The sequence below is a fragment of the Epinephelus fuscoguttatus genome, linkage group LG17 (assembly GCF_011397635.1).
Source record: "Epinephelus fuscoguttatus linkage group LG17, E.fuscoguttatus.final_Chr_v1".
Taxonomy (NCBI): domain Eukaryota; kingdom Metazoa; phylum Chordata; class Actinopteri; order Perciformes; family Serranidae; genus Epinephelus; species Epinephelus fuscoguttatus.
The window spans coordinates 17,849,384-18,111,757 of record NC_064768.1 but is presented as its reverse complement, the minus strand read 5'-3'; the positions used below and the strand labels follow the sequence as shown (position 1 = coordinate 18,111,757).

General features: G+C 40.4%; 19 protein-coding genes across 28 annotated transcripts; 6 read left to right on the top strand and 13 right to left on the bottom strand.

Annotated features, from left to right (window-relative positions):
- Nucleotides 1-304: 304 nt before the first annotated feature.
- lye (lymphocyte antigen-6, epidermis) lies at nucleotides 305-4,324 on the bottom strand. Its single transcript, XM_049603138.1, has 3 exons — nucleotides 4,143-4,324; nucleotides 3,077-3,187; nucleotides 305-918 (listed from the first exon to the last, which is right to left on the bottom strand). The coding sequence occupies exons 1-3, from the start codon at nucleotides 4,192-4,194 to the stop codon at nucleotides 695-697; spliced, it is 387 nt and encodes a 128-aa protein (XP_049459095.1). The 5' UTR covers nucleotides 4,195-4,324; the 3' UTR covers nucleotides 305-694.
- Nucleotides 4,325-4,422: 98 nt separating this feature from the next.
- On the bottom strand, nucleotides 4,423-10,851 carry LOC125904796 (lymphocyte antigen 6 complex locus protein G6d-like). Its single transcript, XM_049602432.1, has 3 exons — nucleotides 10,657-10,851; nucleotides 8,984-9,094; nucleotides 4,423-4,898 (listed from the first exon to the last, which is right to left on the bottom strand). The coding sequence occupies exons 1-3, from the start codon at nucleotides 10,706-10,708 to the stop codon at nucleotides 4,678-4,680; spliced, it is 384 nt and encodes a 127-aa protein (XP_049458389.1). The 5' UTR covers nucleotides 10,709-10,851; the 3' UTR covers nucleotides 4,423-4,677.
- Nucleotides 10,852-13,126: 2,275 nt separating this feature from the next.
- LOC125904800 (sperm acrosome membrane-associated protein 4-like) lies at nucleotides 13,127-16,922 on the bottom strand. The gene is made up of 3 exons (XM_049602439.1): nucleotides 16,773-16,922; nucleotides 15,453-15,563; nucleotides 13,127-13,539 (listed from the first exon to the last, which is right to left on the bottom strand). Exons 1-3 carry the CDS (start codon nucleotides 16,822-16,824, stop codon nucleotides 13,325-13,327), a joined length of 378 nt encoding a protein of 125 aa, XP_049458396.1. The 5' UTR covers nucleotides 16,825-16,922; the 3' UTR covers nucleotides 13,127-13,324.
- A 3,260-nt stretch (nucleotides 16,923-20,182) lies between these two features.
- LOC125905319 (alpha-elapitoxin-As2a-like) lies at nucleotides 20,183-23,090 on the bottom strand. Its single transcript, XM_049603248.1, has 3 exons — nucleotides 22,955-23,090; nucleotides 21,399-21,509; nucleotides 20,183-20,750 (listed from the first exon to the last, which is right to left on the bottom strand). The coding sequence occupies exons 1-3, from the start codon at nucleotides 23,004-23,006 to the stop codon at nucleotides 20,515-20,517; spliced, it is 399 nt and encodes a 132-aa protein (XP_049459205.1). The 5' UTR covers nucleotides 23,007-23,090; the 3' UTR covers nucleotides 20,183-20,514.
- Nucleotides 23,091-32,787: 9,697 nt separating this feature from the next.
- Nucleotides 32,788-48,456, bottom strand: spaca4l (sperm acrosome associated 4 like). Its single transcript, XM_049601727.1, has 2 exons — nucleotides 48,291-48,456; nucleotides 32,788-34,764 (listed from the first exon to the last, which is right to left on the bottom strand). Exons 1-2 carry the CDS (start codon nucleotides 48,345-48,347, stop codon nucleotides 34,495-34,497), a joined length of 327 nt encoding a protein of 108 aa, XP_049457684.1. The 5' UTR covers nucleotides 48,348-48,456; the 3' UTR covers nucleotides 32,788-34,494.
- Nucleotides 48,457-58,240: 9,784 nt separating this feature from the next.
- On the bottom strand, nucleotides 58,241-69,302 carry csnk2b (casein kinase 2, beta polypeptide). Its single transcript, XM_049602309.1, has 7 exons — nucleotides 69,166-69,302; nucleotides 68,474-68,555; nucleotides 67,667-67,769; nucleotides 66,813-66,928; nucleotides 64,664-64,739; nucleotides 64,008-64,197; nucleotides 58,241-61,584 (listed from the first exon to the last, which is right to left on the bottom strand). Exons 2-7 carry the CDS (start codon nucleotides 68,543-68,545, stop codon nucleotides 61,494-61,496), a joined length of 648 nt encoding a protein of 215 aa, XP_049458266.1. The 5' UTR covers nucleotides 68,546-68,555; nucleotides 69,166-69,302; the 3' UTR covers nucleotides 58,241-61,493.
- A 1,806-nt stretch (nucleotides 69,303-71,108) lies between these two features.
- Nucleotides 71,109-90,017, bottom strand: prrc2a (proline-rich coiled-coil 2A). 4 transcript variants are annotated; one of them, XM_049601764.1, is made up of 18 exons: nucleotides 89,885-90,000; nucleotides 89,688-89,794; nucleotides 86,526-86,677; nucleotides 83,868-84,045; nucleotides 83,633-83,729; nucleotides 83,421-83,502; nucleotides 83,170-83,313; nucleotides 82,451-82,692; nucleotides 82,002-82,090; nucleotides 81,708-81,859; nucleotides 80,534-80,636; nucleotides 80,255-80,444; nucleotides 79,949-80,041; nucleotides 79,165-79,717; nucleotides 78,744-79,009; nucleotides 78,218-78,524; nucleotides 77,904-78,126; nucleotides 71,109-76,921 (listed from the first exon to the last, which is right to left on the bottom strand). In XM_049601764.1, exons 3-18 carry the CDS (start codon nucleotides 86,638-86,640, stop codon nucleotides 73,864-73,866), a joined length of 5,892 nt encoding a protein of 1,963 aa, XP_049457721.1. In that variant the 5' UTR covers nucleotides 86,641-86,677; nucleotides 89,688-89,794; nucleotides 89,885-90,000; the 3' UTR covers nucleotides 71,109-73,863. The 4 variants fall into 4 exon arrangements, with proteins under 4 accessions (XP_049457721.1, XP_049457722.1, XP_049457720.1 ...); XM_049601765.1 differs by lacking the exon at nucleotides 89,688-89,794 and having other exon boundaries at nucleotides 89,885-90,017; XM_049601763.1 differs by lacking the exon at nucleotides 89,885-90,000 and having other exon boundaries at nucleotides 89,688-89,878.
- A 1,338-nt stretch (nucleotides 90,018-91,355) lies between these two features.
- Nucleotides 91,356-114,379, bottom strand: neu1 (neuraminidase 1). 5 transcript variants are annotated; one of them, XR_007451460.1, is made up of 8 exons: nucleotides 114,121-114,379; nucleotides 113,113-113,302; nucleotides 109,019-109,281; nucleotides 106,837-107,019; nucleotides 105,692-105,911; nucleotides 105,039-105,275; nucleotides 104,365-104,938; nucleotides 91,356-92,610 (listed from the first exon to the last, which is right to left on the bottom strand). XR_007451460.1 is itself a non-coding variant. In XM_049601986.1 (7 exons), exons 1-6 carry the CDS (start codon nucleotides 114,205-114,207, stop codon nucleotides 105,055-105,057), a joined length of 1,164 nt encoding a protein of 387 aa, XP_049457943.1. In that variant the 5' UTR covers nucleotides 114,208-114,379; the 3' UTR covers nucleotides 92,622-93,243; nucleotides 105,039-105,054. The 5 variants fall into 5 exon arrangements, 4 of the variants coding, with proteins under 4 accessions (XP_049457943.1, XP_049457945.1, XP_049457944.1 ...); XM_049601986.1 differs by lacking the exons at nucleotides 91,356-92,610; nucleotides 104,365-104,938 and adding an exon at nucleotides 92,622-93,243; XM_049601988.1 differs by lacking the exons at nucleotides 91,356-92,610; nucleotides 104,365-104,938; nucleotides 105,039-105,275; ... (2 more) ...; nucleotides 109,019-109,281; nucleotides 113,113-113,302 and adding exons at nucleotides 92,622-93,243; nucleotides 93,344-93,580; nucleotides 93,762-93,981; ... (1 more) ...; nucleotides 96,455-96,717; nucleotides 99,789-99,978.
- A 5,109-nt stretch (nucleotides 114,380-119,488) lies between these two features.
- Nucleotides 119,489-131,631, top strand: LOC125904747 (transmembrane protein 268). Its single transcript, XM_049602356.1, has 9 exons — nucleotides 119,489-119,771; nucleotides 124,392-124,530; nucleotides 127,026-127,120; nucleotides 127,242-127,349; nucleotides 129,005-129,157; nucleotides 129,308-129,418; nucleotides 130,284-130,373; nucleotides 130,618-130,836; nucleotides 131,109-131,631. Exons 1-9 carry the CDS (start codon nucleotides 119,766-119,768, stop codon nucleotides 131,274-131,276), a joined length of 1,089 nt encoding a protein of 362 aa, XP_049458313.1. The 5' UTR covers nucleotides 119,489-119,765; the 3' UTR covers nucleotides 131,277-131,631.
- A 5,342-nt stretch (nucleotides 131,632-136,973) lies between these two features.
- Nucleotides 136,974-151,690, bottom strand: prrt1 (proline-rich transmembrane protein 1). Its single transcript, XM_049602357.1, has 4 exons — nucleotides 151,242-151,690; nucleotides 146,080-146,417; nucleotides 142,394-142,585; nucleotides 136,974-139,307 (listed from the first exon to the last, which is right to left on the bottom strand). Exons 1-4 carry the CDS (start codon nucleotides 151,258-151,260, stop codon nucleotides 139,131-139,133), a joined length of 726 nt encoding a protein of 241 aa, XP_049458314.1. The 5' UTR covers nucleotides 151,261-151,690; the 3' UTR covers nucleotides 136,974-139,130.
- Nucleotides 151,691-151,807: 117 nt separating this feature from the next.
- Nucleotides 151,808-171,579, bottom strand: skiv2l (SKI2 homolog, superkiller viralicidic activity 2-like). Its single transcript, XM_049601526.1, has 29 exons — nucleotides 171,430-171,579; nucleotides 170,952-171,070; nucleotides 170,260-170,381; nucleotides 169,545-169,662; nucleotides 168,869-168,983; nucleotides 168,668-168,742; nucleotides 168,511-168,564; nucleotides 168,264-168,427; nucleotides 167,483-167,638; nucleotides 167,162-167,307; nucleotides 165,518-165,664; nucleotides 165,349-165,433; nucleotides 165,142-165,248; nucleotides 164,887-165,033; nucleotides 164,684-164,780; nucleotides 164,381-164,593; nucleotides 162,558-162,668; nucleotides 162,332-162,443; nucleotides 162,052-162,170; nucleotides 161,128-161,259; nucleotides 159,994-160,131; nucleotides 159,787-159,891; nucleotides 159,054-159,189; nucleotides 158,813-158,939; nucleotides 158,401-158,611; nucleotides 157,359-157,469; nucleotides 155,324-155,542; nucleotides 154,072-154,212; nucleotides 151,808-152,237 (listed from the first exon to the last, which is right to left on the bottom strand). The coding sequence occupies exons 1-29, from the start codon at nucleotides 171,440-171,442 to the stop codon at nucleotides 152,037-152,039; spliced, it is 3,741 nt and encodes a 1,246-aa protein (XP_049457483.1). The 5' UTR covers nucleotides 171,443-171,579; the 3' UTR covers nucleotides 151,808-152,036.
- Nucleotides 171,580-171,631: 52 nt separating this feature from the next.
- nelfe (negative elongation factor complex member E) lies at nucleotides 171,632-177,422 on the top strand. Its single transcript, XM_049601528.1, has 11 exons — nucleotides 171,632-171,766; nucleotides 172,055-172,140; nucleotides 172,646-172,715; nucleotides 173,165-173,310; nucleotides 173,404-173,478; nucleotides 173,889-173,926; nucleotides 174,030-174,307; nucleotides 174,474-174,618; nucleotides 175,126-175,180; nucleotides 176,956-177,058; nucleotides 177,163-177,422. The coding sequence occupies exons 1-11, from the start codon at nucleotides 171,652-171,654 to the stop codon at nucleotides 177,237-177,239; spliced, it is 1,188 nt and encodes a 395-aa protein (XP_049457485.1). The 5' UTR covers nucleotides 171,632-171,651; the 3' UTR covers nucleotides 177,240-177,422.
- Nucleotides 177,423-177,507: 85 nt separating this feature from the next.
- On the bottom strand, nucleotides 177,508-185,393 carry LOC125904243 (zinc finger and BTB domain-containing protein 12-like). Its single transcript, XM_049601527.1, has 5 exons — nucleotides 185,069-185,393; nucleotides 183,301-183,509; nucleotides 182,458-182,652; nucleotides 182,138-182,344; nucleotides 177,508-180,250 (listed from the first exon to the last, which is right to left on the bottom strand). The coding sequence occupies exons 2-5, from the start codon at nucleotides 183,502-183,504 to the stop codon at nucleotides 179,138-179,140; spliced, it is 1,719 nt and encodes a 572-aa protein (XP_049457484.1). The 5' UTR covers nucleotides 183,505-183,509; nucleotides 185,069-185,393; the 3' UTR covers nucleotides 177,508-179,137.
- A 29-nt stretch (nucleotides 185,394-185,422) lies between these two features.
- On the top strand, nucleotides 185,423-198,811 carry ehmt2 (euchromatic histone-lysine N-methyltransferase 2). Of its 3 annotated transcripts, none has more exons than XM_049601524.1 (28): nucleotides 185,423-185,505; nucleotides 187,198-187,267; nucleotides 188,156-188,317; nucleotides 188,489-188,766; nucleotides 188,930-188,993; nucleotides 189,107-189,189; nucleotides 189,289-189,411; nucleotides 189,578-189,643; nucleotides 189,879-189,999; nucleotides 190,647-190,730; nucleotides 191,028-191,164; nucleotides 191,291-191,434; nucleotides 191,769-192,091; nucleotides 192,179-192,406; nucleotides 192,817-192,899; nucleotides 193,059-193,165; nucleotides 193,619-193,741; nucleotides 193,835-193,936; nucleotides 194,594-194,698; nucleotides 194,883-195,055; nucleotides 195,149-195,316; nucleotides 195,520-195,664; nucleotides 195,779-195,856; nucleotides 196,083-196,198; nucleotides 196,365-196,451; nucleotides 196,546-196,624; nucleotides 196,789-196,964; nucleotides 197,059-198,811. In XM_049601524.1, the coding sequence occupies exons 1-28, from the start codon at nucleotides 185,479-185,481 to the stop codon at nucleotides 197,237-197,239; spliced, it is 3,633 nt and encodes a 1,210-aa protein (XP_049457481.1). In that variant the 5' UTR covers nucleotides 185,423-185,478; the 3' UTR covers nucleotides 197,240-198,811. The 3 variants fall into 3 exon arrangements, with proteins under 3 accessions (XP_049457481.1, XP_049457480.1, XP_049457482.1); XM_049601523.1 differs by having other exon boundaries at nucleotides 190,644-190,730; XM_049601525.1 differs by having other exon boundaries at nucleotides 190,644-190,730; nucleotides 194,901-195,055; nucleotides 197,059-198,810.
- Nucleotides 198,812-200,643: 1,832 nt separating this feature from the next.
- On the top strand, nucleotides 200,644-218,180 carry slc44a4 (solute carrier family 44 member 4). The gene is made up of 22 exons (XM_049603031.1): nucleotides 200,644-200,867; nucleotides 207,088-207,136; nucleotides 207,335-207,408; nucleotides 210,071-210,149; nucleotides 210,261-210,360; nucleotides 210,453-210,578; nucleotides 210,735-210,795; nucleotides 211,062-211,182; nucleotides 212,084-212,167; nucleotides 212,595-212,707; nucleotides 213,060-213,182; nucleotides 214,013-214,112; nucleotides 214,316-214,408; nucleotides 214,597-214,699; nucleotides 214,939-215,198; nucleotides 215,530-215,624; nucleotides 216,018-216,121; nucleotides 216,396-216,469; nucleotides 216,628-216,698; nucleotides 217,010-217,104; nucleotides 217,191-217,275; nucleotides 217,623-218,180. Exons 1-22 carry the CDS (start codon nucleotides 200,828-200,830, stop codon nucleotides 217,742-217,744), a joined length of 2,172 nt encoding a protein of 723 aa, XP_049458988.1. The 5' UTR covers nucleotides 200,644-200,827; the 3' UTR covers nucleotides 217,745-218,180.
- Nucleotides 218,181-221,295: 3,115 nt separating this feature from the next.
- On the bottom strand, nucleotides 221,296-232,684 carry rnf5 (ring finger protein 5). Its single transcript, XM_049601947.1, has 6 exons — nucleotides 232,310-232,684; nucleotides 227,590-227,608; nucleotides 225,429-225,541; nucleotides 225,285-225,342; nucleotides 225,068-225,179; nucleotides 221,296-224,265 (listed from the first exon to the last, which is right to left on the bottom strand). Exons 1-6 carry the CDS (start codon nucleotides 232,531-232,533, stop codon nucleotides 224,147-224,149), a joined length of 645 nt encoding a protein of 214 aa, XP_049457904.1. The 5' UTR covers nucleotides 232,534-232,684; the 3' UTR covers nucleotides 221,296-224,146.
- A 1,188-nt stretch (nucleotides 232,685-233,872) lies between these two features.
- utp23 (UTP23 small subunit processome component) lies at nucleotides 233,873-236,480 on the top strand. The gene is made up of 3 exons (XM_049602887.1): nucleotides 233,873-234,336; nucleotides 234,428-234,602; nucleotides 235,431-236,480. Exons 1-3 carry the CDS (start codon nucleotides 234,149-234,151, stop codon nucleotides 235,827-235,829), a joined length of 762 nt encoding a protein of 253 aa, XP_049458844.1. The 5' UTR covers nucleotides 233,873-234,148; the 3' UTR covers nucleotides 235,830-236,480.
- Nucleotides 236,481-236,602: 122 nt separating this feature from the next.
- Nucleotides 236,603-248,978, bottom strand: LOC125905071 (double-strand-break repair protein rad21 homolog A-like). Its single transcript, XM_049602886.1, has 14 exons — nucleotides 248,657-248,978; nucleotides 246,606-246,795; nucleotides 245,916-246,045; nucleotides 245,361-245,460; nucleotides 244,180-244,286; nucleotides 243,822-244,031; nucleotides 243,532-243,654; nucleotides 243,083-243,211; nucleotides 242,692-242,915; nucleotides 242,456-242,612; nucleotides 242,104-242,249; nucleotides 241,740-241,952; nucleotides 241,493-241,576; nucleotides 236,603-240,499 (listed from the first exon to the last, which is right to left on the bottom strand). The coding sequence occupies exons 2-14, from the start codon at nucleotides 246,747-246,749 to the stop codon at nucleotides 240,308-240,310; spliced, it is 1,959 nt and encodes a 652-aa protein (XP_049458843.1). The 5' UTR covers nucleotides 246,750-246,795; nucleotides 248,657-248,978; the 3' UTR covers nucleotides 236,603-240,307.
- A 4,466-nt stretch (nucleotides 248,979-253,444) lies between these two features.
- si:ch211-153f2.3 (uncharacterized) lies at nucleotides 253,445-254,655 on the top strand. Its single transcript, XM_049603255.1, has 2 exons — nucleotides 253,445-253,915; nucleotides 254,114-254,655. Exons 1-2 carry the CDS (start codon nucleotides 253,691-253,693, stop codon nucleotides 254,234-254,236), a joined length of 348 nt encoding a protein of 115 aa, XP_049459212.1. The 5' UTR covers nucleotides 253,445-253,690; the 3' UTR covers nucleotides 254,237-254,655.
- Nucleotides 254,656-262,374: the final 7,719 nt, after the last annotated feature.

Here is a 262,374-nt window from a genome sequence, read left to right as displayed (position 1 = left end):
CTAGCTCTGATTTGTCATTAAAATCTCTCTTAAAACACTTTTTCAGAATTGCCTCTCTTGAAACTGTTATTCTTCTGTTTTAACTGTGTTTTAGTCTGCTCCTGTTAAAATCTGCACACAATTTGATACTAAATGTACAGTTTCTTTTACCAATGACTGCTGATTCTTCTGTTCTTACTGATCTGTTGCTCAGTGGTGTCTTTGTCTCTTTCTGTCCTCTAAGTTGTCAGTCTGGTTGAACCTCAGTATTTTGTTCTCCATGTACAAAACAAAGGCTCCATACAAAAGAACACATAGGCCTAAATTGTAAAGAGGGCGTTTTACAAGTTGAAAGCATGAAAGACCATTCAAAATATAAAGCATTGCTCTTCTCCATCTGACTGAGCCCAGTCAAGCTTCCCAAACTTTTAAACAGTAGTGTATATATTGTGTCTTCAGTGCTAGCTATGACCCTGAATATGTATTTTAAGAGGATGACATGTCAGAAAAACAGATCACAATGATTCTCTTTAGTGATGACAGATCTTAAATTACCTTTTCAATACATGGCAAATAGCACAAATCACAGTAGGCTAAATATTAATGTAGACTGTAGAAATACTCTGATTTAAACTGATTACTTTGTAACAGAATTAGTGCAAACAGTAAACAGATCCATTCAGGGAACTGTGGAAACAGAAGCCGATCATGTAAACTATAACTCCCACACGCCCCACAGAGAGGACAGGATGGCAGCACATAGGGCCACAGTGAGAGAGAGCTGGACAGAAGTGGCTCCATTACAGAGGTCTGTGGTGCAACACTCAAAAGTGCTGGAAAAACCGACACCCAGAAAGTTGCTGGTTATCGTCCTCCCACACAGGTCGGAGTCCAGGCAGCCACGGATGTGAAGGGTGAGATCCCCTGTTGCATTGAATTCTGGGAGGATTGGAAACAGAAAAGGATGTCAGGGAATGTAAAAAAAATTCAAAGGAAGTTCACTGCCAAGTCTTCAAACACAGACTGGCCAAATACTGTTCATCTCACACTGCGATGACACAGAGCTGGTTGATAATCAGCAAAGTTTCCCTTTAATGTCATCATCTTCTGTCTCGATCACCAAGTCATGGGGTGATTCACTTTTACACTGTGATCTGTACGTTAGGCTTTAGCCTCTATCTTTATCTTTTTAACCTGTGTTTGCTGCTGAGTCAGTTTGACATCCTGGATATATCCCTAAAAGGAGATCACTTATCATTTTTCAAAAAAAATAAAGGGAAAAAAAAGATATTATTTCTTCAGGGATTGCAGTTTGACCGTGTGGGCTCCATGCTACATACATCCACCAATTTTCCAGATCTGTAACCAAGCAAATACTCATAGTCCTCCATTATTTACTCATTAAATGCCCCGTAAGAGCATCAGTAGAAGCTCTTTTAATTAAAATTGTTCTGTAAATGTTGATTCAACAGTTTTGTGTGATCAAGTCACAACTAATCAATCTAGGCATACTGATGTGTCTCCAGTCAGATTCTTCTGTGAGTACACTCACATGCACTGTGTACATTATGTGGTTATTTGTAGAGTGCGCACATTTTAACAGGGTAGTGCTGTTTCAAATCAAACATGGCTGTTGTGCACTTACCACAGGATCTGGGAGCTTTTCTTCTTCTGCTCAGCGAATTTCAACCGGGAGGAGCACTATTGCCAATTAACATTTGACAATGAGTGTCATTCATCAAAATATATGCTCACTATATCTGCTTGATGTTTTTATTTCTTATTGTATCTAAAATCAACGTGGTTTCACAGTACGTTACAATTGTCCAGCTGATACTGGCTGGCTCAATCACCAGCTGATCTGCCAGGCTAATGATAGTTGCTGTGCTTTTCCAGTATTTACAACTTGTCAAGCATCTGACCACAAATGTGAAACAATGATGGCCTCGACTGTTGTCAAGCCTCTAACTGTCGGGTACCTTTTCCACCAACATGGAGCTGGTATCCTTTCAGTTCCCACGCTAATTTGAACAGTTGCGAGCATTTCGACCAAAGATGAGTGCCGTGTCATATTCTACATGTTGGAAAGAGGATGTAGAAAGCAAAAGTAGGGAAGTCAATTGAGAAATAATAGGAAAAGTTCACAGGTACTCAATGTAATCCATAATTTTGCCCACTGTTTACTTCTGTTGTGCATTGTGTAATGCCCTCCGTTGATGACACATCCTCGGTTACAATGGGTCAGAACAAAACTGGTAGAAATGCTGGCTGGTTTGCTAGATAGTACCAAGGTTCCAAGAATCCTTAACAGAACTGGTTCAAGAACCAGCGCTAATTTGGTGGAAAGGCATATAAGTGTGTGTGACTCCAATCACAGAGCCCCGGTCCCACAGAAGGCAGTCTCATGACAAAAAGGTCGTGCAAAATTCACGGGGATTGCCTCAATTTGCATCAAATGTTGTGATTGCAACATTGTGAAATCGTGGGGGGACTGGCTGTTCTGTATTTTTGTGAATCCAGTTTTCTTCTTACTATACTAATTTATTCTTACAATAATGCTCTGACTCTATTTGTTATGGCCTCTCATCTTTTTCTTGGGTAGGTTGTTTAATACTTTTTACATAGTTTTTGCTTCCTGTGAAAACAGGCCAACTCCTGTCTTCAGACTTTCCTCAAAGCATTTCTAACTGTGCAACTACTAAGGACACAATAAGCATCATGGGTAAAATAAAAAATTTTGACCATCTAATATTTGTTCATGCTTTAGTGTATTCAAAATTGGTTTTACATTTATTCTACAGTTACTTGTATTGTCATGTTGTCTTTGTAACAATCTCCCCTCCAAGGTTCATTTAGTAGCTGTTCTGGAGCTTTTGATTTTATCACATGACCTTGATGTAAGATAGTTTGATCAACTGCTGCTTCCAGGGTGAAGAATGTACTTGGCAGCTATTAGTCATGTTTTAGTCATAATTTTGATCCAAATTTATTTAATTTGGTAATGTAATCTCATTATGTTAATTGTCTTACTGTTGCTGTCAAATTTCAACGTAATGTGTTTACAATATGTTTGAGAGTATTGTAGTGGTTTCCTTACTTGCTTGTCCTCGGTAGCAGCTCTCAGTCACATTTTGACATGTGACATCCTCCCCAAACAGACACGCCCCAAGTACACCAATAGGACACTGAAGGCAGGTCAGGCATTGAGCTGTTCAGCGGAAAGAAAGAAGAAAATATGTGATAATCAGATCAGCAACTCACTCTACAACATAGTTTGGAGGCGTCTTATCTTCTTCAACAGTATCAGGTTTCATCAGTGCTAGTTTCTAGTTTCTCCATCAGCACGTCTAAATTTCATTAATTATATGTTTTATCTCTTTTGTTTAACAACAGAAACTGAAGTTTAAAATGAGTATTCGTAGTTAACGTGTGTGCTTGATAATGTCTTGGAAGGATGTATTGATTTGCTGGAGTCTTTGGAGGTGCTGGTAGTTGGGGTTTTCTAGCTTTGGACAGAGCCAGACGAGCTGTTTTCCCCTGTTTCCAATCTTTGTACTGTGCACAGCTTTTAGAAAGTGTATGCATTGCTGTATTTTAGGTAAATAAATACAAGTACCTTTGTTTCTCTTCCTTTACTGCCACAACACCCTACTTAGCAGGTAAATTCTGGAAACAAGATACTCTCCAGATGTTTTATTTTAGTCTCATACAGCAGTCTGTATCAATTCAGATACATAAAAAGGAATGTCTTGCTAGACCTATGGGAGTAGTGCTGGATCAGACACTACCAGACTACATGTCTTTAAACTGCAGTGGAGTGAAACTACCTGAGACTTTATCTTGAACGGCAGTTAATAACTCACCTTTATCTAAGTTTGTCCGGCACATTTTGTCCAAAGTAACAAGCCTGTAGTACCAACATGTTGCTTGTATAGCTATTTATTTTCACTACAATACTCCTCCAATTAATTTAGATAGTGCTTAACAAAGATATGTTGCAGAGGTCAGATGGAAATATTAAAGTTAATTATGAAAAAATAACAAAATAGATTTTCATTCCACAACAGTAATGATAACTATACTAAATAAAGGCACACTTTAACTCAAAATCCTGATTAACTATTGTTTTGACCTCAAGGCATTAAATATTTTTCTCAACTTACCTGCTGCGATGAAGGCACTCAGGACAATCACTGCTTTCCAAACACTATTCATCCTTGTCCTGTCAGCGTATTTGCTTCTTAAGATATGTTTAATTAAAGGTTTAAATACCTGTCTCAGTCAAATGAGCTTATGAGAATGTGATGATATGTTTTCAGGTAGAGGTAACATGCAAGAATGAAGTTCATCTGGTTTTGTGTTCCAGCTGAGTGGAGAAGACGTTTCCGGTCACTGCAAAAACTCAAACATTCACAGCCTGGAGGAAAACCCACAGCCATTAAGTTTGAGCTCAAACGAGTTTTATTATTTACTGTCATTATGAACATGCAGTGAAGAGTTTCATGCAGTTAAGTTTCCTTTGTGGTAGTTAATGATGCATAAGTTTCAAATGTTTATGAGCTTCTGACAGGGACTGTCCCTCAAATTTACAGGCATAGAGGTTACAACAATGGGAATATCACAACATGGGAGTGTGTTCTTTAATCGCTTGCATACAAAGACAACACCCGGTCATAAGCAGGATCTTTTTGTTTATTTTTAAAGGCTCCAGGTGCTCCAAACCGCCATTAAGGTGGCGCCTAAAGTAGCAGTTTGAGGGACCTGGATAGACGTGGCTCCATTACAGCAGTCAGTGCTGCAGCAAGTCCTGGTGACGGTGTAAGCGGCATTCAGAAGGGCTCCTGTTTCGGTCTGGTTGCAGAGAGACGAGGCAATGCAGCCTCGAGTGCTCAGGGTCATCAAATAACTGATGTTGAAGGCTGGAGGAAGACAAGGAGATCAGAGGGTGTTAACTTTTTACTTAAGAAAATTAATTAAAGTACTAACACATTTTCACTGTGTCTGTCTGTGATTGCTTATGTGATTGAAGCAAGACATATTCAGATCTTTACTTAAATAGTATTTTAATATTGTAACTAATTGTGTTGGAGCTAATTTTACCTTCTTTGTATTCTGACAGGCTGTTCTCATGCATTATTAGTATGTTTTCCTATGACAACTAACGTATAAAAATTTATACGTATCTTATGTAATGATAATGTCAGTAGTTCATGCAAAACCCACGTATTTTGGAAGGCATTGATCACATAACCAATGTGCTGACAGGAGTAAAAAAAGGAAGCAGTCCCAAGAGGTCCAGTTCGGAGGCAGGTTGTGTTGGTGGATGAGTCACAGAACCATAGATTGTACAAATAACTGTTTTTGTTACTGTGACGTAACCCATTGCCTTGTGGGCTGCTGTTTTGAAGCTTTGAGTTTTGCATTTCTGTTGTCACCATCTTGATTTTTGGAGCGGGGGGGCTGGAGCCTATCCCAGCTGACATCGGGCGAGAGGCAGGGTACACCCTGGACAGGTCGCCAGACTATTGCAGGACTGACATACTGGCACAGAGGGGCTCCCACACCCGGGATCAAACCCTCTTGCTATGAGGCGACAGTGCTAACCACCACACCACCGTGCCGCCCCCTCACTGTGTTTCTTTTCCTAAATCTAAGCACAGTAACTTTACCTGCCTAAAACTAACTTGTGTAACTTTACGTTAATGATGTAACTTTATGTTACTGACATAATGTCATTTGTAGGCTGCCAATTTGTAGCAATATATCAAACAGACTGTTGAGTATGCACTTTCATAGGATATCAGTTGAACATTGTATGAGGATACGTTGACTCTGGGTACTTTAATATGCCCACCTTATTCCTAACCCCCATGATAGCTTGCTTGAATCATGGGACGAAATCCCAGAGCTGAACCAGAATTGGCATTTTTAAATTGTAATGGTCTGCTAATCCTCTTTCCTAAAGCGACTAGGAAATAAAACATAGAACACACCACCTCTTACCCCTCAAATTGGATAATGTGATCATACGTCTATCATCTCTGACAGCCATCTCAAAGCATTGATTGTTCACCTTTTTAACCAAGCCCATTAGCCATTAGCTTGCCTTGCGACATGGTTAAATTTAACAGGGCCTGAGTTAGCTTACGGTAAACATCTACTCCCTCTAAATGATTATGTATGATTTCTCACTCATGATCAGACACTAACACATTCGGCAAACATAATTTGGTATTCATTTTAGCTCCATGTAAAGTGAATGAACGTGATGTTTCCCTGCTAATGCTCCACCTGTTTGCCTAACTACGCAGTTTACACATTTTAATGAATCAGAGTTCTACAAGTGAAATATCTTGCCATATTAAGTAGCAGAACTCATTGATATCAATAGTATGAAGTATAAGTAAAACAAATAACTTTTGTCATTCATTGTATATGATATGAAAGAAGACACATTCTCAGCCTAGATAACTAAACACATAATTCAAGGTATGGTGTTGAGCTTATTTTATAGAACATGGAAATATAGTAAAGTTTAGGTACCTCAAAGCTGTACTGAAATAGGCCTACAGTATTTGTGTTAATGTACGTCTTTACTTTCCACTACTACCATGTGTTTACCTACATGTAGCCTACTAGTCTAACCCCAGTTGGCCTGAAACCACCTTTTTATTTCTGTGTGGCACTGGGGGGGTTGTGCTGTTTGCTTTTGGCATTGCCAGTATTGTGCCGCGTTGTGTCATAGCAGCAGCAACAATGGCTGAAAGTAAAAAGTGTTAAAGGAGCAGCTGACTCAGTCACGGACATCAAACACTGGCTTTACTGAACCCGGTCACTTTAAGGTTAAAGAAGTAATATTTTTCACCTTGTCATTGTCTCGTAAGTGTTAAGTTGTAACTAAGCAATCAGTATCTTAAGCATTTAGCCTATCTCATACAAATCAAATGGTTGTGACGTGTAGTGACAGCCGTTTTCCAAAGCATTATGCACCTTTATAAAGATGTAGTCATATAAGACATATTTAGCCCACAGACATGAGAGTGGTATGAATCTCACCATCTAACACTCAACATAAGGTAAATCAGCACATTTTGGACAGAGCCAGGCTAGCTGCTCCCAATTTCCAGTCTTTGTGCTAAGCTAAGCTAACCAGGACCTGGCTTACTTCATATATGAGAAACAGAGCCATCTATTTCTAAATGACGTTCTCATCAGGGAACAGCATGTCAATTTCTATTTGTGACATGCATTATACCTTATCAAAATACACTTCCGTTTTTGCTTGAATGTACAGTTTCTGCTTGTTACATGCATTCAATCTTTTTCAAAATAAACTTACAATATAGGCAAAATGCTTTGTTTTTAGGTTTATTTCCTTAGGTTTGGACAAGAAAACTCTGTGGTTAGGTGTAGGCAACAAAAGCACATGATTAGGTTTGGAAAAAATCATCCTGGTTTGGTTTAATATTCAAACAGGAAACAAATAGCAGGCTCTCATGAGCTCCCACAGGCTCCTGGGTGAAAGTCCAGATATTGTTGGATTCATCCACCTCCTCTACCACCCTACCGAAATAGACTTTCTCTCTTTATATAACATAAGGCATTACAAACTGCTGCTACCTGGTGCGTATCATACCACTGAGAAGGGTGGCTCTGTGTGTGTCTGTGTCTGATAAGACCATCCACTCACAAAGCACCAGTATTTGATGAGTTGGGTTGTTACCCACTGCCTCTAAAACTGATGTGCCCAGTGTGTATCATACTGCCACGAAATGTGCCTCAGTTTATTGGTGTCTGATGCCTACATCACCAAAAAAGTGCCAGACTTTGACGAGTTTGGAGTGAGAATGGGCAGAGTATACTCTGCTGCTCCAAGGGTGTGGTGCTCTGAATAACCAAATGGTTCCTTTCAGCAGCACTCTGAATTTACGAATGGTCCAGTATGTGCCAGTGTGCACCCCAGGACTCTGAGTGAGTAGCCTATTTTTGAATGCCCTCATAGAGTACAGGTGGCCGAGGCTACCATACAAGGTGCCACCTGCTACTCAGTTTTTAACACTCTCACACACCAGTGGAACAGCAATTGGGAGCAATTTGGAATTTAATATCTTGCTAAAGGATACTTCCCTATACGGACTGGAGGAGTTGGTGGAGCTGGGGCCTCTGATCTTCTGATTGGTGGACAGCCTGCTTTACCTCCTGAGTCAGAGCCACCCTGGCCCCTAATGTAGGCTATTTCATCATCCTGCTCAACTTATATGCACTGATTGTTTTGAAGCATCTTACTAGTTGGTACACACAACTTTTTTTAAGGAGCTACTTAATCAGGTATAGAGTGCCCCAGGAATGAGTCCTAAAATCTGGAAATGAGTTGATATTTTAACCCTCCTAGTTCCCTCGTCTCAAAGTGCGATGGTTTTTTGAATGGATTTTTGGATAGATGCCTGAAATAAGGTCTGTGCTTAACACAAGCTAAAGATACTATAGCCTTCTATGTTCTGAACTTTGAAGCTTCTATGTGTCTTAAAAAAGGTGGTTGCTAACAAGTGGCTAAATGAGACAACAGAACGTCATAGTGCCGAGCTGTGTTGAACATAGCTTTACTGTCTTGGTATGGTGGAGACGTTAGGTCATGTGACTGTAGTGTAGTTTGTTTATAACCATTAGCTTTTTACTGGCGATTTCATTTAGGCTTCAATAATCATGAAAGTGATATTTATTTGTGAAGATTATCTTGCTGAATAAAAGGTGTAAGTATCATAAATGTTTGTTCTCCACTATGGTTCTTTTTACAAGTTATGTGTTTGCCAATAAAAAAGCAGAAAATGTTTGTTCTGCTCTGAGATGGACCTTTTCATGTGTTGTAAGTCCAGCCACATCTCAGTCTGAACCGTCAGGACAGGTTTTTCATCCTCTAATGGTTTGTGGTCAGAGAAGAGTTACAAACTCATCAGCAGGGATACACCCATCTGTTGTCATGGGGAGCAGATGATCACTGACTCACCCAGTTTTCCCCAGTAGCAGCTGGGCTGAGCTTCACTGCAGGTCATCATGGAGCTGTACAGACATTTATCTCCCAAGCCCACCTTGCAGGTGTGACATCTCAGAGATTCACCTGTGATCCAGAGAGAGAGAGAGATGAAGTGATGGAGAATGGAGTACTTTCTTATAAGTTATGTAAAAAAGGAAAATAAGTAAGATAACAACAATGACGAAACTCCAAACTGTGTCATCAAGCCAGCATTACACAAATCACATGAATACAGTGCTGACATCATCGTCTGTATCACTTCTCATCATATCTGTCATCATAATCACTGAATGTGAGTGTTAATAATAACATTAATACACTCTCAGTGATTTGGTCTAAAAAATAATAACTTTGTGTGGCTATGTTCTATTTGAGGTCAGAAAAGCAGTTTGAAAAGCATTGGCCTTTGAAAAGTTTTGACCTTTTTAAAAGCAGTTTTAAAAAAGGTCAAAACTGCTTTTCAGTCTCAGTTCACTTTGCATGTAGGTGAAGTGCCAGAAACACCAACACTACATCAGCAAATATTTTAGTTCAAACTAACAGTTACCCTTTAACACATACATATAACCTCACCTACCCAAACCCATCCAAAACATCAACAAAGACAAAAAAAGTAACATGGAAAGCCAGTGTATGTGAGATGGAGTTTCCACATTATGTAAAAAATTAATATGAAGCCGTTAATTTTCTCATGCTTGATACAGTTCAATACTTCTTTGATGCAACCTTCATTTTTTGGGAGCAAAGATGTATTTCTATTTCAGAATAACAAAGTGACAAGCCAGTGTTAAAGTCCAACATCTTTTACTGCCATAGGGAACCTTTAAAATTCCCTCAGGCTTAAGAAAACGTGTCTTTTTCGTATTACATGCTTCTCTTTATTGTTGTATGAGCGTAATAGGAAATAGAAATCAGAGGTCATGGATCAACAGAATAAAACACCCACCAAAGACATGTTTTAACCAGTGATGAAAATCACACCAAACTCAAGTTTTCTGAGTGTTTAAAAAACTGACACATAAAGCATTTTCTGATCTTTGTCATTTTGACATATTTTTGGGGTAGGTGCTGAAACAATTGATGCTTTTCTTCTTCTTGCAAGGACAGTCTGTATCAAAGCCTTCTTTACACTGTTAGGCAGTCATTGAATTCTTGTGGCGATTTACAAAATCCTTTAATTTTGTTGTTATTCTTGCCTTCAAACTGTAAAATCTTAAAGGGACAGTACGTCCCAAAATGAAAAATACATATTTTCCTTTTATTTCTTTATCAATCTAGAATGTTTTGGTGTGAGTTGCTGAGTGTTAGAGATATTGGTCCTAGAAATGTCTGCCCAAAAAGCTCACACCAAAACAATCTAGATTGATAAATAGGCTCTACAGGTAAGAGGGAAAATATGACCTTTGTGTCCTCAGTTGTACAGCATTGGTAATCTTGGTTAGCTTCGGGTGTAAGTTGACGTAACTTATTTACAGCACATAAGCAAAATAGTATTTAACATTAATCGTTCAAAATGTCTCCTCTGATACTCACTTGTAACAATTTTAATGGATGTTTTTGTAATTGTTTTCAAGAAGAATTGAGAGATAATTTTCCTCTTTGCCAAGACAAAGTATACATGAGCGCCTCCTGATTTGTTCTCTTACCTGTAACAAACATGGCCATCAATGCCGCACAGACCCCGAAGAACCTTAGCATCTTGCGCTTACACAAATGTGTGGTCGGAGACGGTCAAAGAGAGGTTCAGTGACCAGCAGCACAGCAGAGTGTCTGAAGTGGGATTCAAATGAGCTTCACCAGCTCAGGGCATCTGCTTTTATGTCAAAGGTGTGCCAGCTAGAATGTTCTCTAACACACTGAGGGGCTGTTTGATGAGAGTCAAGTCTATTAAAAAGCCAAACAAAGAGAAAAAGAGTTTATGGATGCCAGCCTCATTCCTCCCTTTGTGTGTGTGTGTGTGTGTGTGTGTGTGTGTGTGTGTGTGTGTGTGTGTGTGTGTGTGTGTGTGTGTGTGTGTGTGTGTGTTTGAACCTTTGTGAACCTTAACAATTCATTTTCAAAAGCTTCCGATTACAATAGAGAACAAAGCATCAGTCAACAATACCTCGATAAATATTAGGATTCTTTGTTAAAATAATGAGGAGACACTCCCTTCACTTTTATGGAATAGAGCTTAAAAAGAATGGCATGTGATCATGGAGGCTTTAGTCTTCAGTTTAAGAAAATAATCTCAATTTTAGGTCCACTTACAACCAAAGAATAGAATAGAAATGGAAATAACATAAATACAAAATATAAATAAAACTTTTAAGTGAAATCTAAGCTGTGAGCTCAATGAAAAAGTCCCCAAAACATTATTTTATAAACCTGCTGCAAATTATGTTCTTAAGCTCAGAGGGGTGGAGGCAGACAATGTTTTTGAGATGGTGGAATGCTGATTTGGTGACTTGCTTGATGTGTTGGTTGAAGGAGAGATTGCTGTCAAAGATGACTCCGAGGTTGCGGCAGCGGGGGGAGGAACTTTACTTTCCTAAACCTAACCTACATAACATTACTTTCCTAAACCAAACCTTGGTAACTTTACTTTCCTAAACCTAACCTACATAACTTTACTTTCCTAAACCAAACGTTCATAACTTTACTTGCTTAAACCTAACCTACATAACGTAACTTGCATAAACCTAAGCTACGTAACTTTATTTTCCTAAACCTAACTGTGGAGGTGGGCGTAGTCGGGGTTCAGCTGCAGGAGAGAGAGGTGTCGAGATGGATCAGAAGACCAGCGCCAGGTGAGCTGATTTGCACAGCTGGTGCTTGTTAACTAATTGTACTCTACCTTTCAAATGCAGTAGCGTGCTGGGCCTCAAGTGGCTGCTGCACACCACGAAGACAGACAGGCTGGCTGTCAGGATTGTTTGGCAAGGGCTGAAACTATTATTTGGTGAGACTGAGGGACTCCAGAGACTGAGCCGCATGTGCCAGAAGAAGCCGGGCAACAGCAGGCGCATGATGGCTTTTTGTTTAATGTTTATATTGAAGTATTTGCATGCAGCAGAGATTAAAAGGAGGTCACTGTAACTGATCTGTTGTGTTGGTCTTTCCTAACATATCACTGCATAACTTCACTTATCTTAACTAACCTCAACTTAACCTTCCTAAACCTATAACTAACAACCTAAACTAACCTAACATGCAGCATAAACCTAACCTACGTAACTGTACTTTCCTTAACCTAACCGGTGTAACTTAACTTTCCTAACATATCCTACATAACTTCACTTATCTTAACCTAACCTACGTAACTTTACTTACCTAAACCTAACTTACATAACTTTACTTGCCTAAAACTAACCTACATAACTTAACTTGCATAAACCTAACTTACGTAACTGTACTTTCCTTAACCTATCCTACGTATCTTAACTTTTCTAAACCTAACCTATGTAACTTAAGTAGCCTAAACCCAACCTACATAACTTAACTTTCCTAACCTAACCTTTGTAACCTAACTTGCCTAAACTTAACCTATATAATTTTACTCACCTTAACCTAGCCTACCTAACTTTACTTTTCTAAACATAACCTACGTATTTTTACTTGCCTGACCCTAGCATACAAAACTTAACTTTCTTAAACCTAACCTACGTAACTTTATTTGCCTAAACCTAACCTACGTAACTTTACTTGCCTAAACTTAACCTACATAACTTTACTTTTCTAAACATAACCTACATAATGTTCTCTTGCTTTTTGTTTAAACCCTTATGCTAAGCTAAGCTAACTGGCTGCTAACTGGAGTCAGTCTTCTCATTCATCACTCAACTAGAAAGTGTTTCCCTAAAAAGCCTTATTATAAACTACTGCTTTGATTAAAATCTGCCATGTCCCAACCTTGTCTCTAAAAAACTGCATTTTATCTCATCATATTAATCATTTAGGTTTTGTTTCAAATAAACACAGAAAACAAAAATGGAAACAATTAGGATTTGGTTGCCTTTTAGCACTAAATAATCACATGAAATCTACAATGATCTCATGCATGTTTGGAAAAGTTTTGAAATACATTAAAACATTAATGAATGTATGCAAATTACACAGAAAAGCATAGATAGTCAGTTCTGATATACAGCTAGAATTTACTTGTACAATAAATTCATATGATGCTGTATATAGTCATATCATGCGGCCAGTATCCCTCCATTATATATCATCAGGACACTTACACTTATTCAAAGCATATTCATGAAATTTAAGGACAGAAATATTTTAAATGAAAATGTGCAGCAACTTGTTTTCTTCCTCCTGAATTCTTCGTTAAAGGTCCCACTGGCTCCAGAGTGCCACCAGAGCAGCACCCAGAGCTGCAGCGAGAGGCAGCTGGATGGGGGCAGCTCCGTTACAGAGGTCGGCACTGCAGCAGGTCTTTGTGATCGTGTAGTTAACATTCAGGATGGTGCCATTACTGCTTTCACAGTCGGATTTTTCTGTGCAGCCTCGCTGATGGACATCCAAGAGGGGGCCACTAAACTCTGGAAAAAGCAAAGATGAGATACTTTGATGTGATTCTTTTTTAATGACTTAGAGCTGATTACAACTACGATTTGCAGGGGGCCTTTTACGCTCATTTTTAGGCTCATACTTGTACTCTGGGTTTCAACTAAAGGTAAAGTAAGGTAAAGTTCCACTGATTGTCACACACCTGAGTGTGTGAAATTTGTTCTCCGCATTTGAGCAGCAGCGGTCCCACGCTCGGGAATCATGTGGTGATCTAACCCCCCCAATTCCAACCCCTGATGCTGACAAACTACAGTGTGTTTACATTCTTTAATATTCAACACTTTATGTTCTCATACTGTCTGTGCTGCAATGTTAGCATGTGGCTACATGTAGCAGTGTAGGCTATGTGATGTAAACACTTGTAGCAGTGTGCCTGGAGCAGATGACCATAAACTTAAAAATGGTAATAATTTATACACAAAATGCAACTGTAATTCAGTTATTTGTATATTAAATATATTTTATTTGTAAAATAATCAAATATTATATGTGGCCAAAAGTATTTCAGATGATTCCTAGTGGAAGCCTGTTTTTAGGTATTTGCATCAATCAGTTTATCTCTCATCCATTTAACTCATTTCTTTTTTAAAGGGAACTGTAATCATTCATTCATTCGTTCATTCACGTTGTCTTTCATTTCATTGTGTATATGTTATTACTGTTACCCTATTACTGCATGTCTTTCTCCTTGATTCGTAAATGGAAAACAAATATGGTTATATATGAATTCTCTCCTTTATTATGTAAGTTAATGATTTTATTCACTTGTGATAAAATTTAAATCTAGATTTAAGGTGAAACTAATAGAAATGATCTTTTTTGGGAAGCTGTTTAAATAGCTAGTCTCCAGGAGAGTATATGGATTTTACAACATCCAACCATGCATTCAAATTTATGAGAAATAGTTCCTACATATTTGTACTAGATTGATACATTCATACATTTAGAGTACAAAATCATCCAACAGAGTATTTAAAGCATGTTGAGAATTTAAAACTATCAACTGAAAACCAGAATTATTAACAAAATTATTCAAATTCTTTGAGGCTCAGCGGCTCAATGAAAAGTGGAGGTAGCAGTAATAACACTTGTTGATTCATTTAATACCTGGGCCCGGTCTCACGCCGAAGTAAATGAATCAACAAGTCGTCGAAATCCAGCGCTTGGGCAGTGACTCACGGTGCCAGACACTGATGAAAAAAGCCATCCTTTGATCTCAGCATGATACAGCGCTGGTCACTTTTATAGTTTAATGGTGCTTGACGTTGTCAGGGGAAATGTGGCAGGACAAGAGTGAAAGTTAAGGCGGAGAAAGTCCAAGTAGGACGTATGAAAGGGGTGGTGGATGGTTCCAACAAACGCCAACTTTCACCGACTTTCGCCCGAGACAGCAGTGTTTGTGTCCCTTAAGATTATAAAGCCAAACCCTGTTCTGTTTTTCCTAAACCTAACCACATGCGTTAGTTGTTGGAGGAAAAAAAAAAAGTCAATTGGTGTTGTTGCACTGGCGTAGTGCGTTTATTTTCAAAGAGACAGTATGTAAACGTTAAATTTCCTGTGAAAATGGAACAATGCATGTAATAGGCAGAACTTGACATGGCATCCCAGAACATCAACAACCAATGCACCCTTGTACCTTGCGCATCGGATCTGGAAGTGGAAAATCATCGACAACGATATGTGACAAGGTTGGACTGTGAATGTGTTTCTAACAGAATCATGCAGGGTAATTCAAAGAATATGAAAAGAAATCAAACTTCAATGCATCTTTGTTCCCTGTTTCTACATAGTTGGTCATGTAGCAAGATGATGACTTTTATTGAGTTTCTGGGCATTTTTGTAATTGTGCTAATTGATTAATGAGTCATTCAGCTGTTCATCTTACTCGCAACTGCAGAGAAGCATCTGTCCTGAGCTCCCGTGCAATTTACAGGAGCTGTGATAAGGCAGGAGTCGAGGATATTGACATCACAGGTGTAACAGGTGAGAGACTCAACTGTGGGAGAGCAGACGACAAGCAAACAGGAAGTCATTAAGAAGAATGTTTTTTAAATCTTAGAGTATCAATCTTTTGTCATACACTGAAAGGAAAACAAAGCCACAAATTCTTCATTCCACGCCTTAATCAAACAAGCACCTGTTGTAATCACAAAGTACATGTCAAGAGTTGGTTTCATAACCTCTCAAGGTGAATGCTGGCTGGTCATGTGTTATCTTAAGTGGAATTAAATCCAGGATACACGTGTATGATATTGACGCAGGTTCTGAGATATCTGAGGTTTCTGGCTCCACCCACATACATTAGAGGTGAAAAACAACAGCTGCTTGTCTTTCCAAAAACACTGTAAATAACTGTGAACTTTTTTTTTTGGTCAAATCTTTTAAAAATGAAAACAAAACTACAGTGTCAGTTTATGGCACAAATAAGATGGATATCTTTAAACCTGAGCAAATAAAACCCGAACTATTTGTTATTTTGCTAGAAGTAGCCATGTGATCATTTTTATTTAATTTAATTTTTGTAATTTGGGTGAACTGACCCTTTAAATTCAATTCAATTCAATTCAATTTTCAATTTTATTTATAAAGCCCAATATCACAAATCACAATTTGCCTCACAGGGTTTTACAGCATACGACATCCCTCTGTTCTTAAGACCCTCACAGCGGATAAGGAAAAACTCCCCCAAAAAAACCCTTTAACGGGGGAAAAAAACAGTAGAAACCTCAGGAAGAGCAACTGAGGAGGGATCCCTCCCTCAAGACAGATGTGATTTTGGTGAAGTATTACAAACACCTCCGTCAGATTTTATAGGACACTCCTGCTCTGTCAACACATATCTGTAAAAATCTGCTTCATTATTGCTGTATACCCTGTGTCTGCAAAGTGTATGGGCATGAATAAGGGTCAATAAAATTTTAAGTTTCTAAAATGTTGTTCAGAAATCATTTATAGGCTGTAACTAAGCATAAGAAATTGTAGTTTGTGAACGTGTGGAAAGGATTTGCAGTTTTGAGCTTGTCTAAATACAGTTAAAGTTGTGTTTTTTTCACAGGTTCACAAAAGTCAATACGTAACCACAGGCTTTGAAATTATTTCTGAACAGGATTTCACATGTCCAAAATCCTCCTGATCCTTATTTGAGTCCATACACAAAATTAAAGGTTCTGATTTTGATCTCCAAAATACAGTAAAAACCTCCTACCTGTAACAAGCAGTGTCAACAGTGCTGCGCACCTCCACAGTAATTTGGTCATCGTGATGTTCTTTAATAAAAATACCACCAAAGAGTGCTGGTTGGTCTCTAACTTTTTAAGATCCCTCTGTTTCAGAAGGTACAGGGTTTAGTTCTGAGGAACAATGACTCACTGTCAGCATCTTTATACCTGAGGGGGTTATATAAGTAATACGTGCCAACAGCAGTGGTGATAAGAACGTTTGTAACGGGGCGACACACCTCTGGAACAGGAATTGAAACTATTATGTACAGTACAGTCCTTCACAACAGAATATTGGTCCCCAACCCTTATTGTCAACAATTTTTAAATTGGCCCTGTATTGAGTGACACTGCCGCAGCCAGCAGCGATGAAACAGGCAGCATCTAACCACTCGGGACATGTTCGCACCATCAGTTTACGTCCACTAAAAGTGCTCGTTTTTGCCACTGACAGACTCAGACTGTTAAGTGTCCTGTTAAAGATCCCTACAGAGAAGGACCTTTTTGTTAAGGAGTACGTTTTTGTTTAACCAGAAACAACCTTGAAATCACCACTGCCAACCCACCAGATACCAAATAAACATAGGGTTCCCAGAGATCTTTAAGTTTAAAAGGCATTGAATTTTTTAATTAGTATGTCTTTAATCAATCTTTCAGAAGTTTTAGAAATACTAAGAAATTGGAGGTAGAATTTTATAGATCTTATGTTAATTTTATGTCACAATGTTAACACCACAAGTACTTCAATCTGTACTCCTGAAAAGTGCTTGATCTTATGTTTTATTTTTGAATTGAATTTAATAGAGTCAGTAATGAAAGCCATGCACAGATGTGTGTCAGGTTACAACCCACCCAAGTCAGCCAGCTGCCGGATGAGGTTGGCTGGGACATCCTCCAAGACAGTGGGAGGCGCGTCACACTGACACTGCATTGTAAGAACTCAAACAATTGATAACATCCATTGTTTTTTAATAATTTTCCAAATGCCTCTTGCATTAACATCATGGAGATTGGGATAGCAGAACCAACAACACTCATATTTTGCTTCTGTCCAGGATGCTCTGTCTGATAGCTAGGTGTGACTGTGCTCTGCCCAACACAGGGAAGTGCACATTCAACACAACTGGCTACTATTTAACCAAGATTTATCAGCATGACTGAAACAGGTATAAGACAATATATATACAGCTCAGTGTACACGCTACTTTATGCAAAAAGTAAAAGGGAATCAACGCAGTGGAAACCCACACGAGAAACACAACATGAACAGGAAAACTTGCCAACAAGTGTCACCTACTTTGCATTTCTGTTGTAGCCTTGTCCCTGCCACAAGACAAAGAAACACATCATTTTTTATGCCACAATAAACATTTGGACAACACTGTCTCTAACACTAAGCAGTCTTATTGCTGTAGTAAAATTGGTCTTAAATTTCATTTGGATTAGCATTAAAGAATTCTTCCAAAGTCTTAAATCAAACTTGCCTAAAGCTGTCGGAACCCTGAAACAGTCATTTTAATGTGCATAGAGCATTTTTCTACATCTAAATTGGTAAATTAATGGTTTATTTCAACCAAATCAGAGTTGGTGATTGCTAAAACAGTGAAAAGTTTTATAATTAAATTCCAGAACAAAGTCGATGCCTCAATCTCATCCATTTCTGCACACACCTTATCCATTTCTGTCCACTTTGAACTCATTCTCACATCCCTCCACCCCAAAACCTCTTTTCTTTGTTTTTGTGTTTGCTTTTATCCCCCCCTTCTCTCTCTCTCTCTCTCTCTCTCTCTCTCTCTCTCTCTCTCTCTCTCTCTCCACAGAATACAGGAATCACCAGGGGGCTCTATCCATAGTACAGCAGGCAAAGAGATGATTCCCCCACTCTGTCTCAACTTCCCTGGTTCTGTTGCGCCAAACGGCCACTGACCAGGAAGAAAAAAAGCATGAGGAAGAAGAAAACCCAGCTCATCGACTGGCCCGGACCGAAAACGGATATCCATTGTGGGTAGACACAAGCAACTGCGATATATAGTCCAGACCGTATAACAATAAGCTGTTGGCTTAGTGGGGGTTTTTTTCTATCCAAAATGCACTGCGCTCTACGTCACCTCCTCTCTTTGGTTCGCTTCCTCTCTTTGGTTCGCTTCCTCTCTTTGGTTCACTTCCTCTCTTTGGTTCACTGGATAGTCTGTTTGCATTTCCCACTGAAAGTGAACCAAACCAGGGTTCCCTTGCAAGTGAACGTAGACCCTCAGTTTTCAAGTGGACCAGGGTTCGCTCGTTTGGTTCACACCAGAGTTCTAATGAGCGTTTACACCACTCCAAATGAACAGAACCATCCGTGGAAGCGGACCAGGGTTCATTTAGAGTGGACCAAATAGCGCCAGTGTGACTTTGTCCTTAGTGACTAATAACTTTCTCTCTTTTTGATGACATGAGGCCTGTGTACTTTGTATGCAGACGCACTCATTGCAAGACTTGTAGTGAAGATCATTTCTTTGAATACTTCTTTCCTCACTCCAGAAGAACATGTGCTAAGGTAACAGCCGTGTTGAAATAGGTGACGTATATTGTGCGAGATATAGTTCACTGAGTGTCCTCACACAACACAAAAAAAGACATGCAAGTTAAAAAAAAAAGGAGACCAACAGTTATGCAGTTTCTAATAAAGTCAATGATTGTTCATTTCAGATGCTGTCAAAAAAAAAATTTCTGTGGGGTTAGGGGATGATATCATCCAATTCATTGGAAACTATCACTATAAAATCAGCCACTATTCGTCAACCTCAACTTCACACAGCAAATAGTTGTGTGCTATGATATTAATGCTCTGAGTTTTGCATAGAGCTCCTTTCAGCAAACTGGCACAGACACACAAAATGGAGAAGCATTATACCCAGTGATAGCATATATAAACGCAACCATCCAAGGATGAAAAGATAAAATCCACACAAATGCAGATATGTATAGAAATATGCACAGTAGAGAACACACATCCTGTTCCCTTTGAATATTCATTTGTCTTTCACATGCAAAGTAGTTGCACCGGGTCTGGAATGTCACTTTTGGCCCCCAAGGAATATACTCACTGAAGCGTCTCTGACAATTGCCAGACTAAATACTGGCACTAAACACCAGCCGCTGTTGTGGCAGGGAGGCTTGAGACACAGCTATAGCAAATCAGCTAGGGAATGGAAAAGGGTCGGATTGTAGTAGTTTATAGGGTTATTTTATGACATTCATCTGAAACTATTTCAGTGGTTATTATTCTAACTATTTGTTGGGAATCATTGGAGTAGAAGAGTTATTAAACCAGTACTGTGCACTGTGTGATGTCAGCAGGGTGTAGGTATGAATGGTTGATGTTGAAATAAGAGCAGGTTGTGGAGGCAATGGATGTTTTTCAAGGATTTTTTTTATTTTCACATCATTGTGTTGTCCACTATGACACAAAGAAGATAAAAGGATAAATAAAAAATGATTAAAAAATACAAAGCAAAACAACAGCCTGGAAGATTTACGAGCTCAATGTTTCCCTGAAACATCCCATTGATCAACTTCCATGATGTGGACACATTAGTTTGAGGTTTTAAACTTAAATGAATATATAGATAAACATTCTTATAAACTCATAAGGTCCAAAAGGTTTATTTTGGATAGTGTTTCTGATGTTGTAAAGATCCCGCTTGGTGTAACTGATCATAGTACAAATGGATTTCAGATTACAGATTACAGAATGCTTCCCCACACGGAGGCCAGGACGGCTACACCAATGGCGGCAGTGAGGGTCATCTTGGTGGATGGGGCGCCGCTAGTCTGGACGGGGTTGCACTTGTCTGTTGAGCAACAGTCGATTTTTTGCTCGTAGGTGACACCCAACAGGGTGCCATTGGTGGTGGCGTTGCAGCCAGAAGGCTCCCTGCACCCTTGGGTGTTGAAGCCCACACTGGATAGTGAAATGAAATCTGCAGACAAAGGGTTGTGTTGGATTATTATGAGTCACAGAGGTATGTGTAACCAAATACAGTTGAGTCATTCTACTATATTACTGTTATACTTCTTACTCCACTGCATAGAAATATTTTACACTTTTTATTGACTCACATTTACCTAAGCTGCTAAAGTTACATGCAGGTGTGTTCTGTCTTTATTTTGCAGATTTGGATTTTACGTTCAAAAAAATCATTAGTAACATTCTTTCCTTCACTACCTGACTTATTCTGTTCTCTCCTTCTTTACCTGGGCTGAAACCAAAACCCCCCAAACTGGAAATACAAACGTATGCGTCTGACAGTGAAACTTAAAATGAGTTCTTCACTGCTCGCAGCTACTTTTTGATAGTATTTGTGGAGTATTTAGAGCTTATATACATGACATTAAGAACTACATATACAAAAAATAATTTATGAATTACAACTCTGGATCAGTACAAAAAAAACATGAATGTCTTGTCAGACAGGATGCTGGTTTGGCAGTTGGGAACACTGGGGTGTGATTGTTGATCTCTGTGAGTGTGTGACTGGGCGTTAAAGTATTTGGGAGTGATTGTAATTGAATCATGACTGTGCTGTTTTGTTTTGTTTGAAGGGAAAGGCCATCAGGAGGTGACTTACTTATTTTCCCAGTAAAGCAGACGCTGGTGTTGGTTGAGCAGGTCTCCTCAGAGGTACTGAGGCAGAAACCCACCAGACCGTAGCTGCACTTGTTGCATGACAGAGTATCCACTGAAACACACAAATGAAAGCACAAAAAAACAAATGTTGAGTATGTATAACTTCGACAGTGGTCATGGACTGTTTGTGTGGTTGAAGGGGACAGATCATCAGCTTAAAGCAGGTTGATTCTTACATAGTAATACAAACTGAAACGGTCTTGAGCTGAAACAAATGATTAAACTTTTTTTTAGAGATTTATATTGTTGATATCGACGTGAAGATTTTGCAAATATTTGTAGATGTTTCTGAAACTTTGAAATTAAACATTTCTGGATTAAGTTATTACCCATGGGGTAGCTTTCCACCTCAAACAAACGTCAAATTTATGGTCCACCACACCCTGCACTGTGGCGCAAGCAAAAGTCGTAAAACCCCGCCCGAGATAAACAAACAGTCAAACTCTGACTGATGTATGAAGATGAGATCAGCAATACTGATTTCATCTTAATTGTCAGGGAAATGCTGATACTCAGTGATGTGCATTCACTGTGTTCTTTAGATCATTTGGAGGGTTGAAAAAAAATTTAAATGTTAAAGTTAACCCAAATAACAAAACTAAACAAAAAAACACCCTTCTGTCTCACTTTCCTCTAGTGGGAGCCTAAAAGTTGCCATTTTACTTGCTCAGTTTTGAGATATCTGCCTCTAACATTGTTTGCCAACACCCCAATTCAATGGAGGTTAACAGATTTTTTTAAAGAACTACTTTCTTCCAAAGAAATAGTCCTTATCCAAATTTTGAAGGCAAAATTTTGTGAATTATCCTGAGAAATTGTTTCTAATTTTTCAATGTGACTTTTAAATTGTTTTCAAAAGCACAAACTAAATTTGATTTAAAATGTACACTTAAAATTCCATATCATATCTTATATATACACATACATACATATATATATATATATATATATATATATATATATATATATATATACTGATAATGCTTCTCTGACCTGAAATTTAAAGGGGTCTGTTCACCCAAATTATATATATATATATAATTTGGGTGAACAGACCCCTTTAAATTTCAGGTTCTCCCAAGAGAAGCATTATCAGTTTGTTAAGTTTGATAAAATACATCAGGTGAAGTGGTTCAATGATACATTTTCTTTAAGGTTCATGAAACTGAGCCACTGTTTTCACCAAAGCAAATGACTGTACATGCATTGATTGTACAATTTAAACAATTCTGATTTGTGCATAAAAAGCTGAATTCTTGTCCTCTGTGATCCTTGTCTTTTTTGTGAAATGATTGAATGAATGATAAGAAAATTAGTCAAAATTCCTTAAGTCTATTTTTTTTAAAGAGTTGAAGAGAATGTTTTCCCACCTTTTTAGTCTCTAGTGTCTAACTACATATTAACAAACACTGCCTGATTTGTTTTGCCCATTATTTGTCATATCTCACATTCCAATAATATATTTACGATAACTGATTGATAATTATTAAATCTTACCCAGCATGAAAGATGCAACAGCTGCAATGATTCCAATTAGGATCCTTCCCATCTTGATTTGTCGGTTTGGTTCTTGGCCTCTGCTCAAAGACAAAAAAAAAACAACAGTCCTTCCACCCAGGGGATCGGATGCTGTGTGTAGTAAAAACTGAGGAGCCTGTTTGGTGAGGCCACATTTATACAATGGGACAGGTGAAGGGAGGGGACAGGAGGGGGGGTTTCAGGTCTTTTGTCTTCATATTTAGCTGAAGAGTCACTGAGAGTGGAGGAATGTGAAGAATGATTGATGTATTGAGAAAAAAATCTAACTGAATACTACAAGCCATGCAAACTGCCTGAGCCTGCTACACAAGTGGAAGAATCAGTTAACTTCTTTGAATTATACAAAAAAAAAAAAAAGAGTGGCCAGAATAAAATTTTGGCATTGTATATTTCTGTAAACCAAGGAGGTGATACATTGATACATGTTTCATAGGTTAACATAAAGTGATGTAGTTCAGATTACATTCAGTGTGTGAGCTGAGCCATGGAGGATGGCAAAAGACCTGAACAAGCAGCAGCCCGTTTTTCAAGACCAGTAAAAGTGAGTATTTCCAGCCATGTTTGTGGCAACAAAGCTGTGTATTTGTCAGCCAAAACATGTCTTTCTAACCCTAACCCAATGGCTTTTGTGCCTAAAACTAACCACAGCATTATCACAACATCAAAAAGGAAAATTTAGATAGAACGAAACACAAAAGCTCAACATATCCACTAACCCTTTGTAGAAACATACATGCCATCATTAAATCTGGCAACTGACTATTTACTTTACCTTTGTGATGGTCTGTCAAGCTGTCGGAGTCCACACTGTAATTAACTACACTTTAATGGGTCTTTAATGTTTTTAAAGGATATATCTAGGATGTCAAACTGACTCAGCAGCAACAGCAACAGGTTAAAAAGACAAAGATAGTTAGAAACTAAAGCCAAACTATAGGCTACAAATCACAGTGTAAATGTGAACCACCACATCACTGACGACTGAGACCAAGGACAATGAATATAAAGGGAAACTTTGCTAATATCCAACCAGCTGTGTGGCATCACAGTGTGTGCAGATGAACAGTGTTTGGCTTCCCTTGTGCTGTGAGCTGCCAGACCTCCACCAGCAGATGGATAGGGAGCTCCAAGAAAGGTCAGACACCATTCATCTGCACACACTGTGATGACACACAGCTGGTTGAATATCAGCAAGTTTCCCTGCTTCCCTTCACTGTTTCCTGTCCAACAGGGACGGACTTTATTCACTGTTACAATCATTACAAAGCAAAAGTAGCATGTGTTTACATTCAGTAGGATATATCTGCCGTAGCTAGCTAGCTAACCATTCACTTTTCAGGGTCTGAACTTGGTTTAGAAACAAGGAAGTAACGTATATCTCCTTCCAACCTGTCCAGGTACACGACGTGCCCCAGGCACAATGTTTAGCTCAAAACCCATAAAACCAACCTGACAAAAAAGACAATCTGAAACGATTGCATTAGACTCTATGGAGCACAGCTGTGTTGTTATTGGACTCCTGTTGGAGCTGGCCGACGCCACACTATGATTGACCTGTCTGTGTTTTAGGGGCGGGACTTAGTGGAGGGTCAGTAAAGTTAGTTTTTCATAATTTCTCATTGAAGGTTCTGTATGTAAGTTTCAGCCAATCACTGTTATTATTGACATCTTTTTTCTGATGTTGTTAAATGACCTACTGCCAGCATCCTGTCGCAGGAACTCTTTGGCAGCGAGCACCAGGGCATCGGCCAAAACAATGACAAACATGAGACTGACTGTGATTGACTGTCATCATGTTGACAGAAGGCTGGAGGGTACATTTCAGTCATATTTAGATTAATGTTACTATCTGCAATGTTCCCCACTTGGATCTATGACAGTAAGAAGCCTACGGTTTGCAAATTACGTTACCAGCTGACCTTATGATCAACCAACAGCAGGTCAGTGTAGAATAGTTAAGTCAGAGCTAGCTGGCTAGCATTAGCTCAGGTAACGGTTAGCTCGTTGGCTGCTCCTGCATCACTCTTGGTTATTGGAAATCGCTTTGTACCATTACATCATTTATTGTTTGTTATATCAACACCAGGTGTCAAAATGCATGCATTAGTATCTGATATTAGCAGGGGAAGTACTGGCAAGCAAACCAACTAACATCCACCCAGGGTGCGTTTGAAAAAACTTACTCTGAGCACAAACTGGACTGTTCGAAAGTTGGGAGCACTGTTGTGTTATTCAGAACTCTTGGAGCAGCAGAGCATAATCTGGGCATTTTGGAAAGACGGAGCAGCAAAGCACAGAGCGGACTGAATGTGTGATTAATTAATGTAGAAATATAACGATCTGCGAATGAACATTTAATAGTCAGAAAATAGTAAAAAAAAAAAAAAAAAAAAAAAAGTGTAAATTTGTTTTTTTTTATTTGAGTGACAGTGCAAGCCCAAGATATGTAGTTTATTAGATATGACACAGTAAAGCATCAAATCTTTCCATTTCATGAGCTGAATATTTGGTCATTTTAGCATGTATACAGAGAGACAGCATATTTTTTTTACATGTAACTGGGCGAATTGAGGGTTTATCAGCCAAACCAGAGTTGATGATTGTTGGAACAGTGGAAAGATGAATCAAAACCGTGTATGTAAGTTTTATTTCATGTCTAACGGCTTTTAATGAAGTGTATTTTAAGATGACAAAATTACTGTTTCTGTAAATTGAGTGGTGGATATGGGGATAGCTACCTGTTTCTGGTTGAACATGAAAGATCTCACGCTTTAACACAAACCTCTGTATCTCTGCAGGTATCGTTTCCGTACGTTGTCAGACACAAATATTAACAGTCTGAGCCTGTCATTGGCAAAGCAAGCACTTTAAGTGGACGTAAATTGACGATGCGAACCTGCCTTGAGTGGTTGCTACCTGTTATGCGGCTGCCAGCTGCAGTGGTCTCGCTCAATGCTGGACCAATTTCAAAAACGTTAGCTTCCATTGGTCACCCAGACACAAATAGATGGTAAAATAGTGTCCAGGTTGAAAAATACTTTACTTATTCTTTAGACTGATAGTGTGGCTAGATATGTTTTCCCGCCTCTGGTGCACAGGCATGTGAGTTGTTTTTAATGGGGGCAGGGACTCTGACCATTCATTACTCTTAGCAAACTATCTGTCCTTACCATTATGTGACCTTATTTTGGAAAAAGTACGTATAGTTGTCAGTGGTGAGAGACAGATACTTTTTTTCAACTTGTTTGAACTGTGTTTGTCAATTAGAAATATAATTTTGCAACTCAATAAAGTTACACTTTGTAGTTACACTGTTGAAGTAAGATCGTTGATAAGCAATTTGAAAACCTACACAGGTCGCATAACTTTCTCTCTTGATGAAGCTACAGTGCCTGTGCGTTTTGTACATGGATATACTCGAGAATAAGCTCTAAACTTGGTCAGATTTGTAGGGATTATCACCTCTTTTTTCCCTCGTTTTGGAGGAACAAAGTGAAATGTGCCAAGGTAATGGCCAAGTTGGTGTTGGTGACATACAGTAAGCTATGTTGGGCGAGATGAGAGATGTAACTCCCCAGGCAGTTTCACACAAACTAAATAATACCATGACAAACCTACGACAGCCTGCTACTTTCTTGACTTGCAAAATTATCTTTTAAATTGACAAATATCAAACTCATGGTGAAATTCAAATGGGATCAAATATTTATCAAAATATTTGTCTCTTGCCATTGACAAAATACAGTCCCATGGGGGACTATTGAACTGTTATAGCATTTCAATCAAGAGAGACAAAGGAATGAAGTAAAGATAATATTTAATACAGAATATGGTCGTACAGATCAACAGATGATTTGCGCTGATTAAGATTTAAAAGAAACCTTTGGCTCTTGGACACCAGAGGATCGAGGGACATCTGAGCGGCAGCCAGATAAATCCCCCCGTGGAGCCCAGACACTGGTGGTGGTGGCTGCTGGCTCTGAGACTACTGACTGCTGAGGTGGATTTGTAATTTGTAATTTGTAAAGACTTGGTGGTGATGGGGAGGTGGAAGTGGAGCAGTGCACGACTGCAGCAAGAAAGAACTACAGCAGAGAAAGACCCATGTCTAAAATGAGGAGCAGTTAGATGATAGGCTGATAGAGAAGGTGTGTCGCTGTGCTGTTGGTTGATTGTGAATCAGCTGATGACTTTCCTACCCAGACAGACACCTAGAGATAGTGACTGAGCATATGTGCAAGGAGTGAATGGCAGGGTGAGAAAGACACTTACAGCCTGAGCATGAAGTGTATTCCCTTCCTGACTGAACTTTCGCTAAAGCTTCATTTTACATGTACAGTATATAACTATTCAATTTCTATTTCAACCATTGAGGGGGTTCTTCCTCCTGATTGAGAATCATTGAAGTAGAATATTACTAGACTTACTAAACTAATATTGTGTACTGTATGATGTTAAAATAGGTGTTTCGTCACTTGTCCAGGTGTACGCTGCCTCTCGCCCAGAATCAGCAGGGCATAGGTAATGAATGGAGGGATGCATGATGTTGAAATAAGAGCAGGTTGTGGAGGCAACAAACGTTTTTTTAAGGACTTTCTTTATTTTCACATCAGTGTGTTGTCTGCTATGTGCAAAGTAGTTAAAAGGATAGGTATAGATAAAAAAAAAAAAAAGTTTAGTCACATTAGTTTGAGGTTTTATATAACTTGTCATTATAAAACTGAACCCTGACATGACAAGACCTGAGTTATGAGTAATAAGTATAAACATTCTTCAAGGTTCAAGATTTATTTTGGATAGTGTTTCTGATGTTGTATAGTACAAATGGATTTCATGAGCAGCTGGCTGCTCAGCAGATTACAGAATGCTTCCCCACACGGAGGCCAGGACGGCTACACCAATGGCGGCAGTGAGGGTCATCTTGGTGGATGGGGCGCTGCTGGTCTGGACGGGGTTGCACTTGTCTGTTGAACAACATTCAAGTACCTTAATGTAGGTGACACCCAACAGGGTGCCGTTGGTGGTGGTGTTGCAGCCAGCAGGCTCATGACATCCCTGGCTGTTGAAGCCCACATTGGAAAGTCCTTGGAAAGCTGCGGAGAAAGGATTGTATGGGATTCATGAGAGTTATTAAGATACATTTAACCAAATACAGTTTTGAAGCACTGGTTCTGAATTTGAGTGATTCTAGTATATTACTGTAATACTTAATTACTCCACTGCATGGAAATATTTAACACTTTTTATTGACTCACATTTATATCTTTATTTTGCAGATTTGGATTTTACATTTGACATAAAAAAAATAATTAGTAACATTCTTTCCTTCACTTCCTGACTTCTTTTGTTCTCTCCTTCTTTACCTGGGCTGAAACCAAAACCCCCAAAACTGGAAATACAAAGTTTGTGTCTGACAGTGAAACTTAAGATGAGTTCTTCACTGCTCGCAGCTACTTTTAAACTAGCATGCAGGACTTGTAAAGGAGTATTTAAGATTATATACAGGATGTTACGCACTGTATATACAAAAAAAAAAATAAAGAAATAAATTACTGCATCGAATCATTAAGTAAATAAAGCCTGAATATCTGGTCAGATGATATACAGGTTCGTCAGCTGGGAACACTGGGGCGTGTGTGTGTGTGCGTGTGTGAGTGTGTAACTGGGCGTTAAAGTATTTGGGAGTGATTTTAATTGAATCATGGCTGTGCCGTAATTCATTGTTTGAAGGGAAAGGGTGTGAGCGTTCAGGCCATCAGGAGGTGACTTACTTATTTTTCCAGTAGAGCAGAGGCTGGTGTTGGTCGAGCAGGTCTCCTCAGAGGTGCTGAGGCAGAAGCCCAGCAGACTGTAGCTGCACATGTTGCACGTCAGGGCCCCTGCAACACACCAATGAAAGCACACAAAAAAAGCTGAGTATATAGTGTGATGACAGTAGTCACTGAATAACTGTGTGGTGAAGGGAAAGGAAATTAGCTTAAAACAGCTATTACAAACATAAACTATATCTCGAGGTGAAATGAATGATTGAACAAAAACTTACTTTTTTGTGAGCCGGCCACGTCCTGCACTGTGACACAAGCAAAGGTCATCAACCCCATAAGTATATAATCAAACTGAAAATATGAAATATGAAAAAACAATCATACTGATCTCAACAATGCTGACTTGAATCTGATATTGTCAAGGGATATATCAGGTGTAAAAGGATGGTAATCAATGCTGCACTTTTACTGTTAACGCAGTTCTTGTATATCATTTGAAGGGTTGAAAAAGAATCAAAGGGCTATGATTTTATGTAAAGAGGGCCAGTTCACCCTAATCACAAAAATAAAATATATTGTCTAACTTTCCTATAGTGTTGCCAAAAGTTGTGGTTTCACTTGCTCAGTTTTAGATATCCACATCTAAGATTGTTTGCTGACACCGCGATTCAATGGAGGTTTTTTGATGGAGAATAGCAACCGCTCCACCCGGCTCGGTCTCCGCAAGGTGCTGGGAACATCAATATGTCCACATAGGTAGGAAAAGATTTCTGCACACTTACATCTATGCAGTGTTTCGCTTTATTGTTGAGCTTTCGGTCAACATTAGACCTTCATCAGAGCATACATGAGGTTATGACATGTATGCTCATGTAGTGTCATTTTTAAAAATTAATTTCAGAAGCACAAATTTGCTTCAAAATGAAATAAAATAAAATCACACAAAACTAAAACTATCTGCGTAGGTAGATCTCAGCATTTTTTTTTATTGCTTGGGTGAAGTGGCGCCTTAAAAAGTCTTTCTCAGAGAGCCCAGAACTTCCCTTAGTGACACATTGGAGAATCATCAGAACCGACTGTGAAGTAGTTGAAGGATGCATTTGTTAAACAACATGGATGAATTTGAGCCACCTTTTCATCAAAGCAAATCACTGTACACACATTGGTTTGCGCAATGCGGGCGGCTGTGGCTCAGGAGGTAGAGCAGGTTTTCAACTAATTGGAAGACTGGCAGTTCCGTCCCCGACTCCTCCAGTCTGCACGTCAAAGTATCCTTGGGCAAGATACTGAATCCCAAATTGCTCCAAGTTAATGGCTGTGCCATCCGTGTGTGACAGTGTGTGAATGTTTAACTGAGTAGCAGTTGGCACCTTGTATGGTAGCCTCAGGCACCAGTGTATGTGAACGGGGGGAACACGTCATGTACAGTAAAAGTGCTTTGAGTAGTCAGAAGACCGGGAAGGTGCTATACAAGTGCATTTACCGATTAAATGATTCTGATTTGTACAGACTTTGCAACCATAATACAGTTATAAATAGCCGGAAAAATACTCAATATTCTTGAAGTTCAAAAAGACTTTAACAAAACAGAATTTTAGCGTCTAGTCTCTCTACTCTATATCAGCATGTCTTGTCCATTTTCATTCAATTTGTGATAACTGACTGATAATTATTAAACTTACCCAGCATGAACAATGCAACGGCTGCAATGACTCCAAATAGGATCCTTCCCATCTTTATTTGTTGGTTTGGTTCTTGGTTATTGCTCGGAATCAAATGAAAAAAGTCCAAGACACACTGATAATCCTGATGAGGCCATATTTATACAGTGAGGCAGATGATGGGAGGAGGCATGAGGGGTTCTTTCAGTTCATCTTAACCCGAAGAGTCATTGAGCGTGGAGGAATGTAACAAACAATAGATGTAATGAGGAAATCTAAACCGCTTGAGCCTGCGACACAAGCAGAAGAATCAGTCATCGATAATTATTTTTAATTCACAACAGCAGCCCAGTCACCTGAACAAAATGTCGGCATTATACAGACTGTACTTTATGTATTATATCAACATGTCTTAAGTGACAAAGTTCAGATTATATGTATGTAAGCAGAGTTTCTCATCATGAAGAAGGAATGGTGGATGACGAGAGACCTATAGGCGAAACGGCTGCCAAGTAGCAGACAACTGTTTGAGACCAACAGGTACTTCTTAATGGCACATTTCTAGACATGTTTGTAGCAAACATACTGGGTATTTTAAGCTGAAACATCATGTTTCCTGATACTAGCCAAGTAGGTTTTGTGCCTTAACCTATTGCGTGGTACTTCAGATCGGTCTTGGTCTCAAGAACACTTTTTGAAGGTCTTAGCCTCGTCTCATGCTCAACTGTGTTTTTACTAAGTCTTGTCTCGGACTTAGACAAAGAGGACTTGGGATTTTATTTCAAGACCAGTCAAGAACACTCAGTGTTTGTATTTGATTGCTCATACAAAACAAAAACAAATTCCCATAAATAAAATTGACCTCTACAATACCTTTCAAGACATTTCTCATGGTACACTTACACACACAAACAGTATGGCAAGAGGTGAGTCTTTCAGCTAAGCATGAGGAGTGCCCATGGCTTTCCACATTGTATTGTAAGTGTATCAGCAGTGTATGACTCACTTGATCTGGGCTTGATCTCAACAACAGACCTTTAAAGTCTTGGTCTTGTCTCTGTCTTCATATGCTCAGGTCTTGGTTAGTACTTGGTCTTGATTTAGGTGGTACTGACTATAACACTACCTAAACCTAACAACATGTTAAGCACAATGTTGTAGAACTGAAAATTAAAACATTAAGAAGCATAAAGTCTCAACATATCCACTACAAAGCTATCATGTGATGCAGACAAGCATTAAATCTTCCCACTCCAGAAGCTGGAACCAGAGAACATTTGGCGTTTTAGATTAGACTAGAGTTACTGCCTAGTGTTTGTATGCCTCTGCAAACCAGTCAAGTTGCTGGTAAAGTTTACATCCATGTCTGTTCATACTCAATTGCAGACATGACAGCAGACACTGCAAACACATTCTAAAATGCATGGATGCTTCACACACATTGTCAACCCACATCACAGAAGATCTATACAATCAGCACAGTTTCAAGGTGGACACCCAGGATAAGTGTCACCAATTTAGTATCTGACCAAATGTCTTCCTTTCTGTTCAGAATATTAGCATTGATTAATGGCCAGAAAAGTATTTTTGCAAAACATTATGATGTCACAGTGAAGCCGATCTTTGAATCTTTGGATATAAAATGTCATCAGTTCATCATTTTATCCTATTAAACATTCGTGTGAAATTTTGTCACAATTAGCATATAATTTTTTGAGCTATGGTCAAATTTTTGTGACGTCACAGTGACCTTTGCCCACCAAAATACAATCAGTTCATTGCTGAGTTGAAGTGGATGTTTGTGCCAAATTTGAAGAAACTCCCTCAAGGTGTTCTTGAGATTTTGCGTTCACCAGAATAGAGCAGATGGATGGGCACCCCTAAAACAATGCCTGTGGCCATGGCTGTCAACAGAGAAGAGGCCTTAAAATGACTGAAATTATTAGTTTCTGATGATTGGCTAATAAATCAGTCCACCATTTGTTTAGTTTATTTGCACATACATGAGTGTAAAGTGTGTTAAATGTGTGTTTCGGCTCTAAAGCAGTCTCCAGATCTCAAAGGCCAGCCTACGCTTGACTCAGAGAAGGCTTTATTTGAGAGGCCATTTATAAATACATCACATTTAACTTATTAACTGATGATTTATGGCTTTAAGGCTCTTTTGTTTGCCAGCAGGTTTGCTCAGGGTGCAACTGCAGATTTCCCCATACACTGAAAATGTCCTATTGTGTGCCAAAACAGTCTCCACTGACGAGGTATCAAAACCTGAAGAACTAGTTGGTCCTGTAGAACAGCGACGAGACGAGAGACATCTAGAAGGAAGAAACAAAATCACAACAGTGACGCACACAGACAGACACAGTTATTTTTCCCAGTTGGACATTTATTGCATTCTTGGGATTGTCTACATAACCAATTTTGCAAAAACATTCAGACATGTTTCTTTTTTGGAGAATAATGCCAAAAGTGTCAATTTCAGGAACTCAACTTTAATGATTTGTGTACATTGGCCCTGACATATTTCAAATTGCTGCAATCTCATTACATTTCTATTTCTGCAAACATGATTGATTTTATCCCGTTCTTCCCATATATACATTCAAAACTAGCAAGATAAGCATTTACCCCACAGTTTAACGAATAATGTGCAGTGTGGATCTGACACAAATATCAAAAAATAAAACAGATTAAACAGAACTGATGGAGCTATTTGTGTCAAAATAGAAGAACCAGCTAAACCAAAAGAAATATTTTCACAGACACTACCAGACATAAGCCAAAAGATATTTTACATAATGTTAGCTACATAATAATAAAGCAAACAAATGGCAATAAAAGAAATGAATACAAACGGAAATGTTCTTAGGTGCTTTGAAATCACAATATTTGTAATAAAACGACTCTAAAATGACGATACAGTTCAACATTTTGTGAATTTAGATTGCTCCTCTTCCTGTCAAGAGTTAGAAGAGATGGACAATACCACTTTCACATGTGTAAGGTAAACATGGAGCTGCAGTTAGCCGCCTGTTAGCTTAGCATACAGACTGAAAGCTGGGAAATAGCTAGCCTGGCTCTGTCAAATAGTTAAAAAAAATCTTACTACCACTTTCAAAGCTCAATATTTAAGTTGTTAACTAGAAAGCTTTAAAGTTGCTAGTAGGTAAATTCTTTTTCCGTCGGACTGCATCAGGCTCTCTGCTTCCTCCTGTTTTCAGTCTTTATGCTAAGCTAAGTTAACTGGCTGCTGGTTATAGCTTCATATTTATTTGGAAAGAAACGAGAGTGGCATCAATCTTCTAATCTAACTCTTGGGGGGAAAAAAGGTGAATAAATTTTGCCAAGTTGTTGGACTATTCCTTTAAGCTACTGTATGATGGCACCAAAAATAATCTCTCATTGGTTTGTGGACACCTGTTTTCTGGCCATCGCCATCTTATATCTTATATCTACATGCGGATTAGTGAAAATTTGCGATATAGACCCAAAACCATACTTTGTACCGGCCTGTAAACATGTTTATTTCTGCTGTCAAGTTGACATTTTAATATAGGTGTGTATGAGGACTGTCTCGCTTCTGGAGCAAGCCTCCGCAGTTTCTGGCCCCTATGTGATGGCTCATTTTGAAGCCCTTGAACAACACCAATTGACCTACAAAACAATTTACTTACACAACACATGATTCATTTATCAAAACTTTACAGTACTCATTGTAAGCAGGTGGTGGACTCCTTGAATCACCTTTGATGTCTTGTGTTACTCTAAATTGTTGGTAAACTAACATTTAGATACTCCTTAAAGTGAAATGAGGACTGGGACATCTTACTGATTAAAAAAAGGAGGGGGGGGGGGATTTAAACTTGCATTAGCATTTGTGTGACAGTACACTTCAAGAGCAAAGAACACGTGTGGAGAAAAAAATCATGTCTGAGGAGATAATTTAATCCTTGTAGTGCTGGTGTGTGTTCAATATGTAGTGTGTGTTTTATGTGTGTGTGTGTGTGTGTGTGTGTGTGTGTGTGTGTGTGTGGACGCGCACGTTTTGTAATCTGTCATCCACTGTTTTCAATCAAACCAGGATGTTGGCCATAAACAGAGCAGCGATGGTGGCGAAGGCCAGGCTCAGCCCGGAGGCCCCGGGCAGACCGGGCGCAGCATTGCACAGGTCAGTGTTGCAGCATGTCTTGGTCACGGTGTAGACGGTGGCGTTGGAGCTGCTGCTGGGGAAGTTCACGTCTTCGGTCATGTTGCACTTGGCCACTTCTAGACAGCCCTTCATCTGGATATCAATGACTTTGGCTGTGGAGTGACGGCAAACACACACAATTACTGTTAGTATCTATTGTTCACCGTGTTTCACTGAAACAGTTGCACTGTGAGAGGTATATGCTGCATGCTGCTGCTGGGTGAAGACCTTGTTACTCCAGTTTTGGTGATTCCCAGGTTTCAATTGCAATTAAAAGGCTATGAATGGGGCGTTGGTGGCTTGGTGGTGCGGCGGGCGCCCCATGTGCGGGGCTGTTGCCGCAGCGGCCCGGGTTCGACTCCGGCCTGTGGCACTTTGCTGCATGTCTCTCTCTCTCTCTCTCTCTCCCCCTTTCACACTTCAATATCCTATCAATTAAAGGCAAAAAATGCCCATAAAAATATCTTTAAAAAAAAAAAAAGGCAATGAACACATTTCCTTTCTGTCACCAAGTCCTAGGTTTGTTCTGAAGACATATATCTTTATAAATGGACTACAAATATATAGTTACAATTCTAAAAAAAAAGCCTAGGTAATTTCCTTAAACACTGCACCTTAGTGTAACAGGAGTAAAATGTGCATGTGCTGGGGTTTATTTTCAGCTGTATGTTTGATGCTCTACTGAGCAGGATTACCTTAAAATAAACTACAGTGTTTGTGTACATGTGGGCTTATTGATGTGTGCCTAATAGTTTTTTTTTGACAAAGTGTCAGACTGATTTAATGGCTACAAGTTGAAAGAGTGATTTGCTAAGCCTGCATATACTTGAGTTTATCTGTTGTGAGTGAAGACAGGCATCAGTGATCATAATCACTATTTCAAAAACACTTTTTGTCTACAGCTGCAACTGAGGGTTATTTTAACATAAACAAAAATATAAACACTCCCATTTTCCATGAGTTTAAAATTTCTTTTCACATTTTGGTCACAATTTTTTTTTAAATTAATGTTAGTGAACCCTTGCACTTAATAATGCATCCCCCTGACAGGTTTGGCAAATCAAGATGCTGATTAAACAGCATGATTATTACACAGGTGCATACTAGAATAGTCACAATGAAAGGCCACCTTAAAGTGTGCAGTTTTATCTTGGAAAAAAACATTTATTGTGATTTCGTGTGACTGTCGCTACAGATATGCATTCTTTGGTCACATAGGATTCGTCTGTTGAAAGAGCTCCTCTCCAAAGTGCCAGATGCCTTCAAAGGTGAGCAGTTTCCCTCTGCTGTCAGATCAAGACTTTCATAAGGACGATGAGCGTGCAGATGAACTTCCCTGAGATGGTTTCTGACAGTTTGCCTGTGCAAACCAATTATTGCATCAGCTATATGGCTGGCTAATTGATCGTGCACGTGATGACACTGGATGTGGAGGTCCTGAGCTGATGTGGCTAGATGTGGTCTGCAGTTGTGAGGCTGGTTGGATGTACTGCCAAATTCACAGACATGACACTGGGGATGACTTTTGGTTGTGAAAGTTAACTGGCAACAGCTCTGGTGGACATTCCTGCAGTCAGCATGCCAATGGGACGCTCCCTCAAAACTTGTGACATCTGTGGCATCGTGTTGTGTGATCACATTGCACATTTTAGAGTGGCATTTTATTGTGACCATCTCAAGGCCCACCTCTGTAGCAATCAAAGTAGTAAACTCGATACGCCATACCTGTCAGGTGTTTGAGACAGTGTGAGCACATGATTCCAACATTTTCTGTTCATGTAAAAACAACGTATTTTGAGTGAATATATGATGAACCCATTATTTTTAGTCTTCTATTTACTGCAATTCGCACGCTCTAAATTAATGATTATTAACACCTGATGTGAATGTGGTATAACTGACTCAGGTTGATTGGCAACTTCCTGGTTGTTTTAAATTCTCTAACTAATTACTTGAACTGCTACAAACATTTTACTCTTGTATTTCCCAATTGGGAACCATTGGCTTAAATGACAAAACTTTTCTGTTGATGGATGATTTGAATAATCACGTAATCATCCTGGCACAATAAAAATCATCTCAATGAAAACACTTTCACAAGTGCCAAGTTATTCTCCTCTGAAGGTATTGTGAGAATGCAACTGACAGGGTTTCATGTGCGTGTTGATGACAACCTTCCTTTATGCACTATCGATGTAAAAAAGATGCTTGAGTGCATTAAAAAACCAAAATAGAGGTTGTTTTTGAAAAAGTGCCACAGACAAATCCTCCAGAAACCTGACAGAGGTCTGGGCTGAGCGCCAAATGTCCTCGCATCCTGGAAAGTGACCTCTGGGCTCCTGTTATTTTGCAAATGTGACCCTCGGGTGAAGCAAGGTTCTTGCATGCAGAAAAAGTAGTGAAACCCTCAGACAAATAATTTTGAGCATTATGAATTAAACTTTTTTACCAGTTTCATGAACAGCTGTGAGTTCATTTCCAGACACAGAAAAATGACTGCAGACTACAGATAATTGTACCCTGTGCAGAAACCTAAAAATTCAAACCATTAGTTTGCATAGTGGAAACTCTGAAGTTGGTTTAAAGTCGAGGTTTGTTGACAAAGGCCTGCCTCACAGATAACAGGCCCAAAACGGTGGTCATCAACTCAGGATGTTCGTCAGCTAAGGATTTTCCAATCACGCTCACAGAGAGTGAGCTGACATGAACAAGGCGGGGGTTTTCACAATGCTGACAAATTCAGAGCAGCATGTGGTGAAGAATGTGGCGCATCAGGAAATACAAAGTGAACAGGAAATAACATTCAATACATAAAATAAGGAATATGGACAGCAACAATAAATACACAACCACAACTTAAAAAATGGGAACTCCTATTGAATATACACTTAAAGATCAGCATGTTTATAGCTCTGGAGAAGCATTGCTGATTCTGAAAAACTGGCTTATCTCGTCAAATGCTGACCAGATAACTCTTAAATACCTGCTGTGTCCATATTTCCATACTAATTGTGTAGAGTACAGTCTTGTGATTTTGCAGTTATTACAAGATATCAATCTGCACCAACAAGAAGTGATACAAGTATAACATAATAAATGTGGACTAATGAATTGTTTGTATCATCTGTATCATCGTATGTGATTGTGGTTTAAGATCCGGGTGTGTGATTATATAAACAAACAGTGATATGATGTAAATGCAAACATGCATATTGGTGTCAGTCAAACTGCAATGTTGGAATGACTTCAAGCTTCAAGCTGTGCCAAAGAGGAAGTAAAATGTTTTTCGTTCTCAACACTGTCCACGCTTTGTTTTATGTGTTTGGATCAACAGCACTTTCACAGACAAAACAAAACAAAAACAGGGAGAGAATCAAAATCTAACCACGCCATATTAAATTATTAGATTTGAACTGGGGCGGCTCTGTAGGGCTTTACCAGGACTGCAAGGTCTAACAGGGACGTCAAAATGTAAAATCAAGTGTCTTCAGGGACTTTTTTTTTTTTTTTTTTTTAAAATCTGTCCCCCACAAGTAGTGACAGCTATGTATTTATGCAAACTTAAAGTTTCCGCAGTATAAAAGACTGTAAAATTGCAAATATAGTGAATTTATATGAACAAAATGTAAATAAAACCAACCCAGTGGAAGTTGTGACTTGAGAGGGAATTTGTGAACTATTTTTTTCATTAGCTATGTAAACAACTGAAAAGGATTATTGCCCTTTTTGATGCATGTAAACAGTGACTGAGGCTGCAAACATAAACTTCAAGTCATGTGAGGTGGAAAAAGAGCATGTGATAAACTCTCTCAGTAACACCACAGGGGCACCCGATACACACCCATGAACTCTACTGTCACTGCCAGCAACAAAGCTACTTGCCAGCAAGCCTTGTATTATTATGAACTTAGTCTCGCTCACCAGACCTTTCTCAAGAAAAGAAAGGTCTGGCTGGGCCGACTCTCACTTTAAGATTGGAGAAAAAAACGCCCCGGCTGCTTGTATTTCTTTCAACCAATCACAATCGTGATTGATCGGTGCCACAGCAAGGTTGCGCTTGCAAAAATATTGCCGGGTGGAAACAGGTTTTGGTGTAACACGCCCACAAAAATATTGCCTACAGGACGCGAACCATGGCAGAAAAATGGCTACATCCCCGCAAGATCAAACACCGCAAAAGTTAGTAAAGGACGTGTTGAAAACTGCAACCGGAGGTAGGGCGGGACTTCAGCGGGTGGCTCGTTCCGCCCAATGAGAGGCTGATCTTTGCAGTGAACTTCCACCCACTCAGACTATTATGAACTGGATTGAACATTGCTCTGGACATGCTCCAAAAAAAATAAAAGCTAAGCTCAACAGTAGAACCACTCTGCTGTCACAGCTGCCAGTTTTCTTAAGGACGGGTTTTACAGATGCTCCTGCTGCTTAAGGTCATTTAGAAAAGAAAGGTCAAATGATAACTGGGAGTGGTGATACCATCTGCACACAGATGGAAAAACAGACTTTGTTATTTTCATTTTTTTAATATTTAAAACAACCAACTCAGTGCTGTCTGTTGTCACGGTGTGACACCAAACCTTGAAGATGAGTGACTATTGTGAAGCTGAAACTGTGTGACTCAGCACTGGGAGGGAAGATACTCAACATTTAGAGTGAATTCTGGTAAAACTACCACTAGAAACCAGTTGCTCCAGTTCCATCGTCAGTGCCCCATTACATCAGTCATTATGGAAAGTACATACTGAAGTCATGTCTGCAAAGATCCCTTTGCTTCTTTTTTGTTTTATTAAGATTTACAGTGTGTAGTTAATTTAAAGCTGTAATAATAAGCTTGTAAAGCCCCTTTGATTTTTGTTTTATTTGACTGTATTGTGTGTGAATGTGTCTTTAACATGAGCGGTTTCCTTTATGTACAGTCAATACTTTGTGATGATTATAAAAGGGAATGCAGACGCTAAAATAAAAGTGATATAAGATGCTTCTGATGCATTGTACAGCTCGGTTTTATGATTTTGAACCAGTGCCTCCTGAAGCAAAACAGGTTGCTCATCTCTAGAGGTAACTCATCTCTAATGCTTTTATTGTGAAATTCTGTATCGTTTTACCTCTTTAGGCGTCTGAAAATGACTAAAATTAAGTCGTCTGAGCAGGGAAAACCACTCCCATCTTTGGCATGCATACTGGTGATGGTGAACAATAGCAGACATAAGTGGAGCACACACTGAATTGGTTTATTTAACATATTGGCCATTGGTTTAATATATTCAGGCCTCCAAACATTATTCAAACGACATAACAGGGGAAGCAATCTTAGAAAATCACTCAATATTTATATTTAGCTGAGTGATAAAGCTTTGAATCCAAATATTTCACCATTACAGAAAAAGAAAGGGAGCTTCGTAACAGCAGCCACTGGAGCCACAAGCTGCAGTTATAATAGAAAGTAGTGTAACAGTACGAACTGAAGAGTCAATATCAGAAATAAAAAATCTGTAATAAAATGTTGTGCATGTGTGTGACAGCGGCCACTCCTTGTTGTGGCCGTTTGATAGGCAAACCAAAAGTTGGGGGTAATTTTATAATCTGTGGCCAGGAGGCGTTTAGGTGGGAGGAAATTCTTCGTCGATAGGCACAAAAGTAAGAGGCCTCTGTTTGCTGATTGGCTGTGGGTATACATTGAATCACAATGTTTGTTAATAATAATTTCCTGGTACAAACCCCCCACATCACGTACATAAAATGAGCCAGCCCTGAGTGAATGCTGCCTCAATTAGTTAGTTTTAGCCACCTAAAAAAGTTTAAGACGTTAAAATGTTACAGTTATGGCTGAAAGTGACAACAGATATAAACAAGTTTGACCATTTAGCATATTTTCGCAATTAAAAACAACTGGCACTGTGGTCCCCCCCCCCCCCCCCGAGAGCCAAAACGCACCCTAAAGTGCCCTCCTCCTGGGAGCCAAAACGCACGCTAAAGTGCCCTTTTTTTCTTTTCGCCCCTGCCCTTCAAAAAGTCTGTGCACGCCACTGTCAGCCACCATCTTTTCTTAAACCCTAACCAAGTAGTTTTGTTGCCTAAACCTAACCACCAGCCCTTCTTAGTCACGAGCTGACTCATATGACTTATCGCCCTTCTGCGTCAAGATCAGACCTCCAGGAATGCAGCTCAGCCTTTCACCAATTTTTACCAATTGTGGTATTATAGCAAAAAAATCCACAGTGGTCCTAAAAGCACTTTCCTCATAGGCCACCATTATATAAGATGAGACTCTTTCTATTACAAATGTTTGATCCATGGAGGTTTTATATTCGTAAAACCTTCCTCAAGCCAAGAAAAGTGTTTTAAAATCATCTGATGTCATCACAGGTGAGCGACTCCACTGGATGAATAGGCGCCATCTTGGGATCCGGTATCCAGGTATTATTATAAATCCATGGTCAAGATATGACACAGGAAGCTGCTACCGGCATCAGTATTCTAACACCAGGGATTTCAGACCAAGTGTCAAAATATGACAAGTAGGTATGAGATCAGGTTGGTCGGGAATAAAGGACAGATTGTAAGATGATGCAAGAAGAGACGCAGCTCATATCAGCAAACATGTAGTCTCCCTTTAAAGTGTCACACTACACTTACAAAAACTAACATGATGTATTAGTGGGATGTTTGCTGAGATGATTCATGACCATTCCCAGTTTTTTCCAGCTGAGTAGCTCCCACTACATCATACTCTGTTACAGCCTGACACTTTGTCAATAAGAACACATTAGTAAATGGAGGAGTAATGGCAGAAACTCACTTAATGTCAACCACAACAAGGAGGATTTGTCTTGGATAATGTCTTAAGCAAATAAATGATGTCAGAGATGTTTTCATGTGTCAAAATAAAAACCTGTGGGAGGGCCTGAATTCAATGAATCTGATGAGATAATCCCAATTCTTCACTTCAGAGATAAAAAACACAGCCACGCCTTTGTACAGGAACAGCCCCACATCCTGCCACGCTGGTTTCGGTTACACCCGAGTTCAAGTAGAGCTGACATATGAAAAACTTTTGACAATCCTTGTGCCTTCTCTTTTGTTGCTCCTGCTAATACATAACATCATATGTACAATTAAAATATATTCTGGAGTGAAATAAAAACAGATTTCTTCATCTAGGTGAGACAAAATGTGCAACACCTTAAGAAATATGTAAAAAGGTATCAACAAGTATATCTGACTCACTTGCTTTTACAACCTCACTTGACAGCGATATATTATAATGTCAGCACGATTCTTAAGGTAAATCACTGAAAATTAAAGTGTAAGGTGATCTTGGCGCTGCCACACCTTGTGACACCTCAGCGCTCTGCAATACTAACTGATGTGTTGCCATCTGAAATCCAGTCTGACTTGATCCTCCGACCTACTGAGTAATCTCATCTACACACACACACACACACACACACACACACACACACACACACACACACACACACACACAATTACACAAAGAGAGGTGAAGTCACATGGCTGCGGGAAAGCTTTTCGTTTGTTCACTGCTGCACAAGCATCTCAACATAAAATCAGCTGCAGCTCCACCTCACTTAATTGCAACAGAGCACTCCATGGATAAAAAGATAAAGTAAAGTATGTCCCCATAAAAAAACAAGTGCAGTCAATCACCTCTGACAACACTGGCAGAGGAGACTGCCAGGTGAGACACAGCGCTGCATATTTGCGGGATTAATTAATGATGACGCAGATGTCTTCTTGTAGTTCCTGCTAGGGTTCAAGAACATTGTGCTATGAAAGTGAAAAAATACAAAATGTTTCTCTCATCACTGGAAAGTCATGTGGTGCACATTTACGTCATCTCCCCACACCTTCATCAATGTCCTCGTTACAGGTGAACGAGAAAACACACCTGAGCACAGAGCATCCACCACTTTTCAATCAGGACGACTCGCCTCAAGTCCAAAGTGCTGAAAAATGTCTTAAACCAGCTGTCAAAGAAACTGTCCGGGGTGGTAGATGTAGATTGTTTACTTAAGAAAAAGTAGCAAAACAACATTGTAGAAATACTCCTGCATTTACTTAAGTAAAATGTACCAACATGGGGTACTAATTCTAAGTCAGTGTAGTGTATTACTTAAGGTCAGCATGTGCCCAGTTTGAGAAGCTAAAAAGCTAAAAAGCCCGCCCTTAAGCCAGACAGCCCATTAGACGGCGAAGCTGTTAACAGCTTAAGTTCCCCATTTATGGTCTTGTAAAAGCCACCAGACTCCACTGACAAAAACAGTAATTTTGGCTCACTGAAAATGGAAGTTGCTGGTCTACTACTGCCTCGCTCACTTTGTTTGTGTTATAGTGTGACTGAGGTGAGTCTGAATGTACCCTTTTCATTGCTAAAGTCACACAATAACACAAACTAACTGTTAAAGGCAGCCGTAGACCAGCAACTCCTGTGTTTAGCAATGTAAAATCTCTGGTTTTGAATAGAGCCATAGAAGGGCCTCATTTCCCCGTCTGCTGTCTGACAGCAAGGTAAAGCAGGAAAAAATATTCTCAATGTAGCGTACCTTTAAATTATTATTGATTTTTCTTTTAGGTGGGACTTTTAAAAGGTGGATGAAATATGTTTTGTTGCTGACTCCTTCATATCAATACATTGCTTAACATCCTTGGAATCCAGCTTGGGGTGTGACAAGTGACATCTACTGTGAATAATATACCGTTTATAGACAAGTATCTCATATAACCCCACTTCAAAAGATCCAGACTATCCCTGCGAGTAATGTACAATTAGCTCAGAATGGTACAACAGTACTTGAGTAAGATCTGTCCTACAAAGACAAACCAGAAACTGATTTTGAAGTTTACAGGCTGATTGTACAACTTCAAAACACGCACAATACCTGATGAAGTACTTCACTCTACCTCTGGAAAGTCTTCAAGAATTGCGAGGGGAATATGTATCAGATTGTATTCTCAAACTAATTTGTTCATTTTGATAATAAAGTTCTGAGACATTAAACAAATCAGTTTTGCTACATGCCTAAAAAAGACTTTTTTTTTTTTTTTTTTTTTTTTTTTACCAGATATGTTATACTGTGTTTATTCTGTAGGGCTGTTAGTTGCATCTAAACATATTCAGAAGGATTTAAAGCCAGAATTTGAAAACAAAAACCTGAATCAGATCAATTACAATTGATGACAATAGTTTTCTGCCTAAAACTGAGCAGAACCTCTGTTTTGCTATCCAGTCTGATAATAAGGAGAACTCTAGGGTGTGGCACATTACGGATCATCCTCACTGTGCAGTGTCAGACATATGCTGCCCTCTACTGCTCTGTCACTAAAACTACAGATCCCGGAGCTACAACAACATGTGGAGAAAATACACAGAGACCAGAGATAAATATCAAAGAAACTAACAGCGGCTGTGTTTAAAATCCTCTTGAATCTAATTTAAATAACAAACAGGTTTACAGTGGAGTAACAGCTCTGATGTGGTTGATAATGGGGATGGGTGAATGGAGCCTTGTGAAGCTTTGAGGCTTTTAAAACAGCAAACAAACAGCAGTGACATCTGGTTGTTTGCAAAAGTATAGCAGCCCCTTAAAATGGGCCACAGCACCGAGGTTATTTTAGTTCACTGAGTTCACTAGTTTAGTAATTTTATTTTAGTTCACTGAGATAAAAATAAAATAAAATAAAAATATGGTCAAATTTGTAAACACAACAGGCATGAACACTGAAACTAATAAAAACTTAACTAAAAACAAACAATTTTAAGCAATAGAAACTAAACTGAAATGAGCAAACTCACCCTGGAAACTTATCTGAATTGATAACAAAAATAAGTGTGAATAATGTCAAAACTAATGAAAAATATAAAACTATTACTACCCTGCAAAGCACTACAACACCACTGTTTTTAACAGGTTTCGTATGTGTGCAATAAAAGTCCAACAAGTCTGCGTGATATCATTAAATCTGTAGTTAAAAATGGTTGCATTAAATATATTTTGCAATATGTTACAGTAAAATAATACAATATCTCAAAATATGTAAGACTAGATATAAAACATTTTGCTCACTCAAAACCCCAATGGGTGTTATTGGTGTAGTTTAGGGTCAGTGTCACTGTGGGCTCATGTGTTTTAAATTCATCGTATGAATCTTAATGTGAAGTGATTTGAGAATTATATTAATTTAATCAGTTTATTAATTTCATTACCTCACTTGGTATCAAGTCAAAATGATCTCTAAAGTGTACATTGCCATATTTCTCAGTTTTTATCAACATAAACTGCAAAACTTTAAAGACTATCAAACTGAATGAAGCACCAGTGAGGTTTGAAACTTCAGACGTCATCAGTCACATGGTGCTGCTCATTTGATACAAGCTCAGACACAATATATGCCAACAGTGTGCTTCACGGAGCTGCAGTGTCTCCATTGTAATCAGTGCTCTGGGAGGAGTCACTACCCAATAGTTCCACCTGGGGGCATCCTTGTTTGCAAAAGATCTTAAAATAGTTTGTTTCTAGTTTAAACAAGTTTTGTGTGTGTGTGTTTGTTTTTTGTGTATCATTCATCAGACATCAACCTTATCATGTGTGACCAACAGGAGCAGCTGAGCAGTGACTCAGTCCAGCCTCCCACCAGCTGAAACATCATTAGTTACGTCCCATTTACCGATTTCTATTACTCTGACTGTCTGGGCTCACTGTGAGGGAGAACTGGAGAGAAAAACAGTGAATACCAACAAGCCAGAAATTAAACTCACAGTATGAGTCATGTGCTACAACAACAAACCCACTGTGCATGGAAAGTTAAAATGAGACAGCACGTCGCTAGATGAATATGCAAGCAAGTTTATGAAAAGTAATGTATGTGTAAAGTAAATATGCAAAGAAGGTCTTCAAAGCGTGTGCTGGGATTGTTAACATTCTCAAACGAACACACTGCAGGTCTGGTTTGGTGTGTAAACATGATTGTAAGTGATAATGCCGACATACTTGACAGATGGGATTATCCAGACTGCTTGTGGCAGGAGGATTTTTTTAATCATGTTTACAGATTATTAAAAGATAAATCTTAAAATATGTGTTCAAGAAAGCAAAACTAATTTGCATTTGTCTGAAAGGCCAAAAGTTGAATTCATTTCCAAACAGAAGAGCAAAAAAAAAACAACTGGACTTTATGAATCTACTGACATCTGGATCAAAAGTAGCCAAGCATTTTTGTCTATTTTTCTGGTAGCTGGTGCTTGGGGAAACCTTTCAGTAGCCTGTAACGTGTTTACCTCAAAAATCAACCATGCCATGTGAAATCATCTACTTTTCACCCACTCACACATACTCATCTCCCCTGGTCACATTTACAGGGTGATGTAAAACCACAGCATGTAATTAAATGCACTTGTGAATCACTTCTCCGTTACAAACAAGTGCTCAGGTAAAGAATTCTTAACTTGAAGGTCAAAACTATCACCTGAAAGTAAAAAAAAAACAGCCAGAATGGGAATATAATTCCTGCTGGGAAGGGTGTGGTTTGAAACAGGAGACTGAAACAACAGAGGGGGGATCCAGAGGAAAAAAATGGACTACAATAGCCTCATAACACAATAGTAGAAGAACAAATGGGCCTTATGGTTCACCCTGTCTACAGACCCTCTATAGAAGTGGAATTTGAGACTTGGGCAAAGCCTCAACTGTTACACGGTGAGGAATTTCTCATGCAACGGCTGGCAGGTTGGGACATGATTCAGTCTTTTAATAAGTTCTAGGCAGAGAAAAAAAGAACATCCTCGTACCACAAACAGGCTGTCTCACCCCAACCTGTAATAACAGCATTAGAGTAAAGCCTGGGATGTGCGTGGAGGGTAAACACAGCAAAACTCTGGCTACTTTGTTTCATCTGTGGGAACTCATTCTACGAAGTAGTCCTTTAGAAAGGGGATATCATTTGATTTTAGGACTACAACTAAGCCAATACTGGCCTCAATAAACTACTTCCTCTATAAAATGTCAGAAACTACTGAAAGATGGCCATTATGAACTCCCGAAGACCAAGGCTCTTGTTTTATCCAACCAAATGTCCAAATATTCACTTTACTGTCAGATATGCTGAAGAAATCCCACATTCGATAAAGCCGAAAACAAAGCATGGGAGGCATTTTTGCCTTAAAAATTACTGAAATAATTACTTAATGATCAAAAGAGTTAATTTTCTGTCAGTTGACTACTGACTGATCATTACAACACTGATAGATTCAATTGTTTAACTGTTAGCTAACTGTGTTAAATGTTTATCCATTGCCTTATAAAATAGTTAGCTAAACTCAGGTTAGGCTAGCTAAAAGTAATGGACAAACAATTGAAACTATGTATCTTTATTTTTTTTTATCTACTTTCAGCTAACTATTTAAACTGTTTACCCGTTACGTTTAGTTAACTATTTAAATTGTTTACCTGTTACTTTTAGCTAACTATTTAAACTGTTTACCCGTTACATTTAGCTAACTATACGTTTAGCTAACTATTGAAATCGTTTACCCATTACTTTCAGCTAACTATTCAAATTGTTTACCGGTTACTTTAGGCTAACCATTAAAATTGTTTATCAGTTACTTTTAGCTAACTATTTAAACTGTTTACCCGTTACTTTCAGCTAACTATTTAAACTGTTTACCCGTTACGTTTAGCTAACTATACGTTTAGCTAACTATTGAAATTGTTTACCCATTACTTTCAGCTAACTATTGAAATTGTTTACCGGTTACTTTAGGCTAACTGTTTAAATTGTTTACTTGTTACTTTCAGCTAACTATTGAAATTGTTTACTGTTACTTTTAGCAAACTATTCCTGATCCAAATTAGACTGATAGCTCTTTCAGATGACATAAGAGAAACAAAAGGGTTTGGATGGGCTTTAACAACTGAACCGGTGATGCTATAGCTTTACTGTTCATTATCTCACTTAAAGCAATCAAATGAGTTATCAGATCAATTGAAACACACACTACAAAACCAGGAACAGATAATATATAATAATGGCAGTAACACAAAAGGTGCCCACATCTTGTTTTGGGCCCCCTGCCCCTAAATGATGTGAGCACAGCACTGGTATACAGAGTGAACACACCCAGTCAGACAACAGCCCCAAGGTCTGCAGCATTCAACACTGAACACTTACACGTTAAAAAACAAACAAACAACACACACACTTGTGACGCACACTTTTCAAATTCCCGTAACAGAAAGCCAATTATGTTTTTTTTTATTATTATTGAGATAAACGGATCTGATCCATGTTGCCAGGAAAAAACGTCAAGATAATTTTCTGGTCAATTATTAAAAACTAGATCATGGAAAACATGAGAGATACACGTAGAATCAAAATCTAGACATTTTAATGAGTTTAGCACCTACAACGTAATTTCTGACCGCAGTGATACTGCAAACAGTGCTGTGATGTCCTCAGGGGAACAACAGCCACACCAAACTTCATGTAGGCTAAAAAAACAGTAGGTTTTGTCTGGGTAAATAATTAAACGCTCCTTCTAAAAGATGAAGCTATTCGGTTTTAATGGTTTTAAGGTAATTTTTTTTACATGTGCCATGCTTTAAACTGCGTTTTTAAACGATTTTTAAAAAAGTCATAACATTAATATCAAGGATATTTTACTTACCGACTGCAAAGCAGAATCCGACAGCAAAGAGCTGGAGAATAATTCTGTTCATCTTGGAAAAATAGGAGAGCAATAAAGTTACACACTGGATTTTCAGGAGAGGCTGTCTGCCTGTGGAGACTCAGACCGTTATAACGTTGGATCAAACTCCAAAAATTTTTTTCCGCCGTTTATAAGCCTCCACCTCCCATCCAAACGTCACTGTCAACCAATCAGAGCAGGTCTTCTGGGACATCCAACCAGGTTTTTTCTTTCCAGGCTCTCCCACCTGTGTGAATCGTAGGTGAGAGGGATATACTCCAGAGGGAAGTTAAAGTGTGGGAAAGCTGGGAAATGGTGATTTTAAATAACCCCCATGCGTCTCTGCAATATTCATATATGGATTTATGCAACTGAAGCCACAGTATATTAACATAATAACACAGAGTATAATGCAGTCAGTATTATCTGTGTAAAGCTAATAATGAATGTGGAGAAGAGATTTGTAGTTGCAGAGAAAATGTGTGCCTTTGCAACTGCAGTTAGTGTGGGCAAGTTCTGCACTACTACTCTTACTATTACTGTCTGTAATTGTGTCTATTTGTCTTTAATTATTTTCTCGTAAAACCATGTGTCCTAGTTTGCTTTAAAATGAGAAGTAAGGCACAAGGAATCTCAAAGGTAACATAAAGACAAGATTGTCTCAAGTGTGGTTCGGCCCAAAGTAGTAAACAGAGTTTAACATGAATTTAGCATGAAGAAATGACAGACTGTCACTAGTCTAGACACTGTATGTTTTGTGGATAACAATGTGTTTAAATGGCTCAACGTGTAAGGTCAGTATCACTCTTTGTTGACGGAAGTCCAAACAGACTCTCTTGTGTTTCCATCAAGACCAAACTCAGGAAGGGAGGTTTCTGCAGGTCCTTCCTCCCATTCTGAGCTTGACAAATCAGACGTGGTGAAGAATGGCCTCACTTCATTTCAAGCAGATGACTTTGGATGAGTTGATTTATTCACACACACAGTTTTTTTTCCGCCATTTATAAGCCTCCACCTCCCATCCAAACGTCACTGTCAACCAATCAGAGCAGGTCTTCTGGGACATCCAACCAGGTTTTTTCTTTCCAGGCTCTCCCACCTGTGTGAATCGTAGGTGAGAGGGATATACTCCAGAGGGAAGTTAAAGTGTGGGAAAGCTGGGAAATGGTGATTTTAAATAACCCCCATGCGTCTCTGCAATATTCATATATGGATTTATGGTGTTTTATGACAAATAAAAGTAAAGGCCACTAAACTTTATTTGCAAAGCACTTTTCAAAACACTGTTACAAAGTGCTTTACAGAACAAGACAAAACAGTATACGCCCTCAAAAAAAAACAGCAATAACATATAAAAAGAAACTGTGACCAATGACAATGACCACATAAAACAAAAATGATAACAAAATTGATAAAAGAGGAACAGAAACTTGAGAAACAACATATTTACTTTTACCCCTTTAATCAGAGGTGGAAAGCCACAAAGTACCTGCATTCATGTTGTGTACTTTATATTTCTACTTAGTACAAAAGCAAATATTGTTCCTTTTACTCCACTGTATGCATTTTAAAGTTAGATTAGATTAAAATTTAACTTGCAACACATATGATAAGCTTATTAGATACAATCGGTTGTTGCCTATCAAACCAGCCTGACTGACTTGTGACCCTTGTAAAAAAAAAAAAAAAAAAAAAAAGGCAGCAGTTGGGGCAGATAACACTTCTGTACTTTTTGTACTTTTACTTAAGTGGTGGTTTGAATGCAGGACTTTCACGGGCATGTTCACTTGAACAAAAGGTATCTCTTCCACCTCTGATTTTAAAGGGGCAACTACTGCGATAACTGACTAACTTAAGATCGTTATTGTTTGTCTTCCTGGTGGAGTTAAACCTACTGCACCTCTTGTTCAAAGTGACTCAGTTAACAGACCAAACACAGTCGGCTATCCTGGCTCAAAATTCCCTGCCCTAAGTCAACAGGTTAAACATTAAAAAAATGTAAAAGTGTGTATGTGTGCATGCAGATTTAAAGGCATTGATTTATTAAAAAGTCAAGTTTGCTCTGACACAGTGAACTGCCTCGACCTTTTGCTCTTCTCTTTACCCTACATTATTGGTCAAGAGTCCATTTCTTCCAGAGCTGCTGGGCAAACGTCAACTGGTATCTGTTCAGCACAAGCAGCAACCTCTGGTGCTGAAAAATGAAGCCAACGCCAAAGTGCCAAAAGCTGCAGTTCCTCTGATGGCCACTTGAGGCTGGTTCCAGAAGTGAGTCAATCCCCATAAACCCCCAGAATTAAGATGCCCAACTTTACAGCAGAAATAAACATGTTTACAGCCTGGTACAAAAAAAGGTTTTGGTCTCTATGGCTTATTTCAACATTCACGATAGCTATACAGGGGTGATTTTTTATATAAGTCATGCATATTTAAGGACAGGGTTGCTTGGCTGACTCAAATCCACCCCTCACTCCTCCATGGCTCCACCCTCTCGTCCAAATATGGTCACTTCTGGCTCTCATAAAGCAACAGACACAACTCAAGGTTTCAAAACAGCGGTCTACAAACCAGTGGGTGGCGTTATGGTACATCCAGTATTTCATCCAGTCTCTGGATCAGTAGTGTGTTTCTAGCTTAACTGTCTACTTAAGACACAGTAAGGCAAACGCAAGCTATCGCGTTGGTACCCAGCAGCAAGAGGGACACCCATAAGGTCATATCATACAGTACTGTCCGCCTCTATCTAGTCAGGATTGTTTCATTTGACTCTAAGTTTAATTTAGTTTAGCAGAAAGAAAAGAAATTTAAAGAAAATAGCAACACCTTGACGTCTTGGTGGACCTCTCCTTTGTATTTCCTGTTAATGTGCACTGTGAATGTCGGCTAAAGCACCATTACCATCTCTATCTCTATATTAATCTCTGTACTAATGTTTTAAAATAAACACTACAGAACACATCGAAACTGCTACGAGGTTACCCATAAATTACACACTTATGCACACTACTGATATTCAGAGTAGTATTTTACTCTACCTGACAAACAAGTATGTGTGAGTACTGGAAGTAATAATAAGAAATAACTCTTGATTTTTTTGCTGGCTTGGTTTCACTGACTCTCAGATTTAATTAAAATCAGCTGCAGGTTTTCCTTGAGGCTGTAAACACAGTGGATGACGGGTTCCCTGCAACTGAAGCCACAGTATATTAACATAATAACACAGAGTATAATGCAGTCAGTATTATCTGTGTAAAGCTAATAATGAACGTGGAGAAGAGATTTGTAGTTGCAGAGAAAATGTGTGCCTTTGCAACTGCAGTTAGTGTGGGCGAGTTCTGCACTACTACTCTTACTATTACTGTCTGTAATTGTGTCTATTTGTCTTAATTATTTTCTCGTAAAACCATGTGTCCTAGTTTGCTTTAAAATGAGAAGTAAGGCACAAGGAATCTCAAAGGTAACATAAAGACAAGATTGTCTCAAGTGTGGTTCGGCCCAAAGTAGTAAACAGAGTTTAACATGAATTTAGCATGAAGAAATGACAGACTGTCACTAGTCCAGACACTGTATGTTTTGTGGATAACAATGTGTTTAAATGGCTCAACGTGTAAGGTCAGTATCACTCTTTGTTGACGGAAGTCCAAACAGACTCTCTTGTGTTTCCATCAAGACCAAACTCAGGAAGGGAGGTTTCTGCAGGTCCTTCCTCCCATTCTGAGCTTGACAAATCAGACATGGTGAAGAATGGCCTCACTTCATTTCAAGCAGATAACTTTGGATGAGTTGATTTATTCACACAAGCAAATCCAGTCTCACCCAGAGTTTGTCCCCAAGCATTTTTCTGTGTCTCTTTGTGTCTCAAGAGTGTTTGCAAACATCCTTAGAGAGAGACGACAAAAGCATTAAGTGAATGACTGACGAGTGGAGTCCTGGGGTGAAGCAATTACTAACATTTTCACAGTTTGTTTGCCGACATCAGTCACAAAAGACAGACGTTTTTTCAGGGGTGGACATGTTTGTAGTTTAATGATTATCTCTGCATGTGACTTTAAAAAGGGGCATGATTTGGTTTCTAGCTGGAGGGGGGGAACAGTTATGAAATGAGATCTTCAGAGTCATGGTTTTGAAATACTTTGCTGAGAGGGAGGCTGTTTGGGCCCGGTGAAATGCCTCTATTGTTTTGCCCACAGATCCTCAAGAGTTTCTCAACTCATGTCACTTGGAAAGAGGGCGTGTGGGAAAAGCCAGCCAAACTAATCCTGATTCCATCAGTTACTGCAATGACAGCTAAAGTTAATTTGAAAACCCAAGCTGTGGGGAAGAAGACGAGGAGGAACACAAGTAGAGAAGTTTAAATGTTAACATGGTGACTGTGAAAAGTGGAAGCCTTTATGTATTGTTTTACAAACTGATGCACAGATAATGGCCTGTAAATGTCAGAGTGGAGGCAGAGCTATGCAAAGTGTTTTAAATTAAAGAAGTATGTCTCTGTTGGAAAGATGATCAATTGATAAAACTGGTTTGTCTCTGCAGTAGAGAAACACAAATATTTTGAAATTGGTGCTACATGACCAGAAAATTTTGAGGAAAAAAGCTGCATATGCTTTTGCTCAAAAGGTAGAAAACTACAACTACCAGAATACACTGCACTGCAACAGACCAATAAATGTTACCACTGGTGGATGAGGTAATGCAAGTTGCCCATCTGAAAACAATACGGCAGCCAGCTGGTAATAAACGATATTGCATTATAGTTAAACAGCTAAGCTATGATTCTGAAATCATTTTAAGTGAGAAATAGGCAACGCACTAACAGAAACTATTTGAGTTTGGTCTGTGATTGAGAGAGAAAGAGAGAGAGGGAGCGGGGTGGCTGTCTTTCTCGATCTGCTTCTATACTCTTTAGCTCTATGCGCTAAGAAGTCCCTTCTTAATGCCACCTTTGCATTTTTGCACACAGAGCCAAACAACGGCAGCATCCTGGTGCTTCCATGTGTGATTTTAGACAGCATACCGGCATCACGGAATCAAAAGAGGCACGACAGGCATGACGTGTAACACCACAACCTCACCCTCTTGTGTGATATGACATGTGCATTGGCAGTGCTTTATTAACAATAACAACAGCATAACATTGCAATAATAATCATTTACAGTTCCTGTTATACAGCGGCCGATCTGGTCTTCTGCTCGGACAGTAAGGAGCTCCTGGACCTCATTGTTTTCTTGATTTGTAGATGTTTTCTGCTGCTGCTGTTGTTCTCTTTCGGTTAGCTGCTAACTGCTAACAGCTACTTTTTAAATCTCCTGTGGTAGGTTGCACACATGACAGATTTTCAAAAAGTCGCACCAGTGCAGCCCATGATCCCATCCTGTTGGCTGTCCTGTTTATACAGCTATCACTGTGGCGCTGTTACCACCTCTGTTCTTAGCTCAGAGGAGAGACAAATCTGTACCCCCATTCTGTATTCATACCTCTTATACAGAATGGCGAGGTGGCATAACAATGCAATATTCCCACCTTGTACAGGCGGTGTAAAGTGGGCTTTTTCATGTCCTTGGTTAAGGTGGATATAGAAAGTGCGGAAGTACAATTTGTAGTTCGAGCAGCAGCCCTTGAGCCAGCAAAAACCAGCCAGGTGATGCGAAATCTGGGTGCTGGCAAGATGGAGGGAAGTTTACCACAGTTCATTTACACATACTACCCATATTCATATGACTCAATGCTGGTTTAAAATCTGCAAAGTATCCCTGTAAGAGATGAGTTAGTCCAGCCACCAGGGGACCAATGACTCCTCTGAAGCTTCAGAAGCTGAGATTGGATAAACTATGCATACAGCTACAGTTGGACTGCTTTATGAGAAAGAGGCAAAGATAAAAACCACTCTAAATCAAGAGTTGTAGCCAAAAGTCTATTTGATAATTAACACTAAAAACAAACTACAACGAAGGCTGATGGAAATGTCATTAGCAGTGTTGTCAAAAATATCGATCACAAATTTTTAACTGTTTGCCCTTAGTGTCAGTATTTTCCCTGTGGTATTGAAAACTGTATCAAATACAGATATTTTTCGAGGTATTAAATTTAAGGTATTTCGTCATAAACTAAAGTACTGGACAATTTGAAAATTGGAGGATCACCAAACTCTAGAATTCATCCTCTGGGGATCATGAATGTCCAAATTGAATTCCACTGCAATCCATCCACCAGTTGATGGGATATTTCTATGAAAACCACATGCCAATGTCATGGTAGCACTTGAGGAAAAGTCAGGGATCACTGAAGGAAAAGTCAGGGATCACCAAAGCTAGAGAAATTCATCCTCTGGAGATCATGGATGTCTTCACCGAATTTCACAGCAATCCTTTTAACAGTTGTTGAGATATTCCAGTGTAGACCAAAGTTGTGGAACAACCAACTAACAGACTGACATTCCCATTCCTGGAGCTACGCTGCTTGAATGGCTAAAATGTCCCATGACATCTGGCCTTGAGTTGACAGAATGCACGTGGGAAACTCCACCAGCATGAAGCATGGTGTTGGCAGCATCATGCTGTGGGGATGATTCTCTGAAACAGGACGTGGAAAGCTTGTGAGGATAAAATAAATGCAGAGAAATACAAGGAAGTTCTGGAGAAAAACATGTTGCAGTCTGCAAGAAACGTGCCACATGGGAAAAGTTATATTTTCCAGCAAGACAATGAGCTCAAGCATGAAGCCAGTGTTATACAGGAACAGCCTTAAAAACAACAATGTGCATGTCCTGGAGTGAAAACGACCCAATGGAGACGTTGTAGCTGTACACTCATGATCCCAATGCAAATCAACATAGCTGGAGCAGTTTTGCAAACACAAATGGAGAATACATATCAACACATTACGAGGCTGTAATTGCTGCCAAAGGTGTGTATACGAAATACAAGAGGTGGGACCAGGTTATTGTTTTGCAAGTCCGAAACTTTGAGTTTGAATTCCCAAACAAGCTGTAATGCTCTCTTCACCAAAACAATGCCATTTTAACAACAGAGTCATAACTATGGATGTGTAAAGAGAACTGGATGTGGCGTTGGAGGTGGGGCTCCATTAATTCCTATGAAAGTTGCTCAAAAACGTTCAACCTCCTGCTTATAAGATTACCCAGATCTTTTGCATCGTTGTGCCCATGGAGCAGGTGCACGAGAGACTTTTGTGAGCCAAGCAGAATTTCCACCAGCCAAACGGCTAACTCCTGGTTTAGCTCACCGCTAACTTAAATGGGGATAAAATGATTTAATATTGTGGCTCTTCTAGACTTTCCAGAGACTTTCATCTAATACAATGTATGTCTAAGGGAAAAGGTCTTTTGGTGTACGATGGCTTCCTTCCTGGGGGCCTGGTAATAACACTAGCTATGCATTAGCTCACTATGTTAATATTAGCCTCAACTTACCGTTTTTGTGCATCTCCAAATATCGAATGAAGTTGGAAATTTTTGCGTCTTTGTAATTTTCGATCTGCGCATCTTGCATACTGCAATTCCTTTTTTCGTTTACCACCGTATAGTTTTTGTAAGCTAACAAAACCATCTTTGGTATCATTTTTTCCAGCTGGCTCTCAGTGATGTAATGTTAGTTCTTCATGGTTCTCTCCAGCGACTTGACTAGATGCTAAGGTGTATCTGGGGAATTAGTGGCCTGTCTACACATTTACAAATACTTTTGGAAACTGATATTGTCCCCTACATCTCAAAAATGCCTCCAAACACTTACTTGTCGGTGTAAGTCGTCTTCCCCAGTCTCCCCTCATCACAAAGGTAGTAAAGTGTACAGGCTAACACTATCTTTTTCAAAACACCTACTGAAGATCTCAGCACTGCTGATTCCCAGACAATTTAAGGATGAAGGAGCTTACTCAAACATAAAAATGATGCTCTGGACATGCTAACATTTTCCTTCATTCCTCAGTGACAACAATCTCAATCTCTCAATCTCTCAATCGACTCACTCGAACTGGGCCCGTCCCTAACATCATTCCTGATGGACCTTAAACCACAGGTGCTGAGGTGGAGCGACAACATTGGGTGCAGCAGACACCTCCATTTGTACATGAAGTGGTGCAGCAATAGTTTAAGTGTAAAGTAGTCACTAGACCAAGCAGTGCAAACAAAACGTTAGCAACCGGGTAGTCTATCATTGTTGTTTTTGGTGAATACTTATCAAACAAAGCAACAATTGGTATGCATGAATTGAGGAGATTACATAATTACTTCCCAAATGCTCCGTTTTCACGCCCACACAGACACATGGTAACCTGCACTTTAGAGGGTGTTTCTAAAAATCTCTGTTTTAGTGACCTAAAACTCTATTTGGGTGTGGGCAAGAGACCAAAACGTTATGGAAAATATCCGTTTACAAAAATATTCGTATATGTAGGGAGTGCCTAAGTGTCAGATTGGTAGGAAAGAATAGTATTATTGTTAGTTCAGGAAATGAATGGGAATTAATTTATTTGTGGCACTCGTTTAAAATAGCATACTTTTTTTGGTGTTAAGGTCCAAGTTGAGTTGCAAAGCCTTTATGTGATTTGTCAAGTTGAGTCATAAGTCATCAAATTTGACGCTTGAGTCTGAATCCAGTCCAAATCACGTGACTGGAACTCACATCTCTGCTATATACTAAGAGGGGGTGAATACCTGCACAAACATGTATTTGGCAAGAGAGTTTGCAACACTCTTGCCAACCTCAGCTCAGACTGAAGCCATCACATGTGGACAGCAAAGCCACTAAAAACGCATATTTTCTACCAACAATACATGTTTTTCTGGAGCATGTTTTTACATGTGGTCTCAGTCTCTGTTGCTGGCATATTTCCTTTAGAGTATCTGTTTAAGAGAGGCATCCCAGAAGAAAAAAATCTGAGAGGAAAATGGAGAAATATGGCTTCTGGGTGTGGCAAAGCAGAGGCTGAACATTTCACGACTGCAGTCTGAGTAGCTGAACTCACAAGATCATAACTTTGCCAACAGGGCTGGTTTCTTGCCACATGTGGGGTTTTGCTTCCAGCCCAGACACCTTTTATTATTCAGCACACTATTAGAAAAAGGTGCTCTGCTCTCGTACAAAGTGTGGAGACTCTCAACAACTACAAAAATGGGGGATTCCTCTTCGCAGTTAAAAGAAGCTGCTGAAAGAAAAGGAGGAGACGAAGGGCAGGTCCTGGGCTGTGGTTTGAGGTTATCCTGAGTCATGAAGGAACCTCGTCCTCCTCTCCCTCTGGAAAAACTGACAAGGCTCAGCCACATGAAAACTGCTCAGTCCTGCCAGTCATTTTTGCCAAAGACAGCTGCCGTGCAGAGGGGAAAAACACTTTTTATGAGTCATACGTAAACAGCCATGTGTTTCTATGGTTTAAACTGGATACAGGAGCAGCATATTTTCAAATTATAGATGTTTTTGCTGATTTGTAATTTCCATTCTGTCTGTTGTTATGCATCACAAAGCTAAAGGACAGCCAAAACTTAATTAGAAAGATTTACAAAAGCCTGACTGAGATCTTATGATCTTGTCATTGCAGCTAGATGGTGTTTATTTGTTTCTGTGTGTGTTTTCTAACCAAAGCTGTTACTCAGAGTCATGTGAAATGACACTGCAGCAACCACGCCCAGACTCCAGCAACCACCATTCCTTCTGTCACCACAGGAAATCTCCCTACAAGCTCCAAAACAAACAGAAACACTGAGAATGCAGGTACAGTTGTGTGTCTCATAGTCCTCCCATGTTACAATATACTATATTTAGGATTTAAACCCAGCAGCTTCAGGCAGGACCACAGAAATGTCTTAAGGTAGAAAAAAAATAAAGCTTTTTAAAATTCTTGGTTTTCTACTGACACTATGTGGCAGGAGGGCAGAACTGCAGTCACACAGAAACCAAAGGACAAAAGAGTATGAAAAGAAAATAGAAGTTTATTGAGAATTCTGAATCCTGCTCACCCTTCCACAGTAGCAGAAAGACAACAACAACACAGACGAACATTAGTTAAAATCTGGACACATAAATACCGCTTCTCTCGTATCATGATATCCAAAAACAATCTATTCCAGTCACACAAACGTAAAGAGGGGAGAGAGCGAGGGGAGGGCAGCTGAGTGTCAGCCCCGCCGCTTCAGAAACAAACAAAAAAAATAAGCGGCTGGTGGTCAGTCTGTCTCTAAACCTGAACATAAATAATGAGACTGTGCTGTGAAGAGACACCAGTGGGATCAGTGCAGTGGTGGAGTGAGCTGAAGGATTCAGATTGTCTAAATTCCTCTTTCTCCGGGTCTCCTCCTCGATCTTTACAGGGGTAGTTTGACATTTTGGGGAATTATTCGATTTGTAGCAGCGAGTTCGATGAGAAGATTGACACCACTCTCATATCTGTACATTAAATATAAAGGTACGACCAGCAGGCCGTTAGCTTAGCATAAAAACTGGAAACGGAAAAACGGCGAGTCTGGCTCTGTTCAAAGGTAATAAAATTCACCTACCAACACATCTAAAGCTCAGAAATGAATATGAACTTTGTTTTTATTTTGCATTTCCATCATGGGTCAGACTATCTCTTAGCAGGGACCAGTTAGCCTTAAGGGCTTTCTAACTCAAACCATTATCTTTTTTGTAAACTTAACCAAGAAACGACTTTCTGGCAAAAAGCCCTGAAGGCAAACTTCCCTAACAGTAAGTCACTACCAGTTTCCAAGCAACTGCTAACCGGCACATAACCCAGACTAGAAAAAGATCAACAGAGTGCTGCAGGGATGACTTCCTTTTCTTTGTAGGACAACCCTGAAGTTAACATCGCTCTGGTTCCTTGACAAAAAGCCTATGGGATTTTTCAAGAACACAGAAAATGATTTACAAGTTTTGTTCAGCAAAATAAATGAACACCACTTTTATGACTTTTGGAGCCTAAATGCAGTTGTCAAAAGTAAAAAGCTATGACTTAAACATCAAAATTCACCAGTAGGGTGTTTACTGACCTATATTATGTCGTAGAAATAAACGTGAAAGTCTCTTGAGCTTGTGTTACCCACAGACCTTATTTAAAGCATCTAACAGAGAAACCCATAGACTTAATGACGAGGGAACTGGAAGTACAAAAATGCTACTTAACTGACACGTTTTAGGATTCTTGCACCCTTTAATTGACCTTTTTACACTTTGTTTGTTGTAAAGATTGAAGAAACAAGATATCGTGTGTTAATTAAGGAGCTTAAGCTTCTAACAGCTATAAAGCTCATTAATTAAAACAATACTGTGTTTAATTGCCTCCAAATGGAGGTCGCCCTTTCTGGCAGAAATCTCTTAATTTTAACCTGAACCATGATCTTTTTCCTTAACCTAAACCTAACCCCAATGGCGCACTTCTCCCAACAGCTCATTAAAATTGGATTTTCCTCCTTGGTCAATGCTAAATGAAAATTAGGCCATTAATTTATCCTACTGAAAAATGAAAAAATGAAGAATTCTGATACCCTTGAACAGAGCTAGGCTGTGGATGTATTATTAGATCTGGATACTGGACCCCAAGATTGTGTCTATTTAGTCTGATGAGAGTTGCTAACCAAGCCATACACCAAAAATGTGTCTAGCTTCGACGGTATGCGGTAGTGTTTCTGCAACTCGCCCCGCCCCGAGTTCCTGCTCGTCTCACAGACTTAACATTCTGCTGACGTCCCAGGTTTAAATCATTTTTCTTTACTCGAAGAAGTTTAACAAATAAAATACCATCTTGGATCAAAAATTCACAAGAGACAGTCATAACTGACCTTGTTGGCAGTTTGAGGTGTCCTGTCAACAGATTTACAGACATCTCTTTTACAATGATGGTCTCTGGTCAAAACTGGAAGCAAGGCTGAGCTGCGTTCTTGGGAGCCCTACCTTGCCAGGCTAACTGTTTTCCCATTTCCGATCTTTATGCTAAGTGAAGCTAACTGTCCGCTAACAGTAGCTTCACGTTACCACAGAGAGGTGCCAGTTTTCCCATCCTCTGTTTGCAAGAAAGCAAATACGCGAATTTCCCAAAATTTCGAACTAATTTTTTTTTGACGGAAGATGAAGCTACGAGGGAAGGGGGGTTGACAATACAAATGCAGCTAAGCCTGCTGCTGCAGGAGGGGACACATCTCAGAGAAGTAGCACAGGTTATATTTTCACTTCGGTACCAATACAGACAGTTGTTTGACACACGCACAGACAGCTGGAGAAACGACACAGGCTGATTACAATTGTCTGAACGATTCGTAAATTCATGTTAGTTTAATCTATTTCTATGTTACCTCCTCTAACAGTGGAAAGGAAACAAAAAAGAAACTAATGTTGCTTGTGCCTTGAAAAAAATAAGAACCTGGGTGTGTTCTCTGAATCTTAAGGCAAATTTAACAGAAAGCTTTGTGCAATAACACCACAAACGTCAGACAAACTGGTAACCAAATTCTTACAAATCAGTGATACAAAAAAAACCAAAAACAAATAAAACACCCACCAACCAAACTGTCTCTGCGAGTGCCAGCCTGAGTGTACATGCACTGGGGGGGCTAATAGGGAGAGGAGGCTTCCAATGATGGAGGGTTTACCACCACCCTTTACCAAACTGTGCCAAATACAGAACAGACGCAGAGCCAGAGATGAAAACCGACTCTGCTTTTGCACTTTCTTCAGCTTTCTGCCTACCAGCCCTGAACATAAAAACCTTTTCTACGGGAAAAGTTCCCTGTAACTGATTACATAATGTTCTCATCAGCATGCTCGTGAACAGCAGCAGCAGCAGCATGAGGCCCCTGTATTGTTCAGCTTCCTCTTACCTCACCCTCCTGTTTTTGGCACTGATGAGTTTGGTAAGGTACGTGCATGGAATCCCAACTGTGTGGATGCATCTATGTATTTCTGTATGTATGAGTGCGTGCGTGTGTGTGTGTGTGTGTTTGTGTTTGTGATTAAGATCATAGCTGTGCGTTTTTTCATGTCTCGCTCACACTCAAAAATCTTTACACTTTTTCATTTACCCTAATCTAAACCAAAATAATACAGTCTTCAGGGTGGGGAGGGGGCACCTGAAAAGCTTTGTAAAATGCAGGTGACTCCTCCCCTTCTGATGATAACTTTTTCCTGTCTTCTCTACGAATCTTGCTCTTCCACCTGCTTTGTCCAGGACGCTCTAGCGGATGGCCTTGACAGGGCTCTTGAAGCTGGAGGCGGCTTGCAGCTGCAGCTGGTAAGCCATGGGGTGGATCTTGAACCCGTACAGCCTGGAGAGAGTACGTAACAAACGTGTGTGAGCATTTCTTCTGGTTACTTTTCAGGTTGATTACAAAACATGACTAAAAAGGACACGAGTCACTCAGAAGCTACAAATATTAACTTCAAATAAAATAAGCGAGATGCAACATAAACAAGCAAACTGAACTTAATGAGACTGAGTACACTGTGAACAGTGATGTGTTTGCTTTCAGGGAGAGAGCACGGATGTACTCGTAACATCTTAAGCTCTTGCTGTTTTCCATCACCCCACCCTGTCTGTCCCTCATGTGATGTGCCTGTACAGACATCACAACACAATGAAATAGGATTCAGGAAAAGGATGTGAGGAATAAAATTATCTAAAGTGATCAGAAATCTAATGGCATTTTTAGTTTTATTATCAGCCTGAGACCAAGACTGGGGTTTAACTAAAGAAAAGCATGTGATCGTTGCCACATTAAATGTTAGATGTTCATTTACAACACATGCTCAAGTTAATTTGTGGCACCATGTGCAGTGAGTTCTCTAAAGCTGAAACAATTAGTCCAGTAAAGCCATAATCTAATATCAACTGTGGAGCGTACTGGTATGTGTACTCATCCTGAAATGGTTGGTACAGGACATTCCGTATGCCTTGTGACCCAATCATCAAACTGTGCTACTTATGTGTACTTCTCACACTTATGAGATATAAATAATGGAGTGCAGTTTTGGAAGTGCACTAGCCTCTGTCTATCAGCTGCAGCATGCTACTCTGCTTAGCCTAGCTGGCTGAGTTAGTCAAGCTCAGTTTGTACGAAGCACTTCAAACATTTCATTTACAACAACATCATCTGAATGTGTCGATTAACAGAACGAGACAAAAACACACTATAAGTCGAGTCCCTCTCCCCACAGCGTTCAGGCAGCCTCTCACTGCAGATTCTGACTGTGCCAAAGTAATAACGAATGTGTTTATCACTACGCACATGTGACCAAACTTGCATAATACCAGGGGTGTAAATCACAAGTTTCATCACGATACAAAACTATACAGAATCACCAAGTCTTGCACGATATGATTTCGATTTGATAAAATTTAGGGGCCTCCGACCGATGTAAGATGATACCAGTAAATATCCTTCATGTCTTTTTCCTGACTGCTTCCCATTGTCTGCGTGGCAGTAGGCTGCTAGCAAATTTTGAATGTTTAGTAAGGAGGAGCACTTGGACAGAAATGGTGACACAGATGTACCGTGGGGAATTCAGAATAGAGGCAATCTTTAAAATGATGATACGCATCAATGTTTTCAATATGGGTCGATAATATTTGATTGTTGACTACTGCATCGATATTGTTACATTCCTACATAATACTGTAACTTATATTGTGGATAATGCCAAATTAAAACATATGATTTAAGTGCTTGAGCCACGTGCTATCACGTGTGCATTTTTTTTTTATATATATCAAGGACCATGTACCAGAGAACATTGGACTCAACAGAGTAAAGATGCACCAGATTATAGCTTTTTAGCTAGTTTCCTTCTGCAGTCCCTGAGGCAGGCAAAAGAAGAAATAACAAAAGAAAAATTATTCTAGTCAGTCCGTTCTGCCCGCCCTGTTAATGAGTGCTGGCTGCAATTCTTCTGATGGGGAGTTATATTAGTGATATTTGTGCGATTTATTTTTAGTATTTGAGCCACTGTTGAATGTTTAAATTTTTCAAGACACATTAAAAAAAGGTATTTTCTGCAGTTTTTGTTTTCCCTGCTTTATCAAAAAACGTACCGAACCGTGCATTTAAACCCCTTAAATTAATAAACTTTTCTTTCCCCAAGCAAAAAAAGATAAACATTGTCTCGGTCCAGCTCGGAGTGTTGGTCTGACAAAACAAGCATTTCAGTACAACCACTGTTGGCATTTTTGATGGACATTTTTGGAACTTCCTGATGACCTGTAGACAAAACAAATGTAACTTGCAAGCATAAAACGCAAAACAGAAAGTGCCGATTGTGACTCAACTACAATATTACAATTAAAAGAAATACACCAGACAGTTTGATGATCTGGCCTCGTTTCATATTAGCGTAACTATCGCTCATCAGAATAGATTCATCAGCCTATAGTGTACGGCTGCATTTTACTGACTTAAGTCATCAAGGCGATTATTATGTTCAACTTTAAAATAACTTATTTTTGAGCATGAGCAACATTATGAATGAGGGATTTTCCTGTTGTCGTACAGTATTTGTTCCATAATAGTATAGATGCTGTGATTGGTGGACTCTTCCCTAATGATGTGCACTTCAAGTGTGTTTCTAATGGTGTGAACAGTAAGACAGTGTCCTCTAAAGCACACACTGACTGGTCAGAGTGCAGATAAATTACTGCTGCAGTGCATCACATTTCTACAGGAGCACACCTTCAAGTTTGATCCGTCGTACTCACCTTGGGACAAACTGGTTGGCGGGCCTCTTGGGCCTGTACTCAGGGTGAACCATGAAGAGCATGTGAGGAAAGCCAGTGCCAAAATAGGCTCCATCTGTGTGGTGGTGCCTGGAGGACTTGGGTGTGTAGACGTCCATACATTTAGGACAGTAAAGCTTCACCATGGCCTCTCCTGGGATGTCTGACAAGCCTATGGATAAAGAGGATGAGGAAGGACAGTAGAGGAAGAAAGTGGTTTAGATATCAGATATAGGCAAATCTTATCACAGCACAGGGATGCTGCTCATAGAGTACAAAAATATCCATACTGCTTGTTGGTGTTTTCACTCTGCATTAGTGTTGTCACGGTACCAAAATTGGGACCCATGGTACGATACCAGTGAAAGTATCACAGTTCTGAGTAGTATCACGATACCACAGCAAAAATGAGGCAGATGTGCCTTTTGACATTTATAAAAAGATAAATCACTTTTCTATAATACATCAATGATATTTCAATGGAATAAATTACTTATTGACTTATTCAGACTTACTAATAATACCACAAGTGTTAATTACCGTCATGGAAGCCACAACATTTTCATACTTGCCGGCCACATTGTGCTGCTTTACCCTGTCTTGTGGGAAGTCGTTTGAATATGAATCTTTTTACTTACCGATAGGAAGCATGGGCTGATTCTCACAATAGACCCGAGGGCAATAGCCGAAATCTCCCTGTTGATACTTCTCCAACTGCAAGATATAAAACAGGATATTACTATGCTATACTAAAAATACTGATAGGTGGCAGGCAATCCTTAAAATTTACACCTGAAAAAATGTGCCAGGAAAAAAGTTTAACATTTGTGAGATTACAGTAAAGATAATTAAAAAAGTAAATACAATATTATACATATATATCTCCTCCAACTACAGAATGGAGGGCTTCACAGGTCTACCAGGACCCTTGGACCCAAGACCCTAATCATGATGGTACAGGTTTGGATCCACATTATATTATGGTCAATCATGTCTGCGTTGAGTCCCATTCTATTACTGCAGGTCCCAGGTCTGTTTATCATCTTGTACAATACCCATGTGGATCCAAGAAGAAATGCATAAACCTTGTGTGTGTTACTAGCGCTGTGAATAGGCTGACTTAGGATCAGATTAGAAGAGCAAAAGCAAGGTGAAAAAACAAAAGAAAAAAAAAGAAAGTTGAGCAACAGCACCACCAAGTTGGAGACAGATCAGAAGACAGATGAATAGTGAGCTCATCAATATTCACAATTTGGATGAATTTCATTAAAAACTCTTAATTCTTTTGATTGGTGGACCCTTATGGACTAAAGAGACAACCACAACAACAAAATAACTGATAATAGAATACAATTAAAAATAAAAATAGAACATTTAAACATTATATATAGTAAAATGGGTAAGAACAGTTTGTTGTATCTGACATGAAAAATGTTTTTAGTAGTACAATGGCATTTTTAATGGCAATTTGAATTACCAGGTTTACTGAGTCTATAAAAAAGACCTTAGACCCGTCTCTCTCCTCTTAGACATGCACCCGATTGGGTCTATAATATCTTAGGCATTCACCTGCATGAATATATCGACAGTTGCCAGTTCCTGGGCGATGGAAACGACGAATCAATCCAAAATAGTTTTATGTCCTGTCGATCAATTAATATTAATTGCTGCTCTACATTGTGTATTTACCTCTCAATTGCATTTGCCTATTCTGTGATGAGTCAAGACAAAAATTTCTAGCATTACTCTGTGGCTAAATTCACACTACAAGCCTTTGTGCTTTGATTTATTGTTCAGATGCCACTTTTTTAGTCTGGCTGTTCACATTCTTTTTTATATGTGGCTAATATCAGATTCCATAAGAGCTGATCAAAAGTACGAACTCACCTGCATGCACAAAAGAACAAAATCAGAGACGTGACACGCTGTCGTCTAAGTAAACATGAGGGCCACTCATGTTTACTTTACTTACACAGTTAGTGTTTGCAGGTTTATGTATAAGTTAGATTTGCAGCGAATTTGTGAGCAGATGATGAGGAGAAAGACAGTTGAGCTTTGATTATGGCTTTTTGTGATGCAATGGCTGCTACTTCTGTACAGAGTTGTGTGTGGTTGTGGAGTCAGAGCCAGGAATGGTGGGATCGACGCATGGATGGGAAGTCACATGAAAAAAATCAGACCTGTTTCTGAGTTAGGACCACATGGCCCAAACCAGAATTAAAAAGATCTGAGTTTAAGAATGTAAAAACAAATACTGTCAGGAATGTAATTAAAGCATGACACCGCTTGATCATGTACTATCAGGTAATAAATTAGCCCTTTATAATGCAAACATCTACCAGCCACCTTCATATTTTCCAGCATTTGTTTGGTGCTAATTTCCCACCCTCTGTGATTCATCCTTCTATTGTTTTGATGGTGCCATCAGAAGGTGGAATCTGACACTGAGCTATAAATCCAAACCTATGTTGTAAGTATCTATGACAGAACTGTTGTTGCCCCTTGCATCGAGCGTAAACCCAGCTTTAGAAACTGTGACTGACAGCGATTTGCTTTAGTATACAACCTCTGTAATCATGCCTGGCCAATGTTTATCCATTTTCCTATTCATCCCACAAAAATCAAGCATCATCACCCCCTTTTAGCAGCAGCAGTGTTTTAAGCTGACAGATTTCATCTCACATGGTGTAAGTAATTTTCCACCCCGTCGAGAAGAAAGTAATGGAAAAACAGCTTCCCTAATGTAGATAGGGGGTAGTGGAGTCTGCTGATGCAGCTGACGCCTACCATCTGTGCGATGCCTCGATTAGTGAGGATGTAGCGTGCGTGGATAAGGCCGTACAGCATCTCGGCTGCCTGCTCGATCAGGTCGCTCTGGTTGGGATTGTCCTCCAGCTCCTCATCTGAAGAAAGAAGGGAGCAGAGAACACAATTGGTCCACATTTCTTTTTGATGATTCACAGAGATGCAAAACTGACACTGTGCTGAGAAACATTTTCAAAAGGGACAGGGAATACCAAAAATACAACAGAGAGAGAGAGAGTGCTCCTCTTAGATTAGGAAAAAAAAAAAGAAAAAAAAAAAAAGAATAGGGACACAACAGTTTTCAAAACATTTTCTAATCTTGGAAAGGGCATAAAGACAACAGCAGTTCTAAGGGAGCCTGAGGAGAAGTTGAAATAACTCACATGGTTTCACAGATTCTGTGAAAATGTACAATGTGACAAGCACAAAATGACCTGCAATGCTGGGTGTTAATGTGTAATTATCTGACAACTGAACAGGAAAAACAACCTCAAAACAAAAGAATGCCAAGATCAAATGTTCATTTTTATTTAATAAATGACATGTAACAGTGCTCAGCATGACAGATTAAAAGAGCAGTGTACATTACAGTCAAGATATATGATAGCCTCCTAAATGAAACACCTGACACTCCTTTACTCTTTCACCTCTTGATCTGTTACACATGTTCACTGGTAAATGAAGATGAACATCTGGTGTCAGCATTTAGATTTTAAAACTGTTTAAGGATTCTCCTGCTCTCCTGATGGTTCTCTCTCCCATCTAGACAATAATTGACTGTTCCCACTGTGCTTAACTAGATTAAAGAATGTGGAGGTATGAATATTTATACAGACCTGGTTCAAGATCCAGGATCATGTCTAGGGCCTGGCGGTAGTGGGGAACCTGCTCATTGAGCCCCGTCAAGTTGAACTTGTCCTGGATGTAGTCTTCATCCACCTTTAGTTGAAGAAATCAGATCAGAAAACTGATTATTACGAAACAAGTTAGCATGGCATATAACTGACAGGATAGGTTCAGGTTTTAGGCGTTTTAGTCGCTATAATCATTCCAATTCCCTTTCAAATGTGAGAACACCTGGGCAGAGGGGTATTGTTTTAAGGTAAACTTGAAAAATTGTGAGCCTATTTAATAAGGAAAAGAGGTTTGTAAGAGTCAATACAGAGCATGTGAATTCGAGGATGTGGCTGACTGCTTCTTCACTTGGCTCACACAAAATTTAAATGTACATGGTCTGTATTAACTTTGACGAAGTGACGTTTCAAAACCTGAGTAATCTTGTTTTTTTGTTACCTTGCAGTCACTTAATGCCATTTTCCCCAGCTTATAGACTGACAACATTTCCTGACACCAAGTAAGTATGTTTTATCATTCAAATTCTTATGGTAACACGTTAAATGAAGGGATCTTGGAGTGAAATGCCTGAAGATATTAATACAGCACACAATGCATATTATACAGTGGTATCTCAGGGCTAGATCTGGCTGTGTCATCAAAACACAGTACAATAAGCTTTACTCAGCCCACACAGTTATCGTTTCAAATCCAGCTTTTGTTTTAAACTTAGTTCTGATTTGTCACTACATGGATGGCAACAATGTGTATATACACAGACATATCAGATAGAGAACAAGGCAACACACCTCACAGAAAAACTCATTCCCCCTCAGTCCACAGAACCAGGAGATCCATGACACTTCCTCTGAACTGCTCATCTCTGAAGACCTGTAAAACAGAGGTTAAAATACTCAGCAATATCCAGATATTGGTCAAATATCAATGAACTCACACTAATTGTAATATAATAACTATAATAGTAACAACTTCCAGTGTCAAATACATATCTTTAACTGGTCAGATTCTTCCCCAGTATGTCCACAATGCTAGATTTGGTCCAAAAACAGTGATGTGAGAATGTAATACTCTGTCATGACAAGAATAACTTGGCTGGATGAAGCAATAGCTGCTGCCCAAATCTGATGAAGGCTAAGCTAACAAGCTAACTTAGCCGGCGTTATCTTGTTAACACCGTTAAATTTTCAAAGTAGTCGTTGCAGTACAACTTTTTTATCTTGAATCTGTCAAAAACTTATGTAATTCGTGATAAGCCTAACCTTGAATGTCTGGTGTACTCATAAGACACATAAGCGGTTAATGTAGCCGACGTTAGCTCGCTAAGCTAAACCCCGCTAGCTGCTGGGACCCAAACTGAAATTCAATATGGCGCATCGTTAGAAAACAGGCCTCGGGACAAAGATGAGCTCTTTTTTGAGCTCCCTCCGCCTCTGCGTTTAAACGTCTCGATACAGTTATGTGAGCGAGGGGGTCCACTTACCCGGCTTTCAACTTTTAGACTTCTTAAAAAATCCGACAGCTCAAAAATTTAGCAAGCTCACCGGTGTAAATAAGATGGACACCACCTCCCAGTTCACCCTCTACGTTCTTCCTCTTCCTCCCGAGACTCGGAGGCGGCGGACAGCGCCGATGGCGCACTACTGTCGCCCACTGGTGACACTGAGTATTACACATTCTTCAAAAGCGCACTTTTATTGGTTTGTCTTGCAAAAAGGAAGAACCTGTATTTCCATCCGTTATCTCTTCTTCTTCTTTTTTTTTTTTTTTTTAACAAACTTCATCAAGTTTGGAGTTATTTTTCTAAATTAAAAAGAGCCTAAATAACCCTTTGTACTATTTGTACTTACTGTTACATAAGCCCCCTCTCCTCTCTCTTTGTTTTATTCTCTTGTCTGTGTGAATGATGTCCTTCAGTTCTGTTTTTGTGTGTTTGTGTATATGTTCACATTCTATGAATCATTTTGTCATATGGATTGTCTATATTGTCCTTTTATTATATTGGTCTATCCTGTACACACATCTATTGCACGCCTGTCCGTCCTGGGAGAGGGATCCCTCCTCAGTTGCTCTCTCTCTCTATACATATATAGACATGTAATATTCTGCTGTTGAAAGAGCATTCTGCTTTCTTCTGATGTAAGGTTTAATCTGACCTGGAGATTTCATGTGGGTGAGAAACTTGCTTTGTAGCTGTTCCTAGGACACCTTATCAGCCCTGACTTGTCACATGCACCCTCCTTTAGCTTCACCTAGCATTATGTTTTAATTACAAATATGTGACTGAACCTGTTCGTCTTTGAGGTCACTCAGTTTGAGTAAGTAGTTATTGAGTAAGCATTGACACAAATTGCAAATGATAAAAATATAATGCATGCATTTCATGTCATGTTCTGGGGCCACACGTTTCTGAGGGCCGCCATTGGTTTGTTTGAAAAACAATGCACTAAATTCACAGTTTTCACAGTGCCCGGGTTTGCGTATTGGTTACAGACTTATGGGTCTGATTTTCTGACAGCATCAGGAATACATTCTCTGCTTGGGAGCCCACTCTAAAATCTGATATACTGTGCCTCTAACATAAACAGACTGAAATGAATGCACTATGAAAGATGACTAAAGGTTGACTGTGAAACAAAACCTCATAGAAACTGAAATGAACTCATGGGCTTCCTACTAAAGAGCAAGAAACCACATTTACTAGTTCACAAATGTATAGTATTGCGGTCAGTAATTTAGCTGAAAGGTCCAGTGTGCAGGATTTAGGGGCTGTTTTATTATAATCATAACTTTGTTTTCATTAGTTTCTAATCACCTGAAAGTAAGGATTGCTGTGCATTCATTACCTTAGAATGAACTGTTTATATCTACACACGGAGCAGTTCATCTTCCACAGAGTGTGCCACGTTGTTCCACAGTCTATGGACAAACCAAACACTGGCTCTAGATAGTGCCATTAATGTTTTTGCGACGCTTAGCACACCAGAAAAGTTTCGGTTCTGCAATCATACACGCTGGACATTTAAAGCAAACTGAAAATATAAAACACAAAAAGCTGAAAAAATAACAGCAGTGTCATCCAGGTCGCATTTTGATGAAATTAAGCATTAATTTGATTTCTTTATACCATTTAAACACAGGCCAGTGGCATGGAGACATTTCAAGACTGCTCTATCACTAAGTATACAAATAAGAGTCCTTTCATTTTCATTAACACTGGTTTAAGTAATAACATTAATTCTGACTGCATTCCTATGATGTTGGCTCACTGGTATGTCGACACACCTTCAGCACATAGAGTAACACCATCATAATTATTAGTTACACCTATGATTTTCCTGCTGTGACATGCAACGACAAAAGCATTGAAGCTTGCTCTAGTATTTTTGTCACAATGTTCCAAGAAGAATGAGACATGCACTGACATTTTCCATTAAATCAAAAGTAGTTTATTTAACTTTGCCTTCTCTGTATAACTTTATTATAATAAGACACTTCTCTGCTTGTACATTGCTCCCTTGAACTAAAAATGGCAACATTTTGTTTGTGGGAATGTAAGTTGGGGTAGACAAAACTTAGATACATACCAATATACATACATGTGTGTATATTACGGTTCCATTAATAAAACCATAAATGCTAAAAAACAGTTTGAACCACTCCAGGTACCTTGGTAATGCTGGAAACATAGTACAATCTTTGAGTATTTCTTTTTTTTTTTTTTTTGTCTGGAATACACTACTTTTGTTTTCTTTTAACATGGGTACATAAAATAATTTGCACATCAACATTAAGAGTTAAGGAGGGATGAAGGACTCTTTGAGCCAGTGTTAAGTGTACAGCTATCAATGTATGAACCAGTAACAGGCAAGGCAAGCTGCACCCATGGGCGTGTGTTCATGCTTAGAGGTGAGAAAAATAAAATATGTCCAACTTCGCTTGCCTGCTGAAGAATGTATGATTAAATTACACACGCACGCACACACAAAATAAAGGGTGATTTCTCCATTGCATGTTCTTTGAACATATACACACAGCTGGATGTATATATGCGGATGTATTTAAGAAAACAGTAGAATTGTCTTAATAATATCGGTTAAATCAAGTGTGGGCAAACAAGGCAGAAAGTGCTTGCCATTCATGTTACCCCCTCTGGTCCCCCACCCCTTCCCCGAGTTATTACACAAACACCAATAAATGCACACATGCCACACACACACAAGCACGCACACATGTACACGAGTCATCAAATGCCCTACTCACAACATCCCAGAGACGATCTTCAAACTGTTGTCAGTAAACAAACAAACCCCAACTTACAGCAGTGACAGAATTGATGCATGAATCGATTTTTAGTTCATCTTGGATGTTGTCTCCGTGTGCCATTTTATGTCTTTTTATGTATGATACAAACTACAAGTGTAATCCTACATCAATCCAATATTTCCTCAACGCTCCGGGTCGGCACTATTTGCTGCGAGTGAAATCTTGGAAACCGTGAAAGGAGGTGACTCGCGTTGACACCTTGTCAGCATTGTCCTGAACTTAATTAGTTTGGGCTTCTGGTCGCCACCGTGTACTGAAACAGCCATCCCGAAGAACACGCGCTTTGAAAAATACTTCCTCAGACAAGGAGCTCTTGGTAGTAGTCCTTTCTTGGTGTGAGGAGTCTCCACAAGAGCACAGAGAGAAAGGGGGGGTGTAATAGTACAATACTCTAGCTCTGTACTCTGGGCCCAGACAGAGTACCTGTCCTGTTGCATCACATGTAACTTGCCCAAAAACAAACACAAAGAAAAAATAAAACAGCAACCATGGGTTTTTCTTATACGACAAGGAGTGCTTAACATATTCAATTACCTACTGAAGCATAAACAATTTTTATGAAAGTTTTTTCTTTAGTCTATCATGACCTACATTTTTATTTAACACATTTCCCCTCGAGAAGAACGATCATCTTCAGAGAGATAAATATTTCCATAAAAATGCAAGTCGCTGAGGAAATAATGGTTGTTAAAATAAAGCCATCAAGCTATCAATACAGTCTTCAAAGGGTAAACAAAACTCACAAATGAGAGAGAGAGTAAAACTTTGGGAAAATTTATGTAGAGCTTTTTGCAGGTAAGGAGAAGGATGCTACGATGAGGCTAAAAAAGCCTTTATTTCCCAAAAAACCAAAAGCTAATGAAATGTCAGAGCAGGTCAACAACTTAGGGAGAGGGGGAGAAAATAAAAATCACACCATCTATCTGAACAAGCAGCAGAGACATTGATATCAAGACAAATCAATGTGATCAATGCAAAGTGTAGATGAGCACTGAGCAGTAGTAGTTGAATGGATCTTATCACAGTAATCAGAGATGTAGTTTGCAGGAGACCAAAAAGTCAGCAAAAGGAGGAGCTGGGGAATTTAGTAAAAGGTATTTTTAATGACCTGCTTTTTAGAAGAAAAAACACACACCCCTAACATTTCCCAGAGGCTCAAACTCAAAAAAAAAAGACAGAGAAAACATCTTATGGTACATTGTTCTCGTTAAAAGATGAAGCTGCACTCTTTCCCTTTGTGAGGGAAGTAATGCAGAACTGCACTACTGAATACCACCCAAGGCCAAAGTGTGGTAGAAATATACACAGGTACATAAATATAAAAGTTAGCCCAATCCAAACATTTTTGCCAAATTTAATCCCACTTTTTTTTTCCATTTTCCAACCCACATGACCGCATGTGTTCCGTGTTGTTTGTAGAGATGTCATATTTGTGCTTGTATATGCGAGTGTGTGTGGAGCTCTGTGTGAATGTCTTCTGTCAAAACGACGTGCACCTCCCATTTGCAGAACCACATGCTTTTCAAATCCAACTGGCGTGAGAATCTTGGGGGGGAGGTAAAGGGGGAAAGGGGGGGGCACAACTGAATGGAGAGCAAGACGGAACAAACGGAGAAATTTACAATAACGGACGGTAGATAGTAGATTGATGCAAAGGGAGAGAGGTGACCGGGATGGAGGTTGGGTGGGGGCACTAGAGTGAAGGTGAATACCATCTCCATTTACTGTACAATGCGCTAATATGTTTAGGGATGCCAACAGATAAGCCATGAAGTAATTATCAAAAAGGTATTAAGATGTAGGAGGATGGTTTTAATGAGGGTGGGATTCATCTGAAATGTTCTGAATTCTTTCATCACTTCCTATTTTTCGGGGAGGGCCAGTTGCCACGCTTCTCCCCGCGGTTGCCACCTCCATTACCAGGGCCGCCGGAGCCACCACCAGGAGGGCCTCGTGGGCCTCTTCCTCCCCCTCCGCCTCCACCTCCTCCAGGGTTGACCCTCCGGTTCTGTCGCTCCATGCCAGGACGCTGGCTTGAGAAGCTTCTTTTATTCGCCGAGGGCTCTTTTCCTGTCATGTCGCGGTCAACGACACCTCCACCTCCGCCGCCCCCTCCACCCCTTCCCAGGTGGTGGGGATGATGAGAAGAGTAGGACTTCCCTCCTCCTCCTCCCTCCCTGTCTCTGAACTCTGTGAAGTCGCTGCTCTCAGAGGCAGTCTCCCACTCCTCGTTGGCCTGGTCCGAGTTCTGGTTGGTGAAGTCGGGGGACTTTGCTCCATGGCTGTGGTGGTGCTGGGGGTGGGTCTGCCCAGCGTTGCCCTGGTTGTAGTGGTGATGGTGGTGACTATTTGCATTGCTTAGATGCCCGCCACCACTGTTATTGTTGGTTGTTAGTGTGGGGTTGTGGTTAGCATTTTGGGCGTTGGCCGTCACAGGAGCAGAGATGGGGGCTCCGTTACTGTCCTGAACTGAATTCAGGGAAGGAGAGGAGGGCCTTCCTCCCCCGATGACCCCCACTCCTCCATTGATGCGTGCAGCATTCTCTCGCTCCTTCAGTCTCCGGAAGCGGGGGGGCTTGTCCTGCTGGTGCTGGGACCGCCCGTGACGGCGACGTCTAGGTGGTCGCTCAAACCCGCTGGGAGGGAACCCACGGTTAGTGGGAAGAGGGAGTGCGTTTGGCCCTCCAGAGTTTGGCGTAGGGTTTGTTGACGCTTGCTGGGTTACAACGCCTCCATTTTCAGTGGAACTTAAAGTGGCAGGAGTTGCAGCGGGCAAAGACGGCTGAGGGGGATTGGACCCCTGACTTTGAGTTTGACTTGCATCAGCTATCTTGTCTTTCTTCTCTCCTCCATTCCCCCCCCTGCCCAAGTCTTTGGGCCCAGAGGTTTGAGGCGGGCCTTGCTGCTTTCGGGCTGAGCCTGCTGACTTGGAGGACCCACCATGAGAGGCTGAGCTGGGTCCAACTCTGTGTCCCCCTGGTGGTCCTCCAACATTGCCACCACTTCTGTAGATGTTTCCACCTCCACTACCTCCACCTCTTCCCCTCCTAGAGGGCACACCCCTGGGGGTGAAGACCCGGGCCTGGGAACCTCTGGGTGGTGCAGATGGCATGTTGCTGCTGCCAGTGGTGGTGGCATTATCAGGGCCATTCTTAGTATTGGGTTTCTGGTGGTCTTCCTTGTCTGAATGACCAAGGTCACTTGCACCACTCTCACTGCCAGTCTCTGAACCTCTCTCCCTCCTTCTCTTGGGGATTTCCTCATACTCTGAACCCTCACTGCGGGTTTCACTTCGGTTCCTGGCCCTGGCTGGGTTATGCTGGGACCGATCCTGACCGTGCCTGCCACCGCCCCCTTCGCCCTTGGAATCATGGTGGTGGCCAGTGCCAACAGATGAGCGGTAATCTCTGCCGCTCCTTCCACCCATTCTTCCCCGACTGGCACCAGCGGGCCCAGCAGCAGCTGTGTAGGTGCCCCGGTAACCCCGGCCACGCCCGTAGAACTCCCCCCCACGTCCACGACTGGCTCTGTTGCCTTTGGCGGGGACTCCATGGTGGTGGGAGGTGCCGCCTCCTCTCTCAAAGGAGCGGTCCCTGTCCCTCCTGGAGGAGGACCCTGAAAATCCCAAATTGGTGTCCACATCTTTGGGCCCTCTACCAGACCCGCCCCCACCTCCACCAGAGGACCGTTCTTTTCCTCCATTCCTGGGTTTGGCTGTCTGGGCTGACTCATCTTTAGATGGAGCTGATGTGTTCTGGGAGGTGGAGGAGGCTTCCTGTTTCATGGAGGCTGGCTGGCCACCATCTTTCTCTTTATCTTTCCCAAAGCTTGGTTTTTCTCCTCCTTCAGCCTCCCCTCCATCCCTCTTCATCTCCTTTGGTACTGGCTTCTTAATGGGGCCAGCCCTCTTGTTGGCATTGCTGCCTCCGGTCTGGTTGGAAGGTTTGTGGTCTGATGAAGTGTTGGAGGAATCCTCCCCTCCACGGGGGTTGTTCCCACCTCCTGCATTGTTGGCCCTCCTACCATGAGAAGACCCCCCACCTGTATTGCTGCTGCCAGGACGGGGGCCCCACTGGGTCTCTGTCTTGTGCTCCCGCCCCCCTCTTTGGTTTGATTTAGGATGGGGGTGCTGCTGTTGCTGTGTATGACTGCCATGTTGAGAGGGAGGTGGGCTCGAGGTCAATGAGGAATGAGGAGCGTATGCCGGGCCTGTTTTCTCCTGTTTCACATGACTGCTACTGCCAGCACTGCCACTGTTGCCTCTTTCACCATGACTGTGCCCGACACCAGCCTCACCCTCTCTCTGTGATGGGTGATGATGCAGGGCAACTTTGACATTCCCATCTTCCCTGGCAGAGGAGGAGGAGGAGGAAGAGCAGGAGGATGACAGGGAAGGTTGGTGAATTGGGGGAGAAGAGTCTGTCTTCTTACCAGTGGCCTCAACAACCCTGTCTCGGGTGCTCTCTGGCTTATGGGGGTGGAGAGGGAAGTGAGGCTGCTGAGGGTGGTGGCTGTGATGGTGGTGGAGATGAGAGTTGCTCTCAACAGGGGGGTGATCAGCACGACCGTTGCGATCATAGTGAGGGTGTGGAGCTCCCCATATCTGTCCCTGCTGAGACCCTCGTGGAGGCCCATCATCCTGGTGGGTGTAGCTATGCGGCTGATTTCCTCTCTCCGCCCTCTGCTGCTGCTGCTGCTGCTGCTGGTGGGGATGCATCCTCCCACCCTGGTCAGGGAAGTTGCTGTAGTTGCTCCGGCCACTCATGTAGTGATGAGGGTGGTGGCCACCACCCTGGGTCCCAACCTGAGTGCCAACTGGAGGTGGAGTCTGGTTGGATGTTCCAGAGGTGGAGCTGGGCTGCTGAATGGGTCCCAATCCACCTTCTCGCATGCGGTGTGGAGGGGTGTCGCTCCTAAAACAAAGGAGAAAGAATATAAAACACTAAATTAATCAATTAAATTAAAGGAACAGTTCAAAATAACTTTTTTTCCCACTGACACCTTGAGTATTATGAGAACAGTATGAGGAGCTTGGACACAGTATCAGAAATACCTGTACAATCTAAAGCAATTAAACAGCCCTGAAAACAAATACCACCTGTAGACAACTTCTAACATTGTTCTCAGTACATATAATAGTTGTTGTAGCAAACAACCTAGGGCGGAAATACTAAGACAAGAGAAAGTAAAACTCAAATTATAATTTTAAGAGTTAAAAATCCAAAAAATGTTTTTTATTCACCCGAATATGTTAAACTTGAAGGAAACCCATTATGTATAAGTAATCCCCGTGAGCAAAAACCATAGGCTTCAGATTGTTCTGAACACTGTTTTCAATGTTCTTCTTCTTCTTTCGAGACAAACTAACATTAGCTTGTGACAGATTTCTTCATATGGTTATCTGCTCCAGGCATGTTGCTGCAACTGTTTACATTACGTAGCCTACCCTGCTACATGTAGCTACATGTTCACGTCAGCAATGTTGTCCATTTCTCACAGATTTTGGATCATATTTCTAGAACAGAGTTGGGTTTAAAAGCATTTATTATTGATTTTTTTTATGGTATGAAGTGCCGCTGTACTCCGTTAGAGTCATTTCCCAGCTGCACTGACAGTGAAGATACACTGAGACGTGGAAGACCCAGACACGCTGACCATTCGGAGCACCCTGGGCATTTTCAGGAGAGGGAGTTACGAGACAGGCAGTAAAACTGTGCATTTCAGACAGGGTGAATACAAGTGTTCCAACACCAACTGCATGAGGAAAATAAAATGTTGTTTGACCATTAAAGCATGTAAACATGTTCTAGTAGAAACCCAAAATACAAGTATGAACCTGAAATTAAGTGTAACAGGTCCCCTTTACATCCCCAAAACTGACGAGTGTATCCGTACCTGGGCCCTTTGGCCACATCATCATCCTCCAATGCTTGCTTCTGCCTGAGAGGGGATGTTAGCCCACGGCCCTCCCCTCCGCCAGGGAATACCTCCTGCCCCCAGGCCAGCTTAGGATCCATAGGGGGGGTCCCACGGTGAGGATGCCCCGGATGCTGTTGCTGCCTGTCAAAGGGATCTGAACCAGATCCCCCCGAATCAGACCGCTCGCGCCCAATGAGCCCTGCAATAGTAAAGAATTCTTCTTTAAGAAAATATCTTAAGATACTTTCACAAAACAAGGCACATGGTTTACTCGGGTCACATCCACTCACCTGAGGGGTGCATGCCCGCTGAATAGTAGTCCATAGGTGGAGGGCGGCCCTGCATCATACGGGGGTCCATGTAGGGCATCATCATCCAGCGAGGGTCAAAATTCATTGGCAGGGGTGGGGGTCGGACCATATTGCTGGGTTGATACATGGGTCCACCCTGCTTGGGTCCAGGCCCCGGCTGGGGTGTTGAACCCGGTGAAGGACCCTGCGGAGCCTGGGGCTGAGGGGACAGCTGGCTTTGAGATGCCTGGCTGTGCTGCTGCTGTTGTTGCTGCTGCCATTGCTGCTGCTGCTTCAGGAGCTGCTCCTAAAGAGAAATAAATGTGAAATGGAAACTATAGCAACCAGGTGTTTAAGAACAGAAATATTCAACATATCTATGAAGGCATGCCAGTTTTGGAAGCAAAATAGCAGCTCCCAAATTTTTTGTCTCAGAATAAAATACGCAAGCCACACTCATCTAGAAATGCTACAGCCATTCAAGCAATATCTGTATTTAAGACAACAGACAAGTATAAAACCTAACCTGCTGCTGCCTCTGGAACCGAGGTGGAAGAGACTTCTGATACTTGGAGTAACCCTGGCCAGGGGGACCACCAGTTTGACGACCTGCTCCCCCTCCGATACTCTCAATCTTCACTGGGTCGACTCCTCTTTCACCTCCACTTCCTGCACGAATGTGCTGACTGGCCATGGTCTCTTCCTTATTTTCTCCTGGTAAAGGTACATCGAGCGTGGGCTGCGGTGGCTGCGGTGGCTGTGACACAGCTGGCTGGGAACACTGTTGGGCTTCTGAACCAAGAGAGAAGGTTGTAGGGTTGAATCAGCGGATATAATCAAAAGGTGGAGGCTTTATCTGAACTGCCATATTAAACACATCAGACCACATTAGTGATACAAATTATTCAGACCAGTCACCACTGATTTCGTCTACCTGAGAAACTCACCTGCACTGGAGTCGTAGCTGCTGTTGCTGCTGGCTCGCTGTCGGTCACCGACTCCAGGACTGGACCCCGGCTGCACAACCAGCGCTGGAGGTTCTTCAGGGTCCACACAGGGGGATGGGGGCTGGCTGATGTTGGGCGAGGAGGCAGAGGCTGAAATAGATGGACTAGGACTGCCTGCTGTGGCAGCTGTAGAGTTTCCATCAAGGCTGGGGCTTATACTACTGCTACCACCACCTCCCATGTTGCTGCCCTGCTGCTGTTGCTGCTTCTCATCCAGCCTCTTCAGCTTCTCTGCACAGGCTGCGCGTCTCTCCTCCTCCATCCTACGTTCCTCCTCCTCACGGCGGCGACGTGCTCGCTCCACAGCGGCAGAGATCTCAGTGGAGGACTGCTTCCTGCGCTGACGCCAAGTCTCGTCCTCATCATTGTCCTGGGGTCCGGGAACCAGCAGGCCTGGCTGCGCAGGAGGAGAAGGGCCTCCTGCTGCTGGCTGAAGCTGGGCGGGGACAGGTTTCCCTGGGCCTTGAGAGGCACCTTGGTTGTGGGGCCGGTCCTTAACAGTTGGAAAACGTAGAACGCTCTATTATGAAGTTTTCAACTCTCTAGATGAAAAAACTGCAATCTTGTTGAGAAAATGATCTACAAATGATTATAATCAACCGAAACAAACTCAAGAGGAAAAACGCAAACTCAAAACTGAAGATGACTTATTTATAAAACCTGGGGCGGTGGATGAGATAATGATAGAAATGACTTGTCTATGAGGACCTATCCGGATGGCTACCTGTCGGTAAAAGGAGTAAGGCCCTTGTCCAAGGAGCGGCCCAGGTGGGGGGGAGGGCTGCTCCCGGGGACCACCCAATCCAGGCCTGCGCCCCTGTATACAGGTAGACTCAGTTAGCCATGCTCCACAACAATTATCTACTCTGACAAAAACACACACACACTAACACACCACTGCCCACAAATAATTCTTTGCTGAACAGAATGCTCAAATTGTCCTGTGTTATAAATTTGAACTTTCAATCTTTTCTATGCTTGAGTACAGCCTGTGTTGGAGACAACTTGATGCTACTGGTCAGCATGGTACCTGGTAGTTGGATGGTGCTCCCTGGCTCCCCCAGCCACTGCTTCCCTCCTCGGCCCATCCTGGCTTGCTGGAGGGGGGTTGGGGGCCATTGTCAGCATTAGAGGGAGGAGTGCGGCGTGTGTCTCCACCGCTGTCCGAGGCTCGAGAGCGAGGGGTTGCAGCAGGGGCATCCTGGGACCTCTGCTGCTCACTGAGGAAAACACACAAGTGTGAGCCAAAAAAAAACCCCTGTTGTCATAATTTGAAGTGATCACATGCTGAATGAATTTTGTTGCATACCGCAAGTCATTCTTGCTCTCAGTTCTCTCCTCTTCCCCCTCTTCATCTCCTTCATCATCACTGAACTTCAACTTGGCGGAGTAATCAATCTCCTCATGAGCCCCTGTTAGAGAAAAAAACAAAAATAAGGACAGGAAAACATCAGAATCACATTTGTATCAAACATCCACTCAGTGCATTTGCACATTACTCATCATCCTCCACTTTGATAAACATGATCCTCCACCACTACCACCACCCCCACCCTCTGGCTCCTCATCTGAGCAGATTGTAATGACTGGAACACCTCTGCTTGGATCAGCAGGAAATATGATATGTAGTAACATCTGCAACATCAGAAAGCATCAATCTGACTGGCTACCACTATGTCATTACCTCCTTAATCATTTAGCAGCACAAGCACTAAATCAACATGAAATATGTTGACTTACACTTTAATGTCTGTATTAAAATGGGGCCGGACACTCCCATGTACCACAATAAAAATGAAAGCCTCTACAGTGCTAGTTCACTATATCCTGGTAAGACCATCCTGATGACGTGCGCTCAATATTCTGTTTTGCTCTCTCTATCACTCTGGCTCCACTGCCACCCCAAACACTTTCAGTGGGCAGGAGTACTCACCTTTTAATTTCTGGAATGTGTATGGGGCAGCAGCGGGGCCAGACTGATACACAGAACGAAACAAAGTGTTGAGCTCACGTTGTCAGGATGGTCTTGCCAGGCTAAGTTCACGACAGCAGGACTGAACTGACTAAAAATGTTTCACTCTAAGTACAAATTCAATTTTAATTCAATCTAAATGTCTCACATTTAAAACACAACTAGTCTTCAACAAAGATTGAAATACAATACAACGAATTCCTTCTTTATTAAATCTGTTGTGTGTATTAAATGTAATTTAAAATTCCCTTTGTGTAAGAAAAGACAATAAAAGTGTTTAGCGTTTGCTCATTTATTTCTATACTTTTCTTCATTCTACATGACTCAGATATTTGTCATTTTTCCTTCTTCGTTTTTCTGAAATGTGAACCACTCATGATCCAGAAAGGAACTCTTGTTTTGTCATACATTTGAAAATCAAAACCAATTAGAACAGGTTTTCCACAGCCAAAACATTACATGTTAATGTATATCTGTGAAAGAGCGTTTTTTTTTTTTTGGTTTGGTTTACCTGCCCAACCCTCATCTCCGTCGTGGTCCAGCTCGTCCAGCTCCTTCAGGTCATCTTGTTTCAGGATAGAGGGTCGCTTCACCATATCTCCACCTGTGTCACGTGGGCCGCCCTGAGGCCTGCTGTCAGGACCAGCCTGCCCACGAGAGAACCTGACAGAGAGGAGGAGACTCTTTTAAAGTGATGTATCAAAAATACAAAACTGGGATTTAATCCGAAATAGAGGACCAGGTAAATAAAATGCCGCAAAGTTGCTCAATAGCAGCTTTAAACTGATTTTGGCAAACAAAATACCTTGGAGCAGGCCCTTCCCCAGGTGCTGGGTACCTGTAGGGCCCCTGAGGGCCATAGGGGGCCGGGAAGGGCAGGTAGGGAGAATACATCTATGAAGGAAAAAAAGACGGTCTTTAGTGAGGTCCTGAGCAGAGAATCAAGTCACCTTCCTCTGAGTGTGTTGCAATTCTAGTTTCTCTGTGGGTTGTTGTGGTAGACTGTCCGCACATGCTTATCAGTGTATGCGAGTTCCTGTAAGTGAGTCCCACTGGTTAGATCATCGCTACCACTCTGCACTGTGCTCATACAGTAGTTACTGCTGATAACAGGAGTGTTGCTGCAGGAGCGTAGCACCCACCCTTTGGTTCCCCCCCCCCCAGGTAACAATTTTAGCTCTGTAAGCACTGTTGCTGTTGATAGCGCTGTTTATTCAGTTAGCACTGCAAAAAGAAAACAAGAGGATAACTTACGAAGGGAGGCATGATCCCTCGGTATTGTGGGAACCCAGGCCCCACAGGGGGCTGGGGCAGGGGCAAGGCGGGGCTGCCTGCGGGAGGGTTCCTAGGTGGCCCGTGGGACTGAGAGTTCGGAGGGGGGACCCCAGCTGCCCCATCCATCACCAGAGCCCCACAAGTGCCACCCTCCGCTGCCCCCTCCCCAGACAGGGTGGGCGCCAGGGCTCGGCCCCCACCGTCCCGCCAACTTGTAACGTCTGAGGACAGAACACAGGAGAGGACAGAGCGGTCAGTATGGTTTATGGGCTTTAATGGAATAAGGTCAGAGGTGCAGAGCCATTACTGTTGAAATATGGCACATCATTTAAACTAAGACTATGACTGAAATACTTAATATGAATAGATATGAGTTTTGTTATGTAATTTTATATTAATTAATGAGGAACTATTTTGTTTTGCCTCATTCACTAGATAAATTTGGTGTTTGCAAGCCCATAGCAACAGAAACTGAAGCATAAAGATAAACTCTTGTAATGCAATTATAACAATTATAAAAGACAAAGGAAGAATTAGTAGGGGGAAAAAAAGTTCACTGACTTTTTGCTCAGCTGCCCTGTTATCAACTGAACCACTCCACACCATAAACAATCCTGTGAGAGAAGTTTTCCCACCACCACTGACTTCATGAAATGACTGGTTGATCAATTACTGGAGACTTAGTGGGCATCACTCACTCTGGGGGCGGAGGCTTGGTCCGGGCCCATACCACTGATCTGCAGTGCCCTGTTCTCTGCCAGCTTTGTCCTGGTCGCCAGCCGCCTGCAGGGTGGGAAATTCCTCGCGAGAGAATGGCGACGGTAGGTTTGATGCCTTTCCACCTGCAGAAAGGGGAGACAAGGTGTCAACGTGCATGCATAATGGAAAGCTTATTCCCACCTTATTCCAGCTTATTTCTTCTGAGGCGAATACAAAAAGCAAGACTCACCATCCCCTTGTGTTCCATGTGTAACACTGGCCTGTGCCCAGGACCTTGCCCCTACGGCCTGGGTTGAAGTTGGGGCCAGAGCCTAAGGGGGAACACACACAAACACAGAAAAACACCATATGATACATGTCAACTATGGCCGCCATAAATATCCATGCACAGTATCAACTAAGACTATGACTTTGCATTCATGTTAGTGGGATAGTCTGTACCTCTGAAGCTGGCGGGGTTCTCGGGCGGGTCTGTGCAGGTGTCGGTGTAGCCACAGGCTGCTGCGATTCCGGCTGCGCTGCTGACGATGCATCGGTACTGAGAGAAAGAAAAAAGTCACAAACTATAGATATAGATATATTACAGAGATATTACAGAAGTCAGCTCCAGCAAAAGAAAACATCAAGGTGATTTTTTTCCCCTGCCAATTGTAGTAACTACAGTGGGGTTACTTACCTCTTTGGGTCCGCTTGTTCCTGTTTGCTTGCCCATCCTGTGCCGTCTTTGGGAACGAGCGAGACGTTGGGATCGTTGCCTTTGTTCTCTGCCTTCAGACTGGGCAGGTTGGCAGGGGGTGGCATACGCCGTGCGGAGGCAACTTTACCAAGAGACTGCAGGCCATGGCGGGGGGGAACTGATATGGGGAAGAGAAAGAAGGTCATTAGCACAGATGGACCACTGAAACCAGACACCAATTAAATCTATTGGCTGTAAGGAGCAGCCTGATGACAGGGTGGCGTTTGCTAGATACACAATTAGGATGCTGAACAACCAACAAGGCTAGAGGCTTGGTAGTCTCAGTCTAGTGATTCTGATGAATATGGATTACAAAAAAGCTCCTAGATGTTATTTAAAACCTCCAGCAAACCCACTTAAATTAGAGTTTACAGAGAAGTTTTAGGATATTGATGCTCACAGAAGCATGGAAAAGCCTTTAGATTCTGGAAAGTGAAGCTGTGCTGAATATCAATCCCTCATTTGTTTCCTTCAGGCTCTGAGAAACCACAGCAGTGCATGGCTTCACTATGTAGGAGGGGGAAGTCTGTAGTTTAGAAACGGGGACAGCTGCTTAGATCTAGTGGGGAGCTTCTGAATAAAACATCGACTGGGGACTCGGCACAGAAGTCAAACAGCGTCCACAAGTAAGCCTCTGTCTCAGGTCAGGCTCAGTGGCTCCCAGGCTCAGCTGACACGTCAAGGCTGGGGAGCCAGTCACCCCCCGGGCCGTGCATAATTTCTTTTAGTATGATTTAAGATTGGAAACATTCTAATAGAGAATGATTCTTTTTTTCTCTCACAGGTGTAAAAGCCTATAAATAACAGGGCTGTAAGAAAACGTCGACACATTTAAGCACTGCAATATTTTACTTTGTGATATTGCATCAAAAATATTATCACTTTTTGTTAGCAGTATGTTATTTTCTTAATATGCTTACCGAAATAATCCTGAAAGCACTTTTAGTTTTTACTGACATAGGCAAATGTTCATTCTTTTGCTCATACTGCACAAAAAGTAGGGCTATGAGGTTGAACATTACAGGGACTGCGATGAATAGAAATACAGATCCAAGTCTGCACTGATATGATTTTCAAGACCTGCTCCCACCCCAGCACTACAATGTGCAATACTGCACCGATGACCAATTAGTACCGCAACCCGACACGACCCTTCGACACAGGATCCACGGCCCAACCCAAAACAGCAAATCCTATGATAACCAAGCACTGTACAAATAATTTGGATTCGGGCCATTTGATACACATAAAACTAAAATAATATATTTCAAAGTAAAGGTAATTTAGGAAAGACAATTTTATTTGCTTTTTCTCATTATACTGAGTGGCACATCTCCACAGTTAACATGCCTGTTAGTAATGCACCTGATTGAAGCAGCTCTAATATTCAAGCTGGCACAGAAGACAGAGCCGACATAAACTCAGTAGTCAGACAACTAAAACGCTAAAATATTAAATTATCATAATTTTCATCTTATCTTAATATAATTGTTATCCAATACCTGCGAGCTGACCCGCTTGTTGTTTTATCCAGACTCGAACCTGGTATAGGGCTAGGTAATATAGAGAAAATCAACTATCACAATATTTTTGACTAAATATTTCAATATCACTGCCTGCTGCCCCCGCGACCCTGCCTCGGATAAGCGGATGAAAATGGATGGATTTCAAAATCAATTTTGTAGGGCTGACTGATGGTGATTTCACAAAACATTTGTGCAGTGAGATTTTTGCTATGTGGCTATAATAACTAAGCAGGTAAAGGCAAATAATAGAACAACTGGAACAGTCTTTTAAGTTAAGAAAATTGCACCACTTTACTGTAATGCAGCCTTTAAAACCAGGAAAAGACAACACTTACAATATTAGGATTCAATTTCTGAGATTATATCTAGTCTCATATCACAATATTGATAGTGCCTAGCCCTGACGGCAATATAAAATTAGGACAAAATACAGACAGATCCCACTGTTCTGTTTGGATGAAAAAAAGCAAACTTTTGTATGCATATGGTTGTGTGTTCTTTATACTATGACAGTTTTCCTAAAATTAAATTAAAAAATATAGCAACATGTCACCCTGTCTTCACAATATATTGCAATTTATCGAATCATAATCCCCTTATTGTGTACAGTGTTGCCAGATTCTTGCCGTTACACAGCCCCAATAAATGAGGATAGTAAATATCCTTGATCCCTGAGTAATATGAACAGCATCAGCAAAACCGTTTGACAGGCAGTTTAGAGATGCAGCACATCATCCACTTCCTGTACTGAAAATCAGCACCAGAGCTATTAGGGAGACAGCAGACTAATGCATCAAAGTTGCGGTACATGGTGTCAGGAGAAAACAGAGCACAGCCAGGTACTTTTAATCACACAGCCAACGGGTAAATCCAACTGTGTGTAGCAGATCTACAAAACAAGCTGTACACCCTTAGTGACCAAACAAAAGTGGCTGAATGTAAACAGAGCCTGACAGGCAAGCGATGCTGAAAACTAATACCCTGGGTAGAAAGACGGAAAGGCAAATTTCCAGTACAGTGGATGTACGTTATAACAATGAATGCTTGGACGTGACAGAACTGAGATACTCACCAACAGGCTTTTGTGTTTCAAGGCTCTTTCCTTTGTATGTATCAAACAGGTTGAGAGACGCATACTTGGTTTTGCCTTCCTTCCCCTTTGCAGTTTGCCCAGAGCGCTCTGACATTGCGCTGTCCGCTCATTGAGTATGGTGAGCCCTGAGACTGTGGGGGGAGAGAGAGAGAGAAGGAGGCAAAGACAGAGATATTTGACACCAGGTATACACAGAAAGTGAGAGTAAAAGTGCCGACTGTTCGAGCATGCATTCAAAACACCTAGCAGAACAGAAACTTTCTCACACATCAAAGTATCCTCCTGAACATATGTGCTGTGACCCTACAGCTTCAAATAAGGGATCCGACAGCCGGATGTGTGTGGTATAATAAAGCAGCCATAGAGTAACTTATAGTAGAACAGTGTAGAAAATATGTTACAGCAGCTACAATCCTGTGTGCCAGCTAGCAAGACTAAATGCCGATCCACACAACATTTTTAGTCCTCTGTCTCACAGAAGAAATATTCCTCCATTTTAACAAATATCAGTCCACAAACCACAAATATGTGGCAATACATAACACCCTGTTTTTCACACTGATGTTTTTTCTCTTATGCACCCAGTAAGTCATGAGGGCACTCAATAAAACCAAACAAATTTCCTGTTGGCACTGTGCACTTTCATTATGTACATTTACAAGTAAAACTCATTACAGAAAGCTACAAAAATATATTAATGCCAGCATAATTAAAACATTTACCCCCAATAAACATTCTTTAAAAGCTTATTTTGGGACATTTTATAGTTGAACTGTGGCATTCAGTGTTTGCCAGCTTAGTGAAGATATTTTGGCCATCCGAGGCAACAACTCAAAGGATGTTAGAAGTGCAACAACTTAACAGTATAGAGATTCTACATCAAAACAACAAAGGAATGTGGCTGAAGGCAATAATCATACAAGACAATATTAAAAGAACATATCTCACATTTCTGACCAACCGAAACCCAACTGAGGGGTTATATTCATCAAATCATACATCTAAAAATATTTGGTGCAACTTTCAATGTCTCTGGCTCATTAGGTTATTGGCCAATCCTCAAAAAATCTCAGCAATCTAACATTGCATAATGAATATAATGTGTTGCAGGTATTACACATTGAGCAATTTAACAATATCTAATTAAATATTAAATTAAATACACTTTATTGTGGGCAGATGACTCCACACCTCATCACAGGAAACACTGTTCAAAAGAAGGGGATAAAACTGAACCATGGTCTCTATAGCAACACATTATAAATGATATTCTTCTTTGCCTTGCCTTGAGACAGGTTTGGCTCCATGGCAACTGCCAGGCCTTTAGCTTGAACTCACTTTACTGCACATCAATAAAACACACAGCGCTGACATCTGTCCAATTCAGAGTGATTTGGCTGTATCCAGCAGGTTAAACAGCTTCCCCCACTCCGACCAACTCCCATTAGGAACAATTACAGAGAACAGCCAATTCTCCTCAGATTACTATGCTACAAACAACATTAGTCATTTAATTCACTCACTCACTCTGAAGGAAGTGGTGAAATGATGCGGGCCAATTCACATGGTCCATGACTAGAGGAGCAATTTTAGAGCTGAACAAAGACTTCAAGCAACAGCTCTGTTATACTCTTCTGTATAATACTGACCAGTAGATATATCAAGAACTGAAAGGTAGAAGAATGAGTGGCATCTCAACTTATGACAGCTCCATCACTCTTCACTATACCAGAATAACAAGTCCACCTGAAAAGATGACAACAAGGCTCACGCCAGCAATATGGTGAGCAACAGTGGTGTGGCGATGATTCAGACAGGGATGAATATGAAACCACAATCAAAACAATGCTAAAATACTCGGATGTTAAGTCAACTGTCTACTACTGCGCAGTAGTAATCCAGACAAAACGCACGATGTCTACACAACACACACATCAGTGAAGAAAATAAATACAACACACCAACAGGATGACGAGCAACAGCAGCACTGCACTGTGCCTCACTGTAGCCAGATGAGATTTAGAAAATTAGGTCGTGGGATGGCTGGTCAACTACATGCTGTATGGGGATTAACGTTAACGGGGGCCAACAGCTACACTGCCAAGCCATAACTGCAGTAACGTATGCCACAAAGGGGCCTTGTAAAGCTAAAGCTAACGGTAATCGTGACAATATTTGGGCAAAATCAGCTGGTAGCTACGACAGTGGCAATTGCAATCAACATCAAATATATAAACCACAAACTGCCGAAGCTACAGACACATAAAGATGTGTTTCATTGCAGCGCTAACTAATGTTAGCCAGCTAACACAGGGCCTCGGTGTTCGCGTTGGGAGGGGGACTGCGTTGATGTTTCATAATGCATTCCCAACACCTTGCGGTAACATTAGCTCCATGCTCCTCGGATCTGTAATGTGCTACATTTTCAATCACACACCGACATCACGACTGTGCGTTTCCATCAACGTTGTCGCTCGTCTGTCGTTTGTGTGAGGCACAGGACAACGCAGAAAAAAATATTTTATTGGGAGAACAAAACAAAATGGCGGTGGGAACAGGCCCGGTGCATATTAACGTTAATATAACCCGTTGTGTAGCATACTTCTACCGAAGCCAACCTGCCTTCATATAGTTAATATGTAAAGACACTGTCAAAGTGGGCAGAGTAGGGTTAACTGTTCCGAAAAATACCCACTGAAATAATTAACTAATGTCAGCATACCGTAAACTGACAGTGTGTTAGCTAAAGCTAACGTTACAGGCGAACAGCCTGTGCTAACGTTCATCCGCTAACATTAGCTGCACACAGTGGATTGTTAGCAAACAAACATTATCACGTATTTCAGCAACACGCTGACTTAATAGCCAGTATAACCAGTGAATAAATATAATCATAGTTATTCCAAAAGCTATTACACTCACCCCTTTGATATGACAAACGCTATCTAACCGCTTAGCCAAGCTAGGCTAAGAAGCAATACAACCTCCTAACATTAGCTAGAAAAAATAAGACTGCCCCTTCACAAACATCCTCTAGGGTAAGCTATGTCCGTGTCCAAGAATAATGGTGATAATTTTTGCTCAATATAATTTAACGAATCGGTGTTTGCATAAAACATACAAAATATTCCGGCCACTGACCTGGTCTTGTCCCGACTTGTCTCGAGGTTGTATCGCAGAATGAGGTTAGCTATGCTATCGCGTAGCTTTCTAGCAAGTGACCCAGCTAGCTAAGCAGCGTTATCCTCCTGCATAGTCAAACACATACGGTCTTTGCAATAGATCGCACCAACTAACTACGAGTAGTACTGTATAGATAAAGAATGTGTTCGGCTTACTTGCACTCCTTTTCTTTTTTTATTCCAAAAAATAAATGAAAAGGGGAAAATAAAATTGTAATACTGGACTCGATCCGTCACCTAAAGAGCCGTCAACGGCTACTGAGTAATTTCGTGAGATGGAAGCCGTTTGGGACCCCTAACGTTACAGCAGGAAAAATGCGACTTTTATTTAAGGAAAAAAAACCACACTCAAACACAATAAAATAAAAGTTAATATTTTAAATCTCATGGCCTTATGGATTGAGGGTGAATTTTAATAGGTATACACTGTTCTCACGGAAGAATACAATTTATCCACTATAATATGAACTGTAATAATTAAGGATTAGTATTATGAGTATGAAGATGAAAGATGCTTTGTAATATTTCTGTTTTGGGCAAGCAAAGAAAAGCTTACTCAAAGGCTGCAGAGAAATGTATCCATAACAGAGAGAGCGTGGTTGTCCACAACAAAGAGGGTATCTCAGGTCACACATACTGCACAATTTCTGTTTTTTGCATTTCTTTGGTCCCCATGCTGTCTCATGACCATGAACTAATATCAAAATAACTGTTTCTTTATGCACATTAATGTTTTTCCCTTTATTTTGTAACTACTTCCAAAATAACTCAATCAAAACTTTGGGTAAATGTCTGCGCCTCAAATTACACAATATTTTATCATCAAATCAAATCAAACTTTATTTGTATAGCACTTTTCATACATTAAAAATGCAGCACAAAGTGCTTGACAGTGCTTATATTTTATCCTTTAATATAACTTGTACTACTTTATATCCTTATGTGTAGTTTCTATTTGTATTTCTACTTGTGTGATTGTATTATCATTTTTATGCAAACTTAAATAGCATTTGAGGAAGCCTTGAGCTGTGAACCTTGAAATTAAAAGAAAATGCCAGCTCTTCTTAACAAGAAAATCTTGAGCACACATTCACAAATATATATCATGTAACAGTTTTGGACTCGAGTCAAACTTGTCACAAATTTGATCACTTCAGACTCGACAAAATCCAACTCAACTCTTCTAGGTCTTTAACGCCAGTGAGTCATGACTTCACTTGGACTTGAGCCTTTTGACTTGAAAATACTTGATGCCTTTCCCCCAAGCCCAAAGATTAATTAATAAGTATGTTATTTAAAAAATGTGCCACGAATAAATTAATTTCCCTTCATTTTCTGAATCTATGTGCATGTTAATCCTTTTTGTTCATTTAGACATAAAACATACAAAAATGCAACATTACTTTATAGGAAGCACTACTTTTTTGAGCCTCCCATTGCCCCATATTCAATATTATAAAGTGAGTTTAAAAAGTCTTTTATTTTCTTCCTGAGAAAGTCCTGGGAGTCAGTATCAGCGTCTGGTGAGAAATGTAAATTCATGCAATTTTTGCTGCATCAGTTGCTGCTTGGGAAGAAAATTCTAAGATTTCTTTGCGTAATCATAAATGACACTGCAAATCAGCTCGGCTTTGCCCACAATTGTTAGAAACCATTGATTTATTTTACAGATAGTACAGATCAGATAATGTCCTGCATAAAAACAATCTAACCCTGTGTACAATGCTGATAATACAGGGCATAAATGGACACTTGATTTGGAAATAAAATAACCAAATTTGAGTTGAGGGAACTTCAGACTGATTACAAAATATCAGAATACATGCTGTTCAAGTGCATAAAATAAAAATACTATGGCTACATCATGTTCTCACCTCTTCACTCTTACATTCATTAAACACATGCGCACACACAATTCATTTCTATTTTAACTATTGTTTTTTCTAAAACCACTCAAACCCCAATATATCAAAGCCATCCACATCATTTCACACAACGTCTGGTATTATAAAGGCAGCAGAACCCATTTCAATCAGCCTATATTCATGGCACACTAATATTTCAATAAAGGCAATAATTATAATTATAAAACCGTGAACCCATATGAAAATTGAAAGTAGGCTGCTTCACTCTTAAATTACATTATCTGAGCAAATAGGAATCATTTCACCCCAGCGTCAAACATACAGTGGCTCTGACAGTGAGGTGAATTTGTGATCAATGCAGAGGTGCTTAAAATCTACACTGCATTAACATCATATTCAAACTGCTGAAAGTCATTAGTCATCTCAGAAGACTGTGATGTGATACTTTTAGTATGGTATCATCATTTGCTGTTGCTGTTTGCTGCTGGACAGTAACTTCAGTATTGACCTTATTTTCCCAAATGTTTGTGTCTAAGTGACTAATGGAGACAGCAATTTTTTAAATTTGTTAAGATTAAGATTGTTAATTTAAGTGTCTGACAACATTATGAAAATGATCCATACAGAGATAGACTTTTTTGTTAAAGAGTAAGATCCTTTTTGTTTAGCCAGGAGCAGCCCCAAAATCTCTATCGCCAAACCCACCAGACTCCATTTAAATAAACAGTAATTTTATCAGCTTTAAACGCACTTAATTTAAAGTTGACAGAAATAAAATATAACTTAGAAAAGCTTTCTTGCTTCAGCCCTAGATTCAACCTCTTAAATGTGCAAATATGCTGGCTCTATACACAATAAAATTATTTGAGTCTGGTGGGTTTTGGCAATAGCGATTTAATCATTGTTTCTGTTTAAACAAAAAGGATCTTACTCTCAAACAAAAACGTCTATCATAAAAGGGAACCCTTTTGATAATGTTGTCAACAATCTGAGCCCGCCAGTGACAAAGACAAGCACCTTAAGTGGACGTAAATTGACAGTACATAACGTCAAAAAATGTTCCCATTCGTCACTTACACACAAACATTAGGGAAAATAGGGTCCAGGTTGAAAAATACAGAAGTTACCCTTTAAGTAATCTCTCAAGACAGATTCTGTAAAGGAAGGAAAAAAATAACATTTTTTTTCTTTTTTTTTTTACCGACGGATTTCCAGATTGCCCTTCAAGTAGCTTGGAAACTAGTGTATTTGATCTGAAACTTAATCTTCAACATTTAACTGTCCCTTGCTTGGTCATATTTTTATTCTGTCTACTTGTGTCTAGGAAGAGGAAATCCACAAAATATTGCAGCTGTGCAAAAACAACTTTTTAGAAAACACACACACACTTGGCAACATATCCAAACACAGAAAAATGGACTGAAATGAAATGAGGGAATTCTAGAGAAGAGAAAAATAAAATAAAGAGAAAATTGTATTTAAGATTATCACAAGCTGACCATAAACCGTCTAAATATTAATGGTGGTGAGCCTCCCATTGCCCCATATTCAATATTATAAAGTGAGTTTAAAAAGTCTTTTATTTTCTTCCTGAGAAAGTCCTAGGAGTCAGTTTCAGCCTTCTGTTTCCCTTTCCCTCCAGCATTGTATCTGGGAGACAAACACAAGGTGAAATTATAACAGAAGTCAGACCAACAGATCAGTTTTAATGCACCGACTGATATTAATGACTTAATGCACATCTGCTTACCTCCCTCTCACATGCACTACCGGCCACCATACAGGTGGATCTTTGCAAATGAGACTGTCTCGTAACAGTCTTTGTGGCCCTTCTCGTAGATGACGTAGATGTACTTCTGGTCCTCTATGGAGCCAGTGTCCAGTGATGTGATGCTGGAGTAGGCGCTGGGCCCCGCCCATAACTGCACAGCTTGTTTCTCCCAAGATTTGCCATCGTTCAGCGACCAGCGTAACGTCATATTAATTCCTTGGGGGATGAGAAAAGAAGTTAGTATGATGTAGTGATGATACTGATCTTTGAAGTCTGAAGCAAAGAAAATTGATGAATTGTTTTGGCCTGGAGAAAAGCAGCAGCAGTGGTGGAAAGTAACTCAACACAACAACCATGACCTTCAATGAGTGGAAGAAGAAAGGATGATGACTCTTACTGTGTTGCATATTAGAGGGGTTGGTAAAGAAGAGCACTCCGTCTTTCTGCAGAGCTCCAGCTGCTACTGCAGGATCCACCAGCTCGTAGTCAAAGAACAGATCGTCTATGGGCAGGGTCTCTCCACCATCATGGCTGCGTACAATAATGCGACACCGACAGTGGTAGTTGTTCTGGTTCCGCACGTTGATGACGATGCTGCCGTCCGTCATCTCAACCGGCTGCAGAGGAGCAGAAAGGGTTTGGCTTGACAGTGTCGTATGTTCGGCAACACCTTGGTCAACTGACGTCCTCTACCAGTGCTTGTTTTTGCCACTGACAGGCTTTATAAATGTCTGACAACATTCTGACAGTCCAACATTCATCCCTACAGAGATAGACCTTTTTGTTGAAGTGTAAGATCCTTTTGTTTAACCCCCAAACCTTGAAATTGCAATTGCCAAACTGACCAGACTCCATTTAAATAAATACTAATTTTATCATTCAAAGTCGACAGGATCAAAATAAAATCACAAAAATGGTATTGGCTCATCTTCCCACGGTTCCAACAATGACAGACTCTGGTTTGATTGAAATAAATCCTTAATTCACCCAGTATGATGTGAATATATACAGTCTTTCTGAATAGAGTCTGGCGCGTTCTGCAATGGCAATTTCAGGGCTGTTTCTGGTTAAACAAGATGAAAGGGTTTATCTTTGTAGGGATGCTTTCCGTAATGTTGTCAGACACTAAGAATAACAATCTGAGCCTATCAGTGGCAAAAACAAGCACTTTTAGTAGACATAAATTGACTGTGCTGGCATGTCCCACATGGTTACATTGCAGCCTGTTTCGTGGCTGCCGACTGCAGCAGTCTGGCTCAATACTGGACCAAATTCAAAATCTGTCTCCAACAGTTACGTAGACACAACAACGTGGGAAAATAGGATCCAGGTTGAAAAATACCAAAGTTTCTCTTTAAGATTGCTGCTAGTTTCAATATACATTTTACAGCTGCATTTCTTTTGGTCACTAGAGGGCAGAAGAGCTCCACAACCCAAGCTGACAGCAAACCTCTTGATTTAACAATGATATTCTACTGTGTTGAAATGTGACACGTAACACCGTTAAATGTCTCTACTGTGAGTTGTGACCACCATGGTGCGATTAACAAAAAGCAGCCAACGTACTTGGCACTCGTCAGGGTCGAAGTCCTGTGCTCTCTTCTTCTGGTTGTAAGGGATGCTTTTCAGCGCAGCACCGTTGCGCCAGTTACGTCCGTGGTCATCACTGAGGATGCAGAAAACTCCATTTCCCTCCAGTGTCCCATGGCCACACACCACCAACCTTCCCTTAGCTGGGTTGAAGCGTTTCTGTAGTGCAAAGATAAAAAACATGGGAACTGAGCATACAATAAATAAAGATGCAAACTTGATTCTAAAACACAAACTGAATCGAACTCTGAAAATAACATAACCCTTTACCGATTTTCAGACGGGAAATCCACGTGGCAAATAAAGTACAAAAGTAGGTGTATGAAAAATAAGAATTAAAATAAAGATAGAAACTATTTAAAATTTAAAATCAACATTACAAAGTAAGAATGACACACTGTTAGCACCATATGCTAGAATAATTCAACAAACAATAATAATTATCCATAGTGCCTGATCTGCTGCAGTCCAACAGAGGGTTTAGTGTCCTAAAACTGTCAGACATCAGCAGAAACATAATAACTCCTAACAGCCGTACAGATGCTCCACTCAGACTGTGGACAGTATTTGCACAAATACAAAAACCCCCCAATGATATTATGATTCTGCTGCAGCACACATTTCAAATGCACTGCTGTCAGTAGAGTTGTACCGACACTGATACCAGTATCGGAAATGCCTCCGATGCTGCCTAAAATTCGGTATCGGGTATCGGTGAGTACAGCCTATGACCAATCCGATACCATGTAATGCCTCACGTCATTACGCATACGCACCCTACAGGCAAACTAAATGGAAATGGAACAGAGTTTAAAAAGCATTCTACTATAGCCTTTAAAATGTCTTTTTTACCTGATTGTGTGGCTGCACTTTAACCTGTGCCTTGATCTGTGTCAATACTGGATAATAATAATAAAAAAAGTTTTATGGCATTAATTCTACTATTATATATTTATTCCTTAATATCTCACATAGAGTTTTAGGAGTTGAGACATACAGCAATTCACATCCCATCCATTTTTATTTTACACCCTGGTATCGGATCGGTACTCGGTATCGGCAGATACCTAAGGTTCAGGGATTGGAATCGGTATCGGGAAGGAAAAAGTGGCATCAGTACATCTCTAGCTGTCAGTCTCTAATGCATTCAACGTGCTCGTTTAAAGTGGCTGAAAACAAAAAGCTCCACGTCCAATTTATTCTATTAATATAATACAGTTCAACAAGGCACACAAATTACAAGTATTTTTACTTTGCAGGTTATTATTGTTGTTGTTGTTATTATTATTAGGTTTCATACTGACTACAGAAGCATCTGTTAATCCTCTGCTTACTGAAAATCAGTGTTTATCATGACCCTGTCAACTTCAACTTGTGGCTACTGTTCGTCTTTATAGTGCAGGTCATCTGAGGTCGGCGCATTTTGCCAACCTCAGTCAAATTGTACACTGTGTTTGTTTCAACAAAGTGTGCCAACAATATTCTGTAGTACTCTCTCACCTGGATACCCAAGCCCGGCCCCAGAGCAAAGCTCTTCACTCCGAGCTGGACCGAGAGGTTTCTGGGCTGGCTCCAGCTGAGGCCGTCGTCCCTGCTCTCCACCATCATGGTGCTTGATGGTTGGCAGTGGATGTGGTGGAAGCAGAAGGCGTAGACCAGAATCACTGAGCCCACTTCCTCGTCCACCACCACGGAGCCCAGGCTCAGGCCGTCAGGTGTCATTCCATCATCGACTATAAAGGCAGTCGGGGACCAGGTGGCTCCTGAAGGACGGAGGAGCAGGAGAGCGTTTAGACACACATTCTGACTATTTTTACATAAAATTGAATCATTATTCCAGACTCTATTCAAAAAGGAAATCATTTAACTATTTAATTTTTCCACTATAGCACACAAAATGTCAAAACATCAGTTTTCAACCTCAAATTCTGTGTTTGTCTCTTTTTGTTCCTGCTTTGTGCCTGAAGCCTTTCAGCAATAAATGCATATGTTTTCAGAGAATCAAGCACTTTTAATACTTTTTGTGTTGCAAAATGCAAAGATTCAAATGTGTACATGTGAAAAATCTCTTTTCAAGATTGGCTTGACCAAGATGGCCTCATAAACATTGTCACAAAAATTAACACAAACAGACAATTACAACTGTCAACTACAACACCACAAATGAGGAAACACAACATCCAGTTAAAATGCAATTTAAAAAAAAAAAAACAATTATAATACTAATTCCTCAAATTAGCATTTTGAATGAATGAATGTTTTGGTGTCAGTACTGACAGAATCATTAGGTATCATTAGTGATAGTCATGGAAACTCTTTCAGGAAGCTTGACATTTCCTGTTTTTTTTTTTTAAACACAGCCCAAAAAGTGTCTATAAGACAGAGAATCAAAAACAAGAAGTACCTAGAGTTGGCATCAAATTTGTGCATAAATTCATATTCTTCTTTACTCATTCTTTGATGAGACTTTTTTTTTTTAATTTTAAATAACAGTTTTGACACTCATGGACAGCATTTTATTTAAATTTCTTGCACCACTTCTCTTAACACATTCAACTTTTAAGAACTTCTCCTGTTTTTTTTTGTTTGTTTGTTTGTTTTTTTCAAGATATTTTTGGGGGCAATTTTAGCCTTTAACAGATAGGACAGACAAGTGTGAGAGGGAGTGACATGCAGCAAAGGGCCACAGGCTGGAGTCGAACCCGGGCCGCTGCGGCAACAGCCTTGTACATGGGGCGCCTGCTCTACCACTAAGCCACCAACGCCCCAAGAACTTCTCCTGTTAAGTGAGAACAATTATTTCACAGATTTTTGATATCATTGGCGATAGTGGTGGTAATTGGGTATCAAACAGTAACCAGCTCTATAATACTGACATATTTCAGTCTGTGCACTTGCTCAGTAGTCTTTCAGGAAGCTTGATATTTCCTGTTTTTTTTAACACATGTAAGTTTCTGTATGCTGAGCTTGAATGTTTATTCTTGATCTTGGAAACAACGATTTGGTAAAAATCACTTGTATACCTCTGCAAACCAGTCAAGTTGCAGTTACAGTTTATATCCATGTCCGTCCAGACTCATATGTAGCCATGACAGTTTACAATGCTTTAAACATGGACGTTGAAGAAGCTACAAATTCACACACATCTTCAACGTGACAACACAGAAGATCCATACAGTCAACACAGGTTCAAGTCGGACACCCATGATTAGAGTCACTAATTCAGTATCTGACCAAATGTCTCCACTTCTGTTCCTGAGTTATGGTGTTGAATAATGACCAGACAAGTGTTTACATTATGATGTCACTATTATGTTGACCTTTGTGTGAAATTTTTTCATAATTACCATATGAATTCCTGAGTTATGGCCAAAAACATGTTTTGTGGGACCAAATACTAACCAGGTCACGCTTGCATCCATGTGGACGTTTGTGCCAAATTTTATGCAATTTCCTGAAGGCGTACCTGAGATATCTTGTTCACAAGAACGGGACGGATGGACTGATAACCCAAAAACATAATGCGCAGAGGCATAAAAATCTTACTTACTTCTTTTGCATACTGAGCAACTCTCTCTTCACTGATGAAGGCCATGAGTTATGGCTGAAAGCTTTGGAAAAAATTGGAGTATTAATGGACCTTGAGGCAATGTTTTTGTAAATGGTAAATGGACTTGCGATCGTATATGCTAAGCACTTTTACACTACACATTCATCGAGTTTTCCATCTACCACTCAGTTATCCATTCACACTCTCTCACAATTTGCGTTTTGGTATCATGCCCAAGGATATGCATGCAGACTGAAGGTCAGACATGTCCAAAGTCCGGCTCAGGGGCCAATTGTGGCCCGCTGCTTGTCTTTATATACTACATGTGGCCCCTGATGTAACATAAAGCAAGTTCGCTTTGCATTTTTTCTGTTTACTTCACCATTGCAAGACTATTATACAGTTTGTAGACATGCACCAAGTAGGAACTATTTTTTTTATTTTATTAATCCCCCTGAGGGGCAATTCAATTTTTTTCACTCTTTTTGTCATTAATACACAGGTCCGAAAGACACACACATGCACAAACAGGACCTATACATGCACAAAGTGGAGAGATGTCAGAGTGAGCAGTTGGGAGTTCGGTGCCTTGCTCAAGGGCACCTCGGCAGTGCCCAGGAGGTGAACTGGCACCTCTCCAGCTACCAGTCCACGCTCCATATTTGGTCCAGACAGGGACTCAAACCGGCGACCCTCCGGTTCCCAACCCAAGTCTGAGCTACTGCCGCCGGCTGAACTGATGTGTTTTTGTAAACAGAAGATAAACAAACGCAAATGTTTCCTGCTAGGTAGTGGCCACGGCAAAGATGCATAAAGTCAAAAGCGAGGGCTGCCCCTCTTTTATGTGATATTGTTGTTGGAAACCCATATGATGTGAGAACCAGCTGGCCCCAGGTGTTTTCACATCTAATTTGGCCGCCATTCAAAATAACATAGACACCCCTGTTCTATGTTGTTTCTTTACTTTTGCATTTGTCACAATGTTTTCTGATAAATTTGACAATAAACCATTTATTTAAAGATATAATAAAAATGAAAGTACAGTATATTCAACGAGTTGAAAAACGTAAGATAGTTAAAGTTGTGGCTAACATGTTTGACTGTTTATGTCATATAACAAACTAGGAAACCTCAGTAAAGTTAAGTGACTGTTAATTACTGTTTGACTTTTGACCACCGTGTGTGGCTGAATAGATAGATGATAGATTTGTACTCTCTCTGTTACTGTGTGTGTTTGTGTTTTGCACGTACATCTGACAGTTTCTGTCTGGTGCTCATCCTTGCCTTTGTCTGTGGACCGCCTCATTGCGATGAACTTTGCAGCATAATCAGAAGCCCCTGACTTCCTGGCCTCTGCGAAGGCCAGCAGGCTTCCTTCGGGGGTGAAGGTGAGGAGGGGGATCCTGTAGGTGTTCACCTGCCCCTGGGCTCCGCTCACCCACAGCAGCTGCTCCTCATACAGCAGAGGGTCAATCTGGACAGCGGAGAGAGGCAAGATAGAAAATGATGCGTTCATTTTATTTGGCCTATTCCAAACCGACCACAACAGTACAAGCTGTAGTATAATGTTACGAATTACATATACTCAAGTACTGTACTTATGTGCTTTACTTTACTTTGTGCTACTTCAGTCTTGTACACCGCTACATTTCAGAGGGAGGCTTTGCACTTTGTTTGACAGCTATAGTTGTTTTCAGATCGAAACTTTACAAAAAAATCATAATCAGTAATAAAATAGGATATTGTGCTATAGATATAACTACCCATATGTATAGACAGCATTTAAATTAGCTCCAGGTCAACCAGCTATAACATCTAGGTACATTTACTTTGTTTTAAGTGGCATCTTTAATGCAGGTCAAGTATTTCTATAGTGTGGAATCACTGTGTTTAAAGAATTTAACACTTCTTCCACCACTGACAATTAAAAATGAACGCATGTACAGGCTGGACAAAATAACAGAAACATGTAACAGCTTAGAAACGAAATAAAGTCAGTTTGAACGGTGAAATCAAGCTGAAACTGAACACTTTACAGCTTTAACAACATGTGCACCTACAGTAATGACACTGTATTGTGCTGCAACGTATTTCTATGACATTTCGTTACTGTACCTGCTCAGGGCTGAAGGTAAAAACACAGGGACACAACACGGCGCACAGAAGTACAGAGAGTGTTGCGAGCCGGCTTTCTGTCTCCATGTTTGAGTCACGTCCTCAAACTTTCTTCTGTATTGCAACAGTTAAGTTGAGTTAAAGTCGAGACGATGAGTTGAGAAATAAATTCACAAGAACATAAGAAACACAGAGATAGATAAAAGGCGGAACTGCTCTTCTTAACTCATCTAAAACGCTGCATCTTGCTTGTGGATCATGTGACCATGGTGGGCGGTCACCCAAGGGGATACACTTAGGATACACTTAATAATACTAAACTGCTCAGGAATGTAGAAATGTACAAATAAACAAACCCTGAAAATGTATTAAGATATGGTTTACTCTCAAATGAAGGCCAAATAACTTTTTTTTATTATGTATTGTATTATTTCCGTTATTTATTTTGGCTGACGAATCTTTTTTTACTTTCTTCCTCCACTCAGTTTCATGCCCATGTACTCTGATAATATGATTTAGTTGCCTCATTGTTGTAAATGTCAATTGTTCAATAAAGTTAAGGAAAAAAATTACACAAAATCGCATTTTGTCTTGATATTTCTTTTTGGTTTTTATCTCATGTTATTGTATTTATTTTGTTAAATAATTTTATGTATATATATATTTTTTTCTTAAATTTTCTTGTCCTTTAAATCATTTACATTTTGTTGTTTTGTCAATATTTTATTATTTCTATCATTGTTAAATATGATATGATTTAATTGTCATTTACACTGTTCACACAGGTATTCATCATGGAACTATTTTCATTCATAAAGTATTGACGAAATAAGACTTCTTTCCCCTGAATAATAATTGTAACATATAATTTACTAGTGATGTTTTTTGTATATAATTTTATAAATAAATTATAATAAATAAATAATAAATAAATTAAATAAATAATTTTAATAAATTTTTCTATGAATTCTAATTAGTCATACTGGCCTTTTCATTTCTTTTGAAATAACGTTTGTATGCACAATAACGTACCTTATACATCCACTGAATGATGTTTAAATGCTTGTTGATTATTGGTTATTTCAATAAAAATAACTAATGCACATAGATATATATCAATTACATACCATGCCTTGTGACATTGTTTTTATTTTCTATTTTGTTGTATTTATTGTTGTTGTTGTTGTGATATATCTTTTCTTCCTGTCAGATTTGTTGGTTTTGTTGCTGTTTATTATTCTTGCCAGACAGCACTGCTACTTACTTGTTTTCATGGACTTTTTCAATGCTTTATTGTGGTTGTTATCATATATATATATATATATATATATATATATATATATATATATATATATACATACATACACATAGCCCTTATGTGTATGAATTCGGGGTATTGCTGTTAAAGAGGTTAATTCTCAGTCAGTTTCCCTCAGTAAACAATGGTTGATGAAAATGTTTATATTTAATTTTTCATTTAATATTATTTATTCATATTTATATTCATATTTTTTGATATTGTTGTACATACTTCATCTCAATGACATTTCTCTCCACTAAGGTGTAAAATCAGCTGGCTGGGGAAATGATAAAATGTTTGTGTTTACTTTAACTGCAGGCATGTACAAAAAAATTGACTATGTTGTTAATTTCAGTTGATGCATGCATTTCATTTTCTGGTCATATTCATAAGAGCAACATGGTAAATACACTTACAACATTGATCCACATGGGGGCAGAATTTTCCGAAAACAACACCCCAACCACCCTCAGTATTACAGCATGAAGTCCTGTACAGTATTCAGCATTATGGTGCAGTTTTTAGGAGTTTAATCATGAAGTAAGTCACTTCAACTGTAGAATAACACCATTATGTTCTAATCTACTAATGTGCATGATAATCCTTTTTGTTCATTTAGACATAAAGCATACAAAATGCAATGTTACTTTAAAGGAAGTGCAATGTTAGCACTACTTTTTTATGATTAACGTCAGTTGCACTTGCTTTTCCAAACATATTTGAACAAATACATACAAAAAATCTAAGCTAATCTGTTACTGATCTGATATTAAAATGGCATTACATTTAACAGAAGCTGCAATATGACTTACTTAGGACTCAAAACTCAAATGTAAGGGCTTAAGACCTGATTCAGGGCTTGCTTATCTTGACTTGGGACTTGAGTGCAAAGATTTGAGACTTGCAAAACAATGACTCTGTCCCACCTCTGTATCAGAGAGATGTGCAGAGAACAGACACCAGTAAAGTGACATTAATGTAAAATCAGTGCAGATATTTTTTTCTTCAGCCCTGGTTTAAACCAACCCGTTTCCTTCTGCTGTGTTGTAATCACTGACATAAAGCACTTTAATGGGAGGTATTGTCCCTCATCATCCTAATTCATGCAATTTTTGCTGCATCAGTTGCTGCTTGGGAAGAAAATTCTAAGATTTCTTTGCGTAATCATAAATGACACTGCAAATCAGCTCGGCTTTGCCCACAATTGTTAGAAACCATTGATTTATTTTACAGATAGTACAGATCAGATAATGTCCTGCATAAAAACAATCTAACCCTGTGTACAATGCTGATAATACAGGGCATAAATGGACACTTGATTTGGAAATAAAATAACCAAATTTGAGTTGAGGGAACTTCAGACTGATTACAAAATATCAGAATACATGCTGTTCAAGTGCATAAAATAAAAATACTATGGCTACATCATGTTCTCACCTCTTCACTCTTACATTCATTAAACACATGCGCACACACAATTCATTTCTATTTTAACTATTGTTTTTTCTAAAACCACTCAAACCCCAATATATCAAAGCCATCCACATCATTTCACACAACGTCTGGTATTATAAAGGCAGCAGAACCCATTTCAATCAGCCTATATTCATGGCACACTAATATTTCAATAAAGGCAATAATTATAATTATAAAACCGTGAACCCATATGAAAATTGAAAGTAGGCTGCTTCACTCTTAAATTACATTATCTGAGCAAATAGGAATCATTTCACCCCAGCGTCAAACATACAGTGGCTCTGACAGTGAGGTGAATTTGTGATCAATGCAGAGGTGCTTAAAATCTACACTGCATTAACATCATATTCAAACTGCTGAAAGTCATTAGTCATCTCAGAAGACTGTGATGTGATACTTTTAGTATGGTATCATCATTTGCTGTTGCTGTTTGCTGCTGGACAGTAACTTCAGTATTGACCTTATTTTCCCAAATGTTTGTGTCTAAGTGACTAATGGAGACAGCAATTTTTTAAATTTGTTAAGATTAAGATTGTTAATTTAAGTGTCTGACAACATTATGAAAATGATCCATACAGAGATAGACTTTTTTGTTAAAGAGTAAGATCCTTTTTGTTTAGCCAGGAGCAGCCCCAAAATCTCTATCGCCAAACCCACCAGACTCCATTTAAATAAACAGTAATTTTATCAGCTTTAAACGCACTTAATTTAAAGTTGACAGAAATAAAATATAACTTAGAAAAGCTTTCTTGCTTCAGCCCTAGATTCAACCTCTTAAATGTGCAAATATGCTGGCTCTATACACAATAAAATTATTTGAGTCTGGTGGGTTTTGGCGATAGCGATTTAATCATTGTTTCTGTTTAAACAAAAAGGATCTTACTCTCAAACAAAAATGTCTATCATAAAAGGGAACCCTTTTGATAATGTTGTCAACAATCTGAGCCCGCCAGTGACAAAGACAATCACTTTAAGTGGATGTAAATTGACAGTGCATAGTGTCAAAAAAATGTTGTTCCCATTCCTCACTTACACAACACACAAAAGCCAGAGACACAAAAAATAGAGTCCAGGTTGAAAAATAGAGAAGTTACCCTTCAAGTAGCTTGGAAACTAGTGTATTTGGTCTGAAACTTAATCTTCAACATTTAACTGTCCCTTGCTTGGTCATATTCTTATTCTGTCTACTTGTGTCTAGGAAGAGGAAATCCACAAAATATTGCAGCTGTGCAAAAACAACTTTTTAGAAAACACACACACACACACACTTGGCAACATATCCAAACACAGAAAAATGGACATGAAACTTGCAACGTCATTAAATGTGGGAATTCTAGAGAAGAGAAAAATAAAATAAAGAGAAAATTGTATTTAAGATTATCACAAGCTGACCATAAACCGTCTAAATATTAATGGTGGTGAGCCTCCCATTGCCCCATATTCAATATTATAAAGTGAGTTTAAAAAGTCTTTTATTTTCTTCCTGAGAAAGTCCTAGGAGTCAGTTTCAGCTTTCTGTTTCCCTTTCCCTCCAGCATTGTATCTGGGAGACAAACACAAGGTGAAATTATAACAGAAGTCAGACCAACAGATCAGTTTTAATGCACCGGCTGATATTAATGACTTGATGCACGTCTGCTTACCTCCCTCTCACATGCACTACCGGCCACCATACAGGTGGATCTTTGCAAACGAGACTGTCTCGTAACAGTCTTTGTGGCCCTTCTCGTAGATGACGTAGATGTACTTCTGGTCCTCTACGGAGCCAGTGTCCAGTGATGTGATGCTGGAGTAGGCGCTGGGCCCCGCCCATAACTGCACAGCTTGTTTCTCCCAAGATTTGCCATCGTTCAGCGACCAGCGTAACGTCATATTAATTCCTTGGGGGATGAGAAAAGAAGTTAGTATGATGTAGTGATGATACTGATCTTTGAAGTCTGAAGCAAAGAAAATCGGTGAATTGTTTTGGCCTGGAGAAAAGCAGCAGCAGTGGTGGAAAGTAACTCAACACAACAACCATGACCAGCTGTGACATTAATGTGTTAATATGCCAATAATAATATTCCAGCAATATATATGGTGATAAAACATTCTGAAAGGGGTCATTGTTTTCAATAAATGCTTTTACTTTTGATAATTTAAATACATCTTGCCGATAGTAATTCTATACTTTTGAATGAATGCAGGCACAACTCTGTAACAGAGTATTTTTTACAGAATAGTATTGCTACTTTTACTTTCACCACTGAGCACTGGTGACAAATGAGTGGAGGGAAGAAGGGATGATGACTCTTACTGTGCTGCATATTAGAGGGGTTGGTAAAGAAGAGCACTCCGTCTTTCTGCAGAGCTCCAGCTGCTACTGCAGGATCCACCAGCTCGTAGTCAAAGAACAGATCGTCTATGGGCAGGGTCTCTCCACCGTCGTGGCTGCGTACAATAATGCGACACCGACAGTGGTAGTTGTTCTGGTTCCGCACGTTGATGACGATGCTGCCGTCCGTCATCTCAACCGGCTGCAGAGGAGCAGAAAGGGTTTGGCTTGACAGTGTCGTGTTCGGCAACACCTTGGTCAACTGACGTCCTCTAACAGATTGTTATTATAAATGTCTGACAACATTCTGAAAAGGATCCCTACAGAGATAGAGATCCCTTTTTGTTGAAGAGTAAGATCCTTTTGTGTAACCCCCAAACCTTGAAATTGCAATTGCCAAACTGACCAGACTCTATTTAAATAAATAGTAATTTTATCATTCAAAGTAGACAGGATCAAAATAAAATCACAAAAATGGTATTGGCTCATCTTCCCACGGTTCCAACAATGACAGACTCTGGTTTGATTGAAATAAATCCTTAATTCACCCAGTATGATGTGAATATATACAGTCTTTCTGAATAGAGTCTGGCGCGTTCTGCAATGGCAATTTCAGGGCTGTTTCTGGTTAAACAAGATGAAAGGGTTTATCTTTGTAGGGATGCTTTCCGTAATGTTGTCAGACACTAAGAATAACAATCTGAGCCTATCAGTGGCAAAAACAAGCACTTTTAGTAGACATAAATTGACTGTGCTGGCATGCCCCACGTGGCTACATTGCAGCCTCTTTCGTGGCTGCTGGCTGCAGCAGTCTGGCTCAATACTGGACCAAATTCAAAATCTGTCTCCAACAGTTACGTAGACACAACAACGTGGGAAAATAGGATCCAGGTTGAAAAATACCAAAGTTTCTCTTTAAGACTGCTGCTAGTTTCAATATACATTTTACAGCTGCATTTCTTTTGGTCACTAGAGGGCAGAAGAGCTCCACAACCCAAGCTGACAGCAAACCTCTTGATTTAACAATGATATTCTACTGTGTTGAAATGTGACACGTAACACCGTTAAATGTCTCTACTGTGAGTTGTGACCACCATGGTGCGATTAACAAAAAGCAGCCAACGTACCTGGCACTCGTCAGGGTCGAAGTCCTGTGCTCTCTTCTTCTGGTTGTAAGGGATGCTTTTCAGCGCAGCACCGTTGCGCCAGTTACGTCCGTGGTCATCACTGAGGATGCAGAAAACTCCATTTCCCTCCAGTGTCCCATGGCCACACACCACCAACCTCCCCTTAGCTGGGTTGAAGTGTTTCTGTAGTGCAGAGACACAAAACATGTGGACTGAGCATACAATAAATAAAAACTACAATACAAACTTGATTCTAAAACACACACTAAATCGAACTCTGAAAATAACATAACCCTTTACCAATTTTCAGACGGGAAATCCATGTGGCAAATAAAGTACAAAAGTAGGTGTATGAAAAATAAGAATTAAAATAAAGATTGAAACTATATAAAATTTAAAATCAACATTACAAAGTAAGAATGACACACTGTTAGCACCATATGCTAGAATAATTCAACAAACAATAATAATTATCCATAGTGCCTGATCTGCTGCAGTCCAACAGAGGGTTTAGTGTCCTAAAACTGTCAGACATCAGCAGAAACATAATAACTCCTAACAGCCGTACAGATGCTCCACTCAGACTGTGGACAGGGATAAGCAACTCATTTGCACAAATACAAAAACCCTCCAATGATATTATGATTCTGCTGCAGCACACATTTCAGATGCACTGCTGTCAGTCTCTAATGCATTCAACGTGCTCGTTTAAAGTGGCTGAAAACAAAAAGCTCAACGTCCAATTTATTCTATTAATATAATGCAGTTCAACAAGGCGCACATCATGACACAAATTACAAGTGTTTTTACTTTGCAGGTTAACGTAAAGTTGACATGATAACTATGGAAACAAACTGATGTATACTGTAACTCTTTGTTATGATGTTAAGGACTTTATTTACATTGAGCACTGATTTTCTTTTATATACAGTAACTCAATACCAACATGTTATGAGTCAATATCAGACAATAGGAGATAAAAAGAGCATAAAAACTTCATATAAAAGACTTAATTTAATTGCAAATGCTATAAAAGGGTGTTTCATATTATCATTATTAATATTTATGTCCTTTATAAGCAAAGTTGCATGATGTATAGTTGTGTATTTCCCGTTATTTAATGTATTTTTGAACGCATCGTCTGTGTCTTTTTTTTGGTTTAGTACGCTATGTACTGTTCTCTGTGTTCTTAAAGAAGTTGTCATTATTATCTTTATTATTATTGTTGTTATTATTATTTTTAGGTATCATACTGACTACAGAAGCATCTGTTAATCCTCTGCTTACTGAAAATCAGTGTTTATCATGACCCTGTTAGTTTCAACTTGTGACTACTGTTCCTCTTTGTGGTGCAGGTCATCTGAGGATGGCACATTCTGCCAACCTCAGTCAAAATGTACACTGTGTTTGTTTCCACAAATATTCTGTAGACACAAATTATTTGGTCTCTTGGCCTCAGAACAACAAATCTGGTTGTCAAAATTCTCATTTATGGCTGACAAATGCTGCTAACTGTCATTAAAACAGACAGACGCAGACTGATTGATTGAGTTACTTCAGACTCTCAGACTCTCAATTAAATTATTTTTTTCCAACAAAGTGTTCACAAGGTGTTTGTATTGTTTCGCCAGCCCACTATAGGTTATGCTGTTATACTGACCAGTTTTACAGAGGATGTGGCGAGCTCGAAACTAGAACTAAGATAGTTTCAGTTCTTAACTAGAACCAAATCATGTTGTGATATTAATGCACGGAATACACTTGTTCTTTTCGTGAAGTTTCATGAAGTTAAAAATGCCTTTGTTAATAAGGATCAGTCTGATACCAGGTGAGCAGTGTTCAGGATCAGTGAAATTTAAAAACACAGTTATATTTAATGCTTTATCTACTTTGTTGTAACAAAGGTGTATGAGCTAAGATTTTTATGAACACATAGCACAGGACTATTTATGAGCAGGATTATTGTAATATCGCTGCAGGGGGTAGATAAGGTTTATGTGACTTAATGTTACTTCAAACACACAGAGATTTATGCCTTTAAATCTCACTTTAAAACCTAATCATCACTGGTACGTGACGGGCATGACTCATAATCACAAGGAAAACAATTTAGCTTAACTTTTATCTCACTTTACAACTAACCAGCTGCAGCCACATCTTCTCACATGACGCTCTCTCTCACCTGGATGCCGAAGCCCGGCCCCGGAGCGAAGTTCTTCACTCCGAGCTGGACCGAGAGGTTTCTGGGCTGGCTCCAGCTGAGGCCATCGTCCCTGCTCTCCACCATCATGGTGCTTGATGGTTGGCAGTGGAAGAGGTGGAAGCAGATGGAGTAGACCAGAATCACTGAGCCCACTTCCTCGTCCACCACCACGGAGCCCAGGTTCAGGCCGTCACCTTGTATTCCATCATCGACAATAAAGGCAGTCGGGGACCAGGTGGCTCCTGAGGGACGGAGGAGGAGCAGGAGAGCGTTTAGACACACACTCTGACTATTTTTACATAAAACTGAATCATTATTTAAGTATTTAATTTATTCAACTTTCCACTATAGCACACAAAACGTCAAAACATCAGTTTTCAACCTCAAATTCTGTGTTTGTCTCTTTCTGTTCTTGCTTTGTGCCTGAAGCCTTTTGTCTTACAGCAATAAATGCATATGTTTTCAGAGAATTTGTCTGGTCAAGCACTTTTAATACTTTTTGTGTTGCAGTAAATTATTACATTTATTTGTTTATCAATTTGGACACATGACTTTTTTAAAAAAAATATATTATTATTGTGTTGTTTATTCAACCAGGTAAAAATCTAATTGAGATTACAAATCTCTTTTCAAGAGTGACGTGACCAAGATGGCCGCATAAACATTGTCACAAAAATTAACACAAACAGACAATTACAACTGTCACACACCACAAATGAGCGAGCACAACATCCAGTTAAAATGCAATTAAAAATAATAATAATAATAATACATAAACAAATACAATTTTTTGAACAATTTCAGTGAAATATGTAGGTATAATCACTTTGACCAAGAGTGTTACTTTCTCAGTCCTTTAAAATGGACTTAAATCCCCCCACAGTGATCAGCTCCAACAATATCAGGTCCTTCTGCAAATTATTCCAGGAAGACAGGGCAGAATATTTTAAAACTTTTTGCATAGTTCTGCTCAAACCTTGGGGTCCAGCATGAGTTGAATAGTGTGCAGGCCATACTGATTTGGGTTTTTGCACATTTATGTGCCCAGATGAGAAGAAATCAGGCCAACAAGAGATTTACAAATAAAAAACAACCAATATGAATGTCTGCAGACGTACAGAGATGGCCATTATGCAGCAGCATACAGCGAGCAGTGACGAACGTGATTCCCATAGTCAGTTATATAACATAAAGCACATTTGTACACATCTAATTTCTTTAGGTCAGGTGTGTTCATAAAGAGCAGATCTCTGTTGTCTAATTAAGGTAAAAAAGTTGCGGAAATCGAATGTTGCCTTGTCTGAAGAGAGAAATGTAAATATTTGACATTTTTGTCTGTGGCTTTGTGTTTGATAATCTAGTCAAGAAGAACCTTTCTTCTGTTTCACTATATCTTTTACAACTCAGATGACAAACAAACATAAACCTTTAACCTTTGTGCATGTCATCAGACGTGTGTTGTAGTAAGAAGGGCTGGATACTGAGCCTCAGTGTTTGTGTGCTACAGCCCAAAATGTATCCAAAAGACAGAGAATCAACAACAACAACAAGTAATGAGAGCTGGCATCAAATTTGTGCATAAACCCCAGAAAGATGCCAAAATACTTACTCACGCTTTTATTATGAGCCATTTAGACTGCTGCAATTCCCTTTTCATCGGAGTACCCAAAAAGTCAGGAAGAAAACTACAGTTAGACCAGAATGGTGCAGCCAGGGAAAATGGATCATATTACCCCACTGCTGAAGTCACTACACTGGCTCCCTGTATCTTTTAGAATTGAAGTTATTTTACTTGTATATAAAGCTTTAAATAACCCTGTCCTTCCACAAATCAGAGATTGTTTTGTCCTTTTATGTTCCAGCCAGATCACAAAGGTCCTCCACTGCTTTACTGCTTTAAATTTTCCTCATGTATCCCATACAAGTACTGGTGAGAGCACTTTCTGTTTTTACTCCTCTAAGATCTCTCTGTATTTTTAAATGTAAATTAAAGGCCTATCTTTTTAATCTGGCTTTCAATGTGAAGTAACATTACAGTCTTGATTTTTAAGTTTTAACCATTGGTTTTTACCTTCTTTTATCTCTCCTGTTCATTCTTATTCTATTTTATTTATTTATTTACTCTCTTTTTATTCTATTCTAGTTTTAATCATCTTTGTTAGTTTGTTCTGTTTTGGTTGGTTTGCTTCTTCAATATTTTATTGTCTTGTGTGTGTGTCATTCCAATTTTGCCATGTGAAGCACTTTGGGCCGCATGTTTGTATGAAAGGTGCTATAAAAGAGTTTAATTCATATTCTTCTTTACTTATTCTTTAATAAGATACTTTTTTTATTTTAAATCACACTTTTGACCATTTTAGACAGCATTTTATTTAAATTTCTTGCACTACTTCTCTTAACACATTCAACATTTAAGAACTCCTGTTAAGTGAGAACAGTTATTTTGTAGATGTTTGTTTGTATTCCTCAAATTAGTGCTCGGTAGTCTTTTAGGAAGCTTGATATTCCTGTTTTTTTAACATATGTAAGTTTCTGTATGCTGAGCTTGAATGTTTATTCTTGATCTTGGAAATAACGATTTGGTAAAAATCACTTGTATACCTCTGCAAACCAGTCAAGTTGCAGTTACAGTTTATATCCATGTCCGTCCAGACTCATATGTAGCCATGACAGTTTACAATGCTTTAAACATGGACGTTGAAGAAGCTACAAATTCACACACATCTTCAACGTGACAACACAGAAGATCCATACAGTCAGCACAGGTTCAAGTCGGACACCCATGATTAGAGTCACTAATTCAGTATCTGACCAAATGTCTCCACTTCTGTTCCTGAGTTATGGTGTTGAATAATGACCAGACAAGTGTTTACATTATGATGTCACTATTATGTTGACCTTTGTGTGAAATTTTTTCATAATTACCATATGAATTCCTGAGTTATGGCCAAAAACATGTTTTGTGAGACCAAATACTAACCAGGTCACGCTTGCATCCATGTGGACGTTTGTGCCAAATTTTATGCAATTTCCTGAAGGCGTACCTGAGATATCTTGTTCACAAGAACGGGACGGATGGACTGATAACCCAAAAACATAATGCGCAGAGGCATAAAAATCTTACTTACTTCTTTTGCATACTGAGCAACTCTCTCTTCACTGATGAAGGCCATGAGTTATGGCTGAAAGCTTTGGAAAAAATTGTGAATTGAGTATGAATGGACCTTGAGGCAATGTTTTTGTAAATGGTAAATGGACCATGGAGTTTACCACCTGCTACTCAGTTATCCATTCACACTCTCTCACAATTTCCGTTTTGGTATCGTGCCCAAGGATATGCATGCAGACTGAAGGTCAAACATGTCCAAAGTCCGGCTCAGGGACCAACTGTGGCCTGCTGCTTGTCTTTATATACTACATGTGGCCCCTGACGTAACATAGGTGATCATAAAGCAAGTTCACTTTGCATTTTTTCTGTTTACTTCACCATTGCAAGACTATTATACAGTTTGTAGACATACACCAAGTAGGAACTATGCAGGCTGAACTAATGTGTTTTTGTAAACAAACGCAAACATTTCCTGCTAGGTAGTGGCCACGGCAAAGATGCGTAAAGTCAAAAGCGAGGGCTGCCCCTCTTTTATGTGATATTGTTTTTGGAAACCCATATGTGAGAACCAGCTGGCCCCAGGTGTTTTCACATCTAATTTGGCCGCCATTCAAAATAACATAGACACCCCTGTTCTATGTTGTTTCTTTACTTTTGCATTTGTCATATTTTCTGATAAATTTGACAATAAACAATTTATTTAAATATATAATAAAAATGAAAGTACAGTATATTCAACAAGTTGAAAAATGTAAGATATTTAAAGTTGTGGCTAACATGTTTGACTGTTTATGTCATATAACAAACTAGGAAACCTCAGTAAAGTTAAGTGATTGTTAATTACTGTTTGACCTTTGTCCACCATGTGTGGCTGAATAGATAGATGATAGATTTGTACCCACTCTGTTAGTGTGTGTGTTTGTGTTTGTGTTTCTGACAGTTTCTGTCTGATGCTCATCCTTGCCTTTGTCAGTGGACCGCCGCATTGCAATGAACTTTGCTCCTATATCAGAAGCCCCTGACTTTCTGGCCTCTGCGAAGGCCAGCAGGCTTCCTTCGGGGGTGAAGGTGAGGAGGGGGATCCTGTAGGTGTTCACCTGCCCCTGGGCTCCGCTCACCCACAGCAGCTGCTCCTCATACAGCAGAGGGTCAATCTGGACAGCGGAGAGAGGCAAGATAGAAAATGAAGAGAGGATGGCTGACTAAGGGGAAAAAAGCGTTCCACTATCTGATAGCAAAACCGGTTAGAAGAGTCAGGTGACCCAAGCAGGTGATGATCACACTTTCATTTCAGAAAGCGCTCATCTTATTTGGCCTATTCCAAACCGACCACAACAGTACAAGCTGTAGTGTAATGTTGCTAATGACATATACTCAAGTACTGTACTTTTACAGTTTTGAAGTACTTGAACTTTACTTTGTTCTACTTCATACATTTCAGAGGGAGGCTTTGCACTTTGTTTGACAGCTATAGTTGTTTTCAGATCAAGATTTTACAAAGAAATCATAATCAGTATATAAAATAGGATATTGTGCAATAGATATAACTACCCATACGTATAGACAGCATTTAAATAAGCTTCATGTCAACCACCTATAACATCTAGGTACTGTTTATATATCAAATCATTTCTAATAATGGGTCAGTAATATAATTAAACTAACACATACTTTTACTTTGGATACTTTGAGTCCATTTACTTTTATTCTATCTTGAATGTAGGTCAAGTATTTCTATAGTGTGGAATCACTATTTTTAAGTAATTTTCACACTTAAACAATCAAAAATGAACGCATGTACAGGCTGGACAAAATAACAGAAACATGTAACAGCTTAGAAACAAAATAAAGTCAGTTTGAACAGTGAAATCAAGCTGAAACTGAACACTTTACAGCTTTAACAACATGTGCACCTACAGTAATGACACTGTATTGTGCTGCAACGTATTTCTATGACATTTCGTTACTGTACCTGCTCAGGGCTGAAGGTAAAAACACAGGGACACAACACGGCGCACAGAAGTACAGAGAGTGTTGCGAGCCGGCTTTCTGTCTCCATGTTTGAGTCACGTCCTCAAACTTTCTTCTGTATTGCGACAGTTAAGTTGAGTTAAAGTCGAGACGATGAGTTGAGAAATAAATTCACAAGAACATAAGAAACACAGAGATAGATAAAAGGCGGAACTGCTCTTCTTAACTCATCTAAAACGCTGCATCTTGCTTGTGGATCATGTGACCATGGTGGGCGGTCACATGATTACGACGTCACGCAAAGGGGAAGTTTTTCATTTTAATATTACACAAAATTAAAATACTAATAAACTGCTCAGCCGTGTAGAAATGTACAAATAAACAAACCCTGAAAATATAAAAATAATATAAAATATAAATATATACAATAAAATGGTTTACTCTCAAATGAAGACCAAATAACTTTATATATTTTTATTATGTATTGTATTATTTCCGTTATTTATTTTGGCTGACGAATCTTTTTTTTTTTACTTTCTTCCTCCACTCAGTTTCATGCCCATGTACTCTGATAATATGATTTAGTTGCCTCATTGTTGTAAATGTCAATTGTTCAATAAAGTTAAGGAAAAAAAGTAACACAAAATCGCATTTTGTTTTGTCATGTTATTGTATTTGTTTATTTATTTCAAATTATTTTATTTTTTCTTATTTTTTCTTGTCCTTTAAATCATTTACATTTTATTTTATTTTTGTCTATATTTTATTAATTCTATCGTTGTACTCGTACTCGTCATCCTCCGCTTATCCGGGTCTGGGTCGCGGGAGCAGCAGCCTCAGCAAAGAAGCCCAGACAGTCCTCTCCCCAGCCACTTCCATCAGCTCTTCCGCGGGAACCCCGAGGCGTTCCCAGGCCAGCCGGGTGATGTAATCCCTCCAGTGTGTTCTGGGGCGGCCCCGAGGTCTCCTCCCGGTTGGACATGCCCGAAACACCTCCCAAGGGAGGCGTCCGGAAGGCATCCTTACCAGATGCCCGAACCACCTCAACTGGCTCCTCTCGATGTGGAGGAGCAGCGGCTCTACTCCGAGTCCCTCCCGGATGTCTGAGCTCCTCACCCTATCCCTAAGGCTGAGCCCAGCCACCCTGCGGAGGAAAATCATTTCGGCCGCTTGCAAGACTCTTCATGATGGATACGAACAAGGTCATGTGTACCCGCCCCGGAGGGTTACCGGGGCCCCGCCCTGGAGCCAGGCCTGGGGTTGGGGCCCGTGGGCGAGCGCCTGGTGGTCGGGCCTTCGCCCATGGGGTCCGGCCGGGCCCAGCCCGAACCGGCTACATGGGCTCGTCCTCCTGTAGGCCCACCACCCGCAGAGGGATCCAGAAGGGTTCGGTGCAATGTGGATTGGGCAGCAGACCGAGGCGGGGGCCTTGGCGGTCCGATCCTCGGTTACAGAAGTTGGCTCTTGGGACATGGAATGTCACCTCTCTGGCGGGGAAGGAGCCGGAGCTTGTGGAAGAGGTTGAGCGCTACTGGCTAGATATAGTCGGCCTCACCTCGACACATAGTTCCGGGTCTGGAACCCTAGTCCTTGAGAGGGGTTGGACTCTCTCCTTCGCTGGAGTTGCTCCGGGTGAGAGGCGGAGGGCCGGGGTGGGCTTCCTGATAGCCCCCAGACTCTCTGCCTGTACGTTGGGGTTTACCCGGTAGGCGAAAGGGTTGCTTCCCTGCGCCGGGTCGGGAACGGGTCCTGACTGTTGTCTGTGCTTATGCACCGAACAACAGTTCAGAGTACCCACCCTTTTTGGAGTCCCTGGGACGGGTGCTGGACAGTGCCCCGACCGGGGACTCCATTGTTCTGCTGGGGGACTTCAACGCTCACGTGGGCAATGACAGTGGGACCTGGAGGGGCGTGATTGGGAGGAACGGCCTGCCCGATCTGAACCTGAGTGGTGTTCAGTTATTGGACTTCTGTGCGGGTCGCAGTTTGGCCATAACTAACACCATGTTCAAACATAAGGATGTCCATCGGTGCACGTGGCACCAGGACAGCCTAGGTCGCAGGTCAATGATCGACTTTGTAGTCGTATCATTTGACCTGCGGCCATATGTTCTGGACCCTCGGGTGAAGAGAGGAGCAGAGCTGTCAACTGATCACCACCTGGGGGGGAGTTGGATCCGAGGGTGGGGAAGGCGCGCGCAGACCTGGCAGGCCCAAACGAACAGTGAGGGTCTGCTGGGAATGCCTGGCGGAAGAACCTGTCCAGATGATCTTCAACTCCCACCTCCGGGAGAGCTTCGACCGCGTCCCGAGGGCGGAGGGGGACATTGAGTCCGAATGGGCCTTGTTCCGCTCTGCCATTGTGAGGCGGCGGTTGTGAGCTGTGGCCGCAAGGCCGCTGGGGCCAGTCGTGGCGGTAATCCCTGAACCCGCTGGTGGACACCAGAGGTGAGGGGAAGAAGGAGGCCTACAGGGCATGGTTGGTCTGTGGGTCTCCGGAAGCAGCTGACGGGTACCGGCGGGCCAAGTGGAGCGCAGCAGCGGCAGTCGTTGAGGCAAAAACTCGGGCGTGGGAGGAGTTTGGTGAGGCCATGGAGGAAGACTATCGATCGGCTCCAAAGAGGTTCTGGCAAACCGTCCGGCACCTCAGGGGGGGAAGGCGGCAACTTGCTCACACTGTTTACAGTGGGGGCGGGGAGCTGCTGACGTCAACTGGGGACATTGTCGGGCGGTGGAAGGAATACTTTGAGGAGCTCCTCAATCCCACCAACACGTATTCCAGTGAGGAAACAGAGACGGGGGTCTCGGGGGCGGGTCGTCCAATTTCTGGGGCAGAAGTTGCTGAGGTAGTGAAACAACTCCGAGGCGGCGGAGCCCCGGGGGTGGATGAGATTCGTCCTGGATATCTCAAGGCTCTGGATGTTGTAGGGCTGTCCTGGCTGACACGCCTCTGCAACATTGCGTGGACATCGGGGGCAGTGCCTCTGGAGTGGCAGACCGGGGTGGTGGTCCCCATTTTAAAGAAAGGGGAGCAGAGGGTGTATTCCAACTACAGGGGGATCACACTCCTCAGCCTACCCGGTAGGTTTACTCCAGGGTGCTGGAGAAGAGGGTCCGGTCGATAGTTGAACCTCGGATTGAGGAGGAGCAATGTGGTTTTCGTCCCGGACGCGGAACCGTGGACCAGCTCTTTACCCTCGCCAGGGTGCTGGAGGGGGCATGGGAGTTTGCCCAACCAGTCCACATGTGTTTTGTGGATTTGGAGAAGGCTTACGACCGTGTCCCCAGGGGCATCCTGTGGGGGGTGCTCCGGGAGTATGGGGTTGGTGGCCCCTTGCTAAGGGCCATCCAGTCCCTGTACCAAAGGAGCATGAGTCTGGTTGGCGTGGCTGGCAGTAAGTCGGACTTGTTCCCGGTGAGGGCTGGACTCCGCCAGGGCTGCCCTTTGTCACCGGTTCTGTTCATAACTTTTATGGACAGAATTTCTAGGCGCAGCCGAGTGGTGGAGGGTGTCAGGTTCGGTGACGGGAGGATCTCGTCCCTGCTTTTTGCGGATGACATGGTCCTCCTTGCTCCATCGAACAGTGACCTCCAGCTCTCGCTGGGGCGGTTCGCAGCCGAGTGTGAAGCGGCTGGGATGAGAATCAGCACCTCCAAGTCTGAGGCCATGGTCCTCAGCCGGAAAAGGGTGGATTGCCCACTGTTTAAGTATCTCGGGGTCTTGTTCACGAGTGAGGATAGGATGGAGCGGGAGATTGACAGGCGGACTGGGGCGGCGTCAGCAGTGATGCAGGCGCTTAACCGGTCCATTGTGGTGAAGAGGGAGCTTAGCCAGAAAGCGAAGCTCTCGATTTACCGGTCGATCTACGTTCCAATCCTGACCTATGGTCACGAGCTCTGGGTAGTGACTGAAAGAATGAGATCGCGAGTGCAAGCGGCCGAAATGAGTATTAATTCTATCATTATTACCTATTATAAGATTTGATTGTCATTTACACTGTTTACACACATATTCATCGTGGAACTATTTTTTATTAATTAAGTATTGACAAAAGAAGACTTCTTTGACAAGTCTCTTGAATAACTGTTATTTACTCGTGATTTATTTATTTATTTATAATTATCTCTTTAATTAGATATTAGATGATTCATATTAGTTATATTGGCTTTTTTATTTCAAATGAAATAACGTCTGTATGCACAATAATGTACCTTATGCATCTACTGAATGATGTTTAAATGCTTGTCGATACATTTCAACTAAAAAAACTAATAAATACATAAATATACATCAGTTACATAACATGCTTTGTGACATTGTTTTTATTTTCTATTTTGTTGTATTTATTGTTGTTGTTGTCGTGATATTTTTGCTTCCTGTCAGATTTATTGTTTTTGTTGCCAGACAAGAAACACTGCTAGTTATTTGTTTTAATGGACTTTTTCAATGTCTTATTGTGGTTGTTATCATATATTATATATATATGTCCTTATAGCCCTTATGTGCATGAATTCGGGGTATTGCTGTTAAAGAGGTTAATTCTCAGTCAGTTTTCCCTCAGTAAACAATGGTTGATGAAAATGTTCATATTTATCATTTTATTTCATATTATATATATTCATATTTATATACATTAATGTTTATTAATATTGCCACACATACTTAATCTCAATGACATTTCTCTCCACTAAGGTGTAAGATCAGCTGGTTGAGGAAATAATAAAATGTTTGTGTTTACTTTAACTGCAGACATGGAAAAATGCTGTCAGCAAAAAACAGACTATGTCTCATTAATTTCAGTTGATTCATGCATTTAAATTTCTGGTCATATTCATAAGAGCATAATGGTAAATACACTTACAGCCTTTATCCACATGAGGGCAGAATTTCCCTGAACCAACACACCAACCACCCACAGTATTACAGCATTAAGTCTTGTACAGTATTCAGCATTATGGTGCAGTTTTCAGCTTAATCATGAAGTAAGTCACTTTAATTTTAGAATAACACAATTTATTAAAGTTCAAATCAATTCACGAGTGTCTTAATTGTAAAGTTGACTTGGAATCAAATACAGCTGCACATAGATTCTTTTGAGAAGTTTATTTGTAGACCTCAGTTCAGCGTAGATGTGTGTATGAATTTGTGTCCCTTGTATGACCTCCACTGATCCACAGCTATCCCCGGACTTCATGAGTTAATGTGTGACAGTTCTGTTAGAGCAGCAACAGTATGCCAAGGAAAACAAAACTGGCTCCTCTCCATAAATGCCAGTAAAATACAGACTTTAGTCTGTGTCACAACAACACAGTGTAAAAGGTACCGCCCTAAAAATGACGCTTGAATAGGCTTTCAGTTGGTTTAATCATCATCTGCTTATACCAATGCCTGTTCACCTTCATATTGAGAGCCACAAACCACATTCCTGTAGTCATGAGGCCAAGCTGATCTGAGTCACACGCTAAGAGAGAGAGAGAAAGAGAGAGAGAAACTCTGCTGAGACACATCTGAGTGTGAAAGTAACATACGCCACAGTCTGTGTGTGCATCCAGACATATATTGCTGCTTTCAAAGGATTTACCATGTGGACCGAGAAGGGAATACAATCATCACAGCTTTGTTGACGTGATGGACTTTTATCTAAAATGCAGGTAAGATGTGTTTGATCATGTGAAATATGGACTTAGTTTTATCTAAGATGGTTTTGGTTTCATTACTTCACAGTCTCAGAGGTGGGCAACTCAAATGAAACATGCTGGGTATCCACAGAAAAATACAAGCTTTTTAAATCATCATTTGTACACAACAAAATGTGATATGGCTTCTCCTTTTTTCTATACTCATCTGAATATCAGATGAGAGCTTTTAGTTGCATAAAGATTTTAAGTTTTTGGAGATTATTTAGTGTAAGTATGGCATCCCTGCTCAATGTGCAAAAGTTTAACACAATTTTTTCTGCAGAACTTGCTTCCCAGTTAGAAACAAGTGTTCAGGTTCAGCACACTCGGGTGTGAAAACGGACAAGATGCAACATTAAGATAAGAGACTGAGTTGAGTGTTTACTCATGAGCTCAAGACATCTGTGCTGTTTCCTCTATGTAGTAGAGAAACACTGCTGCATGTGTGTGAGCGATATATTTTCCCTCTTGAGCAGGTGCAGTGTAAGTAGGCAATGATAAATTGTCCTGAATGCTGTGTGACTTTATTTACATGCAAGGAAGTGAAATTAAGAGTGTAGATAAAAGCAGAGAAGAGGCCTGTGTGTGTAAAGAAAGAGAGGGCTGGGAAAAAGGTTTGACTGAGGGGGTGAAGTCATAGCACAACTGCAGCAATGAGTTTTCACACCTCAGTGCTAAAATGTGGCTCCGTCACAAGCATGCAAGCAAGAGTATGTGATATAAAGAGACACAGAGGAAGCTGGGTTTGACTGTAAGTGGTACTTTTTAAGTTTTATCACGAAACGTGTGTTGTTGAGGTGCAGAGTCGAGACTAAAAATACCTCTTATCCTCTCTTAACAGACTGAGCTACACTCCAATGATACAACATGACATTCTGGACATCTAATCTAAAGGCGGTGCAGATATCGGCAACCCTAAGGGCTCATAAAAATGAAAATTTACTTAATTCTACTCCTCTAAACTGAATCTATCCAATAAATGTGTAATATATAATATAGCCTGTTATCTGCCAGCAGATAACATCATCACCATGTCACTGCAGTACAGGCCATCAGCCCTGAAAGCAGAAGTGAGCTGGTTTCCTTCAGGTTTTGAGACCTACAGTATTTGCCTTTCTTTAAATAAACTGTGGACATGTTTGTCAGAGATAAAGGCTGTGGTTTTTCTGACCGACTTTTTAGAAAGAGATAACACTCTGGCTTGGCTGTTGTGCTTGTTCTGAAAATGACAAGCAAACCTGTCTGTTAGGACAATCTTTCACATTATAGCTCAAGTACCCCTCATTGGCACCATTCTCCATGGATCTTTAAATGGAGTACACTGAATGTTATTATTTTAAATGAACACTTTATTCACATAAAAGAAGGTACAGTGACAGTCTTTTTTTTAATATGACAGAACTACCTACTATTAGCTTACTATTTACTGTTTATATGTCACATTTAGCTAACTATGTTAACCTTTAATTCTTTCTTTTGGCTAACTATTTCAGTGGTTTATCCATATTTTAAGTAGACCATAGGAAAATCACATTTGTATGCACATTATTGTACTTTATTTCAAACAAAACAAAAAAAGCCAATAAAACTATCCATCCATCCATCTTCTAACTGCTTATCCTCTTGATGGTTGCGGGGGCCTGGAGCCTATCACAGCTGACATTGGGCGAGATGCAGGGTACAACCTGGACAGGTCGCCAGACTATCACAGGGGTAACATATAGAGACAGACAACCATTCACATTCACATTCACACTCACATTCACACCTACGGACAATTTAGAGTCACCAATTAACCTGCATGTCTTTGGAATGTGAGAGGAAGCCGGAGTATCCAGAGAAAAACCACGCTGACCCGGGGAGAACATGCAAACTGCACAGAAGGGCTCCCACAACAAGGATTGAACCAGGAACCCTCTTGCTGCAAGGCGACAGTGCTAACCACCACACCACCGTGCCACCCCCAGTAAAACTAATTAGAATTAATTAAAAAAAAGAAAAAGTTCCACTATGAATATGTGTGTAAACAGTGTAAATGACAATTAAATCTGATCTTTGATGCGCATGAAAGCCAACTTTATTTGTTCTGTAAGCACCCCGAGAACAAGACCAGATCAAAAGGGGTTGGACGTGGAAACAAAAACACTTTATTCATGCAAGTACAACAATAAATGTTATACTACTTGCAGAAGAATGGGAAAAGATTATGAAAAGGTGCTTACCAACTTATAACAGCCGAAGTTTTATATTCTTAGCACACTCCATTTCATCTGGGGGGCTTTTTAGAGTCTAGGTATCAATTTAAATGATTACAGTCATAAATAATATCAACAATGAGTCACAATTTAATCATTCTGTTTTAAAGATGTGGGGAAAACTTTTTATATCAAACTGACAAACCTATAGCATTCAGATTCTCAAGTTGCAGCATCAGTCCCTCAAGTTTGCCTTCAACCTCCATGCTACAAGACGGACTTTAGAACACTGTTATCACAATTAAAAGATTGTGTGATGTGTTTTGTTTTGTTTTCAATTTAATATGTCATTGCACTTTAATCGGTACACCAGCTTCCATAGATTACGTAGATGAAGATTAGTTTCCTGAAATTCACAGATGTTCTGTTGGACCTCTTCCCTAGTTTTCTTGATTCGCTGTAACTTCCTGCACAACACACACACACACATACACACACACTCAATGCAAGACCTAATAAAGGCCTAAAAATATAGAACCTATTGACCAGCACCATTATTTCACATGTAGTGTGCACAGGAGACTCGGCACCAGTGCTGGGGAAACTACTTTAAAAAGGTAGAACAACATTTTAACTGCTTGTGATACGTTTTTGTCTTATCTTCCCATCATGTCCCACTGTGCCTAGAAGCGTTACCTAGCTAAAGGTGTAGGCTACTTTATATAGTATCTTTAAGTTCCCAAAGTTAGCTATATGGCTTTAAGTTAGGAGGTTTACATTCATTTACAAGCTTTCTGCAAAAACAACAAGCTAATATTATGTCAGGTTGCGGCTCAGAGTGAGAGGGCTTACTTTTTAGCTATCCTAAATACAACCATTAACCGTCAATGTTTCTCTTTTAGCTGTCTTCAATGTGTTTTCAGAATTAAATAACACATATTTAACTGTAATATTTGAGTTGACAGCCAGCTATAGGGAAGATACTGTCACTTAACTGCTGTCTATTCTGCTACAAGTCCATTACAAACGTTTTGTTACAGGATACTGTAAACCGTTAGCTAACAGTTAAGTAGCTAACAGCAGTTGGATGGCAGATGCTAGCGTTACAATGCATAACTTAACATTAACTGTTTTGTAAAAGATTTTTGTAAGCATTTTAAAATCTATATAAATTAGCGATTATAGCAACTTATAGTTGAAATAAAATGTATGCTGTCTGACCTGCCGGTGTGTTCGTGGTTATCTAGCGACGAGGAAGAGAGTCTCAAAATGGCGGTTGTGCCCACTTGGTTTTAACTGAAGGGACTAGCGTTCGAGAACAGAGCGCAATGTTTGGCGCCACGCGTGCGCTTCAGGAAAAGACAATGTGCCAGTATTTATTTATATGAATATCAGCCATAGCTGGGAAGTAAACAGTTTCATGAACTTGGCAGTAGCATGAAGAAAATGAATACTACTTGTCCGCAAATGTTTCATCACCAATGGATAATTAATAACATCCTGTGGGCTATCAGAAGAAGGATAAACAAGATATACTTCATCAAGCCCCGAAGGAGAATTAATTTTTTTTCACTGTGTTAATGTGTGTTGTCATATAGTCTACACACAGGCCCGAAATACACATGCACCTGCACGACCTTTACATAATGGGGTGAGGGCGGCGCTTGGGGTTTCGGTGCCTTGCTCGGCGGTGACCAGGTGGCGATGTTTATCCTTACTTTTATTTTTTTTCCCAAGTCCTTCATCATTATTTCAACTATTTCAACCATTTATCCATTACTTTTAACAAATTACTTTAACTTTTCTGCTCACATGCTAACATGAGCTAGTTTTCACGTAGGCCTACACTCAAAGACATGATTCTAATATGTTCCCTACCCCCTGAGGTGTGCCTGTGGTTGGGAATCACTGCGGTAGGAAACACCTCTAATGAATACTATTAATTTATCTTACATGATGGGATATGCTGCTGTGAAAAGTTCCTCCATACAGTATTCTTACACAACAGCTTTGCTCTTGAATAATCGCTGCCTGTCATAGTCACATGAATGGTGATATCGTGGTGTTATTTTGTCACACCTGCAGGGTCTGGGTCATGACTTCTGTTGCAATCCTTTCTTTTGTGACTCTTTTGTTTGTAACTGCTTAGTTGTGCATGACTGGTGACAAATGAAACCACCAGATCCTCTTTTGGCATGACTTGAAATGAAACCTTCAGGGATGTTTGAACAAAGGTTTTGGGATCTTAGTGTTCTGAGGAAGTTTTGCAATTTCAATCTTTCAGAAATTCTTAGGAAATTGGAAAATGTCCCTGTTCTTGGTAAGACAGCGGCTGTTTCCTCCGGTCAGTGTTGGTGAGGTCATTCTCAGATTGCCTCATGTCCTCTTTCTTCTTCAGGATGGAGTGACCTCTCAGATGATGGAGGACAAGAACGGAGTTTGTCAAGTGATGGAGGAGAGTGAGGTGGATGTGCAGATCAGACAAACCAAAGCTCAGCCGCAGCAGGCCGACAACAACAGACCTAACTGGTCAAACGGTAATCGGCTGCTACCTTATTTGTTTTTATTTGGTAAAATAATAATAATGATGCATTTTATTTATAGACGCCTTTCAAGCACTGAAGGACACCTTACAAGACAGTTAAAAAAACACGCAGCAATATGTTTATTGACCATAAAGTCAAACAATTCAAATGGGCTGAGGGCTCTAGAACCCATGGCAGTCAAGCGGGCAGATGGTGATATGAGTTGCAGATGAGGATCTAAGAGTACGGGAGGGTGTGTAGGTATGAAGGAAAAGGGGCTTGATTGTGAAGGACCTTAAAGGTGAGAAGCAGAATCTTGAAATCAGCATCCTGTTTATGAGTTGATCAGAGCTAGTTTACTAATACATACACCGATCAACCAAAACATTAAAACCATTGACAGGTGGGGCGTCGGTGGTTTAGTGGATAGAGCAGGCACCCCATGTACAAGGCTGTTGCCGCAGCGGCCCGGGTTTGACTCCAGCCTGTGGCCCTTTGCTGCATGTCCTTCCCTCTCTCTTCCCCCCTTCACACTTAAGCTGTCCTATCAATTAAAGGCTAAAATGCCCAAAAAAAATCTTAAAAAAAAAAACAAAAAAAACATTGACAGGTGAGGTGAACAGCATTGATCATCCTGTTACAATGCAATGTTCTGTTTGGAAACCTTGGGCTCTGACATTCATGTAGTTACCACCTGACATGCTCCACCCATCTGAACACCAGTGCAGAACAGGTACACCCCTTATGGCACGATACTCCCCAATCGCAGTGGCCCCCTAGCAGGACAATGCGTTATGCCACACCACAAAAACTGCTCAGGAGTGGCCCAAGGAAGGTGACAAAGAGCTCAAGGCATCGACCTGGCCTCGAAATACCCCAAATCCCCATCTGATCAAACATCTTTGGGACGTGCTTGTAACCCACAGGAATCAAAAGATCTGAAGTTAACGCCCTGGTGCCAGACACTATAAGACACCCCTCAGAGGTCCTGTGTCAATGCCTTGACAGGTCAGAGCCAAGTCCGGTCCAAGGAGGACCCACCGTGGATCGGGGGTACATCTGGGCTACCAGTACGTCCCTCAGATGTTCGATGATCTGGGGTATTTTGAAGCAAAGTCGACACCTTGACCTCTTTGTCCTAATTCCTGAGCAGTTTTTGTAGTGTGGCATGGTCCATTGTCCTGCTTGGGGGGGGGGGGGTTAGGGGGGGCACTGTCATTGACAAGTGCTGTTACGTTATTTTGTTTGCAATGGTGTTTGGGTGATTGGAGTGCATCAAGTAGCATCCACATGACTGCCAGGACCAAAGGTTTCCCAATGGAACACTGCACTGTAACAAGATGATCAGTGTTATTCACTTCACCCACCAATGGTTTTAATGTTTTGGCTAATTGGTGTATACCCTACATATTTTTCTATTTAATGGTACTGATAGACAATACGGTGTTCCATTTGTGACAAAATGCTGTTGTCGTATAAAGTGTTCGGACTTTCATAGCACACATACAGTGTAGCACTTTTGTTTCAACACTAATGACTACACTGTATCACAATTTATTTCATCTACATGGACATATTCATGTTGAAGAATATTGTTTAGCGTGTGCCACAAATGGGCCAGTCAACCATTAAAGATAAGTTATAAGTTATATAAGTTAGTCTAGATAAGGCATAAATGGAACTTTGTAATATTCATACTGCAGGTAACCTTTGTCCAAATAGTCATGTACAAAGATAACAGTGCTTAATAAGACTTCATTGAATCTTTCTAACTTTCACTTTCACCCTGAATAAATCCTGACATTGTTTTGGAAACCAAAGTAAAGTATTAAATATGTATACAAAATCCCAGTCACACTAAAGTCACACTACTATTGTTACAGCTGTGTTGCCTCATAAACCTTTGCCCTGCAGTGCTTGTTGCAGGAATCTTTTAGTCTGTGTCGCTAAAGTGTAACAAATCAGTGCTCTCATTTTAGAATATTTCATGAATGACTCTACTGTATTCTGTACCGACACTTCTTATCAACATGTATTAACCATAACATCAGCTTTAAGACTGGTGCAATCATGTTGATCCAGACTGTCTGGAAGTATCATATATAAAATCTGTATCAGCTTTATTCTAGCTCTCCTTTGAAGTTATGTATCAAAAGTCCAAATACAGCTTAACTTCAGGATCTCAACAAGAATTTAAAGCAAAGTTCTGTAGGTTCAAACAATATTTGGTTGCACAGTATAAGTTGTTACTGTCTGGCCCACATTAGGTCGGTTATTTATGTATATTTGACAGCTCTGCTTTTGTGTTTTGTGTATGTTTGATAGCACATCCACTTTTTACTGCTGCCATACACTACAGTGTTGCTTTTAGTTTTTATTTCATACCTCTGTTTCCTTCTTTGCAGACAATTGCACAGGCACAGGTTCTTGTCACACTTTTATTTTTTAGCATTTATGTAATACTGATCCTGTCTGGCTTTCTTTCTCTCTCTCTTGATCGCACCCAGGTCAGTGTGTTGTGGCAGTGCCGAGTTGTTCAGTGCTCAGCCCGAACTTTGATCTGTCTCTGTGCCGGGCCAAACTGGAAAATAATGGCTTTCAGGTCAGCACACACACACGCATGCACACATACAGTATATGACCTACTGTGGCACTGAAAACTTCAGATATCTTTACTTTATTCTCTGGTTAATTAAGGATGTGAATTTCTTTCATGTTTTTAGATTCCAGTCAGAGACATGGAGGCTCCACTGAAGACGGCCCTGGACGTTCCCTCAGTCAGGAGATACATGGTTTTCAACTCAGCTATCTTCCATTTTATATTGGCACCAGTATGTCATCCAGCTTTCTGTCTTACTGAGAATTTACTCTTATCATATCCTTTGCTCCTCATTCTTCTGCTGTTTTAATGCTCTCACTACTTTTCTTTCATTTCCTCAAGTTTTTATACTTTTTTCTGTTTTTGGTTTGCCTCAAATGAGCAGTAATGTAGTGTTACACTTTAATATAGTTTGGAAACCTACGAGAGACAGATGCAAAAGAAGAATGGTCAAAGAAGCCAAAATATTCAGCATTTTATTCTGGAGTCAATCTGCAAAAATCCTGCAGTTTCCATAATAGATCTTTCATTGGACTCTTTCAAACTCTATTCCCCCAGTTAGTAATGCAGGCTTTCTGTTGAAATATTAAAGTCTTAGACAGATGTTTCATCCAGGCATATTTTCCTTGACTTTAGTAGATATATTGTTTTCAGAAGCTGGGTAATATGCCACTTGATCAGTTAGCTGTCCATGATATCTAAAATCATGGGAATGCCCCTTTAAGATTGCTCATATGATCTTTACTGTAACTAGTATAGTGAAATTGCTCAAATTCCAGGAGTCAAAGATGCCATAAATAATCACCTTGGACAACACAGCCCTTACTGTATACTGCTGTTAGCTGTTAACAGCCTGTGACTTATGGGTTGTTTCAATTTATAGGAATACCTCACCCACAAAACTACCATTTGTAGCTCCATTACTCATGCTGTGTTACCTTGAATTAAAATACTTTGTCTCGCATGCCTCCACAGATGGCACAGACACTGATTCACTGAATGATTAAGGCAAAACTATATTAAAAACATCCGTTTACAAACTCTCACACAACTTGAACAGTATAATCCAAGTCTCATTTATCCAGTCGTATGCTCAGTACTTCTTGAACACATGCATTTTACCTAAAAAGAAAAAAAACTGTAGTATTGGAGTCTGGTGTCGAAGAGAGCACAGACAAGTTTCCCTTTTAAATGATAATGTTAATGATAACAAAATTAATATGTTTGGGAGGTATTAAGCTTAGGACTGGATAAACAACACGCAATTATACTGCGCGTGTCGTGTGAGAATTTGTAAAAGCATGATTTTAGATAGTCTTGCTGCTGTTAAATGTGGTCCCTGAGGTCCCCAATCCATCAATAATTCAATATGTTAGCCATTTTCCATGGAATAATGCGAAAAAACAAGGTTTTCTTTATGAATTAGAGGTAACATGACATGACTAATTGATTTCTTTAACTGCAATTTTTACCACATTTGCTTTACAGAGCTGGAGCTAGGAGGCAATTAGCTTTGCTTAGCATTAAGAGTGGAGGAAAAGGAAAGAAGTTAGTCTGGCTTTGTCCAAAGGGGCACCTCTAAACCTAATTAATGTACATATTAAATCTTGTTTCTTTAATCCATACACAAACAAAACAAAAAATGTAATGTTTAATGTGTCTTGGCGAACAGAAACAAAAAGATATAAGGCATTAATTAGTGAGATTTAGAGGTGCCTAGAGGCATATCTATGTCCTTCAGAGCCAGGCCAGCTGTTTCCCCCCTGCCTTCAGTCTTTACACTCAGCGAAGCTAACTTCCTCATGCTTCGTACTAGATTGATATCATCCATCTAAGTCTCGACAAGACACCAAACATTACTTACAACTTCTCCTCTCCCTCCACTAGGTGCTGTATGTGGTGGTGTGGTGTGCTGTGTTCTCCACCCTCCACCTCTACATCACTGTCAGTGACTACTGGGTTCTTTGCCTCTCTGTCAGCCTGGTCTCCATCTTCCTCACCACTGCCATCATCTTCGTCCTCCACTACAGTAACAAGGAGGTAAAGAGGGGCATCTGATACCATAAATTAATTATTATGGTCTTCCACCTGAGTTTGGATTCATCTTAAGGTTGTTGTTTTTTGTCTTTAACCTGAACATGAAATGAGAACTAACTGATTCTCAAACATGTTTGTCTGTTTCTGTGTCAGATCAACATGAATTTAGACGTTCGGTTAATCCAGGTGAACGAGAGGATGGTGAAACACAAACTTCTGGTGGCCGTGGCCGACTGGGTGCAATCCTGCACTGGAAACATGCAGGTTGTCTTTATAAAATCAGCTGAAACTGTGACATGTGCCAGAAGTATACTGACATCTTTGTGCAATTCATGCGTTCATGTCTATTGTTGTTAGGCTGATATACACAGCTGTTTAGTGTGCCTCATTTCTTAGTTTCATCTTTTTCTGTTGGTCTCCCTGGTGTCTTGGAAACAACACAACAACATGTCAAGGAAAACAACATAATGATTAAACAAGCAGATGATTTGGAGAGCTATAAGGCACTGTGAAACAAGAAGACAAGAATGACACAACAAAACTGTTGTTAATGATGCAACAAGATGACAAAACATTTCAGCAGGCACAAAAACACAACAATGAGAAAATGAGTTTGTGAAGATGAACCAATCAGTAGATTTCTTAAATTAACAATAAGTTTTATTGACCAAAGGGTTGGCAACAAGAAAACACTGGAAAGGTGTGGATTTGCTCACAAAACAGTACAAAATTCATCTTCATGATCTGTCCAGAAAGAATCCAGGGATTAGGTCTATTTTACTTGTGATATGACATAAAAAGCCTAATATATACCCAAAGTAGTAGAAAGAATGATTATATTTACAGAAAAATTTGGAGGTCAGTAGCAAAAGACAAAGAAAGAATAAAAACACTGCAAAGATACACAAATGATATAATACCATATTTGGCTTGTACTCCAATGCATCTTCACTAATCATGTAGGAGTACAGAGCTACACTGATCAATAGAAACGCTGAAACTTGCCAACATTTGAGATGTGGGTGTTGATTTAGTGGTCTGGAACCAGGCTGGTGGATCAGTAATGAACAACAAATTGAATAGTTTTGCTTTGGAAGCCACCAATGCTGTTGTATTTGTCTCCCTGCAGCTGTACTTTGTGTACTGGGACATGTCCCACTGTCTGAGGGCACTGACTGAAACTTTAGAGGAGAGCAGTTTTGTGGCAAATGACACCCAGGTGAGTGAATCGAGTACATCTGTCCCTCTGTTTGTTCTCCTGCTGCTGTATCGATTTTTTTCTTGCGGTCCCATGTTAGTCTTCCCTCAAAAATCAATAGAAACATAATTCTAGCTGCTGTTGAAAGGGTATTTTATTTCTATATCCTCTGGAAAACAGAAGTTTAGTCCTTGAACTGTGGCATGACATTTCATAGCTTCAGTGTTCACAGCAGTTTAAAAGAATCATTGTTACACGTTCGCAGAACAAACTGAAGAAGAAAATGTCGCATCTCGTCCTTGTGGCCGAGGACACGGCTGTAGACCCCGAGGTTGGTGAGTCAGATGTGGAGCAGGACTCAGATGAGCAGAGGCCTCTACTGAGACATGAGGACACGGGTTGCAGTACCTCATCCAGCCAGGAGAAGGGCGCCAAAGTCACCACTAACTACACCCTCATCCCTGATGCATCGTTACCTGCTCAGGTAAAGTGACATAATGCTGCAAAACATCTTCATTCCCACACAGAGGGAATATATTTTAGAGCCTGGCCAATATATCAGCAGTGTTGTTTTATTACACATCAGAATAAGCAATATATGTTCGCTCATATACACACAAAAATGTAATTTTTTTTCCAATTAATGCTTTTAAAGTAATACTTCACCCTCAAAAATGATCATTTCTTCACCTCTTTGCATTCTCGAGGTGAAAGTAGGTCAACACAACTCCTGAGTGTTATTGTACTTCTTTACAGGCTAAAGCCTACCAGCTTCTGATGACTTACAGTGCAGCCTATGTGAAGCTGCTGGTGTCTGAGAGGCTGTCAGGACCGCCACACCACCACCCACCCCCCCGGAGGAACCACTGCACCACTGCCCCTCTGTGCCTCTGCCAGTACATCAAAAAGAAGATCCTTCTATAGCAGAGTTCTGCTTTGCACCCATGCTCCTAAAAAGACAAACTGACATGTAGGGGCATTTCATCTGGAGCAAACATGGATTATGTTACTCGTTCAAGGACATTTTGATTGAATGAGGAACCTCTTTGGAGCTTCACACTTTAAGTCTCCAGCCTGCAGCTGCTGTAAACCTCTGTTGTTGTTTCCATGCCAACTCTTTGTTTCGTCCATTCGGTCCCAACAATGTCTGCACCCTGTCAAACGCTATATGATCTGGCTGCTGTAAAACAATATTTTCACTCTTATGCACAGTCACGGCCTTAGTTACTGCTGTATAAGTTATTTGCACAAGTAATAAATGTAGATTCTTGTGATTTGATTTGCAGTAGATTCAGCAGTATTTCTCTTCATGGTGGAACTGAAGGCAGTGGTGGAAAGTAATATATTTAAAGTAAGTAAAAGTATATTTTCTCAATTTCTGTACTTCGGTACAATTTTGAGGTGCACTTTACTTGAGTATTTCCAGTTTATGCTACTGACATCAATAGTTACAAGGTACTCTTCATATCAAGATTTTACATTAAAATGTATGATAACTTTCTAAAATACAACATAGTGTTAAATATTAAAGTAGCGGTTTCTGATTTGGGGGGATTTTGACCTTTTACCAAAAATCTGTTTAGACTGCACCTCTTGTCACATGTTAAATGTCTGTGAGTTGCCAACAGTTCTACCACTATTTCCCCTTTCACATGGTTTCATTTCAATAACAGTTTGAGGCCCAAAGAGGTCTTTTTCACAGAAAAGCAAAGACTTGAGGAAAGTCCAAAATAGTCCAAAATATTAACACAGATTTATGTAGTAGAACTTCGTTCCTTTTGCATTCCAACACCATTAATTATCTCACGAGCCCTCAAATTTATTGTGTAACCTTTAGGACATAGCAATACCTAAGGTTGGATGCTACTCCTTTAGTGACAGGAGCCATAGTACTTTTACTTTTGATACTCTTAAGTACATTTTGACACCTCCTTTCTTTATGTAAGTGAGAGTTTGACAGGGGTAGAAGAAGTATTCACTTATTTTAGTCCAGTAAAATAAGAAATACCACAATGTAAAAAATAATATATATTTTAAGGATAAAAAGTGCTTTTATCAATCTAGATTATTTTGGTGTGAGTTGCTGAGTGTTGGAGATATTGGCGTAGAGATGTCTGCCATCTCTTGAATATAATTGAACTAGATGGCACTCAGCTTTTGGTGCTCAAAGTGCCAAAAAAATACAAATAAAAAACTGAACAGCAATGTCTCTTTCCAGAAATCACGACCTGGTTACTCAAGATAAAATGGAGGAACTATTTTCTTCCTACTGAACTACACCCACCAACTGATGGCGAGGAGGATGCCATTAATGTTTACATCTTGTGCTGTCATGTTGTATGCTTCCTTCTGCATAGTGATACAGTTGGCAGGAGTAGTTTAGCTGTTGTTGGGTTTTTCAAATGTATTTTTCGGCGTTTAGAGCACCACAAGCTCAGTGCGAGCTGGTTCTGTTAAGGCAAACCGATATCTCCAAAATTAAACAACTCACACCAAAACAATCTAGACTGATAAATAGCACTACAGGGAAGAGGAAAAATATGTGTTTTGATTTTGGGGTGAACTGTCCCTTTAAATTTCATCACCGAGGTTTGAATGTAGGACTTGTAATGGAGTTGGTTCTTTTACTTAATACATGTTCCACCACTGCTTGGAGGATTGACATGTGATGTGTAGACAAAGACAATGGAAGCATGAAGGGAAAGAAAGAGATTCCCCTTGATGCAGCTGTGTAATGATGCTGAAAGACGGTTAACACGAATCATTGACTTTAGTTTCTCGGCTATATTACCTCAAATGTCAGCAGCAACAGAACAGAACCGAGCGTGTTTGTGTTTGTGTTTGTGTTCTCACACCTTTGGATTTATGTGTGTAGGTGGATTAGTTATCCATGTGTGTGCAGGATGCTGTGTTTCTCACATATTACCAGCCATTACCCATCAGTCCTGGTGCTGTGGCTGAGATGACAGCCCAGCGAGAGAGCTGCAGGATGACACAAACACACACAGCGAGACAGCCGGCATGGCTGACCTGGGGGAAGCTGGGATTGTGTGATGGAGGAGAGAGGCATGCAGCGTGAGGCCAAGTTAAACGATCTCAGAGACGCTGGCTGTCCTCAGGAGGCTAAATGGCCATCTGTGATCCTGCACACACAGACTGGCTCAGCTCCCACCTTTAGTTTCTCACTCACACTTCTTTTCCATTGGCTGGAATGTTTGAGGCCATACCTTTTCACGGATATGACTTCAAGTGTATAAAACAATATGATAGTGATGAACCTACAAAATTTTCTAACCTGATTCTGCGGCCTCCTCAGCTTTACAGTGCTTTACAGAGTTTCAGCTCATTGTTAAGCTGTCAGCCCACAACATTACTGTTTTGGTGCATTTTCACCTGCCCTAAAAAACCCTCTATACTCTATATCACAGCATTTAGCAGCTAAAAGAGCCAGATATTTCCCTAAGGAGTTGGAGGAGACTAAAACAGAGATAAAATGAATAGTAGACTAACATTCCTCAGGTGGCCATAAAAGCCCAGTTACCTGAAGAAAAATATTGGTATTAACTGTTTCTGCAAACCACAGTTATATTACATTCGTATGTTCCATGCATAGCATATCGATGTTTCTAAAGTGATGTAGTATATGAGCTAATTTTGTCGTCTGGAGGTGGGGGATTGAGCATTGAGTCACCTCGAGGCGAGATGCCTGCCACACTGTTCAAGACCAACAAACAACAGTAAGTCATTGCAGCATTTCCAGCAGCTTTTGAGCAAGTTGTTATGACTGTATGTGTTCCTGTGATGCTGTCCCTTTTCCCTGTCCTGTAGCTTTTCCCAGGTGTGCTGCATTGCCTCACGAGGCGCATTGCTTTGCAGGGTGCATCTTGCCTGGAAAGGAGGTGCTCCTATGCCACTAGCAGCAACAGAGAGACGTCTCTAGTGTGGGGACTGCTGGTCTTACTGCCTCTCAGCCTGATACTCTAATGTCTTTTTTGTATGTCCTCTCTTTATCTTACATCCATATCCCATGGATTTGATTGTTTTAAAGGTGTCTTATGTGGTTGATTTGGGTCAGTGGTGAAGTGTTGTTCGCCCCATTGGGCTCCCAAAGGGTGGGGTATAAGCGACCCGTCATTGCGTTTTCAGCCAGGATAGTACCATGAAAACCAGTTGTTTTTTACAGAGACGTGTTTCCAGTGAGGATAGTGCAAGTTGTACTTTTTTTACTGAGACATCACTGGGTTTCCTCTGGCGATAGTGCCACAAACTGGTTGGTTTATTTTGACCTAGACATCACTGTGTTTTCTCCAGGGATAGTGCCATCAAAAGCAATTGTTCTTTTTACCAAGACTTCACTATGTTTTCAGCGTGAATCGTGCCATCGAAACGGTACTTTAAGGCAGAACATGATGTTTTCCTCACTATAATCAAGTGGTTTTTGTGCCTAAACCTAACCACACATAACGTTTCCATGGTTTGCAGAAATGTACAATGCCAACATTTATTCTTGCAAATGGGTTGTTTGCTAACAAGTTCCCCACATCAGCCTCAACGGTGATGATTTGTTAATGTTGTCTGTACAAAATTTCATGGCAATCCATCCGACTGTTGTTGAGATATTTTTGTCAGGGCCAAAGTGATGGGCCGACCAACTGGCAGACCGACATTGTTGTCCCACAATGCTAGCATTGGGTTCGTAAAAAACAATCGCCACCACAATGTTGAAAAATAATCAGCTGTAAAACACAATGTGATACAAGAGAAGATAGTGAGCAATACTGTAGTTCATGTTCTGACAGAGGGAGGAAAATGAGAGACGGAGAGGGAGAAAACCGGGGCAGCTATAAATAGCACCTTAGTGATGAGGGGAGAGAGGAAAGGCCACAGAGACACAGAAGATGGAGAGACACGGAGAGGATGGAGAGACACCAGGAGGGAAAAAACAGACCCAAAGAATATGACGCCACCTCCGCCAAAATATCGCTCACAACCCAAAAATGATTCTTTTATTCATTACTCAAACAACTGAAGTCAGAAACAACCAACGCATGTGCAACACAGCCATGAACGCAATTAGAATAATAAACCCCAAGAGAACCACATGTACACAGGTAATTTTTGGCTCTTTTAAACAAGCAACCCGTCGCATTTACAAGCTCAAAAACTAAACAAAACAAATGAAAATGAAGAACACATCTCCCAGCTGTGTGGTAAACAGCTGTATGTTGCCGAGCACAGAAGAGCCCCTTCGGAGAGCACACAGGGAGATGAAGCCTAGCGCTGTATAAACTAGATATGCTAGTGACTCTATTCAGTAGACACACACTCACTGCCAGAGCCCTCTGTACAATAATAATACTAAACAAGACTGTGCTTCTTTTGCTCTTTTAACACTGAAATATCACTAAGTCAATCATGTAAGGACAGGGCCTGTATTTATCAAACAGCTGTAAGTCACTAACTTAAAAAACACAGTTTGACATTTTGGGAAGCTTAGTCACACTTTCTTGCCCAGAGTTTGTTGAGGAGGTCGATGGACTGAAGTGTATCAACAACATTTTAGAGGTGACGCTGTTGCTACGCCAAGCTAACATCTCCTGGCTGCAGCTTCATATTTAATGCACAGACGAGTGCTATCGATCTGTTCATCGAACTTTCTGCGAGAAAATGAGTAAGTATGTTTCCCAAAAAGTCAAACTATTGCTTCAAGAATGACAGCTATGTATTCTTATTACTTAAATTAAAATAGTTAAATGGATTAACAGCAGAAACAGAAGTGATCACACACCTTCTGAGACATATGCTGCGTTCAAATGGAACTCATGACGTCGTGTTTATGACATAGAAAGTCGTGAAGTTAGAGCTCTCAGAAAATTTACACTAACGAGGTTGTGAATGCCAGAGTAGGGGGGATATTCATATGGATTCTTTTCTTAAACATGGTAACCATGACCCAAAAGGTAGCTCGACCCTGGTTGCCTCAACAAAAGTCGATGGGATTTTTCCATTGGCTTTTCAATCATTGCAGAAAATAAGCTCTGTTGCACACATTTATGAGACTTAGATGTTTTGTTCACATGGACGAGGCTGATGACATTCTGTAGTCTCATTTAGCCACTTGTTAGTAACTGTCTTTTTTAAATCACATGAAAAGTTCAGAATTTATGAGTGTGGGGTATTTACTGACGTATTGTATGTCCCAGAACAAAATGTCAAAGTCTGTTATGCTTGTGTTAACCACAGACATCTTTTCAGCCATCTAACCAAAAACCCATTGGCGGGAACCAGGAGTGCTAAAATTCTGACTCATTCATTTGGACTCATTCCAGCACCACTCTATCGGAGGACATCACTTGATAAATATCTTTTTAAAACCTTTTCACTACTGAGTTGGCTCTTGGGAGATTTATAGAGAGGCAAAGTCCCTTGCCTTCCCGTGGACAACCATGGGACCTTATTTTAGAATAAACTTGTTGGGTAGTCAATGGGGAGAGACAAATAATTTTTCATATGATGTTTGTCCATTTAAAAGAAAGTTTTGCAAGTCAAGAGTTTGTCATATAACTGTGGTAGTATAAGACTGTGAAAATACGTAGGTGACGTCATATTTCCTCTCTCGCTAAAGCTACGAGGCCTGTGTGTTTCGTGCCAGGATGCACTCCTACGAGAAACAGGTTTTGGTCGTTCTTTTGCTTTCTGGCTGACAAAAAGACCAGTTGTTGCTGGATAAAACACATCCGATAAGATACCACCAGATTTGTGTGCGGTTTCACGCTAAACTACACAGTTTTACAACAAACTGCAACGTTCTTGACTAGAAAAATAATCTCCTAAATTGTTCACATGGGGGACTGTGCCTCTCTATTAAGTGGAGCTTCAGACATTTGATAAATACATGCCCAGATGTACTTAAGACTATACATTAGTGATAATCAAATGCAATGCAATACCAGTAATAATATTAATAATAAGAACAATAATATATAAACTACAGAATAAACTGTATTTATACTTCTTCTATTTGTGTTCATCGTCAACAAACATAATTTAATAATTTAATTTTCTCTGTATATTTCTTTTAAAAATAGCATCATCATAGGAACCAACAGAGGAAAAAGGGGGGCGCAGAGGGGAAATATTAATAGGTCCAATAACTCATGTGGACAGGAGAAAGACAAACAGAGAGAGAGGAAAGAGACCAGAGGAAAGACTTCATAGAGCGGAAAGTGCTACAATACAGTATAGGCATTAATATTCTCTCTCTCTCTCCTTTTGGAAAACATTCATGTCCAGTTCCTCCCATAATACCTCACATAATAGTTCATACAGTAACGCTATACGGCCATGTTGGCGCTTACAAACAACAGCACACCTGCTGCTACATTATGGAGACCATACTCATATGTGTTGAACCCCGACTTATTGTGTTACAACAGTGAAACAACATTATAGGAGCTCACAGCCGCACGTCTAGCCTCGATATCTGAGACGAATGGAAACAAATTGAGGATGACATGCAGGGTTATGTTGCCTCATAAAGTTGCACTAAAGTTTCACACACAGTGTCTGAGAGATTAAATAGTTAAGAGATGTGCAACACAAAATAGGCCAATACACTTCTAAAATACTTGCGAAAAACAATATTTGCAAACCTAAGATTCAAATACTTATCTAAATTGTCTCCTTTTCTTGTTTTGTTTGGAAAATACTGTACCACACACTTATAGACATGTCAGGAAATATTCCCACCGACAGCCGGGAGACAAGCTATTATTGCACTAGACGCCCATGAGCTTAAAATTTATATTTATCATGCACTATAAGAACTATTAATGTAAGCAGCTTGACTGGTTACTACAAAGTGCGTCATCATCAGATATCAAATTTAAGCCAATTTCAAAGTGTCAGATAGCTGCAACAAACTAGTGATATACTTTAAATTATAACAGACAAATCGATGCATGGGTAGATATTGAATAACTTAATAAATAACAGGTTTTTAAATAAATCAACAAACATGTAATTCTCAAGTTATGTACCATCTCATTCAGCTAAAATGTCCACATAGCATATGAACAACCAATCTCAAATAAATACTGTTTGGTTACATCAGACACTCTGTCAGTCCAGTCTCCATTTGGTGTGTTAAATGTGTATTGATCACTCCCTCTAACACTTTCAATCAGTTTGACAGTCTCTTATTGGACTGTGTCAGCAATAATACTACTCTGTAAATCAACACCGTTTCAACATGGCACTTTTTTTGTTTTTAAAGAATAAAACACGTATACTTGTACCTATACGACTAAAATGTGCATTTAACTATCCTAAAAGTAACTCTGCGTGGGCCCATTTAATTTAGTTGCTGGAATATTTAAAACTGGAACACACAGTAACCTATCCTCTCATCTAACTACATCATCTGTATAAATTAATCAGCGTCAAATGAATTGTTAATACAGGGAGCTTTGTTTCCCTTTTGCAGCTCATATCTGAGTGTAAATATTAAGCAGTTGCTGTGCTAACAGCAATACTGGGCCTCATTTGACAGCTGCTTGCATTTGGTGTTTAAACATCAGCTGTGATTGGTGTTTTTTGGTCGTGTGTTTGATGGTGTGTGTGTGTGTGTGTGTGTGTGTGTGTGTAGCTGTACACAGAGGTCCAGCAATGCAGTAGCAGTTTGCATTCTCATCGCTCCTATTTCCTCCAAAACGATTGAGAGTGGTTAGCTAGCTAATATATGCCATGATTTCCCATCTGTCTTGACACTGCGTGGAGTTATGGCTCCCAGTCGTCGTCGTGGTGCTGCGAGGCGATGATGACTACCACGGTAAGGATGGTGCACAACACAATGGAGGCGATGCCAACAGCCAGGCTGATGAAGGAGAAGTTGCGTGCCTCGCGGGAGGCTATTTCCGCCGTCACCATGTCCCCTCTGGCTATCGCCGTGCGCACCTAAGTGATGCAGGAGGGAGGGGATGGGTGTGTGGGAGAGAGGAGAAATTAGAAAACATGTTATGTAATGAGAAGATGCACGAGTGGGAGCAGGAAAGAGTCTGAAACACCATGAATGGATCGATTTCACTGCAGCACAGCCTGAATGTGCAGAAGGAGGCCACTCCACACAGCATTAACACACCATAACAACATATACAGCTCAGACCGGTGGGTCCATGCCTTGTCAGCTCAACTTAACTCAAAGCCAGCTGAGCAGGCCCAGAGGAAAAAATCCATTCTATCCCGTTGCACCGACAATGATGCAGTTACGTAATGTGGTCTGTTGTGTGCATGTTGGTCAGTGCAGTCTGCCACTACAGAGGCAAACAATGGGCATCATGAAGTATGAGAGCCACCAGACTGAGCCTTTACATTCCTTGCATCATGCTCAACTTAACTTGTGTGTTAAATAGCATCAGTAAATGGCTTGTAAAAGAGCAAACGCTGCCTTTTAATGCAGAGGTCATATAGATGAGAGTATGAACTGTAGGTGTAATGGTGGTGCACTGACCCAAGATAAAGTCTCCTTAAATGTGTTACATAAATCCAGACATGTGCGTTGGCAATTTCCCCTTGCCACTGGCTGTGAAGTTTAAAAGTTTTGATAACATACATATTAAAGTAGAAATAGATCATTTTTTTTGCTTTAACGTATAATTCCTATAGATTAATGCCACTATCAGTGTTTACAGTGGTTCTCTGTAAGCCTTGCTTTCACTGTGCAGTTCTGTCTGCGACTGGGTATGATCTCCTGGGAAAGTGAAGGCTCAGTTTATGGCACAAAGGAAGTGAGTCAACCATTGTGCAACCATAACAGGAAGAGGATAGCATTCTTGTTGGTAGCTATCTCCAGTCACTGATGAGTATCACTGTAAGTTCTTTGCAGCTAGTATCCCCAGTTGTGAAAATGGCAGATGGTGGAACAACTGAAATAACTGAAATTTTTATGGTTACTAGGCTCTAAGGAAGAACAGAAAAACAAACAAACAAAAAAGTGGCGTCCTCTTTAATGGCTACAGTCATGCCAGGCCCCCAGGAAGTGCACCAAACTTTGAAGCCATTTTTCCTAGTGTCCAGACATCTGTCATGTGATGCTATGTGCCCAAAAAAGACTTTTTTCTATTGAATTACGTGGCAAAATAGAAGTCTGTAAATCAGTAGACACATTTTTTTCAGCATCGTTTCCCTATCAGAATTTCATCGATTCGGTCTGATAACATTTGGAAAGTCTAAAAGACAATGAAATAATTTTATTTCAAGTTAGCAGAGTACTAAGCCGTAAGTAGCCGGCTTGGCTGGTGGGAGTCTCTAATGCGCCTGCTCTATGGGCCCAATGATGCAGAAGCAGTGCCAATCATCCATGTAATTCTATATGTGACAATTGAATGTTTTTGGCGTCATGCACTACTGAGCAACTTTCATTGTAATGAACAGGGTCCTGCATCCAACCCTGTATCTAGGTCTCTTTGAACATTCATGAGTCGGTGGCTCTGTAAGGTGGTATTAGGGTGGGCCTTTGGCAGTGCTTTAAGCTAAATGCTAATGTCAGCATGCTAACGTGCTCACATTGATAATAATAACTTGATGTATTTGGCTTATCTCTACAAACAGATATCTGCATATGTATGCAGAATCTGTTCAGAATCTGTAGGCAACAGGACAAGATTTTGGTACTAAAAGCATTCTGGTTTCAGTTTGTAGTCCATGTAATGGACTACTGAAATGCAGTCATGGGATCCAGTGGCTTTCGTCTGACAATTTAGGGTTAGCTTTTTAAAAGATTTAGCTGTCATATGAAAATGGCCGACGCTTTAAAGAAAAGGCTTAGCTTGGATATCCGCTGGGTAAATCAGATCTCCCAAAATACTGGCCTTCACTCAGAGAGGCTTATTGTCTTTAGAATGATAATGATGAATTACTATTCTGACAGGATTAGTTTTACATGGGGATGTGGACTAAAGTAAGTTTACCACAGGATGTCTGTAATATAAATGTCTGATTCACATGGGACAAGAAATCTCCCATAATTCTACCAGAGATGGGAGTCGTAACTTGGTTTGTGCCCTGGCGTCACCTCCCTGTTGGCATGTGCATGCTACATTACTTCCTGTATGTGTTACGTTTACATGAAATATTCCCCATGATCAGGATTGTGTGCACACAACGATTAGCAATATGGATTTATATTAGGCCTACCTAACACAACCAGAAGTCTCGTGGCTCCGAAAAGTGCTTTTGACCTTTTTGACTGGTCTCCCATGTAGGGCTATGCGATCATTAGAAGAATGTCCACTATCACGACTGCAGAAAACACCGAATGCTTCTTCAAGCGCCTCCATCATCAAAAAAATGCGGAGAAGTAGTTGTAAACGTGATGTGACGAAATATTTACATACATTTTTACAGAGGATCGCGTTCACACAGGATTAATATTACCCGAGGTATTTTCTCCACACCGTTTTACAGAAGGTAAAAGTCGCCGTAATTTTTACTGACATTATCCGTAATGATTACAGACATGGCGCATTCAGATGGGACTAAAATCCCTGGTAATAATTACTTTACCCAACGTCTCCTTGTTAAACTAATCCCGTCTGAATAGGGCTTTAGTTTAGCATATTAGCATGATAATATTCGCTAATTTAGCTAAGGCTGATGAGAACATGTTTCATCTCGTCAGCGGCTCACCAAAGTTAGTCGGATTCATTCTCTGGGGACCCTTATTGTCTGTACAACATTTCATGGCAATCTATCAGATTGCCATGAAATGTTGCTGAGATATTTCCGTCTGGAAGTGGTACACCGAATGACACTGCCATCCCTGGAGCTATGGAGGTTTTTCCATAAAAACTAAATCTAAATGTGACTAAAATAAGTGTGACTTATAGTACCTCAGAGTGTCACTCTTAAAGGCAAATACACGTCTGGAAATAAAACGAAGGCTAAAACGACTTTATGCATTTACATGACAAAGTCTCCCTGGTGAAGGCAACATTATGTTAACAATCCACAAAGATTAAAGATGCGATAAAGTGGCATTTAACCTGCACTGCTTTGATGATCGCAATGATGCCTGTTGGCCAGAAGCAGCAGACGGTGGTGAGCACAGCGATGGGCAGGTAGTCGTGTGGCGGTCGGCGGTCCATTAGGGTGATGCTGGGTGGCATTTGCATGGGATGAATCTGGCCCGGTGGGATCCCTGGGTGGCCTCCTGCTGCGGGCATGTAGGGTTGACCCTGAGCAGAGGGAGAGAAGAAGACAGAGAGAGTAAGTACCAGCACTTTAGAGCCGCTTACAAAGCACTTTCCACTCAAAAGACACAAGAACAAGGTGACACAGTCAAAGAGGAGGACAGCTGCATGAGTCTCGTGCATGTCTAAGCTTTATCAGCAGTGTGGCCTGAATTGTCTTATGATTAATTTGTGAGATTGCAGCTACGGTGCCGAATTTTCTACTCAAGCTCCTGTCCACAAAAATGTATGCACACATACATAAATTATATATTAAACGAGTCATTAAATATTTAGTTTTATTAAAGAGTCCAGTAAAGTGAAGAAGATTAAACCCAGCTCTTCTCAGATCAGTGCATTAAGTAGTGGTAAGACTTGTGGTTGCACAAAAGCATTTTCAGTTGGCTGATGAGTCACAATTTGGGGCCTAATTTCACCACTTTCAGTTTACTTCAGGGGATAGTGTGAATGGTTTTATCTACTGTGTAAATATGTGCAGCTGTATTTCAAAAGTATTGTACAAAATGAATGAATAAATTAACAGTGCAAAGGATCTTGGGCACTGGTTCACAACCTGTTTTTATACCAAAGGAATGCCTTTTCAGATCCCCTCATCTCAGGCTTCATAACTGTCAGGCAAAGACTGATGTCCCCGTCTCAAATGATGTAATTTTTTTGTTGTTGTTTGGGGGATGTTGTGCCTCTAATAGATAGCCAACAGCAGAGAGATGACAGGAAATTAGCGGGTAGAGAGATGACATGCAACAAAGGATGTGAATTGGGGTCTGTGCAGTTTGTGGTTCAGTGCTTTAAGCCGGATGCCACTGAGACACCCCAAATGGTCTCATTTTAATAGTTTTTAAAGAGAGATAAAACTTTCAAGGGTATTACTGGCCGTTTTTGACTACTTTTGATTTTATCTTTAAATTTCACCTTAAAAAACGGTTTACCTTGCCTTGTTTGGTGTCATTTTTTTTCAGCACAACCCCACCTATGTGACTTTACAGTTATTTTTTTCATCTTGACATACTGTATTAACACATTGGACCTAAACTCACACAAAGAACACCACCAATAGGAAAGGGGGTGTCAAGTTTTTTTCTTTGTTGCTTGCAAGCACTTTCTGCTTGTGATTACTTTCCTTAGAATAGCCTGTTTTTACCATTTGTTCCTGCACCAATCACGCACCAAATGTGACGACAATATTCACAAAAAAGCGTGGCTTAAATTATTTATCATAAGTCTGGTTTTACTTGGCCTATCAACACAATTTAAAATTGAAATATAGTTTGAAGTTTGCACTTTCGATTCAAGTTGAAATGGAGACTCAGCGAGACTGTGTCTTGCTGTTACGTCATCTTAAATCGGTCATGGGAGTCCGTGGACTCCAGAGGGTTAAAAAGCATAAGCAAAAGCATAAACATTTTAAAAAGTAAAAAAAAAAATTAACACTATTTTGTGTAGCAGCAGTGGTTTTTCTTCTTTCCTGTGATGTTAATCATTTCGTGGCCCCCTCAGATTTATCAGGTGACCTGACGGATGTCCTGACCCCCAGGTTGGAAACCACTGATCTTGAGGACATTATTTATCCTTATGAAAGTTACTGATGCAACTTCATTCAACATGCTTAAAGTTCTAGTAAGCAAATGTCATTTATGTCAGAGTTTGTTGTTTTTAGTCTCAGTGGAGATGTTTTAAGGAAGATTTTTTTTGTTTGTTTTGCATTTCGAAATAAAGTCAAAGTGTCCAGAATAAAGTCAACTTCCCAACTGTCCATCAACATTGTTAGACATTTGGTTGAATTTATGTTGTGACGTCATGTGACCAAAATTCAATGTTAGTACGTCTAATGCGTCAAATACTGATGACAGATTATGCTGATAGTTTGTTGGTTTTAAGTTGATTTAAATAACCAAAATCTAATGTCCTCCAATGGTCTTGTACTAACGTCATCTTGATGGAGAATAATGACATTTAGTCCTGAGGTATGGAGACAGAAACCTAAAGTCTCCAAAACGTCATAATGTTAATGTTCATACAACATGAAATTATAACGACGTTCGACATTTAAAATATCATCAACCCGATTTTCATTTCAACCAAAATTTGATGTCAGTCCAACTTCTTTCTGATGTCATATTAATATTCAGTACCAGCTTGCTCAGTATTACTGCCAGCCACAACAAAAAGTAAATCAGATGAGAAAAGATTTTATTTATTTATTTATATTTTGGCTAATAAAGTCTAAATGTCAAGAATAAAGTCAACTCCTCTAGTCTATCAAATCGTGTCTTGTGATACATATCCTCTCTGTATTGTACGCAGGTGTAACTATCAATGCCCATCGTTCCTCTTCCGAACTGATGCAGTATTCAGCACAATCTCATCAAGGTTCATCAAATCCCAATACTTAAAACCATACAGTGTTGATGCGCTAAAAGAGAAATAATTTCCCTGTTACTAAAACTGATTCACAATTTCACAGGCATTTTTAAAGGCAGCTATGAGTGCTAACACTAGTAGTTTTATTCATTCTCAAAAGTCTGGCTTTAACCTTGCTCTCGACATGTGGCATTTCAACTCTGTTCTTGATATTTCAACTTTATTCTCAAAGTGCAAAAAAAACCTCCTCTGATTTATTTTTTTGCTTATGCTCAGCACTAATACCGAACGTGCAACTTTATCCTCCAAATTTCAATTTTATTCTCGACTTTTGACTTTATTCTCATAATGCAAAAAATCTTCCGCCTCTCAATTTTTTTTTGTTTAAAATGTGTAATACAAATGAAGTTAGCCTTTCCTGTTATCTGATACCAGCCAGAAAACTACAATTAAGCAAGTAACATTTAGAATAACGTAAAAGCCTAGTACCATGAAACAAAAATGTTTTACGGACTAAAACTTAGCTTAGCGTAAATGCATTGATAATGCAGGTAGAATTAGTGTATTCAGTAAATATTTGACTGCATGCTTGTGTATCTGTCTGTCCACAATAAACCAAATAACTAAATAAAATCCACATCAGCTAAGTTAGCTGTTACAGACACTGTTGCATACATTTTCAGTAGTCTGGGTCTCTGGATGCTGCCAAACATACAAATGATTGATATGTAACAACATGCTAATTGTGTTCTACTTAAAGGGAAAATAGAGACACCATTTAACTGGTAACAATGGATCTTTTCAAGGTAATTAAGGAAATTCATCCGGAAATCAACATTTATCACAAATTCAACACAATCGACTGAATTAACAGAACACTGTCTGTATTTTAGCTAGAATTAGTACCACATTACTTGTTTCCAAAGAACCTTCCCAGTAATTTAGTAGGAAAGTAATGGAGCCGTAAAATAAAGAGTGTAGGATGGAAAACATGAGAACCATAACTCGTGATATGAGGTAGAAAGAATCGTACAATATATTGAACAGACTGGTGTGACTCTGCAGCAGCCTGATGTGTGTGAAATCTTTAAAAGCATCTCTGCTTGTCTCTGACTCACCGACGCCATGGGGTAGACGGGTACGTAAGCCGTGCAGGGCTGCAGCTGAAGCGGGTAGCCTGGGTGGAGGTATCCTACAGGTGGATGAGGCATGGTGCCCCCAGGGGCCTGGGTCTGGACCGTGTAACCCTGCGGGGCCCCCTGCGGTCCCAGCGGGGCGCACTGGAACTGGGTTTCTTGGAGATATCCCTCTGAGCCCGGAGGAGGAGGCGGAGGAGGGTAATTAGGTTGGGTGCCTGGTGCAGGCTGCATGGTGGGATGTTGGGGCATGTTTGGGTCTTGAGGGCCTGGGAGGTATGGAGGAGGCTGCATGGTCTGACGGCCAGAGTCATCGAGACCTGAGAGAGGAGGAAGGAGAGGGAGGGAAGATAAGAACAGAGCAGGTAGGAGAGGAATCACAAATAGAATAGGCAGAGGAAGAACAATAAAAGAAACAGATGTAAGAGAGAGGGCATGTTATCTAACTCGAGTGCTGCTACACGTTTGTCCGCGTGTTCAATGTAATATGTCTTATCTTGCTGCTGAAGAGAGGGAGAAACAATTACACAGACCACAGCTCCTCAGCACGACTTCAAACAGCCTCCGCAAAGAAAGAAAACCTGTGCAGTCTCTGTGCTAATGATGACAGTGATTGACATTTTCACCTCCACAGAAAAGAAATGCCTTTCTCTCCGTCTGCCTTCAAAAACAATGTTTATTAGCGGTTAAAGACGTGGCATTTCTGAGATGGAGAATTTCATCTGATGATCTGTCTGAAGCATCTCTTGAACATTTCATGCTCACACCTCTGCTCCCTTTGTGTTTGTTTAACATTGAAAATGACTGATGGGGGGTGTCGTGTTTTCATAGCAGGGAAGTGGCCGAGGTAATCCGGTTTGACAGGGACATGAGGAGGGAGGAGGACGAGAAGATGGAGATAGATGGAGGTGAGGATGGAGGAGTAAGGATTTGATGGGACAGAGGAGGGAGAGCAGGAGGCAGTCGGGAGAGAGAGCGGAGCAGCTGAGTGATGAGGGATGACGACTTGTGCTCGGGGACCGGCTTTACATAACAGTCCCTGACTCTGTCACAAGCAGGAAGTGGACCAGAAACAGACAAGAGGGGAAGGGGAGCAAACACGAGGGAAGGGACACCTTTAAAAGGGCATGATGGGGCGTGACGGGCAGCTTGGCAAACATGAGAGACAAAAACACATGTTGGGGTTTCTCCAATTTAAGAGAAGAAAGTAGCTAGGAAGCGGTGGATTAACAGTTCAAAAATAGGTAACATGACACAGTAACATGTCTGAAACATTGGCTTTAAAGTCAAGTCAATAAAATCAATGATTTATCTCTGAACACATTATACATGTTAGAAAATACCTGTTGTATACCTGTATCTGAAAAGACTGGGAACTATTTATGAGTTAGATCGTAGACCGTTGAACAGTTTTGTGTCCAGGATTTTTCGGGTGGGTCTGAAACCATGGCTCCATGACGCACTGGAGCCATCTTGACACCCCCCCCCCCCCGCCTCCCCCACTATATAATCACTCTCCTCAATGTCTAAGAGCAGGAGAGAACGCTGCTTTTTTTCACGATTTTGAAACCTTATTTCATACACTTGGCGATTTTTTTAACTCATCCAAATTTGACTGGGTGGTTAATAACACATTTTTTTTTGTTGTAACCATAGACTGTATATAAAACTGGACGACATGACAGCTCCCCAAAAGTGAAGCCAAAACTTCTTAATCACCCCCAGTGGCCGGCTGCAGTACTGGTCATAAAGCCAACCTTCTCCATGTTAGCGGATGGGTTGTGGGCCAAACTAAAAACTCAAAATACAAATCAAATAAATTTTACTCAAAGATGGTTTCTGTTATTTAAGGTAGTGTATCACGTGATTATCTTATGAGTTCGGTGTAAATTAGATATTTAATGCAATAAAACGGGGATTTTACAACATGATTGACAACTGTGTGAGCCAATCCGTGGGCTCGCATTCAGTGATGCTGCTCGCAAATGGTTGGATGGGTGTATGGGCGGGAAATTTGATAACACGGAGATCGCTACTGTGTAGACTGAATGATGTCACCAGAGCAAGATGGCAGTGGCCATATCTGCGATATTTTAGCTTCACTTCTGTACAGTGGGGGTAAGTGGAGATGTGCCGTCCATCTTTGGTGGACATATGGTGGTAACATATTTTTCTCGTAATACATATTTATTTTTGCTTTACCCAGACTTTTAAGATAATTTAACCCCCAAATGGTAATGTGTTTATCAATGACTCACACCCTATGCCGAATTCATGAAGAACATTGTTTTTCTCACATGCCTCCGTGGTAAATTAGGAATCTTGATGAATTACGTTAAAGGGGGCCGCATTGACAACCACAGAACTAAATCAAAACATTTGTTCACAAACACAACCCGTGCAGTCTAATTTAACTCTCATTTATCCAGTCGTTTTCCTACTAACTTCCAAACTCAAATGCATTTTCTCTAAAACAGTAATATTTAAAACACTTCAGTGTAAAACAGCCTTATGCACAAGCCAGTAGTTGCCTGCGATGCCTATGCTTAAGTGTTGTAAAGAGTAAGGTAGTAGTGACAATGCATGTGTTAGGGAAGTACTGAGCATACGACTAGATATCTGAGACTTAGATGATACTCCAGGTGTTGAGTGAGAGTTTGTAAAAAAGGTTATCTGACAGATTTATTGTTGTTAAACGTAGCCCCCTACGACTTGAATTTATCAAGACTGCTGGCTTTTTGGTCCACTGTGGAGGCATTGTTTTTCAGAAATCCTGACTATTGATAAAAGTGTAATCTTCAAAGTTGTACTGTTAAATATTTGCCTAAAGTATGCCTCTGTCAGACACAGCACTTAAGATAGAGCAGGTGATGCAGCAGGTACTTCCAGTAATAAAGAAAAAGTATCACAATTCACAAAAAAGTTGTAGGTGTGAGCTGCCACTTAGCTGCCAGAGCTGAAATGAATGAATGGATGGATGGAGGCTATTATTATTCACATACAAATATCAGGCGTCATCAATCAAAGTAAAACAACTCTATTGTATGTTTTTAGAGGTAATTCAAAGAGGTATATGTAGTGTTAGTGTGTTTAGTGCTTTCACTAAAATTATACTGAGGTATATGCACAGATTCAATTTCTGCTATCTTAATATCTTAAGAAGTGGGCTAATAAGCACTATATTGATCCAGTTCTAGCTGCAATGTTATAACACATTAGATGTTAATAACTATTTGTGAATCGCTAGTTTCTAAACAAAGTTTGAGCTGTTATAATTCCAATATTGATATCAAATTGTAACACTTTTATGTGATTATTTTGAAATGAAGATCAACATTTACCATCCAGTTCTAGATTTCAGTAGTGAAACTGAAAAGTTATGTCATTATGTGCTCCTGTGTTTGACAGCCATAGCCCACTGTGGACCAGGTTTGACTCAGAGGGCCCTAAAGGGACAGTTCATCCTATAATCAAAAATACATACTTTCCTTTGTACCTGTAGAGCTATTTATCAATCTAGATTGTTTTGGTGTGAGTTGCTGAGTGTTGGTGAGCAGTTTCATGTAGGAACTATTTTCTTTCAACAGAACTACACCCGCCAACCATATCACCGCGCAGAAGTAGGTGTGCCTCTACTGCTGGCTCACTTAGCACCACTGAGCTAGCTAAGGTTACAGCTCAGCCGAGGAGGACGCCATTAATGTTTACATCTTGCACTGTCCATGAGTAGACGCACGCCTCCTTTTGAGCAGTGATACAGTTGGCAGGTGTAATTCGGTAGAAAGAAAATAGTTCCTACATGAAACTGCTCACAACAAGGTCTGTGGATTATCTTGAATAACCAGGTCGTGATTTCTGGAAAGAGACATTGCTGTTCAGTTTTTTATTTGTATTTTTTTTGGCACTTTGAGCACCACAAGCCGAGTGCCATCTAGTTCCATTATATTCAAGAGAGGGCAGACATTTCTACGGCTGATATCTCCAACACTCAGCAACTCACACCAAAACAATCTAGACTGATAGATAGCACTACAGGTAAGAGGTAAAATATGTATTTTTGATTTTGGGCTGAACTGTCTCTTTAAATTAGGGTGCCAAGGATCTTTTAAGGGACAGTAAGAAATACAGCTGGTTTTCTAACCCATTAGATGAAAGCAGCAGGTTGAACCACGACAACTGAAAGAATATTATTCCAAATACATAATACTGACCTTTACTCATCATTTCCACTCAGACATCTGCAAGGTATCACATCTGTACTGTATTTAAACTGGTGAGTGTTCTGCATCCTCATAAATAACATGATACTGTAGGCCTGCTGTTGTTCTTTTATTAGCAGCTGTGATGGATTATTACGGGCCACACAGGGTTGATTAACACAGCAGACAGTAAACCCAAACTGCAGTCTCCTTTACAGTGTCAATGGCAAATGCATCATTGTGATCTTTATCCTTTATTATCATAAAGCGTCTGTTTGAGCTCCATCTGTAGTTGGTGCTTTCACATCCTAAAAGAAATGAGACAAAATATTTTTGTTTTAGTGCACCAGACATTAAGGATTATTATTAATTAAAGCTATTAAACACGCGCAGGCGGCGGCGTGCACGCGCAAGAGGACACCCACACTGATGTCTATAATAGTCAGGAGAGATGTACGTAGGCCTGTGCGTAATGATGATAATGAGACACACAGAGAAAGGGAGGAAAAATCACAATAACCCCATAATACACTGTAAAGTGGCCTGCTGATGTAAAATAGCACAGGAAGTCCTGCAGAAAGGGAATAAAATAACCGATTTGAGATGCAAATATAAACACATAAAGTCTGATAATGACACTTTAAACTCTCTATTGAGCACCATGGATGTAACAAGAGGCCCTGTGGTGCTTTTTCTCCCCCCAGGCTGCACCCACACAGCGGTGCATCATCCTATGGAAGCAGCGCTGTGAAGATAAATAGCGGATGGAGATGTTGACAAGAGGTGGAGCTGGGGGAGAAGATCCCCTCTGTCTGATATGCATCAAACAAAACCATGTCCATTTAAATAAAAAAAAGAATCCTCACATCTCAATGTTGGTTAAGAAGTAGTGGGCTGGCAGTTAGGCTTCAATGCGCCACATTTAATATAATTAAAACACCTCACCGTGTTTTTCCGACGACATATTCTGTCCTCCTCCTGTGATATATTTTTACTCCAAGCAGCTGGTGGAAAAAAAATCCCTCCTTTTGTGCGCGATAATGCAGACTTCTACTCCGAGCAACCCATCCTCAAGATGTCTTCATCTTAAAAACACCCACGATTTTATTATAATAATAATTTCAAGTGGGTTTTTTTTTTTATTGTAAGTGAAGCCAATTCTCTCGCAGCGCTCCTCCTCTCCTCTGTCTCCCTCTGTGTGCGGCTGGAGTCTGATAAGGTTTCTCCACTAACGCGTCGCCGTACATTGAATTAATCAGACACAAAGCTATCGTTGTCTTAAAGCGACAGTCCGGACTGTTAAAGCTGCACATGCACCGTGCAGGAGCATCCCATCACTGCTCAACAAAGACATTTCTTTCCTTGCGTGACATTTCAGCACCTCAGTTCCCCCCCCTCTCTCTCACGCATGTTGTCCTCACTTGGCAGATTCTTCCTTCAGGAGGATGTCAGAGCAGCCAGGAGGTTGTGAAGCATGCAATAAAACATTTGGACTTCTACACACATTTTTTTTTGAATACAGATTTTTATTACTGTACAATAAATTACAGATTTCATGTTCATTCCTACAGTCTGCACTTTGGTCTGTTGGTTAAAATCATTCCCTTCTTGGTTGTCAGGAACTGTCATGTAAACATGTTTTTATAGGCACATAGAGCACTTGTTAACATGAAGCATCTCTTCACTTCCCCCACATCTCTCTCACACCTTTCGCACAAAGAAACGCTCGGCTGCTTTCTCTCAGTGGGTGTAGAGGGAGGCGGTGAAGACGATGTCCCTGCGGATGGCCAGGGAGGCCTTCTCCATCTTGCTCCCCAGGACGGAGTCTCCCACGATGCGGGCGGCCTGTCGCACCTCCTTCAGGACCTCATCCAGGCGCTGGATGCAGCGGACCACCGTGCCCTCCTGGACGTCGGTCAGCTGGGCGATCTCTGCGAACGGCTGTGGTGGAACGGAGGGAGTGAGACAGAAGAAGGGTGAGACATGGCATGACAAGATGGTGAATCAGGAAGATGTGTCTAGAAGGTCTAGTCTGTAGGATTTAGTGGCATGTAGCGGTGAGGTTGCAACCAAATGAAACTTCTCCTGTGCACCAAATGAAATGGTTGGAGGACTACAGTGGCCGCCATGAAAAGACAAAAAGCCCTGTCTAAAACCAGTGTTTGATTTGACTGTTCTGGGCTACTGTAGAACAACATGGCTGACTTCACAGAAGAGGACCCCCTCCCTATGTTGATATAATCGGCTTATTCTAAGGTAACAAAAACACAGTTGTTATTTTCAGGTGATCATAAACTTAAGAAAATCCAACACACTGGACCTTTAACATTATGTAAAATCTGCTATTGAGTATTTAAGTGTCTCCTCCCTCTGGCAGTAAGAGTAAGGGCCTGTGTCCACATAGCATTTTTTTTCTCAGTGCTGGCATGTTTTTCAATTGTTCTCAATGAGGAGCGAGCGTATATGGCTGCATGCCACTGCCTATAGAAAAAGCTCAGTGCCACTCTGGGCGCTTCAAGTTGAAAATCTCCTTGAACTTTTTAGAAAGACGCCGGTGACGTCACTACCTGACTTTCGCTAGGCTACTGTCTATTGTCACCACAAAGACGGAATTTTTTTTTGGGAGCAGATCCGCTGGCAGACGTTGGATGTTGCTGGTGAGTACTGTGCTTTTATTTTGTTCGCTTTGGAAGCTTGAAGTTGACTGTGTACCTCTGTTAGTGTAGTGTTATGTTAGCTACCTGGCTTATGTTAGCGTCAAGATATTGTTGTCATAGAAGCAAAACCCACACACTGCCAGTGCTTTTTGATGACGTGCTGGGATGAAGCGCTCCCCAGCACTCTGCCAACAGTTTTCTGCTGAAAAAAAAAAGAAGCTATGTGGACACAGACCCTTACGGTTTAAGTGTAGATTACGTTGGGGATGCAGGGAACCCCTTCGATATTTAGAGTACGTGCAGTGGTGATCTGTGTTTGTCCTCGCTGTCGATCGCTTCTGTTTTTTGACTCAAATCCTTCCTCTGAATGCCCATTTTCTTTTATTTGGAGCATCCACTCCAGGAACTTTTCTTGGATGCTTTTTGGGATTTTCTATCATATTCCTAGCCGCTGCTCCGTTGCTATGGTCTCTCCCTGCTTCCTGTGCAATACAGCTCTGGCTGGTCTACATAAAAGGCATCAGTTCCAGTGCCCCAGCCTGGGAAAATCCTCACCCAACACCCAAACTGCAAAATACAGAGAGCGTTCCCAGGTGGCGACAGACTTAATTAGCATTGTGTGAACTTGTTTAGCAAGGGCTTGAATGCAACGGACCTTCATTTATATGTAAAAGTTCCACTCTTAGCTTGAAAGATGTACTAAAAAAGGATAGGCCATGATCAATGCAGCAGAGGTTGAGATGTCCTGAATCCTACAATGCCCACGATGCTTAAAAGCAGCGTTTGTCAGACCCTCCATGCCTGGTAAATGTCTATCTTTCAAACTCCTTCCCACAGTTTGTAAAATGATCTTTCTGTTAAGATTTTGGTATCTCCGTGCCCAAGCTGAGACTTTTTTTAGACATTGAAAAGCTCTTTTCAGAGCCAAGAAAGACATGCAACTGCTTTCACAGGCTGAGTAGTTCTTCCCATGACGAGTAAACTTATCTTTAAATGTGAAATCGGTTGAGTGCTCCTTTGATATGCAGTTTTCTTCTCATCCAGATATGGACTGCATGTAATTACCAGGTGTTAAACGGGATCACAATCAAGTGCAACAACAAGGAGTCAAACCTCACCATGCCTCTGGCCCAGCAGTACACCACCTCTGTCAGGCCAAACTTGAACTGGCCAACAAACTCCTCAGCTGTCTGTGGTATCCCACAATCCCTCTGCAGCTCTCCGATACGCTTGGCCACTGACAGCACCCGATCGATGCCCTGGAAAAAAGACAAAGAGACAGAGAGAGAGAGATACAGTCAGTGTCTAGTCATAGTTGGGGGGGGCGTAGTGAGAGCAGAGTCGGCGATGGGGGAAACGGTCCTTTCCTCCAGCCTGTAAATGCTGGGAAGACGCAGTTTTTAAACTCACATAAGAGTCACTACACTTACCGTCAATTTGATCCATTAAACTTACCATAATATCAGTACCCTGCAGCCATTAATGCTATGATGTAATAGTGACGTCCAAGCACGTTTCGAGACAGTATAGCGGCGCTAACGCTACTCAGCGCCATTAGCCAGAGTTTTGACGATGTGCTATAACATTATCACACAAGGTTCTGCAACCGATTATAAAATTACTGTTTATTTAAATAGAATCTGGGTTTGGCGATAGCGATTTTGAGGCTGTTTCTGGTTCAACAAAAAGGATCTTTGGGTGGGTGTAAACTGCGATAGTGCCCTGAGTATTCACATTGCAACCTGGCAGCAACTCTTCAGCATGGTAGTGAATGCTGTTTTCCCCTAAGTGTAAAAGGATGTGACATTTTCTAGGCTTTCCCATAAATACTGGCTGTATCTGTGGGGGAGCAGATGAGAAAGACTGAGTTAAGCATAAAAGACAGTGGTTTAAGTTTTACAAGCGGCCCTTAAATGCATCACTCTCTCTCCTCGTGGTGATGTTCAAGAAATCTGTTTTACAAACTGTGCCATGACGCATCTGCTCTCCTATCGCAGGTCTGCAGAGCTCAGGTCATCACTAATTCAGGCTCTCATAAAGCACTTTCATGTATCAGGGGCTGTTTAACAACACACAGTGACACAGCAGAGCCCAGCTTGACAGAGACAGACGAGTGAATTAAGAAGTGAGGGACTGACGGGGATGAGTCAGGTGGAGTGCCCTTACTGTCCTTTCTGCAGGGAGAAGATGTACTATGTGTGTGTGTGTGTGTGTGTGTGTGTGTATGCGTTTGTGTGTGTGAGAGTGAGAGTGAGTCACCCACGGAGGAGGCAGATTCTGTACAGTATGTCAGTACACACATCATGACTGTCACTTTAATATCCATGCTCTCCATGAGATACAAGCAAGAATGAACCACTTCCTCCTCACCTCCTGCAGCGTGTTGGTAATGTGCGGCTCAACCTGTGTGTTCTGAGTGAACACCAAACAGGACAGCAGGGCGGCGCTCTCCTCGGGCGCCAGCGGGCTCAGGACGTTCTCGAACAGCAGCTCGGTCAGCAGCAGCTCATGGCTGCTAATCTGACAGGCGACGCGGCCTTTCAGCTGGACCGCCCCGCTGGTGTCGACGTACTGGAGGGACTGCAGCACCTGAGGGAGAGGAGTGGGGAGATAAACTTCTGAGTGTGACTGTTCAGGATCAATCAAACTGAATCTGCCGGTGCTCAGTTAAAATGCTACTCCTCTATGAAACTGCAAAAAACCCCACAAAAAAGTAGAGTCTACAGAGTCAATACGACAGGCTTATAGTAACACTAATGTAATCTAGGACTTTGTTTCCAGGGTTCGCACACACATTTTCATGGGCCAAATTTTAAAACCTGTCCATGACTTTTCAAGGACCCATAACAAAATTTTTATTCTGGAAAAGCATACACTTCACTGTGTCTGCTGCACTTGCCGGCCTGGTTACTGTACTTCTCTCTACACACACAGGCAGGAGAGTCTGGCTTCCCATAACAAACACCACCACACTACGTCACATACACGTGTAACGTCTAAAAGTGGAAGGCTTGGCCGGTGTAAGTCATGGAAAATCAGAACTGTGCAAGTTTTCCATTTAAATCAAGCATCAAATAAGTTGTTTGACTTAATTTGCCTCACTTGACATTGCTCGTCCTTCAATGTGACTGTTGCACACTGCACTTGAGATTGTGAAATTCCGTGACTTTGCCAGGCTTTCAATGACTGTGGGAACCCAGTGTTTCTCAATATTTTGTGGCTTGTGACTCAATTTGTGATCCTACATTTTCTGAGATTGTTAGCAACTCTCTCTCGGGGGTCTAGCTTGGTGTGTTGGTCCACATCTTTGGTCCAAACTGAAATGTTCCAACAAATATCAAATAGCTTGCCCTGAAATTTTGTGCAACCATACGCAACTCCAGGAGGACAAACCTCAATGTCTTTGGTTCTCCTCCATCATCAGGTCAAATTGTTAATTTGTCCAAATACTTACTAAATAATAATAAAGTCTTAAATCTCAAGCAACAAACATTGAAATTGAAATGTATTAGTTAATTAATCCAACTTAATGTCTATTTAACTCATTTATCAAGCGAAAACTCCAAATATTTACTAATTCAAGCTTCTCAAATTGAAGATTAGCTGTTTTTATCCATTAGAAATTCAATATATTTGGATGTTGGACTGTTTTTTTGTTTTTTTTTTATTATTGGGGGGGCATTTTTATGCCTTTATTAGATACAGCAGACATTAAAGAGAGAGATGCTGGAATTGAACCAGGGATGTTGTACGTAATGCTCTGCAACTTAAAGGAATACTTAAAGGGAAATAGTCCAGTTGAATGGCAGGACAGCAAAACAAAACATGCATGACCATATGTTGCGATGGTGACTTTTTATTGTTTACAAAGAATGAAAGCAATATATTGAACAAATGAATTTTGTTTTAATTATTTTATGTAATTTTTCCAGTAATGTCCAGTAAGTGTCCATATCTCCCATGTTTTCTCCTTGTGTGAAGGAGCTACATAACATCTGGTTGTAAATTCCATTGTTGAAGAAGGAAAACAGTTACTATTGCTGGTATTCTCTGCCGGCCTCATCTTATTTTATCACCCTGCTCCTATCCACTGAAATGATATCCAGTTTGCCATCTACCATCCTTCTGACTCCATGTGAACGCAACAATAGAACCTGATGTAGGACCTCTACCGTCATAATATGTATTAGACTAAGATTAGGTCTAAATACAAATGTGAATATTTGAGAACATAACTAAAATGATAAACAACATTCTCAGAGATATGAATCAAGTTAGATTTTCTGATAACAAAATAAAAATCCACTCCACAGGATTGGAAAGTGACCTCTTTCTGAAAAATAAAGAAAAAAAACAAAAACGCCCTGACAGAAATGGGACAGCGAGTCAAACGTCTGGTCCAAACCTTGATCCTCTGGTGGTATTCAGGCAGCAGAGACAGAGACTGATCCGACACCAGGAACAGCAGCCTGTCCAGTTCCTCCTGCACACTCATCCTCTCCTGAACCCGAGCAAACTGAAACACACACACACGCACACGCACGCACGCACACACACACACACACACACACACACACACACACACACACACACCATGGTTACTTAACTTGAGTATACAACAGCAGTGCTGCAGCACTTGACCTGATTTCAGTGCATCATAAAAAACCAACTCTGTATTCTAGCGGAGGAGAAAATGTTTCCTATAGTGGTCTCATTGACAGCGCAGAGGACTCTCTTGGAGAGCATATTACATAAACCCACTGAGGCCAATTACTTTATACTAACAGCTTGCACTGTAGAGCACACTGCATTACCACCGCTTTATAATATCCACAATTCATAAAGACACAAGAAAGTGTGAATCAACAGTGATGAGAGGAGACAGTGATACTGCAGCTAAGAGCTTGTTATCTCGCAAAGTAATGAGAGGAATTTTGCGTTTGTGTGTGAGATGGCTCAAATGACACGCTGAGCTTGTGAGACAGCGATGAGCTGCAGCTACGAGCCTATATGGGTAATTATAGAAACAGCCGGCTCCGATTTTTACATCTTATCTCCTCAACAAGGCTGCCAGGGAGACAGGATACACAAACACAAAAGCAGAAATCTTGTGGCGTAGTTTGATGTTATTATTGTGAAACTAGGGGAGAAATGACGAAGGGATAAAAGGAAACTGATGCTGGAATGAAAAGGGAGAAATGAGAGGAGGGATTCAACTGTAAAGTGTCTTATGTAAGGGTATGATGTTAATTAGCTGCATAAATATGCAACTGCTGCACAAAAGAATTTGAAGTCTTTATTAAACAAACAGTAAAATGAAACACTTACGTCATCATTCATCTGCATAGTGCGTCTCAAAAATATAAATAACTCCCATAAAAGAGTTTCTTCAAGGACAGCTTCGATTAAACAAACACACACACACACACACACACATACACACACACCTGCTCTGCAAAGGTGGGCGAGTGGATGCAGTTGAACTCTCTGAGGCTGTCTTGCAGCACACGGAGCCTCATGGAGCCCTCCACCACGTCCACGCTCTTCAGCTGGAGGTCGTTGACGGGGTCAAGACTTGCTATGCCGCTGGGGTTGGCTTCGGCCAATCGCAGCAGCTCCTGGGTCGCTGTGGAAATGGCTTGGCCAGGAGGGTCAAACCTGAAGGACGAGAGGGTGAAGGAGATAATGAAAAAGAGGAGAGCATGAAAGAGAACTTTGTTATTGGTGGCATGACACAAAGACATGAATAAAGAGTTTAAGTGTAGATTTATAGCATTATTAATAAATGCTTTAAAGTTCGAAAGAAAGCCTAGTATGTAGACATTAATAAAGACATCAACCAAGCTGTTTCTCACATACTTGAATCGCGGCTGTTGCCTCTTGTTGTAGTTGTCGATGATCCGGTCTGGAATCACTTTGAGGGTTTTCACTGTGATGGCTGAGATGTCTTGAAGCTTCAACTTTTGCACCGTGTGGCTGCAAGGGCCTGATGAAAACAAAAGGAGCAACCATCAAACAAGCTCATGCTTCTGTTACACTCACTGCAAGTTACTTGATAGAATGACCACGACGTGAATGTATGTCACACCCGTCGACCGACCTTCAGGTATGAAGAGAGCCGTGTTGTAGAGGTGAGGGAAAGCGTTGCTGTTGTTTTCTTTTCCTTCCCGTTCTTCATTGCCTTTCTCGCAGATGACGAGAGCTGTGAAAGTGCGATTCACAGAGTCATTGGAAACCTGGCGTGGAGAGAAGATGGGAGAAGATGTCAAAAGATGGCAGTAGGAATCAAGAGCAAATTTCCACTAGGTGTTCAACTTTCTGCACAGTCTCAGGACTTGCAGGTTGGGTGAAGGACAAACTCTATGTCCTGCAGGTGGGAATGTGTCTGTGCCTTTTTTCCTCGCTGCATGCTGGGATAGGCTCCAGACCCTGAGCACTGAGAATACTGGGTGTCTACGTGAGTGATTTACACTTATTAATTTCTTGATTTGTTATACTTAGAGAATTATGTGATTATAACCCAATCTTCACACATGCTACATTTTTTGTCCCAAACCTGTGTCCCTTTTGCCCACATGCTCCTCGTCCATTTACTCTACTTTAAAGTTTCTTTAAAATAACTATCAGAAATACTACCTACAGAAAGCAAAACTTCATCAGGGTATACTCCAAAAGATCTACAGTTCTAGATGTCTGATTGTTTACTGATCTCGGGGGAAAGCAAGTGACGACCACTCTGAGTAAGACCGGTATGTGTGATGATGGTTAGAGAGTGTTTATGTCTTCATCTACTGTTGCTCTTAACACACACATCAACACACACACACACCTACCTGTAGGATAACTCCCAGGGCGTTGAGATGCTGCTTGTTGTTCACCACCATGACTCGACCCACAGAAAGAGCCTTCAGCCCGTTGACGGACTCCAGAATAGCGCGCTGAAACCAGAGACAGCAGCGAGGAAATGTAACAAGTAGCAGATTAAAGTTGTAGGAATTTGATCTTTGTTTGTGTGTGTGTGTGTCTCAGTGTGAGTTTACCTGGAGGGCCTCGGTGGTGGTTCGCAGCTCAGTCACAGTGTGGTAGTAAGGCAACAGGTCGGACAGCTGGCCCTCTGTATCCAGAGGAGGCAGAGAAGACAGCGTCTGCTTCAGCTGGCTGATCCTCTTCTCATGGGCCTACAGCAGGAGAAGAAGAAGAAGAAAGAAGACCGGTTACTAAGGATAGACCGATACATCGGCCAGCCGATATATCGGGCCGATATTTGAGTTTTTTACTTGTATCGGCATCGGCCGATACGCGTGTGGATTCGCGGATTTATTTTTCCCTGGCATGATTTACAGACAGGCATCCACGGGCAGCTCTGTGTTGCCGGAAGACCCTGCAGCGCACATGCAGCGAATCCTACTATGTACAGTAGTTATTGTTTTATTTATGCTTCAGCTTAAATATTTGTTTATTTTATAAAGACATTACTGGAAGATTTAAGAGCACTGAATAATAATATATAATAATATTAATATTATTATATAATTATAATAATAATATTCTACCTGTTCTACCTCAACTTTCCATCTTGTTTTAGTATTTTTTACTGTTCAATATTCTTATTCTTATTCTTATTTTAAACTTGAGACCTGTAATATTTGTTATCATTGTGTCATTTTTTTGATGTAAACTGAGGGAGCAAAAGTAGTATCGGCCCCAAATATCGGCTCAAGAAAATTGGCAGTCCGTAATCGGTCATTGGCTAAGGGTGATGGAAAAAAATTGGTATCGGCATCGGCCCTAAAAAGTCCATATCGGTCTATCCCTACCTGTTACGATGTAACTGACCCTTCACTAAGCCCCTCCCTATAACAGCCACTGTCCAATCCTACGTTAGCAACAGTAAGTAGGGATGTGAGGCCTGTCGAGCTTTCAGAACGAGGGAAAATACAAAAACAGTTGCACATGAAACCTTTTGAAAGCTTTACAGGCTTAACAACAGTAACCAAGGGAAGCAGGACTTTGCCAAGGGTCAGTTGTGGGTTTTCCTGACTTGGGGAAGATGCAAGACACATGGGTGAGGAGCAGGGCGTTCCTTTTTTAGCTGCATTTTTTGTTTCTATGTTATGTACTAACTTCATTTTACGTCTGCCGTACAGCATTTACAGTCTCCAGATGTATGTTACCTGAGTGTCCCTGTGACTTTCAGAGAAGCTCCTCCTCATCATGTCGGTCACGCGGAGCGCTTCCACTCGCAGCAGGTTGAGGATCATCGTGTAGGTCAGTCTGAACTGGGACTGGAGGGTGGTGGGTTTACCCTGAGCGAGACAAAAAAGGATGATGTCTAGAAGAAAAGTCGGTACACAACGAAGAGGCGAGATTATCCAATATATGAGTCAATTTTAACTTCTAGGATCATTTAATTGTTGGTTTTGGTCTTTCATGAAATTTATTGAGCAAAAAGAAAATATCAAATATCAACCAGAGTTATCCTTAAATGGCAGCAATTTAAAAAGTGGATTATGTTTTGCTTTTCCTGCCACCGCTTTGGCACACCAGGTATTTAAAAGCTACTATATTCCCATTATATTTATTTTAACATTTTTTGGGGGGGATTTTGCAGATGGACCAAGGCACATAAGTACATAGAGACATAAAGAGATACAGATAATTAAAGAAAGAAATAAGAAAATCAATAACAAAAGTGACAACATCAGCAACAAAGTATTAAAAAAACTATATAAATAAATAAATTTAAAAAAATATATATGGGTTTATTGAGGGGCAACTGTAAAATAAATTCCCTTTATATTTAACATGATGTTAAATATAACATTCCTTGAAATGATTGGGAAAGAAGAAGATAAAGCTCCTGTTAAAGATGAAGGAGAATATTTTCTAGTGAAGAGCACACTGAAATCAAAACATTCTCTCCCGGTGAAAGTGAGTTAAAATAGCACACTTAACTGTGTTATTAAATGTTTAATGAATAACCCACCGTGCAACACCTTCCTTGAAACTCAGCCAAAGTAAACAGACAGCTCATAGAAGAAACGGGTGAAGTAGACTTACAGTAGCACCACAGCAAATGATATATAAACGGGCCTCACCAGCATCATGACATGCAGATCTGCCATCTCGTGAACTCCGGCTTTGCACAGGATGATGACGGTGCCTGTGGCGTCCAGACCTCTCCTGCCTGCTCGGCCCGCCATCTGGATATACTCACCTAAAAGTACAAGTTCAAAAGCATAAAAGTGATATCAAAACTACTGTTGTTTTCCCTCGACTCTGATTCATCCTCGGAGATGAAAGAGCATAATAAATGTTGGCTCAGATGAAAGAGAGGGAATGCAGACACACGAGAGACGGAGAGAGAGAGCACCGAACCTGGCAGCAGATTTCTAAAGCCGGTCCCGTCGTGTTTCCTGATGCTGTCAAACACCACGGTCCTGGCAGGCATGTTCACTCCCATTGCAAACGTCTCTGTGGCAAACAGCACCTGGGAGATGAAGGGATGTTGTATTAACCATCTGTGGGCTGACGTGTGTTTGCAGATTATGCTTGAAGCAGCAGATATAGCTTCTCTCCTTCTTAACGAGCTGTTCTGACTCACCTTTACAAGGCCTCGTGAGAAGAGCATCTCAATGACCTCCTTCAGTATCGGCAGGATCCCGCTATGATGAACGGCTATTCCTCTCTTCAACAGGTCCCTCATGACCAGGATCTGAACATCACATTTATTACAATGTGTTACAATTGTAGACTTTACTGTTAATACGGCATTAAGGCTTAACTCCATCTTTCACGCTGTCACAAAAGCTACTAAATATTTAATGTGCTTTAATGTATCTTTAATGAGTGCATGTGTTAGCTGCTGTTTTATTTCTTACGCTCCAACATTAGTCATTGTTTTAAATGACTGCATGTTTGCATTTTGTGTGAACTCTCACAGAGACTGATGTTGCAGACTTCATGCATTCATTTGGCCAAATTAAATTCTGGTGGGAGATATAGACACTTTCTTGCATACAGGATGTGACTGCAAAACATAATCATACCCTCACCAATATTATTTAATACTTCTTCTAAGATGTGTTTTCATGTCCACCATCTCCTGAAGGAAATATGTGGGAAACGCTCCACCATAGAAATATTAATGTTATTCTATTACTATGTGCTCCTCTGTGTTTCCTGCTAGAAGTAAACGTTGTCTGTCTGTCTGACATTTGCTGCTGAGCAGGTAGTGTACTGTGGAGCTCTTTAGCTGAAAACAAAACGATGTTGATGAGAGCCGTGAGACTGAAGCAAGACAGTGAAGCTGCAGGCTGGAAAACTAAAGCAATGAGCTGAAAGAACTAAAATGCCGGGTAGATAATAACTCTGAGCAACCCTTTTCACATTACACAGAGTAATTTGATCCATTCAAAAAAAAAATTAATTAGAGCAATGTGCGAACTGTTCAAAGATCCCAGATATCTAGCATGCTAAATATCTGGACCAGTGGGGGACTTTGTCGGTGAGTTACAGCCAATGAGACCGCAAGACACGTTGAAGTGAAACCTGGTGAGTTTGCCTGTAACAATAGGAACTTAACTGTATGTGTTGCATTTGCAGCACTGATTCAAGTTGTTGCTGCACACATACGACACAGGCTGTAAATGGTAAAGATGTATGAAAATAGGCTATTTTAAGAACACATGTGCCACTGACAACAACAAAACTTGTCACGCCCATGGTGCTATGTCATTTCCCGTGTTACTTCGCGCATGTGTTTTCATTAAAACACATAGTTGGGAGCACTGACTGTACGTAAAGATGGACGACATGACAGCTCCCAAAAGAGATGCCAAAACATCTCGGTCACCCCCTGGTGGCTGGCTAAAGTACATGTCATAAACCCCATCCCTTGGATGTTAGTGGATGGGACGCGGGCCAAACTAAAGACATCAAAGTACGCATCAAATACTTTTTCTCAAAGATGGTTTCTGTCATTTTAGGTAGTTTGTTGCTGCTGTTTGTTCAACTGTTTGTTTTTTCTGTTAAGTTTGACTTTAGTCAGTTATTTCATGCTGTCATGATTGACTGCCAATCAGTGTGCTCGCTATCAGTGGTGCTGCTTGTGAATGGTTGAACAGGTGTTTGGACGGGAACTGCATAATACCAAGATCGCAACTGTGCACACTCTGGCTCCAAATGATTTCACCAGCGCAAGATGACAGCAGGCGTATCCAGGATATTTTGGCTTCATTTTTCAGTGGGGGGAAGTGGAGACATGTTGTGCATCTTTATATACTATGATTTGGAAACAGACAGACTCATGACAGATTCCTCCACGTGGAAGATCTTGTAGTTGCCAGTCAGTCATGTAGTCTGAAAACCACAAAGACTTCAAGACTTAGCATAACTTAGGCTTAGCTAAAGCTGGCTGCTCTTTACCTGAGGCAGCTGTCTGTCTCCTCCTCGGAGTCGACTCAGGCTCTTCTGGAAGAAAGAGTGGATCTCGGCCTTCTCTATGGAGGTGGTCATGTCCATGGAGTCCAGCGAGCGGGCATTGTCGTCACAGCGTGTACGAGAAAAGGTGAACGCAACCACTGGTGTCTGCTGCCGTTGGGACAGGAAGTGCAGGAGAGTGAGCCACACCGATCGGTCCTGTAGGGAATCATAGAGACAGGGATGAGAACATGAAGCATGATGTTGTTGTTAGAGAAAAATGTCAGAAGACAAGGTGAAGGAACTCACCTGACTGGCTGTAGTGTTGTGAGAAGTGCTTTTTGTGCCAAATGACTGGGCGTGTTTGCTGGTGCGCTCCTTCTTGGCATCGACAGCTGCGTAATACCTGAACAACAAGCACAACATCCTTTATGAGAACTTGTTTACTCGACTAAAAATAATGTCTCTACAGGAGGAAGTACCACACAGCTGCATACAAGAAAATGTTCTACCCTTTAGTGAGGAAGTTTCCTGAAGCATCGATCAGTAGGAACATCTCTTTCTGAGTCTTGGTGCTGTTTCCAGTGTACAGATAATGCTCCAGAGGCACAGGTCTCTTCATTGTGCTGATCACGTAAATGTGCCTCTTCTTTATACGACTAGGAATAAAAAAGGATTAATGAGGGAAATGTTCGAACGATTTCAAAAAATGCAATTAATATTAGAAGCTTGGCTCTTAAACGCTCTCTAATATTCAGAGCACCAACCCGATCCACTCGCTAAACTCCAGAGCATTGGGCACTGTGGCGCTGAGGAGAATGATACTGACGTGATCGGGAAGCATAATCAAGACTTCCTCCCACACAACCCCTCTCTGAGGAAAAACAAACAGGAGAGGAAACTTGTGACTCCTGACTTCAGAAGTAAAATAAGATGAATGAAAGATGCAGAGAGCAGCTGAGACAGCTCCTGACCTCCGCGTCGTTGATGTAGTGAACCTCGTCAAAGATCACCCACTCCAAGTCTCTGATGACCTCAGAGCCATTGTACAGCATGGAACTGAAAGAGAGCGATAAATCTAAAAAGCTCTGACAAGTTGATTAAAAACGTGAATTTAATATCCATAAAAAACAGCCAGAGTACCGAAGAATCTCAGTGGTCATGATGAGACAAGAAGATTCGGGGCTGAGCTGGACGTCGCCCGTCAGGAGTCCGACGTCACCAAAAGTGTTTTTGAAGTCTCTGAACTTCTGATTGGACAGGGCTTTGATGGGAGACGTGTAGATGGTCCTATCAAAACACAAAGATTGGGAAGAGTCAGAATACAATTTGCACATGCAGAAAATACATAAACCAAAAAGAGGAAAGAAACATTGATACTTTTAAGCAGGAATGTGACAATTTTAAAAAATTTCATGTCAAAGTTATCATGGCCAAAATAATTACAATTCATGATAATATACCGATAATCATCAAAATGTGCTTAAAACTCTTAAAATTGCTCTAAAACATACTGAAATAACTTAACCTGACACTTTAACAAACAAATATTTTACTGGATCACAAACAGACAATTCATCCAAATAATTAAAATGGCATTGTATCTTTTCAGATAAATTATGCAAATACTTAATTAAGATCTTTTCTTTTTTTTTTTTTTTTTTTTAGCTTTATGTACTTGTAGCCTGTTTTCGCAGAGTCTTTTTTATTCTTAGTTGCCCAGCAGTCTCGTTGGAAGCTTCTAGATATGTTATTTATTATCCCGATAATGGAAATTGACCACGATCAGCTTATAGTGAGTGTTTTTACCACGATCCGCACTACCATCCCTACTGTTAAGATAATTGGAGGTACTATTTCATATTTATTACAGTCATCACTGTCGGAGGTGAAAATGTAATACGTCTTGGTAGGAAACAACTATAACAACGTGCAGAGAAAGAAGAAATGCTTAAAGATGGCAGGTACGCAGCAGAGACTTTGGCCCCTGTCTAACACTCAGGGCAACTGTCATTGCTAGCTGCAGACCGTCAAAGCTGTCATTTTAACAGCCAGCGCCCACGATGTGCGAGCATCAAATGTACTTGCGTCCATCTATACATTCATGGGCATGTACGTCTTGCAATGAGGTGAGGTCAGGCACATTGTTGGCATATTGCTATACTGATGCAGCAGGTGACTGAGCCACTGACCAATAAAACCTGGACTAAAGTCAGAATGGTGCAGTACTTTCTTGCTGTTTAAAGGGCGCATTACTCAGATAGTAAGATGTGCTTACATAGGCAGGTTCACAACGCGTGTACACTCTGCTTGTTACACACACAGGACCTGCAGCTAGGTTGCAGGTGGGTGAAATAATACATAATTAAGGAGGAAAATATTCATTACATCCTCTAAAATGTGCACCGAGAGCAGAGCAGAGCAGAGCTGCTGTCCGACTCCACAATAAGAGATGTTGTGCACATTAATGCACAAGAGGCGGTGTGACTTCACTGATTATTTCAGAAGCTAAAAGTTATGTTTGCTCTGTGGAGTTCATAACCACAGTTTTTAGTTTTGCTGCTTAAATGTCCCACAATATTTGCTGCAGTGACATTACTGCTTTACTGCGTTATCCTCAGCAATGGAATGGGAGATGACACTCTGATATGTCCCGTTCAAAACATCCAGTAAAAACTTCAAACTCAAACTGCTGTCTTTAACTTCTCCTGAAAGTGTGTAGCTGTGCACCTACGCACACAGCGAGGGCAAACAGAGGGAAATTAATTTGTGCCAACCAATACACACCTTGTCATGTGTTTCTGTGAGAGCGCGATGGCATATTCGGCCACCACTGTTTTGCCAGCTGATGTGTGCGCGGCCACAAACACAGAGTCGTGCGCCTCCAGCCTCAGCACAGCCTGTTTCTGGAAGACGTCCAGCTCAAACGGCCACTGGAGCAGAGAGGAGGGCGGAGAAACAGATCAGTTATCACAGGATGCTCATGTGACGATTCATCACATATTCAGAGAAACACAGAGACAACAAATAAATAGGGAGGGAAGTGTGCAGCATGCATACAAAGAAACAGACTTATTTTATTAACTGGATGATTTCTAGAATACCGACCTTGAAAGCTGGGTTGGGGATGCGTTTATAGAAATCATCGCAGGGTGAAGTTATGTTGACAGGGATGGCCCATTTCTTATTTTCCTCTGGGTTCTCTTTTGGCTTTGATGTCTCATCTTTTCCTTTCTCTGAGGGAGTCGAGGATGACACAACATCCTGGAGAAAGAGGAAGGGAGGCAGATTTCGGTGCAGTTAATGTTTAGCTAGAGGCCTAGCTGGAATTTAGATTGCATTGATAACAGCATGACTGTAGCTTGGAAAAAGCAGGACTACTAAGCAGTGATTGAGAACAGTTGGAAGTAACAACCATGGATTATATGACACATGTAACAGTTGGCCAGGCCTACATATGATCAGGACAGGCAAGTATTGTGATTTTTTAAAAGACACACAGCCCAATACCCAGGACAGAGGAGAGAGGAGACGACAAAGCACAAAACAGACTAATTAGAAAAGCCCAATGTTTATCTCAGTGTTTATTACAGACTGTATTTTCATCTCTTTCTTTTTCATTGCTGTATTTATGACCTAACGTTACCTTTGCAGTCTCACTAAGTTGTAGACAACATGCATCAATGACCACAAATGTTATAACTCAACCACCAACACTGTTCAACTTAAGTAACATAAAACATAACTGAATTTCAATTTGCCACATATCTACAGTTACACAGTACTGGTAAATATTTAATATCTAACAAAGGCAATACAAAGAAATTAATCTATTCCCAGCTGACCATTTTAGTGTTGATTTAATAGAAGAGAAAAAAAATTGCAGTACCTTGATGCCCAGGTCTTCAAGGCTGTTTGTTCTCGGTAGTTTGGGAGCCTCTTCAGTTGCTTTGCCCTCCTCTTTCTCCTCTGGCTCAGGCTGCAAATCAGTGATGTCGTCCAGTGTGGACAGGAGGGACATGAGGTTGACCTCTGGCTTTGCTATCTTGGCATCTTCAGGATACAAATTTAAAAAAAGAAAATTAGTTGAATTATCTTTAAAACCTGTAGGGTTATATCTATATCTGACATCTAACCTTTGTCAGTGAAGTCCATCCCAGCTTTAAGTCCAGGTGGGACTCTGAGTAAATCTATGAGGGGGGAAAAAAGCACAAATTCAATTGTAAAGAGCTGAAATAACAACAGAAGTCTCACCATTATTTTACAACACTGTGAGTCAAAAAAAAAAATCACCATTCTCAAAGTCTATGTCCTCCTCCAGCTCAGATTTCTTCTTGATTTGGTCCAGAGTCAGCTCCTCCATTCCTCCTGTGAACATCACCATCACAACAAATATGTTGAAGACAAAGTCCAAACATGTCACGTATAAACATCTTAACTAAAGGTCGACAGCACTGAAGGGGAAATGCTTTGAATGAATCGACTGTATCTCACCGGGGAGGAAGGGGTAGTTGGTGTTGCTGCCTCGGAGGCTCTCTGACGGAGGCCCGGGCTGACGTTGTAATGAAAGCGAGTTCTTTGCTGACAGGCCAGTATTCTCCAGTAACACCTGAAGGTGAGTTAAAGACATAACAGGACAAAAGTAGCAGAATTAACCTTTACTTTGTTTAGAGTAACACAATGGGCGCTTTCTCTTGAATAGACATAGATGGATTATTCAGTTATACAGTTTTAACACAACATCTTCTTTTTGGCTTTAAGAGTGCAGCTAATAATTATTTTTCATTAATTCATTATTATTATATTAATCATTAGGTCTATAAAATGTTAGAAAATAGTAAAACAAGCCCACCACAATTTTTCAAACATATTAAAATTCCTTTTTTTTATCTGACAGACAGTCCAAAATCCCAAAGCTACTTGGTTTACTAACAAGAAAACAAAAAAAATAGCCAAAAAATCACATCAGAGAAGCTGGAACAAGGATTTTTTTCCATAATTTTGGCTCAAAAAATGATTACAACCCTTACTTAATGTAAAAGAAAGTTGCAGATTAATATTCCATCGATCCACTGCTTGATTAATTGTTTCAGCTCTAGATGATATTACGCTTTATAAGCAATTAATAACAGCACAGTAGGATGAGTGAGCCAGTGTGTTTGTGAGCTACCTCTGTGAAGTCCAGCAGCATCCCTGTGGTTGGATCTCTGACAACGGACAGACCGGAGTGAAGAGAGGACGGAGTGCAGTTGATAAGAGAGTCGACATTTACGTCTCTCTGAGTCACCCTGGTGAAGACGACAACACAACAGAAACATCTTCTTCAGAAACACATATAAAACAAATTGAATGACTCGGATCAGGAATATCTGATTTGAAATTATTCTTGTAATCAAAAACGTTTACTTTACAATTCATTTATTTGTTGTTATAACACCAAATACTGTATGTTATTAAATTATCTGGTGTATTTGTATCGCAGCTACTAATTTTTATATTTTCTGTTTACTTTCAGGGTCAAATTAATTCAATTAGGTAACATTAAAGAATAAAGGTTAAACTTAAAAAGACAAAAAGTTATTTAATAATGATCATATCTTAATCTTCTTTATTAATTTTTATTTTGCACACTTGTTACTTTGATTAATTTCCCGCTAAGACAACATTTTGTTGCTCCCCCTAAAGCAGGGATTAAAAAGGGGTCAATGGATTCTCTCATTTGGTATTTGCGATCATTTGCTGAATCTTAAAAGACTGAAACAATCCCATCACACATTTGTCACTGGATGCAAATATGTACATTACATTGTCTACAACACCCAGTAATGGCAACATGTACTGACTCTGAGCACATATCGGTGCAAATTCATTATCGGAACACGTACTTAAGAAACTTCTTGAAGGCAAAGTCTGTGTCGTGTACAGGAAGCCATGCAGCGTCCTGTAAAAACTGTTTCTCTACTTCCGTCTCCAGGCTCAGGCTGGTGGGAGGAAGCCCATGTGGGAGCTGTGGATGGAAAAATAAGAAATAAGTAGATGCATATAAGGTAACCGTTAAATCACAGGTCTGATTCGTAATTCATATATGAATTCCTGTAATTTTTCCACAGGATAACTGTCAACTACCTACTGAAGTCCATCTATTTAAAACTATCTGCTAAATTCTATTAAAAAATAGACTGCACTGACAAACTTATCACAGTAAAAGTACATAAGTATTATCTGCAAATTTTACCTAAAGTATCAAAAGTGAAACTACTTCTTATGCAGAATAAAAACACCTCTATAAATGTATTAAATTACGGATCTTTAGTGCAGATGTTTTAATATTGCTGGTCCAGATGCAGCAATTTTATCTACTTTCCATAGTGTTGGATAGTTTATTCTCTAACAATGCATCATATTTCATGAGCTAATTATATGTTTTGGACAAACACACACTTTCAGATAAATGTAGCACAAAAAGTAGAATATTCCCCTCTGAAATGTGGTGAAATATACGTGCAAAGCAGCATAAAATGTAAAAACTCAAGTTTTTCTTGAGTAAATGTACACAGTCATGCTGCTGCATCCTCACCGTGCTCTGTGGAGGTAAAGGCTGGTCAGGTAAGGGGTGTGTGATGAGCTCAAACCTGCCCGAGCATCCCATCTCCAGCAGGGACAGCGGCAGGTCCATGGGGCCCGCGGGGGGCACATCTGCAGAGAGGAGCGAGACAACAACACAAAGAGTATGAATGACTAAACAAATACAATGAGGCTAGTCCACAGCCATGCAGGAAGATGCTCCCAGTGCATGCAAACGCTCACTTCACGCAGCAGTTGCCTGTATGGGTTCAAGACAGACTGAATAAACATTAATAAGGCCATTGGTTAATTGGCTAAATATCAAATATATGAGCTATGAGTCTGCTGAATGGTGCACTGATTGACAGCTACCCCTTTTAGCCACATCATCACACAAGCTACACCGGTGAGCGGTGTTAAAACCATGAAACGCGTTTAAATATAAATGTAAATATGCAAGCTGGCTGTACGTTAAATAAGCCACAACTTACTTATTCTGTCCATGTTCCCACTCCCAAAATGAAAGCTAAAAGTTGCCACCAAATAGTTCCTGCTGTCGCCTCGGAAGTTGCCAACATTGACAAGCGGAAGTGGCTACTAAGTTAGCTAAACTAAGCTAGCTCCTGGAAAAAATAAAAACTGAAATGTAAAAGTGTCACCTATCTTTACAAACTAGTCTAAAAATATATAATTAATTATAATATTATAAAGGGATGTCGTTGTGTGTATCCAATTTTTTTGTTTTAAAAAAAAAGTTAAACGCGACCAGAAGCACTACGTCATATTTACGCGTCGGTGTTTTCGTTCAGACGGCACCGTTTGAATCTGGTAAGTGAAATGGATTTGATAAAATATAATAACCGTCGTTTAAGGTAGTTTTAAAAGACCACAGTTGTTTTATTATTCTGGCAGGCTGTTAGTTTACTTTTTAATGTGGTCTAAATTAGCTAACTACATTTATATTATCAGAAAGAAGTTGTGGTTTCTGCCTGCAGACCTTATTAGCTTACAGGCTAGCATCTGTTAACGGGTGACAATAATTTATCAATGCCTATTTTGCGTTACTACACCTGCTGTATTTGTCACCAGCTGCTAATGCATTTGTCTGTGTCGCAGCTGTTGTTGTCATGGTGGTGTTTCCAAGTAGTCTGACGGAGGAAGAGGAGGCTCTGCAAAAGAAATATGCTAAACTCAAGAAAAAGGTAAATAAATGGAAGCTCGGTGTCACATCCCTTAAAACCATGGTAGTCTGTGAAATGTAAGACTTTGGCATTTTCAGTTAAGTTGTGGATGTGTAGCATTGTCACATATCTTTTAAAGGGGGACGGCACCCATTTTCAGAGTTCATATATGTTATTTCTCTGGTCTAAGACAGTCCAAAAATATAGAATAATTGAATAAAGCTCATTTGGATTTAATATAGAAAACAAATATTCTGTGGGTCCATAAAATCAGGCTCCCACTTGTTTGTGGAGCAGCTCCAGACTTTATACTTTAAGTCACAAATTCAAGACATACTTCTCTGGCTTCTGGATTTGAGAGACAGTAGCTCATGTTCACAAATCTTGATTGACCTTTTCTAGGCCAAGGAAATAACATTCAAACATTCCCCTTTAATGGCAAGTGTTGAATTAATTCCTCAATTATAACAAGTCTCCTCATAATCACTGTTATTTTAGCACTAAACTTTGTTCACTGTCTTCTCAGAAAAAGGCGCTGCTTGCCTTGAAGAAGCAGAGTTCAACCAACCAGACAAACCAGAGCGGATTGAAACGAAGTAAGTGCATTTGACTCCACTCCACAATTTGTGTACTTGTCTTCTCACATATAAAGAAAATAAACCTTGTGTTTACTGGCCACCATTGTTCCTAGTGTGTATAATTTAATTAATTGATTTATGGAATATCTTTTATTTGTACAATGCCACCTGTTGACTCATGTATGAATATGTCCTGTCCACAAGAATTAAAAACAGGAAATGACAAGACCACGTCAATAATAAACACAATAATGTTTTTGCCATAAATAGAATAAATAACTGGACAAAATATTTATGACCTGCATGCCTATTTGTATCCTTATACTCACTCAAGTTGACCCTATTTAAAATTTCAAGGCTTCTCGAGGCCTAATTTTTATTTCTGCTAAAGCAGCATGTATTTTACTTTATCCTATTTTAATCTACTTCAACTCTGGGTATAATTTTGTTTTTTTTTTTCATTACAGCTTTGTCAGACCAGCCTGTTGTTGACACTGCAACGGCGACAGAGCAAGCAAAGATGCTGATCAAGTCAGGTGCCATCAGCGCCATCAAATCGGAAAACAAGAACTCGGGCTTTAAACGCTCTCGAATGCTGGAAATTAAACTCAAGGTGAGCTATCACTCCTTAGACGGTGCTGTCTCAGGTGATGTTTAGCTGTTTTGTTTGTTCATTTGTTAAACTGTTGCTCTTTGTCTGCTACAGGATCCTGAGAAAGGCCCAGTTCCTGCTTTCTTACCGTTCCAAAGGAGCGTGTCTACAGATGAAGAACAACCTGAGGTACAGAGGATAAAAAAAAAACATGATAAAAACATGGCTGCAATTGGTGTCTCCTAAATTTATAGATTTCTTTTTTGAGTAGCATCAAATCCTCAAATTTTGAATATTATTGGGAAAAAATAGCCAATGCAAAGTTTACTTCTTCCAGTGGTGACCTGATCACATGGCCACACATTCAGGCTATTGTTTTCTACTTAGAGTTACATGCCTTATGTCAAATTTCTGTCAAAGGTCACACCTATTGTAGTGTTAAAAAGCCATATGCCATATTATATACATTTACACATTTGCACATTACAAGATCTGAAAAAAGAGGTTGCGGAAAAAGCTGCAGTGCTCTTATGTTGCACTTTAACAGAAAACAAAATGCACAGCTTACTCTGGTGTTGTCATATGTGTGCTTCTCCTAGTCTGGGAAGAGAGCCCACAGGAAGTCTCTGTATGAGAGGTAATGTCTTAAAACCATGATGAACAAGCAAAACAAACTGTTTAATACACTGACAGTGAGTATCTGTGGGTGTGACATCATTTCATCTGTGTGCCCCCTGCAGCTTTGTCAGCTCAAGTGACCGATACCGGGATGAAGAGGACGGAGGTGGCATGTCAACCAGCCGTGACATGGACAGAGAGAGAGAGCGAGACCGCGACCGAGAGCTGGATAGAGAGCGGGACAGAGACCGAGATAGAGACCGGGAGAGGGATAGAGACAGAGACAGAGGCAGGGACAGAGACAGGGAGCGGGACAGAGAAAGAGACAGAGACCGAAGCAGAGACAGGGATCGAGACCGCGACAGGGAACGGGACAGAGAGCGAGATGGACCATTCAGACGTGAGTAACCAACAAAGGAAAAAACAACTATAAGGAAGGCAGAAATATCTCTACATATATGAATTCAGTGCAGAGCCAAGTCATGATGTGGGTATAGAGTGGTGGTGGTGGTTGTGATTTGCATGCTGGGACACAAATGATTTTTCTCCCATGTTTTTATTCTCAGGGTCAGACTCATACCCAGAGCGGAGAGGAGTACGAAAGGGGAATACCGTGTATGTTTATGGCTCTGGGCTTGGCGAGGACAACCTGCGTTCTGCCTTCTCTCAACATGGAAACATCATCGACCTCTCCATGGACAACCCGCGCAAGTATGGAACCTTGTGTAAACATAATGGTCATCTCTACCTACTGTTATGTAGGGCTGCACAATATGTCATTTTTTTAACCATCGTCACTATGTCAACTTGTGCGATAAACACATCACAAAAGAGATATGTGTTTCTGAAGAAGATATTTCCGATAATATTTTTTTGAGTTAGCTGAGGGTATCAATAGAAAACTGCACTTTAAAATGTAGCTATCATTCTTTTGTTTTCAGTTCAGTGTTAAATTTGTTCATTTTAATTCAACAAGCAATTTGCGGTATTTTAGCAGTTTACTGAAAGACAGACCTGAGTACACTTTAATCTCTGTTTATTTATCACTAGTAATATTGTTATAGTTATATTCAATGTTACACATATCAACCAATCAATGAAATCAGTCAACATTTGGCACATTTTCCTCATATTGTGCAGCCTTACTGTTATAAATGTATAGCTGTCTTATTGCATATACAAAACAGCTGTGATTTTTTTTTCTGTTTCTTTTTCTAGTTGTGCATTTATCACTTTTGAGAAGATGGAGTCTGCAGACCAGGCTGTAGCTGAGGTTGGTGTTATCATTTATAAGAAAAAACAGACAATGCATACATATAATCTTCTTCCATGATTAATAATAACACAGCAACCTACAAAACAGGATTCAACCCAGAAATTAGATTAAAACGTAAATGTAATTCAGAGTAGAGAAGCCAATCAGCAGACCATTAAAACAATATGTAAAAAGTACTCTTATAGAGTTCAGTAGTTGCAGGTACTGGCGTTTTTTGTTTATCGCAATCTGAGTACATCGTTATTACTAGTGTAGATATGATATTTAGAGACTGCCAAATATAAAAATCTTGATCACGATTGATTTTGTATATTCTTGCGGGGCTTTCAGCTGCATCTCACCTTTTCAATCAGCGGCAGGACTTTCTTAATGGATGATGGATTTATGACTCAGTTATTACTAGACCTTAGTATGATGGTCATCTAAAGATGGGGAGAACTTAAACTCTGTCAATGCTCAAAGATGTTCTCTGGCATTAAACGTGAATGGCCTCCATCTTTTTCTGCGCATCTACAGACTACTACAGTGTTTCTTGGGCTCCTTTGGGCACCAACCCAAAGTGGGTCAAACTTAGTTTCTGACTTTAATTCATATTAGTGCATGGAGCTGGTATTGTTTTTTTCTAGATGTATTTTCTCTCTCTCTTGTAGGCAGTTAACCAGTGAACTTGGTCATTGGCAGGAAATTTTAGTCTAAAATGTAAAAATAGGATTTGTGATAAGGTGGCACAATATGTAAAAACAAATTAAAAAAAAAAAAATTGCAATTATTTTGATGAATATTGCAATATACGTCACAAATTTAGTGGTAACGGCAATTTTTGCATTTCATTTTCACTAAAAAAAATATATAAAAATGGTGACAATGTGATTTTTGCTGGGGTCAAGTCTGACTTAAGTCATCTCGGCATCTCTGCAGCACGACAGTGCTACTGATCATTTTACCTTTACCAAAAAGGATAATTGCCATATTACAATTTCAGTAATATTTTGATTAGTTGTGCAGCCCAAGTTTGTGACATGTGAGATAATTTAAAGATATAGCTATATTATGTTTTGTGATAAAGTTGCAATTTATAATTGGGATTCGTGGCAGTGGTTCATTTTGTGTCATTTAACCCCCCATCACTAGATCCTATATTGTTGTAATCTAGCCTTAGTCATCTGACTCGACCACTCCAACATCACAATATCGCTAGCGTATACACAGAGAACACTGGCCCATGAAACAGGAAGGGTCAGTAAGTGCACACTGCGAGCACTGACAGCATTGTTTGCCCAATCTAAGATTTTAAAAAGTCGTAATACGTCACCTCGGTTACAGTTTTACAATTTATCGCAACATATTAAATAGCAAATCCCCAAATCTTGCCAGTATACAGCCCTGGGATTAAATGAATGATTTTTGCCTTTATTATGAGGCTAATTAACAGCAGATATTATGGTTAATTACGAAAATGTGCACATTTATTTTAACAAGTACCTTTTATTTTATCCTGAAGTTGCAAAAGTCCTGATATGTGGCTATTACTGTTTTTATCTGATGTTATTTTAACTATTGAGAGAAGCCTTGTGAAATTTCATTGTACCTGAGTATATTGACATTAAAGATCATTCATTCATTCCTAATAAGTAATTACACAATCATGGGCATACTTTTTTTTTTACTGTCTCATATATCTAATAGTTAACCTGAGGACAGCCTGAGGTTGTGGGGAATCCCTGCTTACACAAAGCAGACTCCAAACTCACCTCTCTGTTTGTTTCTCACAGTTGAACGGAGCCACAGTGGGAGACGTTCACATCAAAGTCAGCATCGCTAGGAAGCAGCCCATGCTGGATGCTGCCACTGGCAAATCTGTCTGGGCTTCACTGGGTAAACGCGGCGCTCGCATTGTTTGTTTAGACGATGATCAGACTCTCTCTGCATGTGTCTGCACAGCGTGATTAACCTTCAACAATGTCTCTCTTCTCTCACAGCTGTGCAGAACAGCACCAAGGGCTCCTACAGAGACAAGAGGAATCAAGTCGTGTACAGTGAAGATTTCCTGGGATGATTTTTTTTATTTTGGCATCTTGCTTTTCATGTTTTTTGTTTTATTGGCGTGTTAGCTGGCTCCTCTAAGTGTCATACAGAGTCATCTGTTGTCTCTTGGATTAGATCACATTGATGCTGTGTGCAGCTCATGAAACTGAGATACTGTTTGTGGAGCTCAATAAAAAGTTTTCATACAGTGTTACCTTGAGTGATATTTCCATGAGCCTTACATCAACTAGACACAAAGTGGAAACTACTGAACAACAAAGAAGACCTACGGCACATTTTATTGGGTGTGTGTTATTATATGTTTATTAACAGAAAGGCACAGATGACCTGAGACCAATTTTGCCCTTCCCAACACTTGAAGAGCCTTCGATCACACAAAAGCCAGAGTAAAGTAACCATGAATCCTTAGAAATCCCACTTTCAAAATGTATCAGCTAAACGTTTTTCAACAGAGGAATAAGTTGTATTAGATCTTCAAAAGTTTGAAAGAACAGCACCTCTAACAAAACTAACGAGGGAGAGAGAGAGAGATGCCGCTCAGGCTCAGTGTGAAGACAACACTACTACCATCAGTATACTATACAGTTGACTGTTTTCATGTAACTAAGAGGAGACTTTCATATTCTTTTATTTACACTCATTTACATCTTTTCTGTGAACTGGCCAGTCGTCGCACTGAACGTTCCATATATTCAAGTTTACAGTTCAAACTAATGAGACTGAAATGAGATTTTAAGACACGTGAAATCCAATATGCTTTTGTCACCGAGGACATTTTGACATGTCACAGCAGGAAAAGTGACAGGTAGAAATAATAAAAAATTAATGATAGTTCCATTTCACTGCTTCAGTTTCAGGGTCCTGAGGCCAGACACTTAAACAATGTGTACGCACAAAAACCTTGTGTGCACTTTTCCTCACACATAAACTGGTATTTATAAAAGAAGAAAAGGCGGTGAAAATGCACACCTCACGCAATCTTCAGACCAGTGTACACAAACTTCTAGCTGAGATAGCTGCAGGTGATGTGATAGGATGAGATTAAGTGTAATTCAAGAGATCCTATTTATGGGACATGGAAAAACATTGGTATATGTATTAAGGATCAATTCATTTCATCGTTCCTTTTAAATTAGGCCTACATTTTGCTGTCATCTCTTTGTTAATGATATTTTGAAACACCTTGTTAAGTCAGTTTCAGCATATCGATCATCCTTCTGACGTTAAAAATGATTAGTGATTTTACAGTGATCACAGTTTGCAGAAATGTAATGAATTGTTTGTACAGAGGTTACTAATTTCCACAGCCATACATAATGACAGCTGAATGCAATTAAAAGCATTAAAATAAAGATAAATAACAGTTAAGGCAATACTTTAAAAGTTATGGATTGCGTATTTAAAAACATAACATTGCTACTCCACTGTTTGTTTGGTCGTTGCTGCAAAACCTCATCTCAGTGAGTTTGCAACTTACTGCAAGTTGGTTGCAACTGTTGCAATGACAGTACACAACAATGGCTGCCTCTCTGACCATCCTGCTATGTTTACTCTCAATCTGTTTCTATGGAGCCATCATTAATGATATCGATAAAATGTGTTATTCTTACTGTAACAAGTCAAAATGTCTGCTGTGAAAAAGGCCTCTTGTCTTACCACGGGAGGATGGAGGACAGTCTTGGTCATTTTTACCCACGTCCATTACTTATTCAAATGAAATGCAAATTTGAAACACATTTTATTTAAAAGGGTTTTTGTTTTCACAGTCTGACATTTTAAAGGCCTCGCAGCCAGTTTCCGGCACTTAACGCTTACTATCTGCATGAGGAATGTGACCCCACTGACTGACCTCCCACTGGACTCATCACACTCCTCTCTCTGCAAAGATGCTCAGACACTTGACTGTCTCTAAACGGTCTGTGACACCTGTTCAGTAACGAGGCATTCTTGCTCTTCCTCCCTTATTCTTCCTCCGGCTCTCTCCCTTTCCTCCTGCTCATGCAGGGAGTTCTGCCCCGTGGTTTTTCCGTGTTGCTCCTTCAGGTGGCGTCGTAAGGCGGGCTTGTGGGCAAAGCGGGCGTGGCAGTATGCGCAGCGGTGCGGTCGCTCACCACTGTGGAGGTTCATGTGGTCTATCAGTGTGGACTTTTGAGTGAAAGTCTTGTAGCACAGAGGGCACTGGTGGGTTTTGCCGGCGCCTCGGTGCACGGCCATGTGTCGGGTGAGGTTGGCGGAGTGGTGGAAGTGTTTGCCGCAGCAGGGGCAGGCGTACAGTAGGTGAGTGGAGCGGGAGTGGATGGCGAGGGAGTGGGCTGAGGGGAACGTCATGCCACAGTGCTCACAGATTACAGGCCCGGCTACACTGGAGGTGGATCCCACCACGGCGACGGACTCATCCCCTCCCTCGTTTGTACCAACAGTTGTCAGCCCTGAACTCCCCTCACCAGGACTAGACTCCTCCAGGGCGTACTGGGTCAAACTGTTGGCAGCCAGTGGTGAGACCTTTTCTCCCTGAGCATCACCCATGCTGAAGTCTAACTGCGGGAGCTCAACTGAGACGTAACTTCCTGTCTTAAGCCCTTCTTGGCTGTAGTCCAAGCCGAAATTCCCTCCCATCCCTGGTGTTGATAGGTACCACAAATCCTGGTGGTGAGCCATGCCTAGAGGTCTTTTCTCCTGTGATGACACCCACCTTCTCCTCTTAAAACCCCGCCCCCTGCCTCTCCCTCTGCCCTGGCCAATCTTAGGGTCAGACCTGCGTCTGAAAGCACGCAGCCCCTCCACTGAAAGTCCTCCTGTACTGAGACCTTCTTCTGTTGGATTCAGGTCATATTCACCGCCTTCTCCAATCACAACACCTTCTGTCTCTGGATAGCACAACTCTTGAGGTCCATCAGAGGGAGCTCCTCTCTCATCCTCTTTGTGTCTTCTCTCCTCCTCTTTGTGTCTTCTCTCCTCCTCTTCAAACATTCTGATCATTTCGTAGTCCTCTCTGGCCTGTTCATCGTCCGATGTGTTGAGCTGGAACAGAAATGAGAAAAGTGTGAAGTGCTGTAAAAGATTTATTGGGTCTATAAAAATTGCTTGCTCTGTCCAGAGATTAAAGTTTTTATTGCTAACATTTTATGTATGTATTATGATTGTGAATTAATCATAACTTTGCCTTGTCCAAGATGAATGTTTTGTTTACATGTAAGATGTCTGACGTTTGGTTACCACTTTTGTTACCTAAAGCTAGCTAACACAGATGGACATTAGCACCAGCCAAATGCTGGTAAAATGAGCAAGTGGCTGCTGGATTTTCTTCACTCACCACCAGCCAAAAAACAATGATCATCTGTTCACCAGCCAGAGTGGCAGGTGGACAATAAAGTTAATTTCCAACCCAGGTCTTAAGATTATCATAACATTAGAATATGTTACATGATTCTTCAAACACCACCGCACAAAGTAACCTCAATCTAGAGCTCATGCATAGCTACATGTTGAAAAATGAATTCATTACACTACCACAAAACATTTATCACTTGACATGATTGAGTCTGTGCACTCAAAGATGAAATCTGCAGGTTGTGCAAAGAACTGGCAACCACTTGTGCTTCAAGCAACAGCTGTATGGTGAAGCTGATGCAATGGATGGAGGAAGGCTACTGTATCACAATAGCACCTTTTAACTTACAAAACAGAGAAACAGCAAAGCCTCACATTTGAAAAGTTAAAACCAGTATTGGCTGTATCAACAGCATTGTCTTGACAAATCACTTTCTACAGCTACTAAAATTGTTGGTAATTAATTTGTTTTGATTGATTAACTGTTTCGGGACTACAAGTGTCATGAAATGAGCTGGCAGGAGTTGTGTTTATACTGGTGTTCTACTGTGAACTTTCAAAAACAGACACAGGCAATGAACACAGATGGTCCCTGAAAACCTCTCTTCTGTGTTGATCCTGTGCTTCTTCAACTTTTCATTAATCCATCCTCTGCCTCTGTAGGCAGGAACAGGGAGGTCTTTCTCACTTGCTAACATTTGTTGCTTTGAAAACATCTCAACAGGACCGACAGAACACCAGTGTGGCAATTCACACCAGTGACCAACTAAAAGCTGGTTGGGGAAACTTTTGTGTATCTTTATAGGGCAGCTACAAAGTCCCTTCTTTATGCCTCCTTTGCACAGAACCCAACAACAGTGGCATCATTCTGCTCCAGTGAATGATTTCCAATAGCAGAACCAAACCAACAGCATCAGCCTCTCACGTGACATATAACACATGCGTCGGCAGCGCTGTCTAAACAATAGCAATAGCATAACATGGCAACAACTGAACCAAACTGAGCTAAACCGAATCTCATTGTTTTCCCAATTTGTGGACATTTTCAAACGCTGTTTTTCTTCTTTGAGTTAGTCGCTAACTGCTAACAACTGCTTTTTACATTTCCCGCGGTGGGTCACACATATAACATGCCAAATGTCACACCCTTCCTGCCAGCTGTTGTTTATACACACACTGATTCAGCAATTTAACTCCCTGTAGCAGCATAACAGCGTGTTACTCCCACTTTGAACAGGCACTGCAAAAGGGGCTTAATACTTTCCCCTTGTAGGCTAAAAGGTGACATAACATTTTAACTGAACAATATCAATTAAATGAATCAGTGTACTCACTTCCATCCAAAAGCCATTTTCATGCTGTTCCGGTTTTATTTTTATATGCTCTTTGTACTATGCATACTGTTATACTTCTAAATTTTTAATCAAATTTTTACTGTTTTGGCTTAAAACACTATATAAGTTATTATCATTATGACATGAACACTGTAGATTTATAAATTAAATGTAGATTAAAAGGGTCCCTGATCTTTAACACACACACACACACACACACACACACACACACACACACACAAACCTTAATGTACGGCTCATCCAGTATCGGACTGCCATCGTGGTGTTGACTGCTACCCTGGGCAGACATGTCGCCACTGTTCTCCTCCACCGAGCGAACTGCAGGACTGTGTGGGTGCCCAGGGGAGGGTCGGCTGGTGGGAGGAGACGCACCAGAATAAACGCTTGCGCTGACAATCAACGGCCGAGGCTGGCTCTCCTCTGAAGTCATCTACAGGAAGGTAAGGACAAAGTATACATTATGAGATTGAAAACAAATATTTTTTCATCACTGCACAAAACATGTAAAAACTAGAATGAATATTATTTTTATGGATTACTGACCTTTGGTGGACTGGGGCTTTTCAGCTGCACATACTTCTTCAATGCTCCTCGACAGCGCTCCACAATATGCTCCATCTGTAAGTAGCTGGCAGCGGTCAGGTAGTTGACAATCTCCTCTGGGTTAAACTGCAGGACGCCAGTGTAACAAGACTGAAGGAGATCACACACCACTGAGGAGCTGTACAGCATCGACACCTGGGTAAACACGTGAAATAAATAACATACAGAAGCACTGTTAAGGCATGATGACAAAGTCGATGTTAGGCTCGTTCGAGATGAACTGCGCCTCGCCTGGAAAGTGGACGAGAGCAGGCGGCTACAGCAGGGGGCGGTGCAAGCTGCGGTGAAGTTGGACAGTTTCCTGAGAGTTTCCAGCAGCCTTTAGTCCGTACAGGAAGTCACAGAAACATTCACATCCTGTCCGATATGATGTAAATTTATTAAAAACCAGTTTGTTTTCAGTCTCCACTCGTTTTAATTGTAACAGACTGATTTATTAAAATGCTTTACAGGCAATCTGTGATTTATGTTCATGGCTCAATCTCCATTTGACATGAATTCTCATGTAAATCAGCATCATATCAATTTGCTGCTGCAGAGCAGACCTGTCCCTTCAACTACAGAGGCTAAATAAATTGTGTCTGACTGTAAGGTTAATATTTTCAGAGTAAAAAAAAACAAGACAACTCTGCCTCGCTCTCCCGAGATTATCGCTGTCCATTTCTGTATGATGTCAGAGCAAATCTGGGTGAAGTCCGACACAAACCGGTGATCAAATCTGTGCATGTCTGGCTCATCTCGAACGAGCCTAGTGCGACATTGTGTGCATTGACATTTGTGTACCTGAAGCTTGGGGGAAGGGTTGAGGAGGAACTGGTCCCTTAAGAAGGGCGAGCAGGCTGCCAGCACCACCTTATGCCCCCTGAAAGTCTGGTTGTTACTGGCCACAATGGTGATGTCACAGAAATGCTGACGAGACCTCAGTGAATTCAGGTGCTTCAGGGTAGTGTCCCCGTGCCCCGGTAACCGAAAACACAGCATCTCCATCTTTTCTGAAGAGGGGGAAAAAAGGCGTAGTTATCACAAGTTAATCTTTAAATCTTTCAAATTACAGATTAAAAAAGCAGACACTCAGAGTGTTCAATACAAGGTACATTATGGCCACGTGATCTGAAAAACACTGAGACCTAAGACGGCTCATGTTCCTGCGTAGCCCCACATGAACTCAAGATTGCACTGTAGCAGAACCTGGAATGCAGTCAGACAGCATATATGTTTGGACTGTAAAGAGTCAAATGCTCAGAGTATATAGCATGACTATAAGCTAGTTTTTCTTCCTATGTGAAATCTGGCACTTAAAGGATTGTTTCTTTGGAGAGAACTAGAGTTTCATACATGCATATATTTAAATTGTTGGTCACTCTGAATAACATAAATGTCTGTCTGACATCAGCCTTTTGAATAAATAACAAAGGTGAAATGATTAGTCAATTGACACAGATATTAGCCAATCTATTTGGTAATCAATCATTTCCCCTTCTCAAATGTGAGGATAAGCAACATTATTTCATCACATATGATAGTAAACCTAATATCTTTGGGTTTTGGACTGTTGGTCATACATTTGAGGAAATCTAAAAATGTCACTTTGGGCTCTCTGAAATCGTGATGTACATGTTTCACTATCTTATGAAATTTTAGGACAAATCGAGTAACTGAGAAGATAACTGTCAGAGTTATCTACTGTATATTGAAAATAAATGTTTGTTGCAGCCCTTCGGTAGCATCCTATCCTTACCTGCAGTACACATCCCAAATACTAATAAATCATCTAGCTGGCTCACATCAAATATTAGAAACTAACTGATGACTGATGATGTCTCAATAATAGTAATGAAGTGATCATAAAAAGAGATAATTTAATTTAACTTAAGGGAAATTGCTGTGCTGTAGTTGCAAAACAAAGTGGGACATTTAGCATATTTTCATTCATATTAAATACATTATGTTTTTAAATGGGCAAACTACACCTACACGTGCAGCTTTGTGAGTAACATGGTCATGTAATGAATAACGATATAATGAATCAAGTAAACATAACCAGTCACAGAACATTTATTCAGACTGAACAGTAAAGAATAAACCCAAATTCAGAGCATTTTAATCCAGCTTTAAAAGCAAAATTTAAGCTGCACCACGAATCTATTACTCACTTCATGTGGTGGTAATGTAATTCAATACAGTACAGGTAGATGGTGTCCAGTTTCACATCACTATATGGACATTTCGTCGACGAGTTTTGACTCGAGGGACGTTGAAAAGTTAGCTAACCTATGTTAGCATAAGGAAAGCTACAAAGACTCAGCATTGATTGCGTTTTAATTAAGAGTAGTGAAGTCTATCATAAAACGAGGCTATTTCATGTTCGTCGACTGCCGTTAAGAGGTTAAAACACATCACAACACAGTGGTTTTCGTCCTTTACCTCTGGCCTAATGTGACTGAACGTTAGCTAGCGTTAGCTTTTAGTTAGCTTGCTAGTATCTGCTCGTGACCAACCACATTAACAAACAAAAGCTGCCTAGTTACCGTCAAACTTTGCCGTCACTCACCCCTTTCCCTTTTGTTGAAAGTGTCCTGGGCTTTAAAAAAACACAAATGTGGGTTTGTTTCGACAGGACAGCTGACTAACAGTTGATTCAGGTGATGTTAGTAGACGTTAGCTGGCTGTGTTTCCTCATGCCTGCTGCCATTAGCCATCCTTACTACCTCGATTTCTGTTTACTTTTGGCCTCTTTCTGGAGGAAGCGCATCTCGTGACAGTAAACACAAAACGGTGGTCTGTCGCCACCAAACTGACTTTGAGTCGGTTTCTGTGGGAGGCTTTCCCTCGCGGTCAGTCGTAAAACCAGAGTACGCACGCTGACTTCTGATCAGTTGTTTTCAAATCAACGCTCACAGGGGGCGGGGCTTCAAGCTGTGACGCGGCACGTTTATATACACTGATGCGCATCCGCGGAACATGTCGGCATCCGAGACAACGACGAAGGTAGCAAACCCTCTGCAACACGAAATTTACATCTGTTTTAACACTTTAAAACGCATTAGCCCACGTATCAAAAACACGCCACTAAAGCTACAGTCTGCCACAGTGCAAAATATCTTTATTTGTCGGTTATAAGAGCTCTTTGTTGCAGCCTCTGCTACAATGCTAGCCATGCTAGCCTGTAACAGTTTTGTGTTGATAGCTAATATTGCTTTAGTTATTGATGTTTTGCTTATTTTCTCAATTCCTTGTTCTTTACCAAACCAAAAACCAATTGTTTTGTGTTGCTTGGTGACATTAGCTGCATTTGTATTGTGTTGTGTATGCTGTAAGCTCAGTTTAAACTGGTTTTTAAAGCTAATGTTCTGAAAACTGATTTTGCACAGCATTGAACTAATGGGGTGGTCTCATCAAAAAGGGGGGTTATGAGCAGCTAAGTTGTGAACCCTTATGTTATATTCTCTCCAAAAGTTACGGACTATTGTTGATTTGAATTGTGCAAAAAGGCATGAATGGGCTGATTGACTGATGGCGGCACTTGACGTAACAACAAAGAAGATCAGCCATTGGTTTAAAGGTTTATTCTGGAAAGGAGAATCAGTCACATATAGATGCACTAAACACTGAATTTTGGTGGTTATAAACTCACCAACAGATGTGACAAAAGGGATGCTGATTCAACTGACTTTTATTGACTCAAAATTACTTGTGTGTCTCTGGTGACTACATTTAGTCTCATGAAACACCACACAGATGCATCTTGAGTGTGTTGTTAATCTTGCAGATTTACACTGGAAAAAGAAATCACAAATCATGTTTTGTACGGTGATATATGGCATTCACTGGTAATGACGCTGAAACTAAAACCTGAATCACTAACTTAGTTTTAAATTTGTTTCCTGGGAGTTGTGTTTTCACTAGCAGCATGTGCAAAATATACTTAACGTACTTGTTAATTACTGGTATGTTAATGTACAACCAGAGAGTTCTGTTGTAGAATCAGTGCACAGCTTCAGTTTGAGATTTATGTTATGTTTTACATAAGGTTGCATTACTTCTTGACAAGCCGCTAACAAAGAAAATAGAGATGCACGACATGCAAAAAAAACACACCAAAAAAGCAAAGTAGATATTTCAATAATTTTGCATTTTATTCTCACCGGGCAAAAATAAAATAAAAATGTAGTAGTTCCCTTACGTCTGGCATATGATTTGTAGGTCGGCATGTATCTGTAGCACCACAGTCCTTAATTTATAGTGTTATGTTGTGACACATTTTACCTTTATCAAAAAATTGCAGCTCTTGCATTTTGGACGTTGCAATTGGCCATATCACAATTTTGGTATTTTGATTAATTGTGCAGCACTAAAACAGGAAAGCCAATATATCTGTCTCTCTCTTACCTGTTATTACACAAAGACACTGCCTGGGGTAGCACAAGTTAGTGAATGCACATTTAAGCCACAGTGTGCCTCGGAAGTGCTTCTGCATTTTACGATTAATTGTCAAAAACACAGCAGTTTTGAAATGTAATGCTACTGTGTGTACATCATTACACAACTCCAACTACCGCTAAGTTATTGGCACATTTTTGTAGCTGCTCTAACTGTAATAATGAGAACTGCAGTGGATTATGAAATCCAGCACTCACAGATTAAGATTTTCTGACATGATATTTTTTGTTTCTCTGCCAGGAGCCTCCTGAAAGAAATGACTCAAAAACACCAGCAGAGTCATTATCTGGACCAAGTCAAGTAAAGGAAGGTATGTCTACTGTAGGTCTGTCCCGAATGCCAGCTTTTGGACATCACAGCTTCATTGATAAATAATAGTGATTAACCAAAGCTTTGGGTGAGGTGGGTGCAGTGGTAAATAAGAGAAAACAACATCAGTCGATGCACCTAAATAAGTTGGTAATTAGCAACTTTGTTAGCCTGCATGTTGCAATAACATAAGCCATAATAGCTGGAACAACAACAGAATACTTTGCAAGAAAGCTAAGCTGTTACGTAGAGTTTTCAGGCGATTTGCCAAGCTTGTTGTAGATTTGTGACATACAGTAGCGTTTCCTTTGGTGTCTTTGGCACTCAACTTTTGGGGGTCATCTTTGCAAATTCTGAAACCATTTCAGACATTTGATGTTTTCGACATCTTGCTAATGGAGCTTTAATCCTATCACATGTGGTTGAACTGTCCCGGTTTCAGTAGTGCTTGACTGCTAGTGACATTCACAGTAAATGATAACCACATCAACAATCAAAGCTTTGAAGCATCTGGGTCATCCCAAGTCTAGAGCGAGATATATACAAATAAGGCTTGGGCAGCATCAATTACAATACCATCTAAAATACAGACGTGCCTCTTTCTGTTAAACCGATACAAAGATGCCATTTTGGGGCGATCTATTGTAGTGCACAGCACGCGCCATCAGAGTACAGTCTCGACTGGTGGAACAGGCAGCGTTTGAATGAAGTGCATTCTACAGTGAGTTAACAAGGAAATGAAGCTAGTCTCAGTTCTGTGAAACAGAGAAACTTAAATTCAGAGGTGTACAGTTATATTTTTGGAACTTAGCAAACTTGTGACTTTTTGTGTGGTTTTGTTAGTTCTACTTGTAAAAAAAAACTCACAGAGAACTCAAAACTTTTCCAGATAATGCAGCCTCCACCGCAGCTGCTGTTGCCAAGAAGACAGAGCCTATGGGTGGTATGTCATCACTGTTGTTATCTCAGCAGCCTGGGAAAGACACGTCTAGAGCTGGAGAGGAGGGAGATAAATGGTCACCTGCCGCCTCCCCAAACAAACCTGCTGCAGGTAAGACTGGAATCCAGTCAGCTTTCATGAGTTAGAGTTAACTCATTTTGATTTGTCTCAAAGCTCTCAGAAAAAATGCTTGCTCGACTTAATGTGACACTAATTTAATAATAAGCTTTTAGAGGATTTATCAAGCACTTCACATTCATTGTTTTTACCTCCCTCTTTCAGGTCACGCAGCAAAGTCCATTTCATCGACGGCCCCCTCTCCGTTGTCATCTCCTTCTACATCTTCAACATTGTCCCCTGGCCGAGCAAAGATGAGTGTTTCCGGACCTGGCAGTAGTAAATCCGTCCTGGCACCTGCTCCTTCCTCCTCCTCTTCTTCCTCTTCCTCCTCTTCCTCTTCTTCGTCCTCTGCCACAGCTTCCTCATCTCCGTCTGTCTCCCCTGGCCCACCCAAGATTCATCGGGCCCGCAAGACCATGAACAGGCCTCCACCAGGGCAGGTGAGCCTGTCTAGCAAATAGTTAGCGTCAAATGTGTACCAGCATCTGGTACTACACATTGCATCACCCAGTATCTTTTGATTCTTGATCTGACACTCTTGAAAATGTGTTTGCTGCAACCTTATCATGACCAGTTGAGTCACTGTCTGTTTTTGATTCACAGATGAGCCATGTTGAGCGACCTGTTGCGTCAGTGACACCCTCAGGATCCTCAGACTCTGAGACTGGTGAGAATGTTTACCAGTGTAAAATAATCTAATCCCTATGAATAAATATTTGTCAGTTAGTGTCTTCTGTAAGGAAGACTCATTGTCTTGGTTTATGCTCATGTTTCTGATAGTCGCAAAAAGGAGAAAACTGGGTCATTCATCTAACGGCACACCAGAGAAGTCTGAGAACGTTCCAGAAAATGCTCAAACTATGGTAAAGTTATGTTTTTACCGGTATGAAATGTACACATCACATCAAGGTAAGGTTTAAGTTCTTAATGTTGTGTCTTTTCTGATTTCTTTTAAAACTCAGGAAGAAACATTATCCCATAAAAAGACTGCGCCAGAGAAGAGCAACAGTGGTGTGAGGAAGTCGGAGGAGGAGGTAGCAGAGAAAAGTGAGATTTCAAGTCCGTCCACGCGAGATTCAGAAAAGGTGTGAGACTTAGTTTTAATTATTGTCCACTAAAAATGCTCCCTCATTGTCCACAAATGCACATATTATTGAGGATAATGTTGCAGCATGTGTGTGTGTGCTACATTATTTTTATGAAACAAACAGAATGGTCATAGTTTTTCTTCTGCTGAATTCCTTTTTATAGTTTGAAGATGCAGAATTAAGGCAGCACACTAAAGACACAGAGGGGTCAGTGGACATGTCAGATCATGTGAGTGATTCTATTTTATCAGCTTGATAATTACTTTCTTATCTAGTCATAGCTGCATAATTTCTTAATTTGTCTTACAACCATCTTTAGCTCAAAGCATAAACTTGTAGTTGGGTCATATTTACATACATGGAGGATAAAGATTGTGCTGACACATGACTAAGAAGACTGTTTGCTAAAACTTGCTATGTCACACGTCATATTTTTATATTCAGACAGAATTTCTCTCTTGCAGGGTTCAGAGTCTGAGACACCGAGAGCTGTCAAGAGTAGAAATGAAAGCGAGGAGTCTTCATGGCCGCCTTCAGACCAGGACAGAGAGAGAAACACAGCTGATGTGGTGGAGACAGTGGGAGGTGAGTGACATTACCTGTGGATTTTCTAAAAAAAGAAAAAACACAGTACAGTACATTGTAAAATGCATTGTGCAAGTGTTTCACCTTTACTGTTAGCCACCCAAATTGTCATTGGTGCAGCCAGTTGTGGCCACACAAGCTGAATGGAGATCACCTGTGTCTAATCAAGGTGTGAGAAGTGACAGAGTTTAAATCCTCATATATCCGGAAACTCCAACCAAAAATCAACACCATGAAGACAAAGAAGGCAAAGAATATTGTAGCAGTGTTAGGACAATCATTAAAAAAAATAAAAAATCTCATACGACATAGGAGCAGACTGTCGTCAATAACTGGATGTGAGTGCCAAAAAAGCACTTGTGAGGGAGGCTACAATAAAGTCTGGGGGGACTCTGGAGGGATAAAGAGTTTAAGAACTTGTGGAAGTACTGTAAAATTGTTGTTCACTCACATTCTGTGTAAAAAAGATGTGCAAACTGGATACAGACCTGTCCACAACCACTCAAGTCTGTAAATGCTGCCAAAGATACCTCTAATGTTAATTTGAGGGGAGTGAATACAGTTTTTTCACTTCAAATACTTGATTCAGTGTTAAAAGGTTCCTGCATGTACATCTTATAGTTTGTCGTTTGGCTTGTTCTCAGCAGGAAGGTCCAATGAATACACGGAGGTTCCCCTGGGCGCTCTGGACATCGCTGCTGCAGACAGTCTGACACTTTCTCCTCATCATGGTAGGTTTATGATACATATATGTCATTTGCAATCGGAGTTAGTTGAAAATCGTTTTCTTTGTAGTCATGGTAGCATGAAACAAAGCCACAGTTTCCCTAAGAAGCAGACATTTTGGGACAAAAAAATAAACATAATTTTTCTGTCAAACAATAAATTGACTAATCATTTCAGTTGTAATATAAATACACATTTAGTATTAAAAACTATAAGAAGTTTATCTCCTTCAGTGTTAAAGGACAGTTATTGTAAAACCATAAAATAACATAAATGATCAAATGTCTCCTCCCCCTGTACAGAAGGAAGCGATGCAGGAGACACAGAGCGGCTGGAGGAGCTTCCTCTGTGCAGCTGCAGGATGGAGGCTCCTCGAGTCGACAGCACCAGCCAGCGTATCAGCAGACAGTGTATGGCCACTGAGAGCATCAATGGAGAGGTTGGTCTTTGTAGATGTGGAGAGCAGCCTCTGTTGGTCTGTGGTAGATTATAAAACTCACAAATAACTTGCCTTCAAGCCACACCTCTGACTGTGTAATCTCATCTCTCTTGCTCTGTCTGTCAGCTGAGGGCCTGTACCAATCGGACCATTAAAGGAGAGACCATGCGGCCGTCGAGTCGAGTGCCCCTCATGGTGCTTTGTGACGTCCATCGCTCGCACATGGTCAAACACCACTGCTGTCCTGGGTGTGGATACTTCTGCATAGCGGTAAAGGGATTAAACCGCCTACTGTCATAATTACAAATACAAATAGCATATTTAACGTTCATATCCTACTTTATTCTTCTCCCCTTTCTCTTCTTTAATGTCCTACTTTCTTTCACTGTTTCACCTTCTTGATATCCTATTTTTGTCTTCTTTCTCCTCCTAAATATCTCACTTTCTTTTCCTCTTCGATATGCTTCTTTCCTCCTTTCTTTTTCCTTGATATCCTGCTTTCCTTTCCTGGTTCTCCTCCTCTATATTTTACTTTCTTCTCTTCGATCACCTGCTTTCTTCTCTGCTTCTCTTCCTAATATCCTACCATCTTCTTCCTTTTCAGGGCACGTTTCTCGAATGCTGCCCAGACCAGCGCATTGCTCACCGTTTCCACCGGGGTTGTGTGACAGTGCTTGGCGGCGGACGCAGTAGATCAAACGGCGGTGGCATGCTTTTCTGTCCCCACTGCGGCGAAGATGCCTCCGAGGCCCAGGAGGTCACGATCCCCTCCTTCAGCTCGGCCACGGCCTCCGCAACCACTGTCGTCACCATGTCAGCCTCCTCTACCACCACTCCGTCTCTGCCGCCGTCTGCCCCTACGGCGCCCTCCCTCACAGCCTCAACAGGAGGGATGAAGGACGGGAAGATGCCTGAAAGGCCTGTCAGGTAAGACTGGATAATTTGAGAAAAATATTGGCTGCATTAGACTATAGATAAACTTACATTCTTGCTCTCCTTCACCGCCTCCTCCAGCGCCCGGATGCGTAGCCATGGCTTGATAACACTGGCAGTGGAGCAGCAGCAGCAGCAGCCCCAGCCCCCACAGACTGTCGCCAACGTCCCCCCAGCTGAAGAGGGGGTGGACAGTGTGGGACCTTCTCTCTGTATGCCAAATGGGAAACCCATCAGTCCCAGTGCACTTCCACCTGGGCCCAGCAGGGCGGCGCTGCAGAAGGCCATTCTTACACAGGACACTGAGAGGTTGGAGTTTAGATTTGACTTTTTTAGTCACAGTAAGTTTAAGGATTGAACAGTGCACTAGATAACAGAGGTGTCGACTTGAGTCACATGGCTTGGGCTTGAGTTTGACTCAAGTCATAAATTTTTCTGTTAGCTGTGTAGAAATTCGCTGTATTTGAAAACATTAGATCTGCAGCAGCGGACACTTAACAAATAAATCTAAATCTAAAATCTGCTTTCAGAACAGTTTATTGCAAACACACAGCCACAGGTAATTACAGGTTGCACTGAAATTCTCCAGGCAAAACAAAATATATTTCCAGTTTTGTCTGCTTGTGCTGTTCCAGGGGAAATCATGTAGCTTTCAGTAGACGTGACGACGTCAGACAAGTTCAGACTGAATTGGTGATTGTTCTTTTTGATTTTTCCAGGAGGAAGAAACTGAGGTTCCACCCCCGCCAGCTTTACCCTGCTGCCAAGCAAGGAGAGGTGCAGAGAGTACTGCTCATGCTGAGTGAGTGGGCTCACATTTTCCATTCCGAGTGTTATCAGTGTAAACATTTTTGAAATGTGGAGCATTTGGGCGTTTTGTCTTGGCTGTTTATCCCAAAATAAGATCATTCTGAGATTGTAAAAGTGTGTTTGCTTGTTTGTTTGTGTGTCTGTGTCACAGTGGAGGGCATAGATCCAACATACCAGCCAGACTCTCAGAACAGGCGCTCTGCTCTCCATGCCGCAGCTCAGAGAGGTCTGATGGAAATCTGCTACATACTCATACAGGTGAAAAATTGAGTCCAGTATGAGAATCTGTCTTGTTGGTTTCTTTTCTTTGATTAGTACACATGCTGTTAAGTGGGTGTTATCAAGACTTATAAGAAAAATTGATACTGTTTCCCAAAGTGCCCAAAAAGCTGTTATTGCTGGTCCAGATTTATTTTGGGGCGTTTGCCTTAAATTGATAGGACAGGTAAGTGTGAAGGGGGGAGAGAGAGAGGGAACGACATGCAGCAAAGGGCCACAGGCTGGAGTCGAACCCGGGCCGCTGCACGGGGTGCCTGCTCTACCCGCTAAGCCACTGACGCCCCGCTGGTCCATTTTTAAAATAATGTGAATTATTTAAAGCAAAATACAACTTAAAACAAAGCACTTTTTATTCTATGTATTTATTTAGTCTTTCCTGGTCTTATATTAAGTGTCTTACATTAAGGATTTTATTTGACTGTATACTGACAGGCTGGCGCTCAAGTGGATGCCCAGGACAAAGACCTGAGGACTCCTCTGTTGGAAGCAATCATCAACAATCACATTGAGGTGGCCCATTACCTCGTCCAGAACGGTGCCTGTGTCTATCATACTGTGAGTGTCTGATAGTGGCTGAAATTAAAAACAAAAAGATGAGAGGTTTCAGGGGTTTGGTTGATATGAATTTCAGTCCTTGTTTGTTTTTAGGAGGAGGATGGGTATACTGGACTTCACCACGCAGCCAAGCTGGGAAACCTGGAGATTGTCAACTTGCTTCTGGAAACGGGGCAGGTTGATGTGAACGCACAGGTAAAAATAGAGCCAGAATGTCAATGCCTAGTTGCATAAAACCACTTAGACTAAGGTTGCCCTCAATTTTTTTATGTAAGGATGCCTTAGAAAAAATAGTTGCATAAAATCCCCTTAAAGATTTACTTAGGATGTTGTATAAAATAAAAACCTTTTAGTCTTTAAGTGTTTGCCATTAGTAATTGAGTATTCCTTAAGTAGCTATAGCTAGAGGGTCCTAAGTAACCATTTCCCTTAGAAAGCTTTGAGGTCTTTTTAAAGTTCAGTAATCTGTGGAACATAAGACTATTGCTGTTTCTATGGTTATTAAAGAGGAGGAGGAGATACCAAGATCCATTTTCCAGGACAGGGAAAACCCACTGGACAATAAAAGTGATGCACAACTTGTTAGCAAGTATACATCGTCAGTCTGTCTTCAAAGTCTCTACAAACTTTAACCTGACCTTAAATGCCAAACTGCTACTTTATATTACTGATATTAATGAGGCCTGAACAATTAGAAAAATGTGTAAACTGTGTCGGTGTCAGTATTTTAAAATCATCAAAAAACCTTAAGTCTGTGATAAATGTCAGTTTGTGCATTACATCCATCTCACTGGAGGTGACTGATTAAAGTGCCAGTGCCTATCTCTGATTCTTCCTGTTGGTCTGTTTCAGGACAGCGGCGGCTGGACCCCAATCATTTGGGCTGCAGAGCACAAGCATGTAGCGGTGATCAAAGCGCTGCTTAACAGGGGGGCTGATGTCACCATTAATGATAAGGTAAGTGTCTACTAGCTAACACTGAGGTTACATAAAAAATGTGTCTCTGCTAAATTTGTAGCAGCTCCTCTGAATATGCCTGCTTTCCACGACTTCCCTCAGCTTTATTGTCTTGTACCAAGTGTTGACAGAGACGAAATGGATGTAGTTGTATGAAAATATTTCAGGTTAATACTTTAAACAGTCCTTTCCCTCCCTTCAGGAGCTGAACGTGTGTCTCCACTGGGCAGCGTATGCAGGTAATGTAGACATCGCAGAGCTCGTGTTGAACTCTGGCTGTTCGCTCAGCTCGGTTAACATGCACGGAGACACCCCGCTCCACATCGCCGCCAGAGAGGGTTACTTGGAATGTGTTACGTGAGTCATTGTCAATTATGAGCTTTATTTAGTGTACGACTCACATGTATGCCTTGCTTTAACTCGCAAATATTTACATTTCTCCTCCTGCAGGTTGTTCCTGTCCAGAGGTGCAGACATTGACATCATGAACAGGGAAGGAGACACGCCTCTTAGCCTCGCGCGGGCTGACACGCCGGTGTGGGTGGCACTCCAGATCAACAGGAAACTGAGAAGGGGAATAACCAATCGTATGCTTCGGACTGAGAGAATCATCTGCAGGTAGGTGTAGTGTTATCTTAATGATGGTTTAAAGGAGCTGTCTTATAGGGAACCATGAGTCCAAAAATGCAAACTCATTTCCAGGTTTTAGGGCTCATTCCTGGGGCACTCTGTATCATATACAGGAGTCTTTAACCTAATATTTCTCCTTATGATTGTTTGCTGTTTTTCTTCTTGATTTCACACCTTCCTTTTTGTTCCAGCGACATTGCGCAGGGCTATGAGAACGTACCGATCCCCTGTGTGAACGCAGTAGACGACGAGGGCTGTCCTTCAGACTACAAATATGTTTCAGAAAACTGTGAAACATCAGCAATGAACATAGACCGCAACATTACACACTTACAGGTAGAATATTGACCAGGCTGTTGCTTAAACTCATTATTCTCTCTGTTTCACACACAATTATTTCATCTGCAATGAAAACTGCATCTCATGCTGTTTGAATTATCTTTACTTCAGCACTGCAGCTGCACTGATGACTGCTCTTCTAGTAACTGCCTCTGTGGACAGCTCAGTATCCGCTGCTGGTATGACAAGGTAAATACAAGTGTTGTTTTGCAGCCACGTCATCAAAGTGATCTGCTCAAAAACCTGCAGGATTTAATCAAAAGCCTTTAAAGTTTTCCCACGAGATCAATAACGATTTCCGTAATCTGCAACTATTAGCAGAAACTTTAATGAGGTTTGGTTTGAGGATTCATTGGTTACAGGAGAAACTAAAAGAGTGAAAATAATCTCAACCTGTTGTATAATTTTTTTCTAGGACCAGCGGCTGCTCCAGGAATTCAACAAAATTGAGCCTCCTCTCATATTTGAATGCAACATGGCATGTTCCTGTTACCGAACATGCAAGAACAGGGTGGTGCAGGCTGGCATCAAGTGAGAACTTTAAGTTTAACTCCCTTAACATTTATCAAGTAGTTATTAGTAATGATCACTGATGAGCAAACCTATCACTTAAATTTAATTGCTTTGTGAAGTTATTAGCTGGCAGGAAAAAGCTGTCGGGGTGTTAAACCCTCATCATTTTCATTTTGTCCCTCAGAGTTCGTCTTCAGCTCTACAGGACAGAGAAGATGGGCTGGGGAGTTCGAGCTCTGCAGGATATTCCCCAGGGGAGCTTCATCTGCGAGTAAGAGCGGACTGTCCACTCAGCACACAACAGATTGTTTTTTATTTTAAAAGTCAGAGGTTAGACATTAAGCTTCATTTCTCTGTGCACACAGATATGTCGGGGAGCTCATCTCTGACGCAGAGGCAGATGTTAGAGAAGATGACTCCTACCTGTTTGACCTGGACAACAAGGTGAACCTTTTTAAAATGTGTTTTTGGTTTCTGCCGTATAAAAAATGCAGAAAAGAGACACCTATGACAGACAACATGGAAAAGAGCATTTGGCAGATTTCTTGTCTTACCATCGAATCGCAATACTTCTCTAACAATGTTTTTCTCTTGTGTCTTCTGTAAAGGACGGAGAGGTGTATTGTATAGACGCCCGATACTATGGCAACATCAGCCGATTCATCAACCACCTGTGCGACCCAAACCTCATCCCCGTACGTGTGTTCATGCTGCACCAGGACCTGAGATTCCCCCGCATTGCCTTCTTCAGCTCCAGAGACATTCTCAGCGGACAAGAGCTGGGGTGAGAAGCTGAGACGTTTCTGATTACCTGCTCAGAGCCTTTTCCTTTACTTACCTCCTTTATTTAACTTGGCTGGTCTTGTCTGTTTCATTAGATTCGACTATGGAGACCGCTTCTGGGACATTAAGAGCAAGTACTTCACCTGTCAGTGTGGATCAGAGAAATGCAAACACTCAGCCGAGGCCATCGCCTTGGAGCAGAGCCGACTGGCTCGACTGGAGGCTTGTCCAGAATCGGGAGCAGACTGCGGGATGACGATGCTGGGAAACTCTTAAAACACTTAACCATGGGGCCTTTGGATTAACATCATTGATTTCAATGGAAAGACACCTTGAGGGTTTTATCATGTTTAAGATTCTGATTTTGATGCATGGTGCTGTTTTTTCTACTTGAAATACCCTTTTTTTTTTCTCCCAGACTGGCCACCTTAAAGCTGATCATTTCCCCCTCTGGTAGAGGGCATGGGCCTTAACATACTTTTTAACTGTGTGGGCATAAAACACAACAACCTGGGTTTCTGTACATATGGTATGTTTACTGTACATCACTATGTTTGTTTGCCTTGACACATGAAGTGAGTCTGCCATCATGTTACTGTCATACATATGTATTTTTTTCTGTTGTGCCAAATTAAATAACGCAATGCATTTTTGATACAGTACAGTAATGGGTCAACCCTTAGCCCATCCTGGACTCAATAAGGACCTGAGGGACAGTGTTGTGTTTTAATGATTGTTAGCTTTATTTTCTTTATTTTTATACGCGCTGTTTTCTTTATCAGATTTAGTGTAATAAATTAGTCCATGAGATGATCTTTGGGCTCTCTTATTAAGTGTGTCATTCTCGTTTTAAAGCTGTGCTCACTGGTTTACAGTATCACAAGTAACCCCATAATCCTGCCCTTTCTCCTATGTCATTTTTATATAAAGAATGTAGGTTGTCAAGTTTTCAAAGAGAGGTGAGCTGTCATTAAGACTGTTGTAAGATAGTGTATTATTGTGTTATTATCAGCAGGGGGCATTTACAAGCCACAATGTGACACCAGAGAGAGATGTGAAAGGAAGATGTCCCACTCTGCCAATAATTCTGTGTCCACAAGTCTCTTTGAATTGCAGACAGGGACTTCTAGTTCACTGAAAAAAGAGTTCCGGTCATAAATAGCTTTTTCTCACATATACATATATCAAGCCTAATGATCACACTTATTTTTTTCATCAAATGAGGAGCTACTTTCAGGAAGTCTTTAAATCATGAGACACTTTTACCACACACTGTTCATCATAGACATATTCGTTACTAAATTTAGGTAACTTGATTAAGCACAAGTAATTTACATGCAAGAGCAAGATAAGCTGAGATAATAAAGGTGGATTTTAACACAGAGCCTCACTATAGGTAAGGACATTAAGATCATAATGGCAGTGTCCCCTTAAAGCACCAATCATTTCACTTTATATTGTGCTTTAATGATGCATACCATTTTATTAAGGCACTTGTAAATCATCAGATTACCACAAACACTACACAGTGAAAGTGGAATCTCTGGGACCCCTGAGAGACATGGGCAGCTGTGAAAGAAGTATTTAGACCTTTGATGTCAGTGAAACGGCTTTGGGGGACATTGAACACCTAATCTGCATTTTTGTGATTTTTTTTTACACACCAATTTGTTTTTTTCTACATCAATTCATGGTGGAAATGTCTTTAATTTTTGTCAAAGTTTAAGTTTCTTCTACTTTCATGGTTTTATTGGTGTGGACAAATGCACATGTTCTAAATATTAAGAGGGACTTGCTCCCTGCATCCCCCCGAAATGTATGCCTATGCATATTATACTGATGGATAATAATTACTGAGGCATTAAGGTATATATTACTTAAATTTTTTAAAATGTATGTACTTTATTAAATCAGAAAGTCAAGTGAGACCTAAGTAAAAAAAAAAAAATACAATAAAACTGATGATGATAATGAAGATGACGTAGAAATATAGTAATGAAATGGCAACAATAAAATATACATTCTAAAACATCCTTGGTGTAGACAGGCTTTGAAAAGGAATGAAATACAAGCATGTTATATAGAAATGTATGTAGATGTGTAAAAAAAAAAAAAAAAAGCATGACAAATTATAAATTGCATTCTAAAAGATCCTTGGCATAGTAGTCCAGTCAACCTAGGAGAAATTGCATAGTAATGTTTCAGTTTTTATTGGTCCTAATACCCTCCTGCATCATACATTAAAAGTAAACCTTCATGCATTTAATGGAACATTATTAATTCAAGGTCACAAACAAAGTTTCAACATTTTGCAGTTCTGGGTGAAATTATGTTAATATTGGAGGGTCTATGTACACCTATACAACATATTTAGTGTCTTTTTGGGGTCAGTCTTTTAAATAAAGCACTTTTTAAAGATGATATTCTGATTTATTGTACCTGTATTCTGACGAGTGGTCAACAGGTGGTAATTTGTTGTGAGTTTGAGAGCGATGTAGGGGATTGTAGTGCAGGGGAGGTGAAGGGTTGGGCTGACATGGAAATACAGTGTGTGAGCTGACTGGTTCTATTAGCAACTTTTCTTTAAATTTAGATAAATTGCAAAAACTATATGGAACGGCGTGCCTCAGGGTGATGTAACCAGAAAAAGACATCCTGTACAACTTAGATAGGAAAGGTAACACATATGGTGCACTAGTGGAAACTTACATTGGTTATGGTCGAAAACATCATGTGAAATTGGTGGTGATGGTGTTTTATGGGTCCAGTCCATGGGCCCGGGTCATACTTTTCACTAATTGGTACCACCCAAAGTGGCAGATTCTAGTTTGGTATTATCAAAAACTCAAGCTGCTTCAAGTCTGGTCTCATTTAAGGTCTCAGTCTGAGTGCTGATATGCATCATTGTTGTTACATGCTGAAAACTGAATGATAATAATATGCTTTAATTTTACTGACTTTGTTTGCATTCAAAAAGATCATTTTGGGGTACGCATACCCCTAAGTGCATATTTACATTCAGAAAAGATCATATCTGATGGTAATATGTGAAAGAACATCCTAAAAAAACTAATGTTTAGACGTATATTATATGAAAGTATCATATTCAGAAGCAGACATATGCACCTTGAGCCACTAAATATGTAATGGTATACTTTCAATATGTTGAGAGATCACAAAAAACTTGAATGATTACTTCTCCCTGGGTCAAACGACAGACTGACTGGACTATGGGTATAAAATGGAATACAAATACAAGCATATTATGTAAAACAGGCAACCTCAAATCAGTAGAGCATCTAACCAAATGTTGCAGCTGGTCAAGGTGGACCTAATTTGAATATGCTGCTGGGTAATGAAGTCTACTAAAAGTGTAAAATACATATAGTGGAGTAAAAAGTACAATATTTACCTTCAATATTTAGCTAAGTAGAAGTATAAAGCAGCATAAAATGGAAACAAACCTCAAAACTGTACTTATAACCACTACTATTAACCCGCCTTGCCCACAGGGACATTTTTACTCTTTGCAAGGTAGTAGTTCAGTTTAATTTAATCAGATTAGAGTGATTCTTCAAGGTTCAGGTTTATATAATCCCATCAGAGTGATTGCTCTTTAACAAACGATCTTTGTGGACGCGCAGGTGCGCATCCCTCAGCAGGTGCCGTCGTGTCGTCACTGCCTAGTTACAACTGCCAGGAAGAAAAGATTTCCTAACTTAGTCACCGCGGCTGCACAGGCACAGCGGAGCTCGTTTTAAACGCACTTTTAGCTGTTTTTAAAGAAAGTTTTACGATTATTTTAAACAACAGAAGTTGTGTTTTAGAAGTGAGGAACAAACAGGAGGAGGTTAAAGGCGGACAATGGGTAAAAAACAGGAGGAAACCTCGGACTCTGAGTATGGTGAGTTGACATCGCCCGTTACCTCAGAGCGCTCACCGTTTACATTAGGCTAATATCTCGAGCTAATTAGCTAGCTAAAGTTAACTAACCAACCACTTTTAACAAATGCTAACGTCGTATTTATTTTTATTTTTTCCTACAAAGGTCTTCACAAATGTTGTTAAGCAAGAAAACTTTGTAACTTTGACTTTGTTTTAACCTAAGTCACAGTACGTTACATTTCATAGGGTGAACTCAGGTGATTTGTTGCATCAGGTAAAATGGCACAAATACGTCTTTATATCTTGGGCTTTTTAAATATTAGCAGCCAGTCACCACACATATTATTACATTGTTTCTATCAATGTCCTTTACATGACAGTTATTTTTATTAGTCTGAGATACCTAGGATGGGTAGAGCTTAAAACAATAAGAGCAAAACAACAAAAATGATTGTAAGATGTTGCATTTTATTAACTTTTTGACTTATAATCACAATATTTTCACTATACACTTAACTGTTTATAGGAAAGGGCTTTGAGTGCACGTAAAATGGGACAAAATTTAAGTTAAAATGGGATATTTTTCGGAGGTGAAAGCAGCAGGTTATTTTAGGCTACCAGGTGCCATAAAATCATGATTTATGCTACTATGTGCCACCCTGTTATAATACAGACATTTCTGTTGCTTAGTAAGCATTAAAGATGATGCCGTGAGTCCAAGTCAACCACAATAGTCCAGTGTTAGCCATAATTGTTGCACACACACACACACCTTTATTGTAGACAATACAGCACCAAGGAAACAGGAAGCAAAAGAACACGGAAAGCATGGCAGAAAAGTTGGATAATCTTTTTGATGATTTAATGAAGTCATGACTGAAGTGATAAATGGATGTAACCATTAAAAGAACTGTCTCATTTTACTTTATCAGCTGTCCCATATTACGTGAAAATGGGGTACTTGATGTGTTTGAAGGTTCAAAGTTTCTAAAAATTTCCAAAATATTTTGCTTGGCAACATATTTTCTTTATAGAAATATAGCAGAGAACTATAAGAAGTTCTAAAAGTAACACTAAAGGTAGTCTTCCCAGTGTCACAAATTACCTGACTTCACCCTAGGTAATTATCAGCCTATTTAAATCAGTATCTTACAACAGATTTGTTTCTTTGTTTATCTAAATCCAGCTTCTGAATTTACAGTTCATGAGTGCCTTAAATACTTCCTGAGAGACGAACTGATATCTTTCCAAAGCCAAATGTAGGCTTGTCTGCTGATATGTGTGTGAGTCAGCTTGTGTACGTGAGAGCCAACACTGCCATCAATAAACATGGTTTAATCGTTCACATACAACAACATAATGTCGTAATATATTGATAGCTACGTCGAATCGTCCCAGACACTTGACCTGCAAGAGAAAAAAGGCTTAGAATAAACAGGAAGCTCTTAGTTGGCTAGAAATGAATCTCAGAGTTTAAAAATTAAACAAATATTTTTTAAAAATTTCTTGTGTACTTTACTAAGAGGAACATTTTTTTTGGCTCACATTTAATTTCCAAAATAAGTCCACAACATGTAATGAGGGGTTACAAGTTCACATTGTTAATTTTAAGGGGTCACAAGCCAGAGAGGTCGGGAAACACTGCATTAATTTAACCACTCTGCAAACTGAGCTTGATGATGATTCTTAAATAGTAGTTGTTGTGGTTACAGTAATTATACCCTATATGAATACATGGTGTTGGCAGTCAGACAGCCATGATTGTCTTGTAAAAATTTTTTTTATTGTTGTGAACAGGTATTCATAGCTAATTAGAAATCATATAGACTGAAATGTCATTAATGAACTGCCTTTGTGGTGTGAAATTAGACAGGAAAGGATCTCATGATCAATTGGATTTAACTTCCCACAAGCTGTTAATGATGGAAGATGATACAGGTTGATTTGTTGCCCTGGGCTGCGACGACTTTAGGGCTGCAGCTTATGATTATTTTCACAATCAGTTAAGTGGACAGTTATTTTCTTAAGCAAGCTATTTTAAAATGTCTGAGTTCAGATGTCTTCTTTTGTTTGACCAACAGTCCAAAATCAGTTTTCTTTTTTTAGGGACTCAAAAAAGCTGCAAACATTGGGAACTGTAGAGCTGGAATCCGAGATTTTTTTTTTTTTTGCTTTAAAAAACAACATATTGATTAATAAGTAGTTGCAGAAAGATTTGCTGTCATCAGCTAATCAATTTATCGTCTCAATTTTAATTGATTTATCCTCCAGTGACGTTCTCTGTTAACTGTTTGGTTGTTTGTCTGACCAACAGTCCAAAAGCCAAAGATATATTTAATTTACAATCATAGCAGAACCTTTAAATTAGGTGTTGTACAGACTGAAAGAGATGCTGAAGAGAGAGTTGGAATATCTTCTATAAAAACATTTCACACCTGTCTGTGACTATTTGATTTTCAGCCGTCTGTCAGCTGATCTCTACATCCCTGTTTACTCTATGCGGTATTTGATGTATTGATAGAGTCACACGTCTATTGACAGTCTGGGAGGTTTCGCAAAGCTTACAGTAAACAAACCCTCCCTGGAGGTAAATAGCCAGTCGGATTTCCCATCTCCTATAATAATAACAGAGAATAAGAGGACAACAGAGGAGATGACCACAAGTGTGTGAGCTGAAAGTTTAGTAGTCACAACTGATCCTCTGTTCTAAAAAGCCTTTGTATGTCAGTTAATGCTTATGTTGAACTCACCACCATTTCTAGTTGGGAATCTGCTTCCTGCACATTTTCAACAGGCCCTCATGAGGAAGTAAAAATCTTTTTGAAAGTTGACCATGCTTCATAATTTAGTTTGTTATTCAGCTTGATGTTGCACAATTAAGTTTGGTGGTTTTGTTGTACAAACATGTTTGAGTTTTGTCCTGTTTGGAGCAGTTAAACGTTTCAAATGCAACCTGTTTTCCTGTGAAGACACTTGATGTTGGGAAATGAGTGACTTGCGAGGGGTTGTTGCTGCAAATCATTGACCAGAGAGTTTGTTAAGGCTGCTTGGGGCAAAAAGGGGGAAAGGTCTCGGGTCTGATTTAAATCACAAGCTAGTTAATGTAGCTAATGTGTAAAGCTTGAGAATCACCATTGCACTGGTTCCCAGCCTGGGGGTCCTAACCCCCTAGGGGTCGCTAAAGCTTCACGGGGGTTGCAAGGCCTTCTTGATTTTAAGGGGTATGTCTCAGAATTTATTAATTTCTGAGAACAAAACTGAAATTTTACAAGTTTAGATTATGAGTCAAAATATAAACTTCTCTTAAAACCTCACAGGATAAGGGCACAATAAAGACCTGAATACAAGCTTTATGCAAGAGCGTTCACTCTCTGCTAATCCTGCACTAGAAAAGTACAGTTAAAACAACCAAAGAGTTAATGGAACAGCAGCTGAGCGTTGGGAAGAAGAAAGCACTGAATTTGTCAAAAAATAAAGGTATTAAATATGACTGTTAAAATTGTAAATAAATAAAATAATACATAGAATTATATAAAAAGTTCATCTTTCAGGATTCACAGAAAATAGTTGGCTCAAAATTCACCCATACTGCTTATTTTACACAAACTTCCTGGAGTTAATGCGTTTACATACAGTATTTGGGTTATGCTGGTAAACTGATTTTTTTTTTTTTTTTACTTTGAAGACAACATTTACAATAAGAGAAAGCAAGAAAGTACAGCAGGTAATAGTGTATTGATTCTGTTTAAAATAAGTTCTGAAACCATTTTAAATATTTAAAATGGATATGTATCGATAAATCCGTTTTGACAACATTAGTTTGGGTTTTGCACTTTTGCATCTTGGATATTTATAATGGCCATTTGTCATTATTTATCTGACATTTTACTAGCTAAATGATAAATGATCTTTTTAACAGTCGATAATAAAAAAATAACCCTTAGTTTCACCATTATTTGCTCCATGTTCTCTTTGAATATTTCTAATGATAAGAAATCCTTTCTGCTGCTGTCATGGCTTTGACGTGTTTACCTATCAATGTATTCAGGCATCACATAATAGTTTCGAAAGTCACATTAATCACACTTTTAAATGAACAGCCCCTTCCACTCATGTGTTACACTACTTTGTAATGATTATTTATTCTTTTTCTTTGTTTCTTACTTTTCCCTTTGGATAGTCCTCTGTACACAGCAGGTTACCAATCCACCTTGTTGTCATTTCTTTTAACAGTAAAATATAGACATAGGTGAAGTTTGTGCAATAAACCACACAGTCTTTATAATATTTATTAAGATTACTTAAAGAATGGCATCCTTACAGTCAAATGACCCATCTCTGATAAATAAATGTTACCCAGCTTGGACAAATCAAAGTATAATTGCCTCTTCTGTCAAGGTTAAGAGATGACCCTCACACCCATCGTCTAGCAGCTATCCCGTCTGGGGTTCAAGGTTTAAAGGTTTAGTATTCCTTCAGTTTTTTATGGGGGCATAAAAACTGAAAAGTCATTTTATATGTGTCACACAGAGTCAAAGTGAGCCATTTTCCATGTTGTCATTTATTCCGAACACACAGCAGTATCCTGGCAGGGCTGAAATCTGACACTTGTGGCTTTACAAGAGGCCGATGAACAGGTTCCTTTGTTGCGAAGACTTTATATCACTGCCTGAGTCATTTTTCATCCACAAAGGTTTAGAAACACCTCAGGGGCCTTGACATAGATGTCAAAAGTTTCTTTGTGTATCTGTCCATTGTCATACATGTGTTGTTTACATAAGATCTACATCAGATGTTACTCTATCATAGGAGTTTGTTTAGAGGAGAGTCCTTTTTATCTCAGAGGTGGAATTTTAGTCTCACTGCACCACTGCTCCATGAAATTCTTTGGTATTTTGTTTACTATACTGAGTCTTGGAGCCAATTCAAAGGCTACAAGCTTATTGCATCCTGTTTGAGTATTTGCATCCTTCTCTGAAGTCCTGACGTGACGGTGTGCTCATAGTGTTTACACAGTCTCCATTCACCCCTATTCAAATTACAGTCAGTAGAGATAATTTTGCTCTAGCTATGATGAGAAATGACTGTGGCGAACCTTCCCTGGGGATCAAATTAAGAAAGCACATTAGTATTTGCAAGTATCACGTGGAGATCTGACATATAAACAAAGGAACACCTGCACACTTTTTATCATGTCATACATTCAGGCTATTTATCACAATCTTTTTACCACTATTAGATTTCTAGTAAACTGTTTTTGTTGGTATTTTCAACCAGACACTGTCCTAAAAGGTGTCAGGTGTGTCCTCTCCTTAACATCACATACTGGAAGCAGTCTGCTGTGTTTTTCCTGTCCGACAGGATAATGGAATGAAGGCTAATTAAGGCTCATAGATTTGACACGTTATAGGAATGTTTTCAGTTGGGATGTCAACAAACGTGTTTTCGGATCGTTAATTTTAACTATTAAAATAATCCGACATCTGTGACTCTCCCTTTTTCAAAAGCCATCCTTTGAATTCAAATTCTATTCAAATGAGCCTGAGCTGCAAGTGTCAGTGCTGCGCCTCAACTCTGATCCTTTTCTCTTTACTCTCACAACACATAAAGGAACTAATGCAAACCAACCATTCTGCATAAATATGGAAAGCAGCTTGTTTTGTGAGATACACAACACCACGTAGATGTCATAGTTTGTTCTCGCTGGCAGTCTCGTTCTCTGTTCCAGGAAACAGGAAACAAAAATGTGACATTTCTTTCCCGTAATGCCTGTCACCTCTGTTATAGTCTTGCTGTTGTAAAGCCGCAGTGACCCTTAACTAACCAATAAAAATCTCTTGTCTCTAAAAGTTTTCCTGTTTCACTTAAACTGTAATTCATTAACTTTAAGAAAAGGACAGACTTTATGTTTCTAACCCTAAAACTCATCCTTTAATGACCCATGTTCACACACCACCTTCCACACAATTCCAGTATTTCAACTACTGCACACACACACACACACACACACACACACACACACACACACACACACACACACACACACACACACAAAGAGATTTAATCAGTCATGCATTTCCTTGTGGTGGAGGTTAAGTGCCATTACACATGAACTAATGTGTCCTTGATAATCACTGTGAACCTAAACACAGTGATTAACGTTGCATGATAACATTGTACCAGTCAGTGACTAATGTACTTTGCATTAAAAGCTATTTCATGGTTTTCTCTTTTCCCAGGAGAACCTGCTCAGTTTGACCCATCATTCAAGGGACCCATGAAGAAAAGGTGAATCTGTCTCACTGGCTCCCACCTGTTTCACTCTAACTCACTCCTTAAATCAGCAAAATCTTCGGGCTAGCTGTTTCTGTGTTTGCTGAGTTTCTGTTGACTGATTGAATCACATTTGTCACCCTCAAGGCAAACTTTAATACAAAGCTCAGCCTGCTGACTTTAACCTGTTGCTGTCTCTCTTCTCTTCGTCAGAGGATGCACTGATATAATCTGCTGTATCCTGTTTATGGCAGTCATCCTTGGCTACATAGCAGTCGGGATTTTAGGTGAGAGTAACCTGACACTCATGCAGTCCCCCCTGTCCCCATAACCGCTGACACCATAATCAGGCGTTTTTCCACTGTCTTCTCCCTTGGCTCTTGTTATCCACTCTTTTTGTGCAAGGAACAGTTTTTTTTTTTTTTATTTGCTGAACGTTAGATAAAAACATTGATACAACTCTTGTGTGTATCCGTTAAGTATGAAACTACACCTAGCAGCTAGTTAGCTCAGCACCACAACGAGGAACGGAGGGGAAAGTGTCAACAAAATCCCCTACCAGCTCTCTTACTAACACATTTTATCTTGTTTGTAAAGGGTAACTGTTTTTTTTTTTTTTTTTGTGGTTGTTGTTGTTGTTTTTTTGGTCCAGACCATACTTTTATGTTTTTGTCACTAAATGACCAATGGTAACAATAATTTTTTAAATTACTGAGTGAGAGCGCTGCAGCCAGCAGCTGAGAAACAGGCTGCAGTGTAACCATCCAGAGCATTTGTGCACCATCAGTTTACATCCACTAAAAGTACTTGTTTTTGCCACAGATGGGCTCAGCTGATAACTATTATAAGTGTGTGACAACATCATGGAATTGGGTCTCTACATTGATTAAAAACAGCCCCGAAATCACTTTTACCAAACCCACCAGACTCTATTTAAATACACAGTTATTTTATAATGTAAAATACACTTCAATCAAAGTTTACAGAAACAATATAAAACTCACAAAACAACGTCTTGGTTTGTCTTTCCAACGATTCACCAATCACCAACTCTAGTTTGGTTAACGTAAACTCTTAATTCACCCCAGTGGGTGTGAAAATATGCTGGCTCCATTCATGCTAAAACTAATGTTTATTTAGATGTAGTCTGATAAGGTTAGCGATGGCATTTTCAGAGCTGTTTCTGGACAAAAAGGCTCTTACTCTTTAACCAAAAAGGTCTGGCATTGTAGGGATACTTTCCGTACGTTGTCAGACATTTATAATAACAATAAGCATGTCACTGGCAAAAAGAAGCACTTTCATTGGATGTAAAATGATGGTGGACAATTGCCCGGAGTGGTTATATTGCAGCCTGTTTAACCGTTGCATGGCTGCAGCGCTCTTCCTCAATACTGTACCAGTTTCACAGTTAGGTTGCTCCATTAAAACTGCAGACAGTGTGTTTCTTTACACTATGGCATGCTTGATCCCTCCACATGATGCTTGTCACCGTCACCACCTCATATTAATTCTGTTTGTATGTTATGTAAATCTCTACTTTTTCATTATAGCTTGTATACAATGCAGTTAATATGGGACAATATTACAATTTTTGTTCTGTACAAAAAAAAAAGCAAGAACTACTCTGCAGTTTGGATAGAGCTTTTTTCTCTTGACCCTTTCTCTTAATAGAAGGTGCAATTCTTTGAGTAACTATTTATGAAACAGTTGTAAATGTTATATGCTGAGCGTTACTATTATTGTGTTTAAGTGCGAACAGCTGATTTCCCTGAGAACATCCAGTCAGTGGCTCCTTATTGCCCCGTCATCATAGTCATTCCAGCACTCTCTTATCTAGAGTCAACAGAGAGGCCTGATACATCATATGTGTGTCAGCGGCTGAGTGTGTCCCAAATAATCGGCTATTTTCTTCAGTGGAGGCAACTCAAAAGCATTGGATAGCAAAGGTTAAGTTGTTAAAGTGGTTAAGTGGAGAAGTCTACTGGCCAGTGTTGATGCATAATTTCTTCCTTAGGAACAAAATATTCTACTAAATATACGCGAAATAGTGGTGGCTGGTGTGTGTCTTGCTAAGATGAGGAAATAATCAGTTAATATTACACTACCTTTAAATTACATTACACTTACTTGGCAGATGCTTTTGTCCACTGAGACTAACAATAAGTGCATTTAAACCAAACTCCAGAGGGACAAGAGAGGTGTTCATCAAAACTTTTTGCCAGATAGACTGTTGTGCCCTCTTGTGGTTGGACTGAAGTAGTTACTACTGTAAGTGTTTTTATCATCAGAATCAGAAGAATCAGAACCCAGTGTATCTCTGAGTAAACACACAAGGAATTTGCTTTGGTGAATTGGTGCATAACATAAAAATATAAAGACAAAATAAAATTAAAGGTATACTATGCAGGATTTTCTTTGCTGGAAAAAAAGCAGACATAGTGAAGCGAAATGCCAACTGCAAAACTCAAAAAACATAAACGTAGACTAGAAGACAAAGTATGTGCAATATATCCGAAGTAAAATAAAAGAGCAGTGCCGTTTTAGGAGTGGAAGTTTGCAAAAATGTGAAAAATTGTAATGTAAATGTTAAAAAGAAAGTACAATGTATGGAGATATAGACCCAGAGATGTGGGACAATGTAACACATATAGATAGATGTGAAGACGTAGAGGGTCATAGTTAGTAACATACATTATTTTGACAGGTGTTAACAAGGTTATTAATTTGTGACCCAATCTAACTAGAGTATTTTTCTCACATCCCAAACAAACGCAATAGTTAACATAGTTTCTGTGTTAAGTAAAAACATGCCCTCATGCAGCAGCAGCGTTTGTAAGTGGCAAACATTAAATGGACATAATAAGTGTGACTAACTTGCCATTATGTTTTACGTCATTGGCTTTTCTTCTTATCTCTGTTTGATTGTGCGTGTGTTTTTTCTATTAGCTTGGCTATTTGGAGATCCAAGACATGTTCTTTATCCAAGAAACTCAACTGGATGGTTCTGTGGCATCGGACCAAATGAGTAATTCAATCTCTTGCGTGCTTTTTCATATCATTTCTACATATAGTAAACATAATGAATATGTATTTGAATGATACAAAAAACACTTTCTTTCTGTCCTCCCTTTCTCAGAGGCCGACCCAACCTGCTCTATATGGACATTCTTAAATGTGCCACATCAATTAACGTTATGGCGACTGCTCTTAATGGTTTACAGTGTCCAACCACACAGGTAAAGAAGGCTGCTTGATTTTATTGTTTTCTTTACCATTTACTGTGTTTTTCCAGTGTTCCAGAAATCATCTATTTTTCACTACCTAATAGGTGTGTGTGGAAAAATGTCCCACTGAGTTCTGGGCTGTGGGAATACAGGCATATTTTCAAAAGCCGGCAGAGGTTTTCAATCAAAGCCTCTGTGTTCCATCCTTAGACCTGGCAAAAACTGATCTGGTGAGTCCTTGTGTGTTTCCTGTTACCAAATGCAACAATTATTTTGATTTCTTTTGGTTATGGAAACATTTTGGTTTAAAGATGAAGAAAGATGGTCTGCATTGTAATCAGCAAACGTAATCTGACACTTGGATCAATTCACATTCACATTTTCAGAGTGTTAAAGACATTGTGGACAAGGAGCTGTGTCCTTTCTTCTCCATGCCCACAAACTCCAGTGAGTGAAACTGCTCCTATACACAACATTATACTCATATTAATTCAGGTCTGATAATGCATTAGCACTTTAGTATGAGGCTAAATATTAGTTTCATGCAGCTGCTCCTTTAAATATTAGTGTTAATATAACTGCGACTGAACAGAAACTAAACTGCTACTTTTTGTTTATTTCCATCTATGTTCAGTAGTAAATAAAGTAAATTAAATTAGTAATACATGGTAATTCAATCCATTTCAAGCTGATTTAATTTTCTCTACTGTTAGTACTGGGGAGATGTTTGCCTGATATCTTTAAACTGGACAAGATCCCTTCGGAGTTTGCCAATATTCCAGGCTTACCTTCCTCAGTCAATGACACAGTTGGCCTAATCAAGAACGGCACTGGGTAAGACACAGTGGATTCCTGACCTCATTATATGTTGAAAACATAATGCTTCTTAAAGGTCCAGTGTGTAGGATTTAGGGTGATACAGAATACAGAATATGATAAAATAAGTATATTTTTATCAGTGTATAATCACCTGAAAATAAGAATTGTCGGGTTGTCGTTACCTTAGAATGAGACATTTATATCTACATAGGGAGCAGGTCCTTGTCCAAGGAGTTAACCATGTTTCTACAGTAGCCCAGAAAGGACCAAACATTGGCTCTAGATAGGGCCATTTGTCTTTTTACCTATTTTTAAAAATGAAACTGTTTTATTCAGTGTCTGTGTCGGCTTAAATCACCGGATGTGTTTCTTCCGGAGAGGAGGAGACCTCTACAGATAATTCAGCTCTCGGTTAAACCCTCCTGGACAATGAACACTGTAGAAATCCTAACCGAAAATTTATACATGGGGGAAGATTCAGCTGCTTGCAGTCTGCAATCCTCACCACTAGATGCCGCTAGATTCTACACACTGTGACTTTAGTTCCAGTACATGCTCTTTAATCACAGATGTCTGCACAAAAGAAGACACACAACTTTAATAACCCGGTTTCTTTCTCCTCTTCATCACCAGCACAGGGTCGGTGGTTTCGTGAGTTTATGTGTTGACCCTTAGTGTAGCAGCTAGTTGTAGTTCCTGGGTGATTTCTTAGATGCTGTGGGGTTATCTATATCCTTTTAGCCTGTCTTTACCGCTACATTACTTTTAGTAACTTCAAAGTTAGTAGCTTTAGTACCAACAGCAATATGTGATAGTTTTCCCTTGTTCATTCAAAAGTAAAGGTTACTTTTCACTTTCATTGTTTAAAAGGAGAACTGTCACCAATGCAGCTTGTCCTTGCTTGTGTCCTCTTTAGAGATATTGTGAATGGCTTCAATGCCAGAGAGATTGGTACACGAATCTTTGAGGATTTTGCGTCGTCATGGCCATGGATCCTCCTGTGAGTTTCCCTGCAGAACTACACCAAACATACACTGCCACCTACTGGCATGAATACAAGTAGACGTTACTCTTGAGATTAAAGCGATAGTTTAGATTTTTTGAAGTGGGGTTGTATGAGTTACTTACTATGGATAACTACCTCATATAACTACCTCATACAACCCTACTTAAAGAAATCTGAACTATCCCTTTAATGTGCAGTTGAGAGCTGAACCTCTGGTTGTATCAAATGAAATAGTCGTATTTGTAGTACTTGAACACATTACATGTCTCACATGTCTTACAATTTAATAAGTTATGCTTTGATCTTGTATGAACATCTTCAACCTTTGTTAAACTTATTCTCTGGTTTTATATTTAACCTAATATTTTATCCTCTCCTTTGTTGTTTTCTATCCTCATAACTGTTACATCTCCCCTCTCAGAGGTTTGCTAATAGCCATGGTGGTCAGTCTGCTGTTCCTGTTACTGTTGAGATTCACTGCTCCAGTCATGGTGTGGGTGCTCATCATAGGAGTCCTGGGTGCTGGGGCATATGGTAAACACTCCCCTGCTTCAGTTTTTAAGAAAAATTAATAATTTCCCCTCTGTTTGGAAGATCATTTAGACATGTGCAGTAGAAAGTCTGCAGGTGCAGTTACTTTATGTAGGCTAGATAAATAATGACTGCTGTTTTGCAGTCCATTTTCACACCACCACAAATTAATTCTGTTCCTGTGCTGTTGGGAAAACAGGGCAGATGCAGATCTATTTCCTCTTGAATGAGAAAGTGTTGCTCTTCCCATGTTTAGCTTTGTTCTAAACACAGAGTCAACAAGGGCGGTATATTTGTTATGACATGATTATACATTTCCAGTAGCCTCTGAATTGTTGGAGTGTCTATCTTGCAGGTATATGGCATTGCTACTGGGAGTATGATAATTACAAGCAGCAGTCTGCCTCCATCACTGACATTGGTTTCACCACCAACTTCAAGGTTTACCTGCAAGTCCAAGAGACCTGGCTGGCCTTCTGTGAGTCTGTTTAACTTCACAAAACTTTTCTCACATGGGGTGAAATCTTATTTTCAATTTTCCTGGTGGCTTTGTGGCCTTTTTAATGAATAGGTGTGTGCTTGTCAAAACTCTAACTAGATCAGGTGCTGAAAGGATATCTCTGTATACTAGAAATTAAAGCTCCCTTGTTTGAATAGACAGTATTGGAGATGTGTTGACACAGCAGAATTAACACAAGCAAATACCAGTACAGAGGACATGAGTGGTATAAAATGAAAATAACCAGTGACATCATAATGACATTGACATCCAAAAATAAATGCAATAAAACCATTGCTGGTATATGCACGTCATGTTTACAACACCACTTGCTTCATGACACTGTAAAATGCTTCTGATTAAAGATAACGCTGATTTAAAGTCAAACTTAACTGACAAGTGACCATTTGTATATCAATAACTCACCTTGTGTTACCTTGAATTTGTGAAGAAATCTTAGTTTTTCTTGCATGCCTCCACAGTGAACACAAAAAAGGGGGCTGCATTTAACTAGAGCGCAACTATATCCAAACATTCATTTACACACTCTCACACAACTCCTGCAGTATAATCCAAGTCTCATTTATCCAGTCGTATGCTGAGTACTTTCCAAACGCATGCATTTTTACCAAAACTTTACTATTGTTTGAGTCAAACAATCATTTTGTGGGTGAAGTATTCCTTAAAGGGTTTCTGCTCACCCCAACTGTAACTGTAGCTCCTGTTAGATATTTGTCTTTTGAGTTCACATTTTTAGGTTGAACTTACATTGTAGTTCTCGTCACACTTTTCTCTCTTCCCTCTGTCAGTGATAATTATATCTGTGGCAGAGGCGATCATTCTCCTAACCATCATCTTCCTGCGGACCAGAATCCTCATAGCCATCGCCCTCATCCAGGAGTCCAGCAAGTCAGTCGTAACGCCACAACTCTGTCCACAGGGTTTACTCACTTTTAGTTACACAATTAACTCATTAGATGTTCTTAATCTTAAAGTGACTTTATTTAAAGTGTTATCAGGTTCATATTTAAGTTTTATTTTCTTTTATCTTTCTGTGAAGGATGCATATGACCATGGCATAACCATATTTTGTTTGTGTTTATATTCAACAGGGCAATCAGTCACATGATGTCCTCTCTGCTGTACCCTCTGATCACCTTTGTTCTCCTGGTGGTGTGTGTTGCTTACTGGGGCGCCACTGCTTTGTATCCTTTAATGTTTTTGTATGCATGTCTATATGTTTGTATGCAGACTATTAATAACCCTCTGTACCATATAAAGGTACAGACTATTGCTGAAACATCTCTGAAGTTGTGTGTGTGCTTGTTTTTGCTCTATAATTATTGCTACAGTCCAGATCAGTATCAGTTCTTCTTTAAACTAATGATTATAGATATTTGGCTACCTCGGGAGGCCCAATCTACAAAGTGGTGGCTCTCAACTCCACTATGGACGGCTGTGGGACTGTCAATGGCACTGTGGACTGTGACCCTCAGGTGAGTGGGCGGAATGGGAACTCAGTGTGGATAAAAAGTTAAAATAATTTCTCTGTCAAATCACCGTGACACAACTTTTAGTAGTATCAAAATATTTCTCATGTATAACCACTCATCAGTAGAAAAGGTAAATATAACTGGATAAAAAGTCATACTGTTGATGCTCAGACATACTCGTCACACTGTCCCTTTTCCCTTTCTTGTTCTCCATCAACTCATTCATTCTGCTGTCCTCTCAGAACTTCACCTCATCAGATTACCCAGGCTGCCCCTCAGCCAGCTGCATCTTCATCAAATACAACGACGAGGGTTTCTTCCAGAGGAACCTCTTCAACCTGCAAATCTACAACGTTGTGGCTTTTCTCTGGTGCGTCAACTTCGTCATCGCCTTGGGCCAGTGCACGCTGGCAGGGGCCTTTGCCTCTTACTACTGGGCCTTCACCAAACCAGATGATATCCCCATGTTCCCCCTGTCTGCTAGCTTCATACGCGCACTCAGGTAATTTAATGAGCTGCTGTCATATCGGTTATATTCCTGCAACCATACATGTGTCCGTCCCTGTCAAAAGTGTCCAAAACACTGGACGCCTGCCCTCTTAAAGGGTGGTATTTCTGGATTTCTGTTCAGTCATTCTTGTGACATGGTTAAATTAGATCCCTCAGAGGGTTATGCAGAAAGGGAACTTTAAGTTAAGAGTAAATCACAGGACAGACTGACAAACTGCAGTTCCCTGTCTGGTTTCTAGAGGGTGCTTTACACCTACATACAATCATTTCGGGAAGCAGACCTCAGTCAGACGTTCAGACATTATCATTTCTTTATATTTCAGGTACCACGTGGGCTCCTTGGCATTCGGTGCTTTGATCCTGACCCTGGTGCAGCTAGTGAGGATCATTCTGGAGTACATTGACCACAAAACAAGGGGTAAGGCTGACATGCCCACATCTCACATCCACTGTCTGAAGAATACTGAACATGTTTTATCTGCTTAGTTAATTTTTGTAACTTGTGCTTCAGTGTAAATACGTCTTGAGCACAAGCTGAGCGCTATCGAGTTCCATTATATTCGAGAGAGGACAGACATCTTGGCCGATTAAAAAAAAAAAAACGGTGACGAGATACGTCACCGTTTTTTTTACAGGACAGATGTGTTTGTCTCTTTACTTAACTTCAGTTTCTATTTTCCAAATATTTCAGTGGTTAATTTAATCATAAAGATGTGCAGACTGTTCACATTCTGAAAGAGACAGTGTCAGAGGTTATTGCCATCCAGTAAATGACGAGGTACTTATTTACGTTTTGGCTTTCTGTCTCCAGCGGCACAGAATGCATGTGCACGTTTCATATTGTGCTGCATGAAGTGCTGCCTCTGGTGTCTGGAGAAGTTCATCAAGTTCATCAACAGGAACGCTTACATCATGGTGAGCACAACATATTATTGGTCCTTCCAATTATAGTTGTTACTGTTATTGTTGTAGTAATAATTAATATTTGTGTAGCTGTCATCTGAACCCATACAAAGTACTATCAATGGGGAAAACATGCTTTGCTATACTTAAAATAACATTTTTTCTACTGACTGATTTTTTTATATAAAATATTGGATATTGTTGTCTATATATATATATATACATATATATATATACGTCTACCATTTTATTTTCCTAAAACAAGTTCATTTTGTTTCCTCAACAGATTGCCATTTATGGGAAGAACTTCTGCGTCTCAGCCAAAAATGCTTTCATGCTGCTCATGAGAAATGTAGTGAGGTTTGTGCTGAAGCTTTGTTTCCTACTCAAGAGTCTATTTTAAAAGCTGGCTGACTGCATGTTACCTGACCTGTTCATAACGTGAATACATTTGCATGTGTTAAAGCAACTCAGTGAATAGCGTTGTGTTTCTCTGACTATGACTGTGTGTCCCTCAGGGTCGTGGTGCTCGATAAAGTGACAGACCTGCTGTTGTTCTTTGGAAAGCTCCTGGTGGTCGCAGGAGTAGGTGAGGTTGACACGTGGAAAAAAAAGTGTTTCAGGACTGGATAAATATACAATATCTGTCAATATATGTGACCATATGACCATATATATTTTCATTAAAGTTTAACAAACTTTAAACACTTATCACCCTTGGTCTGGTAAATTTTTAGCGAACAGTTGCTTATTTACACATCCAAAAGATACGCAGAAGTATTAGCATTCATTTGAAATCATTTTTGAAATAGATGTGTTTTAATATGATGAAGTCAAATAATCATTTACATGAATGCATAAGTCAAGACTAGAGACACTGACATCTCAATCTTTGTCCAGGCGTATTGTCCTTCTTTTTCTTCTCTGGACGAATATTGCTACCAGGCAACACCTTCTCCTCTGAAACCCTCAACTACTACTGGATGCCAATTATTGTAAGTTACTAAAGGTTCTTCTCTGTTTTTAGTAGTAGTCATTAAGATACATCATAATTAAAGCTTATTTTGTCTGTTGTTTGTAGACGGTGGTGTTTGGTAGCTACCTCATAGCTCATGGATTCTTCAGTGTGTACAACATGTGTGTCGATACACTCTTCCTCTGCTTCTGTGAGTAGATGTTTACAGCTTACCATTCATATTTAACATGATTTATTGACACAGGAACACTGAGTAAAATAAGATTAATTAACTGTAAAACAATCATTGTAGAACCATAACTACACATATGAGCCAAACGCACCTGTTTGTATGTCACTGCCAAAATGAGACATTGTTATTTCTGTGGGGAAAGATTTGGAACAAGCAAATATACTCATTTAGTGTTTACTTGACAGTAGTTTCACTTGTCAATTTAAATTCAAGAAGGTGAAAACTTATCTTGGATCATTTTTAATTGATTAATACAACAATACACACACGGTCCGTTTCACTCAATTCGGCTCTCACTCTTACAGTGGAGGACCTGGAGCGCAACGATGGATCTCTACAGAAGCCATACTATATGTCCAAAAACCTCATGAAGATCCTCAACAAATCCAACAAAAAAGTACCAAAAAAGGTTAAAGGGAAAGACTGAAGATCCTGAGTTCATGAAACTGCACAAACATGGTGTCACAAATTTTCAGGTTATCTTTATTTGCATCTTTTAAACTTTTAACACTCCATCTTTCTCCAAAAAAAGTTTACCAAAGCTAATTTGCTGATTTTGCACTTCTTAATGCATTTTTAAAAAATTGTATATGTATATATGTAGTATTAATGACTGTACAAGTGAAAGAATTGAGCATATCAATGCATGTAATGTGAAATTTTTATCCTACATATTTCTTAAGATGTGATTTCAGATGGAACAAAAGAATTGCAACAAAAAGTACAAAAAAAGTTCTTACACAATATATATATATTTTAAGATATTTGTAAAAAATTATAAACACAAAACATCTTTATGACCACAATGTTACTGATTATATTGAAAATACTGTAATAAAGTTGTAAATATGACTGTACATGAACTAGTGGTCAACTCCTGTGTTTGGTTGCCATCAACCTCCATGCCTTCACTTTCACCCATTTTCAAAATTCATACACAATATGACAATGTTTCACAAATGGTGTGCTCCAGCTCACTGGTGTGCGGTGATGCCAATCCAGGGGTGCTGTGGGATTTTGTGATAACCACACATTATTATCGCAATATTCAGCTGGGCCAAAATGTATCAGCATGTTGTGCACACCCATTTCCCAATAAAAAGGTAAACTCCAGCTAAAAAAAGGTAATTTAATTTAAAAATCTTTACAGGAAATCTATTTGTCGCTGTTTTTCCAGTGGAATAAGAAATGTACGACATGTTAAAAGACCTGATTGGCAGCCAGCATTAGGGATGATAACAATTAAAAGGAGAAAAGCGTGAGTGGGTAAATGGAATGCTTTACAGCAAAGCACCAACGAAAGGCACCTGTCTTCTTTTACTTTTATTGTCTCATGTCATGATAAGAGTGATAACACGTGTTGAAGCTATTGTGCACAGATATAAATACAGGTGTGCCTTGAGATTTTGGCTTACTCTTTGGTGTGCCTTGGGCACAATAAGTTTGAAAACCACTGCTTTAGAGCTACCAGAGAGATACTAGCTTGCTTGTCACAGCTGTATGTAGTTAAGTGTATCATTGTATATGATGCCAGCATATCCTACCCCTGCCCCTGAAAGACATACTGGGGTGATTCATATGGATGTGTTGCCTTTAGGGGAGATTTTGCTCTGATATCAGAGCTTCACACATACCCAGTACTGTAATTAAAATTTATTAATAATAATAATGATAATAATATTAATATTTTCTGAGCTTGATGTAGATGACTGGGTTGAAGAATGATTTAAGATTTTTATTAAGTTGTTGTGTGCAAATATGAATGTAGTGTAACTCTCAGCAAACAGCTGTAAATGTAGTTAAATGAGTTGTTTAATTCCAATTGCTAGTCCCCAACAGCGGCTATGTGAGCCTATGAGCAGTCAGGATAAGATGGGAGCTGTGAGTTTTGTGGATGAAAAGAAAGGTGTGAAATAAATGAGCAGGGTGCTGCAGAGAGGTTTGTGGTTTCCGTCCCTTGTCCAGTTGAGCTGAGCTGGAGGAGCTGTGATCAAACTCGCAATCAGTGAGTGTGAAGCATAGTACAGATTTTGACTATGTGCATGAGTGTTAACCCCTTGGCCATGGCAGAAAAGTGGCTGAATTAGTGTGAAAAAAGGGGCTCCCTATTAATCCAAGCACTTGTGGGGCTATTATGATGTGAAGGCAGGCTGCAAGAAAAAAAAAGAAAATATAAAAATATCTTTAGGTAAGATCCAATGGCCGTGACGGTGTGGAGTGTTGACACAGACAAGAGGGCATTAAGTGTTACGATAGCACAGTGTGGAAATACTCCACTGCAAGTAGGCTCAAAGCCGTATGTATTATCAGCAGATTGTATATATAGATATGTATATTGCACAAGTGTGTTTGCATGAAATGGTGAAAAAAATTGATAACACAAGTGTTGATGTTGTTACAGAAGGTAAATTAATCACATCAAATCAATTAGTTCTCAGGTTGAACCCAAATAAAGTGACTGATAACTACATTAAAAAAAATCAACAATGGCTTGCAAACTCAATAATGTAAAAAATATGATAAAAAAAAAATACAGGCAGTTTTACTGCTTATTATTTGGTGTGTGTTTGCTCTGCTGGGGAAGCAGGAGAAAATACATAATTCAGCTGGATTTTAGTAAAAACTTCATCACATCCTCATGGCAACTTATAAACATGAATTTGATGATATTAGTCATGTATCTCAGAGTTAGGGGTCAGAAACTGAAGACATATGGTTTTACATTTAGCTATATTTTCACATAGGGATTTGACATTGTGTATTTTGAGCCTATGTACACAAACACACACACACACACACACACACACACACACACACACACACTAATATTACAATATTGTTATACAGACCACACTGTCACATCCTTATGAGCACAGCAAGAGCATTTCTGATCGACTCTCCAGCTTTAATTTTGAAAATATTGGCTTTAGTGTGGTTGATTTGAGGCTGCCGCTTGGAATTGTGGGTAATTTCTAACAATAAGTTGTAGAAAATGTACATTAAGAATTGATATATCCATGAAACAGTAACTTTTATCAGTGATATGCTGACTGGTGAGGTGGGCAGTGACAGAAATCAGCTGTTTTCGAGCCACAGCTGCCAATGTAGCACTGTTGAGTTGTTATATCTCCTAGAACCACGAGCCATCACATTATTTTATCGCTTTGTTATGTTTTTAATTTGGCCACTCCTGCCATGGAATCCAAATGTCTTCCACACTGCGCAAGGTGGCAGAGGGAAATGAGCTGCAGTACCATTTTCAACCGCATGAAGGTGTCAAAGGACTGGTGGCGCTCTTTCAACACTCAGGCTGCTGGCAATAAAGACAGTCAAGCATCTATGTATAGAAAAAGTGCCCTCTGTGTGAGTAAACGGCCATGGAACTCTGTCCCACCCAAACACTGTTACCCCCAGCAGGACAATGCACCATGCCACACCTTAAAAACTGCAGTGGATGGAAAAGCATGTAAATTCCACATTTCCTTTTGCAAATTTTCCAAGAATTTGGTTAAAATTTGTGCTACATTTGAATGGAAACCCGACAGTAGATGACACTGGGAGCACCCAGGATAATGTTCTGAGCATATGGGTACATTTTGTGTTTCACAAAGCCCATTTGGGTATAAAAAAAAGAAAAGCATTGGGTGGGTCTCCAGTCAGGCTCCCATTCATAGTCTATGGAGCATCTTCAGACTTCATACCCTATGACATCACAAGTTTGAGACTTATTTCTCTGGTTTCTGGCTTTGAGAGAGAGTTGCTCGTGTTCCCAAATACTGATTAAACTTTCCCAGACTGTGGAAATAACATATTGAAATTCTTAATTTAGGTGGAGCTCTCCTTTAAAGCCAACAAAAACAGACCCTTTTTTTTGTTTGTTGTCTGGATTTAATGAAATAACTGCATGGATGAATCATAACAGACCCAAATCTTTTGATAAAATTAAAATGTAGATAATGACAACACAAAACAAGTCCATGTTTTTATCAAGTTTTTAATCTCCTACATCATTTGGTTTTGCACGTCTCCAGTTTTAGTCTGTCAAATCGTGACTTCCATCACTTGTTTTAGTGTCACATAAGCCTTACAATACAAAGTGTAGCTTGAACAGACAAGTATGCGAGAAATGACGAGCCCCAGCAGCCATCGTATCAGACATCCCACAGAGCCCTCCGTCTCCATCTCTGACCCTGGTGTGAATGTTTAAGAGCCAAACACCTGATTGATTACATCTAGATCAGCTAAACTCCAGTGATAGTCTTTTTACAGGTGTTGGGGAGCATTACTGTGAATGAGAAGAAAGCTGTGTGAAGACTTCTGTGGCTCCAGAGAGAGAGAAAACTACACGGTGTGGGGTTGAAGTAAGTGAGAGAAGCACTTCTTGCTTAAGGTGTCAATTAGTAAGACAAATGTATGTTACTTTAGTTTTGCTCGACTGCTTCAAACAGTATAACAGTAAAAGGGAGATCTTTGACGTGCACGGTGTCATAGATCAAATCACATTAGCAGGGAAGCACGCACTGTGTTGCGCTCCTAACATTTAAGAGGAGACACCCCAGGTGAATAGGGTACATTTTTTTAATAAATAAATATCACCATGAAACTTCCCAACTTGATTACGTACATTAAGAAAATTATTTCTTGTTTTACAAGTTTTCCTAAATGTTTAAATGTGCAGATGAGGCAGTATCTAGTTAAACATGCACAGATTTGCATAGAAAGGAAATCTGAACAATGGATAAAGCCAGATTCAAAATTCTGTTATAGAAATTTTGTTGACATATCAGAGTCAAAGGAGGATTTTTTGATATTTCTATCACCTCTCCATAAATCAGAAAATACTGTCAGCAGCAATAATGGCTCAGACTTTAAAGATATGTATTGTAAAATGTCATTTTTTTTAGACAAATAATAAGAAACTACAAGTGAATAGGGTAAAAAAACGTAACTAAATTTAACCATCACCATGAAACTTCCCTAATTTATTACTAACATTAACAGTTATTTTTTGTATCACAAGTTTTCTGACATTATATGTTCGATTATGCAAATTATTTAATTAGTTATACACTAATATGCGCATGTTTCCTGACTAACATTGGATAAAGCTGGGTTCAAAGTTCTTGTTTGATTTTGTTGACATATTAAGAGTCAAAGTTTTTACAGAGGGAATATTATCACTCCATAAATCAGAAAATACTGTCAAAAGCCATACAAAAAAGTCGATTTTTTTCATGTTTGTGTATTTTGGACATGTTATGGAAGCAAAATTAGCCCAAAATCTCAAGACTGACAGCGCATGGAAACTGTTTTCACCTGGAATGTCTCGCCTGTTAACTTGAAGGAGAGGTTGGCAGAAGAGTTATTAACTTTGGCTGCGAGACTTTTCTCGAGTAAAAAGGAGGGAACTGATGAAAAACCAGGAATTGTTTCTAACTTTACAAAAACATCTTGAGGGCCCGCTCGCTTGTCTCGTCCTCCGTTGCCCTCTGTGGCTGCTCATCCACTCAGAAAACACGTAAAAACAGCATTTACAATATTCATATGTACAAATATATAATGTTTACACACTCACTCAGACACACAGACACAGTCAGGAAAAAACAAATCAACTGCGACAGAAAGTTCACTGAACTGCTGCACGTCATTCCTGTAAATTCTAACACGCTGACCTTGTTTCTCCTCACTTGATACAGTGCATCGACTCTGCTGTCGTGACACACAGTGCAGCATATCATCGAGCTCCTTTATCAGCCACAAGTTTTGCTCTGTAATTAACAAACTGTGCGTCAGATTGCTTTTTTCTCTCCTAAGTTGCTCGTGCTGATGCAAAAATCTCCCAAACCGACCCTTTGACGTCACACCCATTCACGTCTGTACAGCTTTGTGAGGAAAGACACGACAAGTGGTTAAACACCAGCGAACACACCAATCTTTAGGACAGCCTCGTCTACAAATGACTTCACAGTGCAATGGCAGGTTTTGTTAAGACAAATGTATATAAGAAAAGCATCCACCTGTGCTGTTTCTATCCGCCGATCCATTTTAAGGAGTACTTGTTCAATTTTTGAGGAAACTGTAAACAGGAACATAACTTACATTTTTCACCCACCCACCCGACATCGTACACGACTGATCCACTACTCTTTGGCCTTTTGGAGGAAGAGTTGCTATGGCAACCACTACGTAATCTCATACCCCGTCTTCCCTGTTTTAGCCCCTGTTAAACTTTCCACAACATGCCTCCTCCTCCGTCTCTATTTAAGGAGTAAACCTTCAAGAGGAATGTGAAAAACCAAAACAGAATTAGTCACTGCCCTGAATTATCCTTCACCCACCTCTTTTCTGCGCAAAGAAATCCTTTACATAGCTTACCCTGATCACTTAATACTGTCTCCGAACCCCAAGTTATTTTTCTGTGTGTATATATCTACAGGTGCATGTAGAGAGGGAGGGCCAATATGACTTCTTTCGGGGTTCACACACCACTGCTTTCCAGTGAGTGCGTCTTGCATAAACAAAATCAGCAAAGCAGGTGGGTGGGGCTGAGATTCCTGAAGCGAATCTGCCTTTGCCAGGAGGAGAAAACCAAATATAGTGTGTATAATACATCCTGTATTTCTTGTTTTGGAATCAAACACGATCCTCCGCTCTCTCCCAAGTTAGTACCTGCTGGGAAATGTCAAATAAGTGTGTGTCTGTGGCTGGAGTTTAGTGTGTGAGGTTGTTTTTTTTTTTGTTGTTTTTTGTTTTGTTTTATTGCGCTCCTCCCTCCCGCTCATCGATCCTCTTGTTGATCCATCCACCCACCCATCCCGTCTGCTCTCCATCACACGCTCAGCAGCCAGAAGAAGAAGAAGATGGCCACGAAGAGGAAGAGGGAGTCTTGCCAGTTGTTATTGCCGTTGTTGAGGTTGCCATTGCCTTGGTGATCACCTGCATACTGGTCTGATAGGGGTGGATGGGAAAGGTTATTACGCCAGTGTCTCATGGGAAAGTGTGTTTGCGTCTAATTATGACGCCTGACAGCAACAGAAATGTTTATATGCAGCTTTTCACCTACTAATATTCAAAATAATCCAATCAGTGTTCACCAAATTGAATTTAAAGGGACAGTTCACCCCAGAATCAAAAATACATATTTTACCTCTTACCTGTAGTGCTACTTATCAGTCTAAATTGTTTTGGTGTGAGTTGCAGAGTGTTGGAGATATCGACTGTAGAGATGTCTGCCGTCTCTTAAATATAATGTGACTAGATGGCACTCAGCTTGTGGTGCTCAAAGAATAAAAAAAAATCATTTAAACTCAACAGGGATGTCTCTCCAGAAATCATGACCCACTTATTCAAGATAATCCACAGACCTTGTTGTGAGCAGTTTGACATGGGAGCTATTTTCTGTCTATCAAACTACACCAGCCAATAGTTTTCCTGAAAATGAGAAATTTTCTTTCCCAGTAGCAGAGGCACACAATTGAGTTGTTTTAAAGGTAACTTCAGCCAAGACACAGTGGTCTTATTTAAAGCTAACTTAAGCTATAACTTAAGCTAGCTTCCTTCTGTGCAGTGATACAGTTGGCAGGTGTTGTTCGGTAGAAAGAAAATAGTTCCTACATGAAACTGCTCACAACAAGGTCTGTGGATTATCATGGGTCATGATTAATGGAAAGAGATACTGCTGGTTTTTTTGGCACTTTGAGCACCACAAAGTCAGTGCTAACAATGTTTATGTCTTTTCTCGTGTGGTTACCTGCTCTGTGAAAAGGATCGTTGGCGTTGAAGACTGTGGTGAAAAAGCCGAAGGGGAAAGCACCGATGCCGAAAGACATGTGAAAGCCAGTGTCCCCGAAGCCCTGAAACATCTGACGCAAAAAAAAAAACAAAAAACAAAGTTCAAAACAGATTAGATAAACATATAAAAGAAGAGAGAAATGTGTTCACTTTTGGAGCAACATCTACTGACTCACCCCGCCTCGACTCTCTGGCTCTGTTCTCTGTCCCTGAGGCCGAGGTGGAGTTTTCAACCTGAAGCACAGAAACATCAAATCGTAAGACAACCAAAAGGCCATCACACTAAAATCGACACACACAGATGTGAGCTCTGGGTGTACCTGGGGTCTTCCTGGCTGGAGCTTCCTCTGCCGTACAGCGGGATGACTTTCTCCCTGCTGATGCCTGCTTTACAAACAGGACACTGCTGCCTGCTGGGCTGTGTCTCCAACCACTGAGAGGAGCAAAGATGTCAAAACCTTTATAATACATATCAGATAAACCCCTCTTTCAATTGTCTAAATTCTGGCTCTAGTGCCAAATGACAGCTCATGTTTTCTAGGAAAGGCTGGTGCTGCAGCAGTCTAAAATAAAGATTTAATCCAGTGGCCTGAAGCACATTTAGGATCTCAGGACCAAGCGGCACACTCACAACAAAAACTATTTTTCCACAAATGGTTGCAATAATTTTTAATCTCTACTTGAATCCATGTCACGTTTATGCAGCTGCACTGAGAGCCATGCACAGCTCTGTAGGGTTAAGTGCAGAGAAGCAGAGTGAAAGCTGCAGTAAAGCAGCAGACAGAGGCATTAAGTGCTTTAGCGTGTTTAAGCTGCACTAAGTCAACTGACAGGTGTAGTTACCACCCTGAGGTTACATCACAACCTTCTGCTGATAACATGGTGCTGGGTGCTGCCGTGAAAAGGCCCGACTCAGCAACAGCTCACAGACACAGGTGTTTTCACTCACTGTGTCTGATTGGAGACCTCTTCTAGGACTGTATGGGCAGGTACAGACCAGCTGTCCTGTTACTGTCAGGGTTTAGCAATTAATAAAGTTCAGACATGTTGCTCATAGTGGCTTTCAGACAGATCACACCCACTGACATCACTAGGCATGTTCAAGTTGAACTGCGCCTCACCCGGAAAGAGGACAAGATCAGATCTCAAAAAACTGAGGCCGCCCCAACCTCGTGAGGTTATCATTGCCCACGTGTGCATGACGTCAGAGCAATTGGGATCAAGTCAGACAAAAATCTAAGCGACATGCAAAGTGCAGCTATTGTTCTGCACAGGCCTGGCTTATCTCAAACAAGCATAATGACTCGGTCACAAGCCGTATGACAGGTATGTTTTGACACATGAAACTGCCTGAGCTGGCTGAAGCTCACACAGAAAACACATTCTTGACTTGATCAATTTTATGGCCTTCAAGGGAAGTGAATATGATTAAGTTAATATTCTCAGGTACTGATGCAAGTGACAATTATTTTCATTACCTGTTGATCCATCAATTCTTTTAAAATCATTTAATCTATTGATATAGGCAAGACAATATTAACATGCCCCTCAGCTTTCAGGAACCATGTCTTCAAAAAGGTCAATTATTGTCATCGATTAACCTGCCAATATTCTCTAGATTTGATCTTGACTTTGATCACTACGGACGAGCAGTATGGAGATATTCTGTGGTTTCAATTATGTGTTTCTGGACATTTGAATCTGGGGCACCGTAAGCCTCCATTAGGTGGAGTTGTGCTGCTACCCACTCTCCCCTTGGATCTCCGCAAGTGATGCGAAGACTAAAACTTCACCTGAGCCTCCTTCGGCATATGGGTGAGTAGATAGTGGCTGAATTTTCATTTTTGGGTGCACTCTCCCTTTAATGGGTTCAGTTGACTATTTAATCTGCAATTTCCTATGACCTGTATCCCAAACACACACCATGTGACACTGTACGTGGGCAACTGTGCACTCAATGGGTATGGACTCGTGTTTAGTAATTTTGTGTAGAAAGTGAGCAAAAGAATAAATCGATTATCCTAACAGGAGAAAATTCCTATGATGAAATTAAAATAGTGAAATAAGGGGGAAAAATTGGGCTAAGGAAACCACAACTTGTTGACTACTGCCATTTCAAAAAAAGTTTAGGATTAGGAAAGAAGCTCCAACAATTAACTACAGCCCTCTCCAAAGGTCAGGGTTAATTTATAAAATATTTAAACATGAGATGGGTCAAATTTGACTCAAACACTATAGGAGGATTACTATAACAGAATACTGAACTAGGAATATAGATGCGCTACCCAAAATAGATACAGATTCATTTTCGTGTCAATTGACTAATCATTTCATTAGATCCATTTATTACTACAAAGTGTTAGCTGACCTTAAAATAATGCTGCTGCTTTATACTAATCAGTACTGAGTATTGAAAACACCTGTGTGGCTGTTTAACAATTATCATGAAACAAAGGATGAAATGAAAGAGGAGATACTCACTTGATGGAGACAGGGCCAGCTGCAGAGACAGAGACAGAAACAAAAGATTAATTTGCATTCTCACAATAGCTCCTTTCTCTTTAAATGTCAGCTGCTTGCCTCAAAACCAGCACCAACATTCCTGGAGACAATTATACGAACATATATCAAATCAATCTTAATAGCTAGATTAAATGCAAAGTGTGTTTTTGCTGTGGCACTTTTTCGCCTGTTAATCTCCCACCTACGGAAGCCCACCTGGCCAGAACAAGCTGTTCCTAACGAGGTGGCTGATTAAACTTGTCCCCGCTCCCCATTGTCAGTATTAATTGGCTCCATCTGTTGTCAGCAGATAGCGACAACAGTGAGTGTTGCCCGTGTGGCTGCTGGCCAGGCCGACCTGCTGTTGCATTGTGGGAGTGCAGGACAGAGGTCTGTGGAAACGACACATCAGTCGGTGCCAAACACAGAGGCTTTTTTAAGGCGGCGGGTGATGACACAGGGGTGAATATGTCTACCTCTCTCGCACCTTACGGCTCTGGAGATTCAGATGATCACTATCTGTAGGTTAATACGACCTCTGACCCCTTTCACATTACCATTTTATACCTATATAAATACAAAGATTGGATTTTTGCTGGAGTCTATACCAACCAAGCATGTTCCCTTACGTCTAGAATATGATATGTAGGCAGGGGAATCTCTGTAGTACCACATTGCTCTATTTATTATATGTTGTGACACATTTTACCTTTATCAAATAAAATTAGGGCTCCTGCAAGCTGGACTTTGCACTTAGCTGCATTATGATTTCAATAATATTTCACTCATTCGCTGCAACGTTATTTCCTCTGCACAGAGGACTGTGGGTCAGAAAAGCAAGAAAAGCATGTTGGCATGGAGACTGCAAAATGTCACCTGAATCTCTGTATGTTTTGGTCAGAGATTCTTTGTGAGATAAACGTCAACAGCAAAGTTACGCAGACCGTGCAAGGAAACAGGCAGGACTTGTTTTTGACACTTTCAGTACAAACCTCAGTGCCTCAGGTGAGCCTAACACCTCAACATGACCACAAACTAACCTACAAACAAACCATGAAGCAAAACACAACCTCATGCCAATCTGCAGCCTTTTCCACACATGTACTGTATTAGTGTAACACTGGGTATCAGATCACTGCTGCGACTGGCATTCCTGTGGATACAAAGAGCCGAACAAAGCGTAAGGCCTAAGTTAACATAACAACCCGTTCAACTGTGATCTAACATGTGGCCACACGTATAGCCGAGCTCTTGTGACCTGAAAATAACAGCTTAATTTCCAATAAGAGGCTCAAAAACCATTGAGTGAAGCCAGACTGCAGAGTGTAATGCTCTGTACAGACTCCATTACGTGACCCCAGTGGAGCCATTACACAGACACGGAGCCTCATTTTCATAACGTTAAATTAAAATAACAAAAGCTGAGACTGGATTATCACGGTATCCCCTTTTGATCTTAATCATACGTTTAGAGGCAGAGACTGCAGTAATGTTCCACTAAACACAACGCTTGGTGTTTTAGGGAAAACAGCTTTATCTGTAATGTCAGCAGCAGCACTGAAAGAGTCCACCTGCATCCAACAGTCTGGGCTGCAACTAAGAATTCTTCTACCCTCGTTTTGTCCAAAATCCAAAGATATTCAATTTGCAGTTATATACAAGAGAGAATCAGTTTGCATGTGAGCAAAGAAGAAAAATGAAATAATACCGGCATATCCCAAATGTCTTATTTGGAAAATGCAAATGCATGTGTGCACTGGTGAAGCACACAGCAGAGGAAGGAGAGGAGGAGGAGGAGGAGGAGAAACACAGCCGAGCGACAGGAGAACACAGGAAAGGCTCTCACACTGAGCTAAAATGAAACAAGCACACATAGGTAAATAACAAATAAAATACTGTCATTTAAAAACAAGATTGCACAGACATATGAGGCGAGATCATGATTTTTTTCCCCCGATTAATCATGTAGCTTGTCTCCCTTGCTAACCTGATGTTAATGTCTCTTGAACACAAATCACTCCTCTTGAACCTCTTACACAGTTTGCTACTAGGGCAGTTTCCTCAATTTACATTTGATACTTTACATTTCAAACTAAAATGTGACACAGTGTAGGGCGGTTGACTCGGTTTCCTGGATAGTTTCTCTGTCACACAGCAACACAATCGAGGGTAAAACACAGGTTGAGTAGCAGTAAATATCAGGAGCTTCTGATGCCAGACAAGTGATACTGGCTCAATTCAACAAAGCATTTCCATTGTGCTAAATCTATTTATTTTTGAGCATGTTGGCAACAATTGCAGTTGTGCTGCTGCAGCTGGGCAAATAGAGAAAAGCCAGATGAGTTGCTTCAAAGATAAACTGTGTCAAAGTTAAATAAAAGCTAAACAGAGGCAGCACTAGGAGTTTAACTCACACTGAGGCCATCTAAACTACAAAATGAGAAAGAAATAAGACTATTAATACGTAATTATGTTGCAATTTTGATTTGAAGTTGCAGCAGGTGATCTGACGTCAACGCTCTTCTTCCTTGCTAACAGTTTCATCACACTTTCATCACGTTACTCACACGATGAGAGAGACGAGGGGGGACGCAGGTAACATAGCAACTAAGTTACATCAGCTCTCATGACACAGGAGCTCCAGTGAAACTCGTGCGGAACTGTGAGGTGAATTTCTCTGATCAAATATTAAATAAATCAACAGGTGATAGAAAAGATTCCTGCACTATTCCCTGATAAAAAAAAATGTTTCCAGGCCTCAGGCACTGTGGTCTTGTGTACATACTGGTTGGAGGTACATTTTGTGGCCTCCTTTGGCACGTTTGCCACAGAAGGTCTCTCTGATAAGTTAAAACCTTAACTCTGAAAAGGAGATAATATCAGGAGTCACGAAAAGATCACTGTTAACGAACCTGCAGCAGGAACATCCTACTTCCATAATCTCCACCTCCTGTCTCCACAACACGTGTGCACACCTGTACAGATCCTTATCACTCAAATCTACTAAAACATACACTGTAAACAGGTAAAGAGGCATCAGAACATCCTGACTTTTACCACTGGTTATGACGCCCTTAGGTTTGACCCCAATCCCAATGTCTTGGCTTTAATCTCACATTAGCCTTGACCTGCGAGCCTGCACATCCATCAGTCAACAACACTCATGAATGAGCCTTGAAACGTGTCACTGTGTGCATGTGTAAAAAGTGGTGTGAAGGTTGAGTGTTGCGCAAGTCTTGAATGAAACCGAGATAGGAGAAGGGACTAGAATCACAGTTAAAGTGCAACCACAGGGTACAGTTACTTTCATTATTCATCAATCTATTACACTATTATTTAGGGACTGTTCTTTACTTATCAGAGTAGGGGGGTGGCTCGGGTGTGACTACCGACCTCCCTCCACCATAAAAAAAAAAAAAAAAAAAAAAAAGGTTTTAAAAACAAAAACATGCCTTTCTGAGGGTATTTAGGATGAATACTAAATACGACCATACGACCTACCCTAAGCCAAAACAAAAAACATAACTCTCTCTGTAGTGCTTCAAAAATTATTGGACCATCCCCTCCTCTTTCATAAGTAATGAAGTAATGAACAGTCCCTCCTCAAGGTTATGCTAATATAACTGAATTGTGCAAATGTTGGCGGATATACTGATTTATTAGTCAAAATGTTTGATTTGTTTCTCATTATTTTTGATGTACCAGGGCTCCAGACAACTTATTTTCATTATCAGTTCATCTGAGAATTGTTTTTAAATGTATATAATGTCAGAAAATTGTATGAAATGTCAAACTTACAACAGCATCAGCTTTTCAAAAACCTTGAAATATTTCACAGTATTGGTATCATTCAACTTTTCAATGACATTCACACTAACTGAACCGCTTTCAACTTTTTCAACTATTCCTATCACTTCACCTTATTCTTACTCATTAAAGCCAGTGTCAGCTGTAAAAAAAAAAACAAAAAAAAAAAACTTAGAATATTCCACATCATTAAAACACTACTGGTATTATTCAACATTTACAGCCAACACTGCAGTTTACTGCCAGCTTTTCAGCATGCAGCATTCACACCCACTATTCCTTAGAAACTACATGCTGAAGTTACTTGTGTTATCCAATAAACTGCCAAAATCTTAATATTTACACTAATTTACAAATACTGAAAAGCAGCTAACCCTCACATTTGAAAAGCTGGAACCTGCTTATAAGTCAACTTATAAGTTAATCAATTGTTTAGCACTGCTGCACACCTGACAGTGGCACATTTGGGCTGCTGTAAATGACTGAACAAGGACCTGATCCCAAAACTGTAAATAAACACCAGACAGATTAAACTAAAAGTTAATGTGTTACAGTGTGACCTCTGACCTACATGAAACCATATGATATGAGCCAGCCTTCATGTGAAACATCAGGACCACAATCACGGTTAATAATGACGACTGAAGTTCAGTCACCGACAGCAAAACCAACACACTCAAGCCATCTTGGCCGCTGCCATCTCCTACATATCGTTGAGACAACCGTTTAATAACAGCGTGTTTTGGGGCGTGATTCCGTCGTGAAATAAGTCCAGCTGACGCTAAAAGGAGGCCGCACACACGGCAAAACTACACACAGCGTAAAACAACAACAACAACAACCACCTCCTCCACACATGAGAGCTACCCCTGTCCCCCGCCTCGTCTCCTACCAGAACAAGTGTCCGCACATACTGATGACAGCGTCTCTGGCAGTGTCCAAACAAATGTTGCACTCGAAGGTGGCCCGGTCCCGCTCCCGTTCGCCCTCCCCGCTGCCGCCGCCGCCGCTGCTGCCGCCCTGCCCGTCGCGGTCGCTGCTGCTCTCCCCAGCCGAGTATCCTCCTCTGCTGGCCGGCCCGCCGTCACTCGAGGATCGGGGATCCGCAGCCGCCATAGTGTTTACTGGGCAAGTGAGGGAAGTAACGTACCGACCCGACCCAGCCCAACCCTACCGAGCCCGACCAGAGCTAACGTTAGCCGTGAGTCACAGGCGACGACAAGTGTCACACCAGACCGAGGCTGTTGCTGTCGCGCTACCTGAATGAGGACTTCCGCTTCCGGGAAAAACACAGACGAGAGGCGGGGAAAATAATAAACACCACCCCTTACTGTTATTAGTATTAGTAGTATTATTACTACTACTATTATTATTTTTTTATTATTATTATTTTATATTTTTTAATACGGAAGAAAAAAGTTGAATTGTTAGGATTGACAAAAATAAAATTATGGTATGGTAAGTCATGATTTTGACATAATAAATCACACACTCTCTACATAAATGAAAATGTTTAAATGTCAAACAATGTTAGCTTGCCTTTATAATGCCAAGTTATATGAGTAAGTGATCCTATTTGTCATTCATTCTCATAATATGAAAGAATCAGAATGAGAAACGAGTTTTTCTTTTTGCAAGTGTGTTTTCACATTAAGAAATGTCAGTATCAGTAACCCAAAGGCACGGACGGATTCATCAGCCAGGGGGCCCAAGGGCACAATCAGCTGCTGGGCAACATTACATAATAAAAGTATTAAAAGAACCATTCAAATGCCAGAATAATTGAATTAAACAACTGAATGAAACAAAATTCCTTGCAAAATGCATGGCTGTACTGTCATCCTCTGTCAGGGGGAAAAGAAAGAGAATACTGGTCAGTGTATTTCAGTCTTAAGTGCGATTGTGTTCAGCCACCTACAACAATCCATTCACTCGTTCAGGAACATTATTCAGGGACATGTAAGAAACAAAACAAACTAAAAAATGCTCTTGTGTGTGTTTTATTGTTGTATTAATTTAGTCAAAGTATTCACTCACAAGTTCAAATTTTGATATATAAGTCAGAGAGAACTCAAAATGGTGACTTACAAAGCCAAATTATTATATGAGTTTTTACTTGTCATGAACTTTGCAGCCTACTTAACAGACTGACTCACAGTCACATAATTTGAATTGGAAAATTGGATTCAATAATAATAGGCCTATGACTTTTATATTATTATTCCAGTATGTAGTGATATAACAGCTGTACACATGGCACTACATAGCGTTAATAGTCACTGAATAAAATGCCATATGAAGTTCATAAAAACATAGGCTACACTCAACGTTACACACAAAATACCTAAATAATATTTAGTATTTATGAGCGGTTATTGGTAGCTACAGGTTTTATGTCATTGTAGAATAAAACCCAAAAGTACACATAATAAAACGTCATAAAATTAGTTTTTGTTACTATGGCGCTAACCCGGAACCTTTGTCGTATGTCTTGTTTCCGCCCGGAATCAAGAGAAGCCAGCACTACAAGCGTGTTGTGTACACTAGAAATACACATGCTTTAGTGTTAGATAGTGATAATTTAATAAAATGTCATGAAAGACATTCGTAAAACGAGCCACTGTAACCGGAAGAATAATTTTTAACCGCGGCGGACATTTTAAAGTGCGTCACTAACGTTAAAAGAGAAAACAAGAAGTTTCCAGTCCTGTGACTTCAGCGAGCAGCCACCATGAAGATCAAGCGACAGAAACAAGCCAAGAAAACAATAAGTTTCTACAAATACAACTTCAGCTTCAGGGAACCATTTCAGATCCTCATCGATGGGACCTTCTGTCAGGCGGCGCTAAAAAACAAGATCCAGATTAAAGAGCAAATGCCCAAATACCTGATGGGAGAGGTGCAGCTCTGCACTACATCGTGAGTGCATCCACTTACTGCAGTGTTATGTGCTTACAGGTTCAATGTAAACTCCTAATCTAACATCTCATCATTTACTTTTTGTTTTCAGCTGTGCACTGAAGGAACTGGAGACTCTGGGGAAAGAGCTGTACGGAGCGAAAATCATCCTGCAGAGGTTCCAGGTGAGGAGATGTCCACATTTCAAGGAGCCTGTCCCAGCCTCACAGTGTCTGCTGTCCATGCTGGAAGAGACGAACCCACACCACTACTTTGTTGCTACACAGGTAAATAAAATGAGAGCTCACCTACACAGACACACACATCACATCACCCAGGGGGAAAATGAAAAGAGAAATTACAATGTTTTATTGTTGCAAATCAGAATTTGTAAACACATAGTTTATATGTGAGTGAATGTCTGACTCAAACATCGTCATCTAACTGGAGATGGACTAGATATTAACTAGGCATCTACAGCAAATATAGATATTAGCTTGGCACCGTTAATGGGTTTTAACATGTTGTCAGTTGCCAGTTTATTAGGTACACTCACAATACAACAACCCTGCAATAAATCCTATGTTCATGAGGATTATTGTGCTCATTTTTCAGGGACATTGTATTACATTACTTAGCTATCAATTTAAGTAGGTATACCTAATAAACTGGCATACAAGTGTTAACAAACTTACCGTATTGAACTCTACAGCATGCAGTATCTTCCCCTAAATAAGCATTATTTTAGAGTCCCACATGTAGAGCTTGTCAAATCAATAGGCACTTAAATACAAAGATTTACATGCCTGCTAGAGTGGGAGGCAAAATAAAACCATTTGAGAGTAATAGGTAGGGGTATGATTAATATTGTTCCACAAAAGCATGCCTATCAACATGAACCCAGAAATATTAATTTATAGATTTTGGTCATTGGTCTTGTCAAGTGTAAGAACTCTGGACCTCTTAAAATATTACAAGCTAGTTAAATATCAGTTAAGGAAATACCATATAATCACTGGTAAGTCTAGGAAGAGAAGTTTCTTAGGACAGAATAAATTAGGTCTAAATGGAGTGTTATTCATGTTGTGTTATTCTACTGTATTTGTGTTCTCCAGGACCACACAGTAACCGCAGGCCTGAAGAAGATCCCAGGTGTTCCTCTGCTCTACATCATCCTCAACACCATCGTGCTGGACAAGCCCTGCCAGACGTCCCTCGACCACGTCCAGGCCGTCCAGCTGGGAGAGCTGGTCAGCCCGGCCCAGCAGCAGAGCATCCGCAGCCTCAAGGAGGAGCAGGGTATCGGCCAGAGGGACGGAGAGCGTCGGGGGAAGAAGAGGAAGAGGAAACAGAGCAATCCTAACCCTCTGAGCTGCCTGAAGAAAAAGAAGAAGGGCGGGCCGACACCACCGAAGAAGACGACGGAGCAGGGGGAGAAGAAGAAAAGAAGTAGACACAAGAAACGAAAGATGGAGGGAGGAGACGCATCTGCTCCGTCTGTTACAAAAACATAGTCCAGCAGGAAGACAGAGACTTTACCCAGTTTGTTTTTTTGCATAAATATCATTTGAAAATTCATGGTTCTAATCCTAAATAATTGACACTGCTCTGTTTTTTTATTTCATGGAATAAATCAGTATTTGTCACACAAAACTGCATTTTAAAATTCTGCTCATGGTATTTTTTGAAAAATGTTGCAACAGTTTGCTGGACCCAGGACTAACAGACATAAGACTGAAACTGTTCAGAAACATAGTAATATTTTTGAGATAGAGATGATTTGTGTGGCTTTTATATAAAATAAAAAGAGCAGGTTTACAGGCACATGGTTGATGATATACGATGCACTCAGACATTACATGATATACAGTTTATATGGAAGTAGATATCAAAAACAATACATTCAGCTGTCTTTGCAGAAGCAAGAAGTGTGTTCACGATGACTTGGTGGTCTGCTTCTTTTTTCAGCAGGTGCTGTGATTTTTGATGTCTGATATTTTCTCATACGATGAGTTTAGAGTCCAAATGACAATGTTTATAACAAATATGTCCATTCAGACTTCACTTGGTTGTGATATCAAGTCATTTTCAATCAAGCTTCAAATGAAAAAACTCCAGTTCATTCTTTTGATATGTATTACATCAATAAATGTGTACAGAACAGAGTATCTACTTGATTTACACTCATAAGTTACACATTACTGTCATTAAATGATTATCCATGTATAAAAGACACTGGATACACTGAATTTGTGTCATTATCTTTAAAAGTTGAAACCTGGGTAAGATCAAGACCTTTGACATTTAAGTATGTCTGCATTAAGATAACAGGTTTCATGACAATCAGAGAGAAGCTCATTCAGTTATGTTTAAATCTATACTGGGCCACGCTCTTCTTTGGAAACTCTGTCACTGCCTATTGGTCAACTCCAGAAACATTTTAGGGACATGCTTTAATGGCTTAGTTAAAGTCCACCAAGTTTGTTGATGTTTGAAAAACCCGTCATTGATTTATGGCCAAATTTTGTGGAAGGCCATTGCACTTGTTTGTAACAGCTGGCGCCCCCTTTTGACTGATTTGAAAATGAATTAATACACATGGTTCACTGTTATTTCACAAACCCTGCAAGTTCTGTAGTGACTGGACTGGACTATCAATTTCCGATGTCTAGTCTGATTTGTCTAATTGCATGCCCATGTTTTGCATATGTGCTGCCCTCTAGTGCAAGTTTTGTGATGATTGACCCTGAGGTTCTGGAGTTATGTGCTGAGCCACGCCCCCTTTAAATGTCATTGGTCAATATCAAAACACAATGACGTATCAAAAAGCTTTTGATAACTTTTGATTAGGTTTATCTAATGATGATCCACAGAAAATTTGGTGCCAATCAGACCTACTGCTTAGGAGCAAATGTCAAAAATGCGTTTTTAAAAAAATTAAAAATGGTGGAAAATCTAGTCAGATGGACCTTAATGGTTCTTGAAGATACCGTAGAGCACATTCAGCTGGACATGTGTGTCGAATTTCAAGTCAATCTGACATACGGTGCGAAGGGGGCGGCCTTTCAAATCAAAATTTCTTCTAGCACCACCATCAAGTCGATTGGCATTGTATTTCTTGAGGAACTTCCAATTATTGGTGAACATTTCATGTCTCTATGATGTACCATCTTACGGACATTTGCAAAAACATTTCTGAATACTACTACTACTACTACTAAAACAGCACAAAACAATAGGGTTCACTTTCAACCCAGGCTTGAACCCCTAAATATTTCAGGGCAAAGCATGCAAGTATAACAGACCGCTGATGTTTACATCATCTATAGGTTGAAACTCTGATGCTTCTTATGAGCTGTGTCATAGTTACACACTAATTATATACAGTATGTACTATATACCAACCTTTAAAGTTTTGGAGTCTGTATACAAGAAATCACCATAAAAATTATAAAATAAGTGTGTGGTTGGACATTAATTACACTGCAGTTTTTGAATGCTACTGTCAGTTAATCTTAGCATTATATTTGTTCAAAAATGTAATAGTTATTTTTTTTTTTATCAAGTGTCCTTGGAGCAGTTGGACCAGCACCCACATCAGCTGAATATTTTTCCAGCTGTGAGCATTAGAGCTGCAAAGATTAAAAGATTAGGTGTTAACTATTAAATTAGTCACCAGCTAATTTGATAATCAATTAACTGGTTTGTTGAAAGTCAAATTCTTTGATCCCAGCATCTTAAATGTGAATATTTTCTGGTTTCTTTACTCGTCTGTGAGAGTGAACTCAATATTTGTGGGTTGTGTACAAATCATCCTGGGCTTTGGAAAACACTGATCGACATTTTTCACATTTTATTGATCAAACAAGTAATCGATTAATAGCGAAAAACAGTCTACAGATTAATCCACATTTAATATAACTGTTAGTTGCAGCCCTAGTGAGTATCTCTATTTCCTTTGTGCGTTACATGGTTGGAGAATAGTGTGCAACAGCAGCACATTTAAAAAAATGCTTCGGACACAACTGTAGTTTTGAGCAAACAGCCGATGATGCAAACAATGCATTTGCAAAAATGACAGTTTTTGAGTTTGTAATGCTTAAAGTGCTACACTACAGTTGTATAATAATTAACTGCTGGGTGAGTCTGCAAAATCACTATTGTAGTAACTGTTTAAACGTACTCTTACAGACTAGTCTGGAGATAGTGCATGCTCCTTTTGGCTAACGTCAGTGTACATGAGAACTTTTGTTCTTCAGTGGTGGGACAGATGAGTCTCCAAGTAACATGGCTGATGGAGTTTTCACTCCCACCGTAAACAGACTCCTCTTAATTTAGGGGCTGTGGCAGAGCAACACAACAGGGAAGAAAAGTTGGTGACATCTGCTTAGAAAAATAAGAGCTGGCAGCAACTCAAAACAAGAAGGGAATACACAGTGCTCGCTAAATTAATACTAACTTAGCTAGCGGACTTTGTAGCCAATTTGACATTGGGGCCAAAAATACTTTTTCCATAGATTTACAATGGAAAAGAGATGCCTGTAAATCAGTGGATACATTTTTTTGAGCATCACAGCCCTGGCAAATTAAGTCCTTTCAATACTGAGATTTGATGCATTCAGTTCGATTTTACATTTCAAAAATGTAGAAGAGGTGCACAATTACGTTATTTTATCCCCATTCAAGTTAGCAGAGGGCTAATCTGGAAGTAGCCTGCTCGGCCAGCAAAGCCTCAAGTGTGCGTGCCCTGTGGGCGCAATGAAGTGGAAGATCCAGGGAACTTTACAACCGAGAAGTTGAACTTTTTTGGCTTCATGCGCTACTGAGCAAATTCAGGCCTCCAGGAGGTGCACTGAGCTTTGATGCCAATTTCCATAGTGGCCAAACAGTGTAATTACACCATCATGTGATGCCCTGCAGGCTAAAAAGACTTTTTCCCATTGACTTGCATGGCTGAAAAGATGTCTTTTAATCGGTGGATATATTTTTTTGAGCACTACAACCCCTGCAAAATGTTCCACTATTGCGATTTTCCAAAATAACAGTAGAAAATCTAGAAGAGTCACACGACTGAATCATTTTATCCCCAATCAAGTTAACAGAGTGCTAAATCGAAGTAGCCGCCTCAGATGACAGAAGTGTATACTCACCTGCTCTATTGGCCACACAGTGCGGACGCAGTGCCAATCATCCGGGTAATTTTATATGCGGAAAATGAACAGTGCTCCACCTACAACACTATATCCAGTTCTCTTTATACATCCATGGGTACAGCAGGTCATCCACTAATCAGAAGATTGAAGGTTTGATCCTCCATGGGTGTGTGAGTGTGGGTGCATGTCTGCCTGATGAGCAGGTGGCACCTTGTATGGAAGCTTCGGCCACCAGTGTGTGAATGTGTGTGTAAATGGGTACATGGGACATCTAGAGTTGCTTTTAGTGGTCGGAAGACTAGAAAGGGGCTGTACAAATACAAGTCCATTTGAAAGTTCCCTGGTCCGTGTGGAATTTTTCAAGGAAGAAACCTCTTTCTAATCCAACCATGTTACTCAGACCTCTTTCCTCCCACCACTGCTTGACATTAAAATATTGCAGACAGAAGATAAAACTCCACAACATATACAAAACAAAGTCAACAAACTCAAAAAAATAAATAAAACTTCAAGGTGGAGTCTGCGATTCTGGGGAAGGATTGTTAGTATTTGAACTCAACAACCAAATAGATAGACTGTCCCATTAGTGCTCCTTCAGAAGCTCCAGTAATATCTTAAATGTTATTTGTGTTACATTCTTATGTCTGTCAGGCTGTGTGTGAACTTTTTCTTTAGATCACACACAGAACAGACAGCTCGCAGATTATGAGGAGATATTTGCTAAATTTGACAAAGTGTGTTGGATTAGAATCGCCGATACCATCTTTAACAGACAGACAGTCCTGTGGTGTACACCGAAGAGTTTTTGTTTTCCTTTTTGAAGTACAAAGTTGTGGTTTTTAGATGATGTGGAAGCGAGGGCCAGGCGTAGCAATAATGTCGCTGTAAGGCTCCTCCTGTACGAGCTCCACCGCCTGCTGCTTCTTCAGAACCAGGAAACTGTAGAACTTAGCTGCCGCTTGCTTCTTGTTGTTGTTCCTGCACAGATCCAGCAGACCGACCGACTGGGCGCCTGTTTTGGCCATCACCCTCTGTGGCAAGGTGAGACAGAGAGTCAGGAGGGGAAAGCTTCATTCAAAAACATATTTTAAAGTCATTCAAGTAGTGCGATTTATAAATCTACTGTATTATTGTCCCTTACCTGCTGCTCTCACTTTAGGCAGCTGATGATAAACTACATGTCACCAGATACAGAAATCTTAAGTCTCAAGCTGCATGTCGAACCACAAAAGTGCCGTTCCACCACATACCAAAGGTGCTCTACTGGATTGAGATCTGGTGACTGTGGAGGCCACTGGAGTACAGTGAACTCATTGTCACGTTCAAGAAACCAGTTTGAGATGATTTGAGCTTTGTGACATGGAGCGTTATCCTGCTGGAAGTAGCCATCCGAAGATGGGTACACTGTGGTCATAAAGGGATGGACACGGTCAACAACAATAGTCAGGTAGGCTGTGGAGTTTAAACCATGCTCACTTGGTACTAAGGGGCCCAAAGTGTGCCAAGAAAATATCCCCCACACCATTACACCACCACCACCAGCCTGAACCGTTGATACAAGGCAGGATGGATCCATGCTTTCATGTTGTTTACACCAAATTCTGACCCTACCATCTGAATGTGGCAGCAGAAATCCAGACTCATCAGACCAGGCAAAGCTTTTCTATTGCCCACTTTTGGTGAGCCTGTGTGAACTGTAGCCTCAGTTTCCTGCTGTTAGCTGACAGGAGTGGCACCTGGTGTGGTCTTTGGCTGCTGTAGCCCATCTGCTTCAAGGTTCAACATGTTGTTGGACCAGCCCGTCTGGCACTAACAACCATGCCACGTTCAAAGTCACTTAAATCACCTTTCTTTCCCTCTCTGATGCTCGGTTTGAACGTCAGCAGGTCGTCTTGATCATGTCTACATGTCTAAATGCACTGAGTTGCTCCCACGTGACTGACTGATTAGCTATTGGTGTTATCGAGCAGTTGAACAGGTGTACCTAATAAAGTGGCCAGTAAGTGTATATAATGCATACAAACCTGGAGGCCATGGAGCATCTGCTGAGTTCTTTTGTTCCACCTCCTCTCCTCCTGGTCCTGGTCTCCTCCCTGTGCCTCCTCCTCCTGACAGACAAACACAGTTACAAACACGACAAACAATCGAGGCTTTCTATTGTTAAGTCCTGGACAACATGCCTCTGTGTCAAAGATCTGTTAACTCACTGTGAATAAATTGATAAAAAGATGAAAAGTGCACAATACACAATTTTGGGAATCTCTATCTCACCTCCTCATCAGACTCATCATCGTTCTTCTTCTTGTCCTTGTCGCCAAGCAGGTCCAGCTCTATCAGCTGGCTGATGTTGGTGGTTTCCTCTGGAGGCAGATCCACATTGGATGGCTCCAGCTGCTGGGGCACATCAGAGGCTCTGGACCCCTGCTGCTGCTGCTGCTGCTGTTGTTGCTGCTGTTGTTGCTGTTGCTGATCCAAAGCTCCCATCTAGAGAAAGAGTGTAAGAGGGTACAAAGACAGAGAACAGTTAGTGAGTTATTGGAGCCCTGACATTAAATACGGGGTGATCTCAGATTTAGAAAAGTCTCACAGGTGTCAGGATGTATCTGCTTCAGTACATAAAGACATCTGTACTCACAGGCAGAGCTGGTTCTGTGTCCTGGGCTTTGCGTTTGAGGCCGCGTTGGGAAGATGGAGGGGGCATGGCCGAATCGTCCAGCGTCGTCCTGCTGCCTTCCACAGCTGAAGTCTGCAGAACACTGGCCTCCTCCATGATGGTCTGGTCTGGAGGGGACATGAGGACACACTGTACATGTTAAAAACAAATATATTTGTGCATGGGAACACTACTACAACAAACTACGACAACTCTGGCCCACACCAAGGAATAGAAAACACGTAATACATGAAGCTCAAAATATCCACACTGTTTCTGTGATGACTTTCCACAAATAATCCTGCACAAATGTACAGAAGGACCCATTTCTTACCCATGATGTCTCTCTGCTGGTGTCCTGTTGTTTCCTCTCTGGGCACCTCCGGGTTCTCCAGATCCTTGAGGAACTCATCCAGACTGTCAGCCTCTCCACCTTTCCTCCTCTTCCTCAGCTCGTCCGGTACGAGAGGAGTCAGACACCTTGTGAACATCTAGAAAGAAACATACGGTATTTTAATTCTACTGTGTACAGCTACCCTTGAATATCTGTGCACCTCTAACTGTTGTTACCTTGAGCAGCCTGGCGTTCCAGAGAGGCTGAGCAGGGAGTGAGAAAAGCTTCTCCACTCCTCCCGTCTCCTTCCACATCATCAGCTTCTTGGTTGGAGGTGCCAGGTCCAGGGTGGTGACGATGTCAGAGTAGTCAGACAGCTGCGCGCGGATGGTTTTACTGTCCAGCTCCTTCACGCTGTCCACAATCAGCTTCCTCTTACGCTTCGCCTTGGTCTCCTTCACTACAGAGTGCAAATGGAGACAGAGATGAATCAGCTCAGTGAACCAAAATAGCTCTAATGTTTGGAGCACAAATGTCATTTCTATATAAACACATTGTTCCTGTCTATAGCTTATATAGCAGTTTACAGCAGGTGTTGAAATGGTCTCTTAAAACCAGCTGCATTACCTGTGATGTCAATTGGCTCCAGGGCAAAGGTTTCCTCCTCGTTGTGGACAAGCGTGGTCTGTTCTGTCTGGTCTGCCATGGCTGGAAGGGGCTCTGTTGGGCCTGAGTCTGGACTATCTGGAGCTCCCGCTAACAACACATGATGACACCATGATGGATACTCATATTATGATCTATAGGTTGACGTTAATAGCATGGAACCAAAGCTATTGCTACACAATGTGTAAATGATGCCAATGCACAGTTGATCATGTGTTAAATTTGATTTGTTATTTCCTACGAACATGAAGGCACTTTTATTTTGAAGAGACAGTAAACTTATATGTAAAGGATGTAGACAAAATAAGGGTTAACAGTGCGGTAACATTAACAAGGAGACAAGACGGAAACATGAAACATCAAACAATGTGGCTTTTGTCAGATACCGCTGAGGCATTTGTGGAACTGACCCGAGAGAGCGTCAAAGTCATCCTCATCGTCTCCATGATCCTGAGGCATCATCACGCTCTCTGTGATGGCAGGAGGGTCGTCGAAGATGCCTCCTCCATCCTCGTTACTCAGCAGCTTGTCCACTACGCAGAGAGATAAGGTCATCCAGTTATTGCAGTCAAGATAATTCACTTCAATTAACAGTCCATCGAAATGCCAAAAAAATTCAAATACACATGTTGACGCACGCTATCAACATTCATCATTCAAATTGACTAACATCAGCGCCTATATACTGAGAGGATCCTACCCAGCATGCCTCCCTCGTTGCTCTCCATGGGGTTGTCTCCGAAGTCATCCTTGTACTGATCGTCGTACTCCAGATGGTTGGACTTGTCAGCCATCGCGTTAGCTCCACCCTCAGCCTCCAGCAGCAGGTTGGAAGCCGACGCTGCCATGATGTCCACCTCGAACGCGCTCTCCTCCCGCATCATCTCCCGGTCGTCCATACCAAAGTCAGCTGCACAACAGAAATGCATGTCTTTACACTATGTAGTGAGGAATGTGGGTGAGTGGAGGAAGTTACACTGTCAGCTAAGAGTGAAACACCATTAAGTGGCACATCATTACTGTACAATAACAGGCACGCTCAGAGGAAAGATGCCTACCGAAGTCATTGTCCTGCAGCAGGTTGAGGTTGCCCACCTCCTCTCTCATAGTGATCTCCTCCACTCTGCTCTGGTTCAAGTTGAACTGCTGAGCGACGTCAATATCACTGTACAAAACACACCACAGTCAATTCAATACAGTGCTGGAAGAGCACAGTGGAAAAGGATGAAATGTGCTGCTAAAGTATATCCGCAATTGGAGTGCCTTCCAGCAGTTGTTCTGTGATCAAGTGCTTGTCATTTCAGCTGTCTTGTCTCTTCATATTTATCAGTGATTACCTACATTTTCCAGAAGATAGGGATGAGTTATACATGCAGGTGGAGAGCAAGCGTGAGAGCCAGCATGCAACTCTGCCAACTGAAAAACAAAATCACGCATGGTTCTACAATATTTATAAATAATCAACATGACAGGCAGAAATATACTAAAAAAGAAAACTGTCCCTCTGCAGCCACATTTCCACTTCCCAAGGTCCCCGGGCTAAACGGCACATCTAGAAACAGTGTGAAAGATGCTTTGAGGTACGTTTTCTCTCATTTGGTGGGTGAGCCAGATGTTACCTAGTCAGCAGCAACGTGTATGTAAACCCCGCGGTGTTAAAAAGGCAGTGCACTTGTTTAACATACACAACAGGGTGTTAATCGCACCACTATTTCCATTTAAATAAATGTTTTTACTACATTTTGTCGGGGCTGAATACTCCCCTGAACTTTGCTGCCAGCAAGCTCACCAGTTTCCACTTTCCCTCATCAGCCCTGCAGTACATACACCAGCCCCTTCTCCTCAGTCAGTTGCCATATTGTCATTGTTGCTTTTGAGCCACCTGCACCTGAATCCTGAAACCTGTGCTTTACTGGAAACCTGGATATTTTTCCTGCCCCTATTCCTGTTTAACCATGGACTCAGTTTCTTCTATTTGGACTTTTCCACCCATGCCATTAAGCTCATGTACCTCCACTTTGTCAGTTAATCTTTAAACTGTTTCTGTGTGCGTTTGGGTCCTATCTCTTCTTGCTTTGCACTCACCACTGTGACATCTACTGTTGGCAATGTAATAAATAAAATTAAAATTAAAGTTGCTTTTGTTTTGATCGCTGTAGTTTGCACTGTTCAAAATAGCTTCTAGCTTTTTTTTTACTTAATGCTCTCTCAGGAAAAGACAGACGGACAGAGGACTCACTCTAGGTCTGGTAGTGGCTGGTCGAAATCGTGGAACTCCTCAGGCAGCGTGATGGCGTTGTAGGCTGCTTCTCTGTTCTCCTCTGGAAGATCCACCACACCTGAAACACCACAATGTATGAAGAGAGTTGCAGCATGTGGATGAAGACTTAAAACTGAGAACAGATGGACACACTGGTGAGAAAAATGTAACAAATATACATTTGGAATATTCTGTTTGCTTATATGGGGGGAGATGAAGGAATAAATGTGTGTATTTATACTGTATATATGTGTATGTACAGTAGGTGTGCAAACATGTTTTCTTAAAGAGTCAACATGTGCATGCCATTGTTTTAGATGTAAATATGTATAAACTCTGCACACTGTCATAATTATACACTAGAAAATATATAATATAATTTTGGCATGTGTGCACACATCTGTGTAGATTAAGATATACCTAAGAAAGGCTTTAGTCTCTGACTGACACTGCATGTGCACCACTAGAGGAAAGCACAGAGTCTGTCACTGCTGACAGTTTTATTTGACTTATAAGTTGCATTTTGCCCCCAACCTGGTCTAAACGCCATCTTGATCTTGATGAAAGCCTCGTTACAGTCTGCCAGCAGGTACTTGGCCTTCCTGTGGTAGATTCTCACCACTCCCAGCAGCAGATGCCCCGATGTTCGTAAAGCCATTTTCACCTGTAACGATAAAATGTGCAGAAAAGATCCATGGCAATAATATCAAATAAATCTGCAGCTTTTAATACAAAGTCAATAGACCAAAATTGACACTGCTATTGCTTAGTGTCTGATTTACAATTGATAAAATGTTTCATGTGGTCCCACTGATTGTGTCTCAGCAACAAGTAACAGTAACGAGATGCAATTCCAATAATGATACCAGAGCTGCAACTAAGGGTTATTTTATTAATCTGTAAAGTAATTGGATTTGTCGGTTTTCAATTTGTGAGACAATACAACAACATGTTTGATAGCTTTACTTAATAAACAGCCATTGATTATAAAAAATTGTGGGAATAATTTTCTGTTAGACACAATCAGTGAATAAGTTTCTGTGCTAGATGATTTAAAACTGTCTTTGCATGCAGAGCCCGAGGATACAGGCAGTCTTGATAGACTAAAAAAGACAGCCCTTGCATAGCAATCAGCTCCCAAAAATGCATAAACAATGGCTTGTAACAAAGAAAGGCCAATTAAACCAATCATGTTCTGTGAAAGTGAAGACCCTGAGAAATTACCTTGGGTGAGATGATGCTCTCCACACTGCTCTCCAGATTGCACTCAAACACGTGCGCCTTGGTCAGCTTCTTGTCCCAGTGGGCCGCCAGCCAGATTTTGGCCAGCGGCCCACGTTTGCTGAGGACAAAGTGGGCATAAAACATCGTCTCAGCGCCTCCTCACTACAAGGGAAAGGGGAAAGGGGAAGGCCTGGAGAGAGAAAACAACACAGACAGCGTACTGTAAATGATTGAAATCACAACTCTGAAAAGGTAAACAAAGCCTGACAGTTGAAAAGACACATTCACTGTGTCGTCTGAGCTTTTGCAAGCAGACTCTTTGAAGATGCAGACATGGTTGTCTCACTAAATGCGAGTGGTGACGGCAGTTCATAGCAGGGTGCAAGTTGATTAATTGAGACATTTTCAAACCATGGCTAGGTATGGAAACACTACTCAGGACCACATAGCCTGGCAAATTGTGGTGAGACTGGGTACTGTCATCTCAGAGTTCCCCACTCTGCTCTGTACACCACAACAACGACCAACCGAATGACGAGGATGGTTGTCACAAGTGCAAAAGGTGTATTTGACTGTCCATATCTTTTGAACATAATAGGCTTCAGCAGAATGAGGTCACTCTGTTCCTATCTGACACTTTAGGCTTCCATTACACACTGAAAGGGAATCCATTAAGGATAGTTTTTGAGGGATTCAAATGAAAGTAAAAAGTGTGACAACCAACCCCGTTCTCCCCAAATGTTACTTCTTCCACCACTGAAAACTACCTTATCATAGCCAACTGCATTTTACTGTGACGTTACATCATTTAGTTTTAACGTGGATATTGATTTGCTATGATTGTACATCTATGAATATGTCTGTCAGGTAGCTAAAGTTGGTTATGTGTAACTGGCAACTTGCAGTTGTTAGAATATTATTTGTAGGCGCACTCATACGCTTAATTAGACTTAGCCTAAAAAATTATTTGGCCTATGCCTGGTGGATTTTATTTCCAGTATTTTAAATTAGCTTACATTTGAGCCATTATTTCCATGTTCTTAATCTTTTGTTTTCATCCTGAATTGTGCAGCAATTTGTAAAGTCTGTTTTAACCCTTTAAAACTCGAGCATATTGGCTTGATTTCTTTTAAAAACAGGGGAAGAAGGCAATGAGCAATGAAAGAAGAAATGACCCAAAAAAAAACCCTAGTAAAAAGAAAAAAATAAAAACAACAAAATTAGTTAAAAAAAAGAGAGAGAGAGAGAGAGAGAGAGAGAGAGAGAGAGAGAGAGAGAAACCCCAAAAGTAACCAGAAAAACTTTTTGAAAATTTGCAATCTGTGGGCTATTTCTTAGTGTAAACGAAACTTGTGCATGTGCGCTCAGCTCCACAATTACTGAGATATATAAAACAGATTCAGTGAGGCTTTATAAATCCATAAGCTCAGTAGTTTAACATCCGGGACCTTCACTAACTTTATCAGTCAGTCAGCCAGCGGGTCAGTGAGCGCGCTAAAGGCGGTCCAGAGCGTCGCAGTCTCCGTAACCATGGCAACGCTAACGCTGAGTGACAGGCCTGTCATTCAAATTCTAATTTAATATTTCTCCGCCATGCCTTCGTGAAACTCTTCTGGTGTGATATCTCTCTTGTCTTTGCAAGCATGTGAAAACGTATTTCATGCAGTGGAAGAGGAGGGGTGCACAGAAAACCTGTCCCGTATTGATTCTAAACGGGACACACCATTTACTTGTCAAATACGGGACAATTCCATATCTTAAGGCACGGATGGCAACCCTAGTAACGTCCAGCATTATGAGGGGAAAAGAGGACATGCTTTTAACCGTTAATGTCATTGAAAGGACACGACCGTTACACGTTAACGTTACAGTTCCGTTACACCGTATTAACGGTGCTCGCTCTCCCCCGGGTCACAACAGGTGATGCTGCAGACATGCTAACCGTTAGCCGCCGTCATTCAGCAGACCTGAGCACCGCAGAACCAGCGTGTTTCTGTGTCCTCCGACACACTGAATAGAAACCGTATCAATCATAAACCTGACACACTCACCGGTGAGCCGTTTGGTGCTTTTCTCCTTCAGCCGGCCGTGGTGGTGGTGCTGCTGCGGCTGATGGTGATGGTGGTGGCTGTGTTTCCACCCCTCCTCCGACTAAAATAAACAAGATGGCGTTCACTCTCCCTGTCTCTCTCCTCCTGGAAGGATTGGAGGGGTTGAAAAACTCAGCAGGATGCAGAGTGGTGCTGATGGGAGAGACAGAGAGACGGAGGGAGGGATGCTAAGCTTTGCCTGTGTGGCATCGGTAGTGGAGGAAGCATTCAGATATTATACTGAGGTAAACATAGCAATATAGCCTAGGCTACATCAAATTATCATATAGCCTACAGCAAAAGTACTGGCACCCAAATATAGGCCTGCATAAAGAACCACAAGTACTCATAAAGCAGACTTGCCCATCTGGAATTAATGTAGATATCATGATATTGGATTTTCTGAATTTAAGGAGCTCTCTTGTTATGTTGCTGTCAAACAAATAACAGCTTTATCATTGTTAATAGTACATGATGACTTCCATAGCTTTGCACAGCTCCAACATGAGTAGTTTTAATCAGCCAACACCTGTGTGGATGTGCATGGCATTCAATCAGTAATAATGCATCATATTTTGCATGTAATATCAAACCCTAACACCCTAAAACTGTGCTTAACTACAGCAGTTTTGGAAGACGGTGTCAGATCTTTAATCAAGTAAAAGTACCAATACTACAGAGCAGAGATACTTATATTTAAAGTGCCTAAATTAAAAGTACTCACTATGCAGAACTGCCCTTTCAGAGTAAAGTATATTGGAGTCATTAATAAAGAATGAATATATACTTGAATGTTACAGCTGGCATGCTGCTTGTGAATTTGTGTTTACTTGCAGTCTCTCTAACCTTTGTTTCAAATCTTAGTCATGATATTGCTTAACTTATTAGAAGTTCTATGTAAATATTGTGTTTGGTCTGAGCAACTTTACAGCTAAAGCAGCTTTCTCAGCCACACAGGGCCAGGAGCACAGCATGGAGAACAGTGTGCTCATGTGTTACAGGACCAGCTCAGCTGACAGACATCTGAGCAACACTGCAGTCCCTTAGGCTGCTGGGGCAAAGGCACCCTCAGAAATAAATCTGCCACAGTTTCCACACCTCAAACATGAACTGGTTTCTGTACCTTTCAGTTTCAATCGAGTACTGACCCTGATCTCTTCAGGCCAGAAACATTAACTTAAGTGTGCTGGGAGCAGTTTACCACTCTGAAAAAGTAGAGGAGAAACAAATTTCTTTCCCTGCATGTCCCATTTTATATGATGTCCAAAATGCACCAGATTTTGGTCATGGTTTCCCTTTGAGTTCCTCCTGTAGGCCACTCTGCCTCGCTTCTCTCCAAAAGTCCATTTAAAGGGGAAAAAACAGTCGCACAATAATTCATTTCATGTCAACTTGATCTCTCAGTTAGCATCTGCCCAACTGAACTAGCTTATTGTATTAAATAAAAATTAGTGTCCCTTTGGATGAACGTCAGTGTAAGCTGCGATGTGCAAAATAAAACACACAAAAACACATTACATGTAAAAAGCACTGTGAGACTATGGTTGTGACATTGTGCAACTCAGTGAAAGCACCACCAGGGGGCAGCAACGTTGGCTGAAAGGTAACACACCATCCCATCATCCCATCAGCACCGAATATGTACATATTTACATGACAGTCATATGAAATGTTAGGTGTAAAATGGCAAAGTGCTTTACATACAGTGAAAGTAAGTATTTTTGAGCCACACTCAAAAATGAAAGGCACAGTTTTGTTTGGCTGTCGAAATGTAAATGTATAAGGAGTGTGTTTTTCCGCCTCCATGGGACAGTCTAGGGTTGGCTGGGACACCTTTTTCTGCACCAAAAACAAACAAACAAACAAAAAATAATTTACATTGCAAAGATTGCAGTCTAAATGTAAACACTTTATAATTACAATGCCACTTGCTCACATTTTTTAAGGGAAACTAAACATTTGTAAAATTATATAATTATATATATTTTTTTAGAAATTACTGCACTATGGAATTTAGCTGTCTTCCAATACTTCATTTCAGTATCAGCTTATTGTGGTTATCACAGGCTACATGTAGCTTAAAGGTAGGGTCTGGAGGATTTTCCCGTTGCTGTTTGTAAACACACATTCAAATTTGGGTGTACGGAGCCCGGAGGTAGGTAAGAAGGCTTCACAGAAGAGGTTCAGGCAAGGCTCGGGCTGGTGCATGCTCGGACACGCTCGGGCACGGCACCTGCGCTCTCATTGGCTGGGGAAATCTCCTCCCAGAAGCGGTCTGAGCTCACAAAAACATCAAAATACAGTTAAAGAGCAGGAGCTCTGCAAACAGAGTCACCACCACACATGAGTAAAAGCCCATAGGTGATGATTAAGCAGGATTTCATTTGTATATGTCTATATTTTGTTTTGTTTGAAAATCCTCCAGATCCTACCTTTAAAGGTTTATGTGAGCTACTGAGTTTGCTTCATTTTGAAAAAAAGGCAATGACAACCTTAGAGTTTTTAAAAAAGCTAAAGAGTTAGATCCTGCACATCCTGCACTTAAAAAAATGCTCAGGGGTTGAAATGTAGGCCTATATGAAGTTCGGGCATTTTCTTATATACTCTGTTAATTCAGCTTGAGTAACACTCACTCAGTGACTTTACAGTGGGTCTTATTCGACCAGAAAAAACCTTTGTCTTCTTTTTTTGTCTATTTTTTATTGATTCATAATAAAGGTAGAAACTATACACAATACTGTCTCAGCCGCCCCTGGGGAGAGCAGACACAGTTTGAACTCCTGTGCTCGCTACAACAAAAATCCAGCCCCTTCTCACTTTAACGTTGTCAGTTACTGCTGCTTTGTCTGTGATTTCGGTATCAGACACCTGATGCCAAACACCACTTTTCACGGTATGATACGCCACTGGACAGTGTCAGGTTGAAATGCTACCAGTATAACGTTGTATAAGGAGCTGCAAAGTCCCTATAGGGCGGGTGGGGGTTGGATAGGTTCATCAAACTCTGGACTTTTACCCGAGAAACTGGTGTTTGCTCCCCATATGAGTGAAGCGCCAAACCATAATGCTTTTTTCTAAACCTAACCATGTGTTTTTGTTGCCTGAATTGAACCATGTGCTTTTGTTGACGCCATTGGTTGTAGTGTATTGAAAGGTTCCTTGTACGCAGTAAGAGACATGGAAAGCCACTGACCAACACTAGCACAAACTGATCGGCCAGAAAATCAGCTTTCCAATAAAACATTTTTAGAAGCTACGGGGCATAATTAAAAACAGTATGGCAGGAGAAAAAAAAAAGAGCCAAAAATGTATTTATATGCTGTTAATTTCAAAACTGTCAGCAGAATGTGAGGAAAAGTCAGAAGGTCTCCACTCTGAGGTTGAAAGTGAAGAAGGTGTGACTAGGTTTGAGCATGGTGCATGGCGGAGGCATTGTTGCTTTCCATCTTGCTAAAAAGGCATTGTCCCAACTGTCCCCCTGTCCCAACCAACCCCGCTCTCCCCTGCTCAATAAATCATTGTCTCTGATAGTACAGTGGTGTCTTAAAGGAAAGATGCCACTGCTCTATGTTTCCCACCACCTGAGGCTCAATTTGTATATTTGACAGCTTGTTTGTCCCTGTCATTGTTGTCACGTGTCACCCTGCTTTCCTTGACCTTCAAGAACTGACGGTCCAATCCCGCCAACCTCGTCTCACGCTCCATAGACCTCTGCACAAATGGAGTCATAGCTCACATCTTATGAGCTCTGACAAGTGCACTACTCTGTCTCTCTCTCCAAAACGCTCATCCATCCGTCTTTACAGATTACTCCATGACAGAATTGCAAATCAAAGCCATTTATTTAATGGTCAGTGTGTGGACTGAGAGTTTTTTAATAGGGTGTTGGACAACACAAGGTCTCGACTTTCTCTCTCTCTCTCTCACACACACACACACACACACACACACACACACATTACTTTTCTTTGTTTTCTATGACATAGCACTTAAAGAGCAAAACATTTCCTCAAAGTGAAGAATTTCCTCAGGGGAAAACGCATTGACTGAGTGTTGTGTCCCCTCTAAATGTGCCTTCTCACTCTTCACGGCCAGGCCTCATAAGTCAGGCAGGGAAATACACTAGACCCCTGTCTCATCTCTGTACAGAAGTCGGAGAAAAAACTCCTCACAGCCGCCAAAAAACCATCCCACAAACCCCACAGGGTTCGGACTTAACTTGGGCACAAAGGGCCTGGTTATATTTCACCGTAGGATGGCCTTTGTGCCTCTGAATCGACTAACACTGAGGCTGTGTCTCCTTCCTCGTCCAACCTGTCTGTCTCCTAAGCTGACAAGCAGGTCTTATTTAGGGAGAAAGTCCACTGGGGGTTTGATGGATTTTGTGTGTACACGCAGGCACACACACACAGGTTTACACATGGGCACTTTGTCCAAATGAGAGCTCACTCACAACACATTTCTCACACTAGAATTGTATGGGGGCGGGATTGACGGTGAAAAAGAAAAAGGGGGGAAAGAGGAGGAGGGTGTGGTGGTGGTGGTGGTGGTGGTGGTGTGTGTGGGGGGGTCTTTTCAGTTCTTTTTGGAGGCAACAATAGTCTTTGTCCGAGATCTTCCACCATTCTTATTAGGGTTACCCAAAGGAGGAGGAGGAGGAGGAGGAGGAGGAGGAGATGGGGCATGCAGGCGGAGGGCTGTTTCTCCATAGTAACAATGACAAAACAACCCAGTTCAACACCAGGCAGGCAAAAGGGATGATTGCAGCTGCTGAACAGAAGCACACGGACTTGTGCTGCCGAGTCCTGTTCATTTAGAGAGAGGAGGAAGACCTGTTTGGAGAAGTGGAGATCTCGTGGAGTGCAAAGGAGACAAGAAACTAAGAAGATTTTATGAGAAAGAGCAGACTAGCCTGTTAAAGAAGGTGCTGGGAGGCAACACGTGAGAGGGCACACACTTCTACTGTACCTGCCCACACATTTATACCCACCCAGCATGGACCGGGACAGTCACAGCGAGGATACTTTGTCCACCCTGGTTCTGGAGAACATCAAAAACAAACTGATTCATGCCTTCAGGGCCACAGGGGAGTCCAGAGAAAATCCTCAGGACTCTGGCTCCACTGTCAGACCGGTCAGCATCGGCAGGAGTTACCAAGCCAACGAGGAGCTGCGGAGGGCGCAGATAGATGGAGCGATAACCTGGCTGAGGTCTGAGCTGGTAAGCTGACTGACAGATTTGTCATTGTGTGCTTTTTTTCTCTGTAGTTTGCAACAGTTGTCATGTCAAGAAACGTTTCTGCTTCATCTGTTTTTAATGTGGAGGAACATTTTGGAAGAAGACACCAATACCTTTGCATCTCTGCATCCATTATAGCTTCAAACATGCTGATTCAGTTGTTTCATTGTTGTCACGCAGCTGGAGATGCGCTCACAGGACCTCCAGCTGGCTCAGACACTACTGGGGCTCAACACAGAGATCCAAAGACTGAGGAGGGAGAGTTTCGGAGGTGTGGAAGTAGAGGGGGATGATCAGCAGTAACTAACCCCAGTGGAGAGATCTCTTTCTGGGGGAAGACTTAGTAGTGACTAGATGTGGAAGAACGCTCTCACTGGATCCCATGTCGGACCAGGAAATGGCTCTGATGAACAGAAAAGATCATTTACTCGTGATAATGGCTCACTGTGATAAAATGTGTCGTGGTAAAACGCAGACACCAGTTGCATGCAAAGGAAAAGAAAAGAAGAATAAAATGTGCTTTCTTTTGTGTGATGCTGGAATTTTTTTTTTTAGATATTTTGCACTTATTCAGAGTTGTACTAAAGAAACCTGTTTGTTCATGTTTTGTTTCTTTGCCAGGTCAGAACACAAGGCATTATGAATGTAAAAAATGAAATAAAAAATCACTTTTGTCCCAATTTTATGTTGACATGTTTTGTGATTTGACAAAAATAAAGTGTGCACCATCTGTGATTTCATGTCTTTATTGTGCTGGCATACTGTACAGTACCACTGCTGTTTAGTACCTGTTTGACGTTCAGGCATCTATGTCTCGCTCCCAAACAACTCTAGTTCATTCAATTCACAAATAGTTTCTAAACACACAGAACCTGACCACAGTTAGCTTTTACACATGGTTTTACATGATGGTTCACTAAGGTATGCTAATAAAACTTTCTGAAAGAGATGTGTATGGTCGGAATACGTGGAACATGTCATACTGTCACCAGAATGCTTCATAATTGCATGTACACAATAGATACGCAATGACCACCAGGCTGTCCTGCTGCTGCAATGAATCAATTCTGCATGCAGTGTCTTGTTAAAGGTCAGTGAGCTTCCCGCACATACACACACATAAAATCCATACATACATATATAAATCCAGAAATTCAAAACTCATTTGTACAGAAAAATCAACTCTGATCTGTGTCACCAGCTGCTGCTAACATAATTCTTTGTCTACACCAGTGGCTCTCAAACTTTTCCTTCCATGCCCCCCTTCAGAAGCCATAACTCCACCCCAACCCACAATTTGTTTTATTATCAGTCAGTAACAATAACTGGGGAAGACAGTAATGAAAGTGTTAAATTTTAATGAAACTATCCAGCTGGCCACCAATGTTGTTAGATGTTGATATTTGGTTGACTTTAGGTTGTGATGTTGGGTGACCAAAATTCATTGTCAGCGCAACTTCTAATGCCAGCCTCAATTTGACGTTGAATACTGACGACAGATGATGTAGATAGTTTGTTGGGTTCAAAGTTGTGTTTAATTACCAAAATTTAACATCTTCCAAATGTCTAATGTCAGCATGATATTGATGTAGAATAATGACATTTAGTTGTAAAGTTGGACACCAAAACCCAACATCTGCAAAACATAATAATGGTAACGTCCACACAACATGAAATTCTAAAGTTGTTAGACATTTAAAATATCACCAACTCAATTTTCATTCCAACCAAAATTTAACTTCTGTTTGTCATAAGAGCCCACAGTCTTTCTGGCGTTGTCCATTTTTCCCTGGTCATCCACGCCCCACCTACAATGGCTCTATGTCCCTCCAGGGAGGCCTGCCATACAGTTTGAGAACCATTGATCTACACAGAAAAATCAACTTTCCCACTCTGTGATGCACACAGTACTACACAAAGACAACAATCACTGCCTTTAGGTCAATGTTTGATTTAGGACTTATATCATCCTCTGTCAATTTATACTAACTTAAAGGATAGTTGAGAGTTTTGGAAAACACTTTTTCACTTTCTTGCTAATAGTTACATGTTCAGATTGATAACACTCTCTATTTGTAAAATATGAAGCTATAGCCACCACTTCAACCCAATCTCACTACGAAGCTGATGAAAAATCGATGCGTGGTAAGTGACTTCCGGCATCAGACACCGTCAAAAAAAAGCTGTCGGGCGCCATTATTGTTTAACCATGTCTGGTAGCTTTGGGAGAAATGTGACAGGACAACAACAAAAGTTAAAACAGCGGAAGTCTGACTAGGGTGGGTGGGAGGTATGATGGACTGATCCAAAAAACACCGGCTTCCACCTAGGAGGCTGGTGTTCGCTTCCCACAGTCAAAACCTGCTCTTTGTACATTTCCTGTGAAAACAGAAGTGTATTTTGAAAGCAGACAATGCATGTAACAGGCAGAAGTTGACATGGTGTCCCAGCACATTAACAACCAATGCACCTAGGGTACCTTGCATGTTATATGTCAACATCTAAAGCCCTTGACCAAACGTTGATATGTGATGAGACTGGAGTGACAATGTGTTGACCACTCAGTTAGCTTAGCTTCGTATTAAGACAAAGAAACAGCAGGAAATAGCCTGGTTCTGTCCAAAATCCCAAGTCAACGAAATCCACCCACCGTCACCTCTAAAGCTCACTAAACATACTGTATCATGTAGTGTATCGCTCTGCTCTTTATGCTAAAGTAAAGCTAGCTAAATGCTGGATGCAGCTATCGCTCTGCAAGGAAGCAAAATGGTGTATTGCCAAAAATATCAAAGACGTTCTCTTAAATTCATAGCAATCTGTCAGAAATGGTCATGTTTTGATATTTTTATACATAGGAAATAGAATCAATGAAAGACAAGCTAAATTGTACGCTAAAGTAGCTGTTAGAGTGACATGTATTTTGTACAAGTAGCATATCTAAAAAAAATACTTTTGCTTCAACATAGTAAAACTTTCCCTTTTTTCCCCCTTAACTTTACTCATCATCTTGTCTGGCTTCTCTCTGAAACATACAGAGAGGAAAGGTCATTTGAGGTGGGAAACTGCAAATTTATTTATCTTGCTCCACCTTGTCTTTGTCGACTGTCAGAGAGGATTATGAAGAAGTTGAAGAGAGACTTTAAAAGCTGAATTTCATCTAATATAATTAAACATTTCAAGGCACAGAGCTTCTTCTGCTGAACGCCCTTTTTGATGAAACCCTTGAGTAAAGGGACGGAGGCTTCTTCAGGCAGGAAACGTAAAAGCCCACTTCTCCTGAGCCGGAGTAGACGCTGCCACTTCCTCGTTCACTCTCAGTCAGAGAGCCAGAGTCCCAGTAGCTGCCCTCCTCTTCCTCATCGTCTGTTTCTTCCTCTTGCTCCTCCTCAGACAACTCCTGCTTGAGCTCCTGGATGCCAGAGTGAAGCTCCATCAGCTGCCGGATCAGGGCTTGGTCCTGGGAACGCATCTCCACCTACACACATAAAAAAACATCTGTTTAGTTTAAATTTTTAGACACGTTGGATATACTGATTAATAGGGAGAGGAAAACAGACACACAGGCCCAAATATTACATAAAGAAGGACAGCAATCATCAGCAAGGAAGCCCTAAAGAAACTGGACTTCACAGTTTCTTGCTTTTTCATGATCAAGCTGAGCGGGTTCATGCTCAGTGTGACACCACAGCCATTTCATTCGAGCGTTGCCTTCTTTCAAATGCAAATATATCTTTCTGTCCTTCTCTTTTTCCCCCTTTTTTATAAGAGACGCTGTCTAATTGCAGAACATTGTAAAATAAGATATTCAGAATTCCACCAACTTCAGAGTCCAAGTTTGTCCTAAGGATTGAGGAATGTCCCAAACAAAAAACCCCTCTGGGCCCATCTGCATTTCTTTTCTCTGTTAATTACAGCGCCAGGCTGAGACTGGGCTCCGGCTGAAAGATGCTGGTTTTTACCGCCTTTGTCGACACTCAGAGGAATGAGAGAAGAAAACGTGATCTTTTTTTCATCAGCTCTTTTCAAATAATGTTCTGGACTCTGTCTGCGTCTGTCTGTTCCCTTTTCTTTACCGTTCCACTGCAAACTACCCTGACCGAAATGTCTAAATTAAGAGCTTTTTGTGTGGACAAGGAAACACCAGCTATATTTCTGGGTTTTAGAAAATGTCTTTTTATTTTAGGAAAACATGAACACAGCACTTTGATATTAGAGGTGATGAATTGTTGAGAAATGTAGTCGCACTGTGAACACCACACAGAGAGGATCTCTCAGAAAACTACAGCAGGCTTACTATTGGTCAGTGGAAATAAGTGGTTTAATGGTGTCTTTTAGCTGTGTCTTTGAAATAATAAGAACTGTAGACAGAATACTCTGGCTTTAACTCAACTTTCTGTATAATCAAAATGTCTCTAAATGGAGTAAAATTACAAAAAAGGGATGATTTTACGATGATATTCCCCCACAGTTAATTGAAGCAATGGTAAAGGCTTTCAAAATTTAGCCATTTTCTTTCTTTGCACTCTTTTTTCTCAGGATGAATGTGGCTATGCAAAAAATTAATAAAATCTGACAGAAATGGAGGCTTGTGGCCTTTCAGCCCAGTTCCCAGAGGAAAATGTTGGCACTGTATGTTTCAGCAAATCACTTTTATGTTACATTTGCATGTTTCACACCTATCATATCAGTGTTTCTAAAGTGATGAGGTGTATGAGCTGATTTTGTCATTGGGGGTTGGAGGGGATGCTGAATGGTGTGACACCTCGGCAAGATACCTGCCAAGCTCAGGCTACTGTTTCAGACCAACAAACATTAAAACGAATTGTTTTTGGCGAGTCATTGCTGTGCTTCCAGAGGCTTTTTGACCTTCAAACATGGGTGTTTTTACCAAGACATCACCTTGTTTCAAGTCGTGATTGTGCCTTTCTTTTTTTCAAGCCCAAACATAATCCTTCCCAGCCAAAACTCAGTGTTTTTTGTGCCTATCCACACGTTAACCACGGCGCTGTTTGAACGCAAAGTTTCAACATATCTGCTAGATAATGAAGTACAAATGTAACATATTTTTCTGGCGGCTGGGTTACTCATTTTTACTGGTAGGACAGAATTTACAGGAGTTAACTGTTTTATTAAATCCTGGTCCTTGATCAAACACATACATTTTTAGAGATTTCACTCTAGTTTAATCTCAGTGTTCAGAAAGAAAAATTAAACAGTCAACCTCCAATCTTAGAACCCATTGGCTATTTAAAAAGGTATCTGCACACATATATAGATATGTGTATATAGACAAACTCCATTGGCTTATGAAAACAATGTGACATGATCAAAAAGTCCCAAACAGAAACCTTCTGAATCTTGAGATGGTGTTATTTTGTAAATTGCTGTTTTCAAGGTCAATAATGAACCTTGAAACTCAAATTTTAAGCCAACAAAACAATGATCCAAAAGGTCCTTAAAGGGTTCAGAAAAACTTTGAACATCTACAGTACCTTTCCATCATGACTACGCAAACACCATCTACTGATGACAATCATGTGGTATGATTTAAAAGCATCAGATTAGCTACTATGGACCTTGAGCTTTATCCTAGATTTTAAAGTCTAAACTGCACTGTGGACCTGCCTTACAAGTTTACCTGCCTCTCAATAACTGATGGGATTTTTTCCTAAATAAAATCTGCATACAGTGAGTTTTTCTTGTCCTTTAAGATGAGTGGAATTCGCGTGTTGTCATTCACTGTGTCATTACACAGCAGGATCTTATTAAACAAAGCGGGAGGCCTCTGTTTTTACTGCCTGTTCTGTCCGGCTCCGACTCAGACACGTGGTTTCTCCTCCTCTGTGTGCTCAGGACACTTGGTTACCATGACGAGGTGTCTGGGTGAATGCACTAAATGCCAAGTGATATATTGGGCCGTGACAATGAGCCTTACACAGTTGCTCACAGAGGTGCAAACACACACACACACACACACACACACACACACACAAACACACACACACACACACACACACACACACACACACACACACACAGTGTCTTTGACTGGCGAGGATGGTTTAAAAGGAGTTGACATTGTAACAACATGACCTACATGGATCTCAGGAACAAAAAGGCAATAACTTCTTCCCATACAAAAACCTTCAGAATGATCCAGAAGGTCATTTTGTTGTGGTGACAAATGACTTGACCTTAGGCACAGTGGACAATAAAGTGCTTTTATATTATCTCTATTTAACTTTGGTTGAAAGATTCAATTCAACACTGAAACTCTGGAATTCACAACATATCGGATAAGAGAAAAACTGACTCACTAATGTGTTTTACATAGCAAATCTGAGCTAAAGTTTGCTAACATTAGCTAAAACTTGCCGCCATAAGCTACAAGTCATACCAGACAAAATGGGGCTGTGGCCAGTGGCACCCCCGATACAAGTGCTGCCTCCTCCACTGGCCCGCCCTGGTGAAAATAAAAGGAGGATGATATCAATGTCTGTGAGAGGCTATAGCGCACTGTTTTTTAAGATAGTGCGAAGGTAGTGGCATCTTGTTAAGCTACAAAACCTACAGCTTCCATTGGTACCAACCACGTCAGCATAGTCAGGAAGGGGGCTGAATAATGCTCCAAAGTTTGGCTAAATTTTGGCGAAGGTACAGTTGGCATGATCATTTTCAAGGGGGTCCCTTGAACTCTCACCTCAAGATAGCTGAATAAAAATGGGCTCTGTACATACCAATGAGTCTCCCCTACACCTGAGTGGACTGGTAAATGCATGGTTACTTCCAATCAATGTACTCCTTCAAATTAAAGCTGTATATTTGTCTTTTTAAAGAAAAGGACAATCAGCCTATTTAAAGAACAATGAATCACCTAACATGTAGCCTATAGATAGCACATCAAACCAGAATGTTGTAGAACTCAAATGTTGACTGTACTGGTATAAGTCTATACACATCAGTATAAGTATGTCAGCATGTGATTAACTCACCGTATTGACATAGTTTTCAGCTAGCTCATATACGTCTTCCTGAAATTCAGTTATGGCTTTTGGTTTTGGTGTGCCACCCCAAGATTTTCAGAGGCCCCATGTGGCCACCCCTTTGAAATATATTGTGTGTTGAATTGAGCGAGGGTGTGTGTAAGTGCTCAAGAACTCAACATTTCATTTTCATTACATTTTTGTGTAAAAGAAATAGTTATTCCTCCTTTCAAAAGGTACGTCGTCTAAAGTATCAAAAGTAGTCATTATGCAAAATCCTCAAGAGTCCCCAAGATCAAGAAAGTGTATTTTTTCCCCCCACCTTACGTGCACAAATAATTATTTTAGAGCAAAAAATAAAAAGACTCTCTCTGGACCTTGGGGGCGCTCTTGTTAGTTTTGTTGTGGGACAAGTCACAACTTTATTTTGCTTATTAGTACAAGGTGACCTGCACAACTCCAACATGACCTGTGTGGATATCCTGGGCCTTTAAGCCACAACAATTCATCATATTTTATAATTCAATCATATTTTTTTTAATGTAAAATCAAAGTAACAATTGAATATAGCCAGAGGTAGAGGGAGACACTTCACTTCAGTGAAAGGAATGATATCACAGTAGAAGTACTCTGTTACAAGTCTCGTGTTCAAAATATTACTTGAGTAAAAGATTGAAACACTAGTATCAAAGTATACTTAAAGTACCAAAAATAAAAGTACGCATTATATAGAATGGCCCATTTCAGAATATATTGGATCATAAGTATTGCTACATTAATGTATTTATCACTCTCATGTTGCAGCTGGTAAAAGTGGAGCTTATTTTATTCAATGTAGTGGAGTCAAAAGTACAATATTTACCTCTGAGATGCTGTGGAGTAGAAGTATAAAGTAGCAGAAAATGGAAATACTTGAATAAAGTACAAGCACCTCAGAACTGTTCTGAAGTACAGTACTTGAGCAAATGCACTTAGTTACTTTCCACCACTGACTATAGCTGTTAAATAAAGATGCAGCTCAAAACTGGCCTCAAGTACAGTAATTGAGTAAATGTTGCTACTGAAAAACACAGTGATATGAATTCATTTAGGCGTCATCAGAGCTCTTACCAGTTCCCTTCTCAGCCAGGCCAGTGCGCTCTCTATGTCCAGTTTTCTGCCTTCCTCTCCAGCTGTGCACCCAGTCCTGCTCCGAGGAGGATCCCTGCATGCGCTCTGTCCTGCTGGTTTACCATCATCAAAGGTGGAGGTCTTGCAGGAGAAGTCCCGCAGTCTGGTTAGGACCACTTCCATCATGTCAGTGATATCGTCAGTGAGTCTAACTGGGTTCCTTCTAGACCCTCTGCTGCGTCTTGTGCTGTTGTCCTCGGCTGTGGTGCAGATGCAGCCTCGTCTGATCTCTTGTGTTGTGAGATCCCTTTGCAGTTCTGACGACTTATGAGGAACTCACCCTCTCTT

Bases quoted from the DNA above. Each gene is read 5' to 3' on its own strand.
- lye (XM_049603138.1), bottom strand. From the start codon at position 4,194: ATGAATAGTGTTTGGAAAGCAGTGATTGTCCTGAGTGCCTTCATCGCA. The intron at 3,188-4,142 runs GTAAGTTGAGAA...TCCGCTGAACAG, and splicing joins GAGTGCCTTCATCGCAGCAG to CTCAATGCCTGACCTGCCTT. The intron at 919-3,076 runs GTAAGGAAACCA...CAATCCTCCCAG, and splicing joins CTGCTACCGAGGACAAGCAA to AATTCAATGCAACAGGGGAT.
- LOC125904796 (XM_049602432.1), bottom strand. From the start codon at position 10,708: ATGCTAAGGTTCTTCGGGGTCTGTGCGGCATTGATGGCCATGTTTGTT. The intron at 9,095-10,656 runs GTAAGAGAACAA...TCTGGATCACAG, and splicing joins GATGGCCATGTTTGTTACAG to GTGAATCTCTGAGATGTCAC. The intron at 4,899-8,983 runs GTGAGTCAGTGA...GTCTTCCTCCAG, and splicing joins CTGCTACTGGGGAAAACTGG to CCTTCAACATCAGTTATTTG.
- LOC125904800 (XM_049602439.1), bottom strand. From the start codon at position 16,824: ATGACCAAATTACTGTGGAGGTGCGCAGCACTGTTGACACTGCTTGTT. The intron at 15,564-16,772 runs GTAGGAGGTTTT...GCTCTCCCACAG, and splicing joins GTTGACACTGCTTGTTACAG to TTGAGTCTCTCACCTGTTAC. The intron at 13,540-15,452 runs GTAAGATGAACA...TGCTTTTTCCAG, and splicing joins ATGCTTCTCTGCAGTTGCGA to AGTTTAGTGGCCCCCTCTTG.
- LOC125905319 (XM_049603248.1), bottom strand. From the start codon at position 23,006: ATGGGAAGGATCCTAATTGGAATCATTGCAGCTGTTGCATCTTTCATG. The intron at 21,510-22,954 runs GTAAGATTTAAT...TGTGTGTTTCAG, and splicing joins TGTTGCATCTTTCATGCTGG to TGGATACTCTGTCATGCAAC. The intron at 20,751-21,398 runs GTAAGTCACCTC...CTTTGTCTGCAG, and splicing joins CTGCTTTACTGGGAAAATAA to ATTTCATTTCACTATCCAGT.
- spaca4l (XM_049601727.1), bottom strand. From the start codon at position 48,347: ATGAACAGAATTATTCTCCAGCTCTTTGCTGTCGGATTCTGCTTTGCA. The intron at 34,765-48,290 runs TAAAATATCCTT...GGTGAACAATAG, and splicing joins TCTGCTTTGCAGTCGGTAAG to ATACTAACAGTAATTGTGTG.
- csnk2b (XM_049602309.1), bottom strand. From the start codon at position 68,545: ATGAGCAGTTCAGAGGAAGTGTCATGGATCTCCTGGTTCTGTGGACTG. The intron at 66,929-67,666 runs GTCTGTATAAAT...TTCTTTCTTCAG, and splicing joins GATCCTGGATCTTGAACCAG to ATGAGGAGCTGGAGGACAAT. The intron at 61,585-64,007 runs GTGAGTACGACG...TACTCTCTCCAG, and splicing joins GCCAACCAGTTTGTCCCAAG to GCTGTACGGGTTCAAGATCC.
- prrc2a (XM_049601765.1), bottom strand. From the start codon at position 86,640: ATGTCAGAGCGCTCTGGGCAAACTGCAAAGGGGAAGGAAGGCAAAACC. The intron at 83,730-83,867 runs GTAAGTAACCCC...TCTTTCTCTCAG, and splicing joins GAACAAGCGGACCCAAAGAG to TACCGATGCATCGTCAGCAG. The intron at 83,314-83,420 runs GTGAGTCTTGCT...CCCTTTCTGCAG, and splicing joins ACATGGAACACAAGGGGATG to GTGGAAAGGCATCAAACCTA.
- neu1 (XM_049601986.1), bottom strand. From the start codon at position 114,207: ATGGAGACAGAAAGCCGGCTCGCAACACTCTCTGTACTTCTGTGCGCC. The intron at 113,303-114,120 runs GTACAGTAACGA...TCCGCTGTCCAG, and splicing joins TTACCTTCAGCCCTGAGCAG to ATTGACCCTCTGCTGTATGA. The intron at 105,276-105,691 runs GTAAGAGTCATC...TCATCCCCCAAG, and splicing joins CCCCTCTAATATGCAGCACA to GAATTAATATGACGTTACGC.
- LOC125904747 (XM_049602356.1), top strand. The intron at 127,350-129,004 runs GTATGTCATCCA...TCCCTCCACTAG, and splicing joins TCCATTTTATATTGGCACCA to GTGCTGTATGTGGTGGTGTG. The intron at 129,419-130,283 runs GTTGTCTTTATA...GTCTCCCTGCAG, and splicing joins CCTGCACTGGAAACATGCAG to CTGTACTTTGTGTACTGGGA.
- prrt1 (XM_049602357.1), bottom strand. The intron at 142,586-146,079 runs GTGAGTCAGAGA...CCCTCTGCTCAG, and splicing joins CCGTCTACCCCATGGCGTCG to GGTCAACCCTACATGCCCGC. The intron at 139,308-142,393 runs GTTAAATGCCAC...TGCATCACTTAG, and splicing joins CGATCATCAAAGCAGTGCAG to GTGCGCACGGCGATAGCCAG.
- skiv2l (XM_049601526.1), bottom strand. The intron at 162,669-164,380 runs GTAAAGAGCAGC...TGTGATGTTCAG, and splicing joins GAGACAGACAGCTGCCTCAG to ATCCTGGTCATGAGGGACCT. The intron at 160,132-161,127 runs GTAACATACATC...CTCCTGCTGTAG, and splicing joins AAAGTCACAGGGACACTCAG to GCCCATGAGAAGAGGATCAG.
- nelfe (XM_049601528.1), top strand. From the start codon at position 171,652: ATGTCGTTGTGTGTATCCAATTTTTTTGTTTTAAAAAAAAAGTTAAAC. The intron at 172,141-172,645 runs GTAAATAAATGG...CTGTCTTCTCAG, and splicing joins ATGCTAAACTCAAGAAAAAG to AAAAAGGCGCTGCTTGCCTT. The intron at 174,308-174,473 runs GTGAGTAACCAA...TTTTATTCTCAG, and splicing joins GCGAGATGGACCATTCAGAC to GGTCAGACTCATACCCAGAG.
- LOC125904243 (XM_049601527.1), bottom strand. From the start codon at position 183,504: ATGGAGATGCTGTGTTTTCGGTTACCGGGGCACGGGGACACTACCCTG. The intron at 182,653-183,300 runs GTACACAAATGT...GTGTTTACCCAG, and splicing joins ACCCTTCCCCCAAGCTTCAG to GTGTCGATGCTGTACAGCTC. The intron at 180,251-182,137 runs GTTTGTGTGTGT...TTTCTGTTCCAG, and splicing joins TGGATGAGCCGTACATTAAG to CTCAACACATCGGACGATGA.
- ehmt2 (XM_049601523.1), top strand. From the start codon at position 185,479: ATGTCGGCATCCGAGACAACGACGAAG. The intron at 187,268-188,155 runs GTATGTCTACTG...AAACTTTTCCAG, and splicing joins ACCAAGTCAAGTAAAGGAAG to ATAATGCAGCCTCCACCGCA. The intron at 196,965-197,058 runs GTGAGAAGCTGA...CTGTTTCATTAG, and splicing joins CTCAGCGGACAAGAGCTGGG to ATTCGACTATGGAGACCGCT.
- slc44a4 (XM_049603031.1), top strand. From the start codon at position 200,828: ATGGGTAAAAAACAGGAGGAAACCTCGGACTCTGAGTATG. The intron at 215,625-216,017 runs GTAAGGCTGACA...TTCTGTCTCCAG, and splicing joins CATTGACCACAAAACAAGGG to CGGCACAGAATGCATGTGCA. The intron at 217,105-217,190 runs GTAAGTTACTAA...TGTTGTTTGTAG, and splicing joins ACTACTGGATGCCAATTATT to ACGGTGGTGTTTGGTAGCTA.
- rnf5 (XM_049601947.1), bottom strand. From the start codon at position 232,533: ATGGCGGCTGCGGATCCCCGATCCTCGAGTGACGGCGGGCCGGCCAGC. The intron at 225,180-225,284 runs GTGAGTCAGTAG...TTTTTGCGTCAG, and splicing joins AGCCAGAGAGTCGAGGCGGG to ATGTTTCAGGGCTTCGGGGA. The intron at 224,266-225,067 runs GTAACCACACGA...CACCCCTATCAG, and splicing joins CGATCCTTTTCACAGAGCAG to ACCAGTATGCAGGTGATCAC.
- utp23 (XM_049602887.1), top strand. From the start codon at position 234,149: ATGAAGATCAAGCGACAGAAACAAGCCAAGAAAACAATAAGTTTCTAC. The intron at 234,337-234,427 runs GTGAGTGCATCC...TTTTGTTTTCAG, and splicing joins GTGCAGCTCTGCACTACATC to CTGTGCACTGAAGGAACTGG. The intron at 234,603-235,430 runs GTAAATAAAATG...TGTGTTCTCCAG, and splicing joins ACTACTTTGTTGCTACACAG to GACCACACAGTAACCGCAGG.
- LOC125905071 (XM_049602886.1), bottom strand. From the start codon at position 246,749: ATGTTTTATGCCCACTTTGTCCTCAGCAAACGTGGGCCGCTGGCCAAA. The intron at 242,613-242,691 runs GTAACAACAGTT...GTTTCTTTCTAG, and splicing joins GGAACGCCAGGCTGCTCAAG to ATGTTCACAAGGTGTCTGAC. The intron at 241,953-242,103 runs GTGAGTACAGAT...CTCTTTCTCTAG, and splicing joins ACACAGAACCAGCTCTGCCT to ATGGGAGCTTTGGATCAGCA.
- si:ch211-153f2.3 (XM_049603255.1), top strand. From the start codon at position 253,691: ATGGACCGGGACAGTCACAGCGAGGATACTTTGTCCACCCTGGTTCTG. The intron at 253,916-254,113 runs GTAAGCTGACTG...GTTGTCACGCAG, and splicing joins CCTGGCTGAGGTCTGAGCTG to CTGGAGATGCGCTCACAGGA.